A 243,793-nucleotide genomic window follows, 5' to 3' on the forward strand; every position below is an offset into this window, starting at 1 on the left:
GCGCTTTGTGAAATTGAGGAAAAAGGTTTTGAATTACCATATGAGAAGACGAGCTGGGAATTGAAGTGACCTCTCATTTCCTGGAATTTTTCACAACTCCCATGATGGCGAAACCCTATCTGCGTTTTTTAATGTGAAGGAGCAAGGATGCTATCAAGCCGGCATTATAAAAAGATCTCCACTGCCGCCATTTCATCCCTCTAAACTTTGGCTGAACTTCCCTGAATGTTATTTCACGGAGGGGGAAATTGCCAAGTTATCCGCATGCGTTTACACACAAAACCACAATATGGAGAATGTCAGCGCTGCTCCCGAGAATATCCTCCCAAAAATATGTGCTGAGTAAGAGTGAGCTGATAAGTTTAGATAAACGTAGAGTTAGACTTGGGCCTCAGAGAGAAATTTTCATCTGACAGAGAGGTAGCCCCAGACGACAGTTGGTTCGGCGACTTGTTCTGGCAATGTCGTACCCAACTCTTTTTTTATAAACCCTGGAGGAAATAAATTCCAGGGGATCTTTGGAAGTGTCCTGATTAGGAAAGACAGAACCACTCTGATTGGCTTCAGATCTAGCATGCACCCTTAAATGGAGGGTACAAAAGCTGGGGAGGTCTTATTCCGGTAAAGCCTAAGATTCTAAGATGCCTCTGGGCAGTTTCTCTTCGTTCATTCAATTCGATCGTATTTATAGAGCGCTTGCTGCGTGCAGAGCCCTGTCTCCGTTTCTTTTAGTGCCATATTTTCTGTTCCTTTTCCCGGGCCCTCAGTTTTTTGGCAGTTATTTCTATCTGATTTGGTGCATGTGATCATGAAAGCAGGAAGGGCCTGTTTGTTTTGTTTGTTTTACGGTATTGCTAGGCGCTCCCCATGTATCAAACACCGCTCTAAGCACTGGGACAGGTTAATTAAGCCGGACAAAGTCCCTGTCCCACACGGGGCTCCTGGGTTTTAAATAGGAGAGAGAACAGGTATTGAATCCCCATTTTACAGTTGAGGAAGCTGAGGCACAGAGAAGTGAAGTGACTTATCCAAGGTCACGCAGCAAGCAATTTTCAGAGCAATGGGCAGAGCTGGGATTAGAACCCAGGTCCCCTGACTCCCAGGGCTGTGTTCTTTCCACTAGACCACGCCGCTTCTCTAGATTAGAGAAGGCGATCCCTAACCTTTATATGCTGAGTGATCGATCGATCATATTTATTGAGGGCCTACTGTGTGCAGAGCTCTGTGCTAAGCACTTGGGAGAGTACAATATAAGAGACACATTCCCTGCTCAGCACGAGCTTACAGTCTAGAGGATCATGGGTGTTTGTTCCAGCCATTCGGAATCAATCAATCAACCAGTCAGTGGGATTGATTGAGTACTTACTGGGTGCAGAGCACTGTACTAAACACTTGGGAGAATACAACCTCTCCTGTTCTCCCACTCCCTTCTGCCCCATTCTTATTTTCTCCTTCATTCATCCTCCCTCCCATCCCCACAGCACATATATCAATATCTGTATATATCTGTTGTTTACTCATTTATCTAGTTAGTTATTTATTTTAATGTCTGTCTCCCCTTCTAGACTGTGAGCTCAGGGCGGGCAGGAATGTGCCTGTTTGTTGTTATACAGTACTCTCCCAAGCGCTTAGTACAGTGCTTTTGCACCCAGCAAGTGCTCAATAAACACGACTGAATAAAAAGACATCCGAATTAGCAGACACGTTCCCTGTCCTAAGCACCGGGGTGGATACAAGCAAATGGGGTTGGATGCAGAGGGAGCAAAATTCCCAGGATCGTTCCGTTGGTCCCGGAAGCACAGGGCCAGCAGGGCAAGCTGTTGTCATGGTCTTTGGAACTCTTGTTCTATACACAACAGGCAGTCAAGCATTATTGCAAAGGGTTTTTGGCAGCGACTGTGAAAACGGAAATGCCACTACAACAGATTGTGGAGCTTGCAGAGTGATTTGTGGCGCTTTCTACAGGTCCTGACGTACCACACCATTCATTCATTCAATCGCGTTTATTGAGCCCTTACCGAGTGCCGAGCACGGTACTGAGCGCTTGGGAGAGTACGGTACAAAAATAAACGGACACGTTTCCCGCCCACAGCGAGCTAACCATCTAAAGGACTGTAATGATAACTGTGGCATTTGTTAAGCGCTTACTATGTGCCAGGCACTGTACTGAGCACCGGGGTGGATACAAGCAAATTGGGTTGGATGCAGTCCCTGTCCCACATGGGGCCCACAGTCTCAATCCCCACTCTACAGATGAGGTAACCGAGGTCCGGGGAAGTGAAATGACTTGCCGAAGGTCACACAGCGGACAGGTGGCCGAGCCGAAATTAGAACCCATGACCTTCTGACTCCCAGGCCCGTGCTCTACCCGCTAAACCTCGCTGCAAGACACAACTGTGCGACAATTCGGCTGCTCTGTGATTTCCCCGAACTCTGTGACCCGCCATACGTTACGCCAAAATTGTGTACGGTCTACCCTGGGAAGAGTTAGGCATGTTGGAAAATCCATCTTTTCCCTAAGATGGCATTTCAGTGATCTCCATCACAATGTTTCTCCAAGTCTTAGTAGGTGCTAAGCAGAGCCTGGGGCTAAGCTCTCCTTTCCTCTTCTCCCACTCCCTTCTGCATCGCCCTGACTTGCTCCCTTTATTCATGCCGCCCTCCCAGCCCCACACCACTTATGTACATATCTGTCATTTATTAATATATAGTAATGTCCGTCTCCACCTCTAGACTGTAAGTTCAATGTGGGCGGAGAACACGAATGCCAATTCTGTTCTATTGTACTCTCCCAAGTGCTTGGCACATAGTAAGCGCTTAACCAATACCATTAAAAATAAACATAAACTGGAGATTCAAGGAAGAAGAGAAATAAGAAAAGGACAAGTGGATGTGCAAATATAATTTACTTAGTTTCCATCTCCCTGTTAGACTGTGAAGTCCCGCCTCTGGCCCGGAACGCCTCCCCCCCGCCCAAAATCCGACAGACAGTTGCTCTCCCCCCGACCTTCAGAGCCTTTTTGAGGGCACATCTCTTCCAGGAGGCCTTCCCAGACTAAGCCCCACTTTTCCTCATCTCCCACTTCCTTCTTCCTCGCCCTGACTTGCTCCCTCTTCTCTTCCCCCAGCATGGTCTAGTGAATACTGCATGGGTTTGGGATACAGAAGGATTTGGGTTCTAATCCCATCTCCTCCACTTGTCTGCTGGGTGACCTTGGGCAAGTCACTTCAGTTCTCTGTCGCTCAGTTGTCTGTAAAACGGGGATTAAGACTGTGAGTGCTCTGTGGGACGCGGCCTGTGTCCAACGTGATTAGTTGTCAGCTGTGTGACTGTGGGCAAGTCACTTCACTTCTCTGTGCCTCAGCTCCCTCATCTGTATTAGACTATAAGCCCGTCAAACGGCAGGCACTGTATCTGTTGCCGACTTGTTCATTCCAAACGCTTAGTACAGTGCTCTGCACATAGTAAGCGCTCAATAAATACTATTGAATGAATGAATAAAATGGGGATGAAGACTGTGAGCCTCACGTGGGACAACCTCATTTCCCTGTATCTCCCCCAGCGCTTAGAACAGTGCTCTGCACGTAGTAAGCGCTTAACAAATACCAACACTGTTATTATTATTAGTTTGTATCTCCCCAGCACTTAGAACAGTACTTAATGACTAGTAAATGCATAACAAATACCGTCATCATCATTCTCATCATCAGACCAACCCCAAGATTGTGGAGGAATTGAGAGGTCAGGGCTAACCCGATAGATTTGGGAGTCATTCACAGAGAGGGGGTGACTGAAGGCAGGAGACCACATGGGCGCACCATGGGAGAGAGTGCAAAGTGAGAAGAAAGACCCAGAACAGAGTACGGAGGGACACTCACAGTGAGAGGGTGAGAGGAGTCTGCAAAATAAACCAAAAAGGATTAACCACAGAGGTAAGAGGAGAAAGGGGAAAAAAAAGTCCCCCCCCAAAAAACAATCAACAAGCTTATTTTAGGTTAAAAGGACAAGCTATCTATTCTTCTAATTACACCTCCACCGGTTATCGTGTTTTAAATTCCCTATGCTTCAACTAAACAGAAACGTTTGCATGAAATCAATGGTCTTGGGCAGAAACCTTCTTTTCGCACTTCTGTGAAGTCGGTAGCAATTTACCCAGGAAACCCCATTAAGAAATCATCAACGCCCGTCTTATTTTTCAGTCTTCTACACATCCCTAACTTCTGAAATTGAGGAGCCCCAGTGCCTCAAACACGAGAACGAGGTCAAATGTTTAAATGCACAAGTAACTTAGTTACTTGCTTTTTGGAGAACGTAAACTTTGCCTACATACCCCAAGTCATTAACATAGCACGGTGAACTGCAATACTAAACAGAACACCGAAACAACATAATCAAAGGAGAGGCTTCGGGCCTGGATTTACTAGAATTTTTTTTATTTCCCTGAAGTTTGTGCGTTTAAATTGTGAATGAATATGTTGTACAAACATCGTATTTCACACTGAAAAATTAAAAGACCTTGACGGGCATCTCATTTCTTTCTCTTCCCCGGTGCTTCAGCGGGGTAAAGCTTTTCAAGCAAGAGAAGATAAAAGCGCATTCCTCTTTCAACTATCTCTGCCAAAGGGTTTTGGCTCGCAGCATAGCTGTAGCAGGCCGAAGATCAGAGCCCTTGAATTGCTTGCTACTTAATACCTGTTCTGCTCAGGGCTACGCTGAAACTTTCAGCTTTGATAGTTCAAGGCTGAAAGCCAGTTTTTATAGCTTGCCAGAGGGAACATTTCTGGAATTAATCATTTCATAGAGCACTGCTCCCAGCTTGAGATAAGACACAGCTCTAGATTCTTCCTGGAGATCAGGCTCATCTTCTTTACGACTTCAGTGAAGGTTAGAAAATCAACAAAAGATTAATAATGCTTCCATCGGTAGGGGATTTTAAAAAGGGGATTTTTTAAAAAGCTAGCTGAGGTCTTCAGGCTGTTCCTTTCCACGTACCACAGAAGGTCACCGAATAGTTAAATGACCAAGAATAAGCGCTGTTCCTACGGAAAAGTGATTTCTTCACCACAATTCTGTGCCATTTCTCCAAAATATAAATGAATACAAATAAGGAAATATTGCCTTGGGAGGTTTAGAGTGAAACAAAATACTGCTTTGGGGATGTTTGTACTAAACACTGCTGATATCTGGGCTGTTCGCTTTCATTCAATCTGAAGACTGTAAACTTGTGGGCAGGGAATGTGTCAGCCCAACTCCGTTGTGTCATTCTCTCCCAAACGCTTCGTTCAGTGTTCCGCACATAGTAAGCCCTCAATAAATCCCACTGATGATGATTCGTTCTGTAGACTGTAAGCTTTCTGAGGGCCGGGATACCACTTACCCGACTCTGCCGTATTGCACTTTTCCTAGTGTTTAGTGCAGTGCTCTGCACACAGTGAGTGCTCAATAAATACCCCACTGATTCATTCATTTATTCCCTTTCTATTCAGCTTTTCTCCTCCTTGTAACCTCTCTAGATGTTATTTCATCAGTCCAATTTCTTTCAAAAGTGCGGTTCTGATTCCTGGTCTGTGGCCTATTAAAACAGGCCGGGAAAGGCTAGAAAATCGGTAGGTGCGTCTAACGTTTGGATGCTGTATTATCTGGAGTGGTGGAAATAAAAATGAAAACATTCGAGAGGATGAACGAACTTTCAACCAAAGAGGGAGATCAAGAAGACCGAGTGCAGAGAAACTCAACACCAAGAGGACTGGAAATGGACCAGTGCCCAGGTTGGAGTCGGGTGGGAGGGAGTGAAGCGCCACGGCCTAGTGGATCGAGCCTGGGCCTGGGAGTCGGAAGGTCGTGGGTTCTAATTCCGGCTCTGCCACTTGTCTGCTGTGTGATCTTGGGCAAGTTACTTCACTTCTCTGGGCCTCAATTGCCTCCTCTGGAAAATGGGGATTGATATTGTGAGCCCCACCTGGGACAGGGACTGTATCCAACCCGATTTGCTTGTGTTCCCCCACACCTCCAGGGTTAAGCACTTACTGTGTGTCAGACACTGTACTAAGTGCTGGAGTAGGTAAAAGCTAATGAGGTTGGCCAGAGTCCATGTCCCACGTGGGGCTCCCGGTTTTAATCCCCATTTTACGGATGAGGGAACTGAGGCACAAAGAAGTTAAGTGACTTTGTTAAAGTGGTATTTGTTAAGTACTATGTGTCAAACACTGTTCTAAGCTCAAGGGGTCTTGTCTTATGCTGGCAAGTCGTTGCCAACCCAGAGCGACTCCATGGACACACCTCTCCAGAACGCCCCACCTCCCTCTGCAATCGTTTCGGTGGTGGATCCTGAGAGTTTTCTTGGTCCAATTCCGGAGTCACAGTTAACTTGAGTCTCTGCCCTCGACTCTCTCGCTCGCCGCTGCTGCCCAGCTCGAGGGGTATTGAGAATTAATTAGGTCGGACAACTCCCCTGTCCTGCATGGGGCTCACAGTCTAAGTAGGAGGTTAGAACGGGTATCCCCATTTTTGACTTGAGGGAACTCAGGCAGAAAGAAATGAAGTGACTTTTTTAAAAAAACATATTTGTTAGGCACTCACTATGCGTCAAACACTGTTCTACACACTTCGGTGTGGAAAATTAATGAAGTCAAACATATCCCCTGTCCAGTATGGGACTCACAATCTAAGTAGAAAGCTAGAACGGGTATCTCCATTTTACAGTTGAGGAAACTGAAGTGCAAAGAAATGAAGCGACTTGTCCAAGATCACACAGGGTACACGTGGCGGAGCCGGGGATTAGAACCCGGGGCCTTCTGATTCCCAGGCCGGGACTCTATCCACCAGGCCACGGTGCTTTCGCAGCGTGCTGCTGCTCTGATGTGAAGAAACAGAGGGAGCCTGGAGAGGGTTTTGAGGAGAAGAGAGATGTGGCCCAAGTGGTGATTTATTACAGTCAGGGGTGGGGAGGGTGGAGACAGAGAGACCGGCGAAGAGGCAAGGGCAGTTTTCAAGCCGAGGCAAGACCAAACCTCGCACTTCACTTCTCTGTGCCTCAGTCCCCTCATCTGTAAAATGGGGACTGAACTGGGAGCCCCCTGTGGGACAGGAATTGTGTCCAACTGGATTAGCTTGTATCTAGCCCAGCGCTTAGTACGATGCTTGACACATATTCAGAGTCTAACCAATACCATGATTCTATCCAACAACATAAATTCTTCCTAATCGGTTTCAAGACTCTCCACCGGTCCCACCTCACCTATCCGCCCTCTTCCTCCACTACCGGCCAACTCGCCATCTCCGTTCGTCCCGATCCGACCGTCCCGCTGCCTCATGCCCTCGACTCGCCCGCCACCAACCCCTCGCTCGCCCCATTCTCCCAGCTTGGAAATTCCTGCTCTCCTTCCACCCACCCCCCAACTTCAGGCTGACCACAGCTCTCCCCATCTTCAAATCTCTCCTAAAACCCCAACTCCTCCCACAAGACTTTAATTAATTAATTATGGTATTTGTTAAGCCCTCACTATGTGCTAGGTGCTCTACTAGGCGCTCCCCAATTAACTTCCCAGACCCCTGAGCCATATCATCCTTTTAACGCCCTTTGACACCCTGCTGAGCATGTACATATAGACGTTTGCTTTATTTTTGTCCTCTCTAATTAAAAATATTTTTAGGTTTGTTTCTCCTGTTAAAGTGGAAGGGGACCGTGCCACTTTGTTATTCTGTACCTTCCAAGTGCTGAGTCCAATGCTCTGCACTGAGCGCTCAAAAAATGCTACTGTTAACGAGAGTATATTCACTGTACCGCTTGTCTTCAGATTGACCGAGGAGGGCCATGGTAAAGAAGGAATCCAAGAGCAAAGAAGTCAAGAGAAAGAGACACAAAAAAGGAATCTCTTTGCAGTGAATGAATGACTCCCCAATGCCATTTTGCAGGAAATGGTGCCTGTTTTACACGATAATAATAATCATAGTGTTTGTTAAGCACCTGTTATGTGTCAAGCTAATTCATTCAACTGTATTTATTGAGCACTTACTGTGTGCAAAGCACTGTACTACGTGCTTGGGAGGGTACAACATATATATATATATATATCACGTTGGACACAGTCCCGTCCCATTTGGGGCTCAGTCTTTGTCCTCATTTTACAGATGAGGTAACTGAGGCACAGAGAAGTGAAACGTCTTGCCCAAAGTCACACAGAGTCGGCATTAGAACCCCAGGCCTTTCTGACACCCAGGCCCGCGCTCTATCCACTAGGCCATGCTCCTAGCCCCACCTATTTAAAATTGTCCTTCCTAAAGTGGAAGACAAGGAAGGCTTGGGGAACATTTCCAGCCCAAGTTAGAAATAGCTTCTCCTCTACCTGTAGGGCTAGTCACTGCGACAAGAGTTTTTTGGAAAGGAATGGTCTGTGGTCATTCACACAGCACACAGCCACCACCCAAGATGCTTGAAACAACACAAATTAGAGGTAATTAAATGCAAGGACCACACCGGGTTTGGAAGTGAAATTGTCCTATGCCGTTCGGTTCGTTTATCCCCCCTCAAGGAAACCGTTCTTTGAAAATTTCAGTAAAGGAGCAATACAGAGAAATGGGGCTACGAAATGCCGATAATACGAGAAAGTGCATAATACGTTTGCTGCTGGTTCAGTTAAGGTAAACAGCCGGAAAGGAGTGAAGTTCTTGTTTATACTTCCCTCCCGCTGCTGCCCACCCAGGGTACAGAGGCAATGAAGTTCTTGCCAATTTCTTACCTTATCTCTAACTTTCCCCGTGGGGGAACATATGGGATATCATAACGGCCTTTGCCTTCATTCATTCATTCAACAGTATTTATGGAGCGCTTACTGTGTGCAAAGCGCTGTACTAAGTGCTTGAAAGAGTACAAGACAACAATAAACAGACACGTTCCACGCCCACAACAGGCAACAAGAAGACATTTTTCATTAATGTCTGTCTACAGGGGGAGACAGACATTAATATAAATGAATTAATGAATAAATAACAGATATGCACATAAGTGCAGTGGGCTTGGGAGGGGAGATGATAATGATAACAATGTCCGTATTTGTTAAGCGCTTACTACGTGCCGAGCACCGTTCTAAGCGCCGGGGTAGACACGGGGGAATCAGGTTGTCCACACGTGGGGCTCACAGTCTTCATCCCCATTTTACAGATGAGGTAAGTGAGGCACCGAGAAGTGAAGTGACTCGCCCAAAGTCACACAGCTGACAAGTGGCCGAGCCGGGATTCGAACCCATGACCTCTGGCTCCAAAGCCCGTGCTCTTTCCACTGAGCCACGCTGCTTCTCATGAATAAAGGGAGCAAGTCAGGGTGATGCGGAAGGGAGTGGGAGAAGGGAAAAGGAGAGTACAGTCAGGGAAGGCCTCTTGGAGGAAATTTACCTTCAATAAGGCTTTGAGGGGGATAAGGCTTTGGCCTTCTGGCTCCAGGTGCCCCTGGGGGAATTCAAGGTAGAATGGCTTTAAAGTACTCTATCGTCTTGCCCCCTCCTACCTCACCTCGCTACTCTCCTACAACGACCCAGCCCGCACACTCTGCTCCTCTAACGGTAACCGGCTCGCCGTGCCTCCATCTCGCCTGTCTCGCTGCCAACCCCCGGCCCCCGCCTCTGGCCCGGAACACCGTCCCTCCTCAAATCCGTAAGACAATGACTCCTCCCCTCTTCAAAGCCTTATCGAAGGCACATCTCCTCCAAGGGGTCTTCCCTAACCACCGCCCCCCTTCTCCCACTTCCTTCTGCATCTTCCTGATTTGCACTCTTTCCTCTTCCACCCTCCCAGCCCCACAACACCAGGGTGGCTCAGTGGAAAGAGCCCGGGCTTGGGAGTCAGAGGTCATGGGTTCGAATCCCGGCTCGGCCACTTGTCAGCTGACTGTGGGCAAGTCACTTCACTTCTCTGTACCTCAGTTACCTCATCCATAAAATGGGGATTAAGACCGTGAGCCCCACGTGGGACGACCTGATTCCCCTGTCCCCAGTGCTTATAGAACAGTGCTCTGCACATAGTAAGCGCTTAACAAATACCAACATTATTATTATTATTATTATTATTATGTACACATCTACATGCCTGTCTCCCCTCCTCGAGACTGTAAGCTCGTTGCGGGCAGGGAGTTGTCTATTTACTGTTGTGCCGTACTCTCCCAAGGGCTTAGTACAGTGCTCTGCACAGAGTAGGCACTCCATAAACACGGCTGACTGAATTTGACTTTGGGTTCCATTCCTCTTCCACGGTTCTGTCCATTTGCTTCCTGGTCATGAATAAGCTCTTGGGTGGAGTCAGCGGCTATGGCTCTCACTGGTCCTTTCAGCAAGCCTTCGCGGGTTTGATGCTGAGATGCTGATAGATGTTATTAATCCTGTCACGGCTGTGTTGTTGACTCTCCGTGGCTTGGGCCCAGCCAGCTGGGTCTTGTCCCCGGAAGATTACATTATATACCCTGGGACTACCTCAACTCCAACGCTGGAAACCTAGATGAATCACTCAAGCGTTAGAACGGCAGCGTGGCCAAGCGGAAAGAGCCCGGGCCTAGGAGTCGGAGGATCTGGGTTCCGATCCCGGTTCTGCCATGTGCCTGCTGTGAGCCCGTCGCTTCACTTCTCTGTGACTCAGTTACCTCATCTGGAAAATGTGGAGTCAATCCTCCTCCCTCCTACTTAAACTGTGAGCCTCATGCGGGACAGGGACTGCGTCCAACGTGCTTACTTTGTATCTACCTCAGGGCTTCGAACAGCGCCTGGCACATAGTAAGCGCTTTACAAGTACCATCAAACAGTACTGGTTACAACAGTCCTTCGGTGTTGGCGGGCACCTTTTCGATGCAGTGTACCAGGCTGAAGATTATGCCCACACCCTTCCCACATGGAGAGCCAGAGATCAGACTTCAAATTTTAACGTACAGTTATTCCCCTTCCAGTGAAGCAGGTTGAGGAAACACGTCTGCTAATTCAGCTGTATCATTTTCTCCTAAGCACCGAGTACAGTGGTCCGCACGTAGTGAGCACTCAATAAATACCATTGATTATCTTGGCCCCAGTGATTAGCACAGTGCTCAGCACTCAGGGAGCAGTTTCTAAATAGCGTGATTATTATTACTATAGCATTTACTTACTATGGCGTTTACTTCAACACAAAAGTCCAGTGTTCTACTTTTAGAAATCCCACACCACGAGGTTCCTCCAGGACGCTTGCAATCCAATTCCTTTTCCTTGCAGCTCCCCGGCAATTCTCACTTCCTTACCTCTTCTTCTTCTTCAGGCATTGTGTCTCTAATCGCGGCTCTTAATCTCTCATTTTATGCCTTCAGACACGTTCGGGGCTTCTCCATAGTAAAAAAGAAAACCCAAAAAACTCTCTCTAAATCCCCCGGCCCCTCCAGCCATCACCCCACTAGCCTGCTCCAAACCCAAACCAAATTCCTGAAAAGGTTCATTTCAATCTACTGCCCGCAATCGACTGTAAGCTCTAGACTGTAAACTCCCTCTCTAGTTCACTGACTCATTCGATCGTATTTATTGAGTGCTTACTGTGTGCAAAGTACTGTACTAAGCGCTTGGGAGAGTACAGTATAGCAACAGAAACACTCCTGCTCACAACGAGCTCACAGTTTAGTCCGAAATAATAAAAGCAATAATGATAATACTGATAGTATTTGTTAAGTGCTCACTACGTTCCAAGCACTTTTCTAAGCACTGGGGGAGACAGAAGGTAATCAGGTTGTCCCACGTGGGGCTCACAGTTTTAATACCCTTTTTACAGATGAGGTAACTGAGGCACAGAGAAGTGAAGTGACTTGCCCAAAATCACAGAGCTGACAAGTGGCGAAGTCGGAATTAGAACCCATGACCCCTGACTCCCAAGCCCGGGCTCTTTCCACTAAGCCACAATCTAGCCCCTTGTCTGTCGACTGTAGTCTGTTAACTAGCCTCGAGTTTGTCAGCTCATCGTGGGCAGGGAATGTGTCTGCTACACTGTCATATTGGCCTCTCTCAAGCACTTGGTACACTGCACGCAGTAAAACGCTCCGTAAATACGATCGACTGATCGACCGCAATTCTTCTCCACCAACTCTCTTCCCGACCCACTGACGCCAGGCTTTGGACCTCTTCTTTCCACCGAGGCTACATCTCTGCGATCACCGATGGCTTCCTTGTGGCACAGTACGAAGGGCTACGCTCCCCTCGACATCTCAGCTGCCTTTGACACCGTGGACCACGTCCTCCTCCTCCTCCTCGAAACTCTAACAGGGCATTTGGTTTTACAGCTCAATATTCTCCTGGTTCTTCTGTTCCTTTCCAGTTTCTCTGGCAGATCTCATTTTTGCCTCCTTCCCACTTCCTCCCTCCCTCCCGCCGGCCTGGTGGACCCTTGGCAAAGCTCTGTTTTGGGTCCCCTACTCCGGCTACAGTCTGACATGCCTTATTGAAGTCTCATCTCCTCCAAGAGGCCTTCCCAGACCAAGCCCCGCTTTTCCCCATCTCCGACCCCCTTCTGCTTTGCCCTGACTTGCTCCCTTTGCTCTTCCCTTCCCTCCCAAGCCCCTAAGCACATATGCACGTATCTGTCATTTTTATCTATTTGTATTGATATCTGTCTCCACCACTTTCCAGAGCTTAGAACAGTGCTCGGCACATAGTAAGCGCTTAACAAATACCAACATCACTTAGCCTGTAAGCTGGCTGTGGGCAGGGAATGTGTCTGTTTATTGGTGTGCTTTTCCAAGCGCTTAGTACGGTGCTCTGCACATAGTAGGCTCTCAATAAATACTACCGAATGAATAGTATCACTCTCTAAGGGAGCTCAACCACTCACATGGCTTCAGCTACCATCTCTGGGCAGACACCTCAACCAGTTGATTGCATTTAATGCGCGCTCACTGTGTGCAGGGCACCGTACCGTGTGAGAGAGGACAACACAAGGAGCCTATGGCGGGAGAACAGACGCTCTTGAGTGAACTTCAAATAAACCTAATTGACTTCTTTAGCCTGAGTTGGATCGTCCCCACTTCACAGACGGCAAGAGCACGGGCAGATTCCAATGCTTCCTACAAAGACAGGCTCGACAGATAGATGACAGCTGTTCTACCTGGGTGAGTGTCGAGATCACGGTCAGGAAGGGGAGGAATGAAAGTCTGATTTGGGGCACGTTCTCCTCAGGTCCTTCGGCTGCCCCATTGACCCTGGTTTTCTTCAACCACTCTCCTGAACCCAAATCCCCCCCGCTCTCTGGTCTGCCTGGTACGTATGAGGAGTAGTAGGCTGTATTAGAGGATTCCCTACAGGTCCAAGAAGTAATAATGCACCCAGGCTTCCTCCCAAATCTCTCTCTCTTGTTGTGACCTCTCCTCTAAGCGACAGTCACCCTCGTCTCCGCTTGCCCCCCCCGACACCCCCAACTTGGATGTGCCGGCGACACCTCAGCATATGCGTAGTACCTGAGAAACAGCTTGGCGTAGTGAGAAGCGACATGGCGTAGTGGATGGGGCAGGGGCTTTGGAGTCAGAAGGTTACAGGTTCTAATCCCGGCTACGCCACTTGCCTGCTGTGTGGCCTTGGGCAAATCGCTTCTCTGGGCCTCAGTTTCCTCATCTGTAGAATGGGGATTGAGCCCATCTGGGACAGGGACTGTGTCCAGTCCGATTTGCTTGTATTCGCTCCAGGGCTTAGTACAGTGCCTGGCACATAGTTAAGCACTTAAAAAAAATCATCACCTCAGACCCACTGAGTCTAAAACAGAACAGCTCACCACTCAGATACTGTCTTTGATTATTCTATTCGCAAATATTCGTATAATAATAATGTCGGTATTTGTTAAGCGCTTACTATGTGCCGAGCACTGTCCTAAGCGTGGATAATGTCGGTATTTGTTAAGCGCTTACTATGTGCCGAGCACTGTTCTAAGCGCTGGGGTAGATGCAGGGTAATCAGGTTGTCCCACGTGAGGCTCACAGTTAATCCTCATTTTACAGATGAGGTAACTGAGGCACAGAGAAGTACCCTGACTTGCTCACAGTCACACAGCTGACAGGTGGCAGAGCCGGGAGTCGAACCCATGACCTCTGACTCCGAAGCCCAGGCCCTTTCCCACTGAGCCATGTTGCTTCCTCTCAGGATCACACCTGGAAAGTTTCCAGTCCTCTACCAGTCTCAACTACAGGAGGGAGAGTGAAGCAGAGGCCTGTCCATTCCATTCCTAGCTTGGCCAGTGGCTAATGAGTGGAAGGCCATCTGCTACAAGACAAAACTCCCCTGTGCTGGACAGCAGTGGCATGGGACAGAGTCCAAAGCAGAGACTCAAGTTGCCTGTGTAAAAGGAGGCGAAGGTGAACCACTTCCAGATTTTTACCAAGAAAACTCTGTGGATCCACTAAAAGAACGTGTGCAGATGGAGGTGGGGCGTTCCGGGAGGGATGTGTCCGTGGAGTCGCTATGGTTCGGAGACGACGTGACAGCATAAAGACAAGCACTCGTATGTCGGCCTCATTAGAGTTTAAGCTCTTTGCGGGCAGGGACTATGTCGCTTCTCTGTTGCGTACGTCTCGAGGGCTTAAGACAATGCACTGCCCTGAACGGGAGCGCGATATACGCGATTACCGCTACCATGATTACGACCAGTAAAGGGGTTCCCATCCTGGATCACTTCCACCACACGCTTCCCCCGATACTGCGTTCCCGCTGATCCTCACCGGCTCTAACTCAGCCCTCTCCACTCAAGGGGTCACTTCTCCTCTCTCATCGACACCTTTGTCCAGGATTCCCACCAGTTTTCAATCAATCAATCGTATTTATCGAGCGCTTACTGCGGGCAGAGCACTGTACTAAGCACTTCGGAGAGTCCACAGAACAGAATCAGTGGACACGTTCCCCGCCCGTAGCGAGCTTCCAGGCCCGGACGATCACCTGTTAGCCTCACACCTGAGAGGAGCGCCTCCAACTCACGGCCTAATATCACCTATCCGCCCATCATCCACATCATCATCCATGGTATTTATTGAGCGCTCCTCTGCACAGAGCACTGTACTAAGTGTTTGAGTCCAATTCAACAGAATTAAGAGACTATTCCAGATCTTCAACTCTGTCTTCATACACGCCGTGTCCCCACGTTCACCCCCCTCTCTTCCCCGATGAGCTCACCAACTACTTTGAAGACAAAAGTGAAACCCTCAGATATGCACTCTCCAAAACTACGCCCTCACTTCCCCAGTGCCCCCTTGCCCCAAAACTGCACCCTCATTTTCCCTGCCCCTTTTTATCCGCTTTCTGCTCATTCTCAGCGATGTCTCTTGAAGTGGTCCAGCCTGCTTCCATCCCAACCCTTCGCATCTTCTAAACCAAATCGACTCCACTCTTTTCCCCTTCCTGACCACGATCTTCAACTTTCACTCTCTGATGGCTCCTTTCCAGTTGCCTTACAGTCCTCTAGACTGTCAGCTTATTATGGGCAGGGAACGTGCCCACCGATACTGTTATGCTTTACTCTCCCAAGTGCTTAGTTCAATGCTCAGCACACAATGAGCACTCAATAAGTACCATCGATTAGTTGTTTGTTAGCTCACTGTTTGCAGGGAATGTGTCTACCAATTCTGTTATGTTATACTCTCCCAAGTGCTCTGTACAGTGCTCTGCACACAGGTAAGTGCTCAATAAGTATGACTGATTGGTTGTCTTCAGATGCTTCCATAATTATAATGGTGCTTGATAAGTGCTTACTATGTGCCAGGCACTGGACTAAATGCTGGGATCGATACAAGTGAATCGGGTTGGACACGGTCCCAGTCCCACATGGGGCTCACGGTCTCAATCCCCATTTAATAGATGAGGTAGCTGAGGCCCAGAGAAATGAAGTGACTTGCCCGAGGTCACAAAGTAGGCAAGTGGCGGAGCTGGGATTAGAACTCATGGCCTTCTGACTCCCAGGCCTGTGCTTCAAATCTTCCTGAACGGTGGCCTTTCCTGACTTCCCCAGTGTCCACTAGGATTGCGCTGGTGGTAAAGCAGCGTGGCTCAGTGGGAAAGAGCCTGGGCTTGGGAGTCAGAGGTCATGGGTTCGAATCCCGGCTCTGCCACTTGTCAGCTGTATGACTGTGGGCAAGTCACTTAACTTCTCTGCGCTTCAGTTACCTCGTCTGTAAAATGGGGATTAACTGTGAGCCTCACGTGGGACAACCTGATGACCTGTATCTCCCCCAGAGCTTAGAACAGTGCTCTGCACACAGTAAGCGCTTAACAAATACCAACATTATTATCTCCAACATGTTGTGAGGGGGCAGGCCTGGAGCAAGTCATGAGGCCTCAATTTCTTCCTACTGTCCATCCCAGTAGGAACGGAGAGGTCTAGTTTTGTTCCGATTAGTTCGCCGCAATGAAGACAGAACCTTTTCCATTTGTTAACGGCCTCTCCATAACCTAAAACTTTCATGCGCACTTTGCCACCCTGCTCTCCTCTCACTCACTGTGCTCCTTGCCTTCACAGGAGCACGACTGGCAGGAAAGCGAGAGTGGGAGTGAGCATGGAGGGCGTGTGAGTGAGCATGGCTGTCAGGAAAGAGGGAGTGTGAGTGAGCATGGCTGACAGAAAAGAGAGTGTGGATGAGCATGGCTGACGAGAAAGAGAGAGTGTGAGTGACCATGACTGGAAGGAAAGAGAGAGCGTGAGTGAACATGGCTGGCGGAAGAGTGTGAGTGAGCACAGCTGGAGGGAAAGATGGAGTGTGAGTGAGCATGACTGGAGGGAGAGAGACAGAGTGTGAGTGGCCCTGCACAAGCAATTCTGCCTGGGATCGATTCCCCTCACCGGTTCGAGGTCCTCGAGTCTCAGGACCGGAGATTGCCCGTTCTCAGTGCGACGCTCCATCATCACCAAGGTAGTGATCGCCAAGATGGTTGCCTCCTCAAGCCCATTTTAAAAGTTCTCAAGTGAAATGAGTCAGGCTTGTTGTAGCTGATGCCCGTGGGTGGGGGTGAGATGCTACTAGTTACGGTCCTGAAATTCCCCAAAATGGAATTTCCTTTTTCAGCCTGAAAAAAAGCAGTGACTGGGTTCCTGGTGATAATTAGTGTGTGTGTTAGAGCTAGCAATAATCTTAATGAGCCTCTGCTCAGCACATGGTGTGTCTGTGGGTTCTCTGTAATTAGACAAGAGCACTGACACGGCCTTGCTGAAAACACCTTAAGTAGTGTTGGAAAGCTGTGGACCATAAAGCTGATGGTACTTGGAGTATACATTTAGCCCCCTCTCCCTTTCGTATCGGTACCACCGATGTCTTAAATGTGAAAGAATAAAGGAGGAAAAGAAAGTGTCGTTCGTGGGCCAGACTGAGGAAGTACATCATTTGGGACAACCAGACAGAATGCTCGTTCACTCAGCTTCCGAAGGGCATGAGGCTTATCGGAGCATTTTTTAATAAGAATGTTGGTATTTGTTAAGCGCTTACTTTGTGCCGAGCACTGTTCTAAGCGCTGGGGTAGACTCGGGGGAATCAGGTTGTCCCACGTGGGGCTCACGGTCTTAATCCCCATTTTACAGATGAGGTGACTGAGGCACCGAGAAGTTAAGTGACTTGCCCAAAGTTTTTTGAGAGCCTACCTTAGGCACTCCTCTTTGCTAAGCACTTGGAGAAATGAAATCTGCACGCTTCGTCCCTGCCTTTAGTCCAGAGAGGAAGCCAGCACATGAACTACAGATAGGAGGAAATAATAAAGCATGTGAGTTGTAAACACAGTGCTCTTGTTTTGTTGTCTTACACGGTCTAGTCGCGTCCGACCCATAGCGACGCCATGGACACATCTCTCCCAGAACGCCCCACCTCCATCCGCAATCGTGCTGGTAGTGGTTCCAGAGAGTTTTCTCGGTAAAAATATGGAAGCGGTTTACCGTTAGGTGCAGCAAACCTGAGTTTCCGCCCTCGACTCTCTCCCTTGCCGCTGCTGCCCAGCACAGGGGAGTTTTGACTTGTAGCAGATTGTCTTCCACTCGCCAGCCACTGGCCAAACTAGGAATGGAACGGGTCGGCCTCTGCTTGACTCTCCCTCCTGTAGTGGAGACGGGTAATGTACTGGAAACTCTCCAGGTGTGACCCTGAGAGGCCGAAACATAGTGCTATAGGGGTGGTGAAGACGTGTGAATGTTTAGGGGGTGGAGAAGGGCTGAAGAGGCAGTTGAGGATATAAGGGGGGGAGACTGGAGATTAAACCGGAAAGACCCTAGAGAATGTGTGATTTGGGGAGAGCTTTAAAGATGGGGAGAGCTGCGGTCTGACCAATGTGAAAGAGGGAAGTTCCAGGCAGAGGGCAAGGCATAAGCAGGAGGTCAATTGTGGGAGAGTACAGAATGAGGCAGAGAGAGAGGAATGAAGAGTCTGAGTCAGAGAGTAGTGGGAGAAGAGAGTGGATAAGAAGGAGGCAGAGGACTACTGAATGGTTTAAAGGATGTGAGGCAATGGAGACTTTCCCTGCTTCTTTCAAACATGCTCATTTCTCCCCTATTCTAAAAAACCCTCCCTTGACCCCATGGCTCTCTCCAGCTCTCTCCCCATATCCCTCCTACCGTTCCTTTCCAAACTCCTCGAGTTGTCTGCACCGGCTGACTCCATTTCCTCTCCTCCAATTCTCTCCTTGACCCCCTCCAATCTGGCTCATGCTGCCTTGACTCCACCAAAACTGTCCTCTCAAAGGTCATCAGTGATCTCCTCGCCAAATCAAACAGCCCCTATTCCATCCTAATCCTCCTTGACCTCTCGGCTGCCTTTGACTCGGTGGACCACCCCCGCCTCTTGGAAATATTATCTCACCTTGGTTTCACTGGAAGGCATTTATGTGTCCTCTCCTGGTTCTCCTCCTATCTCTCCAACCACTCGCTCATTCTCAGTCTCTTTCGTGGGCTCCTCCTCTGTTTCCCCCACACACGCTTGTGGGAGTCACTCAAAGCACAGTTCTGGGTTCCCTTTTATTCTCCCTCGATGCCCACTCCCTTGGAGAACACATTCGCTCCCTTGACTTCAACTTCCACTTCTAGGAGGATGATTCCCAAATCTACATCTCCAGCCCTGATCTCTCTCCTTCTCTGCAGTCTTGTATTTCCTCCTGCCTTCGGGGCATCCCTACTCGGATGCCCCGGTGACACCTACTACTACTACTAATAATAACGGAGGTATCTCTTAAGCGCTTACTAATGGCAGAGTTGGTATTAGAACCCAGTTCCTCTGACTCCCCAGGCCTGTGCTTCTTTCACTAGGCCACGCTACATCTCCACATATAGAATCGTAAGAAATCATAAATCTATCTCGCCCAAGTCATAACAGACGCGATCACTGTTGCTATTTAAACATAGCATATAATACTAGACCTCACGCAAAGACCATTTTGTTCAGCTGCTTGACATTTCGGGCCTTTGTAGAATTCACGCTCCCCTTGGGAGTGAGGTAGCAAAAGGAGAAGAGAATGTATTTCTCTCAACTAATCCCACACATAAATGCCTTCCCTTGACTTCAACCGTTTTGCCTTTAGGAACAGATTTTTTGTGCTTTGCAAAAACAAAACCAAAGTGTTCAAGCTGGCCAACACTCCCTTTAACATTTTGATCACAAAAGCAACCAAACCCAAGAAAGATTTGGTCCATGAGACTGCTGAAAGGGAATCCTAACAGGAGAGTAACTCTGATTGGAAGTGGTAGAAAGAGAGAGGCTTCTTTATCTCACCTCCACCACTTGTCTGCTGTGTGACCTTGGGAAAGTCACTTCACTTCTCTGAGATTCAGTCAACCCACCTGTAAAACGGGGACTAAGACTGACAGGGATTGTGTCCGCTCCGATTTGTTTTCATCCATCCCCACGCTTAGTCTAGTGCCTGGCACATAGTAAGTGCTTAAAAAATATTATTATTGCGGCTTCCTCCGTGTTTGGGACAGATTTTAAACATCTTGTCCTTGCTCCAGGATCAAATAATCAATGCTATTTATTGAGCGCTTATCATGTGCAGAGCACTGTCCTAAGCTCCTGGGAGAGTACAATACAATGGAATTAGCGGATACGTTCCTTGCCCGTAACGAATTACAGTTTAGAGATCTAGAGACAAGCTTACAGTCTGTGATCACCTTAAAAGACCAAACAAAAAATCACAATGAATAGTTTTGGGTGAGCAGGACAAAGAAGTGTGAAACTCAAGGACACATTTATAAAAAAAGCCAAAAGATCTAGGGATAGGGTAGCTAAACCGATCGGCGTGACCTTTATGACCTATTCATTTTACCTATGAATCAGACGGTAAAATTTTTCCTTTCCCTCTTAGATTCCTATATTTACATTTGGGAGCGAAGGACGATTTCACACAAAAACTCCGAAGAGCCTTTGAGGGGACTGGGGGGGGGGGCTCTTCCCTACTTTCAAGGGCATTCTTAAATATCACGATGCCGCTTGGCGTTATCTAGCATCTCTCTTTCAAGGAGTTCAAAGCGCTGACAATGATTAGCTCATTATTTATCCCGATTCAGTGCTCCTTCTATTAGAACTAATCTGGCCTTCTAATCTCTAAATATTTGGAAATGGAAAAGCGGAGCCAGCACTAACCCCCGCCTCTGACCGGGGATCAGGGTGAGAGCGTCATTACTTCGTGCCTCGGTCTTCAACTCAAGGTCACGGACTTTAAAGAGTACATAGGCAATAAGAAGCCATCCAGATTTTCTCCCCTTTAACTAACATTTTTTTAAAAAATGATATCTGCTAAGCGCTGCTAAGCGCTTACTATGTGCCAGGTGCTGTTCTAAGTACTGGAGTAAATTGTTCTATGGTATTTATTAAGCACTTTCTATGTGTCAGGCGCTGCACTAAGCACTGAAGCTGCTAGTCAGGTTGGACACAGTCCCTGTCCCACATGGGGCTTGCAGTTTTAATCCCCATTTTACAGATGAGGGAAGTGAGACACAGAGCAGTGAAGTGACTTGCCCTAGGTCACACAGCAGGCAAGTGGTGGAGCCAGAATTAGGACCCAGGTCCTTCTGGCTCCCAGGCTCATGCTCTATCTGCTTCATTCATCCATTCAATCGTATTTATTGAGCACTTATTGTGTGCAGAGCCCTATACTAAGCTTGGAAAATACAATTCAGCAACAAAAAGAGACAATCCCTGCCCACAACAGGCTCACAGTCTAGAAGATGGGCTCACTAGGTCATCCTGCTTCTCATGATTCAAGGTATCAGATAATCAGATTAGATCCCATCCCTGTCCCACAAGGGGCTCCCAGTCTTAATCCCCATTTTACAGATGAGGTCATTTAGGCACAGAGAAACCAAGTGACTTGCCCAAGGTCTCACATCAGGCCTGTGCTCTTTTCACTAGGCCGCACGATTTCTCAACTTGGAGGAAAACTCATTTTAGCTTTAAAAAATGTCCAAGAGTACCCATTTATCCATCTAACGCTAATGGAGCATTAGAGCACTCAACTTCTCTTATTGCCTCAGTTACCTCATCTGTAAAATGGAGACTAAGCCTGTGAGTCCTATGTGGGACAGGGTCTGTGTCCAACCCGATTATCTTGTATCTTGTAGCACTTATTACAGTGCCCGACACATAATGTTTAACAAATATCGCAATTATTATTATTATTATTTTTATCCATCTAATGAAAAGGGTCATTGTGACCCGTACCGTTTGTCTCTGTTAAATTCAGGAGCACCTATTCCCACTCGCTGTCTTCCTCCCTAGACAGTAAGCTTGCTTTGGGCAGGGAATGTGTCTATTTATTGTTATATTGTACTAGCCCAAGCGCTCAGTACAGTGATCTGCACATGGTAAGCGCTCCGTAAATACGATTGATTCCCTCTCTAAACAGAGGTACCCACTCCAGCCCCTCTGAACCCGGCCTTATACTTGGTTACTTCCCTAACCAGTAATTTCTTTTAATGTTTGCTTCTCCCGCTAGATTATCAACTCGTCAAGGGCAGGGACTGTGTCTATCCACTCTAGGGTACTCTTCTGAGCGCTTAGTACAGTGTTCTGTATGCAGCAAGCGCTCCATAAATACAACTGATTGTCTGATTGTCGACTGGGATGAAAATGCCGACCATGAGGGACAGTAGGATAAAAGGATGGGACAGGGATGGGGCGGAGAGTCTATTAATCAGGTTGGTCTCGACACCAGCATGGCCTGGAGTCAGAGGTTATGGGTTCCAAACCCCCCTCACCGCTTGCTGCTGTGTAACCTTGGATAAGTCCCTTCACTTCCTCTGTGTCTCAGTTACCTCATCTGTCAAATTGGAATTGAAACTGTGAGCCCCACGTGGGACAGGCACTGTGTCCCACCCCATTTGCTTGGATCCATCCCAGCTCTTAGTACAGTGCCTGGCACAAAGTAAGGACTTAACAAATACCCTCATTATTATTGTTATTATTACATCAGCAGGTTTGGAGACTGGACATTAGTCTTGCCGGCCTGAGGAAAATCCTGTTATCGTCAGCTTGGCTCTAAAGATGAAGATCGAAAAGGGAGTTTTCCCTAGAAAATGTTGTTTTCAATGGCTTACCTCAGGCAGACTGAAGATGAAGATTAAAAAGGGAATTTTCCATAGAAAATGTTGTTTTCAGTGCCTCACCTCAGGCAGACTCGCCTCTGTGTTTCCATTACCGGGAGCCTATGCATTAAATTCCAGCTTGGAGGAAAGGGCTCAACCCTCAGTTGTGTAAATGACGTGGCTCCTTCCCCCGGTGAATTTCTTAAATGCCTAGGCATGTGCATAACCGGCTATTTGCACGGCTAAATTAATAGGTTTGGCCCTTAGAGGATTATAACTCTCCCAAATTTTCTAAACATCCTGATTCGGACATTTTAAAAATTCTGTTTTCCTACAACTGACAGTGTCATATGAAGTCGGTTAAAAAAAAAAAACCTAAATTGTTATTGAATGCAATGATAACAACTCACATTTTTACAGTAATTTTCTACATGGGGAGAATCCCGAAACACTTCATTATTGTATACACTGCACTGAATACACCAATCATTCAACAGCCATTGAAATGCAGCAATTCCTGAGGTGGAGACAAAAATCTTTCAAGAGAATGGAGAACTGTCAGGAGCAAAAGACTAGCTTCATGCAGGGAATCTGCTGATGAGAAGCACTGTGGCCTAGATGAGAGAGCAGGGGCCTGGGAGTCAGAGGACCTGGAGTCTAATCCCGACTCCACCACTTGTCTGCTGTGTGACCTTGGGCAAATCACTTCACCACTCTGGGCCTCAGTTACCTCATCTGTTCAATGGGGATTAAGACTGTGAGCCCCACGTGGGACAACCTGATTACCTTATATCTACCCCGGCGCTTAGAAAAGTGCTCGGCACATAGTAAGCACTTAACAAATACCAACATTATTATTACTATTATTATTAGCTGTTCTTCCTCCTACTTTGACTATGAGCCCTCTGTGGGACAGGTCTGTCTCTGACCTGATTAACCTGTTTCTACCCCAGTCCTTAGAACAGTGCTTGAACCATGGTAAGCTTTAACAAATTCCATTTAAAAAAAAAGAGCTAGTGAAGGGAGGGCTTTTCTTTCTTTCTTTAATATAGACAAAGACTTGAGCAAGCTCGAAGCAAGAAGAGAAGGGGTTTCCTCACTGATCTTTCTGCTTCCCATCTCTCTCACCTTCAGCCCACTATTCCATGCTGCTGCCTGGATCATCCTTCTAAAATGTTGTCCTAAAACTCACGTTTCCCTTCTCCTCTAAACCTTCCAATCGTCACCCATCTCTCTCCACAGCAAACGCTGGCTTTAAGGCTCTCCCCCAGCTCTGTGCACTGAACTTCTCGACTCTCCTCAACCCCTACTCTCATTATTCCCACATTCTCCAACCTGTCTCCCTTGTCCCGAGTCAGGAGCAGAGGAGACGGACTACAGGAAGGATTCACGACGGAGGGCTGGCAGTGCAAGAGCAACAAAGGGACTGGGGATCAGGGAGATAGTCAATCAGTCAGTCCGTCGTAATTATTGAGCGCTTACTGTGTGCAGAGCACTGTACGAAGCGCTTGGGAGAGTAAAACAGAACAGTAAACAGACATATTCCCCGCCCATAACGAGCTTACGATCTAGAGCAGGAGACAAAAATAAATAAATTACCGATATGTAGATAAGTGCTGTTAAGTGGAGGGGGCGGATGAGTAAAGGGAGCAAGTCAGGGCAATGCAGAAGGGAGAAGAGGAAAGGGGGGTTTAGTCAAGGAAGGCTTCTTGGAGGAGGTGGGCCTTCAATATGGCTTGGAAGAAGGGGAGAGTAATTGTCTGTCGAATATGAGGAGAGGGAGGGCGTTCCAGGGCAGAGATAGGACATGGGCGAGAGGGTGGAGAAGAGATTAGATGAGATCGAGATGCAGCGAGAAGGTTAGAGGAGAAGGGAGAGTTGAGAGGATGGATTTTAACAACAGGGGAAGAGAGAATTGGAAGGAAAATGAGGACGGGTATGATAGACTAGAAACAGGTTGAGTGGATCCAGAGTCCATGGGTCACAGGGGATGGTGGGGGAAAAGACGGAAACAGTGTGTGACGGCGGGAGAGGTGCCAGGTTAGAAGGTTGTTGGAGAGTGCAGGCCTGGGAGTCAGAGGACCTGGGTTCTAATCCCTGATCTGCCACGTCCCCGCTGGGTGACTTCGGACAAGTCACTTGACTTCTCCGGGCTTCAATTCCCTCATCTGCGAAGCTGGGGATTCAATACTTATTCTCCCTTCTACTAAGACTGCGAACCCCACGTGGGACCTGATTATCTTGTATCTACCCCAGCACTTAGTACAGTGCTTGGGACACGATAAGTGCTTAACCAATACCATTATTATTATTAGTGTCTCCCCATCTAGGGAACGTGTCTACAAACCCTGTTATACTGTACTCTCTCAAGCATTCAGTGCAGTGCTCTGCACACACTAAGCGCTCAATGGATACCACTGATTGATCGACTGAGTGTGGTAGGTCTGAATTTAAGAGGTTCAAGATAGAGCCCGAACTAGAGATGATAAGATGGTGCTTGTCCAAGTTGACAGGTGGCAAAAGTGGGTTGGAGCAAGGGGTCGGCAGAGTAACAAATTTTAACAGAGTTCTACCAAATAAGACAATTATTATTAGTATTAGTATTTTGAAGGGAATTTCTTTAACGAGTAACCTTGAATTATAACCAATTCACTATAGCATTACGTTCTCCCATTTTTCTTTCTAATGGCATTTGTTAAGTGCTTACTATGTGCCAGGCTCTATTCTAAGCGCTGGGGTAGATAGAGCTAATCAGATTGGACACGTGGACATACGGAGCTCACAGTCTTAACTCCCATTTGACAGATGAGATAACCAAGGCATAGAGAAGTGAAGTTACTTGCCCAAGGTCACACAGCAGATAAGTGGTGGAGCCAGGATTAGATTCTTCCACAGTTCACTACCCAAACGGCCTGAAAAGCATGGTATTCTGGAAGGAATACCTGAACCATGTTGCCGACGCAAGAGCTTCCCAGGTGCTGAATGGTGCAAAATCTTGGTTTTACGGCATCTAATTTTAAGTACAGACCACTCAGAATAGAAAAAATTTAAAGGTCTGTGCAAAATTCACAGTAAGTAACCGAGACAACGAATTAACTTTTCAAAGGTGAAAATTCAGAAATAAGAACAAAGTATGGAGCTTTGGAATCAGTGTGGCCTAGCGTCAAGGGCCTGGGCTTGGGAGTCAGAGGATGTGGGCTCTAATCCCGGCTCCACCACTTGTCTGCTCTGTGACCTTGGGCAAGTCCCTTCACTTCCTCTGTGCCTCAGTTACCTCATCTGTCAACTGGGGATTAAGACTGTGAGCCCCAGGTGGGACAGGGACTGTGTCCAACCTGATGACCTTGTATCTACCCCAGTGCTTAGAAGAGTGCTTGGCACATAGTAAGCCCTTAATAAACACCATAATTATTATTAATTATTACGGTCCGTGGCGCCGGATTAAGAGTGAGTCCCAGCAGCATATAGGTAACAGCTGGGTGAGAGCGGAAATCCTGTATGTGCAAAACTGAGCAACTAACCGCAGAAGGATTAGAATTAAACAATTTCACCGTACTCCACTCCAGAAAAAAGCAGGAGGTGTGAGATATGACTACGCAAGATGGCTTGTGGGTGTAACATTATGCCACAGGCCCTTCTCTTCTTCCTCCTTCTGAGGGAAAAAAGTCCCACTTGGTTTAAGTTATTCGATTTCTAAAATGCTCTAGTCCCCCTTTTTTTAATTGCTTGATTTCCACGATGCTTTTCCTCCAATGGATCAAGGAACTGTATAAATAACTTGCAAGCTTTATAAACAACTCTTTATAATACGCACACATAAACATCCTCTCTTTGAAAAGAGGGAGGAGATTAACCAAATAGGTGGGGGGCGGGGGAAGGCGGGAGAAAAAGAAAGGGAAAAAGCCAGTAACCACGATCTCAGTCAAAGGCCTGCCCTGACTTGTACCTCCAGGACTCAGCTGAATTCATCGGCAGTTCAACGATATCATACCTGGAGTTTCAATGTAACAGTTGAAATTTCACTTTTACCACCGAATTCCCAGAAGCAGTGAACTTTCAACAGTTCGACTGATCAATCAAACTATTCACCGAGTGCTCGTATGCAGCGCCTCAGCTTTAGAGCCCTCAATCACCTTGCCCCCTCTTTCCTCACCTCCTATTAAACCCAGCCCGCACACTTCGCTCCTCTAATACCAACCGTCTCACCGTACCCCGATTTCGTCTATCTCACCGCCAACCTCTCTCCCACCTCCTGCCCCTGGTCCGTAACACCTCCCTCTTTATATCCGACAATGACTCTCCCCCACTTCAAAGCCTTATTGAAGGCCCATCTCCTCCAAGAAGCCTTCCCAGACTAAGCCCCGCTTTTCCTCATCTCCCACTCCCTTCTGGGTCCCCCTGACTCGCTCCCTTTACTCACCACCACCCCCAGCCCCAAAGCACTTACGTCCATAGCTGGAATGTATTTATATTAATGTCTGTTTCCCCTCCTACACTGTAAGCTCATTGTGGGCAGGGAACGTGTCTGTTTAATGTTATATTGTACTCTCCCAAGTGCAAACCCTGCCCATAGTAAGCGCTCAATAAATATGACAGACTGACTGGCTGGCTGAATTGGGAGCGTACAAAAGAATTAGAAGACATGATCCCTGCCCTTGAGGAATATACAGTCTAGTGGGGACATGTCCACCGAAATTACAGATGGGAAGAAGTAATGGAGAATAAAGATGTGTACCTATGTGCTCCACCTGGGGTGGGAGGGACACACAAGATATTTAGGTGCTTAGTTACAATTAAGTTGCCCAATTAATCCTCTATTGATACACCAGAGGAGAAACACAACAGATTCCAGAGCAGTTGCCTTGAAGGAACAATGTGATCGATGGCCGAGAAAAACCCGGAGACTCGAATTATTTACACGCAGGCCTCGAGTTAAAGCCACCCTGTGATAGAAACAACTTGGAGATACATGCATGTTATAGATTTATGTCGATACAATAACTAAGCAGGTGAATACTTGAGCAGGAGAAAAATCAATCAATTGTACTTTCTGAGCACTTACTGTGTGCAGAGCACTGTTACTAAGTGCTTGGGAGAGTATAATATAAGAGTTGGTAGAAAGGTTCACATCTGGAGAGTTTCCAGTACTCTACCAGTCTCGGCTACGGGAGGGAGAGTCAAGCAGGGACATTTCCATTCCTAGCTGGGCCAGCGGCTAGCGAGGGGAAGGCAATCGGCTACAAGTCAAAGGTCACCTGCGCTGGGCAGCAGCGGCACGGAAGTCGTGGGTGGAGACTCAAGTTTACTACGTGGAAGATGGCGATGGTAAACCACTTCTGGATTTTTAACAAGGAAACTCAAACTTTATGGATTCACTACCAGAACGATTGCGGATGGAGGTGGAGCGCTCTGGGAGAGATGTGTCCTCGGCGTCACTAAGGGCCAGACACGACTCGACAGCATAAGACAAGTGAGCTTACAGTCTAGATGGGAAAAAGTTAATGGTACCTCCACCACAGGCTAAAATTTGGGGATTCAGAGGTTGGCATTAACATTAAACAGAAACACTTCTAACAATGATAACAATAATAACTGTAGTATGTGTCAAGCGCTTATTCTGTGTCAAGCACTGTACTAAGTGCTGGGGTGGATACAAGATAATGGAGTTCCACATGGGGCTCACAGTCTAAGTAGGAGGGAGAACAGGGATGGAATCACTGTTTTGTAGATGAGTGAACTGAGGCACCGAAGTGAAGTGATCCGTCCAAGGTCACACAGTAAACAAGTGATGGAGCCATGATGAGAACCCAAGTCCTCTGACCTCCAAGGCCGGACCCTTCCATTAGGCCACGCTGCTTCTCGATTTATAAAAGTGACCGATGATGATCCAGGTGGAGACAGTTCAAAGGTGTGAAAGGATTTTTCAGAGGAGTTGCTCTCCTACAAGGCACTTCACGAAGAGAAGAAAGAGGCCGGTGTTCAAGCATAACTGGACAACTTTCAACCCCCAGCAGCGTGGCCTAGTGGAAAAAGCACAGGCCTGGGAGTCAGAAGACCCGGATTCTAATCCCGCCTCTGCCACGTGTCTACCGTGAGATCTTAGGCAAATCACTTAAGTTTTCTGAGCCTCAGATTTCCTCATCGGCAAAATGGGGCTTAAATCTTAACCCATCCCACTGAGGTTTTGAGCCCCATATGGGAGAGGGACTGTGTCCAACTTTATTATCTCGAATCTACCCCAGAGCTTAGAACAGGGCTTGGTGCATAGTAATCCCTTAATAAATACCACAATTATCAATGTTATTATCATAATATCCTCTTTCACTAAATCCTATCGGTTCTTCCTCCACATCTCCAGAAACCATTCCTTCCACTCCATCCAAACTAATGATTGTGGTATTTGTTAAGGGCTTACTATATGCCAGGCACTATAATGAGCACTGGGATAGATACAAGCAAATCAGGTCGGACACAGTCCTTGTCCCACATGGGGCTCACAGTCTTAATCCCCATTTTACAGGCAGGGTAACTGAGGTCCAGAAAAACTCCCACCATGTTGATCCAGGCACTTCTCATACTCTGGATTGACTACTCCATCAGCCTCCTTGCTGATCAACCTACCTCTGATCTCACCCGTCTTAAGTCCATACTCTACTCCACTGCCTGGATAGTTTTCCTAAAATATCGCCTCAAAAATCTCCAAAGGTTTCCCATCCCTCTCCACATTAAGCAGAAATCCCTCATCACTGGCTTTAGGGCACTCAGTCAGCATTCTCCCTCCTCCTTATCCGCTTCTCTTTCTTTCCCCCGCTCTACCCCAAGCCTCTTTGTTCCTCTCAATAATAATGTCGGTATTTGTTAAGCGCTTACTATGTGCAGAGCACTGTTCTAAGCGCTGGGGTAGACACAGGGGAAGCAGGTTGTCCCACGTGGGGCTCACAGTCTTCATCCCCATTTTACAGATGAGGTCACTGAGGCCCAGAGAAGCGAAGTGACTCGCCCACAGTCACCCAGCTGACAAGTGGCAGAGCTGGGATTCGAACTCATGACCTCTGACTCCAAAGCCCGGGCTCTTTCCACCGAGCCACGCTGCTTCATTTGTCTGCTGTGTCACCTTGAGCAAGTCGCTTTCTTCTCTGGGCCTCGGTTCCCTCATCTGTCAGATGGAGATTGAGACCGTGAACCCCACCTGGGACAGGGACTGTGTCGGACATGATTTGCTTTCCAGCACTTAATACAGTGCCTGGCACAAAGTATTTATTTAACAAATACCATCACTATTATCATTACTAACTCTACTGTACTCTATCAAGCGTTTAGTACACTGCTCCACACAGGTTAGTGCTCAATAAATACCACTGATTGATGGGAAGCAGCGTGGCTCAGTGGAAAGGGCTTGGGAGTCAGAGGTCATGGATTCGAATCCCTGCTCTGCCACTTGTCAGCTGTGTGACAGTGGGCAAGTCACTTAACTTCTCTGTGCCTCAGTTACTTCGTCTGTAAAATGGGGATTAAGACTGTGAGCCTCACGTGGGACAATCCGATTACCCTGTATCTACCCCAGCGCTTAGAACAGTGCTCTGCACATAGTAAGCGCTTCACAGATACCGACATTATTATTATTGATTTTCACGCTTCCCCCTACGTGTAATTCATTTTAATATCTTCCTTATTATTATTATTACAGCTCTTGTTCGGTACTTACTATGTGTTAAGCATTGTTCTAAGCACTGCGTCTGTCTCCCCCGCCTAGACTAAAAAACTCCTTGAGGTCAGAAATCACGTCTATGAACTCCACTGTACTCTCCTAAGCATCTTTTACAGTGTTCAACACACAGGAAGCCCTCAATAAATACTAGTGATGGATCGATCCCTAGTCAGGGGTAGTAACGGGCAATGACTTGGCCAGGAAGTGGAGAATGGAGCGGAAGAGATTTACGCGGGGTTGTCGTTATACAGTATAGGCTGGGTGGAGATTTTTCGTTTCCTAGGGTATTTCTTCCAATAAGGGCAGATGGGAATGGAATATAGGCTTTTTACCCCTGTTGTCGATTTCCTTCCAACTTGGTTTCCAAAATAAAGCTCCCCGAAGCATTAGTCTGAGGGGGAGATCTTACTTAAAGCAGACGGCACTAGGCCCCGACAACTCCTGAGGGTCCTGTGGCAATAATCAAGTCTCCTCACCTTTAAATTCTCTGCCTGGAACTTAACCGTGCCACTTCAGATTCTGAAACCTGTAACACCTACAAGTCAAACACAATCAGAGCCACTTAAAACAGTCTGGAAAACCCACCATCTTTTCATTTCAATAATCTTGGGGGCTGGGGAAGCGGAGAGGGGAGGGGGTTTTGAAAAATGCTCCATTTGTTCTGGTTAATGTTGTTGTGCAATGTTTGCGGGGGTTTGCCTTGTAGGCATGTTGAAATCATAACTAAATAAATCAACTCCAGCCACACAAAGGAGCCCTACTCCACCGCCCTTCCCCCTCAGATGCCTGCAGGAAAAATGGTGTCTTCTCCATGATGTGCCCACACTTTGGTGTTCCTTTGTTTTTAATCCTCTGCCAACTCCAGTTGAAGATTTATTTTAATCTCAGTAACCACAGTAAATTCCAGATCTTCGACAAGTAAACGCTCCCTTCCCTGCCAGAATTCCGCTCGCTTTCCGTCTTAACTCTTGGCTTTTGAACGGACAATATTTGCCGGGCGGCTTTCGTTCACGCAGAGAGGGAGGAACGCACTAGTGATACGGTTGAACTATAATTCTCAACGTTTGCCCTTTAGGTTGAGTGTCAAGTCTGTTACGATGAATCTGCAGGTGATCCTCCAATCCTCCCCACCCCACAGCATCTCCACTGCCCCTTTTTTCTCTTCCTAAATCTCTAATTGTAAAATGTGGTGAAACATCTCCACCTCCATGACATTAAAAAAAATGGACTTTCCGATATGAGCCGTCTAGGATCGAGCGGCTGAAGTGACAGTAATAATGATAATAATGATGATTCTGGTATGTGTTAATAATTATGTTGGTATTTGTTAAGCGCTTACTATGTACAGAGCACTGTTCTAAGCGCTGGGGTAGATACAGGGTCATCAGATTGTCCCACGTGAGGCTCACGGTTAATCCCCATTTTACAGATGAGGTAACTGAGGCCCAGAGAAGTGAAGTGACTGACCCACAGTCACACAGCTGACAAGTGGCAAAGCAGGGATTCGAGCCCATGACCTCTGACTCCCAAGCCCGGGCTCTTTCCACTGAGCCACAGTAAGCTCCTACTATTTGCCAGGCACTTTACTAAGCGCTGGGGTGGATACAAGCAAATTGGGTTGGACACAGTCCCTGTCCCACGTGGGGCTCACAGTCTCAAGCCCCATTTTACAGATGAGGGAACTGAGGCCCAGAGGTGTGAAGTGACTTGCCCACAGTCACACACAGCTGACAAGTGGCAAAGGAGGGATTCGAACCCATGACCTCTGACTTCCAAGCCTGTGCTCTTTCCACTGAGCCACGCTGCTTAACTCCACTGCCACAATCCACAGAGCAGAGCTCTACTTCTACAGCCTCCCGCGAGGCCTCTCAACCGAATTACACGACCTCGTTCAGTGGATGTTATGGAATTTTGCTTTAAATTACTCTAAAGGAAAGAGCCCGGGCTTGGGAGTCAGAGGTCATGGGTTCGAATCCCTGCTCTGCCACTTGTCAGCTGTGTGACTGACGCCAGTCACTTCACTTCTCTGTGCCTCAGCTACCTCATCTGTAAAATGGGGATTAAGACCGTGAGCCTCACGTGGGACAACCTGATGACCCTGTGTCTCCCCCAGCGCTTAGAACAGTGCTCTGCACATAGTAAGCGCTTAACAAATACCAACATTATTATTAAAGCGCAGAATACAATTGCCTGGTGACACTGCACTTTACAGCACATACCCAGATTTCATATTATTTTTCCACCGACTCGGCCATGGATCCCAATTGCTATTAAACGAGTCTCTGAGAAATCTTACCCCACAGTTCAGCCCTTCATGCTACACCCAAACCCAGACTTCCCAGCATTTGCGGTGGTGCAGTGGCTCAGCTGGCTAAAGTGCCTGAACAGTAACCGGGAGATCCTGCGTTCGAATTTGTCTGTGCCGGTTGATTCGTTTTGAGAAGCAGCATGGCCTAAGTGGAAAGATCCCGGGCCTGGGAGTCAGAGGTTCTGGGTTCTAATCCCGGTCCGCCACTTGTCTGTTCTGTGACCTTGGTCGAGTCACTTAACTACTCTGTGCCTCAGTTCCCTCATCTGCAAACTGGGGATGAAGACTGTGAACCCTAGGTGGGACAGGGCCTGTGCCCAGGCTGATTATCTTGTATCTACCCCAGTATTTGGTATAGTGTCTGGCATATAGAAAGCGTTTAATGAAGACCACAATTATTATTATTCCAAAAAAATAACCACATCCTATCATGGGAAATGCCTCCCTGTTCGGATAAACTCATTCATTCATTCAATCGCATTTATTGGGTGCTTACCGTGTGCAAATCACCGTACTAAGTGTTTGGGAGAGTACAATATAACAACAGACACATTGCTGCTCACAACAAGCTCACGGTCTAGGGAGGTGACAGACATTAATATAAATAAATAAATAAATAAATAGATATATACAAATATATACATATGTACTTGGGGACGGGAGGGAGGATGAATGAAGGAGCAAGTAAGAGCGGCGCAGAAGGGTGTGGGAGAATAGGAGAGGAGGGCTCAGTCGGGGCGTAGATTTCCAAAACTGCTATTAGGAAAATTGTGGTAGGAAAGGGGAAACCTACATCTAAATGCAGGCAGTGTGAGCTTGTTGTAGTCAGGGAACGTGTCTACCAAATTGTACTCTTTTGAGAGCGGAGTACAGTACTCTGCACACAGTAAGCGCACAATAAATACCCTTCACTGATTGATTTACTGTGCTCCCTGGTGCCATTGAAGAGAAGCAGGGTGGCTTAGCGGATAGATCCTGGACCTGGGAGTCAGAGGGACATGGGTTCTAATTCCAGCTCCACCACATGTCTGCTGTATGACTTGGAGCAGGTCACTTCACTTTTCTGGGCCTCACTTACCTCATCTGTAAAATGGGGATTAAGAGTGTGAGCCCCATGGGGGACAGGGACTGTGTCCAGCCTGCTTAACTCATATCTGCCCCAGGGCTTAGGGCAGTGCTTGGCACATAGTAAGCTCTTAACAAGTACCATGTTATTATTATTACTAATAATACCTGAAATTCTGGCACAGGTCTCAATGAAGGTATTTAAGGTTGAAGTCGATGGCAGCCGAATCTTGGGCTGAAAAGGCAACAGATACCAAGGATCCAAGAAAACAATTCTGACAGATGGAAACCAGCCATAAAGACCTTTGAGGATTGACATGTGGTTTTCTGTAACGGGATGGAGGCGGTCACAGAGATATTGCTTTTATCTCGAGAAAGATTTAGGGACACTGAACAGATACTCTCTGAGAAAAAGAAGACATGGCACAGCTCCTTCAAAGGCCCTCGTGGGCATTAATAATTTACATAACGCTTAGGAGAGAAGGCAGTGTTTTCATCCCCATTACACAGAGGCTGAATCTGAGACACCAAGAGAGTCGGTTTCCTCGGGGTTACCCAGACGGCAAGGGGTCAGAGACAGGATTGAAATCTAGAGGCCCTGAAATTCAGTCATGAGCTCAGCCTAAAGGTGTTCTGAATTTAGGAAGGGATAAAGTTAACGGAGAGCCGGTTTTCCCTCCGCCAAGTTTCAGAAACCGTGAGCCGATCTCTAAAATTAAGGCGACTGGAAATATATTATTCGGGCAGATCTAACGTACAAAAGAGATGTGAGAGAAAATTAGTTTAATGAAAGACACAAGTGCCCAAAATGTACTGATCCTTGTGAGGGTTGGGGAAGAGGCAGAAGGAAGAATGAGGGACAGGAGAGACAGGAGAAAACGTCTGCCAAACCGGTGTGTAAAGACAGACAGATCCTGGGCCTTAGACACCCCCAGAATTGGGCGTTTGTGACCCATTCAGCTCACTGGGATCTGCAGGTTTGATGATGAAACAGCAATAAAAAAGGGTTTATGTATGTTTTGCAGTATTTTTAATAATCTGCCAGAATTGGGCATTTGTGACCCATTTAGCTAACTCGGATCTGCAAGACTGATGGTGAAACAGCAATAAAAAAGGGTTTATGTATGTTTTGCGGGGTTTTTAATAATCTGCAGGAAGAACACAAACTCTATCCACTTCATCAACCCAGCTCATCAACTCCAGCTGACTAAATTTAGAATCAACACTGACAATACTCCAGAGGTCTATTCTAGGAAAAGGTAAATATGAAAAGAATATTCATTTCTTTTATTATGGTACTTCATAATAATAATAAATAATTATGGTATTTGTTAAGCACGCACTACGTGCCAAGCTGTTCTAAGCTCTGGGGTAGATACAAGCTAATCAGGTTGTCCCACGTGGGGCTCAAAGTCTTAACCTCCATTTTACAGATGAGGTAACTGAGGCCCAGAAAAGTGAAGTGACTTGCCCAAAGTCACGCTGCTGACAGGTGGCGGAACCGGGATTAGAACCCACAACCTCAGACTCTTTTTCTACTAAGCCATGCTGCTTCTCACACTGCTTGTGAAGCGCTTACAATATGCCAAGCACTGTACTAAGTGCCGGGGTAGCTATAATCAGGTCTCTGCCCAACATGGGGCTCCCAATCTAATTGACAATCACTCAATCAATTTATTGAGAAGTTACTGTGTGCAGAGCACTGAACTAAGCACTTGGGAGAGTATAACAGAGTTGTTTGCAGACAAGGAAACAAGAGGCCCAGAGAAGCAGAGTGACTTTCCCACTGGGGAAGCAGCGTGGCTCAGTGGGAAGAGCCTGGGCTTGGGAGTCAGAGGTCATGGGTTCGACTCCCGGCTCTGCCACTTGTCAGCTGTGTGACTGTGGGCGAGTCACTTCACTTCTCTGTGCCTCAGTTCCCTCATCTGTAAAATGGAGATTAAGACTGTGAGCCGCACGTGGGACAACCTGACTACCCTGTATCTACCCCAGCGCTTAGAACAGTGCTCTGCACATAGTAAGCGCTTAACAAATACCAACATTATTATGGTCACAAACAGCAGGCAAATAAGGCAGAGCCGGGATTAGAATCCAGGTCTCCTGAATCCCAGACCTTTGCTCTTCCCACTGAGCTACGCTGCTTCAGGAGGAGTCATTCAGTTGGTTCTCCTTTCACAGCTTCTGTTTATTCCCTTCAATTTGATCTACATCTCAAGTTCACATAATAATTATGGATTTATTAAGCGCTATGTGCCAGACACTGTACTAAGCAATGGGGTAGATATTTGACAATCAGGTGGGACACAGTCCCTGTCGCACAAGGGGCTCAGAGTCTTAATCCCCATTTTACTGATGAGGAAACTGAAGCCCAGAGGAAGTGAAGTGCCTTGCCCAAGTCCACACAGCAGACTAGTGGTGGAGTCAGAATTAGAACCCAGATCTTTGTGACTACCAGGCTGTGCTCTATTCACTAGGCCATGGTGGGGAGAGCAGACGCCAAACATCTCCTTCACGGTAAAGAATGCGGGTGACTTTTCATCTTTACGAGAGCACGCGACGCTGCTAAAGCACTGGATCAGGTGGCACAGAGCAGCGTGCAAATACTGTGGAGCATCTATGGCCAAGTGGTTAGACCACGGGCCTGGGAGTCAGGTGAGGAAACTGAAGCCCAGAGAAGAGTCAAAAGACGTCTAGCCTAACTACCATCGTCTTCTTTGGTGCTGACCCCAGCGTTAATTTTGAAAAGCCACTGAACTTGCATAAGCAGCATGGCTTAGTGGAAAGAGCGCGGGCTTGGGAGACAGAGGTCGTGGGTTCTAATCCCAGCTCCGCCACTTACCAGCTGTGTGACTTAGAGCAAGTCATCTAACTTCTCTGGGCCTCAATTACCTCATCTGTAAAATGAGGGTTAAGACTGCGAGCCCCACATGGGGCAACCTGATTACCTTGTATCTACCCCAGCGCTTAGAACAGTCCTTGGCACACGGTAAGCGCTTAACAAATACCATTATTATTAGTAAGAGTAGTATTTTCCACTTGAAAATAGACAATGTTCTGTTGTGGACACCATCTTATTTACCATAATAAACTACACAGTTTTCCTACAAAGATCCCAGACACAAGTATGGTACTTAAAAGGAATGTCATAGCAAAACTAAATGTTCTTTTTTTCTAACAATCCTGCAAATAAGTCAAAAATTTCCATATTTCCTTAATGGAAAAAATGGTAAGTTCTCAGTCTGCTGCATCTCCAAAAAATGTAGTGTGCATTCTCTAAAAATTGAAAAAAAAAATGTCACCTTAAAGGGCCCTTCGTCTCTCAAATCCCACTCTCACCGATTCCTCTACTGACAACCCATTATGACACTTTAACCTCCCTGGGTCTACTTCCCCATCTGTAAAGGAGAAAATAACAACATTTATCCATCACGTACCTTGGGAATTAGTGACTGGCTGGGAGAAACTTTGAAAAGGTAAATTCCATCAGAAGCTTTCACTGTGATTTTGAGCATGCAGGGCAAGAAGAATGTACACTTGAATCTCTTAAGTGAGCAGGGCCTCCTGTCATAAATCACCTATTATAAATTTCAAAATACCGAATGCAATTTTGGGGACTGTAAACAGTAAACTATGTGACCGGTAACGTTCATAATTACTTCCTCTAAAGAAATCAGTTTGGCGATTCCACTTGGCAAGGGTCAAAATCCATGGCACTCTCCGTGGAGGGAAATCCACTGAAAGTCCCAAATCTGCGAGACTGTACTATAACTAATCTCTTCTAGAGCAGTACCTTCCAAGCGCTTAGTCCAGTGCTTTGCACACTGTAAGCGCTCAATAAGGACCACCGATTGACTGATTGATCAAAGCAGGTGATCAGGGCTGATAGGTGTTCCACTGCCCCATAAATGGGGCAGAACGACAACTCTATGGCTCACGAGCATCTGTGGCTCTTTTTGGAATCCAATGGAGCTCTTGAGCGTAAGCTCAACCGCTGAGGCAGCATCATGAGGGCAACACCACTAGCCATGACTGCCCATTCATTCCTCCATTCATTAGATGGTATTTACTGAGCACTTACTGTGTGCACAACACTATACTAAGTGCTCGGGAGAGCACCATACAACCACAGATGCATTCCCTGCCCACAACGAGCTTACGGTCTAGACGGGGAGACAGACGTTGTCCTATGCCGTCTCATCGTCTCCGATCCATAGCGACGCCATGGACACATCTCTCCCAGAACGCCCTACCTCCATATGCAATCGTTCCGGTACTGTATCTATAGTTTTTTTGGTAAAAATACAGAAGTGGTTTACCATCGCCTCCTTCTGCGCAGAGGTTAATAGAAATACATTACAGTTATGGACATAGGTTCTGTGGAGCGGGGAGAGGGGATGAATACTGCTCAGCCCAGAGCCAAGCAGGAGGTCGGGCGAGAAGTGGCTGGGTCACTGCCCCCTTGAGTTGGAAAGGGTGTCAAGATGGTAGCCGGGGCGAACCCAAGCTGGCCCACACCCTCACTCTTGCCCCAAAGCCCAGAGCAGCGGTGGCGAGGTGGGCCAACCACACGGGGCGGGGAAGGAGACCGGTCATCCCCCGAACCACGTGGGGGCCGGCAGCCTCGCCCACGGACAGAGGAGCAGCTGAGCAGAACGGTGTGGGGGGCAGCCGCCGGGCCAGGCCCTGTGACCGTTTATCGTCGCGGCTCCCACACCTGCAGAGGCGCCAGGTGCAGTCAAGGGCCTGCCAGCTCCATCAGCAGCTCAGGGAGGCGACCATTGTGTTGGCGGATGAGGAGGAGGAAGATAAGAACGAGATGTAAGTTCTCTTTTTTCTCTTCTCTCTAATAATTCTAATGATGGCATTTGGTAAGCGCTTACTATGTGCCAGGCCGCTGGGGTGGTTACAAGCAGATCGGGTTGGACACAGTCCCTGTCCCGCGTGAGCCTCACAATCTCAATCCCCATTTTACAGATGAGGTAACTGAGGAACAGAAAAGTGAGGTGACTTGCCCAGGTTCACACAGCAGACAAGTGGTGGAGCTGGGATTAGAACCCATGACCTTCTGACACCCAGGCCTGTGCTTTATGCATGATTACTATGCTGCTGGCCTTTTCGGTCCCCTCCTTTCCCCTCCACCCCCATTTCCCATCTCTACTGGCAGCAGCTGCTGTTACTACAGAGACCCCCGGCTGAGAAGCAGCGGCACAGAGCACGGCCCCGGGAGCCAGAAGGTCACGGGTTCTAATCCCAGCTCCGCCGCTCGTATGTTGTGTGACCTTGGGCAAGTTATGTCCCTTCTCTGGGCCTCAGTTGTCTCATCTGTAAAATGGGGATTGAAACTGGGAGCCCCATGTGGGACAGGGACTGTGTCTGACTTGATTAACTCATATCTACCCTAATGCTAAGAACAGTGCTTGGCACATAGTAAGCTCTTAACAGGTACCATCGTCATCATTATAATTATGGTGCAATGACATCATCAGTCGACACTGTGCTCATGACAATGACATCACGCATCACGGATACAGCTCCTACAGCATCAACCGCTCATAGTTTTCATTTTGTTGGGTTCTTGGGCAGGAACCTTTGACTGATCCCTTCCTTGATGGACTACAATTCCTCTCCGCACCTTCAAATCTTTTTTTGAAGATCCACCTCCTCCAAGAGGCCTTCCCTGACTAAGTCCTCCTTTACTCTTCTCCCACTCCCTTTCTGCATCACCGTGACTTGTCCCCTTTATTTACCCCCCTCCCATCCCCAAAGCACTTATTTACGTATCTGTAATTTTATTACTTCCTATTAATGTCTGTCTCCCCCTCTAGACTCTAAGCTCATAGTGGGCGGCGAATGTGTCCGTTATATTGTTGCACTGTACTCTCCCAAGTGCTTAGTCCAGTGTTCTGCACACGGTAAACATTCGATAAATACAGTTGACTGACTGCAATACTGAAATGTTGAGGTTCATAAATAATCAGCTGGTTATGGAGCATAGTCCACCAATGTGGTCTTTAGAAAGTGAAATAACTCGACTTGGGTTAGCATATTTTGGACACATCATCAGGAGAACTAATTCTCTGGAGAAGAAAGTAATGCTAGGAAAAGTCCAAGGAAAACGCGGAACAGACAGACCAGCAGCTAGATGGATAGAAACCGTAACAGCCATAACGGACGAGCCATTAGCAAGATTATGGATTATGGCAGAAGACAGGACGTTCTGGAGAAAATATATCCATAAAGTGACTAAGGATCGGAAATAACGCGACGGTATTTGGTACATATATATATGTATATATATATTCGGTCATCTGGTCACTGAATACTAGCCACTCTTCACCCGGAGAGGTCAGAATTGAAGGGCTCTTTCCTGGGTCCAGAACGGTGTTCATTTAGGACACTCGATATCTGAGCATATTTTTAGGTCCCTGTGCTTCGAATTTCAACTACAGAACTGGGCAAGTCGAGGCAGCCCATGTCAAGAGTGAAAGGACTGGGGAGTTGAGAAGGGTCCCTTTTGACTACCACCCAGAATACAGGCCTCACAAGGTGGTAGCCCTAATGAAATGTGTTACAGAGGTAACGACCTCAAGTCAGTGAACTGTTTACTTACGAAAGATAACCCATTTCACCCATCTCACGTCTAGCCGAACACGATTAGAGTCGCCATTTTAAAACGCGCTTCTAAAATACGACAGAATATCGGAAGGATATTATTTGGCATTCATCCCAGAGCGCATCCATTTAGTTCTTTTGATGTCCCTGTGGACTCTATTATAGATGCATAAATGTATATTCCGTGTTTTTAATAATAAACGTGTTTTCGTGATAATCACCCACAAACTGACTATTACTGTAAACATACGCTCTTTGTTCAAATGAATGGAGGATGTGTATTCATATCTCGCAGTTTAATTAAGAAAGACATCAGATCAAAGCCAGAGGGTTTTAAAAACATACATCAAATGTAGTTCCACTCCTTAATTACAGCGTTTTACTTGGAATTATGGCAAACGCTACCAAGGCTTTGCCAAGTACATTTCTTTCTAAACACCTTACATAGCTAACCTCCTCCCCGGCAGACACACTTCTGAGGATTAGTGTAGGGGTAAGTATGCGGTGCTTAATTGAAAATCCCAGGTCTGTTTATCCCAGGGGCAGTCTTCGGGAGGTGAGAGGAAGCTGGAGGGGGGAAGGGAAACAACCCTGGTCCATTTGCTGGGGTCTCTGGAAAAGGCTCAATCAGAGAAGAAAAAGACCACATCAATTTGTATTATTACAGTATTTATACCACAGATGGTATCTGCTACAAAGGAGGAGTCACAGCCAGTGATGAAACCACAAATTTAGAAATTAGTTTCCTGGGGGGCTTTCATGCCACAGAGAAGGCTCTAGCCATGTTTCCTTGCCTCCTTTCCTTTATTCAGGTCTTTTCGGCGACTAAGCCGCCTCTCTTCAGCCTGAAGAGATTGGTAAAATTTTCTGGTGAATTCTGACAGAGATGCACCTCGCTCTGGAAGAGGATAGCCTCTTTGGAAATGTGACGTCTCCAAACTAAGGGAAACAAGTCTCCGAATCCCAAATACATGCTGTTCCATGCCTACACGCTATGAGCAAATATGTCAGTCTCTTTATTCTGAGACATCAGTTGCCTGCAACTACCCAGGGCGGAAAGAACACGGATCTGGAAGTGAGGGGACCTGGGTCGCTGTTGTTGTTGATATGGTATTTGTTAAGCGCTTACTTTGTGCCATCAGGTTGAGCTCACTCCCTGTCCCGCATGGGGCTCACAGTCTGAAACCTGGGTTCTAATCCCAGCTCTGCCACTTGCCTGCCGTGTGACCTTGGGCAAGTCACTTAACTTCTCTGTGCTTCCCTTTCCTCAGCTGTAAAATGGGAAGTCAATACCTGTTCCTTCTCCCCTTGGATACGACTGTGTCCAAACTGATTTTTATGTATGTACCCCAGAGCTTAGTACATTTCCCCTCCAGACTGTAAGCCTGTTGTGGGCAGGGATCGTTATATTGTAAATCTCCCAAGTACAGTGCTCAGCATAAGGTAAGCGCACAATAAACATCCCAGTTTATTGATTGGACAAAGAGCACTTGCCCTTTCCTCGCTCAACGGTTAGGTCGGTGGTTTCCTAGTACCTCTCCTCAGCCAATCATATTTACTGAGCACTTACTGTGCGTAGAGCACTGTACTACGCACTTGGGAGACGACAATATAACAGACATATTCCCTGCCCAGAGAGAGTTTACAGTCTAGAGGGGGAGACAGACATTGATATAAACAAATAAAATTACAGGGATCTACATGAGTGCTGTGGGACTGGGAGGGAAAGGAATAAAGGGAGCAAGTCAGGGCGATGCAGAAGGGAGCGGAAGAAAAGGAAAAGAGGGCTTAGTCAGAGGAGGCCTTTTGGAGAAGATGCGCTTTCAATAAGACTTTGAAGGTGGGGAGAGTAACTGTCTGTCAGATAAGGAGAGGGAGGGCGTTCCAGGCCAGAGGGAGGACGTGGGCGAGAGGCTGGTGGTGAGATAGATGAGATTGAGGTATGGTGAGCAGGTTGGCAATAGAGAGGCGAAGTGTGCGGGCTGGGTAGTGAGGTGAGGAAGGAGGGGAGGAGGTGATCGAGCGCTTTAAAGCCGAAGGTGAGGAGATTCTGTTTGATGGGGAGGTGGATTGGGCAACCACTGGAGGTTCTTGAGGAGTGGGGAAACATGGACTGAACATTTTTGTAGAAAAATGATCTGGGCAGCAGAGTGAAGTATGGACTGGAGTAGGGAGAGACGGGAGGCAGAGAGGTCACCAAGGAGGCCGATACAGTAATCAAGGTGGGATAGGATTCAGTGCTAGGATTGACAGAGTAGCAGTTAATCCAGCTCTGCTCCTTCTGAAGGTTACAGAGAGACCAAGAAGAACAAACGAATCAAGACATTTCTTTACAAAAAAATCACAGCATGAATGAAAACCAAGGATGTGGTCTGAATGACTAAAATTAGGATTAAATGAGAAATTATGTATCCTGTGTAATTCCATGTTCTCTAGGTGAAACCTACAGAAATGTTTCTAGCCCCATCTTGAAAGGTGACGATTCCTTCAAGAAGAGAAATATTGAGAGAAGACATGGGGCCCATTCATCAGTCAATGAAAAGTACTGAAATTGAACTCATTCATTCACTCATTCAATCATATTTATTGAGTGCTTTCTGTTCTAAGTGCTTGGGAGAGTACAATACAACAACAGACACATTTCCTGCCCACAACGAGCTTATAGCCTAGTCTGTATACTACTACAAGGTGAAATTTGGAGCAGTTTCTTCCTTTTCACTTGGGATGAGACGCTTTAATATGTTCTCAAACAAAAACTCCTCACCATTGGCTTTAAAGCAGTCAATCACCTCGCCCCATCCTACTTCACCTCGCTGCTCTCCTACTACAATCAGCCCTCACACTCCGTTCCTCTAATGCCAAACCGCTCACTGTACCGCAATCTTTCTCACCACCGACCTCTCGCCCACATCCTACCTCTGGCCTAGAAAACGCTCCCTCCTCATAACAGACAGATAATTGCCCCACTTCAAAGCCTTATTGAAGGCCCATCTCCTCCAAGAGGCCTTCCCTGACTAAGCCCTCCTCTCCTCTTCTCCCCCTCCCTACTGCATTGCCCTGACTTGCTCCCTTCATTCATCCTTCCTCTCATCCCCGCATCACATATAAATATATACATATATATATAATTCATTTATTTATTTATCTATGTCTTTATTTATATTAATGTCTGTTTCCGCCTCTAGATTGTGAGCTGGTTTTGGGCACGGAATGTGTCTGCTGTTGTACCGTACTCTCCCAAGAGCTTATTACGGCGCTTTGCACACAATAAGTTCTCAGTAAATACTACTGAATGAATAATGTATAAATCAGAGTGTGGATGTTCTCTTTATTTGTAATGAAAGAGAATGAAGGTCATCTAGAATGCTAGGAATTCAAGGGTGGGAAAGTTGGGGTATTTCCTGGAACTTAACTGAATTTGGTAACCTGCCCTTAGACCACTTTATACAGCTTTCTTCCAGACAGTGAATCAATCATTGGCATTGACTGAGCATTTATCATGTGCAGAGCACTGTACTGAGCGCTTGGGAGAGTGCAATACAATAGAGTTGGAAGACACATCCCCTTCCCACAGTGAGCTTGCAGTCTAGAGGGGGGATAAAGATCGATATAAATAAATTACTGTTCCGTATATAGGTCCTGTGAGGTTGAGGCGGGGTGAAATCCAAATGGCCAAAGGGAAATCCAAAGATCCAAGGGCATATGTGACACAGAAGGGAGAGGGAGTCGAGAAAAAGAGGGCTTAATTGGGGAAGGCCTCTTGGAGGAGGCGTGACCTTAAGAAGGCTCTGAAGGTGGGGAGAGTGGTATTCTGACATATTTGGAGAAGCGGCGTGACCCAGTGGGTAGAGCACAGGCCTGGGAGTCAGAAGGTCATGGGATCTAATACCAGCTCCACCACTTGTCTGCTGTGTGACCTTGGGCAAGCCATTTCACTTCTCTAGGCCTCAGTTCCATCATGTGTAAAGTGGGGATTAAGAATGTGAGCCCCAGGGTGGACAAGGATTGTGTTCAGCCAGATTATCTTGTATGTACCCCAGAGTTTAAAACGGTGAGAAGCAGCATGGTGTAGTGCTGTGTGTAGCTGGTGTAGGCCTGGGAGTCCGAAGGTCATGGGTTCTAATCCTGGATCTGCCATTTGTCTGCTGTATGACGTTGGGCAAGTCACTTCACTTCTCTGGGCCTCAGTTACCTCATTTGTAAAATGGGGATTGAGACTGTGAATCCCACATGGGATAGGGACTGTGTCCAACTCGATTTGCTTTATCCGCCCCAGTGCAAATGGTAACCGCTTAACAAATACCATCATTAGTATTATACAGTAAGCGCTTATCAAACACCGTAATTATTATTCTATATGGAGAGGGAGGGAGTTCCAGGCCAGAGGGAGGATGTGGGAAAGGGGTCGGCGGCGAGATAGGCAAGACCGGGGGCACAGTAAGCGGGTCCTAGAGGAGCGGAGTGTGAAGGCCGGGCTGGAGTAGGAGAGCAGTGAGGTGAGGTAGAAGGGGGCAGACTGTATCTTATTCGATCTCAGAGAACCGGCAAAGGGGCAATATCTGAAGTTCCTTAAGAGGTTCACACAGGGACTGAATGTCTCCAGGCGTTTCTGCAAGGTAATGAAACCCTGACTGATCCTTTCACATACCTAAATCATTAATCTCCCACACAGGAGCATATGGGAAAAAGTCCGATGAGCCAGAGATCACCAGTACCTGGATCTCGGGAGCTTAAGCCTTAATGCGGTCTGGGCTAGCCCAAAGCCCCTTTATCTTTCCAGAGGCACTTAGATCTAAGGCACAACCCTCTTGGAAATCCCAGTCAACCAATCAGTGGTATTTACGGAGTGCTTACTAAGTGCAGAGCACTAATACTAAGCACTCGGGAGAGTAGAATACAACAGAATTAGCAGACACGTTCCCTGCCCAGAACAAACTTACAGCCTAGAAGGGTTGATGGACATTAATACGAATAATTTATAATCTGTCATTTAAAAGTGTGTTTATACGTGCTGTGGGGGTGGGGCGAATATCAAACGTCCAAAGGACACAGATCCAGGTCACAGGTCACAGCGCGTAGATGACGCAGAGGGGAGGGCGAGCCGGGGAAAGGAAAGCTTAATCAGGGAAGACCTCTCGGAAGAAACGTGACCTTAATTATGCTCCGAAGATGGAGAGAGTGGTGGTGTGGCGTATACGGAGGGGGAGGCAGAACCAGGCAAGGGGGAGGATTTGGGAGAGGGGTCGGCGGCGAGATCAGGGTCAGTGAGTAAACTGGCGCTAGAGGAACCGAGATGGAAAGCTGGATTATAGAGGGAGAAGCTGAAGGTACATTAGAGTTTGTCTCTTCCACTGTGAGCTCCTCAAGGCCAAGGGATCATGTCTGCCAACTCTATTCTACTCTCTATTTCGCTGTGCAAAGTGTAAATGCTTGATAAATACCACTGATTCCCAGACTGACATTAGACCAGAAAAGAAGTAATTTTTGCAGGACAGCCACTCTCCTTACTTCCCAATCGGGCCTACGGATTCTACCCAGTCTTCCCATAGGGGAGGGGGGGAGGGGATGGAAGGAGAAGGAAACAAGAAATGGGAGACACAAACCGCTGTATTTACACACATGGCAGCCCCTGGCCGGTTCTAGCCTGTCTCTGCTACCTACAGGGGGATGGCTCCTTGTGAGCAGGGAATAATAATGTTGGTATTTGTTAAGCGCTTACTATGTGTAGAGCACTGTTCTAAGCGCTGGGGGAGATACAGGGTAATCAGGTCGCCCCACGTGAGGCTCACAGTTAATTCCCATTTTACAGATGAGGTAACTGAGGCACAGAGAAGTGAAGTGACTTGCCCACAGTCACACAGCTGACAAGTGGCAGAGCCGGGAGTCGAACCCATGACCTCTGACTCCGAAGCCCAGGCTCTTTCCACCGAGCCACGGGAATGTGTTTTTTTACGGTTACATGGTACTTTTCCAAGGGCTCAGTATAGTGCTCTGCACACAGGAAGTGCATAAATACAAGTGAATGAACGATTGGTGAATGTACCTGTAGCACAGTCAGAAGTAGCTGGGGGTCAGAGTTCTCCCCAACCTGCCTTGAACATTCACTTCAGGGAAAATGTCCCCTCTGACGTCACCGACGGACCTCCTCCTTGCCAAATCCAAAGACCTCTACTCCATCTTATTCCTCCTCAACCTCTCAGTTCCCTTCAACAGTCCACTACCTCTATCTCCTGGAAACATTATCCGACCTCGGCTTCACCGACACTGTCCTCTCCTGCTTCTCCTCTTATCTCTCTGGCCATTCCTTCTCAGTCACCTTCTGTGGGCTCCTCTTCTGCGTCCCACCCTCTAACTGTGGGAATCCCTCAAAGCTCAGTTCTTGGTCCCCTTCTATTCTCCATCTACCACCATTCGGAGCACTCACTCATTCCTACGGCTTCAACTACCATCTCTGCTCAACTGACCCCTAAATCTACCTCTCCGGGCCCGACCCCTCTCCTTCTCTGCCGTCTCACATCTCCTCTTGCCTTCAGGACGTCTCTGCTTGGATGTCCCACTGACATCTCCAACTTAACACGTCCAAAAGAGGACTCCTCTCTTCTCCCCACAGCCCCTTCCCCGTGACTTTCCCGTCACCATCGATAACACCACTATCCTCCCCACCTCACGAGCCCCCAAGCTTGGCAGAATCCTCGCCTCATCTCTCTCATTCAACTCACACCTTCAGTCTGTCACCAAATCCTGTAAGCTTTTACAGCATCTCCAGAACCTGTCTCTAGAATCCGCCCCTTCTTCTTCGGCCAAACTGCTTTCCACACCGATCCAAGCTCTAACTTCATGCAGAGCACTGTACTAAGCGCTTGGGAAGATACAGAACAGTATTTATCAAGAGATAAATTCCTTGCCTACCACAGGCTTACGATCTAGAGGGGAAGACGGACGATAATATAAATACGTAAATTATGGATATGCATATAAGTGCTGAGGGGCTGAGGGTGGGATTACCAACAAGTGCCCAGATTGCACAGAAAGGGGAGGGAGTCATGGAAAAGAGGGCTTAATCGGGGAAGGCCTCCTGGAGGAGATGGCACCTTACTGTGGCTTGGAAAGTGGGAGGTGTAGATGAAGGGGGAAGGAGTTCCAGGCCAGAGGGAGGATGTGGAAAAGGGGTCAGTGGTGAGATCGATGAAACTGAGGCCCAGTGAGTAAACTGAGGCTAGAGGAGTAAAGTGTGAGGGCCAGGCTGTAGAAGGAAATCAACGAGGTGAGGTAGGAGGGAGGCGAGGAGATTAAGTCCGTTAAATTCCTTGGTGAGGAGTTTCTGTTTGATGCAGAGGTGGATGGGCGACCACTGAAGGTTCTTAAGGACTGGGGAGACATGGACTTAACAGTTGTTTTGGAAAAATGATCGAGTCAGGAGGATGAAGTATGGACTCGTGTGGGGAGAGACGGGAAACGGGGAGGACAGGGAGGTCAATCAATCAATCAACAATATTTACTGAACACTAACTGTGTTCGGGAGAGTGTACTGTCTTGAACCAAGTCACAGGAACCCTTGCCTTGAAATCTTTTCCCCCACCCACCCACGGCATATTCATTCGAACGCATTTATTGAGAGCTTACTGTGTGCAAAGCACTGTACTAAGCGCTTAATGACAGAAATACTGAGGAGCACCGGCTTCCAGGTTAGAACCGAGAAAGGCGGGATGCCAAATTGTGGCAGCTTTACAAATCGTTTGAGATCTTCAAATAGGTTTTCTGAAGACGTCTCACAGACTGCAGAGGACAGCTTTCATAAACAACTGGACACGTTTTAAAAAAGAAGCAGAGGCAATCCACCTTCTTCCGCTTGAAGCAGGACACAAGCCCAACAGGCTGTACATTTGTTCTAATGGAAAACAATTCTCCTACTTACTCGGCGTTACCCTGCGGGGTAGGTCCTGTGAAGGAGCTCTGCCAATCAAATACCGCCTCTTCAAGTTTGCTTTTGAGTGGCGTGGGTCGCCTAATTTATCGACTTCCAATGAAACCAAGTCTAAAGCGCCATCTACTGTGTCTGGGGGACCCACAGATCTCCTCTCTGCAACAACTAGAGCCCCCCAGAAATTAGACAACATATTCTAGAATGGGAAAGTCGGACGCCAAAGAGATCGGAGAGGCTCTGCGTTCTGCCGATAACACAGCGCATCCAAAATACAGAGTTGTCACATGTGTATACGTCTGTAATTTATTTCTCTGTAATGATGTCTGTCTCCTCCCCCTCTAGACTGTAAGCTCATCGTGGGCAGGGAATGTGTCTTAATGTTGTATTGTTCTCTCCTAAGCACTTAGTACAGTGCTCTCAATAAATATGACTGACTGAATGAATGAATACATGTTAAAAAACAAGTGTTACAGACACATTGGTCTGAGCTCAGGATTCAGGTCTTTCAACGCATATGGTGCCTTGACTCTGAGTAATGATTTTTACTGAGGTTTTTATTTCCCTCCCCATTCAATTACTACAGAGACTTTCGCTCATCATATTTATTGCTGAGGAAACAAAAGGCTTTAACTGTCCAAAAGTACCATGGCATTCAAACAGTTCTTTTGGGCCCGTATTTGACCACTACCAGGATCATTTCTGCAAATGGAAATAAATTCAACAGCCTTATTGCTCAAAACCAGTGGATGCAATAATAGTCTAGAAAATAAGCTCTAAGTAGGAATTCTAAAAAAAAAAATCTGCTTCCTTCCTTTTCCCTACTTCCCAATATCCAATATCTCATCAACCCAACAGCGAGTTCTGCATTCACTCTGGTGGAGATCACGAGATCCGCTCACACAACTTCAGCTACCACCTTTGAATGGTTGAAGCAGCATAAATACGATTAGAGGAGAAGCAGCAGAGCCTCGTGGAAAGAATCCAGGCCTGGGAGGCAGGAGGACCTGGATTCTGCTCCAAGCTCTGCCACTTGCCTGCTGTGTGACCTTGGGCAAGTCACTTCACTGGGCCTCAGTTACCTCATCTGGAAAATGGAGGTTAAATAATAATAATAATAATGTTGGTATTTGTTAAGCGCTTACTGTGTGCAGAGCACTGCTCTAAGTGCTGGGGTAGATACAGGGTCATCAGGTGGTCCCACGTGGGGCTCACAGTCTTAATTCCTATTTTACAGATGAGGTCACTGCGGCACAGAGAAGTGAAGTGACTTGCCCACAGTCACACAGCTGCCAAGTGGCAGAGCCAGGATTTGAACCCATGACCTCTGACTCCCAAGCCCGGGCTCTTTCCACTGAGCCACGCTGCTTCTCTGCTTCTCTGGTTAAAGCCGTGAGCCCCACGTGAGACATGGACTGTGTCTAGCCCATTTATCTTGTGTCTACCCGAGTGCTTAGTATAGTGCCCGGCACATAGTAAACACTTAACAATTCCTCTCCCTCCCTTCAAAGTCTTATTGATGGCCCATCTCCTCCAGGAGGCCTTCCCTGACTAAGCCCCGACCTTCCTCTTCTCCCACTCCCTTCTGTGTCACCCTGCCTTGCTCCCTTTGTTCTTCCCCCCTCCCAGCCACACAGCTGTCATGTCCATATCTGTCATTTATTTGTCATTTATTTATATGACAAATATATTTATATTTATTTATATTTGTCATTTATTTATATTATTGTCTGTCTACTCCCCTCTAGACCGTCAACTCACTGTGGGCAGGGAATGTGTCTATTTATTGTCGAACAGTATTCTCCCAACCACTTAGTACAATGTTCTGCACACAGTAAGTGCTCAATAAATACGGTGAATGAAGTACCATAAAAAGCTCCAAATTTAAAAAACAAATAAATTAATGACCCTCCCCCAAATATCATCTCTCCACTTGGCAGCTGTGTGACTCTGGGCAAGTCACAACTTCTCTGTGCCTCAGTTACCTCATCTGTAAAATGGGGATTAACTGTGAGCCTCACGTGGGACAACCTGATCACCCTGTATCTACCCCAGGGCTTAGAGCCGCGCTCTGCACATAGTAAGCGCTTAACAAATACCAACATTATTATGATTATTATTATCTCTCATGAACATCTACCTTCCATCTCTCATCTGACCTGCAATCTTGGCACCTCCTCTTGCCTCCTGTACTTGGATGTCCTTTTAGAGCCTCTAACGCAACAGGGCTAAAACCAAACTGTTCCTCTTCCCACCTAAATCGATCCCTCCCGCTAACTTTCCTATCTCAGTCAACGGCACCGCCATCTTCCCTGTTCCAGAAGCACTCGGCTTTGGCGTCGTCTTCCCTGCCTTTCGGTTCTCACATCCGATCGACTACCCGATCCTTCCTTCTCTCTAGCCGGCGTTCTCTGGTTACACCCATTCCTCTCCACTGCGACTACTTCGGTCCAAACTCTTTCGATAGCAAGTCGAGTCCTGCAAGAGATTCCTCCTCTCCCCCTCTAGACTACACACCGCTGCCTGGATCATCTTCTTGAAGCAGCCTTCACCTCTTCACTCTTCAAGCAAAAGCTCTTTCAAATCAAATTCAAGGGCTCTTCACCAATAATAAGGATGGTATTTGTTAAGCACTGGCTCTGTGTCGAGCGCTGCCCATTTATTCAATTGTATTTATTAAGCGTTTACCGTGTGCAGAGCAGTGTTCTAATCTCTGGGTCGATAGAAGTTAATTAGTTGGCACACAGTCCCTGTCCCACGTGGGGCTCACGGTCTTCATCCCCATTTTACAGATGAGGGAACTGAGGCCCAGGAGAATGAAGTGCCTTGCCCAAGGTCACACAGCAGGGAAGTGGTGGAGCCGGGATTAGAATCGAGGTCCTACTGACTCCCAGGCCCGTGCTCTATCCACTAGCCCATGCTGCGTCCATCAACTCCTCTTATCTTAAATATCGGCTCTCTCCTCCAACTAGAGAAGCAGCATGGCTAAGTGGAAAGCACAGGCCTGGGAGTCAGAGGCCGTGGGTTCTAAGCACAGCTTCGCCACTTGTCAGCTGTGTGACTTTGGACGAGTCACTTAACTTCTCTGGGCCTCAGTGACCTCATCTGTAAAATGGGGATTAAGACTGTGAGCCCCACGAGGGACAACCTGATTACCTTCTATCTACCCCAGTGCTTAGAACAGGGCTTGGCACATAGTAAGCGCTTAACAAATCGTATTATTATGATTACCTTACTCACCCATCCCTCATCCCTGACTGTACCTCTCTTGGCTCTTCCACCTCCGTCCCTTTTCTCACTCTGCTCAGCCAGCCTGAAACTCCCTCCTCAGCCAAATCAGGAAGACCACAGCTCTCTCCAGTTTCAAAGCCCTCCTAAGATTCCACCTCGTGCATTCATTCAATCATTCGACTGTATTTATTGAGCGCTTACTGTGTGCAGAGCACTGTACTAAGTCCTTGGAAAGTACAATTCAGCAACAAATAGAGACAATCCACAATTCAGCAACAAATAGAGATGATCCCTACCCAACATTGGGCCGGGTTCCCCGATTCATGTCTAACACTCTGTGTCGAAGCAGCATGAAAGAGCCCGGGCTCGGGAGTCAGAGTTCATGGGTTCGAATCGCGGCTCTGCCACTTGGCAGCTGTGTGACTGTGGGCAAGTCACTTCACTTCTCTGGGCCTCAGTTCCCTCATCTGTAAAATGGGGATTAACTGTGAGCCTCACGTGGGACAATCTGATTACCCTGTATCTACCCCGGCGCTTAGAACAGTGCTCTGCACATAATGTTGGTATTTGTTGAGCGCTTACCATGTGCAGAGCACTGTTCTAAGCGCTGGGGAAGACATAGTAAGCGCTTAACAAATACCAACATTATTATTGAATCAGCTCACCACCCAGGTCTAAAAATAACAATTTTGTCCTTTCACAAACACTTAGGAGGCAGCGTGGCCTAGTCGGAGGAACACGGGCCTGGGAGTCAGGGGACCTGATTCTACTCCCGACTCTGCCAGTTACTTGCCGTGCGGCCTCGGGCAAGTCGCTTCACTTCTCTGTGCCTCGGTTTCCGCAATGGTAAATTGAGGGTTCAAAACCTCTTTTCTTTCCTACTTAGACTGTGAGCCCCACGTGCGTCAGGGACTCTGTGCGACCTGATTAACTTGTATCTTCCCCAGAGCTTTGAACAGTGCTTGGCACCCAGTAAGCACTTAGCAAACACCACGAATAAATAAATAAAAGAAGTCTTACTAAATGCGGGGACTACGTGCAAAGGTGAGGACTTTGGAATATTCTCTCCTCCTTCCACCCACGTCTCATGAGCTTTCCTCATCTGTAAAGCAGCGAAACCTGAGGCCCAGAGTGGTAACTTGACTTTAGCCAGTGGCAGAGTTGGGATTCGAACCTGGGTCTCTGGACTCCCAGTACTCAGTCCTTCCCGCTAGACCACGCTGTCTCCCCTCGCTAGCACTATTGGACTTATTTAATGCCATTCTCATCGTGTTTGTATATGTGTTATTCAGCTGTATATTCCATTAATTATTCTGACTACCCTATTTGTAAATATTTTGAAGCCTGGCTTCCTCCTTAAGTGTGTACGCGCCTTGTGAGCAGGGAGCAGGCCTCTTCTCTCTGCCCTGGCTTCTCGAGCTCTTAGTAGAATGCATTACTCCCACCTAATAATAATAATAATAATAACAGTGATGATATTCATTAAGCGCTTACTATGTGCCAAGCACTCTTCCAAGCACTGGAGTGTTCATTCATTCAATCGTATTTATTGAGCTCTTACTATGTGCAGAGCACTGTACTAAGCGCTTGGAATGTACAGTCCGGCAACAGATAGAGACAATCCCTGCCCAACAATTGTCTAAACGACGGGTTCACATACAAGGTAATCGGGTTGTCCCACATGGGGCTCACAGACTTCTTCCCCACTTTACAGATGAGGTAACTGAGGTCCAGAGAAGGGAAGTGACTTGCCCAAAGTCGCACGGCAGACAAGTGGCAGGGCGGGGATCAGAACCCCCGACCTCGGACTCCCAAGCCTGAGCTCTTGCGACTTGGCCACGCTGCTTCTCTCAATAAATTCCACTATTATGAGGAAAAAATCAATCACTCTGGGGGCCAGAGAAGGCAAGAGTACAAAGGGAGCGAGAAGTTAATTCATTAAGGGCCCTACCAGATGCAACCATGGGACAACGCAACAGAAGAGAAGCAGTCTCAAGTGAGAAGCGGCGAGGCCTGGTGGGCCGAGGAGTCAGAAGGATCTGGGTTCTAATCTTGGCTCCGCCACTTGTCCGCTGAGAGAACTTGGGCAAGTCACGTCACTTCCCCGTGCTTCAGTCCCCTCATCTGTAAAATGGGAGTTAAGACTGAACCCAGTGTGGATCGGGGACCGTGTCCATCCTGATTAGCTTGCACCTACCCCAGAGCTGTGAATAGTGCTTGACACATAGTAAGCGCTTAACAAATAGCATCATCAAGTTCTGAGGGGAATGAATTGTCCTCACTTGGCACTCATTAAATCCCACTACCACGCCGACAAAACCGATCATTCCGTGGGCCGGGGAGGAAGAGCAGAAGGTGAGAAGGCAAGAACACGGCAGGAAGCGGGGAGCTAATTCACTGAGGGCCCTATTCATTCTTTCATTCGTTCATTCGGACGTATTTATTGAGCCCTACCAGATGCGGCCCCCGGGAGAATGCAACAGGAGAGAAGCCGTCTCAAGTGCCCCCTGACCTTCCTTTTCCTTCTCCCCTCTTTTTGTTCCCCTCTCCCCCCGCCCTATTGCTAGGCTTAATTCTTCTGTGACCCGCATAATTTCCCCACCCATTTTAATGTTACAACCATTAAGGAAGAAGACGGCTGATGGAGAGTGATAGGGAAGTGGAGGCAGGGAGGGAGGGGGAAGCAGCACGGCGCAGAGGACAGAGCATGGGCCCGGGAGTCAGAAGGTCAGGGAGTCATTCATTCATTCATTGTCGTATTTATTGAGTACTTATTGGGTGCAGAGCACTATACTAAGCGCTTGGAAGAGAACAATACAACAATAAATGGTGACATTTCCTGCCCGTAAAGAGATTACTTTTTAGAGTGGGCGAGACAGACGTCGATACAAATAAATAAAGTGACGGACACGTATGTAACTGTTGTGGGGGTGGGGAAGAGCAAAGGGAGCCAATCAGGGCGGCGCAGAAGGGAGTGGGAGATGAGGAAAAGCGGGGCTTAGTCTGGGAGGGCCTCTCGGAGGAGTTGCGGCTTCAAAAAGGCTTTGAAGAAGGGGAGAGTCACTGTTGGATGTGAGGAGGGAAGGCGTTCCAGGCCAGAGGCAGGACGTGGGCTAGGGGTCGGCGGTAAGGTAGGTGAGATCGCGGCACAGTGAGAAGGTTAGCGCTACAGGAGTGAAGCGTGTGGGTTTGGGGGTAAGCAGGTGGCAAGGTGGTGGAATGCTTTAAAGCCAGCGGTGAAGAGTTTTTGTTTGACGTGAAGGCGGATGGGCAACCACTAGAGTTTTTTGAGGAGTGGGTGACGTGTCCTCAATATTTTCGGAGAAAAATGATCCGGGCAGCAGCCGGATCTCTCTCCTACTTAGATTTTAAGCCCCACGTGGGACCTGACTATCTTGAATCTACTCTGGAGCTTCGTACAGTGCTTGGCACATAGTAAGCACTTAAATACCGCAATTATTATTAGAGGGAAGGGAATATGCCTGTGTACTGTCATACTGTGCTTTCCCAACACTTACTACAGGGCTCTACACATAGTAAATGCTCAATAGATCTGATTGACTGACTGACTAGTAGTCTGGCGTAATGGACAGAGCCTGGGCCCGGGAGCCAGAAGGTCACGGGTTCTAATCCTGGCTCTGCCACTTGACTGCCGTGTGACCTCGGGCAAGTCACTTCATTTCCCTGTGCCTCAGTTGCCTCATCTGCAAAATGGCGATTGAGACTGTGAGCCCCACACGGGACAGGGACCGAAGCCCATTCGATTTGCTTGTACCCACCCCAGTGCTGACTACAGTGCCTGGCACATAGTAAGCGCTTAACAAGTAACACAATTATTATTAATAATAGTAGGAGTAATAATAGCAGGAGTAGTGGTAAGACAGGAAAATGAGGGCAATTTGAGGGCAGGTAAACCCCCAAAACAAAACCAAACAGAGCTGAATGATAACCCATCTTGGAAGCGAGAGGTAACGGTCGGGGTGACGGGCAAAAAAGTGACCTGAGAAGTAAGCGAGTTGTGCTCAAGAGAGTGAGGGAATAATAATAATAATAATGGTATTTGTTATGTGTTTACTATGTGCCAGGCACTGAACTAAGCACTGGGGTGGATAAAAGCAACTGGGGTTGGACCCAGTCCCTGTCCCACATGGGCTTCACAGTCTCAATCTCCATTTTATAGATGAGTTAACTGAGGCACAGGGAATACTTAGGGTATCTGTTCAGCACTTCCTACGTGCCAAGCACTGTTCAAAGTGCTGGGTTGGATACGAGGTAATCAGGTTGTCCCACGTGGGGCTCACACTCTTAATCTCCATTTTACAGATGAGGTAACTGAGGCCCCGAGAAGTGAAGTGACTCGCCCAAGGTCACACAGCAGACAATTGGCAGAGCCAGGATTAAGAACCTACGACCTTCTGTTTTCCAGGCCCGTGCTCTATCCGTTACGCCACGCTGATCCGCCAACCGAGGGAAAAATAGCCTCGGATGCCACGGGGAGGTCGGAGGGGGAGGAAGAGAAGGGCCTGGCTGGAAAGTCAAGTCTCTGTGACCCCCTGAAAATAGCCCTAGAGCCCTCTCCGATCGCAACCCCGGCCTCTGATGAAATGAAACGCACAACATGTACTTGTACACAACCCAGAGGACCTCACACCATTTGGTTCATAAATAACAGTCACACTGTAAACAGAAAATTTCAGAACAGCAGTGGAGTCTCCTGGCCTCTCCTCAAACATTTCTCTTTTCCAGGCTCACTACAGTTGCCCTTTGAAATAACAAATAATCCCTCTTACATAAATTCTAACAAGACCTTTTTATTAGCTGATGGACGGGAAGAGACTCGGCCTAATGACAAAAGTCCAGGGGAGAAGAGAAATGGGATTTTATCTCCCGAATAACCATCATCACTAGTGCATAAATGTCGCAGATCCATGTACCGCTGGAGGTCGGATATCATTTTCACCCTCTCAACCACCAGTGTCTAATAATCATAATGCTATTTGTTAAGCTCTTACTATATTTCAAGCATTGTTATTAATAATGATAATAATAATATTTTTTAAAGCCTTTACTATGCTCTAAACGCTGTTCTAAACGCTGGGGTAGATACAGGGTAATCAGGTTGTCCCACGTGGGGCTCACGGTCTTCATCCCCATTTCACAGATGAAGTAACTGAGGCACCGAAAAGTGAAGTGGCTTATTCAGGGTCCCACAGCAGACAAGAGGCGGAGGCAGGATTAGAACCCACGTCCTCTGACTCTCAAACCCATACTCTTGCTTCTAAGCCACACTACTTCTCTCACTCTCATCACTCTTGTCACTCCTCACTGCTGTACCGTACTTCCCCAAGCACTTAGCACAGCGCTCTGCCAACACTAAGCACTCAATAACTACGACTGAACGAACGGATGAATGAACAAGTGGCGGAGCCAGGATTAGAACCCATGTCCTCTGACTCCCAAGCCCCGACTCCTTCCACTAAGCCACGCTGCTTCTCTTCTAAGCTCCGGGGTAGATGCATACTACTCAGGTTGGACACGGTCCCTGTCCCACATGGAGCTCACAGTCTTAATCCCCATTTTACAGATGAGGTAACTGAGACACAAAAAAGTGAAATGTATTGTCCAAGGTCACAAAGCAGATTCGTGGCGGAGCCGGGATTAGAACGTAGGTCCTTGTGACTACCAGGCCTGTGCTCTACCCACTAGGCCATGCTGCCCGTGCTCTAACTCTACTAACTTGATCGCATCGTACCGTGCTCTGCACGCAGTAGGTGCTCGATAAGTACCACAGGCTGATCGATCAGTCGGTGGCAGAGAGATTTTCGGTGAGACATCCACGCTCCAAGATGCGATCTGCAGGATCACCTTCAAAGCCAAGGACAGCTCTCCTCCCACCCGAAAAATCTGACCCTCTGGAGGACACTAAAGCAATCTTGTCCTTTCCCCCTTTCCTCTTCCATCTTGGCTACCTGCTTCTTTAAACCCGACGAGCCACCTCTGCCGACCTTTTGGCAGTGACTCCTATATTATAGAGAAGCAGCGTGGCTCGGTGGAAAGAGCCCGGGCTTGGGAGTCAGAGGTCATGGGTTCTAATCCCGACTCCACCGCTTGTCAGCTGGGTGACTTTGGGTAAGTCACTTCACTTCTCTGTGCCTCAGTTCCCTCATCTGTAAAATGGGGAGGAAGACTGTGAGCCCCACTTGGGACAACCTGATCACCTTGGCCCCCTGCAGCGCTTAGAACAGTACTTTGCACATAGTAAGCGCTTAACAAATACCATTATTATTATATACTTGATAAGCGCTTACTACGTACCGGGCACCGTTCTAAGCGTTGCAGTCGAGAAAAGGTCATCAGGGTGGACGGAGTCCCTGTCCCACATGGGGCTCACGGAGTTAATCCCCATTTCACAGATGAGGTCACTGATGCCCAGGGAAGTAAAGTGACTTGCCCGAGGTCACACAGCTGACAAGTGACAGAATAGGGATAAGAACCCAGGGTTTCTCTCATCAGGGCGCCCGCTATTTCGGTCATACCAATGTACCTCTCCTAAATCATTCCATCATCCCGGTTTGATGTGTCCACCCTCACGTTTTCAAATTCCCCCAGTACGTTCAAGACCACTCCGAAGTTACCCATTACGTGCCCCCCTGCACGCTGAAATTTCCCAGCGTGACCCTCCCCACCCGCTACCCGCAAGACCCCCTCTTGACCGGCCAAAGCCGTTGAGTGTCTTCGGCAGATTTCCCTGCTTCCTCTGAGTCACTAGAAAAATTAAACAAAAGTGATCTCGGGGCTGACCTCGGAGGCGCCCAGTGCGAACCTCTCTCTCTGCACGCCGAGGAGCGGCCGTTCGTTATCAGTACGTGAGTCCCGTCCCGGGGGAGGACGGCTGATTGATTTTTTAAATAAGTTCCAGTTCGGCTGGGTTGCGGGTTGTTTTTTCGTTTGGGTTTGTTTTGTTTTTACCAAAAACTGAAGACGGCGTTACCAACGGGAAAACCCCCGAAGGAGAGGTTGGGAGAACTCGGCGAGGAAACGGGAAACGGCTCCTAGTTGGGATCAGCTCGGAGCCTGAAGATTCCGTTACCCTTACGCATTCTTAGTTTTTGAAGGGATTCTGCCCTGTTAGTTCTTTATATTCCTTTATAATCTCTTACGCCAGACTTTACCCAAACCACTGGAAATTCTCAATGAACCGTGACAGCGAGATTCAGTGTTTTATTCGCTTTTATTATTATCACGGCATTTGATAAGCACTTACTATGTGTCTAGCACTGTTCTAAGCGCCAGGGTAGATACACACTAAGCAGGCATGGACGCAGTCCCTGTCCCACACGGGGCTCACAGTCTGAGGAAGGAGAACGAATATTGAATCCCCATTTTACATACATTCATTCATTCAACAAAATTAATTGCGCGCTTACTATGCGCAGAGCACTGTACTAAGCGCTTGGAATGTACAAATCGGCAACAGATAGAAACAGTCCCTGCCCTTTGACGGGCTTACAGTCTAGGTGAGGCAACTGAGGCACAGAGAAGTTAAGTGACTTAATATTAAAAATAATAACAATTGTGCTATTTGTTGAATACTAAGTGCCAGGCACTGAACTTAGCACTGGGGTAGATATAGGCAAATTGTAGATACAGTTCCTGTCCCACACGGAGGCTCACAGTCTTAATTCCCCTTTTACAGATGAGGGAACAGAGGCCCGGAGAAGTGAAGTGACTTGTCCAAGATCACACAGCGGAAAAGTGGCAGAGCCTGGATTAGAAGCCAGGTCGTTCTGACTCCCAGGCCCGTGCTCTTTCCACTAGGCCACACTGCTTCTCTTTGGTTGCATTTTTAAAGAAGCTAAGAGTCCTTGCCCCACAGTCACCCTACGCTCCAAACCGGCAAAGTCGGCCCTTCTTCACTTCATATCGAAATCTGCACATAGTTAGTGCTCAACGAATACCAACATTATCATTATTATTATGAAATCGACCTGCACCTTCCACTGACTTTCTCTGTCCACTGACTGCAGCTGCATAAAAACAGTGAGGAGGCATGAAAAGCCAAGAAAACAGGGCCCGAGCCAAAGAGCCCAGGGTCCATAAACAAAGCCAGGGAGAGCAAATGTTTCTCAAAACCGCACTCCCCTTTGTCCAGGGATTTGGGGGATCCATTCAGTCGTATCTGTTGAGCACTTACTGTGTGCAGATCACTGTACTAAGCACTTCAGTACTAAGGGGAATCTCTGACTTCAGAGAAGCAGCACGGCGTAGTGGATAGAGCACGGGCCTGGAAGTCAGAAGGACATGGGTTCTAATCCCGGCTCTGCCACTTGTCTCTGTGTGACCGTGGGCAAGTCGCTTCGCTTCTCTGGGCCTCAGTTGCCTCATCTGGAAAATGGGGATTAAGACTGTGAGCCCCACGGGGGTCAGGGACTCTGTCCAACCCAATTCGCCTGTATCCACCCCAGCAGTTAGTGCGGTGCCTGGCACATGGTAAGCGCTTAACAAATAACAACAATTATTAAAGAGAGTTAAGAGGGCAGAGCGCTTCGAAGAATGTAATGGAACGAGGACACACGATTCAATCCCTCAATACGGTCACGGTAAAGTCTTCAACATCCGGGACGGGACCAGTATTGTCGACACGCCTCGCCAGCCGTTATTATGATATCAGTAAGCGCTCAATAAATACGATTGAATGAATGAATGAATCTCCAGATATCCGGGCCATAGAGGACATCTCCATCATCAGGCAATTCCTTTTAGGTCGGCAGAGAACCACAAAATTGGAAGAGTTCCCAACCTGAAAATCAAATTCTACTGAGACCAGAAGACTCTCCCCTAGGGATTCTTATCCATTGCTTTCGGTTGTTTTTAATATCCTGGGCTAGAGTCCGCCCCCCGCACAGAATTCTCAAAGTCACCCAAGGATTCCGGACAATGTCCAGATGTATAAAGTAGAAGAGTGCCCTCCCTCTTGTGGGTTCCAAGATAAACACCGCAAGCGGCCAGGCGACTAAATTCAGCTCCTATTCCAGATGAAATGCCACATCATGTGCACGACGCGGCCCTTAAAAAACAAAACACCACAAGGATTCCACACGGTTCACCAGCTAGACTCGGGCAAGCGCATGACCGGTTTATTGGAGGAAACATGAAGTGGGAAGGAGGAGAGAGGGAAGGAGAAAGGGTCTCAGTCATGCCTTTTCCCAGAAAATGTGTGCTATTTTTGGTGATCATGAAGTGCAATGTGTCACACTGAGGAAAGAGGAAAAGGCATTTTTCTTCGGTTCTAATGCGGGCCCGAAATTATGAAACTTCGCGGAGCGAGTGGGGAGACCGAGCCCGGATTTCAAAATCCCCGGTTTAAACTATGCACAAACATGATGTTTTTTTAAAGCCCTGAGCTAATGAATACTTAAATGTCTGGAGCGCCGGGCCAGACAGAATCCCTTTGACCTATCGGTTTTGTCCTGGACCGAGCGAGTAGAGTCAGAGGGGTCGGGAAAAACAGAACACACGGGTCATGTGAAAACACTGCTACTTGAAAGACCTATTTGCAACCTTCGTGGAAAAAAATTAACATAGATCAACATTTGGGCTTATTTTTTTTCCCCCAACTTCCACTTTAATAAATGCTTTTCTGAAGAACTCAGACTCCACTTGAAATGGAAATAATTATTGTTTTGGCCTGGGTTCAGTTGATTTTTCTGGGCCCGCCGCTGCGGAACATTGAGTATTGACTACAGGATAAACCCAGTACAGATCACAAGCAAGCCCGAATCCTGCCCTTTAAGAGCTTGCGTTCTAGCGTGGGGTGGCTCGTATAACATTACCCAGGGCATAAACCTAACAAGGCACGATGCACATGGCCTAGTTTGGGATTTTGTCATTTATCGAGGAATAGGAATGGCCCTGGAAAGTTCATCCCACTTGCCAAAGTTCTAAACACTTCCTGCCTCTCCGAAGAGGATTTTAATCACTGTGGTATTTATAAAGTTTTTACTATGTGCTGAGCACTGTACTAAGCGTCGAGTCCCTCGAGGGACAGGGTCCGTGCGGAATTTCCACCTGTAAACTCGTTCTCGGTGCTTACTACAGTGCTCTGCACACGTCACTTCACTTCTCTGGGTCTCAGTTCCCTCATCTGTAAAATGGGGATTAAAACTGCACCACTTTTATCAACATGTCTTGCAAACCTTTATAGGGTATCAAGTTAGCCGGTACCCCCGTACAATCATCTCGTCGTCGGACGATCCCTCCTAGACAGCAGAGAACCACAAAATGGAAAACATTCCCAAAGAGAGGGAGGCGGCTGGGCTGATGAGAGGTGGGAGCCTGGGCCAGGTCGGAGAAATAACTTGGAAGGTAGTAAGGAATCGGGAGAAGGAGAATAAATCAAAGGAGCAGGAGAAAATGAACAATGGGGCCACACTGGCAGACAAGGGAGAAAATCGGCCATATTGAACAGGAAGGGCACCAGAGGACCTCTGGAAGGACTTTGAAGAGAGGAGTAACACAGTCAGAGCTCTAAGGCGAAAAGAATGATATTCTCCGTAAAGGTTCGGTTTGACAGGATGTTTGGGAGCTTGGAGAAAAGACTGCTGTAGTCCAGAAAAGAGTTGAACAGGGCCCTTGGAAAGAAAAAGGTGGATCTTGGAAAGGGATTTTCTTTTATGATTTAGGAGCTAATGTTTTAGAATGTAAGCACTAACCCCCATCCCGCCAATGCATAATAATAATAATAATAATAGCACTTAAGTGCTTACTGTGTGCCAAGCACTTTTCTAAGCACTGCGGTAGATACCAGCTAATCAGGTTGGATACCAGCGTAGCTCAGTGGAAAGAGTACGGGCTGGGGAGTCAGAGGTCATGGGTTCTAATCACGGCTCCGCCACTTGCCAGCCGTGTGACTTTAGGCAAGTCACTTAACTTCTCTGTGCCTCAGTTACCTCATCTGTAAAATGGGGATTAAAACCGTGAGCCCCACGGGGGACAACCTGATCGTCTTGTATCCCCCTCCCAGTGTTTAGAACAGTGCTTTGCACATAGTAAGCACTTAGCAAATACCACCATTATTAGGAATCCCCATTTTAGAGTTGAGGAAACTGAGGCCGAGAGAAGTGAAGCTATTTGCCCAAGGTCACAGAGCAGACAAGTGGAGGAGCAGGGATTAGAACCCAGGACCTTCTGACTCCCGGCCGCTGCTCTCACCACTAAGCCATGCTGAGACGTGATCTCTGATTTCATCTTCCTAAGACCCTGTGGATAAATCTAAGAAGTCTTAACATGGATAGCTTTGACCGCAACAGCAGCAGTTTTGTCCCTACAACTGCGTCCATGGGACTGTGTCTTTTTCTTACCAATGTATTAATTCCCCAGCGCATAGCTCAAGTTTCCTGCATACAGTAATGCCTTAAAAAAACATTATTATTACTACTATTAGAGTTGAATGAAGAGAGAAGGGCAGATAGAGCTTATAGGTGACAGAGTCCGATTCGCCAAATGATCGTAATGGAGAAAAGTTTCTTGGCGTGAAAGTCACCGCCCCTGTTGAGTTTCAGAAAGCAGAGAAACAGTAAAGCTACTCCATCACTTAGGCATCTGGAGATAAAGGACTGAATGTGTAAGGAGAGGTCGGGGAGAAAGCAATCAATCTGGGTCATCGGCCCAGAAGCTTACTGACGTAAAGGATTCAAGGACAGAAGGATGGGCGGAAAGTTCTCGGAATGGCCTAGGTTGAAGTGAGGCCTTAGTTGAGCTCAGAGGCCTGAGAGAGTCAACGTGAGTAGAAATGGAGCTTCTGAAGGAGATGCTGAAGGAATGATTAGCTGGGTATGAAGACCAGGGTTGTGCCTGGTAAGAAGAGATGATCGTTAATAGCCAAGATCGAGGAGAATTCGAAAAGAAAACTGGCTCTCGGGTTTCGCTAAGAGGGAGCCCCGGAGGCTTCTTTTAAAAACAGTTTTGGCAGAAAGGTGGGGAAGAAAGTCTAAATTAGAAGGGTCTAAGGGGAGTGAAGGAGGAAAGGTGGATAGAAAAGGAACATAGAGCACACTCGAAATATATGTAAGAAAATCAGACTCCCTCCCTGCCCCCAAGAGGCTCAAAATCTAAGATTAAAGGTGGGGAAGCACGATGAAAACATTAAAAGAGAAGAAACAGCAGCATGGAGGAAAGAACCCAGGCCTGGGAATCTGAGGACCTAGATTCTCAGCTCAGCTCTGCCCCTTGCCCGCTTAGGGATCTTGGTCAAGTCAACTCAACTTCCCTGGCCTCCGTTTCCTCACCTGTGGCCTGCTAACTACACTTCTCTACCAACCTACACTCTGTACTTTCCTCTCATCTCGTGCCCTCCATCCTGCCTAAAACTCCCACCGCTTTCATATTCAACAGACCACCCCTCACCCCATCTTCAAAGCCCTACTGAAGTCACATCTCCTCCAGGAAGCCTTCTCCGAGAACTCTCTCATCTGCCTATTCTTTTTTCCCTCCTTTATGCATCACCTAAGCATTTGAGTCTGTACCACCTACGTAAACACTTACTGCACGTATTCTCGGGGCCTTCCCTTACCTGTAATTCATTTCAATGTCAATTTCCTCCCCTAGATTGTAAGAGCCTTGAGGCCAGGGGTCGTGTCCCTTTGTCTGACTGTACTCTCACAAGCAGTCGGTATAGTGCTCTGCATCAATATCATCGATGGTATTTATTGAACGCCTCACTGAACTGAACTGAGCACTTGGGAGAGTCCAGTGCAATCAAGTTGTTAGATACGTTCCCTGCCCACAGCGAGTTTCCAGTGTATAAGGGGAGACGGACATTAAGAAGTGCTCGATAAAAACCACTGATTGATTGATATAATCAGTGTAGATATAATCAATGCACACAGAGGGTGCTCAACTGTAACTAGGGATACTATCGATTGATGACAAAGAAAAAGAGTAAGAGGCCAACAGGTAACTGGAAATAGAGGCTCTACTGAGTGTTCTTCAAGGTAAACTTGGTAACATCTGAAAGCGGAGAAGAACCAAAAGAAAGAAAACTCGTTGAGGATATCAGAAGGAGGAATGAGGCCCAAGTAAGAAAGAAATACAATTAAGTGACTGCCTGACTGATGGAAAGAGTAAATCCATAAGAAAGCATAGTTTGTAAGGAATAAGCGGAAGCAATATGGCCTAGTGGAAAGAGCCCGGGCCTGGGAGTCAGAGAACCTGGAGCCTAAGCTCGGCTCTGCCGCTTGCCTGCTTGTGTGACCTTGGGCAAGTCACTTCACTTATCTCTGTTTCTTCAACTGTAAAATGGGGATTCAAAACCTGTTCTCCCACCTATTTAGTCCTTGAGGCCCGTGTGGAACAAGGAATGTGTCTGACCTAAATAACTTGCATCTTCCCCAGCGCTTAAAACAATGCTTGACGCGTTGCAAGTGCTTAATAAATAGCATTTAAAAAAAAATTTGAAGTGACAAATTAAAGGCCGATATTTCGGCTGGAATATCCACTTCCATTTCATCTTTAGAACCCCGGTGAACCTTGACTAGAATCTCATCTGGGCATGACAGGATTCTGGCCTAAAAATCTCTTCCTCGGGAGGTCACAGATTATTGAGCCACCACGTGCATTTCCTTTATTGTTACTATACCATTAAAGATTATTTTCTGCTTTGGTCTCCTTTCAGATATTTAGGAACTTATTCAGTGCTCCTTTCTAGAGAGGTATGTTTTTCAGGGTGGTTTTCTTACAAAACTTTTGACATTTTTACACTTTTGTAAAGAAAGGGCTCCACCTACTGGATTTTCATTTCTTTCTTTTTTTCCTGGTATTCGTTAAGCGCTTACTATGTGTCAGGCACCGTTCTAAGTGCCGGGGTAGATACTAGGTAATCAGGTTGGTCACAGTTCATGTTCCAAATGGGGCTCACAGTCCTAATCCCGGTTTTACAGATGAGGTAACTGAGGCACAGAGGAGCTAGGGGCCTGTCCAAGGTCACACAGCAGACAAGTGGCAGAGCTGAGACTAGAACCCAGATCCTTCTGACTCCCACGCCCGTGCTCTAGCCACTAGGCCACGCTGCTTCTGCCTTTAATACCGAATAACCATAGGGAAAACCCTAACAGATGAATTGATCTATGGTTTTTACTGCGCGATTACTGTGTGCAAAGCACTGTACTAAGTATTGGAAAATACACAACACAACAGAGTTAGTGGACACGATCCCTGACCACCAGAAGCTCGAGATTCGTAAGGATCACTTCTTTCATTTCTTCTGCAGGTCACGTCACCTCTCTGTGCCTCAGTTACCCCACTTGTAAACTGGGGATTAAAACGGTGAGCCTCGCGTGGGACACGGACCGTGTCGAACCGGATTTGTTTGTATCTGCCCAGAGCTTCGTACACTGCCTGGTACATAGTGAGTACTTAAATATCCTTAAAGAAATCTGCTATCGGTCAATCGGTGCTATGCACTGAGCGGCTACTCTATGCACAGCACTTAACTAAGGGCTTGGGAGAGAACAATACGACCAAGTTGGTAAACATACTCCCTGTCCGCCAGGACCGCAAAGTCTAGAGACTGACTATTCAGTCTACACTGTACTAGATGTCCGCTGCTGGTTAAATTCAAACCATCCTGCACAATCACTAATAAGAACAACAATAATTATGGCATTTTTGTGCCAGGCCCTGTACTAAGTGCTGGGGTGGATACAAGCAAATAGGCTTGAACGTCCTCCTTGTCCCAGGTTGGGCTCACAGTCTTGATCCCCGTTTTACAGATGAGGTACCCGAGGCCCAGAGAAGTGAACTAACCCAAGGTCACGCAGCGGATAGGTAGCGGAGCCGGGATTAGAACCCATGACCTTCTGACGCCCAGGCTCGTGCTCTATCCACTACACTACACTCCTTCTCGGAAGAGATGCTTACCCCCAACGCTTGACAGCTCTTCAGCCACTTGGCTGGAGAATGAGCGAAAACTGGTGTTCTAAGTAAAGTCACAGGGCAATGCATTCTTGCGGATGCATTTTTTCAAAAAACACTTCCAGCTAAAAGTATCTCGTGTTCTATTTTACTTAGAGCAGCCTCATTAGAGTAAGGTGACCAGATTTAGGGGAGTGCAAAGTGGGGCTGGGGGCAGGGTTCAGGAATGACAGGAAGATTCGAGTGCCGGAGCTGGAGCGAAACAGAGTGTGTGGAAACAAAACAGAAAAAATAGAAACAAGGAGAGAGAAAGAAAGAGGAAATAAGGAGAGAGGCAGGCAAAGGCAGAGGGGAGGGAGAAAAGGGGGTGGGGGGACTATGGATGGGCAGAAGTGGAACTGGGGGGGGTTACGTTCTTACTGTTTTCCAGGCGTAGTCTAAAAATCTGTGGCAGGGTCGAAAGAGAAGAAAGAGAAGTGGGGAAAAGGGTCGAGGGAGTGGGCAGAAAGGGGCCGAGAGAGCGGGCCCACGGGAGCCGAGAGAGAAAATGAAAAGGAGTCGAGGGAGTAGGTGGAAAGGGGATGAGGGAATGATCCGACAGACGCTGAGGGAGTGGGTGGGAAAGGGGATGAGGGAGTGGGTGGGAAAGGGGATGAGGGAGCGGGAGGAAAGGGGCGGAGGGAGAGGTTGGAAAGGGGCTGAGGGAGAAGGCAATAAGGGACTGAGGGAGAGGTCGGAAAGAGGTTAAGGGAAAGGACAGAAAGGGGCTGAGGGAGAGGGCAGAAAGGGGCCGAGGGAGCAGGTGGAAAGGGGCCGAGGAAGCGGGAAGAAAAGAACCGAGGAAGTGTGAGGAAAAGGACCGAGGAATTGGGCGGAAAGGGAACGGGAGAAGGGTTAGCAATCAATCAATCAGTGGAATGTACTGAGCGTTTACCACGGGCACAAAACTATACTAAGCACTTGGGGAAGTACAATACAACAGAGCTGGTAGACGTAATTCCGGCCCTCAAGTTTACAGTCTCCAGGGGGAGACGTTAATATAGACTAGGGACAGAAGAAATAGTAGAATATAAGAAAACTTCTATTAAGTCCTATGGGGCAGGGGAGCATAGTTGACAAAGGGGGGACAGCAGAGAGGGGAAATAGAGGGCGTAGTCTGGGAAGGCCACTTGGAAGAGATGTGATTTTAGGAGGATTCTGAAGGTGGGGAGAGTGATGGAATGTTGGATATGACAGAATAGTATGGGTTGTAATAGGAGTGTGCAGTTTGGGAAGCAGCATGGCCTACTGACTGGGTAGATCACTGGCCTGGAAATCAGAAGGCCGTGGGTTCTTATCCCGGCTCTGTCACTTGTCTGCCGGGTGACCCTGGGCAAGTCACATCACTTCTCTAGGCCTCAATTCTCTCACCTGTAAAACGGGGATTGAGACTGTGAGCCCCACGTGGGACAGGGACTGTGTCCAACCCCATTTGATTGTATCCTCCCCAGTCCTTAGTACAGTGCCTGGCACATAGAAAGCAGCTTAACGAATACCATTAGGATTATTATTTTCACGATGAGGAGATCAGTGAGGTTAGGTAGGAGGGGCTGAGCTGATTGAGGGCTGAAGGAGTTGTGTATGATGCAGAGGTGAATGGGTAACTATTGCAGGTTTTTAAGTAGAGGGGAGCTATGGCCTGAACAATTTTTCAGAAAAAATTATCTGGACAGTAAAGTACGTGCTTGAGAAGGGAGAGGTAGGGTGCAGGGAGGTCAGCGAGGAGGCTGATAATTGATGAATGTTTGGATCAATCAGTCAATCGTATTTACTGAGCGCTTACTGTGTACAGAGCACCGTACTAAGTGCTTGGGAGAGTATAATATAACAATAAACAGACACATTCCCACAATGAACTTACAGTCTAGAGGGAGATCAACGTGGAAACAGTCTGGAGAGGACTAGAGATGCTGTGAGGTAAAACCGACAGGATTTTGTGACAGATCGACTGTGCAGTTTGAATGAGAGAGGTGAGTTGAGGATAATGCCAAGGCTTGTGAGACAGAGAGGATGGTAGTGCTGTCTACAGTTACAGAAAAGTCAGAGGGAGAATAGGGCTTGGCGGGCGGGGATGCAAGTGGAAATGAGGAGTTCTGTTTTGGGCATGTCAAGTCTGAGTAGTCAACATGTCATGCTGGAGGAAGGAGGAATTGCCAGACTGCCGAGAGAGAGAGAGGGCAGGGCCGGAGAGGAAGATCTGGAAATCAGCCGCGTAGAGATGAGAGTTGAAGCCGTGGAAGCGAATGAGTTCTCCAAGGGAGTGGGTGTAGATGGAGACTAGAAGGGGACCCAGAACTGAACCTGGGAATGTGACTGTTTATTGCTGTATTGTACTCTCCCAAGCGCTTAATACAGTGTTCCGCACACAGTAAGCGCTCAATAAATACGACTGAACGAGTGAACCGAACCGTGAGACATCCCCACAGGGAGAGGGTGGGAGGCCGAGGAGGAGCCTACAGGGGATACCGAGAAAGAGCAGTCGGAGAGATGCAAGAAGGGAGACGAGGGGACCGAGGAACTGGATGGAAGGGGACTGAGGGGAGAAAGGAGAAGAGGGGCCATACTTATCATTTGCTATGCTGGGAATACCCACTGACCTCTGGGAACAATCAATCGATCGATCGTATTTATTGAGCGCTTACCGTGTGTAGATGTTGGCATTTGTTTGTTAAGCGCTTACTATGTGCAGAGCACTGTTCTGAGCGCTGGGGTAGACACAGGGGAATCAGGTCGTCCCACGTGGGGCTCACAATCTTCATCCTCATTTTACAGATGAGGGAACTGAGGCACCGAGAAGTTAAGTGACTTGCCCACAGTCACACAGCTGAGGAGTGGCAGAGCTGGGATTCGAACCCATGACCTCTGACTCCAAAGCCCATGCTCTTTCCACTGAGCCAGGCTGCTTCTCTAATGCCAACCTACTCCCTGAACCTCCATCTCTTCTATCTCACGGCCAGACTCTTGTCCAATCCTGCCCCTGGCCTGAAATGCCCTCCCTCTTCATATCTGACAGACGGTGACCCTCCCCGGCTTCAAAGCCTTAGTGAAGGCCCATCTCCTCCAAGAGGCCTTCCCTGACTAAGCCCTCCTTTCCTCTTCTCCCACAGTCCTCCGCTTCAACCCTACTTGCTCCCTTATTTATCCCCATCCTAGCCCCACAGCTCTTATATCCATATCTGTCATTTATTTATTTCTATTAATGTCTGTCTCCCCTCTAGACTGCAAGCTCACTGTGGGCAGGGAACGTTTCTGCTGATTTTGTGACTCTGGGCTCTCCCAAGTGCTTATACAGTGCCCTGTACACGGTAAGTGCTCAATAAATACGATCGACTGACTGATCGACTGACTGAGAGCACGATAGAAGACCGTAATCGAGTTGGTAGACGTGTTCCCTGTCCACAAGGAGTTTACAGTCTACAAGGTCACACCCGCCCGTCCCCTGGACCCCCAGAGCAGACCCCTCCCTGTCCAACTCTGGCTCAAAGACTCTTGCTGATGCCCAGTCCTTGGCATGAGCAAGGACTCTTTCTCCCTAAGCATGGGAGCACGTTGGACTGTACCCTCTTAAGCACTCAGTACAGCGTTCTGCACAGAGTAAGTGCTCAAAAAATACCACTAATCCATTCATTCAATTGTATTTATTGAGCTCTTACTGTGCGCAGAGTACCGTACAATCCAACCCGTTCCCGTGTTTAGGGAGTCGGAGACCTTGTACTGTAATAATAATTATGGTATCTCTTACGCGCTTACTATGTGCCAGGCACTGTACTAAGCACTGAGATGGATACAAGCTAATGGGGTTGGACACAGTTCCACGTGGGGCTCACAGTCTCAATTCCCATTTTATGGATGAGGTAACTGAGGCCCAGAGAAGTTAAGTGTCTTGCCCAAGGTCACACAACAGGCAAGTGGAGGAGCCGGGATTAGAACTCATGACCTACTGACTCCCAGGCCCGTGACCTAGCCACTACGGCAGGCTGCTTCCTCTTAGCACTGTACTAAGCGCTTGGGAGAATACCACAATAAGCGGACACATTCCCTGCCCACAACGAGCTTACAGTCTAGAGGGGAGGAGACAGACATTACTATAAGTAAATTACAGATCTGTACATAAGTGCCGTCGGGCTGGGAGGGGAGAAGAACAAAGGGAACAAGTCAGGGCGACGCAGAAGGGAGAGGGAGAAGAAGAGGAGGAAGGGGGGCTTAGGCAGGGAAGGCCTCCTGTAGGTGATGTGCCCTCAACAAGGCTTTGAAGAGGGAAAGAGCAACTGTCTGTCGGATCTGAGGAGGGAGGGAGCTCCAGACCAGAGGCAGGACGTGGGCGAGGGGTCGGCGGCGAGACAGGCGAGACGGAGGCCCAGTGAGAAGGTGAGCACTAGAGGAGCAAAGTATGCGAGCTAGGTTGTATTGGCACTGATGGCCCGACCACTGACCGATGGGGCACACAGGACTCCCGTGCCCCAGCCCAGGTGGCAGAAGAGGGCTCCCAAGGTGCCATCATTCTAAAGCCTCGCACCCTCACCACCCGGCATCCGGAGAGCAAACGACTTGACTTTTCTGGGTTTTCTTTATTTTTGTAGTTTCCTCTTTCTGCAGTTCCTCCATTACCTCTACATAAACGAATATATCAAATGAAGCCAAGCACAAAATAGGGAGAGGAAAATCAACTGGTGATCAGAAATCATTCATTTGACCGTATTTATTAAGCGCTTACTGTGCGCAGAGCACTGTACTAAGCGCTTGGGGGAGTACAGTAAGCAGACAAGTGGGTCTCACGGGCAATTCAAGATTACAAAAGAGAAATGGGTCCATCTGAGCAAACAATGCATCCAACTCAGGTGATTCATGGTGGTAGATGATCAGGAGTTTAATTATCAGTACCCAGGAGAAAAGTCAACCCTTGGACTTCACTGATAATCAGACCAAACGTTTACAGTGAAAAAGATCAAAAGAGGAAGACGGATAAATAATAATAATAATGACAATAATGGTATTTATTAATGATGGCATTCGTTAAGCACTTACTATGTGCCAAGCACCGTTCTAAGCTCTGGGGTAGATACAAGGTGATAATAATAATAACGTTGGTATTTGTTAAGCGCTTACGATGTGCAGAGCAATGTTCTAAGCGCTGGGGTAGATACAAGATAAACAGGTTGTCCCACATGAGGCTCACAGTCTTAATCCCCATTTTACAAATGAGGGAACTGAGGCACAAAGAAGTGAAATGACTTGCCCACAGTCACACAGCTGACAAGTGGTGGATCCGGGATTCAAACCCATGACCTCTGACTCCCAAGCCCGGGCTCTTTCCACTGAGCCATGCCAGGCTGTCCCATGTGCGGCTCAGAGACTTAATCCCCATTTTACAGATGAGGAAACTGAGGCACGGAGAAGTGAAGTGTCTTTCCCAAGATCACACAGCAGACAAGTGGCAGAGCTGGGATTAAAAACCATGACCTTCTGACTCCCAGGCCCGGGCTCTATCCACTACACCGCGCCGCTTCCATGCTTACTATATGCCAAGCAATTGTACTAAGCGCTTCGGTAGATACGGCATAATCAGGTCCCACATGGGGCTCACAGTCTAAATAGGAGGGAGAACAGGTAATGAATCCCCACTTTGCAGATGAGGGAACTGAGGCACAGAGAAGTGAAGTGAGTTGCCCGAGGTCACACAGCAGACAGGTGGTGGAGCCAGAATTAGAACCCAGGTCCTCTGACTGCCAGGTTCACGCTCTTTCCACGGGGGCTGCTTCCCATAAGGAAGTTGGCAAGGGGGAAGCAGTCATGTGACACTGCGCTTCTTTGTTTTCTGTAAGTTTTAGGACAAGTAGTTTAGCTCTGATATTGTAATTTGGATCACTGACAAGGGCCCTCTAGTCTAGGCAATGAACTTTGCGGGTGTTGTTTTTATCCATCTCTTTAGACCAAGAAAGCCTTTACTTTTTTTTCTTTTAAAATCCCCATGGTCATTACTTTAAGGGAACATGACATTATTTTAGATTTTCATGCTCTGGAGAAACTTATCTAATAAACAGAGCCGGAACGCCAACTTTTTATTTTGAGTGTGGGGGTGAACCGGGGGACAGAAAGGGGTGGGGCTTTGAGGGGCCGGAGGGAAAGGGAGGAGGAGGAGGAAAAGACAAGAGAAGGAAAGGGCGAAGGGGGAGTACAAGGAAGCAGAGGGAAGAGGAGAGGAAGAAAAAGTAGAATGAAGGGATAAAGGGGTGAAGGGGCGAGAGGAAGAACAAGGGGTAAAGGGAGGAAGAGAACTCCCCCCCCCCGACTGCAAGCTTGTTATGCGCAGGGACTGTGTCTGCTATATCGTTATTAATAATACCAATAATAATAGTAATAATAATAAGGATTGTGGTATTTGTTAAGCACTTACTATGTGCCAGGCACTGCACTGAGCTCAGGAGTACATACGAGTTTATCCCAGTCCCTGCCCCACATGGGGCTCACAGTCTCAATCCCCATTTTACAGATGAGGTAACGGAGGCACAGAGAAGTGAAGTGTCTGGCCCAAGGTCATAGAGAGGACAAGTGGCAGAGCCGGAATTAGAACCCATGACCTCCTGACTTCAAGGCCGTTCTCTCATACTCTCCCAAGTGCTTAGTGGAGTGCTCTGCTCACTGCTGCTTCTGCTCCCGGGCCTCTTTTCCCACCGTAGCTTTCCAGGACCTCATCAGGCAAGGAAGTGGTGTCCCCCGGACAACTTCGGCTCCAGGACCCTGCCATCTTGACTGGTCACCACCAGTGTGGCTTGAGGCTTTGCTGGGTCCAGGGCGGGGGCCGGTGCTCTGCCGATCCAAACCACCAGCACGGTCCCCCCCCCGCCCACGGCCCCGACTGCCCACGAGAAGGAGGAGGAGCCATCTCTGGCACCGCGGACCCGCTGTCCTGCCGGGCGAGCCACTTTCCGGTTAGGCAGTCAGTCGATCCTATTTATCGAGCGCCTACCATGTGCAAAGCACTGCATGAAGTGGTTGGGAGAGTACGATATCGTGATATAGCGAGAAGCAGCGTGGCTCGGTGGAAAGATCCCAGGCTTGGGAGTCAGAGGTCATGGGTTCGAATCCCACCTCCGCCTCTTGTCAGCTGTGTGACTGTGGGCAAGTCACTTCACTTCTCTGTGCCTCAGTTACCTCATCTGTAAAATGGGGATTAACTGTGAGCCTCACGTGGGACCGCCTGATGACCCGTCTGTATCTACCCCAGTGCTTAGAACGGTGCTCTGCACATAGTAAGCGCTTAACAAATACCAACATCATTATGATAAACAGACACATTCCCTGCCCACAATGAGCTTACAGTCTAAGGGGGAGACAGACATTAACAGAAATAAATAAACGACAGGGACGAAAGTGCAGCGGGGCTGGGAGAGGGGATGAATAAAGGGAGGGAGTCAGGGCGACGCAGAAGGGAGTGGGAGAAGAGGAACGGAAGGGTAAGTCAGGGAAGGCCCCTTGGTGGAGATGTGCCTTCAGTAAGGTTTTCAAGAGGGAGAGGGGAACTGTCTGTCGGATCTGAGGAGGGAGGGTGTTAGGGGCCAGAGGCGGGACGTGGGGAGAGGTCAGTGGCGGGACACCGGTGGCGAGACAGGTGAGATGGAGGCACAGAAGGTTGGCATTGGCAGAGCGAAGCGTGAGGGCTGGGTTGGAATAGGAGAGTAGCGAGGTGGACCCACCGCGTGTATTCATAGTCACAACCACCAGAGAGGGAGGCGGGCAGTGCCGCTGCAAGGCCAGATCCAGGCCAGAGGACAGCAGGCTCGGCAGGTCCCAGCGGGAGCCCGCAACCTGACTACCGGACACGGCCCGACCCCCTGGGTGGGACCTCAACTCTTCCCCGGTAGCATCGGCTAGGGACGACCCCCAAAAAGCCCTGCGTTTCCCTCTTGTTCCTCTTCCTCCTCCTCCTCCTCCCGCTGGCAGAGGCCAAACAGGCAGGGGTGGGCAGTGTAGTGGCTAGAGCTTGGGCCTGGGAGTTAGAAGGTCATGGGCTCTAATCCCATGAGAAGCAGCGCGGCTCGGTGGAAAGAGCCTGGGCTTCGGAGTCAGAGGTCATGAGTTCGACTCCCAGCTCTGCCACTTGTCAGCTGTGTGACTGTAGGCGAGTCACAACTTCTCTGTGCCTCAGTTCCCTCATCTGTAAAATGGGGATTAAAAGCGTGTGAGCCCCACGTGGGACAACCTCATTACCCTGTATCTCCCCCAGCGCTTAGAACAGTGCTCGGCACCTAGTAAGCGCTCAACAAATACCAACATCCTCATTATTATTATTATTATTATTATTAATCCCAGCTCTGCCACTTGTTTGCTGCGTGATCTTGGGCAAGTCACATCACTTCTCTGGTACTCGGTTCTCTCATCTGTAAAATGGGGATTGAGACTGTGAGCCCCACATGGGACAAGGACTGTGCCCAACCCGATTTGCTTGTATCCACCCCAAAGCTTAATAGAGTGCCTAGTACATAGTAAGCACTTAACGAATACCACATTTATTATCATTATCTCTACCTCTGGCCCCTCTCCTGCCCCAGGGCGCAGCGCAGAGGGGGCGGGCTGCAGACGTCTATTCCTATCCAAAAAGCTTTAGGGAAGTACATTCCAAGCGCTTAGTACAGTGCAGTGCACATAGTAAGCACTCGATAAATACTATTGAATGAATGAATGAATGAAAGAAGCCATTCCGGCCATTATTCATTCATTCAATCGCATTTATTGAGAGCTTACTGTGTGCAGAGCACGGTACTAAGCGCTTAGGAGAGTACAATATAACAATAAACAGACCCATTCCCTGTCCAAAGTGAGCTTAAAGTCTAGAGACGAGTTTACTGTCCATTTAGTACCTACTGTGCGCTTGGGAGAGACAAAAGAGTTAGAAGACACGAACCCTGTCCTCAAAGAGCTTACAATTTAATGGGACAGATAAATCAGTGGCATTTATCGAGCGCCTACTATATGGAGTACAGTGCTTGGAAGATTTCAATCCGAAAGAATCAGCAGACACGTTAGCTCCATGAACCCGGTGCTCTTGGGATGGAGGAAGTCCTAAATCAGGATACTGCTTAAACACATTTGTGGAGGCAAAAACCCAGCTGGCTGAAATAAGGGGAGCTTCATCTTGGAAAATTGAATTAGTAAATCAAATCAATCCATCGGTGGGGTTTATTGAGAGTGGACTCTGTGCGGATCACTGTACTGAGCGCCCGGGAGAGGATGAGCAGAGTTGGGAGGTGAATCCACGAGGAACTTCCAGTCCGAAAGGGGAGACAGACCTTAATAGCAAGAAACAAATTGCAGACCCGGACATATGGGCCGTAAATGTCTTGTCCCTCTTACTTAAGGGACTAAGAGGAGACGGAGTTAGTCAGAGCCTCAGGGCTCACGCCCCCTGCTCCAAAACACAAGCCTTTTCTTAAATGAATGCACCGTTTGAAGTGAACAGTAGTGTATCAGCAGATGAAAAACAGAGATAGCCTTACATGCCGAGAGTATAAATCCAAACTTTCCAGCAAACAGTAAAGGTCATTAACCCCAGAAGGGATTACTTTGGAAGCCGGAGGAATCATCTTTTCAGGAGCCCCGTAAAACTAAGATTAATCCCGCTTTACATCAATCTGTCGATCAGGCACGTTTCTTGAGCGCTTTTTGGGTGCAGGGGCCCGCACTAAGCGCTTGGGAGAGTACGTTGCAACAGTATAAGAGTCGGTAGAGACACGTTCCCTGCCCACGACGAGCTTCCAGTCTAGAAGGGGAGGCAGACAGCGATATTTACTTGAAACCAAAAACTCCATGTCTCTGAAGACATTTTACGGCCTGGTACGTGCTATCGCGATACCCCTGAAGAGTGAACACGGCTCCAGCCTCACTACAGACAAGGAGGGAACCCTACTAGGAGGCAAGAGCATTTCACCCTCCCCCTCGACACGCTTTCTCCTACTGAAGGTGAGGCTCTGCACACGACCGACAAAGCAGCAGCATGGCCTAAGGGAAAGAGCACGGGCCTTGGAGTCGGAAGGCCTGGGTTCTAATCCCGACTCTGCCCCTTGTCTGCCGCGAGACCTCGGGCGAGTCGCGTCATTTCTCCGTACCTCAGTTTTCTCATCTGTCAAGTGAGGAATAAATCCCGTTCCCTCCTATCTAGACTGTGAGTCCCATGTGGGACAGGGACTTAGTCCAAACTGATTAGCTTGAATCTGTCTCACCGCCTAGAACAGGGCTCGGCATATATTAAGCGCTTAACAAATACCAATTGGAACGGGGGCAGGGACGAAAAAGACCTGCCGAGATGTGAAGAATTTGCACTCGTCCCAACTACTGGGGAAGTCGCCACAGCAGTCAGACTCACCGGAAATGGGAAAGCCCCTAGTCCCGATGGCAAACTGCCTGAAATCTAATAATATGATAATAATGGTATATGTTAAGCAGTTCCTACGTGCCAGGCACTGTACTAAGCGCCGGGGTAGACGTGAGCAAATCGGGTTGGACACAGTCCCTGTCCCACATGGGGTTCGCGGTCTCAATCCCCATTTTACAGGTGAGGGAACCGAGGTCCAGAGAAATGTCTTGCCCAAGGTCACACAGCAGACAAGTGGAGGAGTCGGGATTAGAACGCAGGACCTCCTGACTCCCAGGGCCATGCTCTATCCACTATACCACATGGTGGTGATCTCCTGCTTAAGCACCTGCCCAAACTCTTTCTCAACATATGGGTCGCTGAGAAGATGCAGCAGGATTGGAATTCCATCACCACCACCTTCAGGAAGAAAGGCAAAGGGAAGTGGTGTGGTCTAGTGGCTAGAGCACGGGCCTGGGAGTCACAGGGACCTGGGTTCTTAGCCCGGCTCCGCCATCTGTCTGCTGGGTGACTTTGGACAGGTCACTTCACTTCTAGGGACTCGGTTACCTCATCTGTAAAATGGAGATGACGAGCGTGAGACTCACGTTGGACAGGGACTGTGTCCGACCTGATTAGCTCGTATCTACCCCAGTGTTTACAACAGTGCTGGAACATAGTAAGTGCTTAACAAGTACCATTATCATCTTCTTCATTTTCCGGGTCTCAGTTCGCCCATCTGAAAAATGAGGATTAAGACCGTGAGTCCCACGTGGGATGTGGACTGTATCCAACCTAATTAACTCGCATCTACTCCAGCGCTTAGTACAGTGCCGGCCACATGGGAAACACTGAAGTACCATTTAAAATTAAAAAATCAGATTTCAGCAAGATCCTAGCCAGAGTTCTCCTGGACCGGCTACTAAAGAACGTCTTTGATCGAACGTTCCCTGGTGGCACCATGTGGCTTTAGCCCAAAACGTGGCACGGCATCACATGATCTTCAGCCTCAACATCAAAAACGCTTATTGATCTTAGGAAAATCTAAGCTTAACCTTCTCATCACAGTAAACAACCCACGCCCTCCTCCCTGCCCAAGACATCTGGAACCTCGCTGTTACGTTTGGCTCCCATTTGGCCTTTCCCTAAATTCTGCCAATTTCCCCGCCACAGTATTTCACGAACCCACCCCCTTCCTCTCCACCCTGGAAATCCCTGGGTGGCAGACGCTGCCGAGAACGTCCGTGTGTTTGGCCTCAGAGCGACGTTACCGTGCCTGCTCTCTGTCCCGTGAGAAACCCGGCAGGAAAGCAGGGGGCCAGACCGGCGGGCTGAGGTCTTGGCCGGGGAAATTCCTGTTTGCTGGGAGGTGAGAGGCCTCGGAAACTGCGTAGCGGATAGAGCCCGGGCCCGGGAGTCAGCTATCTTGGGTTCTAATCCCGGCTCCGCCATTTTTCTGCGGTGTGACCTTGGGCAAGTGACTTGTGAGAAGCAGCGTGGCCTAGTGGATTGAGCACAGGCCCGGGAGTCAGGAGGTCATGGGTTCTGATCCCGGCTCCGCCACTTGTCTGCTGGGTGACCTTGGGCAAGTCACTTCACTTCTCTGGGCCTCTGTTCCCTCATCTGTAAAATGGGGGTTGAAACTGTGAGCCCCACATGGGACAGGGATGTGTTCAATCTGATTTGCTTGTATCGACTCCAGCGCTTAGAACAGTACCGGAATTAATTATCAGCATTGTTTCCCCCAATTAAGGACGGACTAGGGAGAATCTCCACACTTATACTCACGTGTGCATAGACTGCCAACTCTCCTCTTTTTTTTTAATGGTATTTGTTAAGCCCTTTCTATGTGCCAGGTACTGTACTAATGCCGGGGTAAAGACAAGCTAAGTAGGTTGGACGCGGTCTCTGTCCTACACGGGGCTCAGCGTCTTCTCCTCCATTTGACAGATGTGGTAACGCACAGATAAGTGAAGTGACTTTCCCAAAGTCACATAGAAGACATGTGGCGGGGCCGGGATGAGAACCCAGGTCCCTCTGACTCCCAAGCCCAGGTTCTATCCACTAGGTCATGCTGAGCCTTGGTATATTTTTCCATCTTTCTCTTGGGCTCTTTGTCCCCATTCTTCTATTATCCACCATTTTCATAGAAAATTAACACCTCTACTAAATAACAACCACTGGATTTTCAAATATCTTTCCAACAATTCACACTTGAGACTGGAAGGCTTCATTTTACACAGCCCATCGACTGGATCCGAACCCACCGGGAACCCTGATGAAGAAGGCACCCACGGTTATTCTGCCCCCACGGCCGCAAATCGGCAACTTAATTCCGGGCAACCATTAATCAATCATTCATATTTACTGAGCCCTTACTCTGTGCAGAGCACTGTACTAAGCACTTGGGAGAGTACGATCCAACAGAATTAGTAAACACTTTCCCCGCCCATAAAGAGGTTAGAGTGTAGAGGGGGAGACGGGCATTAACATGAATATGTCATTTACGATACGCAATTTAAAAGAGTTGCAATATAGGCTGCCTGGCCACCAAAAGACCAGTTGAGAGAATGGCTCGGAGCAGCCAATCAGCCCTGTGGTTAACCCAACTCGCGTACACGACACCTGACCCCATCCCTTTTTCCCCAGCCGTCCTTGATCCCCATGATAAGCAGCGTGGCTCAGTGGAAAGAGCCCGGGCTTGGGAGTCAGAGGGCATGGGTTCGAATCCCAGCTCTGCCACTTGTCAGCTGTGTGACTGTTGGCAAGTCGCTTAATTTCTCTGTGCCTCAGTTACCTCCTCTGTAAAATGGGGATTAACTGTGAGCCTCCCGTGGGACAACCTGATTACCCTGTATCTACCCCAGTGCTTAGAACAGTGCTCTGCACATAGTAAGCGCTTAACAAATAGCAACATAATTATTATTATGATAAGCTTCCCCAATGGCAGCTTCCCCAGTGGCAGCACCATTTTCAGGCACAGAGGACTATTATACAGATACAGACACATCCATACACTTACATTTTACATACGCAAACACGCGAAGAGTCATATCCCTGGTTCTGAATCAATCAGTGGTATTTACTGAATGCTTACTATGTGCAGAACCCATAGTAAAATCCAGAGCTAAATCCTGCACTAATTGCTGACCTACCTAAAATACGAAAATGCCAAATGATTACATCACTGGAGGGAATTCCATTCCCTCCCTACCCAACTTCCGCCCCTTTACCCAAAAGCTGCATTGAGATCACCGGCCTGGGAGTCAGAGGGACGTGGGTTCCCATCCTGCCTCGGCCACTTGTCTGCTGGGTGACTTTGGGCAAGTCACTTCACTTCTCTGTGCCCCATTACCTCACCTGTAAAATGGGGATTAAGACTGTGAGCCCCACGTGGGACAGGGACTGTGTCCAATATGATTAGCTTGTATCTACCCCTGTGCTTACAGTAGTCCTTGTCACACTTGCCCAAGTGACTTGCCCAAGGTCACACGGCAGATGAGGGGCAAAGCCCGGGTTAGAACCCAGGTTGGCTCCCAGGCCCATGTTCTTTCCCCCAGGCCGCAATGCTCTCTTATTCTCCTCAAAGCTCTTGTTAAAGTCTGCAAAACAAGACAGGTCCATTCTGATTTAATGTTGGCATTTGTTAAGCGCTTACTATGTGCCAAGCACTGTTCTAAGCACTGGGGGAGATACAAGGGAATCAGGTTGTCCCACGTGGGGCTCACAGTCTTCATCCCCATTTTACAGATGAGGGAACTGAGGCCCAGAGAAATGAAGTGACCTGCCCACGGTCACACGGCTGACAAGTGGCGGAGCCGGGATTAGAACCCACGACCTCTGACTCCCAAGCCCAGTCTCTTTCCCCTGAGCCACGCTGCTTCTCGTCACTCTCTGAGAGGCAAGAGCGTCATTTAGATAGCACCCTTCGGAGTCTAGTAGCCCTGCTTAGGGGTGTAATGCTCACCTAGATAGTCAGGGAGGAGAAAGTGTACTCTTCCATATGTTCATTCAGAATGTGCAGCGCGGCTCAGTGGAAAGAGCCCGGGCTTTGGAGTCAGAGGTCATGGGTTCGACTCCCGGATCTGCCACTTGTCAGCTGTGTGACTGTGGGCAAGTCACTTCTCTGTGCCTCAGTGACCTCATCTGTAAAATGGGGATGAAGACTGTGAGCCTCACGTGGGACAACCTGATTACCCTGTATCTCCCCCAGCGCTTAGAACAGTGCTCTGCACATAGTAAGCGCTTAACAAATACCAACATTATTAATGTGGCAAAGATTGTCTAATATTGACACACACAGGAGCAGCGGCTTCATCTTCAAAGATAGAGGACAGTTCTCTCTGCCTCTCTCACTCTTTTTCTATATAACGGTTATTCCTAAGCTTCTAATATATTAGCTCTGGCCAGCTGGATGTCAAGAGATGATGCTAGTCTGGCATAGAGGGTTTGAGAATCTGAATTCAAGTCTCGCAGGTGGCTTTTGGGTCATTCCTTGGGCGTCGGGACAGAGGAAAATGCCACTGATTTCTGAAAGCCCTGTAGTTTTCATTCCTTTCCGTTAGCATGTCTGAATAAGTGATGAGAAATCCCAAATGAGAGTAAGGAGTTCTTTTAAAAGCATGCTTCTCCAATGTGTAGACGGCGTGATGAGGTGGCATTCGATATAACACAAAAATAAACAAATTCTCCAAGACTGGACATTTCTCTCAACTGTTAACTGTGAGGAAGGGTTCAAATCTCTCTCGAGCTACATAAAACCCTTATTCAAAAGTCCCTGGTTTCTACACAGACAGCTTCGCACTTCCTAACACCCTCAGTGGGCTGCTTGGACACGGGAACTGATTTCACCCAGGATTTTCCAACCTTTCCTCCAGTCCCTAATTTTAAACGCACCCCATTATGTTCCCGCAACTGGACAATCGAAAAACGCTGGGCTATTTCCTCCTCCCCCTGCTCAAGTTTCTGAACCGCATATTCTTCTGAAACGCGAACGGGGGAAGAAAAAGGTTTCTGGCTCCAGAAGGAAATATGTTTTTATTGTATTGGCACACTTGAAAGTGGGGAGAAAGCCTTTTTTTCATGTTGCAACTTCATACAATGCAAACAAAGCGCAACCAACCCCCGCAGGGCGACCATGTAATTCAATAGTCCATACTGTGGGTCAGAGCTCCGCTTCCCCCCTTGAAAGTCAAAAGGAAATGTGGGAAGAGGCCCCTGTATATAATTTGGGCTGTACAATTTACAGCAAACCTTAGGGTACCAAAGACCACGGCATGAAATGCCCTCAGAGAAAAAGCTAAGACTCTCACCTCTTGCAGTGCCAAAGACAACATAAGCGTACTTCCTGACCACAAGAAGATAGGACTTCGGTTTCACATTTCAGATTTCATCCCACCGTGAGAAAATGCTATTTAGTTGGCAAAGCTAGATGAACCTGCTTCAGATGTTCACTTTGACCAACGTGTTCTCTGCATCCAGTATGATAAGAACTGCTGACACTCCTTGCTGCTTCTATAGAGAGTTGGAAAATGAACGAAAAAAAAAAACCTCCAACCCCTTAATCCTTGAAACCCAGAAATGGGTAAATTGGGGAAATTCTGCAGATTTTGCAGATTTTCAGTTCTACGACACACTGGGGCCTGGACACTTCAAAACCTTCACCGAGTATCCGTGCACTTAATGAGAATCAGCGTGGCATAGTGGCTAGATCACAGGTCTGGGGAATCAGAAAGATCTGGGTTCTAATACCATCTCCACCATCTGTCTGCTTTGTGACCTTGGCAAAGTCACTTAATTCTCTGTGCCTCAGTTCCCTCATCTGTAAAATGGGGATTAAGACTTGGGAGCCCTAAGTGACCCAGTTACCGTGTATCTATCCCAGAGCTTAGAACAATGTCTAGTAAATTGTAAGGGCTTAACAAATGCCACTATTATTATTATTAATGCACCGATGCAGTTTGAAATACATGAAAATGCTCATTCACCTTGTAAAAAAATGAGACGAAACAGGGGAAAGTAAGCAAACTCGCCATGGGTGCAAAAATCTAAACTGGTGAATGGCCAATGTGCTGGACTATGGACTTTAGCCGCAAGTGGATTTTAGATGAGGAGGGTTTAGACCGGCTACAGTCTCGGAAGCCTAAAGAGGAGGCAGAGGAAAATGGCTTCTGCTCCATAACGAATCCTACGGAATGTTACTCCTCGCCCCTAAATTCCATCCCCTTCCCCAATTTGGGGTCCTTCGTGCCTTCCCCCTTTCTCTTTTTAAAACCTACAATCTTTTTAGGTTCCCTTGGCAGCAGCCGCCCTCCGCCGTACCAGATGGAGTTTTCCATCTCCTCCATTTATCAAAAAAGGATGGTGCATTCTCAGCAGAGGGTACTAAAAATAACCACGAGCTCAGGGCCACTAAAAAATGGTAGAAAAGCTTTCTGTTGAAATAGCAACAGCAAATGGTGGACTGGAGCTGCCAAATGAATCCATCCCTAAAAGAAAGGACTCTTTTTTTTTTTTTTGGTATCTTTTCAGCACTTACTAAGTGCCGGGGACTGCAATGATGACAATAATAATCATAATAATGGTAATGAGTGGTATTTTTTAAGCGCTTACTATGTGCTGGGCACTGTTCTAAGCGATGGGATAGATACAAGATAATCGGGTCGAACACAGCCCCTGTCCCCCAACAGGGCTCACAGTCTTAGTCCTTATTTTCCAGATGAGGGAACTGAGGCCCAGAGAAGTGAAGTGACTTACCCAAGGTCACACAGCAGACACGTGACGGAGCCGGGATTAGAACCCAGGTCCTTCTGACTCCCAGGCCCGTCCATCCACTAGGCCACGCTGCTTCTCAAAAGAAACCCTTGCATGGGCTGGGAAACGAACCCGAGTCTCCCACGTGGGAGGCGAGAATTCTACCACTGAGGCAACAAGTGCTGGAGCTGTGGTTGTCACTGTCAAAAGCCTTCGAGTCATTTCCGACCCACAGAGGCTCCGTGGATACATCTTTTCATCAGAACGTCCCGTCTTCATCTGCAGTTGTTCTGGTATGTGTAACCATAGGGTTTTCTTAGCAAAAACTATAGAAGCCTTTTAACCATCGTCTTCTTCCGTGCAGTAAAAATTTGTGTCTCTGCCATTGTCTTTGATCAACATTTCGATCGCTTGATCATCGGCCTTTGATTCTCGCCACACCGCTGCTGCCCAGCTCAGGCGAATCGACTTTGTCCGACGCTTCGGCTTCGACCTTTCCCTTCTGGGTAACCCTGACGAGAGACTATCTCTCAGTGGCATAGTTCTGAGCTTTATCGGCGTATGCAAGCTCTCCTGCCACGATAAGGCGTTGATTCATAGGAGAGAAGTGCTGGGGTAGATAATAATAATAATAATAATGATGGTATTTGTTAAGCGCTTACTATGTGCCAAGCGCTAAGTGTTGGGGGAGATACAAGGTTATCAGATTGTCCCAGGTGGGGCTCACAGTCTTAATCTCCATTTTTACAGATGAGGTAACTGAGGCACAGAGAAGTTAAGTGACTTGCCCAGTACAAGCCCATCAGGTTGGATACAGTCCCCGTCCCGCAAGAGACTCTCAGTCTTAGTCCCCATTTTCCAGATGAGGTAACTGAGGTACAGAGAAGCGAAGTGACTTGCCCGAGCTCACTCAGCACATACATGGAGGCGTCAGCACTAGAACCCAGGAGTCCTTGCGACTCCAAGGCCCGTCTTCCAGACTGGTGAGCGATGGCCCTATTACCAGAAGAACGTCCCACTAAAAGGGGGGAAAATAAGTGGAACTTCTAAAATCTACCCAGGGATGAACTGGCAGTTGACCCAGTTACCACTTCCTAGAGCCATTCCGTCCTGACAAACATCAAGGCCGCAGGCGTGTCCCTGAACGAGAGGAAGACTTAGAAGGTGACAAAATACGAGCTCGTGAACTGAATCCCAAATCTACTCTCCCCAACAACACTCTCGCCCTGTAAATAGCAAAAAGCTTTGCCATTTTCCCCTCTAGACTCTAAGCCCGTTGTGAGCAGGGAACGAGACATATTATTGTTGTACCCTACTCTCCCAAGCGCTTATTGCAGTGCTCTGCACAGTAAGCACTCAATAAATACGCCTGACTAAATGGAAAACGCTTAACAAATACCGTGATTATTATTTAAAGAAAGCAAAAGCCGGAGGCAGCTACAGGCTCAAAGCCGTCTTCACAGCCGTTGCTAGAGGAGCTAGGCAAACATCGCAACTGTAACCCACCGACGGACTGACATAAAGCGCTTTTAAAACCGAAGGAATGCAAACGTGTCACAAAATGAGGCTGGCTCCTTGGTAGTCTGCCTCGTATTCCAGGCTCGAGCCGAAAAGGCAGGACAGTACTTTCAAAAATAAAAAAATAAAATAATCAGACCCGCCCTGCTTAATATCTGGCCTCAGTTCTAATTAGTTCTGTACAGGAAGTTTGACACTTCTAGATTCCAAACTGCACTTTTAAACCTGAGCTTTGTGGGCAGTAAAACTGAGTTATTACACAGATCTGCCGGCAAAAAAATCCCGTGAAATGCAGGAATAGGTACCACCGGTGACCTTATCAAGCCAGGAGGCAGCGGTAAAAATATGTGCAACTGAATGAGCTCAACCATTAATAAGGATTTCTGAAATGTTTTCACCTCCAATTTCATTTCCACTCCCTCATCTTCTGGACAACATCTCTTGTTGGCATCTCTACGGGTGAGGCGAAGTCAATCAGAAGTCAGCCATCCAAGCCGAGGACTGAAAGGTGTTAAAAGGAAAATCCCCGGTTTGGGGCTAAATGGTAGCCCCTTGTTTGTTAGCTTTATGTGGTATTTGTAAAGCGCTTACTATGTGCCAGGCAGTGTTCTAAGCCCCGGTAAGCAGGTTGGACACAGTCCCTGTCCACATGGGACTCCCAGGCTAAATCCCCATTTTACAGATGAAGTAACTGAGGCACAGAGAAGGGAAAGTGACTAGCCCAAGATCGCCCGTGCCCTATCCACTAGGGCCATGCTGCTTCTCTAAATAGCATTTCATTCATTCAATCATATATATTGAGCGCTTACTGTGTGCAGAGCACTGTACTAAGCACTTGGAAATTACAATTGGGCAACAGAATATATTATTATTTTTGTTAATAATTATATTTGTTAAGTGCTTACCATATGTCAGGCACTGTTCTAAACCCTGGGCCAGGTACAAGTTAATCTGGTTGGACACCCCCCTTCTCATCTCCATTTACATCCACTCCAACAGCTTCAACTACCAAGCAGCGTGGCTCAGTGGAAAGAGCCCGGGCTTGGGAGGCAGAGGTCATGAGTTCAAATCCCGGCACTGCCGCTTGTCAGCTGTGTGACTGTGGGCAAGTCACTTAACTTCTCTGTGCCTCAATTACCTCATCTGTAAAATGGGGATTAAGACTGTGAGCCTCATGTGGGACAACCTGATTACCTTGTATACCCCAGTGTTTAGAACAGTGTTCTGCACATAGTAAGCGCTTAACAAATGCCAACATTATTATTATTATTTACTCCATGAGGATGATTCCCAAATCGATATCTTCAGTTCAGACCCCTCTTCTTCTCTGCAGGTTCACATTTCCTCCTGTCTTCTGTCTATGTCAGTACTTGGATAATAATAATGATAATAATAAGAATTATCATTACAGTATTTGCTAAGCACTTGCTATGTACCAACCACTGCGCTAAGCGGTGGGGTAGATACAAGAAGCAGCGTGGCATAGTGGAAAAGAGCACGGGCTTGGGAGTCGGAGGTTGTGGGTTCTAATCCCGGCTCTGCCATCTGTCTGCTGGGTGACCTGGGGCAAGTCACTTAACTTTTCTGTGCCTCAGATACCTCATCTGGAAAATGGGGATTCAAAGTGTGAGCCCCACTTGGGGCAACCTGATCACCCTGTATCTCTCCAGCGTTTAGAACAGTGCTTGGAACATAGTAAGAGCTTAACAAATACCATAATTATTATTATTACTACAAGATAATTAGGTCTCATATAGCACTCACAGTCTAAGCAGGATGGCGAACCGGTAGTGAGAATCCCCATTTTGCTGAAGAGGGTAGTAAGGCACATAGAAGTTAAGGGACTTGCCAAAGGTCACACAGCAGGTAAGTGGAAGAGTCAGGATTAGAACCCAGGTCCTCTGACTCCCAGTCTCGTGCTCTTCCACTAGGCCACGCTGCTTCTCGGCTGTTAGGCCAACATCTCCAAATGCATACGCCCGATACGGAACCCCTCATTTCCCTCCAAAAACCTCTCCTCCTGCCAACTTTCCCAACGATGTTGACGACCCCAACCTCCCTATCTCACTAGCCCATAACCTTGGCATTATCCTTGACTCACATCCCTCTTTCAACCCATATATTCAATTAATCACCAGAGTTTTGAAAATGGGGAGACTAGTGGCCTGTCAGCTATGAAGAGGATGGGAGTTCCAGGTAGGAGGGAAGGTGTAAAGGGCATAAAGGGTGACAGTCCCTATTCTATCCTAATCCTCCTCGACCCCTCGGCTGCCTCTGACACTGTAGACCACCACCCCGGCCTCCAGCCCCTGAAACTTTATCCAACTTGGGCTTCACTGACACTGTCCTCTTCTGATTCTCCTCGGACCTCTCTGTCCGCTGCTTGTCAGTTTCTTTTGCCGACTCTTCCTCTGCCTCCCACCGACAGTGGGGGTCCTTCATGTTTCAGTTCCGGGTCCCCTTCTATTCTCCATCTACACCCACTTCCTTGGAGAACTCATTCGCTCCCAAGGCTTCAATTACCATCTCGATGCGGATGATTCTCCAGCCCGGACCTCCCTCCTTCCCTGCAATCTCGCATTTCCTCCTGCTTCCGGGACATTTCATTCACCCCTTCAATCGTACTTATTGAGTGCTTACTGTGTGCAGAGCACTGTACTAAGATCTTGGAAAGTACAATTCAGCAATAAAGAGAGACTATCCCTGCCCACACCGGGCTTACAGTCCACTGGAGGCTCCCACTGACACCTCAAACTAAATATCTGTTGCCGACTTGTTCATTCCAGGCGCTTGGTACAGTGCTCTGCACATAGTAAGTGCTCAATAAATACTATTGAATGAAATATTTCCAAAACCTTACTCCTTAATCTTCCCATCCAAACCCTGTCCTCCACTTTTCTTCCCAACGCTGCAGACAATACCACTCGCCTCCCTATCTCACGAGCCCATAACCTTGGCGATGTCCTCGACTTCCTCCTCTCTTTCCAACCACACAGTCAGTCTGTCACCAAATCCTGTCGGTTCTACCTTAACAACATTGCTAAAATCAGCCCTCTCCCCTCCATCCGAACTCCTACCATGCTGTGCTTATCCTATGCCCCTTGACTACTGCATCTGCTTCCTCGCTAACCTCCCCGCCTTCTGTCTCTCCCCATTCCGGTCCATATTGCATTCTGCTGTCCGGATCATTTTTCAACAGAAACATTTGATCCGTGTCTCCCCGTTCCTCAAGAACCTCCAATGGCTGCCCAACCATCTCCACATCAAGCAGAAACTCCTTACCGTCGGCTTTAAAGCAGTCAGTCACCTCGCCCCATCCTACCTCACCTCACCGATCTCCTACTCCAGCCCGGCCCACACACTCCGCTCCTCTAGTGCCGGCTCACTCACCGGGCTCCGATCTCGTCTATCTCGCCGCCGACCCCATTTCCACATCCTCCCCCTGGCCTGGAACTCCCTCCCCCTCCATATATGCCAGACCACCACTCTCCCAACCTCCAAATCATTACTCAGGTCACATTTTCTCCAAGAGAATTCCCCAATTAAGCCCTCTTCTTCACGACTCGTTCTGCATCATCTAGACACCCTCTAGACCGTCAGCTCTTTAGGGGCGAGGAGTCGGTCCACTAATTAACAATAATTATGGTGTTTATTAAGTGCTTACTACGAGCCAGGCAATAATTCTGTTGATTGTACTCTCCCAAGAGCTTAGTACAGTGCTCTGCACCTAGTAAGCTCTCAATACATATCGATTGATCGATCGAGAGACAAGAGTGAGACTCGGTACCTAAGTCTGTATTTCTGGCAGCATGGCATAGTGGCAAGAACACGGGCCTGGGAATCAAAAGGTCGTGGATTCTAATCCCGGCCACACTATAGTGCGACCTTGGGCAAATCACTTCCCTTCTCCGGGCCTCAGTTACCTCATCTGTAAAAATGGGGATTGAGACCGTGAGCCGCATGTGGAACAGGGATTGTGTCCAACCCTATTTGCTTGAATCCACCCTAGCCCTTAGTACAGAGCCTGGCACACAGGAAGCGCTTAACAAATACCACAGTTATTATTATTGAAGAGTGAGGTTGGGTTGTAGCGGGAGAAAAGCGACGAAAAGGAGGTGGGGAGAAACGAGCTAATGGACTGCCCTACGGCCTATGATAGGAGTTTCTACTTGATGAAGAGAAGATTGGGCAAGCATTGGAGGATTTTGAGGGGTGGGGAGATGTGTGTGAGATGTTTAAGAGAAAGAATTCGGGCAGCAGAGTGAAGTATAAAATGGAAAGGAGAGAGCCTGGGGCCAAGAAGGCTGATGCAGTTGTCGAGATGGGATGTGACAGATGCTTGGACCAGCACGGTGGTGGTTTGGCTGGAAAGAAAGGGGTGGATTCTGGAAATGTTGTGATATAATGACTAACTGAATATGGGTGGTGAAAGACAGAGGAGTCAAGGCTGATGATAACAAGAACAGCGGTACGTGTGAAGCGCTTTCTCTGTGCCAGACACCATACCGAGCGCTGTTTACTTGTACCTGTTTTTTGTTGCCTGTATCCCCGCTTCTAGACTGTGAGCCCGTTGTTGGGTAGGGATTGTCTCTATCTGTTGCTGAATTGTACATTCCAAGCACTTAGTCCAGTGCTCTGCACACAGTAAGTGCTCAGTAAATACGATTGAATGAATGAAGAGTGAGCTCCCTCTAGATTGTGAGCTCGTTGTGGGCAGGCAATGTGTCTGTTTGTTGTGGAACTGCACTCTCCCAAGCACTCTGCACACAGTAAGTGCTCAATAAATTCATGCAATCGTATTTATTGAGTGCTCACTGTGTGCAGAGCACTGTACTAAGCGCTTGGAAAGTACAATACGGCTGAATGAATGGAGAGGGCATGGAGGAGAGAGGCCATTCCAAGCCCGGTGACCGCAGTCCCGCCGGGATCCAAGGCCGTAGGGTGGGCAGAGCCAAGCCGCTCACGTGGGGGATGTTAGCGCCTGCCGGAGGAACCTCCTTGGCACCTTCAGAGCTGCCAGCCCCTCCCGGGGCGGCCGACCCCCGACGGGCCGAGGGACAAGAGGACCCCCAGCTCGTGGCTGAACCCCCCCCAAAGGGCTCGGCCGACACCGGGCTGGGGCAACGTCCCTCCATGGGACGGGACCGGGATTTCTGTCAGGTGGCAGAATCGCTCTTCCAGAACCCCGGCACCTCTAGCTCCCTGCACGGCCTGCCGGGATCGCGTACGGGTCACGTGATGGGGCGGCTCTTGGAAGTTGGGGCTGGAGGTGACCAGTTGTCCATGGATGGCATTCTTACATTCGTTCAATCACATTTATTGAATGCTTAACGTGTGCCAGGTACTGTACTAAGCACTGGGGTAGATACAAGCTTCATCAGGCTGGACACTGTACTAAGCACTCGGGAGAGTACAACAGAACAATAAACTGCCACGTTCCCTGCCCACAACAAGCTTTTAGTCTAGATGGGGGCGGAACGCCTGAATTTCTCCAGACCATTCATTCATTCTTTCATCAATCACGTGTACTGAGCAATTACTGAGTGCAGAGCACTCTACTAAGCGCTTAGGAGAGTACAATACAACAATAAACAGACATATTCCCTGCCCACAGTGAGCTCACAGTCTAAAGCTGGGGAGATGGACATTAATGTAAATGAATAAATAACAGACATGGGCATAAGTGTTGTGGGGCGGGGGAGGATGAATACTCGGGGAGACGCAGAAGGGAGTGAGAGAAGAGGAAAGGGGGGCTTAGTCAGGGAAGGCCTCCTGGAGGAAATGTGCGTTCAGTAAGTCTTCCCTGAGTGTCCCCAGGCCATGCCGTGTCCACCACCTTCCCCGGGGGTGGTGAGAGCCACGTCTGACTTCCCGGTCACCAAATGGACCAGACTGGGATGAGGGAGCCAGACAGATCCCCCAGCCCTGGACCTCGACCCCAGCCTGAGGGATCACTGGAGGCAGAGGGTGCTTTCTGTCAAAGACGCCTCCTCCGTTTCCTCAAAAAAACATACTCCCAACGGCCCTGTGGCTCCCTGGCACTTAGAGAAATTTAAAAAAAAATAAATCAAACATCAAAGCTTTTTAGTAGATTCTTTCATCTCGGCGGGAGTGTCCCTCTAGACCAAAAGCTCGTTGCGGGCAGGGCACGTGTCTACCAACGCTGTTATGCCAAACTCTCTCAAACGCTTCGTACAGTGCTCTGCACCCAGGAAGCGCTCGATAAATACCGCCGATTGATCGATGGATCGACCGAGTGGAGTAGGGTTGTTAGGTTGGGTCGGCTGAAGAAGGGGAAGATCCTTGAGAAAACATGATCGCCGTGCATTCAGAAGGGGGGGCAGCCAGCACGGTGATGGGGCCATCTTGAATGTCCCAAGTAACGGCGACCTTGGGAAGGTCAGAAGGCTTGAGGGTTGGGTGCCACCCCACTCCCACCGCCGCTTACCATCTCAAGCTGGCTCCCAATCACTCCTCCTTTTAGTTGTTACAGGTTTCAACTCTACCTACCCGGTCCTGAACTAAATTTAAGCATTATCCTCGGTATTTTGTACGTGCAAGGCCCGGGTAAGTCACCCATGCGATTTAGAGTAGTCTGTCGAACAACAAAGCTCTCGAAGTGGTTACAAAGTGTTTAAGATCACTTATCTGAAAACAGATTTAACACACCCTAATGCCAAGTATGTGACCATAAAACTCGATGGAAAAAAATAGCAGATCCAGCTCTCTCTCACCAAGTGAAAGCGCATTTTCTTCTCCCTCGCCATTGCAAGTTGTGAATCTGAATCTCCCCGCCCCCTCGGCCCCCCACCGAAGTTAAGCACTGCAGCTTTTAATAAAACCATTTCCCCGGAGGGGTGGGATAATTAACCAGAAAGAGAAAACAAACAGAAAAAAAGTGAAACTGATCGGATTTCTAGGTTTATTTTGCAGAGCGGTTGGAAGGCAGGAAAAAGATGAGAAAACCAGAGAGGACTTTTTCATGTCCTACAGGGTTATTATCCTAGCTGCTGTTAGGAACTCAAGAGGGCACTTTAAAATAGCAATGTTGCGTGCTATCCTCCCTCTTTAAAATTCAGTGAAGATTTTTAAATTGTATTTGGTTTAGAATTAAATGCCTTTTAAACATTTATACTCTCTAAAAGTCCTCTAAATAAAAATTATATATAAATAACTAGGCAAACCGAAAGTAGGGCAAATCATTTTTAAAAAGACAACATCTCTGTTTAAAAGTTAAAACCCTTCTCAAACAAATCGTCAGAAAGAACGTGGTTCGCGGATTTAATGAACCAGTGCACGACAGAAAGGAAAACACCGGGGGTAGCCAGAAAACTAGTCAGGGCTTAGGATGCCAGAACATTACTTAAGCGCCTCCTGGGGGAAAAAGAAAAAGATAATAAAAATAAAAGGGACCTGCAAAATCAACACGAGTCATAGATAACACGGAGGAGGAGAATGTGGGGGTGTTGCTCGCTGGACACATGTAAGGACGACGGAATGTTCAAAAAACTGCGGTCGAATGGTCGAATTTTGATTGAAAATCTTAAAACCCCTTTACGTTGGACCAACTTTTATTCACCCAGAGCTGAATTTCCAACTCTTCATTAGACAAATGAAAAGGCCCGGGGTTATTGCAACATTCGTTTCCTTACAAGCTCCGATTCTCCTTAGCCTATCTCTCTCCTGAAAATTTCAAAACGAGAAGCTTGGGCTTCCCCCCGGCATTAAGATAAGCGGCGGTCCCGATACGAAAATAATCAGTAACAAATGGATGGTTTGAAAACTCATTACTTACAGGGCATGCCTTAGTAAAAATTCATTATTCTCACGACAGCGTTCACACCAAAATCTCACCCACCATTTAAAATTCTTTGGGTCCCCGAAATTTTAACGAATCAACTATTTCCATCGAAACGAATAATCACGCCAGAAGTTTATTTTTCAAGCCGCTCATGGCAGAGAGAAAACGAGGGCCCGGCGAGTCAGCCTGAGATCTAGCTTGCTGTATTAACGTGGCTACATCAACTCACATCTCAGTAGTGCTCCCAAAAAGGGAAATTGGGAAAGGGAAGTCTTCTAGACTGTGAGCCCGTTGCTGGATAGGGATTGTCTCTATCTGTTGCCAAATCGTACTTTCCAAGCGCTTAGTACAGTGCTCTGCACACAGTAAACGCTCAATAAAGACGACTGAATTGAACGGATGAAACTGGAGAAACATATCGCTGTCACTACTTACGTGGACACCCTGTAATAGACAAAGAATCAACTTGGTTCCTTCTGTTTGAAAAGCTCTGCAATTCACTACATTTCCAGCAGTAACAAAATTCCAGGAACCGCAGCTACTCCATCCATTGACGGAAGAGTGACAGACGGAAGTTTCGGCGGCCTTTGGAGGAGTAAAAAACTTGTAAAGCTGGAGCTAGGGCAGAGAGCGAATCGGGATGCCAGTTGATAGCCCTGATGACAGTTGATACCTTACCCCGCAACCCCTCGCCCGGGCCGGAACTCCCTCCCCCTTCATATCTGACAGAAGCTCCCTCTCCCCACCTTAAAGCCTTATTAAAAACACATCTCCTCCAAGAAGCCTTCCCTGACTAGGCCCTCATCTCCTCTTCTCCCACTCCCTTCTCCGTCGCCCTTGCGCTTGGATTTCCACCCTTCATTCGCCCGATCCTCAGCCTCGCGGGACGTACGGAAGCATCCGTAATTTATTTAATAATGACAGTAATAATAATTTGCGGTATTTGTTAAGCGCTATGTGCCGGGCCCTGTACTAAGTGCTGGGGTGGATACAAGCAAATCGGGTTGGACACGGTCCCTGTCCCACGAGGGGCTTACGGTCTCCCTCCCCATTTTACAGATGAGGTAACTGAGGCACAGAGAAGCAAAGTGATTTGCCCAAACATCAACCAGCAGACAAGTGGCAGAGCCAGGATTAGAACCCATGACATTAATGCGTGTGTCCCCTTCTAGACCGTAGGCTCCTTGTAGGCAGGAAACCTGTCTACCAACTCTGCCGTATTGTAGTCTCCCAAGAGAAGTAGTGCTGCCTAGCGGAAAGAGCATCGGCCTGGGAGTCAGAAGGTCCTGGGTTCTAATTCCTGTTCCACCACTTGTCTGCTGGGTGATGTTTGGGCAAGTCACTTTGCTTCTCTGTGCCTCAGGACCTTCATCTGTAAATGGGGATTAAGACTGTGACCCCCAAGTGGGAAAGGGACTGTGCCCAACCTGATTAACTTGTATCTACCCAGAGGCTTAGTACAGTGCCTGGCACATAGTCAGCGCTTAACAAATACCATAAAAAAAAAAAATGGACTGTGTCCAACCAGTTTACCTTCTATCTACCCCAGCACTTAGGATAGTGCCTGGCACATAGGAAATGTAAATAGAAAGTAATAATAATAATAATGTCGGTATTTGTAAAGCGCTTACTATGTGCCGAGCACTGTTCTAAGCGCTGGGGTAGATACAGGGTAATCAGGTTGTCCCCCGGGGGGGCTCATAGTCTTGATCCCCATTTTACAGATGAGGGAACTGAGGCACCAAGAAGTGAAGTGACTTGCCCAAAGTCACACAGCTGACAGGTGGCAGAGCCGGGAATAGAACCCATGACCTCTGACTCCTAAGCCCGTGCTCTTTCCACTGAGCCACGCTGCTTCTCTACTACAGTATATAGTAAATGCTCGACCAATACAGTAGCATATTTACTATAGTATATAGTAAATGCTCAACAAATACCATTTTTTAAAAAGCTCTTAGGCAGTGCTCGGCACACAGTAAGCATTCGATAAATAAGATTGATTGATTGACTGACAGCCAACTCCCTCTCACTGTTCACTCAGTGCCCTCAAGAGCAAAACGTGGCAGAGGGGGATTCCTAGCTGCTGGAATGGGAAAGCTATAGAGAAGCAGCGTGGCTCAGTGGAAAGAGTCGGGATTGGGAGTCAGAGGTCACGGGTTCTAATCCCGCCTCCACCGCTTGCCACCGTTTGGGCAGATCGTTTAACTTCTCTGTGCCTCAGTTCCCTCATCTGTAAAATGGGGATTAAAACCGTGAGCCCCACGCGGGACAACCTGATCACCTTGTATCTCCCCAGCGCTTAGAACAGTGCTTTGCACATAGTAAGCGCTTAACAAATACTACCATTTTATTTTATAGAGGCTCCTGGGGTTTTTACCGGTGAGGCTTCTCTGATCTCTCTTTCCAACACAGATCGGAGCAGAGCAGACAATGGAAAGTTCTCAGACCAGGGGTTCCGGCCCATTTCCATCGCTTCATTGTAGATGAAGGCTCGGGGAAGCTGTCTGGGCTTCAACTGACGGCTTTCACCGGGTTGAAATACGCGTCTGTAAGAGCGGGCTCCACTCGGCTGTGGCAGGTGCCATCCAATTGGCGCTCCAGTGAACCGACCTAATTTTAGCAAATGTGATTCAATTGTCTAATAATAATGATGGTATTTGTTAAACGCTTACTATGTGCGGCACTGTTCTAAGCGCTAATTCATTCGATAGTGTTTATTGAGCGCATACTATGTACAGAGCACTGTTCTAAGCGCTTGGAATGTACAATTTGGCAACAGATAGAGACGATCCCTGGCCAATAACAGGCTCACAGTCTAAACTGGGGAGTCAGACAGGAAAAGGTGTGAGAGGAGCGTGGCCTAGTGGAAAATGCCCAGGCCTGGGGATGAGGAACTGGGTTCTAATCTCGGCTCTGCCACGTGCCTGCTGAGTGACGTCGGGCAAGTCGGTCAGTCATATTTACTGAGGGCTTCCTGTGTGCAGAGCACTGTACAGAGCACTTGGAGGAGTATAATAGAACAATATAGCAGACACATTCCCTGCCCATAATGACCTTACAGGGAATGTGTCTGTTACATTGTTGCGTTTTAGTCTCTCAAGCACTTAGAACAGTGCTCTGCACACAGTAAGTGCTCAATAAATACAACTGAAGGAATGAAGTAGCCTCCATTCCCTACCTCAGAGAATCGTGGTGGGGATAAAAATGTAAGAAATGAAAAAAGTGCTATGGAAAAATGAAGTAGCCTCCATTCCCTACCTCAGAGAATCGTGGTGGGGATAAAAATGTAAGAAATGAAAAAAAGTGCTATGGAAAAAATGTTTAGAACACTATACATATTTCACTTTGGTTGCAACGTACCGGATATCGTGTCTACCGTACACTCCAAAGCGGCATTGCCTAGTGGACAGAGCATGGGCTGGGAGCCAGAGGACCCTGGAATCCAATCTCAGCTCCACCACTTTTCTGCTGCGTAACTTCTGGCAAGTCACCTAACTTCTCTGGCCTCAGTTCCCTCATCCGTAAAATGGGGATTAGAACAGTGAGCACCATGTGGGACAAGGACTGTGTCCAAACTTTCATTCATTCATTCATTCAATCGTATTTATTGAGCGCTTACTTTGTGCAGAGCACTGGACTAAGCGCTTGGAATGGACAATTTGGCAACAGATAGAGACGATCCCTGCCCAATAACGGGCTCACGGTATAAACGGGGGAGACAGACAGCAAAGCAAAACAGAACGAAACAAAACAACATCATCAAGATAAACAGAATCATCGAGATATACACCTCTTTAACAAAATAAATAGGGTAATAAATAATATATACAAATATGCACAAGTGCTGTGGGGAGGGAAAGGGGGAAGAGCAGAGGGCGGGAGGGGGGGAATGAGGAGGGGAGGAGGAGCAGAGGGAAGAAGGACTCAGTCTGGGAAGGCCTCCTGGAGGAGGTGAGCTCTCAAAAAAAAAAAAAACTATGTGCCAAGCACTGTTCTAAGTGCTGGGGTAGATACAAGGTAATCAGGTCGTCCCACGTAGGGCTCACAGTCTTCATCCCCATTTTCCAGATGAGGGAACTGAGGCCCAGAGAAGTGAAGTGACTTGCCCAAGGTCACATAGCTGACATGCAGCAGAGCCGGGAGTAGAACCAATGACCTCTGACTCCCAAGTCTGGGCTCTTTCCACTGAGCCACGCTGCTTCTCACAACCTGATTAGCTTGTACCTAATCCAGCACTTAGTACAGCACCTGGCACACAATAAGCGCTTAAGAAATACCATTAAAAAAAAATAAATGAAACCGTTGTATCCGCTCAAGAACTTAGTACAGTGCTTGGCACAAAGTAAGAACTCCGTAAATACCACTGATTGAACCAAAACAGTTAAAACGGTGCTCTATGTTCATTCAATCATTCAATAGTATTTATTGAGTGCTTACTATGTGCAGGGCACTGTACTAAGTGCTTGGAATGGACAATACAGCAACAGATAGAGACAATCCCTGCTCATTGACGGGTTTACAGTCTAATCGACGAGCTTACAGTTTAAATGGCTCAAAATATACTATAAACTGATTTTTGTATATCAATCTGCAAAGCGAGAACTACATTACACTAGAGTAAGAGAGTGATTACTTCTCTTGGGAAACACAATGAGGCAAAGGATTCCAGAATAAAAGACTCTAATAGGCCTTCCTAATTGCCTGAGGAACCCATTCCTTCATCTGTAAAGAAAGTGCTTGACACCTAGTCAATACTTAACTACCATTAAAAAAAGAGAAGAAGGACGCACAGAACTTGGTTACAGAAAGAATATAGGGGCACGAAGAGAAGGAGGACTCAAGGATAATGCCACAGAGGCAGGCTCGAGAGACGGGGAGGATGGTGGCGTTGACACTTGAGATGGAAACGTAAGGTGGAGGAGGGAGTCTAGGAGGGAAGCTGAGGGGTTCCGTTTCGGACGTGAGGAGCTCGAGGTACCGTTGGGCCATCCATGCCGAGATGTCCTGGAAGAAGGAAGATTATAGGAGAATGCAGAGGCAGTAGAAAATCAGAGCTAGTGAGGTGGATTTGGAAGTATTCCACATAGAGGAGGTAGATGGGGGAGGGTGAGCTCTTCACAGAGAGCCTGGATAATGAGAAGAGAAGGGGACGCAGAACTCAACTTTAAAGGACAATCTAAGGAGTGGGAGGTGGAGAAAAAGCCAGTGAAAAAGAATGAGAAGGAGTAGCCAAAGAAACAGGAGGAGAACCAGGAGAGGACTGGTCCTAAACAGCCAGATTCGATAAGGTTTCCACGAGTTGGGGGTGATCCATAATGTTAGACAACCAAGAAGTTGGGGAGGTTTAGGATAATCAAAATAATAATATAGGGTATATGTTAAGTGCTTACTATGTGCCAGGCACTGTACCAAGCTCTGGTAATCAGGTTGGACACAGTTCCTGTCCCACTTGGGGCTCACAGTCTCAATCCCCATTTTACAGTTGAGGTAACTGAGGCACGGAGAAGTAAAGAGACTTGCCCAAGGTCACACAGCAGACAAGTGGCAGGGCCGGGATTAGAACCCATGATCTCCTGATTACCGGGCCCGGGCTCTAGCCACTATGCCATGTTACTCCTCTACAATCTACAGGACTATAGTCTGATGGACTAGGCAAGAAGGAGGTCGTTGGTGACTTTGGAGAGAGCAGTCTCGGTGGGATGAAGGGAGGGAAAACCGGATTGTAGAAGAGGGAGTTGGAGGAGAAACGGAAGCAGGAGGTCTGAAAAGGCATGGGAGGAGGGAGACGGGGAAGGCGGAATAATCGCTGGATGGTGCAGCAGGATCCAGAGAAAGTATTTTTAGGGTCAGGAAGGCACGGGTGTGTTTGAAGGTGTTCTCTCTTCCTGCCCTTATATTCTATTACCAGGTCCTATGGGTCTTCCTCCTTTCTCTGTTTTTTAAAATGGTATTTGTTAAGCGCTGACTAGGTGTCAAGCACTGTTTGAAGGCGGTGGAGAAGGAACCATCAGAGAACAAGAGAGAGAAAGTGCAGTCAGGGAGCCAAGAAGAAGGAACTGCATGGATTTTCATAGAGTGGGGTCATTTGCAACTTAAATTGCTAATTCCAGACTATGGTACAGGACTGGCAATCCTGTTCACTGATCGAATCATGTAGGCATAGAAATCACTGTGCACAGGGATTGTACTTTCCAAGCGCTTAGTACAGTGCTCTGCACACAGTAAGTGCTCAATAAATACGAATGAATGAATTAATGAATGAATGAATGGGGAAAGACCCTTTAAAACATGGTTTCATGAGAAGGAGTGTGGCCTACTGGATAGACCACTGGCCTGGGAGTCAGAAGGGGCTGGATTCTGATTCCCAACTCCGCCACTTATCTGCAAGGTGACCTTAGGCAAGTCACTTCACTCCTCTGTGCCTCAGTTCCTTCATCTGAAAATGGGGATGAAGACTCTGAGCCCCAAGTGGGCCATGGACTGTGTCCAACCCGTATCTACCCCAGCGCTTAGTACAGTGACTGGCATATGGTAAGCCCTTAACAGATATGATCTTTTTTTAAAAAAAAGGTTAAATTGGATTTTCAAAGCACTGCAGTGCTATTATTCAGTATTAATTAAGGACAAAATCCTATCTTCATATCAGTTAGTCAATATTGTGATTTATTGAGCTCCTATTTGCAAGAACACTGTACTAAGCACTGGAAGAATATAACAGCAGTAAAAGATACAGTCTCTGTCCTCAAGGAGTTTACAATCTAATGGGGGAAATATGCAGGCATAAATTATTTTAAGACAGTGGGAGCAAGAGGAAAAAAAAATAATAATATCAGTAATGGCAGTAAAATAGGACAATGAATTCTGGAATAACATGCAAAAATTCATATATGTAAATCAATTTATACCAAGGCACTGATTTATACATATATAAACATACACATATATACTATGTATATATAATGCATATATATTATGCATACATATATTTTAAATCATTTATTTGTATGAATGCCTGTCTCCCTCTCTAGACTTTAAGCTCACTGTGAACAGGGAACTTTGTTATATTGAACTCTCCAGTGCTCTGCACAGAGTAAGCACTCAATAAATAGCACTGATGATGAATGATGATATATCAAAAATATAGAGAGATGTTATATCCACGTATAAGTGCTAAGGCTAGAGAGAATGAGATATTGAGATATATATACATATATTTAGAGAGAGAGAGCACACACTAATATTAGCCATCGAGGTTATCTGACCTGGGGTGAAGGAATTTAAGGGGGGAACTTAATTACCACCACTTGGAAGAGGTGAGTGTTCAGGATGCTTCTGAAGAGGGGAAGAGCTGGGATTTGGCAGCTTCACAGGGGAAAGAAGTCCTAGGCAGGGGGACATACATGAGCAATGAGGGAGAGGTAGGATAGTCACGAGCCAAACCAAAAGAACAAGCTGGAGAGTAGGGAAAGGTGAGAACAGTTCTAAAAGAAGGCAGGAGCCACTATGAGGAGCCTCGAAATGATAGGGTTATAATTTAAACCTGACAACACCACAGAATGGAAAAAGAGGTTTTCGTTTTCAATAGTTTTCAACTATTTCAAAGATTTTGTGACTCTTTTTCTCATGCCCTGTCTCACTTAAAAACAACTAATGGACCAGGTTCATTGGCAGCAGCTTGAACTTTACCTGCTTCCTCTATTTTTTTAAAAAGCAAGCCAACAGAAAACGCAACCCACTTTCTTGCCTTTGGCTAAATGGCATTAAGCATTTTCTGAGCGTAGACCTTTCAGGCTATAAACGCGAGCGGAGCAGAGTCTCAAAAGACACATAATCAAAAAGACAGAGGATGACAGCGCCACAAAAACTGGTTATAATTCCTTTTTGGGAAAATACGCTAAGAACTTACACATCAGCATTTTCACCTAAAACAAAACCGTCCCTTCGGAGAATGTTTCAACAATCCTGACCACTTTCCCGCTTTAGGGGGACCCTGTAATCTCTTTTTAAGAGAAAACTTTTGTTTAACATCACAGTGTGGGGGCGGGGATAGGAGGCAGGGAGGAGAAGGAACCTGAAACTGATACACCAATTTAAACTAACCCCCTGAATCTTCTGAAACAGTTAAAAACCTTCGGATATTGAAATCCAAACACAAGGCCCGGCAAGATTTTTGCACTTTATTCGCCCAGACGATAATGCCATTGGAAACTAGTTGCACAAACAACTTTCCAGAGGGTGAAACCTTACTAAATACGCATTTTCATTCCAACGCTGTTGCGACATCTCACAAAAGAACCCCGCCAGAGAAAAGCCAAAGCGATGAGGGTGGGATGAGGGCGGTCAAAAAGGGCTTCGTTTGGGAACAAAACCAGTAGTTCCGCTCTGCGTGCATGGATGGTACTAAAAAGTTTAGAGCAGGGACTCTTGCAGTGTGATGCTTTCTTTAAGATGCTTCCTGTTATTAGTTCTTATTATTTAAATGCTCTTTTATATTTGCCCAGGAATTAGTCCTCACTTTTATGAGCTGTTAGAAATTCAAAGTCAGCATTAGTCTCTGCAGTTTACATCTGCAAGAGCAGAGACCAAGAGGGATGAAGTGACTTGCCTAAATGACTCAGCCATCTAGCCCGGCTTCCCCCCGCCGCCGCTTGGCCCACTCGGCCACGTAGGTCTCCGGCAAAAACGCTTGTTGCTTAAACGAAGTCACTGAGCGAAAATCCAGGAGAGACCCTCCCAAAAGAACACCGAACTCCTACGAGGGCCTTTTAAAAAGCTAAAAAGCCACTTTTTGAATCACTTGTTCGTAGGGTGGTGACAAAAGCGGATGAAATGGAAGAGAAAAAGGATCTGCGCGCTACAGCTTTCGTCAGAATATCCCAAAATGCTAGACACATATCACCAAGCGGCAATGACTGTCACCCGCCTAAAGAAAGGAGCAGGGAGAGGGAAACCAACTGGCTCAACATCCCCCAAAAGTGTAACGCAAAGCCAGGAAATCATAAAGGAGTGATCTGGACTCCTAACTCTGAGTCATCAGTTCACTGGACTATTCTTTAACCAACTCGAGGCAGAACTTAGCTCCGTGCCTCAAATCCAGCGGGGTTTCACAAGATCTCTGAGACATGACATTTTCCTTTCCCCTCTAGCCATTCCATTTTTGGGAGGGTGATTCATTCATTCGATTGTATTTATTAATAATAATAACAGTATTTAAGTGCTTACTATGTGCCAAGCACTGTTCTAAGCACTGGGGTAGATTCAGGGTGATCAGGTTGTCCCACATGGGGGTCACAGTCCTAATCCCCATATGACAGATGAGGGAACTGAGGCCCAGAGAAGTGAAGTGACTTGCCCAAAGTCACACAGCTGACAAGGGGGAGGGCCTGCAGTAGAACCCACGACCTCTGACTCCCAAGCCCAGGCCCTTTCCACTAAGCCACGCTGCTTCTAGTGCTTACTGAGTGCAGAGCACTATAATAAGCACTTGGGAGAGTACAATACAACAGTTAACACACATTCACTGCCCACAAGGAGCTTACCATCTAGAGGGTGTAGACAGATATTGATATAAGTGTGTCAGGGCCACACCTAGAGAAGCAGCATGGCCTAGTAGAGCACAGGCCTGGGAATCAGAAAGACCTGGATTCTAATCCCAGCTCCGCCACTTGTCTGCTTTGTGACCTTGGGTAAATCACTTCACTGCGTGGCCTAGTGGATAGAGCACGGGCCTGGGAGTCAGAAGGGCCCGGGTTCTAATCCTGGCTCCGCCACTTGTCTGGTGTGTGACCTCGGGCAAATCACTTCACTTCTCTGGGCCTCAGTTCCCTCATCTGTAAAATGGGGATGTAGACTGGGAGCCCTGTGGCACAGGGACTGCGTCCAACCCAATATGTTGTATCTACACCAGCGCTTAGTACAGTGTCTGGCATAAAGTAAGCACTTAACAAATATCATAATGATTGTTATTATTATTATTCTCTGTGCCTTAGTTACCACCTCTGTAAAAAGGGGATTAAGACCGTGAGCCCTATGTGGTTCATGGACTGTGTCCAACCTGATTAGCTTAGGTTCAGTACAGTGCCTGACACATAAGTACTTAGCAAATACTACTAAAAAAAGAGAAAAAAAACAATAGGGCTAGAGACTAGGGCTGGTGGCCTGCCTATGGACTCAAAAAAAATTAGATTTGGCCCACCTGCTTTGGCACGCTTGATAGAATTAAGGTTTAAACTCTTCTAAAATTTTAAAGGAGAAATAACACAATAATAATAATATTACAATAATACTTGAATGGTACTTACTATGTGCCAAGCACCGTTCTAAGCACTGGGGTAGATACAAGCCAATGAGGTTGGGCACGGTCCCTCTCCCACATGGGGCTCATAGTCTTAGTTCCTATTTTACAGATGAAGTAACTAAGGCACAGAGAAGGGAAGTGACTTGCCCAAGATCATCCAGCAGACACGTGACGGAGCCGGGATCAGAACCCATGACCTTCTGGCATCAAGGCCCATGCTCTATCCACTCCGCCATGCCGCTACAGCGTATGTCTACTACGTCTAATATGTCTAAAATTAGAGGCCTGGGAAGATAAGTCCATGAAAGCGCCTTTGTTCCTTGTCTCTCGAGAGCTCTGGGGTGGCTTTCAACGGAATCGAGGCGGTGGGATGTCTAGTTCTGAAGCTTGAATGAAATCAGAAGATCGTGTTACGAGAAATACTGCCAAAACAGATAGGACCAAAATAGACTTAGTCCGAGAGATAGAAATCTGCTTTTCTTCCGCCTGGAGTTAGGGGAGACTGCTGAGGCATGACTCCAAAAATGATGAACCATCTCCTAGAAGAGAGACAAATTCAAAATACCAGTTAATGGATTAACTATTGAGGGAGAGGCCAATTTAAAGCCCTTTAGATGGAAACATCTGCCTCTGAATGTTTACTAAAACTCTCTGGAGCTCAGGCGGTGATTTACTTTCTCTCAATGTTAGCGAGTGTGTAGTGGAACTAGGAGAAACATGGAGGGAAAACCTTGGTAAAACGCCAGGGAAATCTTGAAACTTCCCATTCAGTGTTACAGCCCCGTCTGTGGAGCGTTTGCTTCTTGAAACCTCGGGCCGATGGGATGTTGTAGACAGGAAACATAGGAAAAATAAGACCTCTAATCCATAAGAGAAGATTCAACAGTCACTGTTTTACCCAAACGCTGGTAGTAAAAAAAAAAAAAAAGGAAGATCTTTTAACTGGGATCCAGTAAAGAATAGGCGCTCCGTCAATTAGTGACTTTGAAAACCAGCCTAAAAATGAGAAATGAGAGAACAGCAAGAGATGGCAAGAATGACCCTTTGCCCAAAAAACAACTCTGCGTCATATACATTTGAGTCGGATGCAGATCCAAGCTGAACAAGGCTTTTACATCTGTAAGAATGGACTAGAGTCTATGTCATCAACACGCGTGTTCACAGAGATTGCAGGTTGCAATCACTCCAAGGAATTCCCTTCAGGCCCTCTTCCAGCCTCAGGATCCTCAGGATGGTGAGAAATCACCAGAGGCGTGAGGCTTTCTCAACTTCTAGAATGCTCCTGAGGTTGCAGCTGTGACCGTTGTACTCTGAGCGGAGAGGGGACCGAAAATCTGATCCTCTCACCACAATAACCTACTGGTCCTGTTCTACTGACTGACCTTCGTCCTTGTCTTTTCATTGTTTTCCTCTCTTTATTATTTCAGCTTTCCTCGTGTGTCTGTCACTCAAGTATCCCTTCCTCCCCGACCCTCATTCGATAACACTATCGAATATTATTCAATAAGCGAGCCCCTGGGGGATAGGGACCGCGTCTAATTCTCATTTTTTTTCCACCAGCGCGTAATTCATTGGACTGCACACGGTAGACGCTTAATACCACCGTCATTCCCCGCAACTCTCGGAGTAACTGCAGAATTCATCCTGAGGCTGCAATATTGAGATCTGGAGAGTAATTCCATTTACTTTCAGCCAAAGATACTTAATTTATGGAGTGTATTGAGCAGGGATAAGATAATAATGATAACATTATTAAACCCTGTTAATTTGTTAAACCCGGGGGGAGATACAAAATAACCGGGTTGGACACAGTCCCTGTTCCACATAATAGTGGTATTTGTTAAAGCGCTTACTATGTGTCCAGCTGGGTTCTAAGCACTAGGGTAGGTACAAGTTAATTCAATAGTATTTAATGAGCGCTTACTATGTGCAGACCACTGTACTAAGCGCTTGGAATGTACAATTCGGCAACCGATAGAGACAATCCCTGCTTACAGTCTAATTGACGGGCTTACAATCAGGTTGGATACCGTCCCTATCCCACATGGGGCTCACGCTCTTAATCCTCATCTTACGTACAACGGAATTGAGGCTCAGAGAAGTTAAGTGACTTGTCCAAGATCACACGGCAGACACGTGGCGGAGCCGGGATGAGAACCCAGACCTTCCTGACTCCCAGGCCCGGGCTCTGTCCACAAAAGGAGGGAGAGAATCGTTAGGGCCTGATGTGCCCACAATACAAGTGGACAGAATGGCTAGATAGTAAAGAGTCTGGGCACTTTCCTTATTTGTTTCTTGTCTCTAGACTGTAGCTCTTTGTGGGCAGGGAGCATGTTACCGACTGTTATACCATAATTTCCTAAGCATTTAGTACAGTGCTCTGTACACAGTAAGTGCTCAGTAAATACCACTGATTGATTAATTGATTACGCCAGAGTGGAAGGCTTGGTTCGCCTGCTCTTGGATCCGGAGTGGTTGGAGGGTAAGTAAGGAAGTCTATCTTTGAAAGGAAGATGAGAGCACTGACCCCAGAAGGCAAGTTAATAGGAATAATAATGATAGTATTTGTTTAGTTCTTACTATGTGCCAAGCACTGTATTAAGCACTGGAGAAGACATGAGTCATTCAGGTTGGACACAGTCCCTGTCCCACATGGGGCTCACAGTCTTAATCCCCATTTTCCAGATGAGGTAACTGAGGCCCAGAAAAGTGAAGTGATATGCCCAAGGTCGCACAGCAGACAAGGGAGAAGCAGTGTGGTCTAATGGATAGAGCACAGGCCTGGGAGTCAGAAGGACCTGAGTTCTAATCCCGACCCCGCCACCTGTCTATGTGACCTCGGGCCAGACATTTGGTTTCTCTGTGCTTCGGTTCCATCATCTGGGAAATGGGGATTAAGACTGTAAGTATGATGTGAGATGAGGACTGTGGCCAACTTAACTGACTGGTGTCTACCCCAGTGCTTAGAAGAGTGGCTGGCACATAGAAAGCACTTAACTACCACCATTTAAAAAAAAATGGAGGTCCTTCTGACTCCCAGGCCCGTGATCTTTCCACTAGGACACACTGCTCCTCATGACACCACATTAATGCTGCTTCTCATAATATCATAATTATGTTAATATCTTAAATAAAACGATAGCCAACACCCATCCGCCAAGCCTAAACCTAAAATCCTGGCTGTTCAAAGGACACATCTCCTGTTGTGAGAATTGTGAGCCACAGCATAGCGTAATGGATAGAGCATGGGCCTGGGAGACAGAAGGACCTGGGTTCTAATCCCGGCCCCGACACTTGTCCGCTGGGTGACCCTGGGCAAGTCACTTCACTTCTCTGGGCCTCAGTTCCCTCATGTGTAAAATGGGGATTAAGACCGTGAGCCCCATATGGGACAGGGACAGTGTCCACCCTGATTAGCTTGTATCTTCCCCAGCGCTTGACCCATAATAAGTGTTTAGCAAGTACTATCATTAAATAAGCTCAGAGAAGGAAGTATTCCTTCTTGCACCGCTCGCTTTTGCTTTCTTCCTCACCCCGTGCCCCGCATTCTCAAATATCAGGCTGGCCCTGCTGCCGTAGATCGCCTGGTCTCATGTAGGGGCATGAAATCCAACTGTCTCGTTGGCTAGATGGCACGGTGATAGTGAGAAAGTCAAGTGGAAGTGGCCTTTTAGGGAGGAAAGAGGTCATACTTTGGACAGAGGATGCTGGGATAAGTATCTCGACTGGGAGTCCCTCGTGCGACAGGGACGGACCGAATGGTTTCTGGTACATTCTCCCGGGAACTCAGCACAGGGTAGCAAGGTGTTCTATAAATGCCGCTCGTTCATTCATCCATTCAATAGCCTTTATCGAGCGCTTACTCGCTGCAAAGCACTCCTAGCCCAGAACAGTTTCAGAACATCGGTGGCCGGATGCACAAGTACCAACGCTGACCCCCCACCCCCGTGCTGCCCTCCTCACTCACACAACCTGAGGAGTTGTGGCCTGCCGTGTGACTTCAAAAGAAAAATTATGGAATTCGTTAAGCATTTACTACGTGTCAGGCACCGTATTATGCGCTGGGGTGGACACAAGCAAATCAGAAATGGACACAGTCCCTGTCCCACATGGGGCTCACAGTCTCAATCCCCATTTAAAGATGAGGTAACTGAGGCATAGAGAAGTGAAGTGACTTGCCCAAGGTCACGCAGCTGAGAGGTGGTGCTCAAGGTCACGCAGCTGAGAAGCGGTGGAGCCAGGATTAGAACCCATGACCTTCCAACTCCCAGGCCCTTGCTCTATCCACTATGCCACGGGATAAGATTGTGAGCCCCATGTGGGACAGGGACTGTGCCCAACCTGATTAGCGTGTATCTACCCCAGCACTTAGTACAATGGCTGGGGGGTAAAAAAAAAAATTATCATTAAAAAAAAAATTTAGCTTCCACCCGCAGGCGACTTTACCCCTTTGGTTTTTCTTTTGCAACTTCACTTACAAAATGATTTTTCAAAAAAGAGGAATATTGGCTACGGATTAAATGAGGTCTTTCAGGATGTGTATCAGGGAGGCTGATATCACTCTATCCAATTCCACTCATTCCACTACGTCTGAAATCACCCTATTTCAGTTTCCCTGTCCAAAACTCAACTCATTTTCATTCCCAAATCATCTCCTCCGCCTAATTTTACCACCTAATAAAAATGATAACAATAGTGGCGTTTATTAAGTGCTCACTAACGTGTCATGCACTGTACTAAGGACTGAGGTAGATACAATAGAAACAGATGGGCTCACGGTCTAAGTAAGAGGGAGAAAGGGCAGTGAATCCCCATTTTACAGATGAGGAAACTGTGGCAGAGAGAAGTGAAGTGACTTACCCCAGGTCACACAGCTGGCAAGTGGAGGAGCCGGTACTAATTATAAATAATGTTGGTATTTGTTAAGCGCTTACTATGTGCCGAGCACTGTTTGAAGCGCTGGGGTAGACACAGGGAATCAGGTTGTCCCACGTGGGGCTCACAGTCTTAATCGTCATTTTAGAGATGAGGTAACTGAGGCACTGAGAAGTTAAGTGACTCGCCCAAAGTCACACAGCTGACGAGTGGCCGAGCCGGGATTCAAACCCATGACCTCTGACTCCAAAGCCCGGGCTCTTTCCACTGAGCCACACTGCTCCTCTACTAGAACCCAGGACCTCAGGCTTGCGGGTCGGTGTTCTTTCTACCTCAACAGAACACATCGCCATCCTGCCGTTTCTGAGACCAGTAGCTGGGGCATTATCCTTGATTCCTTGCTCTCTTCCCATTCTCCATTTCCGGCTTTTGCTAATCCTGGTCCTGTCCCTCCCTCTTCATCCAAACGAGCGACCCGCAAGGTCAGACTCTTGCCCACTTCTGGCTTGTCTACTACGCCTGACCTTCCTGTCTCATTAATACCTTCATTCATGCGGTCGTATTTATTCAACGCTAACCGTGTGGGAGAGTAGGATGCTATAATAAACAGACACATTCCCTGGCCACAATGAGCTTACAGTCTAGAGGGGGAGACAGACATTACTATAAATAAATGACAGATATGTACCTAAGTGCTGTGGGGCTGGAAGGAGGGAAGAATACAGGGAGCAAGTCAGGGTGATGCAGAAGGGAGTGGGAGAAGAGGAAAGGGGGGCTTAGTCAGGGAAGGCCTCTTGGAGGAGATGGGCCTTCGATAAGGCTTTGAAGGGGTGGAGAGAGTCGTTGTCTGCTGGACCTGAGGAGCGAAGGGGTTCCGGGCCAGAGGCAGGACGTGGGCGAGGGATCGGCGGCGAGATAGATGAGATGGAGGCACAGTGAGAAGGTTAGCATTAGAGAAGCCAAGTGTGCAGTTTGGGGGATAGTAGGAGAGTAGCGAGGAGAGGTAGGAGGGGGCAAGGTGACTGAGTACTTTGAAGCCAATGATGAGGATAGCTTTTTCTCTCAAGTGACTGAACAGTTTGCACGGGGTTAAAATCAAGCTAGTGTATGAATTAATAACATAAGTACATAACTCTTAACTTTTCCATTAAATCAGGGTCCCTGTAAAACATTAGAAGCTCAGTGCATATTAGCCTTTCATCCCTCCCTGGTCTCCTAAACTAGAGCAAAAGCAGGGATTTGAATTTACCATTTAATAAACCACAATCAAATTAAAAAGGAGATGAATATCATCCTGGATGAATTATACAACATTGGCCCAGCCAGTGACTGCATCATATTTTCCTCAAATACGATTTAAAAAAAAAAAACATGCTTCCCCCGCAAGTTGCATCTTTCCCGTTTTTGTCTATTTTATACATTGCTATAGGGCAGTAGTTTATCATATATATTTGCACATTCTCTTGATGGCACTAAAATCCAGATCATGTAAAATTTTTCCCAAGATGACCATCAACCACTTTTCAAATTCTTACACAAGATCAGGTTGGGGACCCATTAACAGCCTGAAATTTTGCTGTTCTAATCACAGCTCCCTATTGTCTCGAGTTTTTATTTTGTGTATGGGGTATCTGTCCTTGTCCCTCATGCTGTTTTATTGTTTCATTGCTCCTGATGGGTCTATCTGCAGTCCTCTTCCTCCAACTATATTCAGAGACAGGGATTCACAGACTGCTCAAGGCAGTGGGTCCTCGTATGCTCTCTCCCAGCGCTTAGAACACTGCTCTGCACACCGTGAGCCCTTAATAAGTACTATCATTACTATTCCTACACGAAATATAAGGGATTTCTTTTCCAGCCTTCGAAGACTGGAAAGGGACTTCATTCTGTCGCTCAGAAAACCCAGCCCTCCAGCTGTTCAATAAATTCTCCCTACAGCGAGTCCCAAAAGAACTGAACATCTAATTTCTTTCTGAATAGCTTGTCGGTGGCCTCTTGCTATATTCTCCAGATCTCTCAGTGGTCGTTTCACTCCTAAATCACTCCACACTTCATCCCGGGTCCAGAGTTTTTTGTTGATGCTCAATTTTAAAATTTCCCTTTACAATTTTAATAGTCTAAGCCTATTTCCCCAAAAACAGATAACAATTTGAGATTTTTTCCTATAAGCCCATAAACTAACGCTTCGCTTTCCTCCCTCACAAGTTTTTCCTGATAGTTTTTAACAATATTCTCGAAAAAAATCTCGAAAATTTGACCGCAGGTCGTCATTTGAAGATTGTTCGCGATTCCCTTCTCTTTTTCTCAGATCCTTTAACTTTTATTCAGCCTTTAAAATCTCTCAACTTCCAACTACCTTGAAAATTAAATGCAGAGTTCAACAGAGGTCTCATAGAGATATTAGGAAAAACAGATTCCCTGAAAAGTAGCTAAATGCAAATGAAATTCTGATGGTCACACATTTCAACCCACTGATCAATCAGGGTCTTTCATCAACTTAACAAAATCCAAATGAGAGGTAATGTTTGTTTGGAAATGAGACCCCCTTAAATAAATACAAAGCGAACAGGAGACCAACAACAGCTAAAGCATATATTGTCTAAAGATTTTTGTAAACGAAGTACCCTGCAGCAATAAGTAGTTGGAATTTGATTTTGTTATTTTATCACCTACAGTTCAAACAGTGGGTGTGAAGCAAACTAAAGCTCATTGCTACAAAGCACAAATGTTAGGGAAAGCAGAAGATGCGAATTTGATTCTCTTCCCCACAAGGGGAAAGGGAGCTTAGACCAGAATTGAATTCGCTCTGTGGTTAGAGAATTCTTCTATGTCGGAGGGGGATTTTGGAGATTTTTTTTTTCCTTCTTTAAGGATACAGGCTCCTCTCAGTGGAAACCATAACTTTAAAATTCAGAGACTCAGTTAAAAAGGCTCTAACCAGACTGAAAAAGGTGCTTTTCCATCTCTGAAACCCCCAAATTAAGTATTACTTCTTGACCATGCATCCCACGTTACCTAGCCGTCGACTTTCCGTCCGTGATTTCCGGCATTGAGACACATTCCAGGATCGATCCCTAAGGCTTTGGTTATGACAACTTAGAATCTATCCCATCCAACCTATCAAAATGGGAAACCGCAGTGGAGTCTGAAGCCACCGAGTTCTGCTGATGATTGGATGTATACCTGAATACTCGTTTGTCCAGACCTTCAAAATGAACAACCAGTTATTTGCAAAGATTGGCAAAGAAGTCACGACCTAGGAAGCCACCGAGTTCTGCTAATGATTGGCCGTAATCCTGAATGCTCGTACAGGACGTCAGTCTAAACCGGTTATTTGCAAAGATTGGGTATTCCTGGCATAGAAGCCACGACCTTGGAAACAAACTGTGAAACAAAGTCGCCCGCTTCCCTCAGCTCGGACTTGGATGGTTACTCAAACATGAAAAGAGTGTGGCAAGAACACCTAATAAAAAGGAGGATTGGGAGAGGAGCAAGAGAGACAGTTCTCTTCCCTACACGGAGAATCCAACCTTAGACCAGAACTGACTTTGCTCTGGGCTTTGACAACTCTTCTACTTCAGAGGGGTTTTTTGAGTCGGTTTTTTTTTCCTCCTTTTTACGGAAAGGATACAGACTCCTCTCGGTAGAAACCGTAACTTTCAGGGTCTCAGTTCAAAGGCTCTACCCAAGAGCAAATTGGTGCCTTTCCATCTCTGAAACCCCAAAGCTAAGACTACCTCTTGAACACACATCGCACGTTACCTAGTTGTCAACTTTCCGTCCACGATTTCCGGCACTGAGATACATTTCAGGATCCATCCCTAAGGCTTTTGTTGTTAACTACTTAGGCTCTATCCTATCCAACCTATCATAATGGGAAACCACAGTGGAGTCTGAAGCGAACCAAGTTCTGCTAAGGATTGGATGTATAACTGAATACTTGTTTGTCCAGAACGTCTGTCTAAACAATCAGTTATTTGCGAAGATTGGGCATTGCTGGCATAGAAATCACCACCTAGGAGACACACTGTGAAATTAGGTTGCCCATTTCCCTCAGCTCAACCCTGAAGAGTTAGGCAAAAATGAAAAAATGTGACAAGAACCCCATATAAAAGGGAGGGCTGAGAGGAGAACAAGAGAGATAGTTGGGCCTTATTAAAGTATTTTTGATAACTGACATCGGCTCACTGTGAAAGAAAACGCAAAAACATTTTGACAGGACCAACTGAACTAGCCAAGGCGGATAGTGTTTTTCATTATTTGCTAATGGCAACTGGAGTGTAGAGCCTGAAAGAGAGTCATCTGGTTTTCATTTTCCAGCTTCTCTGATTTTATGACTTGATACTATAGGTCAAGGAACTTTATTTAAACAAAAAAAAAAAGAAAACTTACTGGTATTGAAAATTCCTCAGCCAAATACTTCAATAATGATGCTTCTCTCGCCAAAAAGTTACTTCTCTCTCTCAGATTCCCTTGAAGCTGTGTATCAAACTCCTTTCTGACCACAGAAGCAATGGAATCGATAATCACAAGTGTAACTCTCTTTGAGATGATTTCTTCTTCCAAAGACTCAATCCTTCCAAAAAAAAAAAACCACCCAAAAAACAGTAAACTAGAACCAAATGAACCGAAACAATGTCACGCAAGGCCATCACAAAGGTTAAAAATCATTTTTTTTTAATGTCCTTCCCTAGGTTACTAAATAATGCCTGCAGGAATTCTAAAAAAAAAAAACACCCAACAACCTCACTTTTCATCATTTCTGCTGTTTGCTTACTTTGTCCACTTCACTCAACTGGAACAGTGAAACTAGACTACTCAGTTTCCAGTCAGTTTCACTTCTTGGCTCTCCTACATTCCTGCCCAAGGCAACAATGTTTAGGTTGCTAACACTACAGGAAAAGATTTAATTAAATCCACCCCAAAACTTTTCATTCATTTAAACTGTTTTTTAATTACCGTACCAGCATTTCCCCTAACCTAAGAAAAGCAGAGAGATCATCCTCAGAGAGGATCACTGAATGCCCAGCATGTCTAGAGTGGCAATTTGGAAAAAATCAAGAGAATTTGAACAGTTCACATTTTCTACTTTCAAGCTGGGGGTTGCAAACCTCTCCCTTGAGGTCATGTGGGTAACCGTGATTTTTGTCCAACTGACCCCAGTTAATACAATAACAATAATAATAATAATGTGATATTTGTACAGTGTACAGGTATTTGTGGTATAGTGCCAGGCACTGTACTAAGCACTGGGGTGGATACAAGCAAATCAGGTTGAACACGGTCCCTGTTCCATATGGGCTCAGAGTCTCATTCCCCATTTACAGATGAGGTAATTGAGGCACAGAGAAGTGAAGTGACTTGCCCAAGGTCACAAAGGGGACAAGCGGCGCAGCCGGGATTAGAACCCACGACCTCCTGACTCCCAGGCCCGTGCTTTATCCACTAAGCCATGGTGCTTCTCAAGTTCCAAGTTCACTTGGAGTATGAGAAGTTGGACCCATGGGGTTGAAACCCCAGGTCTTTCAATCAATCAACTGTATTTATTTGGCCTTACTGAGCACAGAGGGTTGTACTAAGCGCTTGGGAGAGTTCTAGGCCTCCTGTTGACCTAGAAATTGACCCAGTTGGTAGCAACAGTCTAGCGGTACTATGGGTTCTGGGACTGCCCCAGGCTGGAGCCCAGTGGGAAGGAAAGAAACGGCGGGTGGCAAATCCTCTCTATTAAGTTGACGTTGAAGCTCCAGGGGCAGTTTGGAGGAATACGTTTTCACTGACGTTTGTTGCGTCCGTATTTCCTCCTCCTTACCAGTGTTACTTGGGCACTGAGCGTCAGACTTGCTCCGTTCAGCGTCGCGATTCAAATGGACACGCTCTTTGAAAAGTTAATTTCAGAAACACTCGGTCGTCTACACAGGTTCAAGAAGTCCAGGTTCTCTTCCCGGTCTTAAGCAGCTGAAGGGACTATTTCGGCATTTTTATGTCGGTCTTCCTCTTCGGATGGACGAGGTACTTGAACTTCCCAGACGCTCAGTACAGTGCACTGCATCCGGGCCGTGTTCAGTAAATACTATTACCAACAATAAATACTGTGGTATTTCAATTGCCTCCCCTACAAAACTCATACTTATCACTTATCAGTGGTTTTAAAAAGTTCAGAGATTCTTGCATATAAGAAGTGCTGCAGAAATGTTAAATTGACATTTGGACTGCAGTACTAATAATGATGGCATTTGTTAAACACTTACTGTGTGCCAAGCACTGTTCTAAGCATCGGGGTAGATACAAGGTAATCAGGTTGTCCCACGTGGGGCTCAGAGTCTTAATCCCCATTTTACAGATGAGGTAACTGAGGCACGGATAAGTCAAGTGACTTGCCCCAAGTCACACAACTGATCAGTGGCAGAGCCGGGATCAGAATCCACGACCTCCGACTCCCAAGCTTGGGCTCTTTCCACTAAGCCACGACTGTAGAACGCAAGCTCGTTGCGGGCAACCAACTGTTTATTACTGTATCGTACTCTCCCAAGTGCCTAATACAGTGCTCTGCACAAAGTAAGCCCTCAATAAATACAATTGACTGACTGATTTTGTGTTAGAAATGTGTGGAAAAAAAAGAAATGATTATCCGAATATGGTTTGAATCATCTTTCCACAAGAAGCCCCTTGCTTTCGGCTACGGTTGCTGCGTACCTTTTTAGCACTTCATCACAGGTGAGCTCCGGACGGAGGTGGATTTTACTGCTCGTTAGAAAGCAGTTTTTCTTCAGTGTTGAAATATCTGGGGAAACGAGATCCGGCAATCTCAACCAGCCTATGGAAAATAAAATGGAACAGCTCGAAAGGATCAGGAATCGGGTCGGCTAAGGTGCCTGAACCTCGTGTTTGCTTTATGAGCTTCCCAAGGACCTTCATTGCACTTAGTGGGTGCTCAATAAATACTATTACTACTAATGTTGGTATCTGTTAAGCACTCACTATGTGTCGAGCACTGTTCTAGGCACCTGGGTAGATACAGGATAATCAGGTTGTCCCATGTGGGGCTCACAGTCTCAGTCCCATTTTACAGATGAGGTAACTGAGGCGCCGAGAAGTTAAGTGACTTGCCCAAGGTCACACAGCTGACAGATGGTGGAGCCGGGATTAGAACCCATGACCTCTGACTCCTAAACCCGTGCTCTTTCCACTGAGCCACACTGCTTCTCTACTATTACTACTACTAATAATCGTGTTGTTTGTTAAGCCCTATGTGCCTAGCACTGTTCTGAGCGCTGGGGTAGATATAAGGTAATAATAATGTTGGTATTTGTTAAGCGCTTACTACGTGCCGAGCACCGTTCTAAGCGCTGGGGTAGACACAGGGGAATCAGGTTGTCCCACGTGGGGCTCACAGTCTCAATCCCCATTTTACAGATGAGGTAACTGAGGCAAAGAGAAGTTAAATGACTTGCCACAGTCACACAGCTGTCAAGTGGCAGAGCAGGGATTCGAACTCATGACCTCTGACTCCAAAGCCCGTGCTCTTTCCACTGAGCCACGCTGCTCCTCATCAGGTCGGGCACAGTCCCTGTCCCACACGGGACTCACAGTCTTAATCCCCATTTTACAGAGGAGGCAACGGAGGCACGGAGAAGTTAAGTGACTTGCCCAAGGTCACCCAGCAGACGTGGTGGAGCCAGGGTCAGAACCCACGTTCTCTGGCTTCCAGGCCCATGGTCTTTCCACTAGGCCACGCTCTTTCTCAGTACGGCTTCTTCTATTACTATTCATTCATTTAATTGAATTTATTGAGCGCTTACTAAGTGCAGAACACTGTACTAAGCACTCGGAAAGCACAATTCAGCAACAAAGAGAGACAATCCCTGCCCACAATGGGCTCACAGTCTAGAAGGGGGGAGACAGACATCGAAACAAGTAAACAGGCATCGGTAGCATCGAGAAAGATAAATAGAATTAGAGATAGACATACACATCAGAACAAGTAAAACAGACATTAATATAAATAAGTAGAATTGTAGATATATACATCTATACACAAGCGCTGTGGGGCAGGGAGTAGAACAAAGGGAACGATCGGGGTGAGGTGGGGGGAGGAGGAATCAAGGAAAAGGGGGGCTAAGTCTGGGAAGGCCTCCTGGAAGAGGTGAGTCCTCAGTAAGGCTGGGGCAGTTTAATGGCACATAGTAAGCACTTAACAAGTACCATAATTATTATTATCTAATGAAATTAAACCAGAAGCTTCCTGGCCAGCTGGCAGGATTATTATTATTAAGTGCCGTCGAGTCGCTTCCGATTCATAGCGACTCCATGGATATACTTTCTCCAGACCGTCCTGTCCTCCGCTATAATCCGCAACCTTTCTAACAGTTCTTCCGTTTTCGTTGTTATGGTCTCTACCCATCTAGCTGGCAGGACACAAATCTAAACGTAAAACGTTTTGGTTCTTCCTTCGGCTAATTTTCTGAAGTAACAGGAGCTGGGAGTAGGGGCCCGATTAAGATGCCCCCGTTCAATTTCCGGTGAATTTATCTTGGGGCAAACTTTATAATAATAATAATAATGGTACTTGTTAAGCGCTTACTCCGTGCCAGGCACTGTACTAAGCAAATCAGATTGGACACAGGCCCCGTCCCGTGTGGGGCTCAAAGTCTCACTGGTAACCCTCAGTGGTATATCTCGAGTGCTTTCTGGTTGCAGATCCATACTAAGCGCTTGGGAGAGTACAAGAGAGTTGAAAGGCATGACCCCTGCTTTTAAGGAGCTTACGATCGAGTGAAAATCTGGATCCGTTTATTAATCCGTTATCTGGAAACGTTACTGGATGATTAAGAAATGCAAAGGACGTTGGGGTACAAAAATGGAGGGAAAGCCTCCTCGTTTTCTGGCATTAGGGCAGCATGTCCAATCGATGTACTCTCGTTTTACTTTTACTACATGGTAGCTTTTCCCTTCTTCCATAAAGTCAGAAAAATAAGTGTCCGCCACCCAAAAGGTTCTTTGGTGACAGGAAGTAATGACTTCACTGCAGGAGCCAGGAGAAGGTGGGAAGCTGCAGGGAACTACAGGGAAGGTGACAAACTGAGTCAGACACAAATATCAGCAATAAAAGTCCAGGGAAAGGAGAGCATTCCTGGCAATGGCGACTGAGGGGGGCGATCGTTTCCTTGTTTTAAATGCATCCTCATGATGATGATGATGATGGCATTTGTTAAGCGCTTACTATGTGCCAAGCACTGTTCTAAGCGCTGGGGGAGATACGGGGTAATCAGGTTGTCCCACGTGGGGCTCACAGTCTTAAGCCCCATTTTACAGGTGAGGTAACTGAGGCACAGAGAAGTTAAGTGACTCGCCCGAAGTCACACAGCTGACAAGTGACGGAGCGAGGATTAGAATCCACGACCTCTGACTCCCAAGCCCGGGGTCTTTCCACTGAGCCACACTGCTTCTTTCATGTGAAAGTCCCTCCTCTGGAATAGGAATTTTCCTGTCTTTCTCTTTAACCAGCTATGGAGACACATTTCCAGAACTACCTTTACCCATATTTTATGATTCGACTAGAAGGAACATTATTATTCATTAATGATAAATAAATGCTGGGTCAGTAGCATGAGAAGCTTGGGACTGTAGGAAGAAAATCAATTTACTGCCCTAGGAAATAGGAAATAAAGGTGAGAAAACCTGGAGAGGAATGGGAGGTTAGAATGGAAAACTACTCAAAGGCACCGGAAAAAATAAGATGGAGGAGTTTATGACAAGAAGCGTCATCGGCTCGCACAACGGGGAAAATAACCTCAGGCTTAGAGAACATATATTCATTCCTTCATTCAACTGTATTTACTGAGCATTTACTGTGTGCAAAGCACTGTACTGAGTGCTGGGGAGAGTACAAGGTAACAATGAACGGACACATTCCCTACCCACAGTGAGCTGAGAGCAAAGAGGGATTAAGGGATCACTCTAGAGCAAAGGGAACGATGGGAGAAGGAAATTAGATAAATGATGAAGGCAAGAGGAAATGAGGGGAAGGGCAATCAGAGGCGGAAGGGAGGATGCCAAAGATGAAGGAAAGAGGAAATTTCATGAGGGAGGAAGGCAAGAGTTCACAGGTGAGCTGGGAAATCACGACCGGTGAAAGCAGATGGATCATGACAATATTCTCCCCACTTCAAAGCCGTATTGAAGGCCCATCTCTTCCAAGAGGCCTTCCCTAAGACCTCCTTTCCTCTTCTCCCACTCCCTTCTGCGTCCTCCTGAGGTGCTCTCTTTACTCACCCCCCCCTTCCAGCCCCACAGCACTTGTGTCCATATCTGTAAGTTATTTATTTCTCTTAATATCTGTCTCCCCCTCTAGACTATAAGCCCCTTGTGGGCAGGGAATGTGTCGGTTTATTGTTACATTGTAACTCTCCCAAGCTCTTACTACAGTTCTCTGCACACAGTAAGCGCTCAATAAATACAACTGACTGACTGAACCGGGACCTCCTCATCTTCCACGGAGTAAGTACTGCAAAACGGAAACTGCCAAGCAATATGGGGGATTGGCATAATAATAATAATAATGATGATGGTATTTGTTAAGCACTGTTCTAAGCGCTGGGATAGATACAAGGTAACCAGGTTGTCCCACGTGGGGCTCACAGTCTTAATCCACATTTTACAAATGAGGGAACTGAGCCACAGAGAAGTGAAGTGACTCACCCAAAGTCACACAGCTGTTGAGCGGCAGAGCCGGGATCAGAACCCACGACCTCTGACTCCCAAGCCCCGGCTTTCTCCTCTAAGCCACAGTGCACCAGGACAGCCCATTGTCGGGCAGGGATTGTCTCCATCTGTTGCCGAATTGTACATTCCAAGCGCTTAGTACAGTGCTCTGCCCACAGTAAGCGCTCAATAAATACGACTGAATGAATGGATGAAATCCCCCAACTTTTTGGCCCTAGCCACTCAACAGCTGATAGGCAGTAATGAGTTTCTGTCTCTACCACCTGGGGCTGGATTTCAACTGGTGACTTCAGTGGTGGGAGAGTCTGGATCTTATTACCGATCCATTAGGCCCCTTTGCAAAGAATGGCGGTTAATGGAAGGGCATGTACTAACTCTGTTCACAGCTTCCATGCTAAACAACTGCGTCCAATGGGTTATTCACACTCAAAATTGCCAACGTTATTTTCCCCGTTCTAATGCCCCGACTGTTTCGGGTTTTGAAAGAGAAGCCTGTAAGATCAAGTTTTCAAACAAACAGACAAGAAAATTGGACATTTGAAATGCCGCATGACAATCACAATGATTTCTGGTGACAATCTTCATGAGGGAGATCTTTTTTGTGAAGACAAAGGACAGAAAGTTGGTCCCTGCTTCAAATAGTATTGTCGTATATAGAGTATGAATACAGTGACATCTAGTGGAAAATTCTTCTTTGAACGCCAGACATACTCGAGATAAAAATTAAGGCCACTCCACACTGAAAATAATAATTAGCAATATAATGATAATAATAGTGGTATTTGTTAAGCGCTCACTGGGCGTCAAGCACTGTTCTGAGCGCTGGGGTAGCTACAAATTAATCAGGCTAAATACAGTCCCTGTCCGGGGCCAAGTAGAGAGAGGGAACCGGTATTAAATCCCCGTTTTTCAGGTGTGGAAACTTGAAGCCCAGAGAGGTGAAATGACTTTCCCATGGTCACACAGCAGACGAGAAGCAGGGCTGAAATTAGAACCCAGGTCCTGTGGCTCCCAGGCCCGGGCTTTTTTCCACCAGGCCACGCTGCTTCCCATGGCGTTTCGTTTTTGGTTTTTTTTTACCTCCTTGTCATTGTCCGTAAAGCTAAGAAAGTGTCCAACAGAATGTATTACTTCTTTTTAGGTGTTTTGGCTTTTCAATTTCAGTCCTAGTTCTCTTGTCCAAACCAAGACATACAAAGGATCCGTCCTTCTTCTTGATTCCCAGGACGTTAGCTAGGACGCTGGCTAGCAAAAAGTCGGAACAAAGGTGCCCTCTCCTTAGGGGCAAAGGCTGGCTCCCAGACTTGCCCAACTCAGGTTTCTGGCAAGACCTGTGAATTTCTGTTAGGGCTTAAAAGTCCCAGAATGAAAGTTCTGTGGCCTGTTAGCTCTCTGAGCCTGTCCCCTCCTGGCTTCATTCTCCCTACCGGATGACCACCCAGATAATAATAATAATAATAATAATAATAATGGTATCTGTTAAGCACTTACTATGTGCCGGGCACTGTACCCAGATCCTCTGACTCCCAGGCCCGTGCTCTTTCTACTAGGTTACACGCCTTAATAATGCTGGTGTTTGTTAAGCGCTTACTATGTGCGGAGCACTGTTCTAAGCACTGAGGTAGATACAGGGTAATCAAGTTGTCTCTCGTGAGGCTCACAGTTAATCCCCATTTTACAGATGAGGGAACTTGGGCCCAGAGAAGTTAAGTGGCTTGCCCACAGTCACACAGCTGACAAGTGGCGGAGCTTGTCGTGGGCAGGGAATCTGTCTGTTTATTGTTGAATTGTAATAATGTTGGTATTTGTTAAGTGCTTACTATGTGCAAAGCACTGTTCTAAGCAGTGGGGTAGATACAGGGTAATCAGGTTGTCCCACATGAGGCTCACAGTCTTAATCCCCATTTTACAGATGAGGTAACTGAGGCACAGAGAAGTTAAGTGACTTGCCCACAGTCATCCAGCTGACAAGCGGCGGAGCCGGGATTTGAACTCATGACCTCTGACTCCCAAGCCCGTGCTCTTTCACTGAGCCACGCTGCTTCTCTACTCTCCCCAGAGCTTAGTACGGTGCTCTGCACACAGTATGCGCTCAATAAATACGATTGACCGACTTGGCGCTTCCTTCCTTCAAATCCCGATCATCATGATGCCCAGATCCCACACTGCCACTCTTCTGTTGAGAAAGAGGGCAGTTATCGAATTTGATTAAGGTTTCTGAGGGGGGTTTTATTTTTTGGAACTTGAATAAAACCATAACTGGTTGTCTACTGTGTGACCTCGGACAAGTCACTTAACTTCTCTGCGCCTCGGTTGTCTCATCTGCAAAATGAGAATTAAGACTGTGAGCCCAATGTGGGACATGGACTGTATCGAACCTGATTACTTTGTATCTTCCCTTGCGCTTAGAATACTGCCTGGCACATAGTGAGAGCTTACCAAATACCATTTAAAAAATCCTGTTTCCACAATGGTTTGTATTTGATCTGCGGCATCACAAGGGGAGATGGAAAAAATGTTCATCCCTCGTACTGAATCGGTTCCCAGTATTTCATTTTGAAAAACGGCACTCTGGCGACAAATTTATGGCCCTTTACTCCTGAGCTAGTTATTAAACTTCCTCTTCATCAGAAAAAAAATTCAACTATCCAAGATCTGAGGTAACTTAAAATTCCCTAAATCAAAAATCTAGAAATTAAAATCTGGCAATACTACCTACGCAGCTTCCTACTCAGCTAGAGCTTGTGGTATTTCTTTCATGTGGTAACTGGTTTCATGAAGTTCCAAAAATAGGTAAATTATTTTCAGAAAGTCGGTTCACTCAAAGGCCATCGGTTCACTGCAAGAACGGTTTACAGTAAAATGGGAAATGAAAAGACCACTGGGATACTAGAGAGCAGAGCAATCAAATGGCCATTTCTAGGGAGCAGAGTTCCACTTTTAAAATGTCTATACATCCACCTCAAAAAGTTTCTTTGGAGAAGAGGGTGTGTACCATATTTGAATAATAATAATAATGGTATCTGTTAAGCACTTACTATGTACCAGGCACTGTACTAAGAGGTTGGGGGAAATGCAACAAATCAGGTTGGACACAGTCCCTGTCCCATATTGGGCTCACAGTCTTAATCCCCATTTTACAGATGAGGTAACTGAGGCCCAGAGAAGTGAAGTGACTTACCCAAGGCCACTCAGCAGACAGTGGCAGAGCCAGAATTAGAACCCATGACCTTCTGACTCCCAGTCCCGGGCTCTATGCACTAGACCACCCTGCTTTAAGTGACTATGGGGAACTCTTATTTGAGAGTATGTTGGGTAAGACCATCTCACCTGTGCCATTTTCTTGGTAGAAAAAGAATCACTTTGTAGGATTCACCGTAAAATCTCTTTTTACTCAGTCAGTAACATTTATTGAGGGTCTACTTTGGGCAGAGACTAGTGAACTGTCTCTCTGTGGTGCCAAAACAAGGCAGAAAAAGAATTATGCTGAGAGAATAATCACTGGGTCATGCAACCGTCCAGATAAGGAGTAAAAACTGCAGTGCTGAGAGACTAGACTCCCAGAAATGGTCTCTTCAGCATGGCCTAGTGGAAAAAAAAAATGACAGTAAACATGAAAAGTACGGCAGGATTTCAGACCCTCACAGCTCACACCAACAATCCCAGAAGTCACAGCTGCATTTTAATTAATTAGTTGTAGCATTTACTAAGCACTTCATTCATTCATTCAATAGTATTTATTGAGCGCTTACTATGTGCAGAGCACTGTACTAAGCGCTTGGGATGAACAAGTTGGCAACAGTTAGAGACGGTCCCTGCCGTTTGACGGGCTTACAGTCTAATCGGGGGAGACGGACAGACGAGAACAATGGCACTAAACAGCGTCAAGGGGAAGAACATCTCGTAAAAACAATGGCAACTAAATAGAATCGAGGCGATGTACAATTCATTAACAAAATAAATAGGGTAACGAAAATATATACAGTCGAGCGGACGAGTACAGTGCCGGGGGGAGGGGAAGGGAGAGGTGGAGGAGCAGAGGGAAAAGGGGAAAATGAGGCTTTAGCTGCGGAGAGGTAAAGGGGGGATGGCAGAGGGAGTAGAGGGGGAAGAGGAGCTCGGTCTGGGAAGGCCTCTTGGAGGAGGTGATTTTTAAGTAAGGTTTTGAAGAGGGAAAGAGAATCAGTTTGGCGGAGGTGAGGAGGGAGGGCGTTCCGGGACCGCGGGAGGACGTGACCCGGGGGTCGACGGCGGGACGGGCGAGACCGAGGGACGGCGAGGAGGTGGGCGGCGGAGGAGCGGAGCGTGCGGGGTGGGCGGTAGAAAGAGAGAAGGGAGGAGAGGTAGGAAGGGGCAAGGTGATGGAGAGCCTCGAAGCCTAGAGTGAGGAGTTTCTGTTTGGAGCGGAGGTCGATAGGCAACCACTGGAGTTGTTTAAGAAGGGGAGTGACAGGCCCAGATCGTTTCTGCAGGAAGATGAGCCGGGCAGCGGAGTGAAGAATAGACCGGAGCGGGGCGAGAGAGGAGGAACAAGCACTTATTATGTGCCAGGCACTATCCTAGGCCCTGGGGTGGATACAAGCAAATCGGGTTGGACAAAGTCCCTGTCTCACATGGGGCTCACAGTCTGATTCCCCATTTTACAGATGAGGGAACTGAGCCCAGGGGGAGGGACTTGCCCAAGGTCACACAGCAGACCGGTGGCAGAACGGGGATTAGAACCCAGGTCCTTCTAAATCCCAAGCCCGTGTCATGGGACCGGGGCAGTGTTCTTCCTACGAGGCTGATCGGGGGGTGGGGAGGGGTGATTCAGGAATAAGGGGAGCTGTGGACAAACTCACCACAGCTGTACTAACTTCCGATCGACTGAAATGGGAAATTTCAGCGCAAGAGCTGGAAGTGAAGTTGTCTTCACATCCAACAGAAACTTCAGACTTTAAACCTCTTCATCACCCTCCTTTCTCTTCACTTTTTCCTACGACACCCCAAGCCTCACACTCTGGTTCCTCTCAAGTTCAACTCGCTGTGCCTCATTCTTAACTCTGAGACCTCCAACCTCTTGCTCAAGCCCTTCCTCCTTCTGGAACTCTCTCTCCTGTGAAATCTACCAGACCACAGCAAACCGCCACTTCCAACCCGTTGGAAATTTCACCTCTTCCGGGAGGTTTTCATTTTTCTTCTCCCAGGCACATTCTCTCTACTTTCATCGCTGAATGTATGCGCCACACAAGTAATCGATAAATCAGTCAACAGTGCTTACAGTACTGAGTGCTTACTATGTGCAGAGCAATGTATTAAGCGTATGGCAGCGTGCAATACAAAAGAGTTAGCGGACACGCTCCCTTCCTACAGTGAGCTTACAGTCTAGAGGGGGAGACAGACTTCTTACTAGAAATAAGTAATTTTTAATCTCTATTTTTGCCTTCCCAATCTCTTGACACACTTCCAGAAACAACTTACAGTCTTTGAACACTTCCTCCAGTTCAGAAATAATATTTCTGTGTCCCCCTTTAGGCTGTAACTTCTCTGTGAACAAGGACCGGGTCATCTACCACTTTGGGATTCTCAGAGAGGAGATTCCTCAGTCGGTTCAGAAACCGGGAACAGGAGGTGGCTCTAAATATTATCAATCAGTTTATTTATGGAGCACTGACTGTGTGCAGAGCACTGTAACTAAGGGCTTAATACAAGATATAACAAAATATTTACGTAAAGTCCACGAAGCCGCCAATTCATTTGACTTGAAACTGAGCCAAATAAACTTATTGGGACACATTCCTTTTCAGGTGATGCTGAAATGACAGTGGTTGTGCTATTTGTTAAACATTTATTATGTGTACTACACTGTTCTAAGCACCGGGGATGGTGCAAGTTAATCAGGCTGCACTCAACCCCTTATCCCACATGGGGCTGACAGTCTAAACAGGAGGGAAAATGGGTTTTGAATCCCTGTTTTTACAAATGAGGAAAAGTGGGCAGAGAAAGTGGGCACTTTTCTGGGGCAGAGAAAAGTGAAGAGTCCCACAGCCGGCAAGTCATGGGGCTGGGATTAATAATAATAATAATAACGTTGGTATTTGTTAAGCGCTTACTATGTGCAGAGCACTGTTCTAAGCACTGGGGTAGATACGGGGTAATCAGGCTGTCCCACGTGAGGCTCACAATCTTAATCCCCATTTTACAGATGAGAGAACTGGGGCACAGAGAAGTGAAGTGACTTGCCCACAGTCACACAGCCGACAGGTGGCAGAGCCGGGATAGAACCAGGTCCTCAGACTCCCAGACCCAGGCTCTTTCCAACGGACTGTGCTGCTTCCACAACGAGAGGGAAAGAAAGAGGTGCTTATGGATGGATCCTAAATCAGTGTCGTTAAGAAGTGGCCCGTCTCCTGGCTTCCTGGTACCACTTCTGCTTGCAAGGGAAGCAGCACCGCCTAATGGTTAGAGCACGGGACAGGAGTGATAAGGACCTGGGGTCTAATCCCGGCTTTGCCGCTTGTCTGCTGTGTGACCCTGGTTTATCATTTCATTCATTCATCAATAGTATTTATTGAGCGCTTACTATGTGCAGAGCACTGTACTGAGTGCTTGGAACGTACAGTTCGGCAACAGATAGAGATAATCCCTGCCCAGTGATGGGCTCACGGTCTAATTTCACTTCACCGTGTCTCCGTTCCCTCATCTGTAAATGGGGATGAAGACTTTGAGCCCCATGTGGGACATGGACTGTGTCCAATCTGATCAGCTTGCATCTACCCCAGCGTTTAGTAAAGTGCCTGGCACTGCGAGTGCTTAATAAATACAATTTTAAAAAAAGAATAGGAAAAGAGATATCTCTCTAAAGGTATACAGTACTGACCAAATGATTTCTTGCCCTTCAAGAGATGAAATGTTGGTACCAGAGGAACGTGGGAAAAGTCAGCCTGATTTTTTCTTCTCGGCAAAAGCGGAATTTTATCAAGGTGATTACGGTTTTGACTTCGGTTCACCGCTAATGAAAGAATTCAAGTTCTTTGAGCTTGATATGTATTCCTGAAAAATGGCTGCAAAATATGATGCCTCACATAAAAGGGATATCGGAAGACATAAACAATATCCTTAGCAAGAATATTTTTTTCTGACCTATCAGCACTGAAAGCTGACTCTGTCGATATGTATACCAGCGCCTTCTAATCCTCCCAAGTGGGTCGGTAATGTGGCTAATACACGCATCATCATACAAAACTGAGTTTTGCCGCAACCTGCCGGACCTGTGACCTAAAAGAAATTTGTTATTTGTAAAATGTAATCCAAAATGATCAGAGTAAAACGTTGTATGAAACTCCTGCTCACAAAGCAGTTCCAATTTATAATTTCCCCAGGTGCACACGCGTGTTTTTCACAGCTCTCGCCGGGCCTCGTTCTCTTCTCTTCCATCGCCAACCCTCCCTCCGCCTGGACCTCCATCTCCTTTCGCTTACAACGAGCAACAGCTCTCCCCATCTTCAAAGCCCATTTGAAAGCACATCTATCAAGGGTATTTACTGAGTGCAAAATCTGTGCATGGCACTGAACTGACCCCTTGGGAGAGTACAGCAACAGAGTCGGTAGACACAGTCACATCTCCGACAGGTGGCCTTTACCAGTTGATTTCTAATCCCCCCACCTTATAACGAGTCAGTCACATTTCTGTCAGTGGTATTTATCGAGCGCATACTGTGTGCCGAGTCCTGTATTAAGCGCTTGGGAAAGTACAATATAATGATAAATGGACACATCCCTGCCCACAGTGAGCTTACAGCATCGACTTAGGCAAGGAGGGACTCCTGAAGAGATGGAAACATCTCGAGATTCTCCTCAACGCTCCTCCCGCTTTTGAAAACGAGGCCCTTCGAAAGATCGGAAGTCTCCCAAAATGCAAAATGCAAAAGGCATAGCATTTAGCCCAACCATTATAGAAGTCCCCACAGCCTTCAGAGCTCTTAGAAATGACGAAGCACCTGTTTCTGATGGTTTACCCACTAAGGTCTCTAAGAACCAGAGATTAGCCCAATTTAAACCCTTGCCTTGGCTTATGCCATCCAGTCGTTTCCGACCCTTAGCGACATCACAGACACAATCTCTCCCAGAACGCCCCGCTCACCATCTGCAATCGTTCTGGTAGTATATCCAGAGAGCTTTCTGGGTCAAAATACGGAGGTGGTTTACCATTGCCTTCTTCCTCAACTTGAGTCTCCACCCTCGACTCTCTCCCGTGCCGCTGCTGCCCAGCCCGGGTGAGTTTTGAGTTGTAGCCTTTCCCTTGCTAGCCACTGGCCAAACTAGGAATGGAATGGGTAGGCCTCTGCTCGACTCTCCCTCCCTCCCTCGACTCTCCCTCCCGTAGCCGAGACTGATAGAGGACTGGAAACTCTCCAGGTGTGACCCCGACAGAGGAACTTAAACCCTTATCCAAGCTTTTTTTTTTTGATGGTGTTTGTTAAGCACTTACTCTATACCAGGCACTATATTAAGCACCGAGCGAGATATGAGTTAATCAGGTTGGACACTCTATAAAATGGGGATTAAGACGGGGGTCACAGTCTTAATCGCCATTTGGCAGAAGAGGGAACTGAAGCCCAGAGAAGTTAAGTGACTTTCGCAAGGTCAGAGGGCAGACAAGTGGCAGAGGTGGGATTAGAACCCCGGTCCGTCTGCCTCCCAGGCCCATGCTCTAGCCGCTAGGCCATGCTGCTTCTCTCCTCAACATACGGAATACTGAGGAGATGCCAGAAGATATCAGTGACTCCGTCATCACCACCCTCAAAGAGAAGGTGAGAGATGAGATCGCAGTCACTACGAAGACACTTCATTAATCTCTGTTCTTTCGGCGACAAGCCGCCAATCGGAGTTCTCGTGAATTCCGTACAGTAGAACGACGCTGACTAAACACTCCTAGAATCAAAATGTAGCTTCAGACTGCAGTGTGGCATGCTGGGCAACATCTTTGCAGTTTATCAAAATAGCACCAACACCTAATAATGATAATAGATAATTGGGCTATTTGTTAAGCGCTATGGGCTAAGCACTGTACTCAGTGCTGGGGTAGTTACAAAATAAGCAGGTTGGACACAGTCCCTATCCCTCAGAGGGCTCACAGTCTTAACCCCCATTTTACAGACGAGGGAACTGAGGCCCAGAGAAAGAAAGTGACTTGCCCAAGGTCAAACAGCAGACAAGTAGCAGAGCCAGAAATAGAACCCCGGTCCTTCTGACTCCCAGGCCCCTGCTCTCTATCCAGTATGTAATGCTGCTTCTCAGTCACCTACTCACTGATTATTGTAGTTGGTTTTTTAAATACTATTTTTTAAGCACTTACTATGTGTCAGGCACTGTTCTAAGCGCAGGGGTAGAAACAAGGTTATCACGCTGGAGACAGTCCCTGTCCCACGGTGGGCTCACAGTCTAAGTAGGAGGGAGTAGGATTTAATCCCCATTTTACAGTTGAGGAAAGTGAGGCACAGAGAGGTGAAGTGATATGCCCAAGGTCACACACCGCAAACAATTGGCAGATCTGGGGTTAGAACCCAGGTCTTCTGATTCCCGGGACTGGGCTCTATCCACTAGGCCATGCTGCTATGAACTATTTATGTCATCAGTACATCTGGGATCTGGCAATCGCTCAGTAAACTTGGCTATCTAAAAATGGTCATTGATAGTCATTTCGAATCCACGTAGGGATGGAACGGCTGGCCGGGTCACAGCTGGAGCCGGAGGTGTCTACAGTTGGCCTGGGAGTCCAAAGGACCCTAATTGTTCTAATCCCGGCTCCGCCTCGCGTCTGCTGTGTGACCTTGGGCAGGTCATTTAACTTCTCCGGATCTCAGTTCCCTCATCTCTAAAATGGGGATTGACTGTGAGCCCCATGTACCCCCTCCCTAACTGCCATCTTCAACCGTTTGCTCCCTAATGGCTTCTTCCCCACTGCTTTCAAACATACCCTTGTCTTCTCTATCCTAAAAACCCCCTCCCTCGACCCCAAGGTTCCTTTCAGTTACCACCCCATCTCCTTCCTACCTTCCATCTCCAAACGCCTCGAGTAAGTTTTCTACACCCGCTGTTTCAAATTCCTCTCCTCCAATTCTCTCCTTGACTCCCTCCTACCTGGCTTCCCTCCCCTTCACTCCACAGGAACCACCCTCTCCAAGGTTATCGATAATTTCCTTCTCGACTAATCCAACGGCCTCTACTCCATCCTGATCCTCCTCGACCTCTCAGCTGCCTTCGACACTGTCGACCACCCCCTTCTCCTGGAAATATTATCCAACCTTGGCTTCACTGACACTGTTGCTGCGTGACCTTGGGTAAGTCACTTCGCTTCTCTGGGCCTCAGTTACCTCATCTGGAAAATGGGGATTAAGTGTGTGAGCCCTGTGTGGGACATGGACTGCGTCCAACTTAATGGCTTGAGTTCAGTACAGCATCTGACACTTCCTAAATGCTTAGCAAGTACCATTGAAAAAAAACACAATGGGGCGAGAGACCAGGCCTGATGGTCTGCATATGAGCTAAAAAAAAATTTGATTTGGCTCATCTGCTGTAGCCACACTTGATAAAATTAAGGTTTAAACTCTTCTAATAATGGAAAGGAGTAATAATATAATAACGATTCTGCTACTTGTTGAGCGTTTACTATGTGCCGAGCACTGTTCTAAGCACTGGGGTAGATACAAGTAAATCAGGTTGGACACGATCCACCCAACTGTGGGATTTCCTCAAGGTTCAGTTCTGGCTCCCCTTCTATTCTCCATCTATACCCACTTCCTTGGAGAGCCACTCATCTGCTCCCATGTTTCAGCTACCACTCCGTGAGGATGAATCCCCAATCTCCATCTCCATCCCTGATCTCTCTCCTTCTCTACAGTCTCACATTTCCTCCTGCCTTCAGGACATCTCTACTTGGGTGCCCCACTTGTCCTCCTCTTCCCCCTCCCATCCACTAACTGTAGGGGCTCCTCAAGAGTCAGTTCTCGACCCTCTTCTGTTCTCCATCTACACTCACTCCCTCGGTGAACTCCTCCGCTCCCACGGCTTCAACTATCATCTCTACGCAGATGATACCCAAATCTACATCTCCTCCCCGGTTCTCTCCCCCTCCCTCCAGGCTCGTATCTCCTCCTGCCTCCGGGACGTCTCCACCTGGATGTCTGCCCGCCACCTAAAACTCGACCTGTCTAAAACAGAGCTCCTTATCTTCCCTCCCAAACCCTGTCCTCGCCCTGACTTGCCTGTCACTACGGACGGCACAACCATCCTTCCCGTCTTACAGGCCCGCAACCGTGGTGTCGTCCTTGACTCTGTTCTCTCATTCACCCCACACATCCAATCCGTCACCAACACCTGCGGGTCTCACCTGCACAACATCGCCAAGATCTGCCCTTACCTGTCCATCCAAACTGCTACCGTGCTGGTTCAAGCTCTCATAATATCCCAACTGGATTATTGTGTCAGCCTCCTCTCTGATCTCCCTTCCTCCTGCCTCTCCCCACTCCAGTCTATTCTTCATTCCGCTACCCGGATCATCTTCCTACAGAAACGCTCTGGGGATGTCACTCCCCTCCTTAAAAACCTCCAGCGGTTGCCTATCAACTTCCACATGAAACAAAAACTCCTCACTCTTGGCCTCAAAGCTCTCCATCTCCTTGCGCCCTCCTACCTCACCTCCCTACTCTCTTTCTACCGCCCACCCCGTACGCTCCGCTCCTCTGCCGCCCACCTCCTCACCGTCCCCCGTTCACGCCTATCCCGACGTCGACCCCCGGCCCATGTCCTACCGCTGTCCTGGAATGCCCTCCCTCCTCATATCCGCCAAACTAACTCCCTTCCCCTTTCTACTGAGAGCTCATCTCCTCCAGGGGCCTTCCCAGCCTGATCCCCCCTTTCCCTCTGCTCCCCCTCCCCCCAACCCTCTGCTCTTCCCCCTTTCCCTCCCCTCAGCACTGTGCTCATTTGTATATATTATTTATTACCCCAGTTATTTTGTTAAAGAGGTGTATATCTCCTTGATTCTATTTATCTTGATGACGTTGTCTTGTTTTGTTTTGTTCTGTTTTGCTTTGCTGTCCGTCTCCCCCATTTAGACTGTGCGCCCGTCACTGGGCAGGGATTGTCTCTATATGTTGCCAGATTGTACATTCCAAGCACTTAGTACAGTGCTCTGCCCATAATAAGTGCTTAATAAATACTACTGAATGAATGATTGTCCAAACAGATCTCCTTACCTTACTAACCAAATCCTGTCCTCGCTGTGATATTCCCTTCACTGTAGAAACCACCACCATTCTCTCTTTCTCACAAGCCCATAAACTTGGCATTATCCCGTCTCCTCTCTCTCATTCAACCCACATATTCTGTCACCAAATCCTTTCAGGTCCACCTTCACAACATCACTAAAATCTGTCGCTTCCTCTCCATCCAAACCTATGCCAAGTTAATCCAAACACTTATCCTATTCTGCCCAATTATTACATCAGTCTCTTTGCTGACCTCCCTGTCTCCCCCTACTCGAGTCCATACTTCCTTCACTCTGCTACATGGATCATTTTTCTACAAAACCGTTCAGTCCAGGTTTCCCCATTCCTTAAGAACCTCCAGTGGTTGCCCATCCACCTCTGCATCCAACAGAAACTCCTTACTCATAGGCTTTAAAGCATTCAATCACCTTGCCCCCTCTTACCTTTCCTCCCTAACTTCCTACTACAACCCAGTGTGCACACTTCACTCCTCTAATGTCAACCTACTGACTGTACCTCCATCTCATCTATCTCACCGCCATCCTCTCATTCACATCCTGCTTCTGGCCTGGAACGCCTCCCCTCTCCATATCTGACAATCACCTTCAAAGGATTATTAAAAGGACATCTCCTCCAAGAGGCCTCCCCAAGCCCTCATTTCCTCTTCTCCCACTCCCTTCTCCATCACCCTGATTTGCTCCCTTTACTCACACCCGCCCCCTCAGCCCCTCAAGCACTTACTACATAGCCGTAATTGATTTAAATTTATTTATGTTAATGTCTGTCTCCCCCTCTAAACAGTAAGCTCACTGTGGGCAAGGAACGTGTCTACCAACCCTGTTAATATTGCAAACGTTAAGCACTCAATAAATATGATAGATCGATTGATTGGGAACCCCCTGACCAAAGAGGCAATGATATAGAAGGAAACAGAAACAGAATCAACAAGGCCAGCATGCCTTTTATTAGTCTGTCAAAGAGTGTGTGAGAACCATGATTTTAGGCTCTGGTTATGCACACACACACACACTCTCATACATTTGTTCAGATGAATTTGATGACCCCAAAGTGCTTTGAACATACAGGCTCTAAAGGCTCATGCATCAAAGGGTGTTTGTTTCAGTTGGGAAACAAGGATCACGTTAGAAGAGGCAGAAAAATAAAACACCATGATGTCTTCCTTATTTAAATAACTCAATAGAAAAATTTCATGGTGACGAGCCTTTTGAAGTTCATTAAATATTGGTAATTTGAACTGAGGCAGGGAGAGTTCAAAGGCATTGTTGTGTCAGATGACTGCAATAACTAGTGTTGGCTGGAAAATGCAGGAAAAATGGATCTAGAAAAGCAGTGTGACTAACAGTGTGGGCTAGTGGATAGAGCCTGGGAATCAGAGGACCTCGGTTCTAATCCCAGCTCTACCTCTTCTCTGTGGGGTGACCTTGGGCAAGTCACTTCATTTCTCTGTGCCTCAGTTCCCTCATCTGCAAAAGGAGAATTTAGTACCTGCTCTCCCTCCTATTTAGACTATAAGCCCCATGAGGGACCTGTTGATCTTGTGTCTGCCCCAGTGCTGAGAACAGAGCTTGACACACACTTGGGCACTTAAATACCACAGTTATCAACTGGGTCATTTTAGCCTAAAAAGTAAAGATTATTTGCAACGGGAAGTATAGAGAATCATTTATCAACAGAGCAGCATGGCCTAGTGGATAGACCAGAGGCCTGGGAGTCGGACGGATCTGGGTTCTAATCCCGGCTCTGCCACTTGCCTGCTGTGACACCTCGAGCAAGTCACTTCACTTCTCTGTGCCTCAGTTCCCTCATCTGTAAAATGGGGATTAAGACTGTGAACCCCGTGAGGTACAGCCCGGTAAACCTGTATCTACTCCAGCGCTTAGAACACCGCTTGACACATGGTAAGCGCTTAACAAACACCATCATTACAATTATTATTAGTAGTAGCTTGACTTACTAGAATTATACATGAAAATCTAAATGGCTCACAAATTCAAGACTAGGGACCTGAGTTTCCACCTCTAAGTCAGTAAGTCAAGTCAGAAATGACCAAAAAGAATTTCCCGTGACAAACTGACATTGAAAGGAGATGGGGGGAGGAGTGAATCACAATTCCCTACCCATTCAGCCTTTGTTACTGAAGACCAAACAATCCATTAAGATTCAAGTCCAAAAGTTCTCTCTAAGTCGTAGCAGGAGCAAGGTTTAGACTGTGAGCCCGTCACTGGGCAGGGATTGTCTCTATCTGTTGCCAAACTGTACATTCCAAGCGCTTAGTACAGTGCTCTGCACATAGTAAGCACTCAATAAATACTACTGAATGAATGAATGAACAGTATTTACTGTTCACCCCCTCCCAGCCCAAAGCACTTAAGTACATCTCTGTAATTTATTTATTTCTAATAATGTCTGTCTCGTTGTGGGCATAGAATGGATCTGTTGCATTGTTATATTGTACTCTCCCAAGAGCTTACTACAGTGCCCTGCACATGGAGAGTGCTCAATCAATACGATTGACTGAATTACTGACTACTAAGTGCTTCCTGTGTGCCCAACACCGTATCAACTACTGGTAAAGACTACGGATGAGATTTAGACTCTGCCCCTGGCCCCCAAGAGGCTCCCAATCTAAGAAATAAGGCGGGAAGGGTTGGCGATAATCACACTAGGAAACGAATTCTGTATAAAGCCGTTACTTTCCGGGGCTCAAGGTATGTACACGTGTACAGGAGAGAAGGACCGTAACCGATTACGTCTCATCAGAGGAGGATTACATCCATATTTAAATATTCTTCTAGGGCTCCTTTTTAACAAGACACTCTTTCCGTCGTTATCCTGTCTTGAGGGATTAACACATCCAGGCATCCATTTTCTTCTTAGGTGCCACCTTCAGCTGGGAAAGTCAAGTTCAGAGTCAGCTGAGACAAAAAAATTTGTTCAGGTTTTGGGTTCTGCCCCACACCCTGCCTCCTCCTCCTCTAGACTCTGAGAACGTTATGGGCAGGGACTGAGTCTGTTTATTGTTGTATTATCGTCTCCCAAGCGCTTAGTACGGTGCTCTGCACACAGTGAGCGCTCAGTGGATACTACTAAATAAAAGAATGAATGAACACACATTCCATCTCTGCCACTCGAATGCAGTGTGACCTTGGGCAAGTCACTTCACTTCTCTGGGTCTCAGTTCCCTCATCTGTAAAATGGGTATTAGGACTGTGAGCCCTATGTGGAACAGGGACTCTGTCCAACCCAACTATCTTGTATCTACCCCAGAGCTTAGAACAGTGTCTGGCACAGAGCAAGCGCTTAACAAATACCATCATCATCATCATCATTATCATCGATGGAGAAGCAGCGTAGCTCAGTGGAAAGAGCGCGGGCTTGGGAGTCAGAGGTCATGGGTTCGAATCCCGGCTCTGCCACTGGGCAGCTCTGTGACTGTGGGCGAGTCACTTAAGTTCTCTGTGCCTCAGTGACCTCATCTGTAAAATGGGGATTAAGACTGTGAGCCTCACATGGGACAACCTGATTACCCTGTATCTCCCCCAGCACTTAGAACAGTGCTCTGCACATAGTAAGCTCTTAACAAATACCGACAATATCATCATCATCACAGAGACAACATAAGGCACCAGGACAACAAGAATACAAATCCGGGGCATCGGATGAGCGGATCCGCGTCTCAGACTCTTCCCGGCTCACGGCTTCAAGTGTCTCGGCCGCAGGCTCCACCTTCCCGAAGTTCAGAACTTTCCCCTCCCTTCCCAGGCTTGACCGCATTCCCAGTGGCGTGGGCTTGGCCAGCCTCCGGGCTCAGGATGCGGATCCAAACTGGAACAACCTGCGGATAATATAGAGGAGCCTGTCCTTCCTTACTGGTACTGACGGCAGGGAATGTGTCTGTTATATCGTTATGTTGTACGCTTCCATGTGCTTAGACCGGGAGCACTCAATAAATACGATCGATCGACTGACAGAGAATCAGAGCGACCAACCTGGAACTCTAAATCCAATACCTAGCACCGGCACGGGCTTGTCTGCTTCAGCAAGTTCATGAAAATTAATGAGATCATCTTCGGCACATTTATGAAAATTAATGAGCTCATATCTATAGTAATGTGTTGAGAACATGGAATGACAGAACTATGGAGAACGTGTCTCTATTTTACTTTGTGAATCTATGAGAGTCTGATTGGCATTTTCCCCTAATGTACCGTTTTTCAAGTACTGGTTCCATACGTTCCTTTGATGGAAAGACGGAACAATCTTTCTGTTTTGTTTTGTTTTAAATTACCCTAAACGCCTTTAGAATAATTTAAAACCAATCTAATTGGTTTTCCACCTCTTGATTTGGGGCTGGGAATCAAGTGCCTGCCTTGATGACATTCATTTTAAAATCTAACTTTTTAATCCCTGTCTCTTTCAGATACCTTTGAAATATTTTTTCCTCTCCACATTTCCCCAACAGATTAGAAGCAGCTTTTCTGAATATCTAGAGTTACATTTTTCATTCTTTTTCAGAGTTGACCGGCGGATTAAAACATTTAGATAGGCCTCAGTAGTAAGCTGTTGGGTTTTTTTTTTCTTCACATGGTTTGGCTAAGAGTTCTAACATCTGACCACAGAACTCGAAGCTGTGATTCAATTTCCAGCTTCAACTCCAGGGGTTGGCTTAGAAGAGAACCAGGAGGCTCTGGCCCACTGGCGACTCGAAAGCAAAATATTTGTCGGTCGACAATTCCAGCGAAATGCTATTAGAATTTAGTGTTCGAACTGTTGAGTTTCCAACCGCCGGGGCCAGACTGACCCACCGGGATACTGGGAAAACCCTAGTGGATCTTGGCCCCTGCTTAGCCCATCTGGACTTAGGGGCATGAGAGTCACCCAGGGACAAAGTCGGTGGGAGCCAACGTGGGAGGGAGAAGCAAGGGAGCCTCCTCCTCCTCCTCAAATCCACCCCCTTCTCAAACATTCATACCAGGAGACTCTAAACAGCGTCGATTTCCCGGTAATGTTTTTCGAACCAGTTCAGGCCCGCCAAGCACCGTGGCTGAGAAATGTAACGATTTAGCCTATCTGGATTTAATTCAGAGTAGCTGATGCAGCGAGCATCTATGTGGAAGAAAATAACTCAAAAAGTTGAACAGGACTGAGAGACAGAGGACCTGGGTTCTAATAAGAATAATAATAATAATTACGGTACCTGTTAATCGCTTATTACATGCCGAGCACTGTTCTAAACTCTGGAGGAGATATATGCTAATCAGGTTGGACACAGTCCCTGTCTCACATGAGGCTCACACTCTTAGCCCCATTATACGGGTAAGTTAACTGAGACAGAGAGATATTAAGTCACTTGTCTACGGTCACGCAGCAGACGTGTGGCAGAGCCGGGATTAGAGCCCAGGTCTTTTTGACTCCCGGGCCGTAGCTCTATCCATTAAACCACGCTGCTTTTCGTCCTGGCTTTGCTACTTACCTCTGTGTGACCTTCGCCGAATCATTTAACTTCCCTGGGCCTCAGTTCCCTCATCTGCAAAACGGGGATTTAGAACCAGTTCTCCCTCTGAGTCCCATGTGGGTCCTGATTATATTGTATCTATCCCTACCCTTATACTGACTGACACATAGTAAGGGCTAAGCAAATACCATATTTATCATTATTATTACCATTATAATCTTCCCGGTGAGGGGAAAGGGCAGGCTCATAATGAAAGAAAATTAGGTAAAAAATGGTGTTAGAAAGAAGCTGATGGGGAAGATTAAAAAAAAACATGCAACATCAGAAGTATTTAAGCCGTTAAAAAACATCATCTGAGGTTCTAGTAAAATGTGTGGACAAGAACAAAAGAAACATCATGCCCTAGTAGACAGAAAAGAGCTTGGGAGTCAGAAGGACCTGGGTTCTAATGCTCAGTGGAAAGAGCATGGGCTTTGGAGTCAGAGGTCATGAGTTCGAATCCCAGCTCTGCCACTTGTCAGCTGTGTGACTGTGGGCAAGTCACTTGACTTCTCTGTGCCTCAGTTCCCTCAACTGTAAAATGGGGATGAAGACTGTGAGCCCCACGTGGGACAACCTGATTCCCCTGTGTCTACCCCAGCGCTTAGAACAGTGCTCTGCACATAGTAAGCGCTTAACAAATACCAACATTATTATTATTATTATTATTATTATTACTCCACCACTTGTCTGTTGTGTGACCGTGGGCAAGTCACTTCACTTCTCTGGGCCTCAGTTGCCTCATCTGTAAAAGGGGGATTAAGGCTGTGAGCCCCGTGAGAATAATGGACTGTGTCCAACCTGATTAGCTTGTATCTACCCCACTGTTAGGACAGTGTGTGACACCCAGGAAGCACATAACAAATACCATTTAAAAACCAAAAACAGGCAACTCATCAGGACCCCTATAAGACAAATGACATAATTTACAAGATCCTTCCCCTTGAAAGGTCCCTCTAGACATCTTACAGTCTCCCTCTAGCCTGTAAATTAGTTGCGGGCAGGGAATGTGTCTGTTATATTGTACTCTCCCAAGAGCTTAATACAGTGCTCTGCACACAGTAAGCGTTCAATAAATATGATTGATTGAGTGACTGACGGAAACGATCACACAGTGGATTTCCTAGCATGATAATCAATCGGTAGTGCATACTGAAAGCCTTCTGTGTGCACAGGTCTGTTCTTACAGCTTGGGAGTATACATTAGAGGTAACAGGCAAATTCCCATTTTCCAGCAGTTTACCATCTTCTCTCGTCTTATGCCGTCGAGTCGTCTCCGACGCAAAGCTACGCCATGAACACATCTCTCCCAGAACGCCCCCACCTCCGTCGGCAATCTTTCTGGTAGTGGATCCAGAGAGTTTTCTTGGTAAAAACACGGAAGTGGTTTACCACCGCCTTCTTCCGCGCAGTCAGCTTGAGTCTCCGTCCTCGACCCTCTCCCGTGTCGCTGCTGCCCGGCACGGGTGAGCTTTGACTTCCCCTCGCTAGCCGCTGCCCGAGCTAGGAATGGAATGGACAGGCCTCTGCTTCGCTCTCCCTCCCGTAGTCAAGACTGGTGGAGGACTGGAAACTCTCCAGGTGTGACCCTGCGAGGGGAGGTTTACCATCCACTTCCCTGATTCTCCTACCTCTCCGTCCATTCCTTTCCCAATTTATCCACTGGCTCCTCTTTCACCACCCATCTTCTAGACTGTAAGCTTGTTGTGGGCAGGGAATGAATCTGTTTACTGTTGGCCTGTACTCTCAGTACAGTGCTCTGTATGCGGTAGGTACTAAATACCATTTAATGAATGAATGAATGCCCTAACTGCTGCTGGCCCGCAAGGCTCTGTTCCGAATCCCCCTACTCATCCTGCTTTACATCTGCCACCTTGGGGAACTCGGCGTGGCTCGGTGGAAAGAATACGGGCTTAGGAGTCAGAGGTCATGGGTTCTAATCCCGGGTATGCCACTTGTCAGCTATGTGACTTTGGGCAAGTCACTTCATTCATTCAATAGTATTTATTGAGCGCTTACTATGTGCAGAGCCCTGTACTAAGCCCTTGGAAGGCACAATTGGGCAACAGATAGAGACAATCCCTACCCGTTGACGGGCTTACAGTCTAATCATCTCTCTGTGCCTCAGTTACCTCATCTGGAAAACGGGGCCTAAGACTGTGAGCCCCGAGTGGGACAACCTGATTACTCTGTATCCCTCCCAGCGCTTAGAACCACGCTTGGCAGATAGTAAGCGCTTAACAAATACCACCATCATCATCATCCACTCCCAAGGCTTGGGCTCCCAGGTCCACGAGCAGGTCGCAAATCTCCATCTCCATCCCTGATCTCTCTCTGGCTACTCAATCTCACTTCTTAATCTCACCCTAGACTTTGAGCTCGCTGTGGGCAGGGAATGTGTCTGTTGTTTTGTTGTAATAATAATAACGTTGGTATTTGTTAAGCGCTTACTATGTGCCGAGCACTGTTCTAAGCGCTGGGGTAGACAAAGGGGAATCAGGTTGTCCCACGTGGGGCTCACAGTCTTCATCCCCTTTTTACAGATGAGGGAACTGAGGCACAGAGAAGTGAAGTGACTTGCCCACAGTCACACGGTTAACAAGTGGCAGAGCTGGGATTCAAACTCATGACCTCTGACTCCAAAGCCCGTGCTCTTTCCACCGAGCCACGCTGCTTCTCTACTCCCCCAAGCGCTTAGTACAAGGCTTTGCACAGGGTAAGGGCTCAAGGAATACGATTGAATTCATTGCCTTGGAGCCATTTCCCCTGGGTTGACCTCCTGGCATCTCAAACGCAACCTGTCGAAACCTGAACTTTTGTTTCCCTCTATCTTTCCTGTCTCTGTCACAGAGCTGGGTCAGATTCATGCAGGGGTTTCAGAAACTGCCATTCGGGGCCTCGGGCTAAGGGGTGGAGTGAAAAAATAAACCCATAATGAAATATCTCAGGAGAATCAATCCCTCCCTGCCCCACCCTCTCTGCTGGGCCCCCTTACTTCGTTCCCCCGGAGGCTTTGGGGGAGCAGGATGGAGAGTGAGAAACGAGGAGCCAGTGAGGTGCCAGAGTGGCACCTCGAGTTCTGAGGCAAAAAGGAGCGTAGAGCAGAGTGGAAACGAGTAGAGGTGACCTCTGCAAGCAAATCAGTACTTACAGGGCGATCTCCTCCCTATTGGCTTCAAAGCTCTCCATCGCCTTGCCCCTTCCTACGTCACCTCCCTTCTCTCCTTCTCCAGCCCAGCCCGCACGCTCCGCTCCTCTGCCGCCGCTAACCTCCTCACCGGGCCTCGTTCCCGCCTGTCCCGCCGTCGATCCCTAACCCACGTCCTCCCTCTGGCCTGGAACGCCCACCCTCCTCACGTCCGCCAAACTAGCACACTTCCCCCCTTCAAGACCCTACCTAAATCTCACCTCTTCCAGGAGGCCTTCCTGGACTGAGCCCCCCTTTTCCTCTGCTCCTCCTCCCTCTGCTCTACCTCCTTCCCCTCCCCACACCACTTGTGCATACGTGCACACATTTATAATTATAACTCTATTTATTTTTATTAACGATGTGTATATTTCTAGAGAAGCAGCGCGGCGTAGTGGATAGAGCACGGGCCTGGGAGTCAGACGGTCCTGAGTTCTAATCCTGGCTCTGCCACTTGTCTGCTGTGTGACCTTGGGCAAGTCACTTCACTTCTCTGGGCCTCAGTTACCCCATTTGTATAATGGGAATTGAGACTATGAGCCCCACGTGGGACAGGGACTGTGTCCAACCCGATTTGCTTGTATCACCCCAGTGCTAAATGCTTAACAAATACCATAATTATTATTATTATGATCTGTAATTTTATTTATTTAGAATGATGCTACTGATGCCAGTTTACTTGTTTTGATGTCTGTCTCCCCCCTTCTAGACTGGGAGCCCATTGTTGGGGAGGGATTGTCTCTATCTGCTGCGGAGGAGGAGGATCGGGAGCGGGAGCAGCAGGGAGACGGCGAGGATGGCTGCAGTCGCCGGGGAAGGGGCGATGAGGCCCAGTCCGGCCGCGTGTCCCTCGGCCTGAGCGGGTCTGTAGTGTCCAGCCTGGTGAACGGATCCACTTTCCACTGCAATGCTTTCAATTTGTAAGCTGCCCTCATATTTCAGCTTACCAAATGGACAGCGTTACAGGGTCCTTAATAGATTAATAATAATAATAATAATAATTGTGGTATTTGTTAAACACTCACTAGGTTCCAGGCACTACACTAAGTATACTAAGCGCTGAAATGAATACAAGCCAATTGGGTTGGATGCAGTCCCTGCCCCGCATCATGCTTACAGTCTTAATTCCCATTTTACAGATGAGGTAACTGAGGAACGGCGAAATGAAGCGACTGGCCCAAAGCCACAAGCAGACAAATGGCAGACCTGGGATTAGAACCCAGGTCCTTCTGACTCCCGGCTTCCTGCTCTATCCACTTTGCCAGAAACTGACCTCCAGGGGCAACCTCAGAGGCAAACTGATTCAACATAACCTCAGTTCTCTTTTTTTATCCTTGCTTCAATAGGTAGGCCTATGGAAGCCCCCTCATCTGAAATCCTCACACTGGGATCAGCTAAGCGCCCTTTCGCCCCCTTTCCCTCTGCTCCTCCCCCTCTCCCTTCCCCTCCCCTCAGCACTGTGATCGTCCGCTCATTTGTATATATTTTCATTACCCTATTTATTTTGTTAATGAGATGTACATCCCCTTGATTCTATTTATTGCTATTGTTTTTGTCTGTCTTCCCCGATTAGACTGTAAGCCCGTCAGTGGGCAGGGATTGTCTCTATCTGTTGCCGAATTGTACATTCCAAGCGCTTAGTACAGTGCTCTGCACATAGTAAGCGCTCAATAAATACTATTGAATGAATCTGAAATAAATTTCCTTTAACGGCCCACTGAAAGTTGTGGTTTTCTCACTTTTTCTTCCATTGTATTTACTCGTGGCCTAAGAAACACCTCTCTGTCCCCATTTTTCATCCTAAAACTGTAGTTGGATACGTAAACACATCTGAAAGTACACGTCAGAGGGTGCATCACTCTACAGTCAAAATATTAAGAAAATAGGAAGTTCTGATCTCTGCCATGTCCCCTTAAAGAACGGTTAGAGTTAAGGACAGGCATCTCTGAAATAGCATTATAGGGTTCCAGATTTCCTCTCGCCTTCATTCATCTTCAGATCCAGCACATACTCTTTCTCCGAGTTTGACGTTATTTTCCTAGTATTCAAATATAAACGCCACGTGGCATCTGAAACCCAGCTTTTGACCTCTTAAATCATCATCAAAAACAAAGACTGGATTGAGCAATGGGAACCAATCTGACACTTCTGCTAATGTTATCTCCAGAGACCAAAGAGAACCCATCTCAGTTAATAATATTAATGGTATTTGTCAAGCGCTTACTATGTGCCAAGCACTGTTCTAAGTGCTGAGGGAGATACAAGGTAATCAAGTTGTCCCACATGGGTCTCATGGTCTTAATCCCCATTCTGCAGAAGAGAGTTCTCCTTCAGTTGAGAGTGAGGTGAATGAGGAGATACCTGAAGTGATGAGGGAAAATAGGAGATAAAATTTGAAAACTCAGAAGGAAAATATCTCTGGAATAAGGTCATCGCGTCTATAAATCAAAAGTAGTTTTTAAAGGAGAAAAAAAATAAACAGTCAAGCTAATGGTGGAATTGTTCTTAATGTACCATTTTAGCAATCAAAAAACACATTTCTCACCAGAGAAAATTTTCAAAAATCAATATCAAGGAACAAAAGTAACAGGGTTCAAGCTAAGGGAGCTCTTCATGCCCAGGACATTTTTGAATCTCTCAAGATGGGGAGGAGACTTCAGATCTCCTAGGAAAGCAGTGTTGCCAGTGGATAGAGCCCAGGCCTGGGAGTCAGGAGGACATGGGCTCTAATCCCAGTTCCACCACTTATCGGCTGTGAGACTTTGGGCAAATCACTTCACTTCTCTGTGCCTCGGTCCCCTCATCTGTCAAATTAAGTCCATGTGAGACATGGACATGTCCATCTGACTAGCTTGTAGCTTAGCACAGTGCCTGGCACAAAGTAAGAGTTTAATGAATATGGAAAAAAAAAAGGTTTTAGGCATCTTCCTGGTAGTTTTTAAAGTGACCTAAACCATCCACACAACATCTCCATCCTGAAGGTTTGCAAGTAGGAGGTAGAGCGACTGGTTCCACCTGAATCTTTGGCTTCTCTGCTCTGGTTCGGCGACTTCCCACATTTGGAGCCAAAACCCTCCTCTGGAGGCTGATACACCTGAACTACTGGCTCTCCCTTTTCACCACCACACCCCCGAGACCAGTGCTGTGCATGTTATCGGAGCTTAAAAATGCTGCAGATGGAGAAGTTGAACAATGACTGGCTAGGTTAGAGTCAGAAGAGGGGAAAAAAACCCGTCAATTCTCTAATCTGGTCCTGGAATTATTTAAAAATAATAACAATGATAATAATAGTAATTGTGGTATTTGTTAAGAGCCTACTATGTGCCAGGCACGGTACTAAGTGCTGAGGTAGATAGAGGATAATCAGATTAGACACAGTCCCCTTCCCACTTGGGGATCACGGTCTCAATCCCCATTTTACAGATGAAATGACTGAGGCACAGAGGAAATGAAGTGATTTGCCCAAGGTTTCACAAGACAAGTGGCAGAGCCGGGATTAGACACCAGACCTCAGACCCGTGCTCTTCTCACTAGGCCATGCTGCTTCTTTTCTTCTTAATTCTATAAATACACTCAAGGACTGAAGGGCAAGAAGCCCTTGGGTGGGAAGTTCTTCTGAAGCATTTTGGTAACCCAGGAATAATCAAACCAGGTAAAAATGACCCAAGAATTCATTCAGTTGTATTTATTGAGCGCTTACTGTGTGCAGAGCACTGTAATAAGCACTTGGGAAAACCCAGTACAACAATAAACAGATACATTCCCTGTCTACAACCAGTTTACAGACTACCATTTACAATGAGAATCCTTTTAGTCTCTCATTAATCCCAACCCTTGTATTATTTCTAAAGAATATAAAAAGATTTTCAATTCCATTTGCTTCATTACACCCAGTTGTCCTGTATGATGAGGGTTTAAGTTAAAAAAGGGATCCCACTGTAAACCTGTGTCTAACCGCACACAGGAGCATATGAGTACGTCCGCGAGCTGTTTCTTCAGAAAGTCCAAGCGCCTGGCATCTGAACACGATCGGGTGGTCAAACGAATGTTCCCGAATTCCCTGACATTGTCCTCGCCAAAACACGCAGTAAAAACACGTGTCCCCGCAGAACTGGACGTACCGGAGTCGGTTCACAAAGACGCGAAGCTTTCGATTTCCCCTCTCGGAAGGGTCGATCGATAGTCCTTCCTCAATTCCCTAAAATAAATAGGAAAACCGCAGGCCAAGACCAGTTCTCCTACGTCAGCCGCGGTGAGAGACCCACAGGCTAGCCCGCCACGCAGGGCTTCATCCAAGCTTGAAAGCGTTGTGGGGAAGAACGCTGGAGAAAGATCAGAAGTTCTCTCCGTCTTCATTCCATAAGCCTGGCGAGACAGAACGCCATCCAAACCTATGAAATTCACTCGCTCGCTTTCTAGCCTGCTAACACCAGCTTGCCCCTCACATTCTGGACTAGGGCTAACCCCCTAAATACTAAGCTTCTGCACAAAGTTCTTGCCAACTCCCACCCTCCACATCAATCAGTTCATTTAATCGTATTTATTGAGCACTTACTGTGTGCAGAGCACCACACTAAGCGCTTGGAAAGTACGATTCGGCCACAGATAGAGACAGTCGCTACCCACCACTGGGGCTCACAGTCTAGAAGTGGGGAGACAGACACAAAACAGAACAAAGCAAGTAAACAGGCATCAATAGCATCAATATAAATAGAATTATATCAATGGTATTCATCGAGTGACCGCTATGCGCCGAGCACTGTAGAATAACAGAGAGAATAACAGAGCCGGTAGGCACTTCCCCTGCCCACAGCGAGTTGACGGTCTAGAGTCCAAATCATCTTTTCCCTCTCCTTCCTGTCGCACACCCACATATATATTTATTAGCTACAAAGTGGACTGAGATTTTTATAGTAACGATGGTATTCGTTATGTGCTTACTATGGACCGGACGCCGTACAGGGTAGAAACAAAATCATCAGGTTGGGCACGGGCCCGTTCCTACACGGGGCTCACAGTCTAAGTAGGTGGGAGACCAGGTTTGGGTTCAGGTCCTACCGGGGCAAACTGGGGCTGGGGTCGCTGCTGCCCGGGTGAAAGTTGGGCCCGGGATGGCTGTGAGTTCAAGTCCTCCCGGATGGGGGTCAGAAGCCTGGAGGAGGAACTGCCTTGGGCATCTGAGGTGATGGGGTTTGTGTGGCATTGGGAGAGGTGGGGGGAGCCTGCTCCAAACCCCAAATTTTGCCTCCAGGTTCCAAAGGAGACATTGGCTTCTCCCTATCCAAACACTCCGGAAATATTATCCTACTCAACCTTACTAAAGGAGCATAAATCATTATTCCCATTTTGCAGTCATCTAGAGGTTAAAAATGGTTAAGCCAACATTCAGCTGTACATAGTAGTAAATCTAGGTTAGGCAACAGTTCTTGGAGGGCTGAAAGGCGATGGATCTGGACCGAAAAGGAGAGGTTGAAATATAGCGCTAAAGGGGAAGACTTTGCCAAAAGCATAGGCTGGAGCTGCATGGAACAAACTGAACCATTTAAAAACTCTTCCAGAATTTGCTTGTGTTTTATCAGAACACAACAATAATAATCATTATGGTATTTATTAAAGGCTTACTTTGTGCCAGGCGTTTTTCTAAGCGCTGGGGCAGTTACAAGGCATTCAGGTTGCCCCATGTGGGGCTCACAGTCTCCATTTTACAGATGAGGTAAGTGAGGCACAGAGAAGCTAAGCGGCCACACAGCAGACAGGTAGTGGAGCCGGAATTAGAACCCACATCCTTTGACTCCCAGGCCCATGTTCTTTCTACAAGTGACACTGCTTCCCATTAGTTAATCAATGGTAGTCAATCTATAGTATTTACTGAGCAATTACTATTTCTAATGCACTGTACTAAGCACTTGGGAGAGTACAGTACAACAGAATCAGCAAACACATTCCCTGCTCATAGCGAGCTGAATGCTTACTGCATGCAGATTACTAAACTAAGCACTGACGAGAGTCCAGTGGATTCATTAATAATAATAACTGGGGTATTTGTTAAGACCTTACTGGGTGCCGGGCACTGTACTAAATGCTGGGGTGGATATAAGCAGATTAGGTTGATACAGTCCCACATCAGGCTCACAGCCTCAATCCCCGTTTTCTGGATTCATTCATTCATTCAATAGTATTTATTGAGCGCTTACTATGCGCAGAGCACTGTGCTAAGCGCTTGGAATGTACAAAACGGTAACGGATAGAGACAGTCCCTGCCCTGTGACGGGCTCACGGTCCAATCGGGGGAGACGGACAGACGAGAACAATAGCAATAAATAGAAACAAGGGGATGAACATCTCATTAAAACAATAGCAAATGAATAGAATCAAGGCGATGTACATTTCATTAATGTAACTGAGGCCCAGAGAAGTGAAGAGACTTGCCCAAGGTCCCCCAGCAGACTAGTGGCGGGGCCGGGATTAGAATCCGGGTCCTTCTGACTCCCAGGCCCGGGTTCTCTCCGGTAGGCCACGCTAGACACAGTCGGTGGCCTGAGAGTTCTTGCTATCAATTCTTCCTAGAGCAGGTCAAGACGGACGAGAATATTACGGTTATTTGGGTGACTGTGTCTTCATGGTCGCTTCCTTGCTGCCCAAGAAGTCCTGGTTGGCAGCTGTGGCCGGCAACTCTCCTCATCTGGCCTGCGCAGACTATCTGCCGCGGCCCTGGCCCGCCCAGCGCAGCAGTGGATTGGGGACGGGGCTAAGGAGGAGGTAAAGCTTCAAAGCCCAGCAGCTGAGCAGGCCAGCAGTTCAGGGGGGTGGCTCAAAGGCGGCCCAACTAGCCCAGGGCCCCAATTTGTTGGTCCCATCTGCTGGGCACAATCGCCATCACATACGACTGCCTCGAGAAGCTTGGGAGTCAGAGGACGTGGGTTCTAATCCCCGCTCCGCCACTGATCAGCTGTGTGACCTCGGGTAAGCCGCTCAACTTCTTTGGGCCTCAGTTACCTCATCTGTAAAATAGGGATTATTAATAATAATAATAACGTTGGTATTTGTTAAGCGCTTACTGTGTGCAGAGCACTGCTCTAAGCGCTGGGGGAGATACAAGCTAATCGGGTCGTCCCACGTGAGGCTCACAGTCAATCCCCATTTTACCGATGAGGTAACTGAGGCCCAGAGAGGTGAAGTGACTTGCCCACAGTCACACAGCTGACAAGTGGCGGAGCCGGGAGTCGAACCCATGACCTCTGACTCCCAAGCCCGGGCTCTTTCCACTGAGCCCCGCTGCTTCCCTGCTTCCCTTAAGACTGTTAGCCCCACGTGGGACAACCTGAATACCTCGTACCTACCCCAGCGCTTAGGACAGTGCTTGGCACATAGTAAGTGCTTCACAAACACCATCATTACTATTATTATTATCATTCTCTGTGCCTCAGTTACCTCAACTGTAAAATGGGGATGAAAACTGTGAGCCCCATGTGGGGCAAGGACTGTGTCCAACCTGATCAGCTGGTATCTACCCCAGCGCTTAGAACGGTGCTCTGCACGCAGTAAGCGCTTAACAAATACCAACATTATTATTATCATTACTATTAACAGTGAACAATTGCAGATGGAAGTGGGGCGTTCTGGGAGAGATGCATCCACGGAGTCGCTAAGGGTGGGAGACGACAAGATGGCAAAACACGTATAAATTTACACGTACCTATTTGGATTCTCCCCATCCCCCTAGACTGTAAGCTTGCTGCGGGCAGGAAACGTTTCTACCAACTCTGTTCTACTGTATTCTCCCAAGAGCTTAGCAGAGTGCTCCGCGTACAGTGAGCGCTCAATAGATACAATTGATTGATACCGTGTGAGCTCCCTGATGGAAGGAGCCAAGCCTTCCCCTTCCCAGAGGGACAAATCGGTCGATGTTGTTGATCGTTGAACCCTCTGCCGTGCTGAACTCCTATTTTCAGCTTTAAACTTTCAGGATGGCTTTGGGTCAGGAGGAAAGGCGTTTGGGTGGGAGATGGGGAAAGGTGAAGAAACCCATTCCCATTCCCTCAGATTTAGGCTGAGACTGTGAGTCCCGTGTGGGACAGGGACTGTGTCCAATCTGATTAACATGTATCTTCCCCCCGCATTTAGAACAGTGCTTGGCACACAGTAAGTGCTTAACAAGTACCATAATATATATTCAGATATATCTATGTATGCCTATCTCTATATCTATCGTATAAATAAATATCTGTGTGTGTGTATGATGTATGTGTACGTATAAATAAGTAAAACGACTTTTCTTGGAAAAATACATCCGAGACCACAAATCTTAGCCTTCTTGGAGTTTTCCAGCGGCCTCGGTTTGACTGCCCGCGGAGTTGTCGAAACTCTTCAAGAATCTATTCGTATTTCTGCCTGCTCCGATTACCTGAGGTAATTAAATACCAAATGTTTACTCCCCAGTAAGGGAAGGTTTAACACCTTTTGTTGAACTTGAACCTCCTCCTTTTGCTTACCTCGAAGCTACCACCTTCAAACTTCCATGAGAGTCTCCTATTTCTAGGGTTGTGGGATTTGGCAAAGAACAATACAGATTCATTCTGTCCGCACCTTCTGTGGTTTTTATAAAATTCAATCATGTCTCCTCACGGCTTTCATCTTTAGAGAAAAAAGAGCTCCGATCTGTTCGGTGGGTTCTCCCCCCAAAACTATTCCCCTTTCCGATCATTTTAGTTGCTCCAGACCCTCCCTTCTGTTACAGAAACGCATTTCTTTGCGGAGTGAAGCACTAGAGCTGATTGTGATTAAATAGTCGCATCCCTAACCAATCCCACCAAAGGAGAAAGCGGGAAAAGAGGAAGATGAGATTTTTGACTAAAAGTGGGAAGAAAAACCAAAACCCTTTCTGATTCCCCCTGCTGGATATTTGCAGGGATGGTTGCAATGAATTCCTGTAAAAAAATAAAACCCCTCTCGTACGCTCTCTGGATAGTAATAACGATAATAATGGCGTTTATTAAGCGCTTGCTATATGCCAAGCACTGTTCTAAGCGCTGAGGTAGAGACAAGGTAGTCAGGTTGTCCCACGTGGGGGTCCGAGCACTTAGTACTGTGTTCTGCACACGATAAGGGCTCAATAAATACGATTGAATGAATGAATCCCTATTTTACAGATAAGGAAACTGAGGCACAGAGCAGGGAAGCGAGTTACCCAAGGTCACACAGCAGACATGTGGTGGAGCCGGGATTAGAACTCAGGCCCTTCTGACGCCCAGGCCCAGGGTTCTGTCCACTAAATCACGCTACTTCTAAGGCAAAGCTCCACAGCACTATGGTAAATATTCTTATATTTCCCTATTCAGTAATGTATTTCACCGACTGCCTCCCTTTGCAGACGACTTGGGAGTCAGGGAATGTGAGTTCTAATTCCGGCTCTGCCACCTGTCTGCTGGGTGACCCTGGGCAAGCCACTTTACTTCTCTGGGCCTCAGGTACCTCATCTGTAAAATGGGGAGTAAGACTATGCACCCCATGTGAGACAGGCTCATTACCTTGTATCTACCCCAGCACTTAGAACAGTGCTTGGCACATCGTAAGTGCTTAACAAATACCATCATCACTAATTTTTTTATTATTATTATAAACTCCTTGTGGGCAGGGATCGGAGATCAGCTCGGTTGCATTGAACTTTCCTAAGCACTTAGTACAGTGTTCTCCAAACAGTAAATGCTTAATAAATACCATCGCTATAGTGATCGATTGCCAATTTCCTGAGGTTACAAACTCCCTGTAATCACGACCGCCTGAAATATGATTGAATGAATAAAGTAGCTGTGATCACCGACCTCCCGGCGTGGTTTACTGGAAAGAGCCCGGGCTGGGGACTCAGAAGTCGTGGGTTCTAATCCCAGCTCCTCCACTGATCAGCTGTGTGACTTTGGGCCAGTCACTTAACTTCTCTGTGCTTCAGTTCCCTCAACTGTAAAATGAGGATTAGGACTGTGAGCCCACGTGGGACAACCTGATCACCTCGTATCCTCCCCAGCGCTTAGAACAGTGCTTGGCACGCAGTAAGTGCTTAACAAATACCAACATTATTATTATTATTACATTTCCTTGCCTTAATATGATCGCATTCGTTTCATTCCTACTGAATCTGGGAAAGGAAGGAAAGCTTACAGTTTGCATTTGGGGGGCACAAGCCCCGCTGACCAGGTCGAGGAGCTCGTGGACCCTCTGGTAACTCTGCCCCGGTGGTCTTCATTAGTCCCATTGGGTGGAGAAAGGAAATCCTGAGAAGACAGAGGGAGGGGGAGTTGGAGAGAAACAGAAAGAGAGAGAGGGAGAGAGAAAAGAAACTACAAATTAAGATGAACAATACAAATTCTAGGACGAAAAATGAAACCGTCCTACTCTGTGTGTTTGATTTCATGTTTTAAGAGGTTTTGATCCGGCCCTTTCTCTCCCATTCTCATGCTAGGATTACATTTCCTTTTTCCCCCTAGTTCTTAATTCCCTGAAAGATGTATGAGGTGGGACGGCACAAGGCAGATCTTCTGGTTAGCCAATGAATTATATTATTGTCTGTCTTTCCCTCTACGCTGTAAACTCCTTGTGGGCAGTGTGGCTTAGTGGAAAGAGCCCGGGCTTGGGAGTCGGAGATCTTGGGTTCTAATCCTGGCTCTGCCACTTAGCTGTGTGACTTTGGGCGAGTCACTTCACTTCTCTGGGCCTCAGTTCCATCTTCTGTAAAATGGGGATTGAGACTGTGAGCCCCAAGTGGGACAACCTGATTCGCTTATATCTACCCTAGTGCTTAGAAGAGGGCTTGGCACATAGTAAGCGCTTAACAAATACCATCATTATTATTACTGTATTGTACTGTACTCTCCTCAGCTCTTAGAACGGTGCTCTATAGACAGTAAGCCCTCAATAAATACCCCCGACCCACTCATGTTACCCCTCACAAGAAAACTCCCAAGCACTAGGGGGTAGATCCAAGATAATCGAGTCAGACACAGTCCCAGTTCCACAAGGAGCTTAGAGTCTAAATAGGAGGACATCCCCGTTTTACAGATGAGGAAACTGAGGCACAGAGAAGTTAAGTCACAGAGCAGACGAGTGGCAGAGCCTGGATCAGAACCCAGGTCTTCTGGGATTAAGACTGTGAGACCCTTATGCGACATGAACTATGTCCAACCTGATTCCCTTGTATCTACTCCAGTGTTTAGAACAGTGCCTAGCACGGATTAAGCGCTTAACAAATACCGCAATTTTTATTATTATTCTGACGCCTGTGCTCTTTCCACTAGACCATGCTTCGCCTATAACAATACGCTCCCAAGCACCTGTTTCAGGGCCTTTTATTCAAGAGCCACTCGAGAAATGATAAGGATAATGATGAAAACCTCTACACATTCAGTGCTCCCCAGAGATAAAAGAGTACAGCTTCAGGTTTCTTATTTTGGAAAAGAGATCATCTTCAGTGGCCTCGCTAATATCTCATCAAACAACGATACTGACCGAGCACCTACTCCGTGCAAAGAACTGTACTAGATGCTTGGCAGGTAGAAATATAATACACACGATCGCTGTCTTCAAGGAGTTTAAAATCCATAAATATGTACGTGCTTAATAAGTGCCATAAAAATAAAGAAGAGGGCTAAACCCCAATAGCAGGAAAGAGCAGAAGTTTGGAGTACAATGATGTGCCTCAGTTTCCTCATATTTTAATGGTAAATGTTAAGTGCTTTACTAAGTGCCAGGCAGTGTACTAAGCACTGGGGTAGATACAATCTAATCAGGTTGACACAGTCCATGTCCCACATGGGGCTCCTGGTTTTAATCCCCATTTTACAGATGAGGGAACTGAGGCAGAGAAAAGTGAAGTGAATGCCCGAGGTCACACAGCAGACAAGTGGCAGAGCTGGGATTAGAACCCAAGTCCTCTGGTCCCCCAAGCCAGGGCTCTCTCCATCTGCAAAATAGCCTTGGGCCCCCTTTGGAATGAGGATTAAATCCAATCTGACTATATTTTATATCCCTCCCAGCATTCAATCCAGCACTTGGCACAAAATAGGCACTTAATCAATACGACTTCTCTTACTATTACTTACATATTGTCCCTCTCCCTGCGTGAAGAGATGAGGGATTCCAGGAATGGCCGTATTTACCCGCCGTAATTATATCTGTGCAAAGATGGGCCTGAGAAATGTAATTCTGCAGCTATATCTATTTTTCCTTTATAAAAAGAAGCATCACCTGACAGGGAACGATCTGATGGTGCTTGAGCTGGTCACACAGCTCCTGAGCTAAACGGGTTCTTCTCAGCTTCTTGCTGGACATGTTGCTCCCAGGTGTGGCTGATTCCTTAAAAATGACCTTAAGAGAAAACGGCATTGCCAGGGAAAACCTGTAAACGACAGGATAAGAAATGCTTGCAGCAACCCGCAAAAAGACGCCCCTTCGCCTAAATAAAATAAACAGGTACGGCTCTGTGGCGTTTCTTTTATAATTACTGAATCTTGCAAACCATTTGAGGGGCATTCAACTTTAGGAGAACCCTAACTATCCACTGAAGGTCTGCAATATACTCAGAGTTTAAAAGTTGTTCAAATATTAGTCATTTTGCTGGTCTCTGTTGCCGAATTGTACTTTCCAAGCGCTCAGTACAGCGCTGCGCACACAGCAAGCGCTCAATAAATACGACTGAATGACTACTACCGAGGAAAACGGTAAAACCGTCTCCTCCAGTCAGTTTGATAAAGAGTTTTGGTCACCGCTGGTCTAGGACCGCTTAGGAATAGTCTCGTCGGGAAGCAGAAAGAGCTTTTCGTTCCCAAATTCTTCCAAAACCCTCATCTTTGTTAGGTACGTTTCTTTGCAGAATTACTTTCCCAGGCAGTTATAACAGGAAACGCCACTGAAGCAAAGGCATTGAATCCCCGTGATGATATCACTAAAACAGTCCTTCTCTAATACTTCTTAACTAAAGTCTAATATTCCCGATAATCATTAAAGCGCCAACGGAATGTCCTGCCCTTAGTACAGTGTCTGGCGCAGAGTAAGCGCTTAACAAATACCACAGTCATTATTATTGCCTCCAGTCCAAATTGGCAGCATATTCACAGAAGCAACATGGCCCAGTGGCCTGGGAGTCAGATGACTGTGTGACCCTGGGCAAGTCACTTAAAATATAAAAAAATGGTGATATTTGTGAAGCGCTTACTATGTGCCAAGCACTGTTCTAAGCGCTGGGGGATACAAGGTGAGCAGGTTGTCCCACATGGGGCTCACAGCCACGCTGCTTCTGTGGACTGTGCCCAACCCGATTACTTTGTATCCACCCCAGTGCTTAGGAAAGGTCTGGCACATAATAAGCGCTTAACAAATAACACAAAAACTCACATTTGCATTTCTTCCTTGGCAAACAGCAAGTGGGAATGTATGCTCCCGACTGATCTGATGGAGGCCTGATATGTGGGGTTCAATTTTCCAGCTGTAGTTTTTTTTTTAATGAGTATCTGTTAATTACTCACTATGGACCAAACACTATCCTAAGCGCTGGAGAAAATAAAAGTTAATTAGGCTGAACACCATATCTGTCCCTCAAGGGGCTCCCAGTCTAAGCAGGAGGGAGAACTGGAGAACTGAGGCACAGAGAAGTTAGGCAGCGTGGCTCAGTGGAAAGAGCCCAGGCTTGGGAGTCAGAGATTGTGGGTTCTAATCCCCGTTCTGCCGCTTGCCAGCTGTGTGACTTTGGGCAAGTCGCTTAACTGCACTGTGCCTCAGTTACCTCATCTGTAAAATGGGGATTAAGACTGGGAACCCCATGTGGGACAACCTGATCACCTTGTATCCTCCCCAGCGCTTAGAACAGTGCTTTGCACATGGTAGGCTCGTAACAGCTGCCATCATTATCATTATTATTATTATTGTTTGCCTAACTCTCTTCCCCTCTTCAAAGCTCACCTCCTCCAGGAGGCCTTCCCAGACTGGGCCCTCCCTTTCCCTCTGCTCCTCCTCCCCTGCCCATTCCCCATTCTCCCGCCCTCTGCCCTACCCACAGCACTTGTGCATATTCGTTTGCATAATTGATTATTTATTTTGTTAATGACGTACACATATATATATATATATATATATATATATATATATTCATGATTCTGTTTATGTTGATGATAGCTACGCCAGGCTACTTGTTTTGTTCTGTTTTGCTTTGCTGTCTGCCTCCCCCGTTTAGACTGTGAGCCCGTCGTTGGGCAGGGATGGTCTCTCTCTGTTGCCGGCTTGTCCATTCCAAGCGCTTAGTACAGTGCTCTGCACCTAGTAAGCGCTCAATAAATACACTTGAATGAATGAATGGATTGGCCGTTTCGTAATCCCCCTCGGCGGGCGGCGTCCGTGACTTCTAAGAGAAGCAGCATGACTTAGTGGAAAGGGCCCGGGCTTGGAAGTCAGAGGTCGTGGGTTCTAATCCCGCCTCCGCCACTGATCAGCTGTGTGACTCTGGGCCAGTCACTTGACTTCTCTGGGCCTCAGTTCACTCATCTGTCAAATGGGGGTGAAGACTGGGAGCCCCACGTGGGACAACCTGATGATGTTGCATCTTCCCGAGCGCTCAGGACAATGCTCAGCACATAGTAAGCGCTTAACAAATGCCATCATTATTTCTATTATTATTATGAGAGAAGTAGCGTGGCTCAGTGGAAAGAGCCCCGGCCGGGGAGTCAGAGGTCATGGGTTCGAATCTCGACACCGCCACTTGGCAGCTGTGCGACTTTGGGCAAGTCATTTCACTTCTCTGTGCCTCAGTGTCCTCATCTGTAAAATGGGGATGAAGACTGTGAGCCCCACGTGGGACAACCTGATCATCTTGTATCCTCCCCAGTGCTCAGAACAGTGCTTTGGACATAGGAAGTGTTTAACAAATGCCATCATTATTATTATTATTACTATTATTCAGTTCCAACGTGGCTCAGTGGAAAGAGCCCAGGCTTGGGAGTCGGAGGTCAAGAGTTCGAATTCCGGCTCTGCCATCGGTCAGCTATGTGACTTTGGGCAAGTCACTTCACTTCTCTGTGCCTCAGTTCCCTCATCTGTAAAATGGGGATGAAGACTGGGAGCCCCACGTGGGACAACCTGATCACCTTGTAATGATAATAATAATGTTGGTATTTGTTAAGCGCTTACTACGTGCAGAGCACTGTTCTAAGCGCTCGGGGAGATACAGGCTCATCAGATTGTCCCATGTGAGGCTCACAGTTAATCCCCATTTTACAGATGAGGTCACTGAGGCACAGAGAAGTGAAGTGACTTGCCCACAGCCAAGCAGCGTGGCTCAGTGGAAAGAGCCCGGGCTTTGGAGTCAGAGGTCATGGGTTCGAATCCCGGCTCGGCCACTTGTCAGCTGTGTGACTTTGGGCAAGTCACTTCACTTCTCGGTGCCTCAGTTCCCTCATCTGTAAAATGGGGATGAAGACTGTGAGCCCCACGTGGGACAACCTGATTCCCCTGTGTCTACCCCAGCGCTTAGAACAGTGCTCGGCGCATAGTAAGCGCTTCACAAATACCAACATTATTATTATTATTAAGAGGCGGAATTCGAACCCATGACCTCTGACTCCCATGCCCGGGCTCTTTCCACGGAGCCACGCTGCTTCTCTCCTTCCCCGACGCTTAGAATAGTGCTTTGGACATAGGAAGCGCTTAACAAATGCCATCATCACTATTATAATTTTTATTATTATCGTTGTTTTTAATTAGTCGGTTCCCTTTACAAAGATGGCGTCCGGAGAGTCCCGCCCCCTCTATGGGTCGCTCGGATTGGCTGGGGCGTAATCGGCCTCGGCGGGCGGCCCCCGGGGCTGCAGTGCCCTTGACAAAGATGGCGCCCGGAGCGTCTCCCCCCCTTCCGTATGGGTCGCTCGGATTGGCTGGGAGGGTAACGGGCCTCTGTGGGCGGGTCCCGTGGCTTCAATTCCCTTTACAAAGATGGCGCCCGGAGAGTCCCGCCTTCCGTGTGCGTCGCTCGGATTGGCTGGGAGGCCGAGGTGGGCGGGGCCTGTCAGCGGACGCCCAAGGCGATGGCCGCGCCTGCGCAGGAGTCGGCGCGGGGCTCAGGTCAGTGTCCTCTTTGGGGCCTTAGGGGTCTGGCGTGGCAGGGGGCAGCGGGCAAGGGGCAGCTCCCCCTGCACCCCCCGGGAAGGTGGCACCTTGGGGGGGGGGGGTGTGGGGGTCCCATCCCTTTGAGAAACCAAGAGGGGAAGGGGCGAAGGGGGCGGGAGGAGCCTGCAGGGCCGCCCAGGGGACCAACCCCGGGGTCAAAGGTCACGGCCTGGGCAGCCCGAGTGGCCCACGTTCCTGACAGCAAAAGCTGGCCCATTAGCATTAATAAAAATAATAATGATGGCCTTCGCTCCACGCTGATGATGTGCCAAGCACTGTTCTCAGATCTAGGGGGGATCCGAAGGCGTCAGGTTGCCCCACCTGGCCTAATCCCCATTTGACAGGAGAGGGGACTGAGGCCCAGAGATGTTTAAGGGACTTGCCCCAAGTCGCACAGCTGGTGTGAACCCGTCGTTGGGCGGGGGTGGTCTCTATCTGTTGCCGAGTTGTCCAGCAGTGATCTGGGCGTAGTAAGCGCTGAGTAAATACGATGGAATGATCAGTGGCGGAGCGGGATTAGAACCCACGACCTCCGACTCCCAAGCCTGTGCTCTTGCGACGCTGCTTCTCAAAACTCCTCCCGCACCCCAAATGAATAACTCTCCGGGGGGTTAGAAGGGCAGGGATGGTCTGTATCTGTTGCCGAATTGCCCATTCCAAGCGCTCAGTACAGTGATCTGGGCATAGTAAGCGCTCAGTAAAATACGATTGAATGATCAGTGGCGGAGCGGGATTAGAACCCACGACGTCTGACTCCCAAGCCTGTGCTCTTGTCACGCTGCTTCTCTAAACTCCTCCTGAACCCCAAATGAATAACTTTCCGGGGGTTTAGAAGGGCGAGGATCGTCTCTGTCTGTTGCCGAATTGTCCATTTCGAGCGCTTTGTACAGTGCTCTGCACATAGTAAGCGCTGAGTAAATACGATTGAATGATCAGTGGCTGAGCGGGATTAGAACCCATGACCTCTGACTCCCAATCCTGTGTTCTTGCCACGCCGCTTGTCTAAACTCCTGAACCCCAAATGAATAACTCTCCAGGGGGTTAGAAGGGCAGGGATGGTCTCTATCTGTCGCCGAATTGTACACTCCAGGCGCTTAGTACAGTGTTCTCCACATAGTAAGCGCTCAATAAATACGATTGAATGAATGATACACTATGGGCTGGTGTCAGTCAATCGTATTTATTGAGCGCTTGCTGTGTGCAGAGCACTGTATCGAGCGCCTGGGAGAGTCCAGTACAACAATGTAACAGACACATTCCCCGCCCACAACGGGCGGACAGTCTAGCAGGGGGGAGACGGACATTCATAGAAATAAATAAATTAGGGGATATGTAGATGAGTGTTGAGGGGCTGAGAAGGGAGGATGAATGAAGGGAGCGAGTCGGGATGATGCAGAAGGGAGTGGGAGACTAGGGAAGAAGGGCTTGGTCAGGGAAGGCCTCTTGGCTATAATTTTATTTATTTCTACTGATGTCTGTTTACTCGTATTGGTGTCTGCCTCCCCCGTCCCCAGACTGGGATCCCAACGTGGGCAAGGATTTTCCCTCTCTATTGCTGTACTGTTCTTTCCAAGCGCTTCGTACAGTGCTGTGCACACAGTAAGCGTTCGGTAAATATGACTGAATGAGTGAATGCCTTCAATAAGGTTTCGAAAGGGGAGAGGGTCATCGTCTGTCCGAGACAAGGAGGGAGGGACTTCCGGGCCAGAGGAAGGACGTGGGGGAGATGGAGTGAGAAGGTTGGCATGTGTGTGCGCACGTCGGGTGTTTAAAGGTGGACGTTGGTGCCAACCCTCAAACGTGCTTGCTTGTAGGCGCCGCTTCAGGCCGGGGCCCTTCTGGGGCAGCTGGCGGACTGTAGCCCACGGCCCCGCTCCCCCCGAACCCGCCACGATGCACCCGTTCGGACGAGAGAGCGCCGCGGCCCTGGACCAGCTCTTCGGCTTCTTCCGCGGGTGTCTGCGGCGCGGGGAGTGGGAGCTGGCCCAGGCCTGCCTGCCCCAGCTGCACGCCCCGGACCGGACCGGCCCGGGCACCGAGACCCCGACCACCGAGCCCCACCGTCTGGAGGCCATCCTGCGTGCCCTGGTGGCCTGCCCGACCCGCCTCAGGTAAGCCCGGCCAACAGACACACACACGGAGCCATCCTCAGCTTCTTCTCCTCCTCCTCCGCTTCTTTCTCCTCCTCCTCTCTTCTCCTTCTCCTCCTCCTCCTTTTTCTGTCCTTCTCCTCCTTCTCCTTTTTCTTCTCCTTGTCTTTCTCCTCCTCCTTTTTTTGTCCTTCTCCTCTTCCTTCTCCTCCTTTTCTTTCTCCTTCTTCTCCTTTCCTCTTTTTCCTCCTCTTTCTCCTCCTCCTTTCTCTTCTCCTTCTTCCTCTTTTCCCCTTCCTCTTCTCCCTCTTCCTCTTCTTACTCCTCCTTCTCCTCGCCCTGTACTAAGCCCCGGGGTGAATGCAAGCTCATGAGGTAGGACACAGTCCTTGTCCCAAGTGGGGTCGCAGTCTCAATCCCCATTTTACAGATGAGGGAACCGAGGCCCAGAGAAGGGAATCATAATAGTTGTGGCATCTGTAAAGCGCTCACTATGTGCCAGGCACTGTACTAAGCACCGGGATGGATACAAGCGAATCAGGTTGGACACAGTCCCTGTCTGAAGGCGGGATCACGGTCTTAATCCCCATTCTGCAGATGAGGGAACCGGAGAGATGAAGTGACTGGCCCACGGTCACACAGCAGACGAGATGCTGAAGCCAGGACTAGACCTGTGAGCTCATTGTGGGCAGGGAATGTGTCTGTCACTGTATTGCACTCTCCCAAGTGCTTAATACAGTGCTTTGCACACAGTAAGCACTCACTCAGTAACTACAAATGAATGATGAATGAATGAACGGGGAGGTCCTTCTGACTCCCCAGCCCGTGCTCCTTCCGCTAGGCCACATTGCTTCCCTGTGTGGGCATCAGGTCCTTTACTTCCCCCGGCCTATTATATTGCTTTATCCTCCTCTCCCAACCGCTTAAAAGTATTTTAAAAGTATTCCTGTGCTCTCCTTTCCATAGCCTCGCTCCTAATGATTCTGTTTATTTACATCGACGCTACTGATGCCTGCCTACTTGTCTTGTTATCTTTCTCCCCCCTTCTAGACCGTGAGCCAATTGTTGGGTAGGGATTGTCTCTATCTGTTGCCAAATTGGACTTTCCAAGCACTCGGTGCAGTGCTCTGCACACAGTCAGTGCTCAACAAATACGATGGGCGGACTGAAGCTAGAGTGAGGGGTCTATCTCCCACCCCCCAGGCACTTTCCCCAAGGAAGCTACTATTACGCAGGTTCATCTGTCTGCTAAACGTTGGTTGCAGCCCACCGACCTTGTCAAGACCCCTGCCCGCAGTCGGATTTACTGTGGTGCCCCAGGTTTTAGAAGCTTGCGGGTGGGACCTCCAATTTGATCTGAAATGCCCTTTCCCCCTCCCTTCCAAGACAACACCTGCTCGCTCCCTGCTACTTAGGTGATGTCGACAGGAAAATGCAGCGGTCCCAGTTGGGAAATAAGAGGAATGACAGCACTGTTTTAACAGCCGCCTTCACTGTTAAGCTCGTGCTCTACCCGTCTCCCTTTAAACTCTAACTTTATCTTTCAAGCCTCAACGGTGTGGTGTGGGGTAACCAGATTGTCCCCCTGCTCTTTCGCGTTTCTTTTAAACCCTTTCTGGGGCGGCTTTGGCCTCCAGTTGAAGACCGTTGGACTTAGGTTGCCGCCGGCCACGGAAAAACAAACCTTCCGAACCCATCTTTTTGGATTCATTTATTCAGGTGTTATTTATTGAGCTCTTGCTGTGTGCAGAGCACTGTACCGAGTGCTTGGAAAGTCCAATTTGGCAACAGATAGAGACAATCCCTACCCAACAATTGGCTCACGGTCTAGAAGGGGGGAGAATGATAACAAAACAAGTAGGCAGGCATCGATAGCATCGATATAAATAAATAGAATTATTAGGAGCGAGGCTATGGAAAGGAGAGCACAGAAATACTTCTAAAATCCCAAAAGGCCTCAGTGAAGTTTTCGCCTGTGATAGACTGTTTCGCCGTCATTACTCTCAATCTTTGGATTAGCTAACTCAAACCGCTTAGTTCTGTTTGTTTGCAGAGTTTCTCTCCCTAATTAATGTAAGTTCAAAGGGCACCTCGGTAATCTCTAGATTCACCCAGGGAGGAGGGGGTCGAATACCACGCCGGGTTATTGTGTAATCCCAGGTGCGATGTTTCACGTTTCTAGGTGCGGGGCGGGCTTCAGCCCCCAGAAACTGGCCTGGGTCTGGCTTCTGGTCCTGGAGAAGTGGTTGGCCTGGGACAAGGTAAGAGGCTCGCACTTTAGAATTCAAACTCACTCCTCAGGTGGGTACAGAAAGTCATGCGAAAGCTGGGGAGGATGGAAGGACTTTAATGTTGCCCGTCATTTCATTTCATCTGGGCTTTGTTGCTTTCCCTTTGAGGGTGACTTGGATTTTGGGTTTGGTTTTTTTTTTCCCACCCAAGTCACTTGGACCGTGACTCCTGTTGATGTCTTTGCAGCAAAGTGGATCGTGGTTTCAGGAAAGTTGTGTTCTGGCCCAGCTCCTTGCAAGGCATGTGACTGGGGAATGGGTTATGCAGAGCACGAGGAAAAGCAAGTGGGGGGAGGAAGCATCCTGTGACTTGAAATTCCGGCGACTCTATTGTCCGAACCGACGGGGCGGGGCATGGATAATTGAAATTTTCAAAAAAAAAACCCAAGAAAACAAATAGGTCGTGGGAGCGGACAGTTTCGACTTCGTCTATCTCCAGACCCCTCCGTGGAGCCGCCGGGGTGGAGCAGAATCGACTGTCTCGAAACGTGTCTCTTTCCCAGTGGCAACGGGACCAAAAAGCCGCAGCCGGAGGGAAGAGGAGAAACAGGGAGTGAGAGAATTCACGAATCAGAGAATCAAGAGTTGCAGTTATTCATTTTTCTAGTTCACCTTGAGTTCCTGAGGGGAAGAAAAACCTTAATGTGACTGGTGAAGTCTTTTTAATAGCACAAACACTGCTTTTCTCCATCCAGATGAACTTTCCCCTCTGATGGTGAGGGGCTACTTGTCGTAAAGACGGATTCTAAGCCGCATGACGTCTTCCTGTTTTGGAGAGTTTCATTTCCCCATTCTTCTGCCCAGATCCAGAGCAGCTGGGTTTTGTTTTTGTTCCTCACCCGTCCAGGCACAGTTTCTACCAAAGGCCCTAGTTTTTTGCTTTGGGGTTGGTTTTTTTTTTTTTAACGGTATCTGTTAAGCACTTACAACAATGCAAGGACTGCGCTAAGCGCTGGGAGTAGAGACAAGCTAATCAGGTTGGACACAGTCCTCGTCCGTCCGTACAGTTTATATAAATATGTAGCTTCCCAGGACAGTTGTGCAGTACGGGCTTTCATAAGCACCTTTATTTACCTCAAATACGTCTCGCCCTTCTTTGTAGTTTTGTCCCCTCAGCGGAATTGGATGGAATTCCCTGCCCCGCTGCCCCGGCCTCAAAGGGCCAGTTTCAAGTTTCAATGTTTTGGGGGGTTTTTTAATTGCATTTCTTAAGCGATTGTTATGTGTCAGGCACTCTACTAAGTTTCCGAGCCCGTTGTTGGGGAGGGATTGTCTCTATTCGTGTCCGAATTGTACTTTCCAAGCGCTTAGTACAGTACTCATGGGTTCGAATCCCGCCTCCGCCACTTGTCAGCTGTGTGACTGTGGGCAAGTCACTTCACTTCTCTGGGCCTCAGTTCCCTCATCTGTAAAATGGGGATTAAGACCGTGAGCCTCACGTGGGACGACCTGATTACCCCGTATCTCCCCCGGCGCTTAGAACAGAGCTCTGCACATAGTAAGCGCTCAACGATGACCAACATTATTATTACTCTGCACACAGTAAGCGCTCAATAAATGCGATTGAATGAATGAATGGGGTAGAGACAAGAGAATCAGGTCGGACACGGTCCCTGTCTCACACGGGGCCCACGGTCTTAATCTCCATTTTACAGATAAGGGAACTGCAGCCCAGAGAGGTCAGGTGACATAACAATAATAATAATAATAACGGCATTTGTTAAGCGCTTACTATATGCCAGGCACTTTACTAAGAGCTGGGGTGGATCCAAGCAAGTCGGGTTGGGCACAGTCCCCGTCCCACATGGGGCTCACAGTCTCAATCCCCATTTTACGGATGAGGTAACCGAGGGATTAGATTAGGGAGCGGAGCCGGAATTAGAACTCCTGACCTCTGACTCCCAGGCCCGGGCTCTATCCTCTACTCCATGCTGTTTCGAGACAGAGCCGGAATTAGCGCCCAGGTCCTGCGGACTGCCAAGCCCGTGCTTGATCCACGAGACCGCGCTGGTCGCCCCGACTTCTCCTTCCCCTTCACCCACCCGCCTCGCCCGAGCAGAGACGCCGAGGACGGTAGAGAGGCGCTTCCGCATTTAGATGGCGAAGATTTTTCTCTCTTTACTTTCTCCGGCTTCTTCCTGTCCCGGTTGGACCAGACCCGGGTCTGATCATCACAGGCACAGGACTCAGCTCAGGTTCGGTTGGGACGAAGTGTGGGCTATGACGCGCCTAGCTAGAGTGGAAAAATCCCCCTCTAGATTGTAAAGTTCACGAGAGCGGGCATTACTCTAGTCTACTCGCTCAAGTGCTTAGCACAGTGTTCCGCCCACGTCGAGGGGAAGCAGCACGGCGAGGTGCCTAGAGCACGGGCCTGGGAGTCAGAAGGTCGTGGGTTCTAATCCCGGTTCCAGCGCCTGTCTGCTGCCCGGCCTTGGGACGGGAGCACGGGCTTGGGAGTCGAGGACGTGGGTTCTAATCCCGTGCCTGCTGTGTAACCTTGGGCGAGTCACTTAACTTCTCTGTGCCCCAGGGACCTCATCTGAAAGATGGGGATTAAGACTGTGAGCCCCACATAGGACAACCTGATTACCTCGTATCTACCCCAGCTCTTAGAACGGTGCTTGGTAAATAGTAAGTGCTTAACAAATGCCGTAATAATGCTATATTGAATATTATTGTGTGATAATTATAATAATTATGGTGTTATTATTTTTATCATTATCATTCTCTGTGCCTCAGTTGCACAGGAAAACGGGAAGATGGGGATTGAGGCCGTGAGCCCCAATATGGGACGGGGACTGTGCCGACCCGATTTGCTTTTTTCCACCCCAGCCCTTAGTAGAGCGCCTGGCACATTGCAGGCGCTTAATAAATACCATTATCATCATTATCATCATCATTATTCGGCCACGGTAACTCAAGACCGCTTTCTACAATTCATCCAGAAGCTGCTCCCGGCTCCCCTCCGGAGAGAGACCGAGTTCTTGCTGCTAGCGGAAGAGCTGCCAGACGACATCTCAGAAGATGTGCTCGAGGTGGGTTTTTACCTCGCCGCTCTCTTACTCCAACCCCGCCTGCACTCCTCACTCCCCTGCCACCAACCTAACCCACTTTACTTCGGTCCCATGTATCTCAGAACAGTGTTTGGCACAGAGTGAGCACTTAACAATTACTGTCGTCATTATTACTATCGCCACACTGCCATTTGTCCTCCGGGTGGGGTCTTACAGAGAAGCAGCGTGGTTTCGCGGGTAGAGCACGGGCCTGGGAGTCGGCAGGTCGTGGGTTCTAATGCCGCCACGTGTCTGCCGCGTGACCCTGGACAAGTCACTTCACTCCTCCGGACCTCAGTTCCCTCATCTGTAGAATGGGGATTAAGAGTGTGAGCCGCGTGTGGGACAGGAACCGTGTCCAGCTGCTTAACTCGTCTCTACCCCGGCGTGTAGAACGGTGCTCCGTACCTAGAAAGCCCTTAGCGAGTGCCATAGTTATTAATTATCATCACCTCACTGCTCTCCAACTTCAACCCAGTCCAAAGACTTCGCTCCCCTTATATCGATCTAACCCACTTTACCTCAATCCCGTCCGTCCCGCCGCCGACCTCTCACCCGCGTCCCGCCTCTGGCGTGGAACTCCCTCCTTCCACATCTCACAGACCCTCATTCTCCCCGCCTTCGAAGCCTTATTAAAATCACGACTTCTCCAAAAGTCCTTTCCGACTAAGCCCTCGTTTTCTCTTCTCCCTCTCCCTTCTGCTTTACCTACAAATTTGAACCTACATCCTCTGAGCGCTCGATATTCGCCCCACCCTCAGCCCCGGTGCGCTAACGTACCGATCCGTAATTTATTTTAATGTCTACCTCCCGCTCTGGATTGTAAGGTTCTTGCGGGCGGGGAACTTGTCTGCCAACTCTGTGGTGTGGTACTCTCCCGAGCGTTTAGTAAAGTGCTCCGCACAGCGTAAGCAGTCGGTAAATACCACCGATGGACTGGGAGTGAAAGAGGTTGCTTCAAACCACGTACGCCTGTCAGAACTCAGCTGTGTCCGTCCTGGAACAGAGAGGCCAGCCGGAGAGGGTGCGTTTCATCCTCTCGGTCTGTCGATAATCCCACTTGTCTGGCTGTTGTGATGAAGCAGCGTGGCTCGGTGGAAAGAGCCCCGGCTTTGGAGTCAGAGGTCATGGGCTCGAATCCCGGCTCTGCCACTCGTCAGTTGTGTGACTTTGGGCAAGTCACTTCACTTCTCTGGGCCTCAGTCCCCTCATCTGTAAAATGGGGATGAAGACTGTGAGCCCCACGTGGGACGACCTGATTCCCCTGCGTCTACCCCAGCGCTCAGAACAGTGCTCTGCACATAATAAGCGCTTAACAGATACCAACATTATCATTATTATTATTATCTGAGCACTGGGGCAAATACTATAGACAGACACAGCCCCTGCCCTCCGTATTTTACAGTGGAAGGGAGAGATGCGCCGGGATAAACCCTGTACGGTTACCGGGAGAAGGAAGAAAACAAAATATAAAACTGGGCTTAGAAGGAAAAGAAAAGACGGAGTGGGGAATAAATAAGTGAAAGAAAGTAATGAGGGCTGGGAGTGTGTCTGCTTATTGTTATAGTATAATTATAATAATTATGATATTTGTTAAGCGCTTACTATGTGCTGAGCACTGTTCTAAGCGCTGGGGGAGATACACGGTAATCAGATTGTCCCACGTGGAGCTCACGTTTTTGAATCCCCATTTTTACAGATGAGGTAACTGAGGCCCAGAGAAGTTAAGTGACCTGCCCAGGGTCACGCAGCAGACAAGTGGCGGAGCCGGGATTAGAACCCGCGACCTCTGAGTCCCAAGCCCGTGCTCTTTCCGCTAAGCCACCCTGCACTCTCCCGAGCTCTTCGTAAAGTGCTCTGCACACAGTGAGCACTCAGTAAATGCAACTGACTGACTAATAATAATAATACTAACTGTGGGATTCGTTAAGAGCTTACTACGTATTAAGCCCCCGGGGTAAGTACAAGACAGTCGGGTCCCAAATAGGGCTCACAGTAGGAGGGAGAACGGGTATCGACTGGCCGTTTTGCAGATGAGGAAACTGAGGCTCAGAGAAGTGGAGTGACTTGTCCGAGATCACATAGCGGGCAAGCGGCGGAGCTGAGATTAGAAGCCACGTCTTCTCACTCCCGGACCTGGGCTCTTTCCGTTAAGACAAGCCGTGAAAGAATAAGTGGTCGGAGTGGTGTGGACGCCCAAAGTGCTAATAATAATAATGTCGGTATTTGTTAAGCGCTTACTATGCGCAGAGCACCGTTCTAAGCGCTGGGGTAGATACAGGGTCATCAAGGTCGTCCCCCGTGAGGCTCACGGTTAATCCCCGTTTTAACAGACGAGGGAACCGAGGCCCAGAGAGGTGAAGTGACTTGCCCGTAGTCACACGGCTGACAAGTGGCAGAGCCGGCGGTCGAACCCACGACCTGGGACTCCCAAACCCGAGCCCTTCCCACTGAGCCGGGATCAGAACCAGGATATAAGGAGGTCGTGACCGGCAGCGGGGGTGGAATTTGGTTGGAGAATGCTTCCGGGAGGAGGAGCGTCCTCCTGAGGAGGGTCAGGGCCCGGGCTTGGGCGAGCTTCTCCGGGCCCTGAGCAAGGGGCACCTGACCAGGTTTTAGCCAACCCATCTTTTTAGTAGCCACGTTGCGCTCTGAGCCCCCGGGCGTGGCCTTTCGAGGCTCCCCCGCCAGGAACGGGGTTTAGGGATCGCGGGAATCGGAGAAAAGGAAAAAGCCTGGAGTCGGAGCCACGCAGTCGGTTGTATTCGTTGGGCGCTTGCTACGTGCAGAGCACTATACTAGGCGCTTGGGAGAGACAGTATAATAATGTTGGTATTTGTTAAGCGCTTCCCGCGTGCAGAGCACCGTTCTGAGCGCTGGGATAGATTCAGGGTCATCGGGTTCTCCCCCGTGAGGCTCACGGTCTTAATCCCCATTTTGCAGATGAGGGAACTGAGGCCCGGAGAAGTGGAGCGACTTGCCCACGGTCACCCCGCTGACACGCGGCAGATGCGGGATTCGAACCCGTGACCTCCGCCTCCCAAGCCCGTGCTCTTTCCCCCGAGCCACGCCGCTTCCCCTCTATAACCCGACAGTCTGGCCTCAGTAAGCCTACGGTCCAGAAGGGGAGGCAGATTTCGGTATAAATCAATCAATCCCAGCTGTGTGCGTAAGCGGTGCGGGGCCGGGCGGGAGGGGGAGTAGAGGGAGCGATTCAGGGCGACGCGGGAGGGAGCGGGGAGCGAGGGGAGGCCGCTCAGAGGAGACGGGCCTCCGATGAGGCTTCGAAGAGGGGGAGGGTCATCGTCGGAGCCCGCGGGCGACGGGGCTCTCAAGACGTTACCGATCGCAGCCCCCTTTCCTCCTCAGGAGCTGCGCGAAGTCCTGGCCGGAGAGGAAGAAGGGCCGGCGGACGAGAGCGCCCGGAGGACGGAGGGCCCGGCCCCGGGGCTCAGCGCCGGGGCGGCCTCCGCCCTGTGGCGTCTCCTGACGGCGGCCCCCCGGCGGGCCCGGGCCCTGCTGGAGCTCCTGCCGGGGGAGGACGCCCGTCGGCCCTCCCGCGGCCGGCCTCTGCAGCAGAGGCTGGTGGAGCTCCTCCGGCGGGAGCTGAGGAGCCTCCGGGAGTCACCCCTCCGCTCCCCGGCCCGGGCGGAGGCCGTTTACGCAGCCCTGGGCGCCCTGCGCTGTCCCCCCGAGGGCCCGGGGCCCGAGCTGCGTCTCCTCTGCGAAGAGCTGCTGGAGGCCTGCGGGACGGACGGGAGTCCCCTGCGGGAGGAGCGGCTGCTGGGCTGCCTGCTGAGGGGGCCCGGCCGGGGCCTGGTGGCCCTGTACGGCCACGCCTATGCCGAGCGGACCGGGGAGAAGTCCCCGGCGAAAGGTGAGCGCCGACCGTCCCTCCCGACGCCCGCCTCTCCCCTCCGGGTTTGGCCCTTCCCTTTGGCTCGGCGGAGGTGGCCCGGCGGGCGGAGCACGGGCCTCGGAGTCGGAGGACCCGGGCCCCGAGCCCGGCCGCGCCGCGCCACGGCCGGCGGGACGCTTCCCTGGGCCTCAGTTCCCTCGTCTGTAAGATGGAGATGGAGACCGCGGGCCCCACGGGGGACAGGGGTCGGGTCCAGCCCCATTCGCCGGGATCCGCCCCAGGGCTTGGTAGAGCGCCCGACACACAGTCAGCGCTCAGTAAATACCGTTATCATTATTATTATCATCGGCCCGGTGTGGGACAGAGGACGGGCCCGACCCAGTCGTCTTCCCCTCCTCGAAAACGTCAGCTCGTTATGGGCGGGGGACGTGTCTGTCGACTCTGTTACGTTGTCCCCTTCCAATCACTTAGTGCAGTGTTTTGCGCACGCTAAGTGCTCAGTAAATACGGCCGAGTGATCTCATCTCCCCCAGCGCTTAGAACGGTGCTCTGCGTACAGTGAGCGCTTAACGAACACCGATATCGTCGTCGTCTCCGGAGGCTATTTGCTTTGCACGCAGTAAGCACTTAATAAATGCCACCGTTATCATCATTTCAAGGAAGCGGTTGACCCAGTGATCCCGGCGAAAGTCTAGCCAGTGGTCGATCCCGGTTTCTCCTGGATTCCCACCCGACCCACGGCCCTCGGGATCCGGAAAGGGGAGGCGGTCGGGAGTTGCGGAGTCTTGTTTGAGTTTGTCGGGTGGGGACTGGGGACCCCGTAGCGGCAAGGTGAAGCGGTTAGAGCGCGGCCCTGGGAATCAGAAGGTCGCGGGTTCTGATCCCAGCTCCGCCGCTTGTCCGCAACGCGGCAGGTCCCTTCGCTCCTCCGGGCCTCAGTCACCTCATCCGTGGAATGGGGATCGAGGCCGTGAGCCCCCCGGGGGACGGGGACCGTGTCCGACCCGACCTGCTCGTGGCCTTAGCGCTGAACAAACACCACGAGTGTTTTTATTATCCTGGGAGGGAGGCCCAAAGCCCACCACCCTTTTCACGGGATAGGCGACGGAGACGCGAGGATCCGAAAGTGTCGGCGGCGGGGGGTGTTTCCAGACTGAGGGGTGGAGCCCCCCGAAACCGAGCTGATGGGCGGAAGCCGTCCCAGCCCCGCCGACGAGACCGAGCGGGAGAATGGGGGGCGTCGCGGCCTGCGTGCACGGTGACCCCCGCCTCTGTCGTTTCCCAGTCCCCCCCGAGCCGCCGGACCCCGAGAAGGTGATGCTGGCCCTGTTCTCCGACCCTGACCCTGCCCGGTCGTGGAAGAGGGCCTATTTCTACTGCCTGAGCAACAACAAGCACTTTCTGGAGCAGATCCTGGTAACGCCCAAGTCGGACCGCGTCGCGGAATCTGGGGAAGGGCCACCGCCCGCGGGATTCAGACCCGAGCCGCGGCGCGGTCCGGTGGGAGGAGCGCGGGCTTGGGAGGCGGAGGGATCTGCGTTCCAGTCCCGCCTCTGCCCCTCGCCTGCCGGGCGATGGCGACGGTGGTGTTCGTTAAGCGCCTACTGTGTGCAAAGCACCGTTCTGAGCCCTTGGGGCGGGGGGTGCAAGGTGATCGGGTTGTGCCGCCTGGGGCCCCCGGTCTTCATCCCCATGCGACAGATGAGGGAGCTGAGGCCCAGAGGAGTGAAGTGACTTGCCCAGAGTCACACAGCCGACAGGCGGCAGAGCCGGGATTAGAACCCGTGACCTCTGACTCCCGAGCCCGGGCTGCTTCTTGGGCAAGTCACTTCTCTGGGCCTCAGTTCCCCCGTCTGCAGAAATGGGCCTTCGATACCTGGCCTCCCTCCTACTTAGAAAGCCATCCCCATATGGGACCCGATTATCTTGTAGCGCTTGGGATCCCCTAACCCTCAGTACCCCAGCGCTCGGTACGTCGTAAGCGGTCAACAGATACCGCAGGTATCATCGTTACAAGTAGCGGCGGCGGCCTGGCGGTTAGAGCCCGGGCCTGGGACTTAGGTGGTCGTGGGTTCTCATCCCGGCTCTGCCACTCGGCTGCTCTGTGACCTTGGGCAAGTCGCTTCACTTCCCCGGGCCTCAGTTTCCTCCTCCGTAAAATGGGGATTGAGACTCCGAGCCCTTGGCGGGGCAGGGCCCGTGTCCAACCCGATTAATAACGTTGGTGTTTGTTAAGCGCCTACTGCGTGCTGAGCTCCGTTCTAAGCGCTGGGGTAGATTCAGGGTAATCGGGTTGTCCCCCGTGGGGCTCACGGTTAATCCCCATTTTACAGATGAGGTAACTGAGGCCCAGAGAAGTGAAGTGACTTGCCCCGCGACCCCGGGCGGGTCGCTTCGCTTCCCCGGCCCTCCGTCGGCTCCTCCGGGAAATGGGGACCGAGGCCGCGAGCCCCGTGGGGGTCCGGGCCCCGGTTCGCTTGGATCGACCCCAGCGCTTAATACGGCGCTCGGCGCACGGTAGGGGCTTAACGACGGCCACCGTCGTCGTTAACAGGTGACGGCGCTGGCCCTGCTGAAGGAGGAGGACTTCGGCGGTCTGGGCCGCCTGTTGGCCGGAGAGTTCGGGCCCCTCGGCCGCCTGCTGGTGCTGCTGGCCTGGACCCAGTGCCGGAGCCTGGAGAACGCCAAGGGGCTGCTGCGGGCCCTCCATCGGACGCAGGTAAATCCCGAGCCGGAGGCTAGCGGAGGCCGGGCTCGGTCGGCGTCCCGGCCGCGACCCGTAGACCGACTCCCTCGGTCTCGCCCATCCCGCCGTCGACCCCCGGGCCACGTCCTCCCGCGCTCCCGGAACGCCCTCCCTCCTCACCTCCGACCGTCTGCTTCTCTTCCCCTCTTCTAATCCCTACTTGAAGCTCACCTCCTCCGAGAGGCCTTCCCAGACCGAGCTCCCCCCTTTTTCCCTCTGCTCCCTCTACCCCGCCCCCCCCCCCTCCGCAGCTAACCCCTCTCCTCCCCCCTCTCCCTCTGCTCCTCCCCCTCTCCCGTCCCCCCCCCCCCGGCGCCGTACTCGTCCGCTCGACTGTCTGTATCTTCATCGCCCTATTCGTTTTGTTTGATGAGACGTACGTCGCCCTGATTCTGTCTATCTGCCGTTGTTCTGACGAGACGTTCCTCCCCTCGACTCTATTCATCGCCGTCGTTCTCGTCCGCCCGTCTCCCCCGATTGGACCGTGGGCCCGTCGAAGGGCGGGGACCGGCTCTGTCTGCCGCCGACCCGTCCCTTCCGAGCGCTTGGTACGGTGCTCTGCACATAGTAAGCGCTCAATAAATGCTATGGAGTGAACGAATGACCTCATCGTGGGCGGGGAACGTGTCCTTGATTGCCGCGTTGGGCTCTCCCCAGCGCTCAGTACGGGCTCCGCACCCCCTGAGCGCTCAGTAAACGCGATGGAATATAGCGGCGAATCCCGCTTCGGGCGGGAGGGCGCAGGGGTCGGCCCCACCGAGGCCTGAGTTTTTCATCCGGGCGGGTCTCCGTTTCGAAGGCCTTGGGGCGCGAGTCACTGGGGAATCATTTTATTGGGGGCCCGTTCAGCGCTCGCTCTGTGCCGACCGCTGTTCTGAGCGCCGAGCTGGGTACCGGTTAATCAGATGGGACCCAGCGCCTGGCCCTCGTGGGGCTCACGGTCTCGATCCCCATTTTATAGATGAGGTCAATGGGGCCCAGAGAAATGAGGTCACTTGCCCGGGGTCACGTAGCAGACACGGAGGCGGAATTAGAACCCAGGTCCTTCTGAGTTGAACATAGTAAGCGCTTAACCGATACCAGCGTCGTCATTACAGTGTGACAATGAACACACCCGTTCCCGGCCCACGAGAGCTTACAGAGACCGCCGTTAATATAAATAAATCAGTAAAGAGATGAATTCCAGATACGTACATATATACGTATATTTGTACGTATGCACCTCTGTATTTGTACATATCTGCACACCTCTATCTCGTCTATCTGGCCGCCGACCTCTCGCCCCCATCCTTCCTCTGGCCTGGGACGCCCTCCCTCCTCGTACCAGAAGAATAATTGCTCTCCCCCGCTCCAGAGCCTTATCGAAGACCCATCTCCTCCAGGAAGCCTTCCCCGACTGAGCCCTCTTCGCCTCCTCTCCCGCTCCCTTCTGCGCCGCTCTCGCTTGCTCCTTCATTCATCCTCCCTCCTGTCCCCGCGGCGCACATGGATGCGTCTGTACGTATCTGTAGTTCGTCTCTTCGCTGATCTATTCACGTCGACGTCGGTCTCCGTGAGCTCCTGCGGGCCGGGAACGGGTGTGCTTATTGTCCCGTTGTAATAACGATGTCGGTATCGGTTAAGCGCGTACTAGGCGCGGGGCGCCGTTCTGAGCGCTGAGGGAGATACGGGGTCATGAGGTCGTCCCACGTGAGGCTCGCGGTTAATCCCCGTTTTACAGACGAGGGAACTGAGGGCCAGAGAAGCGAAGTGACTCGCCCACGGTCGCACGGCTGACGAGTGGCAGAGCCGGGATTCGAACCCATGACCGGCGACTCTCCCAAGCCCTTAGAACAGTGATTTGCACCTAGTTAGCGCTTAATAGATACGACTGAACGAACGGATGGCGGGACGGGCGGTTGGGTGGACGGATGAAGGGCCCCGCGGTGATAGCGAAGCGTGGCGGGTCCCAAACTGCGTCGTCCTCCTCCTCCCACCCGAATCCAGGACTCACACTGCGACTCGCTGCTCAGAGATGCCTGCGACGCCCTAGGGACCCACGTGGAAGTCTTAGAGTGGAGTCTTCGGCAGAACAGGTGAGACCCACCGTTCCCGTCCGGGCGTGGACTGCCCGGCTGAGTCTCTCGCGCCACACCCGCTACCGTTAATGATTTAGAAAAGCAAGCGACGCGTAGCGGGAAGAGCGCGGGCCCGGGAGTCGGAAGGTCACGGGTTCTCATGCCGGCTCAGTTTCTGACGCTCTCCGTGCGGCGCTTAGAACGGTGATGGGCACGTAGTGAGCGCTTCACGGATACTATAGTTATTATTATTATTATCATCTGTGGTGTGTGTTAAGCGTTTCCTAAGTGTCAGGCCCTAAACTGAGCGTCGAATCAGATACAAGCTCGTCAGGTCAGACGCGGTCCCTGTCCCACGTGGAGATCCCAGTATTAATTCCCATTTTGTAGATGAGGTACCTGAGGCCCAGAGAAGTGAAGCGATGTGCCCAGGCTCACACAGCGGGCGACAGCATCGTGGATGGAGCCCGGGCCTGGGAGGCAGCGGGTCATGGATTCTGATCCCGGCTGCGCCACTCTGTGACCCTGGGCAAGTCACTTCACTTCTCTGGGCCACGGTCACCTCGTCTGTAAAATGGGGATTCAGACCGCGAGCCCAGTGTGGGACAGGGACTGGGTCCAGACTGTGAGCCCGCTGTCGGCGGGAATGTGTCTCTTTACTGTTATAAGTATACTCTCCCAAGCGCTTAGTACAGTGCTTTGCACACAATAAGTACGCGGTACGATCGAATGAACCGACAGACCTGATATGCTTGTAATAATAATAATAATAATAATAATAATGGTATCTGTTGAGGGCTTAGTATATACCAAGCACTGTTTATACCATATACCGAGTATATGCCAAGCGCTGGGGGAGATCCAAGATGATCAGGTCGTCCCGCGTGGAGTTCGCAGCCTTCATCCCCATTTTCCAGATGAGGTAACGGAGGCACAGAGAAGCGACTTGCCCCAGGTCACGCAGCTGATAGGTGGCGGAGGCCGGGGTTAGAACCCATGACCTCTGACTCCCAAGCCCGTGCTCTTTCCACTGAGCCACGCTGCTTGTGTCCGCTCCAGCACTTAGAACGGTACTCGGCACGTAGTAAGCGCTGAACAAATACCACGGTTACGATCGTGATCATTATTAAGCGGCGGAGGCGGGATTAGAAGCCGGGTCCTTCCCACTCCCAGGCCCGCGCTCTATCCGCCAGGCCCCGCTGCCTCTCGGCGGGGGGACTATCGCGTGTCTAGAACCCTGGGGGGGGGGGGGGGGTCAGCTGTGTGACCGTGGGCAAGTCACTTCACTTCTCTGTGCCTCCGTGACCTCATCTGTACTGTGAGCCTCACGTGGGACGGCCCGATGACCCCGTATCCCCCCCGGCGCTTAGAACGGTGCCCCGCACAGAGTAAGCGCTTAACGGATACCAACGTTATCGTTATCATCATCCCGCCTCACCGTCCCCTGGGCCGACGTCCCCCGTTCCCTCCCGGCAGTGCCATCCCAGAGGAGGATCTCCTGCGTCACCTACACGGCGGGGGCGACCACTCGGTGCTCTACTCTCTCCATCACCTCACGCACCTGCCGGCTCTCAAGGAGGAGGAAGTCGCGGAGCTGCTGCGAAAGATGCCCGCCGCGGGCCCGGCCCCCGATCACGGTAAGGCGCCGGCCCCGGGGGTGCCCGACGTGGGATCCGTCGCGGAGCCCCCCGAGGGTCGGAGCGAGGGAGGGCGCTGTCGTCCTCGCCCCGTATCTGAGCCGGCTGGAACTCAGAACGGGGACCTCGGGGACCGTAGCTGCCGTTTAAACGGTCGGTCGGTGGCATCTGTTGAGCTCTCGCTGTGCGTAGAGCACTGTACTGAGCGCTTGGGAGAGGACAGTGTACCGATACAGCAACAGACACATTCCCTGCCCGCAGCAAGCTTCCAGTCTAGAGGGGGAGACGGACGATAGGGATAAATAAGTGACCGACGTGGACGTCAGCGGGGCCGGGAGGGGGGATGAATAAGGGGAGCGGGTCAAGGCGACGCAGGGTGGGAGAAGAGGAAAGGAGGGCGTAGTCAGGGAAGGCTTCTTGGAGGAGATGGGCCCTCAATAAGGCTTTGAAGGGGAAGAGTAATCGTCTGTCAGGAACGGGCGGGGGAGAGCGGTCCCGGCCAGAGGCGGGATGCGGACGAGGGGTCGACGGCGAGCTGGATGAGGTGGAGGTCCGGCGAGAAGGTTGGCATTAGAGGAGCGGAGCGCGGTGGAGTTACGAGCGGGCAAGGTGAGGGACCGCTTTAAAGCCGACGGTGAGGACTCTCTGTTGGCTGCGGAGAACGGACGTCGCTCTCTGGGGAGCGGGTTAAAAAGCAGTCAGCGGGGAAAGAGGAGATACGGGCGGTGATATGCCGTAGAGGGGTAGAGCGCTAAAAATAAGCGAACCCCGAGTCTGTCCTCAGCAGCTTCGAGCTGGCGAGCGAAGTCGTCCCGGAAGAAGGGGCCCCGGAAAGGGGATTTTAAGACGAGAAGTCACCGGCGGGGCCGGAAGATGTTACGGAGGGGGTTTGGAAAGCGCACGGGGACGTGGGCGAGATAGCAGAGCGGAGAGGGGTCAGGAAGATGACCTCGACTTGAGATCGGGGGGTGACCGGAAAAGCCGGGGGAAGTGAAATTAGGGTTAAAATGGTGACGGGCCTGGATCTGTATTTAGGACTTATTTAGGACCGTATTGAAGCGCTCGCTACAGTGCTTTGCACCCAGGCGCTCGAGAAATGCGACTGGGTGAACGAATAGGACTCTACAGTCGTCTTCACTTTGGAGACACCTGCAGCCCAGCGGGGTGGGGAGGGAGGGAGAAGGTGCGGGTGTTTTCAGTATTTTTTTTTTTGGTCCGTCTTTCCTCGATTCAGCTACTGCCTCAGTTTCCAGCCTTCGGGGTGACTGTCAGAACCTGACGCTCTTCCAGGGATTCTGCGCCATGAAATACGCCATCTACGCCCTCTGCGTGAACTTCCACCGGCATTCCCGATGCCGAGACTGCCCGGGCGGCGTCTCGGACGGCCTCTCCTCGGCCGGGGAGTTGAGCCGGGACTCTCCCGGTTCCTCGGGTAAAGTCATCCGGATCCAGATGGAGGGTGGGCTCGGGCGAACTCTTCCACGGGGACGGGCGGACGCGTGATTCATCCACTGGTCTGGCGGAAGGAGCCCGGGCGTGGGAGTCGGAGGATGCGGCTTCTCATCCCGGCTCTGCCGTCTACGCGCCGCGTGACCCCGGGCGAGTCACTCTGCTTCTCGGGCCCTCAGTCTCCTCAGCTGTAAAATGGAGATTCCGTTCCGTATTGCTGTCGTCGTTGTAGTGAGTGATGATTTTGTGTCCATCACTGGGCTCGGTGTCGGAGTAGATGCCAGGTCAGTAGGACCCTGTCCTACATGGGGCGTCCACGCTGAGTAGAAGGGAGGGTCTAGGTAGTAGACTCCTAGACTGTAAGCTCGTTGTGGGCGGGGAGTGTGTCCGTCATATGGTTACACTGTGCTCTCCCAGGCGTTCTGCACACAGTAAACGCTCACTATTTACAGAGTGGGAGCCTGAACGGGGACCGGGTCCAACCCGATAATCCCGTATCTCGCCCAACGCTTAGTACGGCGCTTGACCCAACATAAGCGCTCAGCAGAAGCGGAAAAGGCACGGGCCGGGGAGTCGGAGCACCTGGATTCTAACCCCAGCTCGGCCAGCTGTGTGACCTCGGGGCCGTCGCTTCTTGTGGCCTCAGTTGCCTCATCTGTCAGATGGGGATGAAATTCCTGTTCTCCCTCCTGCCTAAGCTGTGAGCCTTGTGCTTTCCCAAGCCCTTAGTACGGTGCTTTGCACGCAGCGAGCGCTCAGTAAATACCGTTGAATACATGAATGAACGGGAGACGGGGACCGTGTCCAATCTGCTTAACTTGTATCTTCCACAGCTCTTGGAAGAATGTTAAGCACTTATAATGTTAGTAATTACTAATAATGCCATTATTATTATCAAATACCTTCCTATTCTTATCGTCCTTAAACATCGGTCCCCGTCTATTTGGCCGAGGTTAATTTGGCCGAGGGATGAGCCGGTGAGCCGAAATCTCAGCAGAATCCCCTGACTTTTGACCACCGCTTTAATTCCTTCCCCTGAGGAAGCGTTCCTCGGATGGAGGATTCCTCGAGAGCCAGGCGGGTGAGCTTGCGGATCGGAAAACTCTGATTTTTTTTTTTTTTTTGGTCAATGGCATCGGTTGTGCATTTACTGCGCACCACACGCTGCACTTCGTGCCGGAGTAGATGCAAGACAACCAGGTTGGACTCTCGACTGTAGTAAGCTCCTCGTGGTCGGGGAACGGGCCCGTTACGCGGTACTCTCCCAGGCAAGCGGCCGGCACCGCGTTCCGCACCCAACCAGCGCTCGGCAAATACGGTCCCGTCTCTCACGGGTCTCGGTCTTAATCCCCGACCCGCCGCCGAGGTAGCCGGGGCCCGGAGAAGCGAAGTGCCTCGCCCGGAGTCGCGCAGCAGACGAGCGGAGGGGCCGGGATTGGAACCCGGGTCCCCCGGCTGGAGTTTTTTTTCCGTCCGTTGTCCCCCGGGCTCCCTCGCGGCCCTCTCTCAAAGCGCCCCTCTCCTTCCCCCGCCGCAGGTGCTTCCCAACTCTTCTCCCTCTACCTGTCTCGATGCCGACGGTACCTCTGCAGGCTTCCTGTCCCCCTGCGCCTGGAAGTGCTGGAGAATATCTTCTCGCTGCTCCTCGTCTCCCCGAGCGACCTTCACCCCGAGGCCCCCGGGCCCGAAGACCACGCCGAGGACGCCGACCTCGAGGGAAGGGGGCAGCCGGGGTGGTCCCCCTCAGAAAGCCCCCAGCCCCCGGCCCCGCCTGAGAGGAAGGGCAAGCGGCCTTCCCCCGTCGGGGCCCGGGGCCTTCCTCGGGCCCCGGCCGGCCGGCCGCCGGGAGGCGCGCCTCCGGACCGGAGCTTCCTCGACCTGAAGCACTTCGCCAGAGGGAGCGGAGGGTTTCTGGCGGACGAGGCGGCCGTGGAGGCGTTCCTCGAGCTCCTCCTGGAGCAGCTAGAGGAGATCGGGGACCGGAGACGCCCGGAGGGGCCGGAGCCGGCCGAGGCCCGGGGGTCGTCGGACGGCGGGGGGGACCCGGAGGGCCGCCTGCAGCGGTTCTCCAAGGTCCTCTCCGAGGCCCAGTGGAGGTACAAGGTGGCGACCGGCATTCGGAGCACAGGTAGGTGGGAGAGGACAAACGTCGGCCCGGCGCCCCGGAGCACGGGGCGGGACGTGGGCGAGAGGTCGGCGGTGAGATCGAGGTACAGCCGGAGACGGTTAGAGGAGTGAAGTGGGCGGGCTGGGTCGTCGTAGGAGAGAAGCGAGGTGAGGTAGGAGGGAGCAAGGCGGTCGCGTGATGTAAAGCCAGCAGCAAGGAGTCTCTGTTCGGGGCGGAGGACGGTCGTGGCTTTCTAGGGAATGATTAGAAAACAGCGGGTGGAGAAAGAGGAGGAACGGAGGGTGATATGCCGCAGAGGGATAGAGTGCTAAGCGGACCCCGAGTTCGCTCGGATCCGCTCTGAGCGGAGCAGGGCTTTCTTGGAAGAAGGGGCACCGGAAAGGGGATTTTTTAAGCCGAGAAGACGTCGGAGAGGGCCGGAGACCTTACGGAGGTGGTCTGGAAGCGCGCAGAGACGTGGGCGAGAGTACAGAGCGGGGAGGGATCAGGAAGATAACCTCGACGAGAGATCGGGGGGCGCCCGGAGAAGTCAGAGGGGGAGCTCGCGCTGTCCAGGGATTTGAAGGAAGGGATAATTAGCTGTCCGTACAGCGGATTCTCGCTTGCCGTGCAGAGGACCTGTATTAAATCGAAACGGTGACCTGGGACCCCGTTTCATCAAACTCCCTCCCAGCGGGAAGCGGCAGCTGGGAAAGGATGGAACCTAGGCTCGTTCTCCCTCTCTCTTCACGGTACCCGGTAGCGCTCTCTGAGCGCCGGGGCGGGCACGAGCCGATCGGGTCGGACACGGTCCGTGTCCCCCGTGGGGCTCGCGGTCTTGATCCCCGCTTTCCAGGGGATGTAAACCGAGGCCCGTAGAGGTGAAGCGACTTGCCCGAGGTCACACGGGAGACAAGTGGCGGAGCTGGGATTAGGTCCCAGGTCCTTCTGACCCTCAGGCCCGGGCTCTACCCACTAGACCACGCTGCTTCCTGGGAGTTAGTGCAGAGACTTCCACCTTTCTTCCCGGACTGAGCCCCCCCCTTTTCCTCTGCTCCTCCTCCCGTCCCCATCGCCCCGACTCCCTCCCTCTGCTCTTCCCCCCTCCCCGCCCCACAGCACCTGTGTATGTATGTACGTATTTAGCATTCTATTGATTTTATTAATGAGGTCTATATATATATATATATATATATATATATATATATAAAATCCTGTTTATATTGCCGTTACTGATGCCTGTTTGGTTGTTTCGCTGCCTGTCTCCCCGCTTCTAGACCGTGAGCCCGTTGTTGGGCGGGGATTGTCTCTATCTGTTGCTGAATCGCACTTTCCAAGCGCCTAGTACGGCGCGCCGCGCAGAGTGAGCGCTCAATAAATACGATTAAATGAGCCAGTGATGAAAACGGCCCAGGCTCCGGCGAGAGAGAGTGGCGGTGGGTCGTCTGTACCGCATCTCAGGTGCCTTCTCGACACTGACGGTGTTTACTGGGTGCCGGCTGAGAGCGGATAATCGTCCGAGACCCGAGGGGATGTTCAGAGATAAGCGACGATGTGATGCGTGGCCCAGCGTGGCGTAGCGGGTAGAGCCCGGGCCCGGGGAGTCGGGAGATCACGGGTTCGAGTGTCGGCTCCGCCACCCGTCTGCTCTGTGGTCACGGACGAGTCACCTTACTTCCCTGCGCCTCAGCGATCTCACCCGTCGAATGAGGATTAAGACCGTGAGCCCCGAGCGGGGCAGGAGCGGTAGCCACCCCGGCGCTTAGGACGGTGCCTGGCACGGTAGTGAGCGCTTAACGGCCACCACGATCATTATTACCGCTATTAGGGGAGCTTGCTGTTTCCCCCCGGGGCCACCCCGGGCCCCAAGGATTCTCAGCCGCGGTGGGACAGGCGCCGCTCGGCGGGACGTTCGCATGACCCGGTCTTTGTCGTCGTGATTTCTTTAACGGTATTTGTTAAGCGCTTATTCCGCGCCGGGCATCCTGCTAAGCCCTGGGGTAGACGCGAGCTTCTAAGGTTGGGCACGGTCCCTGCCCCACGTGGGGCTCACACTCCTAATCGCCGTTTTACGGAGGAGGCAAACTAAGGCCCAGAGAAGTGAAGCGACTCGCCCGAGGTCACACAGCGGGCAAAGAGGCCGGGTCGCTCCTAGAACCCGGGCCCTTCTGGCTCCCAGGCCCGTGCTCCACCCACTAGGCCACGCTGCTTCTCTCTGTTCAGAAGGAGGGTTGCAGGAGGGCGATTTCCAACGCGGTTTTTCTCCCGATACTCTCAGACGGCCGGGACAGGACAGCAGACCCGTCGCTGGAAAATACAAGCGGCGAGCCGAGCACGAGCACTTCTGGTAGGCTGCTTCACCCAGGTCCCGCCCTCGTCCCCCCGCGAGGAACCGTCAGCCCGAAGACTGACGACCGTCACGGCGCTTATTGAGCGCCCGCTATGCGCCAGGCACTGTCCGGAGCGCTGGGGTGGATACGGGTTAATCGGGTTGACCGCAGTCCCCGTCCCACGTGGGGCTCGCGCTCTTAATCCCCGTTTTACAGACGAAAAGTGAAGTGGCTTGCCCAAGGTCACACAACCGAGAAGTGGTGGAGCCGGGATCAGAACCCAGGTCCTCCTGTCTCCCAGGCCCACGCTCTGTCCGTTAAGCCACACTGCCATCATCCTCCCGGGGCCTAAAGTCAATCAAAATCGGTATTTATTGAGCGCTTGCTTTGTGTAGAGCACCGTACTAAGCGTTTGGGAAAGGGCAGTGCAGCAGAATTGGTGGACACGTTCCCTTCCCCGAAGGAGCTTACCGTCTAGAGGGGGAGACAGCGGCAAAAAAAAAAATTGGGGGGTCTATACAGAAGTCACAATGATAATGATAGTATTCGTTAAGCGCTTACTATGTGCCAAGCACTGTTCTAAGCGCCGGGGGAGAGAGAAGGTAGTCAGGTCGTCCCACGTGGGGCTCACAGTTTTAATCCCCGTTTTCCAGATGAGGTCACTGAGGCCCAGAGGAGCGAAGCGACTCGCCCGAAGTCCCACGGCCGACGAGTGGCGGGGGCGGGATTAGAACCCACGTCCTCTGGCTCCCGAGCCCGGGCTCCTGCCGCCGAGCCACGCTGCTTCTCATAAGGGCCACTGTTGCAGACCTGTGGTAGGGAGGGGGCAGGTTGGGAATTTCAAGAAGAAAAGGGGAAAGTGGTGCCTCCTCTGTGAGCCCGTCGTCGGGCAGGGACGGTCCCTGTCTGTTGCCGGATTGTCCGTTGCAAGCGGTTAGTACGGTGCTCTGCGCGTAGCGGGCGCTCAGTAAATACGGTCGAATGACTGAACGTGGCTTCCCGCTCCGTTTCTCATCGGGGCGCGAGGAGACAAGACGGCCGAGCGGCCCCTCCCGATCGCGTACTGCCCGGAGGTAGAGCGAGGGCCGGTGCCCTCCCTGGCGTCCGTGAAGGACCGGGGAGGCGTCGAAAGGAGCGTTGCGCGCCAAACTCCGAATGGCTCCCGCGTTGACTGCCCCCGCCCGTGCCCCCGCAGAAGGAAGCGTGAGCGCCTCGGCCGGGGGCGGCGCGGCGGAGGGCCGGACTCGGTCCCGGCCGCGGGACCCCCTCGTCCCCGTGATGCTGTCTCCGCCCGAGTCGCTGCTCGCCTCCTGCGTCCTCCGTGGGAACTTCCTGGAAGCCCACCAGGTGAGCGGGACCACCCCGGGCAGGGGGGCTGGGCCGAGCGCCGCCGCGTACCTCGGGGCGGATTTGAGCCGGGCACCCGCTCCGCTTCGGGGCGCCCCGGCCCGGAATCCGGAGGCCTGCGGCGATCCCCTGGGGGCCCGGGGCCGGGAGTGGTTCCGAGCTGATGAGAGGTCGCCGGCGTCACCCCGGGCACGGCTTTCTCCCCTTAGACCGTCGCTTTCCTGGGGGCGGGGAGTGTGTCTGTTCTATCTTTGGGCTGTACTCTTCCAAGCGCGCTTAGCGGAGCGCCCTGCACCCGGTAAGCGCTCAGTAAATGCCGCTGATCGATCGATTTGGGATCTTGGGGCCGTGATCCGTCCGTCCGTCCGTCCGTCGGTGATATTTCTCGAGCGTCGGTTGTGGGTCGAGCGCTACTCTGGGCGGTCGAGGGAGAACGGTAGAGTCGGAGGACACTCTCGCGGCCACGGGGAGCTCCCAGCCTAGAGGGCCGGCCCTGAAAATCAGGAAACAGATGCAGCGCTCAATAAATACCGTCGTTCGATCGATTTGGGATCTTGGGGCCGTGAACGATCGATCCGTCCGTCTGTCCGTCGGTGATATTTCTCGAGCGTCGGTTGTGGGTCGAGCGCTATTCCGGGCGGTCGAGAGAGGGGACGGTAGAGTCGGAGGACGCTCTCGCGGCCCCGGGGAGCTCCCAGCCCAGAGGGCCAGCCCTGAAAATCGGGAAACCGAGATGCCGACTCGGTCCCCCGCCTACCAAATTCCACCCCTCGCCGTCTCCGTTCCCTCAGCAGTGTCCTTCCCCCCAGCCTCCAAATTATTCTTTTCCTAGATTGGGACTCCCGTGTGGGGCCGGGGAGGGGATACCAGGTGTGATCTAGACTGTAAACTCATCGCGGGCGGCGAGTGTGTCTGCCTACTGTTGTATCGGACTCTCCCGGGCGCTTAGTACGGTGCTCTGCACGCAGTAAGCTCTCAGTAAGTTCGATCGCGTGAATGATAGACGGTAAACTCGTCCTCCAGACTGTAAGTTCACTGTGGGCAGGGAATGGGTCTGTTGAGCGTGACACCGTACTCTCCCGAGTACTCGGTACGGCGCCCCGCACACGGCGAGCGCTCAATAGATACGATCGCATGAATGACCCGGTAGTCTCGGCTCTTCCCCGGAGCCGGACACCTAGAAGATAGCGAATGAAGACCGTCGTTTTAAGTAGTATCGCCCTTCCCAGATTTCCCCGGACCTCTTCCCTGGGCCTCGCCGCGACGTCTCGGCGTTCGGGGGCCGGGTCGGGGCGCGCGGCGGCGTTGCCGTGAGTCCCCGGCCCGTATCGTTATCACTGATGCCGTCGCCATGTTCCCCCGCCCTCCTCTCCCCTGCCCAAATTCCAGGTGGTCTTCACGTTCGGCCTGAAGTCGTCACCCGGCGCCGGCGAGCTGACGTTCATGGAGCGCTATCAGGAAGCGATCCGGGAGCTGGCCCGGGTGGAACAGAACATCGAAAGCCAGGCCTCAGACGGGGGCGGCCCCAGCAGCGCCCACCGGAAGGCCGGCGGCGGCCGCTCCACCCTGCAGGCCATTGGCAGCGCGGCCGCCGCGGGTGAGGCCCTCTCCGCTCGAGAGGGGGGCGGCGGAGGCGGGGAGGACCCTCCCGGTGCCCGCGGTGACAGTCGCCCGGGCAGGGGGAGGCCTGGGAAATCCCCAGAGGGTTCTCCGGCGTAACCTCGTCTCCCCTCCCGGGTGCTTCCCGAATTTAGAAATGAGCCTCTCGTTCCTCCCCCTCTCCCGTCCCACCCCCTCGGCGCCGTACTCGTCCGCTCGACTGTCTGTATCTTCATCGCCCTGTTCATTTTGTTTGATGAGACGTACGTCGCCCTGATTCTGTTTATCCGCCGTTGTCTCTACGAGATGTTCTTCCCCTCGACTCTGTTAACGGCCGTCGTTCTCGTCCGCCCGTCTCCCCCGATTAGGCTTTGAGCCCGTCACCGGGCGGGGGTTGTCTCTGTCTGTCGCCGATCTGTCCGTTCCAAGCGCTTAGTGCAGTGCTCCGCGCGTAGTAAGCGCTCAGTAAATACCGTTGAATGAACGAATGAATCGGGCCCTGGCAGTTTCCCAGGGGCAGCTTAACCCGGGCGGTCGGGGCATTTTGGCGACACTTTTCTCCGAGCGTCGGCGCGTGTGTCAGAACGCCTCCCCGGTGGGTTTCGCGGAACTAGAGCTACCTATCTCCCGGTCCCGTCGGAGGGGCGCAGCGCTTGGGGCCGGAGTCAGATGCGTGCCGGAGCCTTGTCCCCACTCGAAAGCTCATCTGGAGACTGCGAGCCCGTTGGGGGCGGGGGATTGACTGTTTATTGTACGTCGTACTCTCCCGAGCGCTCAGTACAGTGCTCTGCACTCAGCGAGCGCTCAGTAAATACCATTGAATAACCAAAGGAAGGAAGGACCCGGAATCCGGCCCCCTCCCCCCAACCCTTTAGTTTGTTTTAGGCTCCAGTTGTCAGTTGCGGCGTGAAACTGTGTGGACGAGCTCTATTCCCTGGTCTGGACTGAAGACCGTCAGGCCCCTAAGGGCTGGGAACGTGGCTCCCAACTCCGTCGTCTTGGACTCTCCCAAGTGCTCAGTCCAGTGCTCTGCGCCCTGAAAGCGCTCAATAAATACCGTTGACAGATCGGTTCGGTTGTATGGTTCAGCACTGTATCGTCCCTGGGTTGGAACATTAATAATAATGTTGGTATCCGTTAAGCGCTTACTCTGTGCCGATCACTGTTCTGAGCGCTGGGGTAGACACAGGGGAATCAGGTCGTCCCACGTGGGGCTCCCAGTCTTCATCCCCATTTGACAGACGAGGGGACTGAGGCCCAGGGAAGTGAAGTGACTCGCCCACAGTCACCCAGCTGACAAGTGGCAGAGCCGGGATTCGAACTCCTGACCTCCGACTCCGAAGCCCGTGCCCTTTCCACTGAGCCGCGCCGCTCCTCTGCATTCCTACCCTCTCAGATACCCGAGGCCTCCTCTCTCTTTCCCCCCACCACGTTCCTTGTTAAGCGCTCAGCGCGTGCCAGACGCCGTTCTACGCGCCGGGGTAGATGCGAAGACAATCAGGTTGGACCCAGTCCCCGGCCCCCATGGGGCCCGCGGTCTAAATCGGATGGAGGAGGATTTAATCCCCATTTTACAGATGAGGTCGCCGAGGCCCAGAGAGGCCGAGTGATCCGCCCGAGATCGCCCAGCCGACGGGATCGGAATCCAGGTCCTCCGACTCCCGGGCCCGTGCTCTTTTCACGAGGCCAGGCCGCCAGTCGCTACACTTCTCCGGCCCCGGTTGCCTCCTCTGTCAAGTGGGGATCGAGACTGCGAGCCCCCTGTGGGACGGGGGACCGGGTCCAACCCGATTTGCTCGTATCCACCCCAGCGCTCGGTGCGGTGCCCGGCACATAGCGAGAGCTTAACCAGTACCAAAGTTGTTATTATCCCGCCGGTTTCTTTCACTTGCTTCCCGGAAGGGTCTGGCAGCTCATCGGTCCACACCGTTCGGTGTTTCCCTTCGGCTTCCTCCGCCTCCCCTTGAGGGTGCGGGTGGGAGACGCCGAGAGGCGTCGAGTCGGCCAGCGCGGCCGGTCTTCGAATCCCCCGCTCTCTCACCCCCCCCCCCCCCCCCGCCGTCGGATTTCCAGGCATGGTGTTCTACTCCATCTCCGACGTGACCGACAAGCTGCTCGACGCCCCCGGGGACCCCATCCCCACCCTCCAGGAGGACTTCTGGATCAGCCGCAGCCAGCCGGAGCCCGGGACGCCCCTGAGGGACGTCCTGGAGGAGCTGAGTCCCCCGGCCATGGCCGCGTTCGACCTGGCCTGCACCCGGTGTCGGCTGTGGAAAACCTGCAAGCAGCTCCTGGAGACGGCGGAGCGACGCCTGCGTCGGAGCTTGGAGAGCCGAGGTGCGTGGGACTTCGAAAGGACGGGAGGTCCCCTTCCCCACCCAACTCCCCCACCCATCTGGGGGGCGGCATTGGGCGGGGGGGCTCGGGGGGGGGACCGACCCACTGCCGGAGTTGCGGAGAGGAGTTGCCCCTCGATCGTTCTTCCACAGTCCAGGCTGCCACGATGATAGTGATCGTACTTGTGGCATTTAAGCGCTTACTACGGGCCAGGCACCCGGCGCTTAATATAGTGCCTGGCCCATAGTAAGCACTTAAATACCATCATTATTATTATTATTATTCTTACTGAGCGCCGGAGCGCATTCGGGCAGATCGAGTGGGACCCCGGTCCCCGTCCCACGGGGGGGCTCTCAGTCTCCCGTTGGACAGATGAGGTCACTGAGGTCCAGAAAAGGGAAGCGACTCGCCCGAGGTCACACAGCGGACAGGTCGCGGAGCCGGGAATAGAACCCGTGACTTTGGCGCAGTGATGTTAGGTGTCGATTCCCTTCATCGAGCACTTCAGCCCCGTGTCAGGCCGCCCCCAGACAAAAGTTCGTTATGGGCAGGGGATGTGTCTGGTCGACTGTTATCTCGTGCCCCCCCGAGCGCTCAGTACGGCGCCCTGCACGCGGTGAGGGCTCAATAGACAGGATCGACCGACCGGCCGACAGCGGCCCCCGTTAGGCACTGGGAAGAGGGGAGCATCCCCTGAGGGTGGAGAGAGGTTGGCAGGGAAGAGTCCGTCTGGGGTATTTGGGGAGCGTCATTCAAGGCCCGTCTTCTCCGCGAGGCCTTCCCCGACTAAGCCCTCGTTTCCTCTCTTCCCACTCCCTTCCGCGTCGCCCCGATTCTCTCCCCGTATTCGCCCTTTGTCCACAGCGCTCAGGTCCAGTTCCGTAACTTACTTCTATTTAAAGTAACGTCCGTCTCCCCCTCTAGACTGTGAGGTCGTCGTGGGCAGGGAACGGGTCGGCCAACCCGGTGGTAGAGGTTGCACGGCGTAGTGGCCGGAGCACGGGCTCCTCCGCCTGGCCGCCGCGTGACCTCGGGCAAGTCGCTTCGCTTCCCTGGGCCTCGGTTACCTCCCCTGCAGAATGAGGATCGAGATTCCGAGCCCCGTGTCTCTACCCGTTGCCGAGTCGTCCATTCCAGGCGCTTAGTTCGGTGCCCTGCGCGCGGTGAGCGCTCGGTGAATACTGTTGAAGGAATGAATCGCCCCATCCGCTTTGCTCGTGGAGTACGCAGCGTGGCTCAGTGGAAAGGGCACGGGCTGGGAAGTCTGAGGTCACGGGTTCGAATCCCCGGCTCTGCCGTTTGTCAACGGTGTTGACTGCGGGCGAGTCACTTATCTTCTCTGAGCCTCAGTTACCTCCTCTGTAAAAAAAAAAAAAAAAAAAAATGGGGATTAAGACCGTGAGCCTCACGTGGGACAACCTGACGACCCCGTATCTACCCCTGCGCTTAGAACAGCGCTGTGCACATAGTAAGCGCTTAACCAATACCGACATCATTAGGGGAGGCAGCGTGGCTCAGTGGAAGGAGCCTGTGGGCTTCGGAGTCGGGGGTCACGGGTTCGACCCCCGGCTCTGCCACTTGTCAGCTGTGGGACCGTGGGCGAGTCGCTTCACTTCTCTGGGCCTCAGTGACCTCGTCTCTAAAATGGGGATTAACTGTGAGCCTCACGTGGGACGACCTGATGACCCTGTCTCTCCCCCAGCGCTTAAAACGGCGCTCTGCACATAGTAAGGGCTTAACAAACACCAACATTATTATTATTATTACTTGTTAAGCGCTCGTCATGTGCCAAGCGCTGTTCTCCTAAGCAGGTTGGATACAGTCCCTGCCCCACCCGGGGCTCACGCTCTTAATCCCCATTTTACAGATGAGCTAACTGGGGTCCAAAGAAGTGAAGTGACTTGCCCCACGTCTTGTATCCGTCGCAGTGCTTAGTACAGTGCCTGGCGTGTAGTGAGGACTTATCAAATCCCATTGTCATTATTCTCCCAAGCACTTTGTCCAAGGCTCTGCACACAGTAAGCGCTCAGTAGATTGGCTGATTGATTGATTGATGAAAGCCCTGAGTAAAAGGGTGAGGTGAAAGCTTCCGCTCCTAGGAATGTTCTGTTCTGCAAGGTCGATGGTTTCGGTCGGTTCAGGTAGAGGCAACCGAGAAGTTAAAGATCTTTAAGATCTTTATTATTAGAGAATAAGAATAATAAATAAAGATCTCAAGTTAAAAAGAAAGGCAGAGTAGTCAGAGGGTTCAGTTGGAAGGAAGCAGAAAAGCAGCAGGGCATAGTGGATAGAGCACGGGCCTGGGAGTCCGAAGGTCATGGGTTCTAATCCCGGCTCCGCCACTGGTCTGCAGTGGGACCTAGGGCAAGTCACTTCTCTTCTCCGTGCCTCGGTTACCTCATCTGTCAAATGGGGATTGAGACTGTGAGCCCCTCGTGGGACTGGGACTGTGTCCAACCCGATGTGCTTGTATCCACCCCAGGGCTTATTAAAGTGCCTGGTCCATGGTGCTTAACAAATACCATTATAGGCTCTTAGAAAAGTGCTGCGCACAAAGTAAGCATTCGAAAAATGTGATTGAATGAAGGAATCGTGGAGCCTGGGGTCAAAACAGGAACTCGTCACCTCCCCCGCCACCCTCCACATCCAGCACAGTGAATACTGAGCTATGAAGGACCCTCTAATGGCAGAAGGAGGCTGTCGGACCCAAGGATGATGATGATATTGGTTAAGCGCTTACTACGGGCCAGGCACTGTACTGAACTCTTGAGGGTCTGCTTTGAGGAAGAACGCGGTGGGCAACGTGGCCCGACTGGGATGTGGAGAGCCGTCCCCTACCCGCTTTCCCAGCCAAATAATTCTGGACTTCGTTGGCCCTCAAGTCATCGGATTTTCACATCTCTCTTCTGAGAACTACCTCGTCTTGGCTTACGCCGTCGAGTCGTCTCCGACCCGTAGGGACGCCACGGACGCATCTCTCCCAGGACGCCCCGCTCTCCATCTGCGATCGTTCCGGTAGTGCATCCGTAGAGTTTGCTTGGTACAAAACGCAGAATTGATTTACCACTGCCTCCTTGCGCGCACTAAACTCGAGTCTTTGCCCTCGACCCTCTCCCGTGCCGCCGCTGCCCAGCACGGGAGAGTTTTGCCTCGTAGCAGATGGCCTTCCCCTCGCTGGCCGCTACCCGAGCTAGGAATGGAACGGACGGGCCTCCGCTCGGCTCTCCCTCCCGTCGTCGAGATTGGTAGAGTACGGGAGACTCTTCGGGTCCGATCCTGAGAGGGGACTGGGAACCAACCCAGTTGGGAAACTTGCCACTCAAGTTGGTTGAGAGCCTGATCTCGTGCCCTGGAATCTTTTTAGGTCGCAAGCTGGACTGGGTTTCCCTGAACTCCCACGGCATCAGAGGCTTTCCGGCTGTTCTTCAGCAGATCAGTAAAATTCTCAGTTATGCATCAGCACCGCAGGGTAAACCAGGTGAGTTACCGTTTCTACTGGGAAGCAGCGTGGCTCAGTGGAAAGAGCCTGGGCTTCGGAGTCAGAGGTCACGGGTTCGACTCCCGGCCCCGCTACTCGTCAGCTGTGTGACTGTGGGCGAGTCACTTCACTTCTCTGGGCCTCAGTTCCCTCATCTGGAAAATGGGGATGAAGACTGTGAGCCCCACGTGGGACAACCTGATTCTCCCAGGTCTACCCCAGCGCTTAGAACAGTGCTCTGCACGTAGTAAGCGCTTAACAAATACCAACATTACTTTCTCTCCCCCTCCCCCACCCACCTGATAAGAATGATGATGATAACTGTGGTATTTTTCAGGCGCTAACTATGTACCTGGTACTATGCTAAGCACTGGGGTGGATACAGGCAACTCGGGTCGGTCACCATCCCTGTCCCACACGGGGCTCACAGTCTTAATCCCCATTTTACAGATGAGGGAACTGAGGTATCCATAGAGTTTTCTCGCCGAAAGTTTTGACTCAGCACCCAGAGGTTGTGTTTCTTTCCCTTAGGTCGCTGGTTCGATTCCGGCCCGAGGGATCGTTCGATCTCTAGAGAAGCGGCGTGGCCTAGTGGATAGGGCCCGGGCCTGGGAGTCAGAAGGACCCGGGTTCTAATCCCGGCTCCGCCACTCGTCTGCTTGTGTGACCTCGGGCGAGTCGCTTCGCTTCCCTGGGCCTCAGTTCCCTCATCTGTGAAACGGGGATTAAGAGTGTGAGCCCCATGCGGGGCAGGGACCGCATCCAACCCGATCCGCTCGTAGCCACCCCAGCGCTTAGGACAGCGCCTGGTACACAGTAAGAGCTTAACAGATACCGTCTCATTATCATTATTGTTGTTGTTGTCATTTTCCATTCGCTTTCCACAGAGGCCGTGGAGGAGAAGGGAGGCAGTTATCCCCGCTGCAGCGTCGCAGAGCTCCTGCAGCTGTGCTGCCCCAGCCTGACGGAGGACTGTATCGATCACCAAACCGCCGTCTCCCAGCAGTTAGAGCGAGTCCTGCAGAGTCTGACCCAGGCGCTCGGCCTACCAGGTGAACGGACCCTCTTCCTCGCTCGGGGCAGGCGGGGACCGGGAACCGAAGAGGGAAGGAGGAACAGGGTGGGGGATAGGAGAGATCTGGGGTGGTCTAGAGCAGGGAGGAGATGAGGTTAGGGCGAGGGATAATATAATAATAATTCATTCAGTAGTATTGATTGAGCGCTTACTATGTGCGGAGCGCTGTACTTAGCGCTTGGAACGGGCAATTCGGCAACAGAGGGAGACGGTCCCTGCCCAGTGATTTGTTAAACACTTGCTATGCGTCAGACACTGTACCAAGCACTGGGGTGGATGCAAGCAGATTGGGTTGGACACGGTCCCTGTCCCACGTGGGGCTCACCTTCCTAATCCCCGTTTGACAGAGGAGGCGACTGAGGCCCAGAGGATAATGATTATAATGATGTTGGTATTTGTTAAGCGCTTACTATGTGCAGAGCACTGTTCTAAGCGCTGGGGTAGACCCGGGAGAATCAGGTTGTCCCACGTGGGGCTCCCGGTCTTCATCCCCATTTTACAGATGAGGGGACTGAGGCCCAGAGAAGTGAAGTGACTCGCCCACAGAAACCCAGCTGACGAGTGGCAGGGCCGGGCTTCGAACCCGTGACCTCTGACTCCGAAGCCCGGGCTCTTTCCACCGAGCCACGCTGCTTCTCCAGCCACGCTGCGCTGCCCAAGTTCACGCAGCAGACGAGGGCGGGGCCGGAATTAGAACCCATGACCCTCTGACTGCCGGGCCCGTGCTCTGTCCGCTGCGCCGTGCTGCTTCCCGCTGTAGGTTTCTGTGTGCCCGCTGGTACGGAGAGTGGCGAGACTTTTTGACCTATCACGGTCCCGCCATCCTTTCCGCTCACAAATGTTTAGGCAGCTAAGGGCAAAGTTAACACTGTCCAGTCTCATTCTTCCGGTACCACGCCATCACCGCACAGTAAGCGCTCAATAAATACTCTCGAATGAATTCGGGAAGCAGCCCGCCGTAGTGGATAGAGCACGGGCCTAAGCCTCGGAAGGTTGCGCGTCAGACGGTTTCGGGTTTTAATCCTGGTCCTGCCACTCGTCTGCCGCGTGGCCTCGGACGAGTCGCTTCACGTCTCCGGGCCTCGGTTCCCTCGTCTGTAAAATGGGAATTAAGACTGTGAGCCCCAGATGGGACGAGGACCGTGTCCAACTGGATCTGCTTATATAATAATAATAATAATTATGGTATTCGTCAAGCGCTTACTTAGACAGCATTCAGTACAGTTCCTGGTACGCAGTAAGTGCTTAACAAATACCACGATTATGATTTCTTAACATTCATTTGGGGCAGGAAAAACATCTCCCCCACCCTGAGAAATCAGTTTGCGTACGGTCTGGTCTGTGAGCTTTTCCGGCTTGTTCGCAAAGGTGGAACCTAGGAGGCTAGAGGGGCCCTGCCGGAGAATTTGGCAAGCCTAGTGGTCAAGATCAATCAATCAATCCCGGGTATTTGCTGAGCGCTTAACCACGGGCAGGCCGCCGTACTAAACGCTTGGGAGAGTACAGTAGGATTGGGCGTCACAATTCCCGCCCCCGAGGAGCTTCAGTCTAGCCAAGGGAGGCACAGTAAAATAAATTAACGCGAGGGGAAGCGACAGAGTAGAGGAGCGAGTGCACAGGTGCCCTGGAGCCGGGGGCGAGGTGGGTATCGGAGAACTTAGGGGTCTGTGCCCGAGTACGTAGCGGGGGACGGGTTCGGTGGGGGAGGTGAGGGTTTAGTCGGGGAAGGCTTCCTGGAGGAGATGTGATTTTTAATAGGGTTTTCAAGACGGAGCGAGTGGCGGTATTGCTATCGTTCTCGTCTGTCCGTCTCCCCCGATTAGACCGTAAGCCCGTCGGAGGGCAGGGACCGTCTCTATCTGTTACCCATTTGTCCATTCCAAGCGCTTAGTACAGCGCCGTGCGCACAGTAAGCGCTCGGTAAATACTATCGAGTGAATGAATGAATGGGCTGTCCGTTCACTCGTTCATTCGTTGGTATCTCTTAAGCGCTTACCGTAGCGCACTAGACCGAACGCTAGAGGAAGTACGGTACGGCAGGCAATAAAGAGTGGCGATCCCTGCCCGCGACGAGCTCCCAGTCTAGAGGAGGGGAGGCGGGCATCAATACAAATAGACATCGGTGGAAATAAATATGACGACAGATATACACGTGAGTGCTGCGAGGTGGTCGGCCGGGGAGAGCGAAAAGAGCAAGTCAGGGCGACGCAGAAGGGAGCGGGAGATGAGGAAAAGTGAGGCTTATCCTGGGAAGACCTCTCGGAGGAGGTGTGCTGGAAGTAAGGCTTCGAAGGAAGGGAGAGGAACCGTCAGTTGTGAGGAGAGAGCGTGATCCAGGCGCGGGGTGGGTGTGAGCAAAGGGTCAGTGCCGAGAGAAGTGAGATTGAGAGGAGGAAGTAGGTTGGTGTTAGAGGAATGAAGTGCGAGGGCGGGGTCAGAGCGGGAGGGGAGCAGTGAGGTGAGAGCCGGCCGAGTGCCTTAAAGCCGACGGTGAAGAGTTTCTGTTCATCCTTGAAGCCGCCCATTCAGGAAGCCACAGGAAGCAGCACGGCGCGGCGGATGGAGCCCGGGCCTGGGAGTCAGAAGCTCATGGGTTCTGATCCCTGCTCCGCCACTTGTCTGTTGTGTGGCCTTGGGCAAGTCACTTCACTTCTCCACGCCTCAGTTACCTCATCTGGAAAATGGGGAGGAAGACCGTGAGCCCCCTGGGGGACAGGGACTCTGTCCATCCTGGTTTGCTTGTATCTACCCTATCGCTTAGTACGGTGCCCGCCACATACTAAGTGCTTAACAGATACTGTTATTGTTATTCTTGTCAAAATCCTAAAGGTGCCCAACCATCCCTGAATCCAACAGAGACTCCTCACCGTCGGCTTTAATAATAATGCTGGTATCTGTTAAGCGCTTACTACGTGCGGAGCGCCGTTCTGAGAACTGGGGTAGATACAGGGGAATCAGGTTGTCCCTCGGGAGGCTCACAGTTGATCCCCATTTTCGGTCAGCAGGAAGGTTTGCGCAGAACGGTTTTTTGGGTTTTTTTTTTTTTTTTTTTTAGAGCTGAGAGGTTGACCGGAAGGCGGGTGGCAGGCCTTCTCACCTCGTCACTCTTTCACTCTCCCAAGAACCTAAGGGCCCGCCCCTGTCGTGTTTGGTGGAGCAGGCAGCCCAGAAGATTCAAGAAGTGGAGGCCCATCCTCTTCAGGTCCACACACGTCTCCTCCTGAAGAATCTGGCCCAGCAGACCCCGGCGGGAGACGGACAAACCGACTACGTGGAGGCTTTCTTCGATTACTCAAACACCTTGGCCTCAGTGCTCCTGAGAAGCCTGAGTTCTGAGCCCGGTAAGGGTCCCCCGCCACAGAGCCCAGCGAGGGGAGCTGACCCAAAGGCGTGGTGGGCCCCAGAGGCTTCTGAGACGTGGTCCGGGACTACCGTGTTGGGCCGTGTGGGGAAACCACCCCCGGTGCAGGGCCACGCACCTGGAAATGGGACTCAGGCCGCGTCCTTTTCGGCCCAGCCGCTCGCTTCCAACCCCTTTAAACTGGTCCACTAGGCCCCACGCCCCCGAAATGAGGCCGCTTCAACCAGCCTGACTCTGTACTGGCCCAACTCGGCCTTGGGAGCCCGGAAGCCACGCGGTCCAGAGGCCAGGCCCGGCCCCTGCAGAGATCTGCTGCGCGAGCGAAGCTTTCGAAGGGTGGGGAGAATCAGCGTGGCCTAGTGAAAGAACACGGGCCCGGGAGTCAGAGGACCTGGGTTCTGCTCCCGACTCCACCACGTCCGCCGTGTGACCTCGGGCAAGTCATTTCCCTTCTCGGTGCCTCATTTCCCTCGTCTGTAAAATGGGAATTAAGATTGTGAGCCCCGTTTGACACGTGGATTGGGTCCAGCCTGATGATCTTATATCTACCTCAGTGCTTAGTACGATGCCTGGCATGGAGTAAGCCTGTAAGTTAGACCTTGAGCTCGTCGTTCGCGGGGAACGATTCTACCGACTCTGCTGTCTTGTACTCTGCGCACAGTTCGTGCTTAGCAAATACGATTGGTAGAAAGCGCTTAGCAATAATATTTTAAAGGGAGAGAGAGAGCGATAAAGAAAGGAAGAAAGAGAGAGAAAGAAAGGAAAGAAAAAGAAGGAAGGAAGGGAAGAAAGAAAAGTCAGGAAGGACCTGCTTGAATGTCCTAGTTGTGAATATCCTGAGCATCTCTTGCTGCTTCTCCTTCTCCATCTCCTCCTCGTCCTTCTTCTTCTCCTCGTCCTCCTCGTCCCACATGGGGCTCCCAGTCTTAATCCCCATTTACAGATGAGGGAACCGAGGCCTACAGAACTGAAGTGACCTGCCCGAGATCACCCAGCAGGCAAGTGGTGGAGCCAGGACTAGAACCCGGGTCTAGAGCGTGAGCTCACGGTGGGCAGGGAATGTGTCTGTCGTCGTATTGTACTCTCCCAAGCGCTTAGTACAGTGCTGTGCACACAGTAAGCTCTCAATAAATACGATTGAATGGATGAGTGAATGAACTTGCCCAAGGTCGCACAGCAGACGGGGGACAGAGTCAGGATTAGAACCCAGGTCCTTCTGACTCCCAGGTCCGTGCTCTGTCCCTCAGGCCCCGCCGCCTCCCTGGAGAACACAGAACCGGTCTGGCAAATCTCCCCGGACCGTCGTCCCCCCAGGGATCGAAGCTGGGGCAGTTAAGATGTTGATGCTCTGCCACGAGCTCTTCTCTCCTTTAGCAGCAGAACCCGCCTCGATCACCGGGGCAATTTCTCAGGCTCGTTGCGGGCTACCGAATCTCCTGTCTTGTACTCTCCCGAGCGGTCGGTCACGGTGCTCCGCACACAGTAAGCGCTCAGTGAATACCACGCCATGATTGAGAGCCAGCTTCAGCGAGGGGGGAGCCGGGCGGGCCCCGACCTAGGAAGAGGGCAGGCGACGACCCCTGCCCCTTCCTTACAGATGGCGTCGTTCGAGTCGATTCCCGCCGCGATCGGAGCCCTTCAGACAGCGAAGGGGCCCCGTGAAGCCTGGCACCCGCACGCTTCCTCTCTCTTTCACGACTCGTTCTTCCCTCCTGTCGTAGATCAGGCCACCCGGGTGAAAGCGGGCAACCCCTTTGTCCTTCTGAAGCAGAGCCCTTCCCAGCTGGTGTCTCATCTCCTGTTCGAGAGACAAGTCCCCCCGGAAAGGTAAGGATCTTCACAGACGTCTGTTGAGAGGCGGCACGCCGCAGTGGGTGGAGCCACGGGCCTGGGAGTCGGAAGGACCTGGCTTCTAATCCCGGCTCCGTCACGTGTCTGCTCCGGGCGAGTCGCTTGGCTTCTCTGCGCCTCAGTCCCCTCGTCTGTAAAATGGGGATTAAGACCGTGAGCCCCCCGCGGGGCGGAGACTGTGTCCCACCCGATCTGCTCGGATCCACCCCGGCGCTTAGAACGGTGCCTGGCACACAATAAGCGCTTAACAAAAACCCCAAGTATTATTTTTAAGATCACTTAACTTTATCGTGTCTTTCAGATAAGGATGGCTGGCACTATCCCAGCACGTAGTACGTAGGGGATGCCTAACAAATCCCACGGTGATTACTTATCGTCGTCGTTATTAGGGAGGGCGCACCGAGAGGGTACTCGCCTTGCCCCGAGGGCGGCCCCCTTACCTTCCAGGCCCCCGTCGGGTTCTCCCCTCTGCCCGTTTCTCTCCCCGCAGGCTGGCGTCCCTCCTGGGCCAGGTGGAACTGAGGCTGAGCGTACCCCAGGTCGTCGTCAGCTGCTGCTGCGAGCCCCTGGCCCTGTGTCCGGCCCGGCGGAGCCGCGGGGCCCGCTCCCTCCGGACCCAGCTGGGCCGCCTGGCTCAGCTGCGCGCTTCCCAAAGCCTGCCGGACGTCCCGCTCCCGCCGCTCGAGGAGGCCGAGGCGCCCGCGCCTCCCCTCCCCTCCCACCCCGCCGTCGGCGACCCGCCGTCCTCCTCCCTCACCGCCTCCGCCCTGGCCTTCCTCAAGTCCCGCTCCAAGCTGCTGGCCGTCCTGGCCTGCCTCGGGGCGTCCCGGGGGCCGCGGGCCCCGAAGCCCGGGCTTTCCTGGAAGGAGTTGCGAGGCAGGCGAGAGGTGCCCCTGACCCCGGAGCAGGTCTCCCAGGAGGGCGAGGGTCTCCTGGCGCAGTTCCCCTTGCTGGAGGCCTTCCTCCTGACTAGCTGGCGGCCGCTCCGCGGAACGTCGGGCGAGGGGCAGAGCTTGGCGGGAGGCCTCTGCGCGCAGACCTGCTTCTCGCCTTTCCTGCTGGGTCTCCATTCTCCCGCCGCCCTGAACGCGCTGACCGAGGCCTTCAGAGAAGCCCTGGACGCCGACGACTGCCCCCGCGCCCTGCGGCTCCTGGAGACGTTCGGCCAGGACGCCGAAGAGCCCAGCGGCGTAAAGGATGCCGTGCTGAGCTGGGCCACCGCAAGCGGTGAGCGGAGGAAGTGGCCGGAGGCGGTTTAGGTTGGGGGAGAAGGGGCAGCTGAGTCGGGGAAGGATGGTTTGGGGTGGCGTGGGGCGGGAGGAATACCCCCCCCCCCCCGAGCGCTTAGTACAGTGCTCCGCACACAGTAAGCGCTCAATAAATGTTCCGGGAAGCAGCGTGGCGGATAGGGGACGGGCCTGCAAGTCAGAGGGTCTTGGGTTCTAATCTCGGCTCTGCCACTCGTCTGTTCTGCGGCCTTGGGCAAATCCCTTCAATTATCTGCGCCTCAGTTCCCTCGTCTATAAAATGGGGATTAAGACTGTGAACCCCTTGCGGGACGGACACTGCCTTCAACCCGATAGGCTTGCATCCACCCCAGCGCTTAGTACAGTTCCTGGCGCGTAGTAAGAGCTTTAAAAGTACCACAGTTATTATCATCAACAAATATGATCGAACAAACAATTGGAGCCAGGAGACTGGCTTTGAAAGCCCGTTTCCTGTAGGCTTTGACCTACATTGCTGAAATGGAGCTAGGAGACGGTTCTGATTGATACCGACGGTGACCCTGGAGAAACAGGAATCGCCTCCGATCAGACTGAAGAGACTTCCTGGGCGTCCGGAAAATGTGCCGTAGCGGGGGCGGTGCCTTTTCCCGGCTCCCCTTCTGCCTCCCACCTCCTAGTCTTGGGATTTCCTCAGGTTCGGTTCTGGATCCCACGCCCACTCCCTCGGGGAACTCATTCGCTTCAGCGGTCATCTCGCCGTGGATAATTCCCCATCTCCGGCCCCGATGTCTCTCCTCTGCAGCGTCACATCTCCTCCTGCCTTCAGGGCATCGCCGCGCGGATGTGCCGCCGACCCCTCGAACTTAACACATCTGAAACAGAACTCGTCCCCTCGAACTTAACACATCTAAAACAGAACTCGTCATCTTCCCACCCCTACCTTGTCCTCCCCGACTTTCCCATCACTGTAAACGGCACCACTGTCCTCCCTGTCTCACGAGCGTCATCCGGGAGTCGTCTCTCATCCAACCCACGTTTTCAACCCGTCACCACGTCCTGTCGGCTGAACCTTCACGTCGTCTCTAAAATCGGCCCTTGTCCTTCCCGTCCAGACTGTTACCGCGCCGACCCAAGCGCCCGTCGTGTCCCGTCTCTGCAACTGCATGAGCCTCCTCGCTGACCTCCCGGCCTCCCGTCTCTCCCCACTCCGATCTGTACTTCATTCTGCTGCCCGGGTCATTTTTCCGGATCCGCTTCTCTCCGCTGCTCAGAATCCTCCAGTCGTGACCCATCCACTTCTGTGTCGTACAGAAACTCCCTACCGTCGGCTCTGTCACTCAATCACCTTTCCCCCTCCTGCTTAAGTCCCTGATTTCCTGCCACAACCCAGCCCGCACGCTTCGCTCCTCTAGTGCCAACCTGCTCACCGTACCTCTGTCTTGACTACCTCGTTGTGATGATGATGATTAGGATATTGGTTAAGCGCTTACTGTGTGCCAAGCACCGTTGTCAGCACTGGGGTAGATACAGGGTATTCGGGTTGTTCCACGTGGGATTCGCGGTCTTAATCCCCTTTTTACAGATGAGGTAACCGAGGCACAGAGAAGTGAGGTGGCATCGATCCCTTGCCCGAATCTTGCTTTAAGCCACTGACTTAGGTGACCCCTTAGGGAACCTTAACCTGGGCCGTGCACTCAGCTCAAGACAGGTGTACTGCCTTCTCGATCGATCCATCCGTGGTATTTACTGAGCACTTACTATCCCCACTCTGCCACTTGTCAGCTGTGGGGCTGTGGGCAGGTCACGTCACTTCTCTGTGCCTCAGTTACCTCATCCGTAAAAGGGGGATTAACTGTGAGCCTCACGTGGGACAACCTGATTACCCAGTATCTCCCCCAGCGCTTAGTGCTCTGCACATAGTAAGCGCTTAACAAATACCAACATTATTATGTGTAGAGCACGGTACTGAAGGCTTGGGGGAGTACAGTACGGCAGAATTAGCAATCAGTCAGCCAGTCGTACCTATTGAGCGCTTACTATGTGCAGAGCACTGTAGTAGTGCTCGGGAGGGAACAATAGAACAGACCCATTCCCTGCCCAGACTGAGCTTACCATCTAAAGGGGGAGACAGACATTAATGCAAATAAATAAAATTACATTTATGGACATAAGTACTATGAGGTTAGGAGAGCAGACACATTCCCTCCCATAATGAGCTGGTAGTTTAGAGGGGAAGCAGCAAAACGTAGCGGATAGAGCACGGACCTGGAAGTCAGAAAGCCGGGGGCTCTAATCCCAGCTCTGCCACTTGGCTCCTGCTTTGTGACCTTGGGCAAGTCACTTCACTTCCCTGGGCCTCGGTTACCTCATCCGGAAAACGGGGATCGAGGCCGCGAGCCCGACGTGGGACCTGGACTGCATCCAACCCGATTTGCCTGGCACACAGTAAGCGCTTAACAAATACCACAAGTGTTATCATTAAGACCGCCGGTCTTTGTCGTGTTTTTCAGATAAGGATGGCTGGCACTACCTGCTCCCTGTGAAAGATGCCACCCTGAGAAGCCAGTTGGCCCTCCACTTTGTAGACAGGTGGCCCTTGGAACCGAACTTGGAGATCCTGGTCTATTGCATTTCAGACCCGGCGGTTCCCAGCGAGTTGAAATCCGAGCTGCAAGACAAACTGCGGGAGCTACGCGTCTATCAGAAGGTGGGCGACCCCGTCCCACCCCTCTCCGTCGCCTCAGCCTTCGAGAATGTCTGTTCACCCAGTCACATTTATTCAGTCACCGTACTAAGCGCTTGGGAAAGTACAGTACGCCGATGAAGAGCGACAATCCCTGCCCACAACGAGCTCACGGTCTAGAGGGGGAGAGTCAGACATCGATACGGATAAATAAAATGACAGATAGATACCAAAGTGCTGTGGGGCTGGGAGGGGGGGAAGAGCAAAGGGAGCAAGTCAGGGCGACGCAGAAGGGAGTGGGAGATGAGAAAAAGTGGGGCTTAGCGTGGGAAGTCTTCTTGGAGGAGACGTGCCTTCGGTAAGGCTCTGAATGGCAGGGGAGAGGAATTGCCTGGCGGATTTGAGGAGGGAGGGCGTTCCGGGCCAGAGGCAGGATTTGGGCTCGGCGGCGTCGGTGAGACAGGCGAGATGGAGGCCCAGTGAGAAGATTAGCACTAGAGGAGCCGAGTGTGCGGACTGGATTGTGGGAGAAAAGCGAGGTGAGGTAGGAGGTGACAAGGTGACGGAGAGCTCTGAAGCCAATGGTGAGCAGTTCTTGTTTGATGCAGATACGGTAACCCATTTGCAGATTGATCTGTTTGCCAACTAGGGATTTTTAAAAACAGAATTGCCTGGAACTTGCCTTCAAAGAGAATGTGGTTTCCGCACCTAGCTGGAACCAGAGAATTAGTTATTGTATTTATTGAGTGCTTGCGACGTAGCGGATAGAGCACGGGTCTGGCAGTCAGAAGGTCGTGGATTCTAATCCCAGCTCCACCGCTTGTCTGTTGTGTGACCGTGGGCAAGTGACTTCACTTCTCTAGGCCTCAGCTGCCTCATCCGTCCAATGGGGATTGAGACCGTGAGCCCCGCAAGGGATAAGGGACTGTGTCCAACCCCGTTTGCTTGTATTCACTTTGGCGCTTTGTCCGGTTCCTGGCACATAATAAGGGCTTAACAAATACCACAATTATCATTTATTGCTGATAGCATAGCCCTGTGCTAAGTGCTGGGGTAAAAGATGTGATAATCGTTTCCGACGGGCCTTGCCTGCAAGCACCTCACGGTGGAGGTGCGGGGAGAAAGGGGGTGCGAGGCCGTGGCCCCTGACACTTCTGGCTTCCGTCTGAATTGCCTGGGGTTGGGATTTCAGAAGAATAATTCATACCAAGATTTTAGAAGAGATTCCGTTACCGTACGTGTTGAATGCCGGCAGCGAGGAGAGGTCAAATGAGTGTCGAAGGTTACCTCCGACAAAATTCTAAAGCCAGTTCTGAAACTACCCAAAGAGGCCTTCGGAGAACCTATCCGCTCACGTCAGGAGAGCAGGAATCAATCAATCCATCCCTGGTATTTAGTGAGCACTTACCGAGGATTTACTGAGCATTTACAGAGTTGGAAGACGCGCCCTCAGCCTTTTACCCAGTTGTCAGGCTCTGCTGATTCCCAGAAGACTCCAGTCATTTGAGTTCAAAGGAGAAGACTCCTCCATTAAAGTTCTTCCTTTTTCTCCTTGTCCCTCAGATCCTGGCTTTGCAGGGGGCCGCAACGTGGACCGACTGGCAGACGCTGCGAAACTGCTGCGTCGAGGACCCCCTGAGCGTCACGGACATGATTCTGGAGGCAAAGGTGCGGCGTTCCCGGGTCCCGGCCTCTTCCTTTCCCTTCCCGGGCGGCAGAGACAGTATTCCTCTTCAGATACCACCCCCAGAGCCCCGGCTGCCAAATTTCTCCTCCCGCAGTCAGTCTCCCACCAACCTCTCTTTCCCGGTGGTATCGGCACCACGGGCGGATAGGAGAAACAGGGCGGGAACCAGGTCTGTGGAGAGGCAGGGGATTTGAAGCAGTGTGGCGCCGTGGATAGAGCGTGGGCCTTGGAAGTCAGGACCTGAGTTCTAATCCCGGCTCTGCCCGGTGTCCGCTGTGTATGGCCTTGGACAAGTCACTTCGCTTCTCTGGGCCTCAGTTACCTCATCTGGAAAATGAGGATTAAGAGTGCGAGCCCCAAGCGGGACAGGGACCGTGTCCAACCCGATTGACACGTATCTACCCTCGTGCTTAGAACGGTGCTTGGCACAGAGTACGGGCTTAGCAAGCGATGATGATGACGATCAAATGCCGCCGAGTCATTTCCCATTTACAGCGACCCCATGGACACTACTTCTCCAGAACTTCCTATCTTCAGTAGTCGTTCTGGCACGCGTATCCTTAGAGTTTTCTCGGTAAAAATTACGGAAATGGTTTACCATTGCCTCCTTCCGCGCGGTGAGAACTTGAGTCTCTGCCGGTTGTCTCTGTTCAACATTTTGATCACTTGATCGTCCGACTTTGACTCTCCCCATGCCGCTGCTGACGCTTGGGCTTACACTTTTCCATTCTGAGTAACCCTAGGGAGCGAATATCTTTCAGTGGCGTATCTCTAAGCTTCATCAGCCTATGCCGGCTCTTCTGCCAGAATGAGGCGTTGATTCATAGAAGCGCTATAATTATTATTATTATTGAGGGGGCCGGAGAAAGCCATTGACGCTCTCCCTTCTCCGTTCTATCCCAGGAATATGAGCTGTGCGAAGAATGGGGCTGCTTGTATCCTATCCCAAGAGAGCGCTTGATCGGCCTGCATCAGAAGCATCTCCTTCACCTCCTGGACGGAGGAAACCACGACAAGGCCCTGCAGGTGAACACCCACTCCTTCTTGGGTGTCTCCTTGGTGCAGAAATCCTGAAATAGGCCCTGAAGGGATTGACAAGAAAATGAGACTTGATCCCCGCCCTCAAGAAGCTTACAGTCTAATGGGGGAAACGAGCCCATAAAAACAAACGGAAACTCCTTACCGATGGCTTTAAAATCACTCCGTCAGCTCGTCCCCTCCGTCTTTACCCCTCTGATCTCCTACTCCTGCCCAGCCCGCCCACTCCGTTCCTCTAGCACCAGCTCACTCACTGGGCCCCGATCTCATCTTACCTCACCGCCGACCCCTTTCCCGCGTCCTCCCCCTAGCCTGGAACTCCCTCCCCCTCCATATACACCAGGCCACCACTCTTCCCACCTTCAAAGCCTTATTAAGGTCACGTCTCCTCCAAGACGCCTTTCCCAACTACACCATTTTCTCCCCCAGCTCCTCCTTCCCTTCTGCTTCATCTGTGCACTTGGATCTTGAATCTTTGACCATTCGATATTTGCCCCACCCTCAATCTCACAGCACGTATAGCCGTATCTATGTTATTTACATTAACGTGTGTCTCCCCCTGGAAATTTTAAGCTTGTTCTGGGCAGGGAATGTCTTGTTCTCTCCCAAGTGCTTAATACAGTGCTCTGCACATAGTAAGCGCTCAATATATACAATCGATGCTATACGCCAGACCACCACTCTTCCCACCTTCGAGGTCACATCTCGTCCAAGAGGCCTTCCCCGATTAGGCCGCCTTTTCCCCAACTCCCTCTCCCTTCAGCATCACCTATAAGGTTGGATCTGTCCCCTTTAACTACTTGATAGTCCGTCCCCCCCAGCATTTACCTACATATCTACAATTTAATTATAATAAATCTGTCTCCCCCTCTAGGCCCTAAGCTCCTAGAGGGCAGGAATCATGTTTCTCATTTTTACTGTACTTTCCCAAGTGCTTAGTACAGCGCTCTGCATAGTTAGGACTCAGTAAATACCACTGACTGATGGATAGCCCAGAGCAGGGAGAAGCTGGATTCATTAATCAGTCGAGAAGTGAAAAGTGCTCGTTCTAGGGTTGTGAGAGTGGCTGCAGAAAGGCGGGAGGGTGAAACACTGATCAATCAGTCAGTGGTATTTATTGAGCGCTTACTGCGTGCAGAGCGTTGACTCTGCACTCAACTGCGTACCCTTTAATTAATTGTATTTATGGAGCACGTATTATGTGCGGAGCATTCGTTCAGTAGTATTTAGAGCACTGTACCAAGCGCTTGGGAAAACACAGTGCGACAGAATTAGCAGACACGCTCCCTGCCCGTAACGAGCTTACAGTCTAGATGGGGAGGCAGACATTAATGTGAATAAATCAGCGCTCTTGAACACGTCCCAGCCCCACAGCACTTATGTCCATATTCTTCTACTCCACTATTTCCCCAATCTGTCATTTATTAATGTCTGTCTCCCATGTAGCCTGTAAGCTCCTTATGGGAAGGATTGTGTCTACCCGTTCTGTTCCCTGATATTCTCCCAAGCGCTTAGTAAGCGCTTGAATGATTGATGGATTTATCGACTGCGAGTCGAACATAATGGGAAAGTGAGAAGGCGGAAAGAATGTCAGAAGGAAGATAAGAGGTCCCATTTTGACATTAAATTCGCGGTGCTGAAGAAACACCGTCTCCACCGCGTAGTGGTTCCGCCCCAAGTTTTGAGGAAATCGGAGATTGATTTTTTTTGTCCCACATAATTATAAGCAGTGACAACTGAGGCTCTGGAGGAGGAAGCAGAGTGGAGGGATGGGAATGTGACACGGGGCAGGTGGTTGGAGTGAATTCATTAAGACTGCTGAAGAGGGGAAGGAAGCCTCAGCAAAGTAAGTGGGGGAAGTTAATCAGAGCACTGTACTAAGCGCTTGGGAGAGTCCGATACAATCAGCTTACAGTTTAGAGAGGAGCTGACAGTTCATCCATTAAGAAAGCTGGAGAAGGAGTAATAAAAGGTCCAGAGGGACAACAAAGTTACTTTTTTAAGTCTGTGAGGGGCAGAGGGGGTGACAAATGGACACCTCTGAGGTGAGGAGAGTTCATTCACTGAGAGCCTAGGGTATGGAGCACTTGAGAGTGTGCAGTAGAAGGAACTGGGTTCTAATCCCCGCTCCACCCCTTGTCTGCTGCGTGACCTGGGGCAAATCACTTCACTTCTCTGGGTCTCGGTTCCCTCATCTGTAAAATGGGGATGAAGACCGTGAACCCCGTGTGGGACAGGAACTGTGTCCAACCCAATTTGCCTGTTGTATCCACCCCGGCACTTATTACAGCACCTGACACATAGGAAGCACTTAACAAACCCCGGCCCAGAAAACCACAATGTAGACTGTAAGTTCCCTGAGGGCAGGGATCATGTCTACAAATTCTATCGCATTGTGCTTTCCGAGGTGTTTAGTGCAATTCATTCAGTTCATTCAGTCGTATTTATTGAGCGCCTACTGTGTGCAAAGCTCTGTAACAAAGTGTTTGTATGCTTTGCACACAGTAAGTGTTCAGCAGATGCCATCGATTGTTTGATTGATGTCGATTAGCACATTCAAGGAGTTTAGACCTGAAGAGGAGAGGGGGAGAGTGGAGTCAGTTAGGTTAAAAGGTGGTTTTTGGTTCGTTGGGGTTTTATTTTCCTTTAAAATAGGAGGGATTTAAGAGGAAGGGGCCGGGGAGGGTTAAAAGTTTTTGTCGTTTGGAAGGAGGGGGAGAAAAGGGGGATGGCAAGGTGTTGGTGAAGTAGGAGGTGGTTTCGTGAGGTAGGAGGTTTTCACAGGGACCGTCGGGTGTCTCCTGAAGCAAAAGGGTGATTTCCTGACAGTAGGGAAGGAGCAGAGGGGGAATAGAGGAAATGATCGTACCAAGGACCTGATGGCTTTAGGAAATACACTCAGAAAAGATCTGGGTAGAAGTGGTTCCTTGCGGCTTCTGAATTTTTTTAAATTGTGTCCAAAAGTAGTCGTGGCTGACTGAAGAGTGTAATGGTGCGGCTCGCTGAATAATAATAAGAATAATAATGTTGGCATTTATTAAGCGCTTACTATGTGCAGAGCACTGAACTATATTGGACTCTCCCCAGCACTTAGTACAATGCTCTGCTCGCAGTGAGTGGTCAGTAAATACAATTGATTGATTGAACTGGCACGTCGTCCCGAGAAGGGTGGGTTTGGGGGTTTTCTTTACGGTCTTGAGGGTTTATACTACGTCAACCACCCTCCTAGGCGCTGGGGTAGATACAAGTTAATAAGGTCCGATGAAGTCCCCGGCCCACACGGCCTGAACGGGAGGGGGAACGGGGATTTTGCCCCCATTTGGCAGTTGAGGAACCTGAGGCCCAGAGGAGTGAAGTGACTTACCCACGGTAACCTACCGTAGGCAAGTGGTGGAGCCGGGATTCGACCCGGGTCCTCTGGCTCTCGGGTCCTTGCTCTGCCCACCGGGCCACGCCGCTGGTTGACCTCAGTAGTCCTAGGTGGCCCAGAGCTAGCCCTCACCCTCCTCACCCCCCCGGCCCCGTCTCTCCTGACCCAGCTCCTGCAGAGGATCACTGACCCCGTCGTGCGCCTGGCCGTCACAGAGTCGTCCCTGGATCGGCACCCGGGCCTGGCCTCCTCCCACTTCTTAGCCAACTATCTCACCACCCATTTCGAGCAGGAGCTGACGGCGACCCGTCACCAGGAGATCCAGGCACTCTACATGGGGTCCAAGGTAAGACCCCGGGCCGGAGACACCTTGTCCCCGAGCTGGAGGCCGTAGCACAGGGATGGCGACTCTCCCGTTTTGCGGGCAGCGTTGGTTCATTCGGTCGTATTTATGGAGCGCTCACCGTGTGCAGAGCCGGGCGTTTAGGAGAGCACGGTGCAGTAACAAACGGACACATCCCCTGCCCATGACAGGCTCACGGCCGCGGCTGTCCATCGGTAGTGTCGGTCGGATGCCTACCGGGCAGAACGCTGGACTCAGCCCTTGGTAAACACAGCCCCTGCCCTCCAGAAGCTTACAGTCTAGCAGGGGGAGAATAATAAATAGGAGAGAGAGAGAGAGTGAAAGCCAGATATGTATATGAGTTAGGGATTAGGTAACAGGGGATGTAAGTTGTGCTTAAGTTGTTAATAATAATAATAATAATTGTGGTATTTGTTAAGCACTTGATACTGTTCACCATCTCCTTCTCCTCCACACCTTATCTCACCTTGGCTTCACGGACTCGGTCCTCTCCCGGCTCTCCTCTTATCTTTCTAGCCGTTCATTCTCGGTCTCCTCCGCGGGCTCCTCCTCCCCCTCCCATCCACTAACTGTAGGGATTCCTCAAGGGTCAGTTCTCGGCCCTCTTCTGTTCTCCATCTACACTCACTCCCTCGGTGAACTCATCCGCTCCCACGGCTTCAACTGTCCCCTCTACGCAGATGACACCCAAATCTACATCTCCTCCCCAGTTCTCTCCCCGTCCCTTCAGGCTCGTATCTCCTCCCGCTCAAAACAGCCCGGGTTTCAAGAATAGAGTGTTAGGCAGGTCTGCTAGGACTCTAAGCGGGGAAAAAAAACACTGGGCTCGGCGAACGCCAGAGTAACGGGTTGCCTCGGTTTGCTCATGGCACCGGGTCTGTGATATCTGCCCCCTCTCCTGGATCCTCGTCACCCCCCCAGGTCCTGGAGACGTCTTCCGGGACCCAACCGAGCCAGGCTCTGCCCACCTGTCCTCCATTCCCCGTGCTCATCTTGGAGTAGCCGCTCGTGAACGTGAAGGGTGGACTAAGCCGCCGGCAAACTGGAACACGTCCCCTCGTCCTGGATCCCCCCCAGATCCAGAAGCCGCATGGCCTAGCGGGTAGAACCCGGGCCTGGTAGTCAGAGGGACCTGGCTTCTCATCCCACCTCCGCCGCTTGTCCGCTGGGTGGCCCGGGGCAAGTCACTTAACCGTGCCTCGGGTCCCTCATCTGTAAAATGATCGTGATGGTATTTGTTGAGCATTTACTATGTGCCAAGCACCGTTTTAAGCGCTGGGATAGATACCAGGTAATCAGGTTGGTCCACGTGGGGCTCCCGGTCTTAATCGCCATTTTACAGATGAGGTAACTGAGGCACAGAGAAGTCAAGTGACTTGCCCAAAGTCACACAGCTGACAAGTGGCGGAGGCGGGATGAATGGGGATCGAGAGAGCGAGCCCCAGGTGGGAAAGGGACTGCGTCTGACCCGATTGGCTCGTATCCACCCAGGAGTTTAGAACAGTGCCTGGCACTCAACAGATACTACAATTATTAGTATTATTGGAACCAGGTAGCATGATTTAGTGGCTACAGCACGGGCCTGGGAGGCAGAAGGTCACGAGATCTAATCCCGGCTCCTCCGCTTGTCTGCTGCGTGGCACTGGGCAAGTCACTTAGCCGTTCCTCGGTTCCCTCGTCTATAAAATGGGGATTGAAACCGTGAGCCCCACGTGGGACGGGGACCGTGTCCGACCCGATTGGCCCGTAGCCACCCCAGCGCTTAGTATGGAGCCCGGCACGTACTAAGCACTCAGCGAATACCGTAATTGTCATTATCATCCACCCTTAGGTCCTGCTGACTCTCCCGGAGCCGAACCGAGCCAGCTACGCCCACCTGTCAGCCCGCCCCTTGCTCATGCTGGAGCAGCTGCTTATGAACATGAAGGTCGACTGGGCCACCGTCGCCGTGCGGACCCTGCGCCAGCTGCTGACCGGACAGGAGATCGGCTTTACCAGGGAAGACGTCGACGCTCTACTCGCCCGATATGCCGGGAAGGCGCTCGACTTGCCCTATTCACTGAAAGAGAGACGATCAGGTGACCGGTCATCGGGCCCGTCGTCCCTCCGTTCGTTTCACAGTATCTGTCGTGCGCTTACCTTGCGCGGAAACATCGTGCCGAGCGCCGTGGGGAGAGCGTGATGGAGAATAATACTAGTAATTAATAATTATGAGACTTGTTAATCACTATGTGCCAAGCACTGTTCTAAGCAATGGGGTAAATGCAAGTTCATCGGGGTGGACACAGGTCCCCGTCCCACGCGGGGCTCACCCTCTTTATCCCCATTTTACAGATCAGGGAACTGAGGCCCAGAGAAGCGAAGTGACTCGCCCAGGGTCACACGGCGGACGTGGTGGAGTCGGGATTAGAACCGAGGTCCCTCTGACTGCCAGACCAGTGCGCCGTCCTCTAAGCCGTGCTGCTTCTCATGAGTTGGACAGGGTCCCGGAGGCCAACTCTTTTGAGAGGTTGGGGTTGTGAGGGGGCAGGGAAGAGGGGGAGATAGAGGAAGTAGAAGCCTCCCTTCACCGCCTCAGCGTCAGTCTCCCCCCAGGCAAAAGGGCAAGAGGCTTCCGGCTCTTCTCACCCCTGCTTTGGAGACTCCTGGCCTCGCCCCCGCCCGATGGGACGGCCCACGGCACCACACGGATCCTGCTCTGCCGCGGCTCCGCTGCGTGCTGAATGTGCCTGTTGTTCTGTCGTACTCCCCCAAGCGCTTATTACAGTGTTCTGCCCACAGTAAATACGACGGAATGAACGAACCTGTGCCCGGCCCTCGTCCCCGTCTCGACCTCGCACTGTAGAGACTCCAGCCTGGGCCTAGCTCTCACTCGGGCCACCAGAGGAGCTGAAAGGACCCCACCTGAGTCAACACCCAAATATAGCGTGAGGGTCCCGGCCCCGACTCACCAAGTGAAGACCATCCCTCTCCCCACAGCTTTCGTGGGACCCTTAAGGATTCCAGCCCCAGCTGGCGGGGGGATAAGAGGTAGAGCTTTCATCTCGACTCCTCTGAGGCTTCCAAGGGGTGAGCGGGGGCTAACTTCGCTCGCCTTTCTCAGTGGAAAACTGTGAGGGAGAAGAAAATGGCCCTGCCCTCTCATTGCCAAGCGGGTGAGCACTGTGGCTTCCGGGGCTCCCGATGGAATGGGCGTTTACGGCTCCGGTCCCTGGCCCAGACGGGGGCCTAGAGATCAAAGAGTGAGTTTGGGAAGGAAGTCATTTGGACACCGGAGGAAAGACTGAAATGATAAAGACAACACCACTCGGGAGCAGGGACGTTAAAAACAATAAGAACGAGTCGAAGTCGTGGATCGGGGAGCCGTTTTTACACTTCCCATCCTTGCGACAGCCTGGTCTTCCCAGGGTTGTAAAGCCTGGCAGCTTCTGACTTCCACTCCAGTCAGGGCAGGCCCCCCATCCTCCTGAAGGTGGAGCGAGGAAGGGAGGCTTCTCGGGTCTCCAGTCCCTTCGGGAAATGAGAGTTTTGCGATAGGAGAAAGGCCATTCTGTGGTCTGGGCTCTAGTCAGTTTCCTCCCCTCATCCCTCCCTGAGTTGATGAGCATCGTAATGCTCCACACAAAAGATGGCGGGCTTGGGAAAGGCTTCAGGCCGGGAAGGAGTTTGTCTATAGTGTGCCTCCGTCGAGTTCTATCATCATTAATAGTATGGTTATTATTATTATTAAGTGCCGTCGATCGTTTCCAAGTCATAGCGACTCCACGGCTACACTTTCTCCAGAACGTCCTGTCCTCTGCCATGGTCGGCAACCTTTCTCACGGTGCTTCCGTTTTCGTTGTCATGGTCTCTGTCCACCTAGCTGCCGGTCTGCCTCTTCCACGTTTTCCCTGGACTTTTCCTAACTTCAGGGTCTTCTCCAGAGAATGAGTCCTCCTGACGGTATGTCCGAAATATAATCTAAGTCTGGATTTGGGCCTTCCCAAGACCACTTTGGTTTAATTCGCTCTAAAGTCCCTTTGTTTTTTCCGGCAGCCCGCGGTATTCGCAAAATCCCTCTCCAACACCACATTCCGGAAGAACCGATGTTCTTTCTATCCCGTTTTTTCACCGTCCGGCCTTCGGATCCCTACATTGTCACTGGAAACACCACAGAGTTGATAATTTGTATTGTGGCAATTGTTACATCGGCACATTTCATGACCTTTTCCGGGCTTCTCCTTTAATTTGTCTCCTCCTTTACTTCCATCACGGTAAAGCGAGGTTTTACCGAACTTAATTCACGCATCAGAACAGAGGCTTTTAGAGAATTGAAGTCAACACTTCTGGTTATTCCGCTTCCCCGTTGCTACGTCCTCCACCCGTCATTTGAGGGCCTGCCCATTCCCACGGCCTTCCTCTGGAGTTAGTAGCCTAATCCCGGCTCCGCCACTTGTCTGCTGTGTGACCTTGGGCAAGTCGCTTCACTTCTCTGGGCCTCAGTTCCCTCATCTGTAAAATGGGGGTTAAGAGCGGGAGCCCCAAGTGGGACAGGGACTGTTTCCAACCTGATTACCTTGTATCTAAAACGGTGCTTAAACCAGTGCTTGGCATATAGTTAGCACTTAATGAGAACCATAATAATGATTACTATTGTTAATATGATTATTCTTAATTCTGTCGGACGCAGAGTCAGATTTCAGCTGGGAGGAAACTCTTCACCTGTGTCAGAAAGAGCATGGCTAGATTTTTCCATCGTAGCAGAAACTTGCTACTTTTATATCTGAATGTGTCCAATGGGGTAACGAGGCGTCTGTCATCTTGACTTTGAGCTAACCCTTTTATCCACTACCAAGCCCAGACAACCTTTAGGAGGTCCCCTGTGTTTCACCTGCTGTTTCCTTGCCCCTAGATTCAGTGATTCACCTTCAAGAAATCTTCAATCAGGTTTCAGAACCCGAAACCCTATCCAAGTCGCCGTCCACGGAGTTTTCTCCCACTTTTCCCGGTAAGGTCAAAACTTGAAGAAGCACCCTTTTTCTTTTTCCTTCTTTCCTGTCTCCGTGTCGATCATGTCTCTTTCCTGTTTTGCCAAGAACCGAAAGCTCTGGGATCTGTTAGCCGTTGCTGCGGTCGCGCTCTCTCCCTCTCCCTTTCTCTCTCGTGGAATAGCAATCGGTCTATGTCTGCCTACCCCATTAGATGGTAAGCTCCTTGGGGGTAAGGATTTTGTGTTTCTTTCGTATGTTTCCCGAGAGTCTCTTTTCTCAAAGACACTCAGATTAAGTTGATGTAATTGGAATGGTGCCAGCCTCTTGCAAATGAGCAGGAACCTATTCCACGATGGATTTCACGGTGGAACCCAGAGAGGGGGGAAGCGTTCGCATGGTGTAGTGGATAGAACAGGGGCCTGGGAGTCAAAAGGTCACAGGTTCTAACCCCGGCTCTGCCACTTCCGTGCATTCATTTAATCGTATTTATTGAGCCTTTACTGGCTGCAAAGCACTGTACTAACCGCTTGGGAGAGTACAATACAACCGACGTATTCCCTGCCCACAGTGAGCTCACAGTCTAGAGGGGGAGACAGATGAATAAATAAATAAATAGCAGCTTATCTATACATAATTTGCTGTGTGACCTTGGGCAAGTCACTTCACATCCCTGGGCTTCAGTTACCTCATCTGTAAAATGGAGGTTGAGACTGTGAGCCCCACATGGGACGGGGACTGTGCCCAACTCAATTTGCTTGAAGGCACCCCAGCGCTTAGTACAGTGCCTGGCACCTAGGAAGCGCTTAACAAATAGCATCGTCATCATCACCAAGAGAGGAAGACCCGTTGATATGCCTGGATTCCCTAAAAGAGTCATTCATTCATTCGTTCAGTCGTATTAATTGAACACTTACTGTGTGCAGAGCACTGCCTAAGCGCTTGGGAGAGTACAATACAACAGTAAACAGACATGCTCCCTGCCCACGATGAGCTTACAATCTCGAAGGGGGGAGATAGATATCAATACAGATAAATAAATGGCCTCTGTGGACATAAGTGCCCTGTGCCTGGGAGGGAGGGATGAATAAAGGGAGCGAGTCAAAGTGACGCAGAAGGGAGTGGGAGAAGAGGAAACGGGGGACTTAGTCTGAGAAGGTCTCTTGTAGGAGACGTGCCTTCAGTAAGGCTTTGAGTCAAACCCTCTCATCGCCCTGCACAGTTCATTCGTTCATTCATTTCATTGTATTTATTGAGCGCTTCCTGTGTGCAGAGCACTGTACTAAGCGCTTGGAGTGTACAATTCGGCAACAGAGATAATCCCTGCCCAACAACAGGCTCACGGTCTAAACGGGGGAGACTGTGCCCTACAGGCGGGCTCAGGTGGGAACCGGCCGCTCTTCTCCGGTGCTTAGCCAGAGAGATGAGCCTTCAAATCCACGCCGAAGAATAACAACAATAATCGTATTTGTTAAGTGCTTATTGTGTGCCAAGCACTGTTCTGAACGCCGGGGTAGATATAAGGTCATCAGGTTGTCCCACGTGGGGCTCACAGTCTTAATCCCCATTTTCCAGATGAGGGAACTGAGGCCCAGAAAAGTCAAGTGGCTTGCCCGAGGTCACACAGCAGACAAGTGGCAGAACCGGGATTAGAACCCGCGTCCTCCGATCCCCAAGCCGGCGTTCTTTCCACCGAGCCACGCTGCTTCTAGATATTGGTCAGGATATTAAAGGTGTGTGGCCTAGTGGAGGGAGCAGGAGCCTGGGCGTCAGAAGGACCTGGTTTCTAATCTTGACTTTGCTGATTGCCCAGAAGAGTGAAGTGGCTTGCTCAAGGTCACACAGCAGAGAAGTGGCGGAGGCGGGATTAGAACCCACGTCCTCTGACTTCCAAGCCCGGGCTCTTTCGGGAGAAGCGGCGACAGGCCAAGGGGGAGGTTTCTCTTGCTGTCTGGCCTGATTGGGGTGTCAGCCTGGTCCGGTCCCACTCAGGCCGGAACCTTAAGTCTGTCTCTGGCTTTCAGGTGTCTCCATCCTGCAGTCGCCCGGCCCGAGGGAGAAGAGCCTGCCTCAGAGTCAGTCTTGGACCGAGTTTGTGCCCCCCGACAAACCTCCGGCAAGGCAGGAGTGGATTCCAGATGAGACTGAAAACAACTGCATGGTTTGCAGAAACGAAAGGTTCACCATGGTAAGCAGCTGGCTGGCCCGGGGTTCAGTTTAGTGGCCGGGGAAACGGGAAGAGCATTTGAACTCGAGCCCCCATCAAGATTCCTCCGAAGGAGCTCCTACAGCCTTGTCAATAATAATAACAACAAATAATAACGGTATCTGTTAAGCACTTACTGTGTGCCAGGAACTGTTCTAAGCGCTGGGGGAGATACAGGCTAATCAGGTTGTCCCATGTGGGGCTCACAGTCTTAATCCCCATTATACAGATGAGGTAACTGAGGCACAAAGAGGTGAAGCGGCTTGCCCAAAATCACACAGCGGACAAGTGGCAGAGCCGGGATTAGAACCCACATCTTCTGATTCCCAAGCCCGGGCTCTTTCCACTGAGCCACGCTGCTTCTAGTTATTTGTCAAGATATTGAAGGTGTGTGGCCTAGCGGAGAGAGCACGGGCCCGGGCGACGAAAGGACCCGGTTTCTAATCTCGACTTTGCTGACTGCTTGCCGTGTGAACTTGAGCAAGTCACTTAACATCTCTATGCCACAGTTCCCTCATCTGTAAAACGGGGATTAAGACTTTGAGCCTCATCCCTGTGGATTCCTGTGGATTTTGGACCGAGCTGGGTGAGCGGGGAATTGGTTTGGCCTCGACACGAACCCTTACACCTCCTGTGGTCTGGTTTCTCTCTCTTTCTTTCTCTCTCCCCGCTCCGAAATGGCGTTCTTTAGTTCAACAGGCGTCACCACTGCCGACGCTGCGGTAGGCTGGTGTGCAGTTCATGCTCGACCAAGAAGATGGTGGTGGAAGGCTGCAGAGAGAACCCGGCTCGGGTGTGTGACCAGTGTTATGGTTTCTACAACAGAGAGTGAGTACCGGGCAGGGGAGACCTCGCCCGCGTCGACCCCTGCTCGCTTAAAAGCCGCAAACCCCTCCCTCCGTCGAGCTGGAACGCGCCCTGACTTAATTATGAGGGAACGTTTCAAGGCCGGGGTCTTTTCAAGAGCGGTTTTGCCTCAGGATGTGAGTGGGGGCTTCCTGGAGCTGCGGAGAGAAGCCGCATGGCCTAGTGGAAAGACCGTGGACCTGGGTTTGGGGGTCAGAAGACCTGGGTCCTAATCCCGGCTCCGCCACTCGTCTGCTGTGCCCTCAGACGAGTCACTTCACTTCTCTGGGCCTCAGTTACCTCATCTGGAAAATGGGGATTAAGACTGTGAGCTCCATGTGAGGCAGGGACTGGGTCCAACCCAATTAGCCTGTATCTACTCCAGCGTTTGGTTGAGTGCCCGTCACATAGTAGGCCCTTAAAACAGACCATTAAAAAAATGGAGACGTAAGTGATACATGAATCCTCACCTAGTAAGCCCTTAAAACAGACCATTAAAAAAATGGAGACATAAGTGATACATGAATCCCTAGTCAGTCAGTCATATTTATTGAGTGCTTACTATGTGCAGAGCGCTTGGGAACAATGTAACAGGCATATTCCCTGCCCCACAGCAAGCTTACAGTCTAGACGGGGAGACAGATATCAGTAGAAACAGATAAATGACAGATCTGGACGTAAGCGCTTGGGGCTAGGAAGAGGGATGAATAAAGGCAGCGAGTCAGGACGATGCAGAAGGGAGTTGAAGAAAACGAAAAGAGGAATCCTTAGTAAGAGGGCGTTTTTAGCGGGGAGAGGGGCGGGTGGGGTAGATTTCTAAGGCTCTTTTCCTCTTCAGTTGAAAACAGAAGGTTGGGGGAAAGCAAATGAAGGAAGAATCTTGAGGAAGAAAGAAAGCGGGAAGCAGATCATAAACCCACACCCACAGTGATCTGTCCAAGTTCTTAAAATCAATCAATGGCATATATAGAATTGACCGATTGAGTACCAACTGTGTAGAGAGCACAGCACTCAACACCTGGAAAAGAACGATCCGATAGAGTCGATCGACGTGAACCCTGCCCACAAGGGGTTTTATAGTTTAGTGGGGGAAATGTTACATAGCTGGTACCTATTACAGCTTTGTTACATATGTTACATTCAAACGTTACATATCAGGGGCCATATACCCGATCCAATGTGCAGGTTTTGAGGGAGTGCTCTCAGCTTCACAGGTGACACAGCCCATTTTAGTGCAGTTGAGCCAGAAAGTAGAAAATCTGAGTCTCCAGCCCCAAAATGCCCCCCTCCAATGAAAATCAACACCTCTTCTCCTCAGAGTCAGAACAGGTTTCTAAGCAAAAAGGGCTCAATCCCAAATCTTTATGCCCGGAGAGGATTAAGGGACATTGTAGACAGGGAAGGTGTCTGTTATTTTGTTATATGGTACTCTCCCGAGCGCTTGGAACAGTGGTCTGCACATAGCGCTCAATGAATGCGATGGACTGACTAAGGGAGGAAGATTTCGTCCGCAACCATTTACACCCAGGATAATTGTTCGGGTTTCTCATCCTCTTTTCTCAAGATGATTAGACGTGTTCAGTAGTTTCTGTTGAAGGCAGAGAATACTCTTATTCAAGGGACCGTGTTTTTGAGGTGTTCGTTCTAGGGAAAGTAGACATGATCGTTGTTTCCGAATTGGGCATTTTACGTTCCTAACTGGAGGAAGCGCAGGATAATTTATCTGCCGGCAAGATAACCCTATCAGTGCTTCCGCCTCGGGGACTTCTTCACTTGCCGTATCGATTTTGGTCACATTGGTCTTAGCAGAGAAGCAAGACAACCAGGATTTTGGATTCGAGCAGGTTAAGGTCTAAATTAAGTCTTCTTTTGCCTCAGGTGACTTCCTCTGTAGCCGGTCAAGCCATCCAAGCGCTTAGTACAGTGCTCTGCACACAGTAAGCGCTCAATAAGTACGATTAGATGACGCACCAAAGGAAGACTTAGCTAGATCTTAACCTGCTTGAATCCCAAAATCCTGGTTGTCCCGTGGCTCAGTGGAAAGAGCCTGGGCTTCAGAGTCAGAGGTCGTGGGTTCGACTCCCGGCTCTGCCACTTGTCAGCTGTGTGACTGTGGGCAAGTCACTTCACTTCTCTGGGCCTCAGTTACCCCATCTGTAAAATGGGGATTAACTGTGAGCCTCACGTGGGATGACCTGATGACCCTGTATCTCCCCCAGCGCTTAGAACAATGCTTTGCACGTAGTAAGCGCTTAACAAATAGCGACGTTATTATTATTATTGTTGCTCTGGGAGAATCCAATAACCCGGGGCCTACTTGTCAGTTGAAAATCCACTTTCCAACCTATCATCATTAGTATTTATTGAGCGCTTATTGTATGCGGAGCAGTGTACTAAGCGTTTGGGAGAGTATAATACGACAGAATCGGTAGACCTGTTCCCTGCCCACACCGAGCTTAGACCTTTTCTCAGAAATGACGAATCCGTCGAAGGGACCGTGTTCTCTTCTTCTGCTTGAGATGCCCTTCCAGCCCTTTGGTAACGAGGAGCTTTTCCAGATCATTTCCTTTCCCGTTGACAGAGCTCCCTGCCTAGAAAAGCAGCGTGGCTTAGTGGATAGAGCCCAGACCCGGTAGTCCCAAGGACCTGGGTTCTAATCCTGCCTCCACCACGTTTCCGCTGCATGACCTTGGGCGAGTCACTTCTGCCTGTCTGCTTGTTCTGATGTCTTGTCTCCCCCACTTCTAGACTGTTTGCCCGTCGAGGGCAGGGATCGTCTCTCTCTGTTGCTGAATTGTACTTTCCAAACACTTAGTACAGTGCTCTGCACACAGTAAGCGCTCAATAAATACGATTGAATGAATGAACTTCACTTCTCTGGGCCTCAGGTACTTCATCTGTAAAATGGGGTTAGGAGTGTGAGCCCCAGGGACTTGGACCAACCCGATTTATTTGCGTCTTCCCCGGCACTTAGAATGGTGCTAGGCACATAGGAAGAGCTGAACAGGTACCATAATTATCCAGTCGTATTTATTGAGCGCTTACTATGTGCAGAGCACTGTACTAAGCACTTGGAATGTACAATTTCGGCAGGTCCGGTTCAGATGTGATGAAAAGCAGCATGGCGCTTATTGGATAGAGCCCGGGGCCTGGGAATCGGAAGGACCTGGGTTCTAAACCTGGCTCTGCCACTTGTCTGCCGTGTGACTGTGGGCAAGTCATTTCACTACTCTGAGCCTCAAACACCTCATCTGTAAAATGGGGATCGAGACCGTGAGCCCCACGGGGCGCAGGGACTGTGTCCGACCGATCTGCCTGCATTCACCCCGGTGTTTAGTACAGTGCTCTCAACCTAGTGAGCGCTCAACAGATAACACAGCTATTATTCCAACCAGCCCCTGCCCCAAGGGAACGGCCTTTTAGCGGAGACCCGTTGTCACTGCGGGATGAGCCAAGGCCGCATTTGCTCCTTGAATTGTTCACTCCAAGCGCTTAGTACAGTGCTCCGCACGTAGTAAGCGCTCAATAAATACGATTGAATGAGTGAATTCCGAATCATAAAGAGGAATTTTCCGGAGAGGTTAGGAGAGAGCAAAGGGAGAGAAAATCTCACGAGCCCCTCCAGCCGAATCCAGGCAGATCTCGAGCCCCGGGAGTGATCTCTCAATTTCTCTCCGTTTCCAGAGTTACGGAAGAGGATGCGAGCTACCTAGAAGGTGAGGTCCTCTCGTTTTCTAATGCTTTTGGCTTTTAACGGTAGAAGGGATCACGCCCGTAGTGGACGTGAGCGGCTTGGCTGTCACCGGTCGTCAGATACAGGGCCCGGGTTATTCCGTATCGGTTCTTCCGCTCTGCCGCCTGTCGGCTGTGTGACTGTGGGCAGGTCACTTCACTTCCCTGTGCCTCAGTTACCTCATCTGTAAAATGGGGATTGAGACTGTGAGCCTCACGCGGGGCAACCCGACGACCCCGTATCTACCCCGGCGCTTAGAACGGTGCCCTGCACATAGTAAGCGCTTAACAAATGCCGACGTTATTATTATATCATCCCTGCGGGGGGGGAAGGAAGAAGGGCTGGTGGGCCCTCCCGGCTCCGAGGGGAGCCGCTGAAAGGTGAGAGCGGGGAGAGATTGGCAGATGGGGGAGGTGAAGGCTTAGTGGCTAGAGCCCGGGCCTGGGAGTCGGAAGGACCTGGGTTCCAATCCCGGCTGTGCCGCGCGGCTGCCGTGTGACCTTGGGCAGATCGCTTCACTCCTCTCCGTTACCTCATCTGGAAAAAAATGGGGATCGAGAGCGTGAGCCCCACGTGGGACGGGGACGGCGTCCGACCCGATTGACCCGCATCTGCGCCGGCGCTTAGAACGGTGCTTGGCACATGGTGAGCGCTTAACCACCACCACCATCGTTATGACCGTTATTAGCAGTAGGCTTGTTCCGGCTCCTGGAGTCGGGCCCCTGGGGTGGCGTCCTGTAGGGAGTGCCGGCCGTCGTTCGGGCTCGCCCGCTGACGGGGGTGGGGGGGGTGTCTCTGGCCTCCAGCCCCGGTCAGCCCGGCCCCGGAGAGCCCCCCGTATTCCGCCGTGGTGCCGGTTCCCAAAGCCACGGAGCTGGAGTGGACTCTGGATCTGAACGAAGAGGAGAACGAGCTGGTGCGCGGCGAGTTCTATTATGAGCAGGTAACGGCGGCGGGAAGGGGGTGGTGTGTGAGCTCCTGGTGGGCAGGGAATGTGTCTGTCTGTTGTATGGTACCCTCCCAAGCGCTTAGTACAGGGCTTGGCACACAGGAAGGAAGGAAGGAAGGAAGGAAGGAAGGAAGGAAGGAAGGAAGGAAGGAAGGAAGGAAGGAAGGAAGGAAGGAAGGAAGGAAGGAAGGAAGGAAGGAAGGAAGGAAGGAAGGAAGGAAGGAAGGAAGGAAGGAAGGAAGGAAGGAAGGAAGGAAGGAAGGACCACCCTCGCGCATTACTCCTACTCTCTCTCACACTCTCACATAGACTGTGAGCCTCATGTGGGACAGGGCTCGTATCCTACCCTAGTGCTTGGCACATAGTAAGTGCTTAACTTGTATCCTTGTATCCTATCCTAGTGCTTACAACAGTGCTTGGCACATAGTAAGTGCTTAACCAGTACTTATCACGCCGAGAAGCAGCATGGCGCAGCGAGTAGAGCCCAGACCTGGGAGTCGGAAGGTCACGGGTTCTGATCCCAGCTCCGGCACTCGTCTTCTGTGTGATCTTGGGCAAGTCACTTCACCTCTCTGGGCCTCAGTTCCCTCCTCTGAAACGGGGATTAAGAACGTGAGCCCCGTGGGGGGCAGGGCCCGTGTCCAACCTGATCAACTCGTGTCTACCCCAGCACTTAGAACACACAACGAGCACATATCGTTATTAGTATTATTATTATTCCGCTTCCCCGCATTGGATTTCCATTTTCCCATCGGCGATACGGGAAGAGCGACCACATAATAATCGTGATGGCGTTCGCTAAGCGCGTACCGTGTGCCAGGCGCTGTGCCGAGCGCCGGGGTGGACGGAAGCAGTCGGGGGTCTTCATCTCCCCTCTCCCCACAGGCCCCCAGCGCTTCGCTGTGCATCGCCATCCTGAACCTACACTGCGACAGCATCGCCTGCGGCCACCAGCTGATCGAACACTGCTGCAGGCTGTCCCGCGGCCTCACCAACCCGGAGGTGGACGCGGGCCTGCTCACGGCCATCATGAAGCAGCTGCTCTTCAGCGCCAAGATGATGTTCGTGAAAGCCGGCAGGAGCCAGGACTTAGCCCTCTGCGACAGGTAACCGAGGCCCGGCCTCGCCTCGCTTCCGGCACCCTCGTTCGGTCGGATCTCTCCAGGGCTCACTGCGTGCAGAGCGCCGGACCGGGCGCTTGGGAGAGTATAAGGGAACACTAAATAGACCCGCACCTGCCCGCGGCGAGCTCACGGTCTGGGGGGGAGATAGACATTAATAGAAAGAAATATTCATTCAGTCGTATTTTTTGAGCGCTCACCGGGCGCAAAGCACCGTACTACGTGCTTGGGAGAGTGTAATATAACAAGAAACGGACACGTTCTGCCCCGGCGGGGCTCGCGGTCTAGAGAGGAAAACAGACATTAATATAGATAAAATATTCATTCATTCAGTCGCATTTATTGAGCACTTACTGTGTGCAAAACACTGTACTAAGCACTTGGGAGAATACATTCTATTCCCTGCGCACAGTGAGCTCACAGCCTAGATAAATAGATAAATAAATGTTGGTATCTGTTTAATGTTGGTATTTGTTAAGCGCTTACTATGTGCCAAGCACTGTTGTAAGCGCCGGGGTAGATACAGGGTAATCAGGTTGTCCCACGTGAGGCTCACGGTTAATCCCCATTTTCCAGATGAGGTAACTGAGGCCCAGAGAAGTGAAGCGACTCGCCCACAGTCACACAGCCGACGAGTGGCAGAGCCGGGATTCGAACCCATGACCCCCGACTCCCAAGCCCGGGCTCTTTCCACCGAGCCACGCCGCTTCCCCTGTTACAGATATATACATACGTGCTGTGGCGATGGGAGTGCTGAGCGCTTTATCGAGCTCTTACTGTGCGCAGAGCGCCGTACTAAGCGCTCGGCCGAGTCCAACGGAACAATAAACCGATACATTCCCTGCCCGCGGCGATCCTACGGTGTAGAGGGGGAGACCGACATCACGAGAAATAGATAAGTGACAGTTACGGACGTAAGCGGCGTGGGGCTCGGCGGGAGGGAGGGAGTAAAGGGAGCACCCGGACGGGTTGACGGCTCTCATCCGCTTCCCTGCCCTGCTCTGTTGGGGTCACTGATGTGATCTCCCCTTCAGGCAGAGAGGAAGAGGAAACATCAAACGGTCAGTGATATTTGGCCAAAGAAGCAGCCTGGCCTAGTGAGGAGAGCGCAGAACCCGAAGTCAGGGATCTAGGGATCTAAATCCCAGCTCCACCACTCACCGGCTGTGTCGCCCGGGGCAGGTGGCCCCGCGTCAAACAAAATGGGTACTCAATAATAATGGTATCTGGAAGCCCTTACTGTGTGCCAAGCGCTGTTCTGAGCGCTGGGGGAGATACAAGGACATCAGGTGGCCCCACGTGGGGCTCAGTCTTCATCTCCATTTCGCAGCTGAGGTCACCGAGGCCCGGAGAAGTGAAGCGATTCCGCCCAAAGTCACCCAGCTGACGAGTGGCGCAGCCGGAATTGGAACCACCGTCCTCTGAGTCCCAGGCCCGGGCTCTTTCCACCGAGCCATGCTGCTTCTCTGTTCTGCTTCCTACTCAGACTGAGAGCTCCATGTGGGACCTGATTATCGTTCATTCCTTCAGTCGTATTTACCGAGCACTCACCGTGTGCAGAGCTCGTGAAACCGCTGGAGATTTTGGAGGCGGGCGGGGTGACGTGCCCTGAACATTTCTACAGAAAGAGAATCGGGGCAGCAGAGTGAAGTGTAGACCGAAGCGGGGAGCGACGGGAGGTTGGGAGATCGAGTATTTAAGGATTTTCCCAGTGCTTAGTACTGCGCCGGGCACGTAGTAAGCGCTTAACAAATATCATTGTCATTATTATGCGCTTACCGTGTCCAGCGCACTGTCCTAAGCGCTCGGGAGAGGACAGTACAGCCGAGTCGGTAGACGCGTTTCCCCGCCTACGAGAAGCCGAGGGCAAATCCGGTTGAGTGCAGGTCTCGGTTGGCGATTTCCTTTACTCTGCTTCCCAGGCACTCTCTCCTACCTAGCGGTAAGTCAGTCGCGTTTATTGAGCGCATACCGTGTGCGCAGCACTGTACCGAGCGCTGGGGAGAGTACAGCGGGGCAGCGTAACGGACACGTTCCCTACCCGCGACGAGCTGACCGTCTGGAGCGGGAGGGGGGCGGTGATAGAAATGAATTACAGATAGGGAGCGGAGCGCCGGGGGGCTGGGAGGGCGTGAAGGGAATGAAGGGAACGCGTCAGGGCGACGCAGAAGGGAGTTGAAGAGGACGAAAAGAGCGGCTTAAGATAGCAGCGTCCTCCTCCTCGTACGACCTCCTGGCGGTGGGTTTCCGACGAGGAAATCTGCTTGCCTGGGATGATTTGATAAGCACGATCTGGCGCCTGTTGAGCCCCAGCTCTTCTAGAATAAAGGGGAACCACAGAACCCCGTGCTGTGGGCGTAGAGCTAGACTCGTTCGTTCATTCAATTTATGGAGCGCTTGCTGTGTGCACAGCAGTGTACTAAGCGCTAGGGAAAGTCCAGTGCAATAGTAAGCAGTGGCATTCCCTGCCCACGGCGAACCCACGGTCTGGAGTGGGGGAGACTGACATCGATACAAATAGAGAAAGTGACTGATAGGGACCTAAGTGATGTGGGACGGAGGAAGAGCAAAGGCAGCAAGTCAGGGCGACGCAGAAGAGAGAGGGAGATGAGGAAAAGTGGGGCTTGTGTGGGAAGGCCTTGGCTCGCCACCCTTCTTCCCGCCTCCCTCAGCCCCGCAGCACCTATGTACGTAATTATTTATTACAATTTTATGTAATATAATGCATACTTATATAAGTATATAATTTTATATAATATATGTATTTATTGTGATTTATTTCTATTAATCTCTGCCTCCCCCTCTAGACTCAAAGCTCCTCGTGAGCAGGGAACATGCCTACTGACTCTGTTCAATGATGATGATGTTGGTATTTGTTAAGCGCTTACTATGTGCAGAGCACTGTTCTAAGCGCTGGGGGGGAGACGGGGGAATCGGGTTGTCCCCCGTGGGGCTCACAGTCTTCATCCCCATTTTCCAGATGAGGTAACTGAGGCCCAGAGAAGTGAAGTGACTTGCCCACAGTCACACAGCTGACAAGTGTCAGAGCCGGGATTCGAACCCATGACCTCAGACTCCAAAGCCCGTGCTCTTTCCACTGAGCCATGCTGCTTCTCCAATCAGTCGTATTAAGCGCTTACTCTATGTTGAACTTTCCCAAACATTTTGTACACTGCCCTGCACACAGTAAGCATTCAGTAAATTCGACTCTTTGGTTAGGAAGCTTATTCAGTTGGTGTTATTTACTGAGTAGTTATTGTGTGACCGTGCTGAGTGCTCGGATTCGGTGCCCGTGGAATTCTGTGGCGCTCTGGCCGATAGACCACGGGCCTAGGAGTCAAAAGGACCCGGGTTCTAATCCCGGCTCCGCCACTTGTCTGCTGTGTGATCTTGGGCACGTCACTTCACTTCTCCGTGCCTCACTTCCCTCATCTGTAAAATGGGGGTGAAGACTGGGAGCCCCATGTGGCACAGGGACTGCGTCCAACCTGATTAGCGGTGCTTGGTACATAGTTAAGCGCTTAACAAACACCATAATTATTGATTATTAGGCCAAGCGAGCGCATAGCCAGGCAGCTGAATGGACTCAGTACGGACCTATGTGGCCTTGTGGTTAAAAAACAAACTGAGGGCTTAAAGACGAGGATCTAGAACCAGCTTTGCCCCTAACTCCGGGCGTCTCCTCTGGGAGGTGCTGGGAAGAATCAATGCTCATCCCTGAGAAGGAGCAGCCGATCCACCTCAGAGGTCTACGCGGAGGATGAGGAAATGAAATTATTATTGTTAAGGGCCGTCGAGTCGTTTCCGATTCAGAGCGACTCCATGGGTAGACTTTCTCCAGAACGTCCCGTCCGCCGCCATGATCCGCGACCTTTCTGACGGTTCTTCCGTTATCGTGGTTATGGTCTCTATCCACCTAGCTGCCGGTCTGCCTCTTCCACGTTTTCCCTCAACTTTTCCTAGCATTAGAATCTTCTCCAGAGTGAGTCCTCTTGATGATGTGTCCAAAATATGCTCATCCAAGTCGAGTCATTTGGCCTTCCAAAGACCACTTTGGTTTAATTCGCTCCCAAATCCATTTATTTGTTTTTCGGGCAGTCCATGGTGGGCTTTAATCTGAGCACCGGCACTACGAAAGGTAGTGGGAGTTGGTGAGAGGGAATGGACACTGGACTCTAGGTCATTCCTGCCCACAAGGAGCTTACAGTTTTAAGCGGGAGACGGACACTGGAAGAAATTACGGATGCGTACCTAAATGTGCTGAGAGTGGGAGGAATATCAAGCGATCAAAGGATACAGAGCCACGTAGAAGGGTGACACAGAAGGGAGAGGGAGTCTCGTCTTATGCCGTCGAATCGTCTCCGACCCACAGCGACTCCCCGCGCTCCGTCTGCCGTCGTTCCGGTAGCGTAGCCGTAGAGTTTTCTTGAAAAAAGTCCGGAAGCCGTTGGCCGTGGCCGCCTTCCACGCCGTAAACTCGAGTCTCCGCCCTCGACTCTCTCCCGTGCCGCCGCTGCCCAGCCCGGGCGAGTTTTGACTCGTAGCAGACGGCCTTCCCCTCGCTAGCCACTGCCCGAGCTAGGAATGGACCGGACGGGCCTCTGCTTGACTCTCCCTCCCGAAGCTGAGACCGGTAGAGGACTGGAAACTCTCCAGGCGCGACCCTGCGAAGAGCGGAGAGAGTCGGGGAGCTTGCGTGGTCCGGGACGACTTACAGCGTCTTGATCTTCTCTTCCAACAGTTATATCAGCAAGGTGGATGTGCTGAACATCTTAGTGACTGCGGCTTATCGCCACGTACCATCTCTGGATCAAATTTTGCAACCAGCAGCTGTCACAAGACTAAGGAACCAGCTTTTAGAAGCCGAATACTACCAGTTAGGAGTTGAGGTGAGGAGAGGGGCACAGAGGGCGTACATTCGGTTGTATTTACTGAGTGCCTGCTGCGGGGAGAACTCTGTACCACGCGCTTGAGAGAGTAAAATGCGGGAACGGGCATTGGATTTGAGACACTTGCAAACAAATGAGGGAAACGGGCAGACATAAAATGTACCCATTCAACAGGAGCGGGGGAAAAGGAGTAGGGCCGGGGAAGCAGCGTGACTTAGTGGAAAGAGCCCAGGCTCGGGAGTCAGAAGATGTGAGTTCTAATCCCGACTCCGTCACTCGTCTGCTATGTGACCTTGGGCAAGCTGCTTCACTTCTCTGAGCCTCAGTTACCTCATCTGAAAAATGGGGATTAAGACTGTGAGCCCCACGTGGGACAACCTGATGGCCTTGTATATCCCCCAGCACTTAGAACAGCGCTTGGCACATAGTAGGTGCTTAACAAATACCATTATCATTATTATGATGTCTGCTCTGTGACCCTATGCTTTGAAACTTGTCTGGTTGCGACTTCGCATCCATCGATTCATTCATCGGTATGTATAGATCTACACACGCACACTGTATGAAGAGCGCTTGGAGGGGGAGTAATAGTAATAACAACGATAATAATAATTGTGATGATGATGATGGAATTTGTTAAGTGTTTACGGTGTGCAGAGCACTGTTCTGAGCGCTGGGGGTGGATACAAGGTGATCAGTTTGCCCCACGTGGAGCTCACGAGTTCTCATCCCCATTTTACAGCTGAGGTAACTGAGGCACGGAGAAGTTAAGCGACTTGCCCGAAGTCGCACAAACTGTGGTATTTGTGAAGCGCTTACGGTGTACCGAGCACCGTACTAAGCGCTGGGATGGATGCAAGCAGATCGGGTTGGACACAGTCCCTGCCCCACGAGGGGCTCACCGTCTCAGTCCCCATTTTCCAGAGGAGGTGACTGAGGGCCAGAGAGGTGAAGTGACTCGCCCAAGGTCACGCGGCGGGCACGTGGGAGAGCCGGGATCGGAACCCGTGACCTTCCGACTGCCGGCCCCGGGGCACCGTCCGCCGCGCCGCCGGAGTACAGTCGAAACAGACGTGGTTCCTGCCCTCGGGAAGCCGACGGGGTAACCTAAGCCCTGGGGTTTCTCGGCCCTGGCCCGAGTCCCCTGATGGAAGTGATTTCTGCCTACAGGTCTCCACCAAGACGGGGCTGGACCCCGCCGGGGCCTGGCACGCCTGGGGTATGGCCTGCCTCAAAGCGGGGGACCTGGCCGCCGCCAGGGAGAAATTCCATCGATGCCTGAGACCACCCTTTGACCACAACCAGCTGAACCACGGCTCCAGGCTGGTCCAGGACGTCGTGGGCTACCTGGAGTCTACGGTGAAGCCCATCCTGTCGGTGGTGAGAACCGGGCCGGCCGAACGCCTGGAGGGAGGGAGCCAGCTGGAATTCGAATAATAATAATAAAATGGTATCTGTTAAGCGCTTGTCGTGTGCCAAGCACTGTTCTAGGCGGTGACTAGATTGAAGTCAGTCAGGCTGGACCCAGTCCCCGTCCCACGGGGGGCTCGCGCGCTCAGTCCCCGTTTTACAGGTGAGGGAGCTGAGGCCCAGAGCAGCGAAGCGACTTGCCCGAGGTCACGCGGCGGACGCGGGGCGGAGCCGGGATTGGAACCCAGGTCCTCGTGACTCCCAGCCCCGGCCTCTGTCCACTCAGCCACGCGGCTTCCCTCTGAGTTTCGGCTCTCCGGTTCCAAGCCTGGTCCGCAACTTGACGTGACGGGCCCGGGGGTGGAGTGATGGATTATTTTTTTTTTTCTCTTTTTTCTTCCCTCTTCTTCCTTCCTCTCCCCCCCACCTCTTTCCTCCTAGCAGGACGACGACTACTTCGCCACCCTGAAGGAGCTGGAAGCCTCTCTGAGGACTCAGAGCCTCTCTCTGGAGGTCGTTCCCGAGGGGAAGATCTTGCACAACACCTATTACCAGGAGTGCCTCTTCTATTTACACAACTATAGCACCAACTTGGCCATCTGCAGTTTCTACATGAGGCATAACTGCATGAGGGAAGCCTTGCTGCACGTCCTGAACAAGGTGGGTGTCCGGACCGCCTCCGCTCTCTGCCCCCCACCCGAGCCGGCTTCTTACCCCACTCCCCAGCCTGGCTGGCCGGCTACGGGTTGGAAGGCACGGAGACGGTATCGTTAGCATCTCCGTTATAGCGTACTCTCCCCAACGCTTAGTACGGTGCTCTGCGCGCGGTAAGCACCCGGTGAATACCATTGATTGATTGACAAACCCTCCACGGCGGTAACTGGAACCTGGGTGACCCGATTGTATCCGCCCCAGCGCTTAGAACAGAGCCCGGCACCGTCAAAGTGTTTCACAAATGCCCCGACTGTTACTATCATTTTTATGATCTGGAGGTTCAGAGATGACCACAAAGGGCTTTCGGTCCTCTTGACTGTAGGCTCCCTGTGGGCCGGGAAGAATAATAATGGTATTTGTTAAGCGCTTACTATGTGCCAAGCACTGTTCTAAGCGCTGGGGTAGATACAAGGCCATCAGGTGGTCCCACGTGGGGCTCACAGTCTTAATCCCCATTTTACAGCTGAGGTAACTGAGCCACGGAGAAGTTAAATGACTTGCCCAAAGTCACCCAGCTGGTGAGCGGCGGAGCCGGGATGAGAACCCACGACCTCTGACTCCCAAGCCCGGGCTCTTATCACTTAAGCCACGCGTGTCTCCTGACTCTGTTGTACTCTCCCAAGCGCTTAGTACAGTGCTCCGCATCCAACAAGTGCTCGGTAAACGCCGTTGATTGACCACGCGATGTACATTTTACTCATATTTTACTCCGATTCTCAGACTGTAAGCTCCCTCTAGTTCGTAAACTTGTCGTGGCCCGGGACTATGTCTGCCAGCTCTGTTGTAGCGCACTCTCCCAAGCGCTTAGTACAGTGCTCCGCCCACAGAAAGCAGTCGATAAATGCCACTGGTGATGATGATGCCCAGATTATTTCTCTCAAATAATCCAGTGCACACTCCTCAAAAATCTCCGTCTCAAATAAAAACTCCTTACCCTTCGTTTTAAGACACGCGGCGGTCAATCAGTCGATCGTATTTCTTGAGCGCTTACTGTGTGCCCTGTACTGAGCGCTTGGGGAGTACAACCCAACGATATAACAGACGCGTTCCCTGCCCACAGTGAGCTTCCGGTCTAGAGGGGGAGATGGACATTAATAGAAATAAAGAAATTGCGAGTATATATATACATAAGGGCCTCCTACTTAACCTTGCTCGTGTCCCGGCCCACCCCACAGACTTCACTCCTCTAACACCAGCCGGCCTACTGTACCTCCATCTTCTCTCTCTTGCAGCGTGGCTTAGTGGAAGGAGCCCGGGCTTGGAAGTCAGAGGTCGTGGGTTCTAATCCCGGCTCCGCCACTTGTCTGCTGCGTGACCTTGGGCAAGCCACTTCACTTCTCTGTGCCTCAGTTACCTCTGTAAAAATGGAGATAAAAAAATGTGAGCCCCACGTGGGACAGTGTGATCACCCTGTATCTACCCCAGCCTTAGAACAGTGCTCAGCACATAGTAAGCGCTGAACAGATACCACAGTTATCATTATTATTATTATTATCCACCCCTTGCTCACCTCTTCCCTTCTACGGGGAACTCGGGTCGGCCAGTCGTATTCATTGAGCGCTTACCGTGTGCAGAGCGGTGTGCTGAGTACTTGAGAGAGTCCTATATAGCAATATAAGAGTCTCGTTGCCCGCCCACAGTGAGCTTACAGTCGAAAGGGACGAGCTCACCTCCTTCGGCTCCGACGGATCCCCCTCCTTCCCATTGTCAGAGCCCTACTAAAATCTCGCCTCCTCCGAGAAGGCTTCCCTGACTAACCTCATTTCCGCACTCCATCCCCCCACCCCCCTTAGCCTCTGGACCCGACTCTGCCCCTCTTGAGCACTTCGATACGCACCCGGCCCCCAGCAGTCAATTAACGCTGTCCTCGTACTCCGCTACCTGTAATGTATTCTAATGTCTGTTAAAGTATTTAGGTTCTTTGCAAGCTTATACGTCGGGCTGCCTTTTTCTTTTTTACTACAGTCACACTTTGGGGTCGGCTGGTAAGCGGGAGCAAGATGAGTGGCGATCCGTAGAGCCGAGTGGGGTTCAACCGCAGAAACAATCGATTCGGTGAAAAGGGGGGAGGTAATGGAAGGAGGAGGACAGGGAGTGGGTAAAAATAAATAAAGGGAGAGGGAGAAGAGGAAGAATAGATCGGATGGGATGGACCAAACAGGAGAGAAGAAAGGGGCGTGGTGTAACGGGAGAAAAGGTCGACTTCAAATATCTAAGCTACTCACCGGCATCAGAATCGATCAATCGATCGTATTTATTGAGCGCTTACGGTGTGCAGAGAACTGTACTGAGCAGTTGGGAGAGGGCAGTGCCGCAAGAAACAGTGACATTTCCCGCCCTCAGCGAGCTCACAGGCTGCAGTAAAGACACATCAATACAAATAAATAAAATGACAGATATGGACATAATTGCTTTGGGGCTGGGAGCGGGGAAGAGCAAAGGGATAAATAAAATGACAGAAATGGACATAATTCCTCTGGGGCTGGGGGGGGGGAGGGCGGGGCGGGAAAGGGGAGAAAGTCAGGGAGAGACAGAAGGGAGTGGGAGATGAGGAAAAGCGGGGCTTAGTCTGGGAAGGCCTCTTGGAGGAGATGGGCCTTCATTAAGACTTTGAAGGGAGGGAGAGTCATTGTCTGTGAGACTTGAGGAGGGAAGGCGTTCCCGTCCGGAGGCGGGATGTTGGCTAGGGGTCGGCGGCGAGACAGGCGAGATGGAGGCGCGGTGAGAAGGGTAGCACTAGAGGAGCGAAGATAAATAATTAGCCTGGGGATATTTGAGAAGCAGTGTGGCGTAGTGGAATGAACACGGGCCTGGGAGTCAGAGGACCTGGGTTCTAATCCCGACCCCTCCACCTGACTGCTGTGTCTCCCTGGGCAAGTCACTTAATTTCTCCGTGCCTCAGTTACCTCATCTCTAAAATGGGGATTAAATCCTACTCCCTCTTATTTAGACTGTGAGCCCCACGTGGGACAGGGCCTGTCCATCCTGATTAACTTGTGTCTACCCCAGGGCTTAGAACAGTGTGTGGCACCTAATGAGCTCTTGACAAAGACCGTAATCATTATTTTCGTTATTATGTTTGGGATTAGTTACTGATTTCCTTCCTCCTCCCTTTCACACCCTCCCACCTAGCGCCGGAAAATGCTGCCGCTTCCCAAGTGGGGGTCTATAAATGAAAGTCTATTTTCTCTAATCTCCTCCAAGCCACTTAAGTAATTATGTTGGTGGAAGCTGATTATAGCACCCCACTGGCTTCGCCCCTTCCATTCACACGGCCTTCGGAACTGTGTCTTCAGTCGTCTCCGTTCTCCGTCAAGAGCGGGTAACAGAAAGTTTGGGACCCCGTCTGAGTGCACTTCAAAGGCTACCAGCTTGGAGGGTAGGAGGGAGAAGCGCCAAGGCTTCTTTTTATAATGGACTCGATCAGGACTTGTCGTATGCCGTCGCGTTGTCTCCGACCCGTAGCGACGCCCTGGACGCATCTCTCCCAGAACGCCCCACTTCCGTATGCAAGGGGACAACTTAGTTTAGTAGTTGAGGCCTTTATTCTCCTGGCCCTCCTGACTATTATTTGCAGCTAAACGGGCCGGGTAGCCTCTTTGCCCTTCCTGCAGGTCTTCTGGCCTCTTTCACGACACTGAACTCCCGTGAGTCTTTGAAACCCCGGGGCATGTGGGGGAACTGGACAGCCAGAGTCCTGGGGCTCGGAGCACCAGGAAATGCAGAACTCTACCCTCTGACTTAGAGGGATAGACTGAAGAAGTAGCACTGGGGTGAATATTCCCCCAGCCCCAGTCGCTCACTCAATCGATGGTATTTATTGAGCAACTACGGCATGCAGAGCACTGTATTGAGCGCTTGGGAGAGCTCAATACAACTGCGTTTGTAATAATAGCAATAATAATAACAATTATGGTCCTTCTTAAGCACCCACTATGTGCCGAGCACTGTTCTAAACACCGGGGTAGATGCAAGTTAATCGGGTTGGACGCAGTCCCTGTCCCGCATGGGGCTCACACTCTTATCTCCGTTTTACAGAGGAGGTAACTGAGGCCCAGAGAAGTGAAGTGACTTGCCCAAGGTCACACAGCAGACACGTGGCAGAGCCCGGGATTAGAACCCCGGTCCTTCTGACTTCCGGGCCCGGGCTCTAGCCACTGAGCCACGCTGCTCCTTAAGGTAGATACGTTTCCTGCCCGCGGCAGGCTTGTAATCGAGACGGGGAGACAGGCATTAAAATAAATTACAGATACGTACGTAAGTGCTGCGGGGCTGAGGGGGAGGTGAACCTCAAAAACTTTTTAAAAGTTCAGATCCAAGTGCCCTGGGCAGGAATGCAATGCCAACCCAGCCCTGACTGCTTTTCCTAATTTGACACCACCACCCCCACAAACATTGTGTGCGTCTCTGCTTCAGCCCCTCGCTTCGGGTTTTGATAGTAGTTTTAGATTTGTAAACCTTTGGCTTGTTTTGAAAACAAGCACCTATTTTCCCCTCTCACCACCTGTTAGAGGATTGGAGAACTCTTGTAGAAGGGTTGATCTTGGATTGTTTTTGTTGGGGTTTTTAAAAAAAATAACTGGCCAGGTTTGTTTCTTTGGTTTCTCTTTTGATTTTGTAACACCGTTTCAGTGATGCACAGAATTAATTTTTGCTCATTTCTACATTAGAACAAAATGACTTTGAGCAGAACTGCTCCAGTATGAAATCAAACGGAGTTTCTTTTCTGTAGGGATAACTGTTTTGAAAATATTTTAAAAGCCTGACTGGCCCAGCACTATAAATAGCACCACCATCCTCCCTGTCTCCCGAGCCCGTAACCTTGGCATTATCCTCGGATCAGCTCTCTCATTCAACCCACGTATTCAGTCTTTCTCCAAATCCCGTCAGTTCTCCCACCGCGACACTGCTGAAATCTGCCCTTTCCTCTCCATCCAAGCTGCTATCGTGTTAATCCAAGCCTATCCAGCCTTGATTACTCTATCAACCTCCTTGATGACCCTCTGCCTCCTGTCTCTTCCCAATTCAGTCCATACTTCACTCTGCTGCCTGGATCAGTTTTCTAAGAAAACAGTTCAGTCCATTTGCCCCGCTCCCCGAGTTGCTCATCCACTTCTGCATCAGTGAGAAACTCCTTTCCATTGGCTTTAAAGCTCTCAGTCACCTTACCCCCTTACCTTACCTCGCTGATTTCCTACTTCGGTCCAGCACGTTCACTCCGCTCCTCTAATAGCAACCTGTTCGCCGTTCCTCCGTCTCATATATCTCTCCGCCGCCCCTTCGTCCGTGTTCTGCCCCTGTCCTGGACCTCCCTCCCCCTTCGTATGCGACAGACAAACACTCTCCCCCATCTTCATCGCCTTATTAAAACCACATCTCCTCCGAGAGGCCTTCCCTGACTAAACCCTCATTTCTTCTTCTCCCGCTCCCTTCTGCATCTCCTGTACATATGGATTTGTACACTCCATTTATCCCCCACGGCTGAGGTTCACATCCCTAATTTGTTTTCGGCCGGTCTCCCTCTAGGCCGTAAGCCTCTTGTGGGAACTCTTCTACCGACTCTGTTAGATGATACCGTCCCCAAGTGCTCAGTACAGTGCTGGCCACCCAGTAAGCGCTCAAGTAAATGCGACCGACTGATTTATTATAATCATTCAAATGCACGGTTCAGGGCTTTTTCTTAACTGGATGATGATGGTGGTGGATTGTCCCATCGGAGAACGATAGATGAGCTCAGTCCTGAGACCTCAGGGCTGTGAACCCGTGCGAAGGAATTGATTGAAGTGACGGTGGTCTGCTCTCTCTCGTCCCTGCCAGCTGCCTTCCCGTGGCGTGAAGAGATTTGGGGTTCATTCTCTTTTTGACGCCGGTTGGCCGCCTCCGGCCTCTCTCCTTTTCCTGCTGTAGGAAAGCCCCCCGGAAGTCTTCATCGAAGGCGTCTTCCTGCCGAGCTACAAGAGCGGGAAGCTGCACGTTTTGGAAAATTTGCTGGAAGCCATCGATCCCACCTTGGACAGCTGGGGCAAGTACTTAATTGCTTCATGCCAACACTTGCAGAAGAAGAACTACTATCATATTCTGTATGAGCTGCAGCAGTTTATGAAGGTGAGCGAGAGAGGCCGGGCCCTCTTCCTAAATCGACAGCAGCGAAGCACTTTGAGTTCTGTTGAGACGCAGCATGGCGAAGTGGATCGAGCACGGGCCCGGGAGTCGGGGGGTCGTGGGTTCTAATCCCGCCTCCGCCACTTGTCCTGGGACAGACGAATCCGTGCCAGCGGTCACTCGCGCAGGAGCGCGTGGCCTAGTGGGAAGAGCCCGGACCTGGGAGTGAGAGGAATCGGGCTCTAGTCCCAGCTCTGCCAATCGCTTGCTGTGTGACCTCGGACAAGTCGCTTAACTTCTCCGGGCCTCCGTTCTCCCTCCTCCTTAGACTGAGAGCCCCATGTGAGACAGGGACTGTGACCGACCTAATATGCTTGTTTCTACCCCAGCGAAACCTGTACCTGTCAGCTCGGGGTATTTTTGGTGGTGGTGATGGTGTTTTAAATGATGTTTGTCAAGCGCTTACTACGGGCCAGGCGCTCGTCAAAGCACTGGGGCAGACACAAAGGAATCAGGTCGCACACGGTCCCTGTCCCACATGGGGCTCACGGTCTCAATCCCCATTTTTCAGAGGTGGTAACTGAGGCACGGAGAAGGGAAGCGACTTGCCCAAAGTCCCACGGCAGACAAGTGGTGGTAACTCTAGGGTCAGGGTTTCTCGACAGCACAGCCGGGGCAAAAAGGAGAGGCCCGGACACCCTCAGTTTCAGAGTGGCTGCTTCTCCTCCCCGTAGCTGACCATCTCTCGCACGGCTGTCTATCCCTTCTCTTCCTCCAGGACCAGGTCCGGGCCGCCATGACCTGCATCCGCTTCTTCTCTCATAAGGCAAAGACGTACGTGGACCTGGGAGAGAAGCTCAAGTGGCTCCTCAAGGCCAAGGACCACCTCAAGGTCTACCTGCAGGAAGTGTCCCGTGGCACGGCCAAGAAGAAATCCTCCTTCTTCCGAAAGAAGATGAGCGCGGCTGAGGTGTCCAGGTATTCATTCAATAGTATTTGTTGCGCGCTGTACTAAGCGCTTGGAATGTACAGATCAGCAGCAGATAGAGGCAGTCCCTGCCCACTGACAGGCTTACAGTCTACTCCCAGCCCCACAGCGCTCGTGTCCGTATCCGTGATTTATTTTTTTTCTGTTGATGGCTGTCTTCCCCCTCTGGAATGTATGCTCGGTGTGGGCAGGGAATGTGTCTGTTTATAGTTGTATTGGACTCTCCCAGGAGCTCAGTACGGTGCTCAGCACACAGTGCTCAGTAAATACGATCGAATGAATGAATGACAGGTCATGGCGCGCCCCCGGGAAGGGCTGGGGCAGGAAGGCGGGAGCTGCCCCGATCTCATTCATTCATTCAGTAGAATTTATTGAGCGCTTACTCTGTGCAGAGCACTGTACTGAGAGCTTGGAGTGAACAAGTCGGCAACAGATAGAGACAGTCCCTGCCGTTCGACGGGCTTACGGTCTAATCAAGACAGATCGTCAACGGGGCCGACTCGCCCGCTCGTGAACCGGGGCTGAGCCCTCTCCCCATTTCCGGGAGTCGGAAAGTCGTGGGTCCTAGCCCCGGCTCCGCCTCTTGTCGGCTGTGTGACCTTGGCCAAGTCACCTCACTTCTCTGGGCCTCGGTTCCGTCATCTGGAAAATGGGGATAGGGACTGTGAGCCCCACGTGGGACGGGGACTGTGTCCGACTCGATTTGCTGGTCTCCACCCCAGTGCTCAGTACGGTGCCCGGCACATAGTAACCACTTATCAAATACTTTTTCAGCACTTAGAACGGTGCTTGGCACATAGTAAGCACTTAGTAAATGCCATCATTGTTATTGAGCTGCAGTTCTCTCTGGGCAGCTGCTCATTTGGCAACATTCATCCTGGGGATGGAGTAGCTTCAGCTGAGCTGATCTGGGAGGGTTGGGAGCAGTCAGACAATCCTATTTTTTGAGAGCTTACTGTGTGCAGAGCACTGTACTAAGCGCCAGGGAGAGTACGCTATAAATCGTGCTTGGCCCATCTGCCAAGAGATTCGACCCATCCTAATGTCCGGCCCGTTGTCATCTCTTCGGTTGGTTCCTGGGTTTCTCACTCCTTTTCCCGATTTAGAGAAGCACCGTGGCCTAGTGGAAAGAGCTCGGGCCTGGGAGTCAGAGGACCCGAGTTCTAATTCTGGCTCTGCCACATGCCTGCCATTTGACCTTGGACCGGTCACTTCACTTCTCTGTGTCTCAGTATCTCATCTGTAAAAGGGAGATTAAGACTGTGAGCCCTTTGCAGGACAGGGACCGTGGCCAATCCGATTTGCTGGTATCCATCCCAGTGCTTAGTACGATGCCTGGCAAGTAGTAAGCATTTAACAAATACCATAATTATTATTATTATAGAACAGTAAACGGACACATTCCCTGCCCACAAGAAGCTTACATTCTAGAGCCAAATCTTTTTCCTCTGCTACGGACTCTCCTTGCCGCTCTCTCCAGTTCTCCAGTTGCAGAACCCCTTGAGAGATCTGGTGGAAACAGAATCTGTGTTTCCCAAGTTCTTAGTACGGGACTCATCACACGGTAAGTGCTCAAGAAATCCCCTTGTTGGACTGATGGATTGATTGATTGATTGTGCAACCCCAGGCACATGAACACGGTTGAGCTGCAGATGGAAGTGACCAAGTTCTTACATCGATGCGAAAGCGCTGGGACCTCCCAGGTCACAACCCTGCCCTTGCCAACCCTGTTCGGAAACAACCACATGAAGATGGATGTTGCCTGCAAGGTACACGGTAGTGGTTTTGCGGCTTCCGGCAGGCAGAAAAATCCCAACGGGGAGGGCAAGGGTGCCCGAGACCACACCCTGCCACTGGCCCGGATCGCCCTCCCTCCTCATAGCCGACCGACAATTACTCTCCCCCGCTTCATAGCCTTATTGAAGGCATTTCTCTTCCAAGCAGCCTTCCCTGACTAAGCCCTCCTCTTCTCCCACTCCCTTCTGCATCGCCCGCCTTGCTCCCTTTATTCGTCCCCCCTCCCAGCCCCACAGCACTCGTGCACGCCTCTGAAATGTATTTATATTCATGTCTGTCTCCGCCTCTGAACTGAAAGCTCACTGTGGGGTGGGAATGTGCCTGTTTATGGTTGCATTGTTCTCTCCCAGTACAGCGCTCTGCACACAGTAAGCGCTCAATAGATACGATTGACTGCTCTCTGATCCCAGGACTCCTCTGCCACCGTCGACCTCTGGCATTCCTGCTCGGTACGGTTGGGGTTTGGGCAGCCCCGGCCGACGTCTGGAGAAGTGGGAGAGCATGGCGTTTAACTGCAAAGAGTGACTCCAAATGAACACTGTGCTCTCAGTGCTGAGAATTCGTTCATTCTTTCGTACATTTAGTTGTATATATTAAGCGCTTACTGTGTGCAGAGCACCGTACTCAGCGCTTGGGAAAGTACAATACAACGAGAAACATGACATTTCCTGCCCACCACAAGCTCTCAGTCTAGACTGGGGGAGGCAGACATCAATAGAAATAAATAAAATGACAGATAGATACATAAGTGCTCTGGGGCGGAGAGTGGGGAAGAGCAAAGGGAGATGCAGAAGGGAGCGGGAGATGAGGTAAAGAGGGGCTTAGTTTGGGAAGGCCTCTCGGAGGAGATGAGACTTCAGTAAGGCTTTGAAGCGGGGGAGAGGAATCGTCCGGCGGATCTGAGGAAGGGAGCGCGTTCCAGGCCAGAGGCGGGACGAGGGCCGCGAGTCGGCGGCGAGACAGGCGAGACCGGGGCACGGTGAGAAGGTGAGCACCAGAAGCAGCGGGGCCTAGTGGAAAGAGAACGGGTCTAGGAGTCGGAGGACCTGGGTTCTCATCCCAGCTCCGCCACTAAGTTACGGACCGCTGGTCGGGCAAAATGAGATGGAATTCGCTAGGAACAAGTGCCGGTGTCTTTCTTAAAGGTGTGAAAAGTCAGTACAAGAAGGGGAAGGAAGCTTGAGAAGGGGAGAAGCATTCTATACAATAGAGGGAACTGGACAGAAAGAGGAGGAGATGGAAATGGGAAGCCCAGACTATTGAATTAGAAGATACTTGTTCCCCCGTTTCTTCTATTAGAGGCAGGCTTCTAATTGATAAAGCCATCTTGTAGGATGTATTTTACCCAAGAAGAGGAGGCGGAAAAAGGGAGCAGTGGCCCATTGGGAATCAGAGTCCGGGTATGAGAGTCAGGACCTGGATTCCAATCCCGGCTCTACCACTTGTCTGCTGTGCGACCTTCTCTGGGCCTCGGTTCCCTCATCTTTAAAATGGGGATTAAGAAGGTGAACCCTCTGAGGGGGCAGGGACTGTGTCCAACTCGATTATCAGGCGCTTTTTAGTGCCTGGCACGTAGCAGGCACTCAACAAACACCAATTATCGTTATTTTGGCGTACCTCAGGGTCTGGTTCTTGTAACCGTTTCACCCTAGATAGTTTTGTGTCCTTGTGCGTTGGCAAACCCTCGGACTGAGGAGGAACGCTCGCTAGAGGTGACACGTCTTGGAAATGAGGAAATGAAATTGTCCCTCCCGGCTCGCTTCGGAAAAATGTGGGGCCAATTCGCAGATCTCAGGAAGAAGCTCACCCTTGATGCCTAAAGCCCTGTAGCATAACGAGAGCCACTGGAGTGGGAAAAATGATTGGACATCCACTAGCCGAGAGGGCTAGTGAAACGTCCCTTCGATCAGTCAAGAGGAGGATGCCCCTCCCACGTCCTTAATCCCCGCTCCCTTCGCCGCCCCCTCGCTCACGTCCGTCTCCCTTCCAGGTTATGCTGGGAGGGAAGAATGTGGAAGAAGGCTTTGGGATCGCCTTCCGCGTCCTGCAGGTATGGCTGGGTTTGCGAGAGGATTGGGCAGAACGCGCACCTGGTTTGGAGTAGGCCTTTACCTCGGGAGTTCCCCTTTCTCTTGCTCCCTTCTCCTTCTCCTCTCCCTTTCATTTCCTTCTTTCCTTCCCGTTCTCCCCATCCACTAACAGAAGCAACATAATAATGTGCAAAGCCTTTCCTCAGGAGGCAGACTCAGGGAAAAACTCCTTCCAAAAAGCTAGAAGTTGAAACTGTGGCTGGGTTTCGAATGTAAATCACTCAAGCCCAGGTCCACTGCCCAAATACCAACTGTCAAGAGGAAGAGGGCCGTACTCCAGGGTCCGGTCAATCTTATGAACTGGAAACAACTGTTGAGGATCAGGGGGTTAAACATTTGGGTTTTGCTTTTATTTATTTGTATAGGGAAGCTGTCAAAACGCCATGAGATTTTTAGCCGGTGAGGTTCTTAGGCCCCCACCTAAAAATGGAATGATATCTGGAGGAAGGAATCCATCTTGCCCTTCTCGTTTTGAGATCAGGATTTGTGTGGAGCTGTTAACACTTTGGAAAACAGGAATAGTCTTCAGAGTGACTCAACAATTTTGAAAAAGAGTTGTTTGTCATCATCAAGGGTATTTATTAAGCTCTTACTGTGTGCAGAGCCCTGTAGGAAGCGCCTGGGAGTGTACAGGTCGACAGAGTTAGCAGACGAGTTCCCCGAGCCCAACAAGCTTGCGGTCTAGGGAGGGAGACGGACGTGAATATAAATTCATTCATTCATTCATTCAATAGTATTTATTGAGCGCTTACTATGTGCAGAGCACTGTACTAAGCGCTTGGGATGAACAAGTCGGCAACAGATAGAGACGGTCCCTGCCGTTTGACGGGCTTACGGTCTAATCGGGGGAGACAGACGAGAACGTTGGCAATAAACAGAGTCAAGGGGAAGAACATCTCGTAAAGACAATGGCAACTAAATAGAATCAAGGCAATGTACAATTCATTAACAAAATAAATAGGGTAACGAAAATATATACAGTCGAGCGGAGGAGTACAGTGCCGTGGGGATGGGAAGGGAGAGGTGGAGGAGCAGAGGGAAAAGGGGAAAATGAGGGTTTAGCTGCGGAGAGGTAAAGGGGGGGATGGCAGAGGGAGTAGAGGGAGAAGAGGAGCTCAGTCTGGGAACGCCTCTCGGAGGAGGTGAGTTTTAAGTAGGGTTTTGAAGAGGGGAAGAGAATCAGTTTGGCGGAGGTGAGGAGGGAGGGCGTTCCGGGACCGCGGGAGGACGCGACCCGGGGGTCGACGGCGGGACGGGCGAGACCGAGGGACGGCGAGGAGGTGGGCGGCGGAGGAGCGGAGCGTGCGGGGTGGGCGGTAGAAAGAGAGAAGGGAGGAGAGGTAGGAAGGGGCAAGGTGACGGAGAGCCTCGAAGCCTAGAGTGAGGAGTTTCTGTTTGGAGCGGAGGTCGATAGGCAACCACTGGAGTTGTTTAAGAAGGGGAGTGACACGCCCAGATCGTTTCTGCGGGAAGATGAGCCGGGCGGCGGAGTGAAGAATAGACCGGAGCGGAGCGAGAGAGGAGGAAGGGAGGTCAGAGAGAAGGCCGACACGGTAGTCTAGCCGGGATATAACGAGAGCCCGTAACAGTAAGGTAGCCGATTGGGTGGAGAGGAAAGGGCGGATCTTGGCGATATCGTAGAGGTGAAACCGGCAGGTCTCGGTAACGGATAGGATGCGTGGGGTGAACGAGAGAGACGAGTCAAGGATGACACCGAGATCGCGGGCCCGAGAGACGGGAAGGACGGTCGTGCCATCGACGGTGATAGAGAAGTCTGGGAGAGGACCGGGTTCGGGAGGGAAGATGAGGAGCTCAGTCTCGCTCACGTTGAGTTTTAGGTGGCGGGCCGACATCCAGGTGGAGACGTCCCGGAGGCGGGAGGAGATGCGAGCCTGAAGGGAGGGGGAGAGGACAGGGGTGGAGATGTAGATAAATGAATGATTCATGTATAATTTCTACCAAATCAAGATGCATTCACCAGGGACAAGTGCAAGATACTTCTTATCAAGGGATGTAAGACAGTTGAAGGATCGGAGAAGAAGAAAAGACTGACTAGGCTGGAGAACAGCAGAGGGTCACGGTGGACCGGAAGTTGATTGAATCGACGTGGTGCTGGTCCTGTTTTAAAAAGCCAACGGGATACCGGAGCGTATAAAGAGCCGCAGGCAGGGTAGTTTCTTCTCTGCTCTGCAATGCTCAGTCCTTAATATAGTACTGGGTCTAGTTTTGGTGATTATGTATTAGATTATAGGAAAGCTAGAAGGAAGTCCAGAGTAGAGAGAATAGCGATTGGTGGTCGTATGAGGGAAACTTAAAAGAATTAGGATTGGCCATGCTGAAAAAGAACGGGCTAGAGGGTGACTTCTTAAACGGTCGGCAAATGGATGAAGAAGCTGTCTGGAGAAATAGATGTCGATGAGCTCTCCGATTTTTCCACAGAGGACCCAGCCAGCGGGGAGAGGTTTAAAATAAATTGGGAGATTTGGGAGGGATAAGCAGGAGGATTTCTTATCAGCATAAATGTCTGTGTAATGTCAGTGTCAACCGGTAAGGAGCCTCATCCCTGCGGGATGGAAAATAGGACCGAATGATTCTCAGGTTCCTTCCGGCTCTGTTTCTGTTGCTCGAAACCTCCACACGCAGCCGATCCGCACCTCGTTCCGGCATCCTCTCGGTAGTCGGGCTTGGGGGGGGGGGTCTTCTGAAGAACCAGCAGTCCCCTGTTACTGCTGCTTTCTCCCTCCATCCCTCGTATGTGTTCTCCGTCAGGACTTCCAGCTGGACGCCGCCACCACCTACTGCAAAGCCGCCCAGCAGCTGGTTAAGAGGGGGAGTTACGGCGAGATCCGGCAACTGCTGAAGTGCGTCAGTGAGTCCGGTGTGGCAGCCGAGAACGACGGCGACACCATCCTCCTCACCTGCCTGGAAGGGTACAGGAGCATCCCGTCCACGGTAAACCTGTGGCCCGCGGCTCTTCCGTGATGTCGTGATTCCCCCCCGCCGGTTGGGTCCCGTTGCCCCGACTTCCTTCCTCCTCTGCCAGGATGCCTTGTTGCCCGGCCGAGTGGGGCCCTGCGGGCGAAAGTGAGCAGTCTGGAATCCTGGCCAGACCGGGACTCCGGCGGCTGCTCGGCCCTTAGAAACGAGGAGCTTCCAAGCTTAACAGATACCATCTTTATTATTATTATTCCCCGGGGAGCCCAGCGAGCCGTGGCGGGGTGTAGGAGGAGAAAGATATGGTGACGTTAACCCTATCTCCACCCCCGCCTCCTCTGTCTCCCTCCGCACAGGAGCTGGAAGGCCTGATCCAAGCCATACACAGTGATGACAACAAGGTGAGTAAAGTCTCCCTTCCCCTGGGAAAAGCTTGGCCTCGCTGTGGATCACCGGACTCTTTACCCTCATATCCTGCTGGGTTAGGTGGATGGGAGCCAGCTAGCTTCACTGTGCTCATTCAGTCGTATTGAGCGCCTACCGCGTGCAAAGCACTGAACGAACGCTTGGGAGAGTCTTGTCTTATGCCGTCGAGTCGTTCCCGACCCGTAGCGACGCCACGGACACGTCTCTCCCAGAACGCCCCGCCCTCCATCTCCGATCGTCCCGGTGGTGGATCCAGAGAGTCTTCTCGGTAAAAATGCGGACGCGGTTTACCGTCGCCGCCTTCCGCGCAGTAAACTCGAGTCTCCGCCCTCGACTCTCTCTCGTGCCGCTGCTGCCCGGCGCGGGTGAGTTTTGACTTGTAGCAGATGGCCTGCCACTCCTTAGCCACTGGCCAAGCTAGGAATGGAACGGACAGGCCTCCGCTTCACTCTCCCTCCCATAGTCGAGACCGGTAGAGGGCTGAAAACTCTCCAGGTGCGACCCTGAGAGGGGCTTGGGAGAGTACAATACAACAATAAATAGACACTTTTCCTGCCCACGCAAGCTTCCAGTCTTTCTGTTGAAACCTTTGCCCGTCATCCCTCCCTGGCCCCCCGAAAGGCCCACCCAGATTAGAGCATCCTCCTCCCACTTCGGACCCGAGCTGTGCATACTCTCTGGAGGGAGTATGCACGCTTACTGATGGTTATGCTCACACGCTCATTGGCCTTTAGGGTTTACGCTTTGCCCGTCAGTCACTCCATCCTATTCATTGAGCGCTTACTTTGTCAGAGCACTGTACTAAGCGTTGGGGAGAGCACGGTAGAAAACCCACAGTGCTTTTGCAAGGCAATCGGTGTGTTTCCTCCAACCCGAGACACACAGCCCCGCTGCCCTTTTAACTAAACGCTCGCCAACCAACGCTCACTAAAGGCAGTTGATGTGTACAGTTGATTAAATGTGTTCTTTGGGCCCCAGAGCTTAGAGCTTTGGGCCCCAGAACACCCCACCTCCGTCTGCAGTCGTTCTGGTAGTGGATCCACGGGGTTTTCTTGGTAAAAATCCGGAACTGGCTTAGCATCGCCTCCTTCTGCGCAGTAAAACTGAGTCTCCGCCCTCGACTCTCTCCCGTGCCGCTGCTGCCCGGCACGGAGAGTTTTGACCTGTAGCAGGTTGCCTTCCACTCGCTAGCCGCTGGCCAAGCTAGGAATGGAGCGGGTAGGCCTCCGCCTGACTCTCCCTCCCACAGTCGAGACTGGTAGAGTATCGGAAAGTCTCCGGGTGCGGCCCTGAAAGGGCTTGACAATAGTAAGCGCTTAGCAAATGCCGACGTTACTGTGATTATAAGAAAATCCACCTGAGTTGGTAGGCCAGCCGTGCCTCTGACAGCTTCCCTTCTCTCCTTTCTGGACGACGGGCAGATCCAAGCCTACTTGACTTGTAGCAAGCTGCGCTCGGCCTACCTGGTCGCCGTGAAGCAAGAGCGGCACCGGGCCACGACCCTCGTCCAGCGGGTGCAGCAGGCAGCCGAGAAGAGTGGAGACGAAGTCGTCAAGGACATCTGCGCCCAGTGGCTAGGGTCGTGCCAAGCCAGGGTCCGAGGCCAGCCCGGGGCGAGCTCCAGGAAGTGACCGACTCCCACGCGACGAGCCCGTTGGGGCGACTCAGCCCCGGAGCCAACCGCCGGAGGAGGAAAGCGCGACGGTCTTATCCTGCTTCCGCCGAGACCCGGGGCAATCCCGGCCGCGGTCGTCGGAGAAAGAAGAGATCTTTTTCACGCAAGTGCCGCGTGGGTTAATATGAGTGGGGTTGTGTGTTTGAGAGACCTCATGGCCATAACTTTCTACCTCAAAGGGTGCGTGGGTGTGTGTTCGTGTGTTTGTGTACGCGCCGGCGGGCCCAAGGATTTCTGAACAAACTGAACTCTCTTCCTGTGAGAAGAGGCACTTTATCCTTTTGCCAGTTTGGAAACCCTTTTAGGGCACTTTGCTCCTGAATCTGGAACGGCACATTCATTTAGCCCTCCCCGGCTCAGCTCTGACGTATCCGCCTCCCCGGCTGCGGGAGCGGGAGAGGAACTAGTTAGAGCACATCTTAACCGAAAGGTTGGGACAGAAATCGCAGATTGACGCAAGAGGGTTTCATCCCTTTGCTTTTTGCCTCGATTCCCCTCCTCCTTTCGCAGAGAGTTTGTTGTTGAAAGAATGCCGATTCTGGAATAAAGCCGTTCAACTCTTTCCCAAAATCACTTTGTGAGCACACACTGAGTCCTTGAGGGTTTGAAGGGGGATGTAGAGACCGCGCCAATAATCAGGACATTTATTAAGCACACGCTATGTGCCAAGTAGATGCAAGGTGATGAGATGGAGCTCGACAATCCACCTTATTCCCATTTTTCAGAGGGGGACACCGAGGCCCAGAAAGTTTCATTGACTCGCCCAAGCACGTGCGTTAGGCCAGTGGCCGAGCTGGATTGTTTTTCTTCTCTGGTATTCGATAAGCGCTTACTATGTACCAAACACCAAACTGAGCCCTGGGGTAGATACAGGCTAATCAGGGTGTCCCACCTGGGGCTCGCAATCTTCATCCCCATTTTAGAGATGAGGGAATTGAGACCCAGAGAAGTGAAGTGAGCTGCTCCAGGTCACACGGGAGACAAGTGGCAGAGCCGGGATTAGAACCCAGATCCCTCCGACTCCCAGGCCCGGGTTCTATCCACTAGGCCACGCCGCCACCCCTAGCTGGAAGGGGTCCTGGCTTTGGAGGGTGTGGAATTGAGCCTAAGAGGCCAGACGTACTGCGGGCGACCCAAACGGTCACCACGAAGGGCCTCCAGTGTGCGGGGTCGGCGAAACAGAGCGCCGCCGTGGACACTGGTGAACACACAGCCTGCGAGGGCACGGCCACCCTCACCTGAAAGAAATCAGATAATAATAAAAAGTATTCGTTAAGCGCTTACTGCGTGCCAAGCACTGGGGAAGATACGAGGTAACGGGCTCAGCCCCGATCCCTGTCCTACCTGGGGCTCGCAGTAAGGCAGAGAACTCACGGAACTTCTGAGAAGCAGGACATTAGCCGGAGCAGAGATGGGCTTTGAAACCTTTGGAATAGTAGAAGGGAATCCCGGGGCCGCGAGAACCGGCTCCGGAAATCTCCCACTCTTCCGAAAGGAAGAAAAGGAGCCTTGGTCCTTGAGGCGGGAGGGCATCTTGGTGGACTGTCTAAAAGGCCAGTGATTGGCGTCACCTCAGCGGTAGGGAAAAAGCGGAGGGTCTTTATTCTCTTGGAGCCATGGACTTGATCCCTTGTGGGTTGATGGAATTTTCTAGCTCTCATGGGGAATCCTCTGCCTTCTTTTCAGACTGTCCTATTTTGCACCGAACCCTATGCACTTTAGACTCGTGGGTTTAGCTCTCGACTGGAGTATTCCAACCCCACCTCTCTCTTCGGCTGCCAGCCGGACGATGAAGCCGTAGGCCCTGGTCGGGTCGGTGGGAGATGGGGCCGGGAGCCTCGGGCTACCGGCCTGTGCTGTCCGGTGAGAATATATGTGCACAAGGAGAAGGGGCGTCTTTCTCAAGCAAGCCGCAGTGAACTTTCTCTTCCACACGATTCCCTGTGTCCGGGGCTCCACCGTTCTGGCTGGCTCACTCCAACTCCTACACCTATTTTGTTACTTGTATACAATTCCCAGTTGCCAAGAGGGAGGAGATCAGATAACCCCCAGCTTCTCCGACTGCGCCAACCATCGCCCATCGTCTTACGCCATCAATGCTTGGATTTGACTGACCCCCCGGGCGTCACCGAACCGAGCCCAGGCTGTCTTGAACATCCCCTCGCCCCTACGCGTTAATTCGGTCGCATTTATT

General features: G+C 50.2%; 2 protein-coding genes across 3 annotated transcripts; one reads left to right on the forward strand and one right to left on the reverse strand.

The window, feature by feature from the left end:
* Positions 1-110,605: 110,605 nt before the first annotated feature.
* On the reverse strand, positions 110,606-151,895 carry RAD51B (RAD51 paralog B). Its single transcript, XM_029058311.1, is given in 11 exon segments — positions 110,606-110,611; positions 111,034-111,104; positions 112,288-112,475; positions 114,593-114,651; positions 114,653-114,713; positions 125,744-125,782; positions 125,784-125,878; positions 143,823-143,939; positions 149,730-149,808; positions 150,929-150,960; positions 151,812-151,895. Coding segments are annotated over 11 exon segments (831 nt in total).
* Positions 151,896-155,626: 3,731 nt separating this feature from the next.
* On the forward strand, positions 155,627-242,172 carry ZFYVE26 (zinc finger FYVE-type containing 26). Of its 2 annotated transcripts, none has more exons than XM_029076328.1 (41): positions 155,627-155,672; positions 157,532-157,828; positions 159,990-160,068; positions 163,044-163,133; positions 166,521-167,028; positions 168,296-168,426; positions 169,565-169,729; positions 171,743-171,831; positions 173,290-173,450; positions 174,685-174,882; positions 176,437-177,027; positions 179,285-179,353; positions 180,532-180,683; positions 182,073-182,280; positions 184,356-184,619; positions 187,984-188,097; positions 188,985-189,149; positions 192,295-192,513; positions 194,255-194,360; positions 194,875-195,611; positions 198,121-198,317; positions 199,857-199,961; positions 200,884-201,006; positions 204,558-204,734; positions 206,584-206,830; positions 209,644-209,739; positions 211,744-211,907; positions 212,617-212,753; positions 216,456-216,487; positions 217,311-217,447; positions 218,339-218,559; positions 223,316-223,463; positions 224,634-224,843; positions 225,315-225,533; positions 231,495-231,692; positions 232,468-232,667; positions 234,305-234,446; positions 236,465-236,524; positions 239,334-239,516; positions 239,855-239,899; positions 241,346-242,172. In XM_029076328.1, exons 2-41 carry the CDS (start codon positions 157,611-157,613, stop codon positions 241,553-241,555), a joined length of 7,515 nt encoding a protein of 2,504 aa, XP_028932161.1. In that variant the 5' UTR covers positions 155,627-155,672; positions 157,532-157,610; the 3' UTR covers positions 241,556-242,172. The 2 variants fall into 2 exon arrangements, with proteins under 2 accessions (XP_028932161.1, XP_028932164.1); XM_029076331.1 differs by having other exon boundaries at positions 225,318-225,533.
* Positions 242,173-243,793: the final 1,621 nt, after the last annotated feature.

Source organism: Ornithorhynchus anatinus, chromosome 1 (assembly GCF_004115215.2).
Source record: "Ornithorhynchus anatinus isolate Pmale09 chromosome 1, mOrnAna1.pri.v4, whole genome shotgun sequence".
NCBI classification, from domain to species: domain Eukaryota; kingdom Metazoa; phylum Chordata; class Mammalia; order Monotremata; family Ornithorhynchidae; genus Ornithorhynchus; species Ornithorhynchus anatinus.

What these genes read in the sequence shown, in the direction of transcription:
- ZFYVE26 (XM_029076328.1), top strand. Translation starts at nt 157,611, where the DNA reads ATGCACCCGTTCGGACGAGAGAGCGCCGCGGCCCTGGACCAGCTCTTC. An exon ending in AGACAAGTCCCCCCGGAAAG is followed by an intron (nt 194,361 to 194,874) that starts GTAAGGATCTTC and finishes CTCTCCCCGCAG; the next exon opens with GCTGGCGTCCCTCCTGGGCC. An exon ending in GAAACGAAAGGTTCACCATG is followed by an intron (nt 211,908 to 212,616) that starts GTAAGCAGCTGG and finishes GGCGTTCTTTAG; the next exon opens with TTCAACAGGCGTCACCACTG.